The 251,842-nt window shown below is 44.6% G+C and overlaps 1 protein-coding gene and 1 long non-coding RNA gene across 5 annotated transcripts; one reads left to right on the forward strand and one right to left on the reverse strand.

Annotated features, from left to right (window-relative positions):
- Positions 1-33,902: 33,902 nt before the first annotated feature.
- OLFM2 (olfactomedin 2) lies at positions 33,903-226,053 on the reverse strand. 3 transcript variants are annotated; one of them, XM_080990134.1, is made up of 6 exons: positions 225,731-226,053; positions 97,622-97,771; positions 72,377-72,535; positions 50,652-50,871; positions 45,972-46,078; positions 33,903-34,756 (listed from the first exon to the last, which is right to left on the reverse strand). In XM_080990134.1, exons 1-6 carry the CDS (start codon positions 225,785-225,787, stop codon positions 34,079-34,081), a joined length of 1,371 nt encoding a protein of 456 aa, XP_080846260.1. In that variant the 5' UTR covers positions 225,788-226,053; the 3' UTR covers positions 33,903-34,078. The 3 variants fall into 3 exon arrangements, with proteins under 3 accessions (XP_080846260.1, XP_080846258.1, XP_080846259.1); XM_080990132.1 differs by lacking the exon at positions 225,731-226,053 and adding an exon at positions 170,934-171,298; XM_080990133.1 differs by lacking the exon at positions 225,731-226,053 and adding an exon at positions 170,934-171,296 and having other exon boundaries at positions 72,377-72,532.
- LOC308468599 lies at positions 119,274-125,735 on the forward strand. Of its 2 annotated transcripts, XR_013981730.1 has the most exons (4): positions 119,274-119,504; positions 120,098-120,240; positions 120,814-120,898; positions 125,651-125,665. It is a non-coding gene; the product is annotated as an uncharacterized lncRNA (long non-coding RNA). The 2 variants fall into 2 exon arrangements; XR_013981731.1 differs by having other exon boundaries at positions 119,278-119,504; positions 120,098-120,898; positions 125,651-125,735.
- Positions 226,054-251,842: the final 25,789 nt, after the last annotated feature.

Here is a 251,842-nt window from a genome sequence, read left to right on the forward strand (position 1 = left end):
AAGGACTGGTCTTCAAGACTTATATGGGAGAAGTGGTATGCTAGATTCTCTGCCCCCTATTCTTTTAGCAGGATTCTTTGCCTTTTATAGCAGCTGTGAAAGTAACAGAAATCCAGCTGCTGAAACCAACATGTTACAATAGGGAAATGTTCACCTAAAGGCAACGGTGCTCTTGTCGTATATATAAAATTATATAATACACACACACACAGGTTACACAGAAACTGGGAAAATGACAAATTGTTCTTTGAACATCAGCTATTAAGGAGTTTTCTCATAGCCGGTCAGACAATTTGTGCGCCTCTCCCACTATAGGCTATTCTGACTGGGAAGAGCTTTGTAGTGATTCAGACAAAGACTCTTCCCCAGTACATGCTACAACCAATGAAGACTATGTTCTACTACCACTGTCGGAGGGGGGGTGCCTCTGAATATCAGTTCCTGGGAATCACAAGTGGAGAGAGAGTTCACTGTGCTCCCTCATTCCTGCTTGTGGTCTTCCCATTTTGGGCATCTGGTTGTCCACTGCGGCAATAGGCTGTTGGACTCAAGGGGCCACTGGCTTGATCCAGCAGCCAGGCTCTTCTTGCCTTCTTATGTGCCTAATCCTTCTTTCCTTTTTTCTTTATTGCTGGAGATGCCTGGGATTGAAATTGATATGATCCCCATGCAAAGAACATGACCTGCCACTGAACTATTGACTCTCTCCTACACTAGGTACCCAGAAAAGATGCCCAAAGGCTGTCAGTGGTTGCAGTCCCTTAACACCTGGAATGAAGAACCTGCTGTTGGATGGCAACTCTCATCAGCCCCAGCTACCAAGCACAATTGTCAGGGATGGTGGGAACTGTAGTCATCGAGCAGCTACAGAGTCTCCATCTACACTTATCCTGGGAATACATGGAGTTACTTTAAATTAACTGAAGCCATTTGTTCAGTCAGATCAGTTTTCACCCAGGTGGGGGCACAAGAACCAGGAGTAGTCCAGAGACACACCGTCAGACTCCCCATGTCTCTTATTCCAGTGCCAGGATCTGGATGGTGAACTACTTCTGCACAACAAAAATGCACTGAGCAACACTTTGGAAAATGATGTTGCATTTGACAGGTGGCAATTAAGTGCTGCCACCACCACAACAAAGGACTCCCCCCACCCAAATGAAAGTTTACAATAAGGAATTGGGGAGAGGGAAGTGGCAGGGCAGACTTTTGCCCCCTATGGCAAATTTTGTAGATCCAGCACAGCCTTTCAGTAACTTAAATCCTTCCAGGGCCCTGATCTTATTTGCATGTCAAGAGACCCAAGATGTATTAATATACTGAAATAAGCAAACTACCACATCATGTTACTTTGGTTACATTTCACATGGGAGGTTGGAGGATCGTTCAAACTCAAATGCTGAAACCCAGCCAATTTCCAACTCTGCTGTTTCCAGTCTCGCACAAGTACCTATTAGATTCCATCTCCACATTTGTTCCCTCTTGGCACCAAAAGAGGTTTCTCCTGCCATTGTTGTAAAAATCCAGTGACCTGATGCAACCTGTGCTTCATCTCTCAGTCATGGGTCAACGCTTGTTCAGCAAGTCTGAATTCTCCAGTTTGCTGAACAGCACTTGGTCTGTGGCAATGAGCTGGACCCTTTCCACAGCAAAAGCTGGTGCCTCCTATTACAATGGCAGCCATACATTGCAAATGGTGGCATAAAAGTTGCTCCTTCCTGTGTTGCTGGGGCACCGTAGAAAGCCCCAGACCATATGCCAGGAATGTAATGGCAGCACCACACAAGTTCTCTTAGGATCAGTGTTGGATCAGTATTGGATCAGTTCTGGCAGCACCACACAAGTTCTCTTAGGATCAGTGTTGGATCAGTTCTGGCAGCACCACATAAGTTCTCTTAGGATCAGTGTTGGATCAGTATTGGATCAGTTCTGGCAGCACCACACAAGTTCTCTTAGGATCAGTGTTGGATCAGTTCTGGCAGCACCACACAAGTTCTCTTAGGATCAGTGTTGGATCAGTATTGGATCAGTTCTGGCAGCACCACACAAGTTCTCTTAGGATCAGTGTTGGCATGGTTTATGGCTCTAACCATAGAGAGGCCGTGGAGGGTCATTTTTGGCCATCTGGCCTGAGATTCCCCACCACCGGCATTAAGTCATGTATAGCTGAGTAATAAAAACATGCCCTGAAGCTGAATCCTGCTTAGCTTGAATTTCTTGCTCATGGTTCTTTACCACCACAGACTTCGCCAAATGGTCTGTTGCCGAAATATCAAAGCTGAAACTGGAACAAAACAGTCCAATCAAACAATAGCAATGCACAGAATTTACATTATTTATTCCAAGCGTAGATGGTTTAAAGTGGGGAGGACTGAAGCTCCAAAAAAGGAGTGCTCTGTAGCAAAAGCCTTCTGTATTCTTTCCCTAACCAGGGAGGGGGAAGTTGTGGGCCTTCAGATGTTGTTGGACTCCAACTCCCATCAGCCACAGCCAGCATGATGAGCAAGGGGCAGGGATGATGGCCATTGTTGCCACAGTTATTCCGCCCTTGCCTTAAACCTTCAGTTTAAGGTGGAAGGATGGGGACACTACAAAATGGCATCTTAGAGCACAAGTTCATGCAAATGCAAGCAGCACAAGTACAGAACATCCAGCAGAACAGGATGGAAGGTACATTTAAATAAGTGCAGAGCCAAGAGGTACCAAAGACTCTGGCACCATCTCAGACTCTGCTCTTGCTCATAAGCAGATAATGGGATTAGTGGAGATTATCCCCTTGTTCCCCCACTGGCTTCTCAAGAGTTGGGGATATAAATGTGACATGATGATGCATCCAACTCGCTTCCACTTAATACTTCATAATCCAAATGTGGCAATTTCCTCCCTTGTCCTTAAGGGCTGGGAAAAAGGAGAGAGAGAGAGAGAGAAAGATGGAGAAAAGAGCTGATTTATTGTCAAACATATGAGGCTATTAAAAATAAGACATCATTTCAATTTTGGAGTGAAATATATCTAGCTTCCACTTTTTGTGTCTGCCAGAGGCTGTGTTGCTTTAACTGCTGTGTGGCAGGCAGAAATTTGACCTCCAGCAAGGACTATGACATGTAAGGGAAAACCACACTTGCTGAATCTTTGCAGGCCATACAACTGTTTAAAGGCACCATATATAGCAAGAGTTAAACTTTAAAATCCTTCCACGCTTACTTAGCACTATCTGAGTGTCCAATCCCTCTCCCTCCTACTAGTGCCTCCCCAGATGTTGTTGCACTTCAACTCCCATCAGCCCCAGTCAGCAAGATCAATCAATCATTAGTATTTATAGGGGCTGTAGCCATGGGCATAGCTGGGGGAGGGGCGGGCAAGGGGAGGCAAGTAAATAAATGGAAATACTTAACCAACTGACCAATTGTGTCACAGATACTAGTAACTCCATTCTGCCTCCCAGCATAAAGCCTGCTACCCTAAAATAAATCCTGGCTATGCCCATGGTTGTAGCAACATCTGGAGGGCCACAATTTTTCCGCTCTCACTCTAACATCTATCTATCTATCTATCTATCTATCTATCTATCTATCATCTATCTATCTATCTCAAGCACCCAGAGAGCCGCTATGACAGTGAGCATCCCCTAGTTTAGTGGTGTCCAAACTTGATCAGGATGCCCTTGAGTCCATCATCCAAGTCGTTGATAAAGATGTTGAATAAGACCGGGCCCAAGACAGAACCCTGTGGCACCCCACTAGTCACTCTTCTCCAGGATGAAGAGGAACCATTGATGAGCACCCTTTGGGTTCGGTCAGTCAGCCAGTTGCAAATCCACTGAGTGGTAGCATAGTCAAGACCGCATTTTACCAGCTTCTTTACAAGAATATCATGGGGCACCTTGTCAAATGCCTTGCTAAAATCAAGGTAGGCTACATCCACTGCGTTCCCTTCATCTACCAGGCTTGTAATTCTGTCAAAAAACGAGATCAGGTTAGTCTGACATGACTTATTTTTCAGAAATCCATGCTGACTATTGGTGATCACAGCATTCCTTTCTAGGTGCTCACAGACTGTTTGCTTAATGCCCATTTAATCATAGCAGATTTCACCGTTTCATCCTGAGTATTCCATTTCAACAGCAAGCTATACATCTTTGACAAAATCTTGGTTTTGGGTTCTAACAGTTCTGTTTCCAATTTTGATTTTTCCACCTGGAAGCCAATTTTCTTGTCCAAATTATATTCCTCCATTATCTGATAATAATGAAGCCAATCTCGCACTTTATTTTTTAGTTTTTCAAAACTCTGCAATTTATAATAATAATAATAATAATAATTTATTATTTATACCCCGCCCATCTGGCTGGGTTTCCCCAGCCACTCTGGGCGGCTTCCAAAAGAATATTAAAATACAATGATACATCAAACATTAAAAGCTTCCCTAAACAGGGCTGCCTTCAGATGTCTTCTAAAAGTCTGGTAGTTGTTGTTCTCTTTGACATCTGATGGGAGGGCGTTCCACAGGGAGGGCGCCACTACCGAGAAGGCCCTCTGCCTGGTTCCCTGTAACTTGGCTTCTCGTAGTGAGGGAAACGCCAGAAGGCCCTCGGTGCTGGACCTCAGTGTCCGGGTAGAACGATGGAGGTGGAGACGCTCCTTCAGGTATACTGGACCGAGGCAGTTTAGGGCTTTAAAGGTCAGCACCAACACTTTGAATTGTGCTCGGAAACGTACTGGGAGCCAATGTAGGTCTTTCAAGACCGGTGTTATATGGTCTCGGCGGCCGTTCCCAGTCACCAGTCTGGCTGCTGCATTCTGGATTAGTTGTAGTTTCCAGGTCACCTTCAAAGGTAGCCCCACGTAGAGCGCATTGCAGTAGTCCAAGCGGGAGATAACCAGAGCATGCACCACTCTGGCAAGGCAGTCCGCGGGCAGATAGGGTCTCAGCCTACGTACCAGATGGAGCTGGTACACAGCTGCCCTGGACACGGATTTAACCTGTGCCTCCATGGACAGCTGTGAGTCCAAAATGACTCCCAGGCTGCGCACCTGGTCCTTCAGGGGCACGGTTACCCCATTCAGGACCAGGGAATCCCCCACACCTGCCCGCCTCCTGTCCCCCAGAAACAGTACTTCTGTCTTGTCAGGATTCAATCTCAATCTCAATTTCAATCTGTCTCCCTCTTGTTCCAAAATTTCCCAATATTTCGGCCATTTGGTCTCCATATTGAGCTTTTTCAAAGCTTTCGCTTCCATCGGTGACAACCACCTTGGGGTTTTATTTTCAAGTAGGTCCTTGTATCTTATCCAGACATTAAACAATGCTTTCCTGACAATATGATATTTAAATGCTTTATGTGCTTTGACCTTGTCATACCACAAATATGCATGCCATCCAAATACATTATTAAAACCTTCTAAATCCAAAATATCTGTGTTTTCAAAAGTAGCTACTCTTTCAGCCAGCAAAAAGCTGCTGATTCATAATAAAGTTTAAGGTCTGGCAGGGCAAATCCACCTCTTTCCTTTGCGTCCGTTAGTATTTTAAATTTTATTCTAGGCTTCTTGCCCTGCCACACAAATCTAGAAATCTCTCTCTGCCACTTCTTGAAACAATCCATTTTGTCCAAAACTTGCAATGTTTGAAACAAGAACAACATTCTAGGCAATACAGTCATTTTAATCGCAGCAATATGGCCTAGCAGTGAAAGCTTCAAATTTGACCAAATTTCTAAATCTTTTTTCACTTCAGTCCAGCATTTTTCATAGTTGTCTTTAAATAAGTTCCCATTTTTAGCTGTCATGTTAATCCCCAGGTATTTAACTTTCTTAACCACTGTTAAACCTGTCTCATTCTGAAACCTCTCTCTCTCAATCGCTGTTAAATTTTTCTCTAAAACTTTTGTTTTTAACTTATTCAGTTTAAATCCTGCAACCTGACCAAATTCTTGAATCAGTTCCAAAACTCTTTTGGTACTAGATTCTGGCTCCTGTAATGTCAATACTAAGTCATCTGCAAATGCTCTCAATTTGTACTGTTTAGCTCCGACTTGTATACCTTTAACCAAGTGGTCCCTTCTAATCATATTCAACAGGACCTTCAGGACCGGTATAAAGAGCAATGGGGGGATTGGGCATCTTAAAGTCCTCCGTCACCACGTTGTTAACAATTAATTTAGCCTTTTGTTCTGAATAAATTGCACTTATACCGTTTCCAAAGCCTTGACCTACCCCCATCCCCTGTAGATTCTTCTTCATAAAACTCCAAGAAATGTTGTCAAAAGCTTTCTCCGCATCCACAAATATCAAAACTGCCTTGGTATTAATATTCACTTGTAATTTTTCTAAAATATTGATTATGTTTCTCATGTTATCAGACAAGTGTCTACCCGGGAGAAAGCCTGCTTGGTCTTTATGAATCTCTTCCATTAACACTTTTTTTAGTCTTTTAGCCAAAATGTCTGGAAAGATTTTATAATCCACATTAAGCAGTGATATGGGGCGGTAGTTCTTAAGCTACGTCTTTTCAGTCTCTGTTTTCGGTATAAGTGTAATATACGCTTCTTTCCACGACTCTGGTGCCCTTTTCCCATCCATTATTTCATTACAGACTTCCTTTAAAGGTTGTACTAACCATTCTCTTAAAGATCTGTAGTATCTAGAAGTCAGCCCATCCGGTCCTGGAGATTTACCTAATTGCATATTCTGAATGGCACCTTCTACCTCCTGTTCAGTTATTTTATAGTTCAGCATTAATTTATTTTCTTGAGAGATTTTTTGTAATCCATTTATTTTCAAAAATCGGTCTACGTCAATTTTTTTCTGTGGCCCTTGTGTATATAGTTGTTTAAAATACCTCTGGAAACAGTTTCTAATCTCAACTGGGTTCTGTATATTCTTTCCTTCCACTTCTAAATTTATAATAGTATTCAGTTTTTGTCTTTTTTTCATTTGCCAAGCCAGCAATTTCCCACATTTATTAGCCGACTCAAATGTCTTTTGTCTCATTTGTTTAATTTTCCATTCTATCTCCTGATTCATCATTTTCATGTATTGTACTTGATATAACTTTATTTCTCTCAAGATCTCTTGCGACTTTGGTTTTGCTCTCAATTTCTTTTCACTTTCCTTTATTTTCTCCAATATTTTATCTTTCTTCTCATTTTGAATTCTCTTCTTTATTGCATTCTGTTGTATCAAGAACCCTCTCATAACAGCTTTGCTTGCATCCCAGATTACTCTTTTTTCGACATTAGTGTTCATATTTGTCTCAAAATAGTCTCTCAAGGTTTTTTGGGCCTTCTTAGTCACTTCTTCATCTCTAAATAAGGTGTCATTCATCCTCCATCTGAAGGAGCCAGTTGGTGTTAGTTTCATTTCCATCTTCACAGCATTATGCTCGGAGCAGGTTTTTGGGCAGATTTCCACTTTTCTTGTCTTTGGTGCCATTCCTCTAGTTACCCATATTTGGTCAATTCTTGTCCATGTCATTTTGGCTTCAGAGAAGAAGGTTCCCTCTCTAACCAAGGGATTCTTTGTTCTCCAGATATCAACTAAGTCCAAATTGTCTGTCATCTCGAAAAAGGTTTTCGGTAGTCTGCCATCCTTAGTGACTACCTGTCTTTGTGCCTTGTCCATACATGTAGATACCACTCCGTTCATATCTCCCATCAAAATCACATTATAGTCCAAATAGTCCATCAAGGTCTCATGCAACTTTTTAAAGAATTCAGATTTCCCCTCATTTGGTGCGTAAACTCCTACTATTAAGAATTTCTCTCCTTGTATTTGAATTTCAATTGCCACAAATCTTCCTTGGTCATCTTTAAAGATAAATTTCGGTGATAGTCTCTCCTTTGCATAAATCACTACTCCTCTTTTTTTAACTTTATCCGATGAGATAAACTCCTGGCCTAGTCTTTTATTAATCAATACTTTTCTATGTAGCCTTATCACATGTGTTTCCTGTAGACAAATCAAGTCCAATTGTTCCTTTTTTAATAAATGAAACACACTTTTCCTTTTCTGGGGGGAGTTGAGACCATTACAATTCCAGCTTAATAGTTGCAAGGCCATCATGTAGTTACTTTACTTTTCCTCCAACTGCACCAAGTGCCTGTTCCTGCTCTGTTGGTGGTATCACCTTCTCTGGGCAGTCTTTTAATCCAAAAGGTAGTTTTGCTATGTCTAATATTCCTCTTTCTAGTGCTCTTAACTCTTCTCCAGATTCTTTCTGCAGGTCTTCTCCGTGGTCTTTCAAAAATCTTTCTTTGTCGTCCACTGATCTTATTTTTATCTTTCTTCCTTTGAAGCTAAAAGATAGGCCTTGGGGAAATTCCCACCTAAAGATGATTCTGTTGCTTCTCAACAGGCCAACCAAGTCTCCATAATTGGACCTAAGGTCCAAAAGATATTTCGGAATGTCTTTAAATATCTCCACTTTTGACTGATGTATTTCCAAAGTCTTCTGAAAGTGCAGACTCAAGATTTTGTCTCTCTCCTCTTTTGTTCGGAGGGTGATCAAACAGTCGCTCACCCTGTTCTTCTTCCCTCCTCTTCCAAGCCTGAAAGCACTCACTATCTTAAAATCTTCCTTCTTCAAATCTGGGTCCCAAAAGTCTGCAAATTCCTGCATAAGAAAGTCAGTCAGATTGTCTTTCTCAAGTTCAGGTACGGCCCTGATCCTCAAATTCATTTGTTTCTCCTTCAATTCAGTCATAGACAGTATCGACCTGTGGTCTTCAAGTTGCCTGTGTATCGGTGGTATCTTTTCTTCTACAGCAACTGCTATTTCCTTTGCTTCTTCAGCTGTCTTTCGGGTCAAAGTAGATTCCTGTAGCAGTTTCTCAATAGTTTCTGTATTAGTATTTACCTTCTGTCCCAAATTGTTGATTTGATACTTGTAGTATTTTGATCAATTTTGATTGATGCTTCAGCTACTTGTTTACTTAGTTTTTCCAGAGATTCATTAATTTTACCTAATGCCTGAGCTAAAACATATTCGGATGCCATTCCTTTAGGTTTAGGTTGTACAAATGCAGCCCCTGATGTTGGACATAACATAATGATGGCTGACTGGGAACAGTTATGGACCACAGGTATGAAGTTTATGGCATGTAATGCCTTAAGAGAGAATATTATGAAAATGATATACAGGTGGTACATGACACCAGTCAAGCTTGCAAAAATCTATCATTTGCCCGACAATAAATGTTGGAAATGTAAAGAAACTGAAGGCACATTCTTTCACCTTTGGTGGACGTGCCCAAGGAATAAGGCTTTCTGGGAGATGATCTATAATGAAATGAAAAAGGTATTTAAATATACCTTCCTGAAGAAACCAGAGGCCTTTCTCCTGGGCATGGTTGGCCAATTGGTGCCAAAGAAGGATAGAACTTTTTTTATGTATGCTACAACAGCAGCAAGAATACTCATCGCGAAGTATTGGAAGACACAAGATTTGCCCACCCGGGAAGAATGGCAGATGAAGTTGATGGACTACATGAAACTGGCGGAAATGACTGGCAGAATCCGAGACCAGGGAGAAGAGTTGATGGAAGAAGATTGGAAGAAATTTAAAGACTATTTACTGAAATACTGTAAAATTAATGAATGTTAGAACGATGTCAGAATGAAGTTACGTGGTTTTAGCAGCAATATTACAAAGGAGTATGTAAAAATGGATTGTTAACAGGTGAGAATCTAAAGTTACAATATATTAAGTTAAAGGATTAGGATAAAAACAAAGAGGGAAAGGATTTGCTGAATTAGCTAACTGGATTGGAATACAAAAAAGGGAGGTGTGAGGAGGTCAGGGAAATAAGTAAATGAAAGACAAGACATGGAAAGACTGATTTGTTTTTAAATGTTTTTACTTTTCTGTATTTTGTATTTTTTTTTTTCTTTTTCCCATTTTTGTAACCTTTTTTTGTAACTTCAATAAATATCATTTAAAAAAAACAACAACAACAGACTGTTTGCTTAATGATCTGCTCCAGAATCTTCCCTGGTATTGATGTCAGACTGACTGGGCGGTAATTATTTGGGTCCTCTCTTTCCCCCTTTTTGAAAATAGGGACAACATTTGCCCTCCTCCAGTCTGCCGGGACTTCGCCTGTTCTCCAGGAATTCTCAAAGATGACTGCCAGTGGTTCTGAGATCACATCTGCCAGTTCTTTTAATACTCTTGGATGCAGTTCATCTGGCCCTGGAGACTTGAATACATCTAAACTAGCCTAGGTCTGCATGCTGTTTGCTCCATTTGGTCTATGACATTTGGATGATCATCTTCATCAATTGATAGACTCCTACCTTCAGGAGCACTGTCTCCCTCCCCCACATTATTCAGTTTAAAGCCCTCCTGATGAGGTTTCTGAGAGTTTTGGCAAAAACATTTCTCCCAACCGTTGGGAGGTGCAGCCCATCGCTTGCCAGATGTCCATCTTCAAGAAACTGCAGTCCGTGATCTAAGAATCCAAACCGTTCCTGTTTACACCATTTGCGAAGCCAGCTGTTCACTTCCACTATTTTCCCCTCCCTCCCTGGGCCACGTCGTTCAACTGGGAGGACAGATGAGATGACAATTTGTGCATTTAATTGCTTCAATTTCCTGCCCAGAGCCTCGTAGTCTCTTTTGATCTTCTGGAGGCTATTGCTTGCAGTGTCATTGGTTCCCACATGAACCAAGAGGAAGGGGTATTTGTCAGTGGGTTTTATGATTCCTTGCAGTCGTTCAGTTACATCTTGGATCTTAGCCCCGGGGAGACAGCACACTTCCTGAGACATCTTGTCAGGCCCACAGATCACTGCTTCTGTTCCCCTCAGTAGGGAATCCCCTATCACCACTACACGCCTCCTCTTAGGTTTGGTCGGGGTTCTTCCGTGAGCTGTCCGTTCCAAGGTCGCCTGCACATTCCCTGAGGACTGACTTTGCTGCTCGTCTTCATATACCTGATCGACTGTAATGAGGGAGAGATCCTCAAATGGAGTCTGCTCTTCATCTTCCATGCTAGGGGAGAGGACCTCAAAGCGATTGTGTATTTCTAAACAATCAGAGCGAACCCTGGGCCTCCTACTTCTTTGAGTCACGTTTCTCCATATATCTGGCTCCTGTGTTGGTGAACTAGCCTCCTTCTCAGGGGAGTCCCCTGTCTCCTCCTTGGTGGAGACGGTGTGCTCTGTTGCTTCCAAGAAGAGCTCCAGCTCTCTAATTCTTTGGAGCGTAGCTACATGTTCCTCCAGTTGCTGGACTTTGTCTTTTAAGAGGGCAATCAACATGCAATTGCTGCAGGTAAAGCTGCCTGCAACCTTTGGCAAGATGGCAAACATTGCACAGGAACCGCAGGCGACTGCAGCTGTTCCCTCCCCCTCCATCTTGAGAACGTGTCGTTGGGGGTGGCTACAGCGGTCCTCCATCATAAAAAGTGTGAAGACAGGACAAATAACTCCCCCCACAAAAAAACCTAGGTCTCCCCCAACAAACGTTTGAGACTAGCTCCCCTAAATCTAAAAGATGGATCAAACTGCGCGCGCTGCAAGCTCTGATAAGCTCCTCCCACAGCTAATCACCTGCCTCAACAGAAACCCTTCCCCCTCTGACCTTTGCACAGGGAGAGCAGCTAATCTCCAATTTTCTTGGAGCAAGGACCTGCCTTTTCTTGTTTTGCTTATATAGCTCTGCAAAAGAGCCTTGATAGGATGATGGTGATGATGACTGCAACAACAACCATGGCACATCCAGATGGCTCTTATTTCAGAAATGGGGTTTGCTGTTTCAACATATTTGACCTCACAATCCAGACATGAGGATGCTTCCGCCTCTTCCTGCCCTGCCTTGTTGATGCCCTGGTGATCCACCTTATTGCTATATTGATCTATGCAATAGCCTTATTTGGCCATATTTGCTTATTGATGGGTGCACGTGGGCCTTCCATGGTCCAATAAGCCCTTTTCAGGAGGAAAATTGACTGTTTCCCTAATGAAAATGTTGACTCTGTTAAGAATACTGTTGTTTGCCAAAACTGGGCGATCTTGGAAGATTCTTCATACCTGTTTTATCTTACAAGACACTCTCTTTGGGTGGACCTACTACGCAGATCCTTAGATCTGCTTTCCAGCTAATGGCTAACATTTACAGATGTTTGTAATGGATAACGGCAATCATAAAGCTGACTCCTGTGTTCCTCACAATGCAATCTCCTATAAATACTTTGGCTGAGACTCTCAGTTTGCTAATGCCACCACTAAAGTTGCAAGATTAAATTAGCATTAACAAAGCTAGGAAGGCCAAGTTAGCCGATTACAGCTTTGCACAGAAATCTGACAGCCCTTGTGTAACTTTAGCATTTGATCACCTTTTAGGCCCACTGATTACACCCCCCTGTAGAGCTAGAGGGAGGCAGTCCCTGGCCCATTATGTCACCAGCCATGGGAGCCAATGAGGAAGAACATTATGAAATGAGAGGGACCAACCTAGCTTCATCTATCGGCCAGAGATGGAGCAGCTGCTCCAATGTGTGCTTCGCTCTTCCCACCCCTCTCACACCTTTATATTATGTATGTTAGATTGTTAGCCTCCAGACACATCTGTTGCTCCAGATGTCTTGTAAAGGTAGATATTTTTTACCCAGAACTAGTCGGTATTTGTGTTTTCATATGATTTTATAATACAGTTTTAGTGGTTTTGTTTTATTTTAATTGTAGTTTTTTCTGCTTTAATGTTGTACACTAGAGATACAGTATTTTGAAAATAATAAGTGGTGTATAAATGCTTTTAAGTAAATAAACTCCCCCTTTTTGGGTGTGGGGAGTGCAACATAGGGCACAAGTCCCCAAAGCTTATTTCTGGCAATGCTTGTATTTGTCTTTCAATGGAATTGGTGTTAGCCTTTAGAGGAACTTTATTTTGCTTCTGCTTTGGGAGATATGACCATAAAACTCCATATTTAAGGTTTTTGTTTTTTTAAAACAGGAAAACCTGATTCTGTGTAAAATATGCAAACATGTCTGGTTTTTTTTTTTTTTTTTTAATGTTTTGCATAATTTATTTTGATTCTACTTGTTGGAAACCTGACAGGATCTGCTAAGTAATATTGCAAGGGTTTTTCTTGAATAGGATTTACCTGTGAGTAAATGCAGCTGAAGGATCTTTCCCATGAGGGAGGGCCCTTTTGCATAATACAGTGGTACCTCAGGTTACAGATGCTTCAGGTTACACACGCCGCTAACCCAGAAATAGTACCTCAGGTTAAGAACTTTGCTTCAGGATGAGAACAGAAATTGTATGGCGGCGGTGCGGCGGCTACGGGAAGCCCCATTAGCTAAAGTGGTGCTTCAGGTTAAGAACAGTTTCAGGTTAAGAATGGACTTCCAGAACGAATTCTTAACCCGAGGTACCACTGTATGGCACTGTGCGAATAGGTGGGTGAAAGCAGCCATTGAATCCAACTTCCATCTGATTGTGAACAAGCAAAGCCTCGGCATCACTAAAATGGCTCTAGTGTGGAAGCAATCTTAGCTCTGCATGGCATGGAAGAACTGTGAAATCTCTCAGGATAAACAGGGGTCTCCTTGGAAAAAACTGTTTCTTTCTTTTTAAAAAAAGTCAAGGACAAAGCATGATCAGATTCATCAGTTATAGTAAAAGCTTGGCTCTTGGGAACAGGCCAGGTGAACTAAGTACTGGCCGATAAAGCTTCTTTTATATCAGGACCACCCTTCTCTTAGTGGTTTTGTTCTTAAATCAGTCAAAGTTGGCTATGGAGAAAGGGGACGTTCAAAGGCATCTGCCCTCTGGAGCACCAGTTATGGCCCAGAGATGGTGTGTGCTCTGTGGTCCATGAAGCCTATTCTCTCTGGATTTAATGCAGGAAGCATCAGATACTGCTGTGGGCAGAACCCATGAGAGTGCTAAGAGCAGAGGGACTGCAGATATTTACCGTGTTTTTCGCTCTATAACACACACCCGACCATAACACGTACGTAGTTTTTAGAGGAGGAAAATCCGTAGGCATGCCACCTGTAGGCATTCCCTCCATAACACACACAGACATTTCCCCTTACTTTCTAGGAGGAAAAAAGTGAGTGTTATGGTGCAAAAAATACGGTATTTTGTAAAGTTAGAGCTACAAACCTAGGGGTTACTATTTGTAAAAATTATATATTGCTATTCATGAAGAGCACCACAGAAGTTTACAACAGTTATACATGAAACCATACAATAAAAACACATTTTAAAAGTTAAAACAGTAAATCAGCTATTATGGAAATGTGTATTCTTAATTGCCTGCCTAAGGCTGACAAAATAGTAAAGTTTTAAGCAGGCTTCAAACAGAAGTTGCCTGCTGAATTTATTTATTTGTATACCGCTCTTCATCCGAAGATCACAGGCAGTTCACAACATAAAAATACAAAACACAAAATACATAATAAAAACAAAAACAAAGCAATAACGCCCCCCCCCCATCCCACAAACACATTATAAAGGACATAGAATGTTAATCAGCCAAAGACCTGGTTAAAGAGAAACATTTTTAGCTGGTGCTTAAAGATATGTAAGGAAGGCAAGGTTTTAAAACCAAGTTTATATATGTCTATAGTTTTAATTCTGTCAGTGTTCAATTGTATTTTAATGGTTGACTTTTTCATGCTTTTGGTGTCAGGTAGGTAGCCGTGTTTTTAATGGTTCTTATTCTTCTCTGTAAGTCAACTTGAGTCCCATCAGGTTAAAAGGCAGGGTATAAATATACCAACAATAATTCCCAAAACCTCCAAAAAATTATTTAAGATTCTCTGGACAATTCCAAGCTACACTAGGCCACCAACAAGAAAGGGGGCAGGATTAGATTTCATCTTGCCAGATAGGAAGATATTTTTGCATGTCTTTTTCACCCCAAGGTAAACTTTCCATCACTGCACCTCCAGGCGGGGCTGGAAAAGGCACCTGCCCCCAACCCTGGAAAGCCACTACGGGTTGGAGTTAACAATACTAAGCTAGATGGAGAGATGCATCCTCGACTGACCTTGCTTTCCCATTAATCAGCATTCATCGTTAATGAGCAGCTAAGGCAATGAGGCAGCATTTAGCTCGCCGCCGCTCCTCCTCCTCCTGCACTTAACCCTTCCAGATTTCAAACCCTTTCCCGCAGCTCTTAAGAGGAGCGCGAGAGAAGCAGCGTGAAGCTGGGAGGGAGACTTTCAAGACTCGGCAGCCGTTTCCCCCTCTTTAGCATCCGAATAGCCTTCTCCAAATCGAGCCTGACACTGCGAATCCCAGAGTGCAGGTCTATTCTTAGCTTCGAAAACAGCCATAAAAATCAATACAGCACAAACTGCTCCCTAATGGAGAACAATCAAATCATTGAACTGAGGCCCAGCCAGGGGAAGAGACGGGATGATAGAGATGCATTTGAGAGGGAGAGAGACTGAAGGAAGCCAGAGCTGCTCTGCAGAGGGAAATCTGGCAGAGGACATCCAGGGGAGGGGGCGCCAGGCAGGCTGCAACGAGAAGAGGTTGCAGGGAAGAATTTGCAAGGGGGGGCGGGGGAGGGGAGGACGATTTCAAGAGGAGAGCGCACCCACCAATCCTTGACGTCTCCCCACTGCATTATGACTGCATTATCCGCCCAGCTCCCAACACCACTCAAAACTCCATCTAAACCAGGAGTTCACCAAGGCCTCATTGAGCACACGAGGTCGTAAATACAAATGTCCGATGGAAGTGGCATGGAGGGGGGGGGGGGCCGCCAGTCAGGGAAGGTGAAATTGGGCCTCCAAGAAATGTTGGAACCTGAGAAGAGGGTGGATGAGCTAGAGACAGCACAACTGGATCCAGAGGAGGTATCAAGCAGGCTGACAAAGAAACGTCCCCTCCCTTGATATTGGATACCTCTACCAGCTGATACCAGTTCCCCAACAATGTTTGGGACGGGTGTGTGATAGGAATTTTGAGGTCTTAGATATATGGTAATGTTCATAAGTGTACCAACCAAGCACGTACATACATCAGCACAGGAAGACCGACCTGAAACCATTCTGATTCCCAAACTGACCAAATGTTTTTCCTGCAAGCGGTGTGTGTGTGTGTGTGTGTGTGTGTGTGTGTGTCAGGGAGCCCTCCCATTGTCTCAGGAATTGAGCAATCAGCATTTTAATGGGTGACAGAATATCAGGAAAGACAATCAGGAAAGGCAATCAGATAACCTGGCAAACAGGAAAAACAACATTCAAATTTCTGTTTTAGACCGCCTTTTCTGTGATGTAGGTATGATGTATCTGGGGGGTGGTCTTAGGTTACATGCTTTCTGTGATGTATGTATGATGTTTCTGCGGGTGGTCTGGATCTACAGGGTGGCAATTTCAAAAGTCTATATAAGGCCTTGTGCGCCACTGTTCTGGGTTCCTCCTTCCTCCTGTGTGTGGTGAGTGAGGACCCTGTTAAATCCTATCACAGGTCCTAATGTATAATTTTCATTTCTAGGCAGCTGAACTACAGGGCTCAGCTGTATGATAGTTCTATGTGATTTCTCATATGCTACTGAGCCAGAGGAGCCCAAGTTCAAGCACATGGACATTTTCATAAAGTGTGAGGCTGCAGTCCTGTTCTCAACCATAGAAGGGCTTCCCTCTCTGAGTAAATAGCTTGGGGTGGAATGGCAGGAGCACTTCCGGAGGCGGCGCCATCGGCAATGGCGGATTCCCTCTAGTCTTGAGGGAATAGCTCCTCGGAAATCGGGTCTTGCCGCTACGGCGAAGCGGGGACCCCATCGAAAACCACAGGCGGGTGAAGCCTGTGACCATGGGACTCGGCGGGCACCTTCAGCGCGCCCCCAATTTGCAAGGGGATCCTGCAAGGGGCTCCGCAGCGAAACGGGGGTTTGACGTGGTGCTGAGAGTCGATCGCTACTTCCGTGGAGTGAAGCCACGCAGCTGTTGCCGGAGAGCGCTGACCTTTTTTCCTGGGACAATTCGGCTATTAAACAACAACCCGTGAGTAGGTCAAGCTTTAAGATTCGAAGTTAAAAGAAAAAGAAGGATTAATTTGGTACCGAAGCGGCAAGGTGTAAACAGGAAGTCCACCTTCCGTTTTGTATATAGATCAAAGCAAAGACCGACTAAACTAAGACTGGGAGAGATGCGCTAAAAGACTCAAGCCCAAACGTCAAATAATAAAGAACTCCCTCCCTGAATTGAGAGGGAAGGGAAGAAGGGAAAGTATTTTCTGCCTGTTAAAAAATAAGAGAGGAAGGAAAAGAAGGAAGGGATATAAGACCACCACTCAATCCCTGGGAACGGATTGCCAAGATCAATAGAACTGTTGTTCTGAGAACCGCACTATTTATGGACAATGTAATTCTTTGACAGACAACTCTGCATATGAGATACTTTGGACTAGAAACTGTTATTAACTTTGCTGCAGGGGGTCTCTTGAAGAGCTGGGAAGATACTTTATTGCATTATTTCTGACTGTTACTGTGTCCCCCTAGAGGCTCACTGAAATTGTTACAATTGGTTGGGGAATTTTCCACTTCTAACTAGCTAGGGAATTTTCCACTGCAAAACAAGCTTGACCGTGGGAGCGACCTTGACTCGTAGATAAAGTGTTATGGAGGAAAAGACGACAAGATCGGGCAAAGTTAGACTCCAACAGACCAGCGCAGCACTGCAACAGCGCAGAGCATCGGCATCTGGCCCTCCTGTTCCACAAGGGGAAGACCCGGCACAAGCGGGGGCAAAAAGTATGACATCGGAAGAAGGATTTACTTCAGTTTTAAGTAAAATTTATGAAACCTTAGATAAATTAAGCAAACAAGTTACTGAAGCAACAAATAAAATTGACCAGAACACCATAAGCATTAACAATTTGGGGCAGAAGGTAAACTCAAATACAGAATCTATTGAAAAATTGCTGCAAGAATCTGCATTAAATCAAAAGACAGCTGAGGAAGCAAAAGAAAAAGCAGTGGCTGCAGAGGAAAAGATAACACCAATATGTAAACAGCTTGGAGACCACCAGTCACAGCTGGGGGCCCACCAGGCACTTTTGTCTATGATTGAATTGAAGGAGAAACAGACCAATCTGAGGGTCAGGGCGGTACCTGAACTTGAGAAAGACAACCTATGTGATTTTCTGACACAGGAATTTGCAGACCTTTGGAAACTGGATGATAAGCAAGACTTTAAGATAGTAAATGCTTTCAGACTTGGAAGAGGAGGGAGAAAGAACAGGGTGAGAGACTGTTTGATCACCCTTCGATCAAAAGAGGAGAGAGATAAAATATTGAGCCTGCATTACCAGAATACTTTGATAATACAAGAATCAAGAGTGGAGATATTTAAGGATATTCCAAAACACCTTTTGGACCTTAGGTCTAACTACGGAGATTTGGTGACCCTGTTGAAAGGTAATAGAACCATCTTTAGGTGGGAATTCCCCCAAGGTTTATCTTTTACCTTTAAAGGTAAAAAGTTTAAAAGAAGATCAGTGGAGGAGAAAGAAAAATTTCTGAGAGATCACGAAGAAGACCTGCAAAAAGGAGTGGAAGAAGAGCCAAGAGCCTTACGACCAGGAATATCAGACAAAGTACCACCACCCCCAGGATTGGACAAGTTACAAAAAGTGATACCACCGTCAGAACAAGAGGACTTATTGGGAGCAGTTGGAGGAAAAATAATTTAAATACACCATGTCTCTGCAACTATTAAGCTGGAATATTCATGGACTTAATTCCCCGGAGAAAAGGAAGAAAGTTTTTTAGTTATTGAAAAAGGAACAATTGGACTTAATTTGCCTACAGGAAACACACGTGATAAGGCTACACAGGAAAATATTGATTAATAAGAGACTGGGTCAAGAATTTATTTCATCGGACAAGGTTAAAAAGCGAGGAGTAGTTATTTATGCAAAAGAGAGCCTATCACCGAAATTTGTCTTTAAAGATGATCAAGGAAGATTTATAGCAACTGAAATTCAAACACAAGGAGAAAAATTTTTCATAGTAGGAGTATATGCACCGAATGAGGGGAAATCTGAATTCTATAAGAAGTTGCATGAGACTTTGCTGGACTATATGGACTATAACATTATTTTGATGGGAGATATGAATGGAGTGGTATCCACAAACATGGATAAGTCGCAGAGACAGGTAGTCACTAAAGATGGTAGACTATCAAAAACTTTTTTTGAATTGACTGACAATATGGATTTGATTGATATTTGGAGAATTAGGAATCCCTTGGGTAGAGAGGGAACCTTCTTTTCTGAAGCCCAAAAGACATGGACAAGAATTGACCAAATCTGGATAACTAGAGGACTGGCACCTAAGACTCGAAAGGTAGAGATCTGCCCTAAGACGTGCTCCGACCATAATGCCGTGAAAATGGAGATGAAACTAACACCAACCGGTTCCTTCAGATGGAGGATGAATGACACCTTGTTTAGAGATCAAGAGGTTATTAAGAAGGCCCCAAAAACCTTGAGAGACTATTTTGAGATAAACTTGAACACTACCGTGGAAAAAAGAGTAATCTGGGATGCAAGTAAAGCAGTTATGAGGGGGTTTCTGATTCAACAGAATTCATTAAAGAAGAGAGCTCAAAATGAGAAAAGAGAATTTTTTTTGGAAAAAATAAAAGAGGGCGAGAAGAAACTGAGAGTGAAACCCAATTCACAAGAGATTCTGAGAGAAATAAAGTTACATCAAGTGCAATATATGAAGATGATGAATCAGGAAATTGAATGGAAAATTAAACAAATGAGACAAAGGACTTTTGAATTGGCAAATAAATGTGGGAAACTGCTAGCTTGGCAGATGAAAAAAAGACAAAAGCTAAACACTATTGCTAATTTAGAGGTGGATGGAAAGAACATCCAGAATCCAGTGGAAATTAGAAAATGTTTCCAGAGGTATTTTAAACAATTATATACACAAGGGCCCCAGAAAGAGTTTGACATAGACCAGTTTTTGAAAACAAATGGATTGCAAAAAATCTCTCAAGAAAATAAGATAATGTTGAACTACAAAATTACGGAACAGGAGGTAGAAGGTGCCATTCAGAATATGCAGTTGGGAAAATCTCCAGGGCCGGATGGCTTAACCTCAAAATACTATAGAACTTTGAAGGATTGGATAATTCAACCACTAAAGGAGGTTTGCAATGAAATCTTGGAGGGGAAAAAAGCGCCAGAGTCGTGGAAAGGAGCATATATTACACTTATACCGAAAACTGAGTCTGAAAAGACACAACTTAAGAACTACCGACCCATATCCCTGTTAAATGTGGATTACAAAATATTTGCTGACATTTTGGCTAAAAGGTTAAAAAAAGTATTAGGGGAAGAGATACACAAGGACCAAGCTGGCTTTCTCCCAGGCAGACACTTGTCTGACAACACGAGGAATATAGTTAATATTTTGGAGAAGTTGCAAGAGGACATTAACACCAAAGCAGTTTTAATCTTTGTGGATGCCGAGAAAGCCTTTGACAATATTTCTTGGAGTTTTATGAAGAAAAATCTTCAGGGGATGGGGGTCGGTCAAGGGTTTGAAAATGGTATAAGTGCAATTTACTCAGAACAAAAGGCTAAATTAATAGTTAACAATGTGGTGACAGAGGAATTCAAGATAGAGAAAGGGACACGACAAGGCTGCCCAATTTCCCCATTGCTTTTCATTTCGGTCCTGGAGGTCTTGTTAAATATGATTAGAAGGGACCATTTGATCAAGGGTATAAAGGTCGGAGCTAAACAATACAAATTGAAAGCTTTTGCAGATGACTTAGTACTGACTTTACAGGAGCCAGAATCTAGTACTAAAAGAGTATTAGAACTGATCCAAGAATTTGGTCATGTGGCAGGATTTAAGTTGAACAAGTTAAAAACCAAAGTTCTTGAGAAGAACTCAACATCAATTGAGAAAGAGAGGTTTCAGAATGAGACAGGTTTAACAGTGGTTAAGAAGGTGAAATACTTGGGGATTAATATGACAGCTAAAAATGGGAACTTATTTAAAGACAATTATGAAAAATGTTGGTCGGAAGTGAAAAAGGATTTAGAAATATGGTCAAATTTGAAGCTTTCCTTGGGTCGAATTGCTGCTATAAAGATGAATGTATTGCCAAGAATGTTGTTTTTGTTTCAATCACTACAAATTCTGGACAAAATGGATTGTTTCAAGAGGTGGCAGAGAGATATTTCTAGATTTGTCTGGCAGGGCAAGAAGCCCAGAATAAAACTTAAAATATTAACTGATGCAAAGGAACGAGGGGGATTTGCCCTGCCAGACTTTAAACTTTATTATGAATCAGCAGCATTCTGCTGGTTGAAAGACTGGCTGCTTCTTGAGAACACAGACATTTTGGATCTAGAAGGTTTCAATAATGTTTTTGGGTGGCATGCATACTTACGGTACGACAAGGTTAAAGCACATAAAGCATTTAAAAACCATATTGTCAGAAAAGCATTGTTTAATGTCTGGACAAGATATAAAGACTTACTTGAAAATAAAACCCCAAGGTGGTTGTCACCGATGGAGGCAAAGGCCCTGAAAAAGCTCAATATGGAGGCTAAGTGGCCAAAATATTGGGAAATCTTGGAGCAAGTAGGAGACAAATTGAAATTGCAGAGTTTTGAGAAACTAAAAGATAAAGTGCGAGACTGGCTTCATTATTATCAAATAAGAGAGGCTTATAATTTAGATAAAAAAATTGGCTTCCAGGTGGAAAAATCAAAGTTGGAAACAGAACTGTTAGATCCTAAAACAAAGATACTTTCAAGAATGTATAACTTGCTGTTAAAATGGAGCACTCAGGACGAAACGGTTAAATCTGCTATGATTAAATGGGCACAGGACGTTGGACATAACATTATGTTTGCTGACTGGGAACAGTTGTGGACCACAGGTATAAAATTTACGGCATGTAATGCTTTAAGAGAGAATATTATGAAAATGATATACAGGTGGTACATGACCCCAGTCAAGCTTGCAAAAATCTATCATTTGCCCGATAATAGATGTTGGAAATGTAAAGAAACTGAAGATACATTATTTCACCTTTGGTGGACGTGCCCAAGGATTAAGGCTTTCTGGGAAATGATATATAATGAACTGAAAAAGGTATTTAAATATACCTTCTTGAAGAAACCAGAGGCCTTTCTTCTGGGCATTGTTGACTAATTGGTGCCAAAGAAGGACAGAACTTTTTTTATGTATGCTACTACAGCAGCAAGAATACTCATTGCAAAGTATTGGAAGACACAAGATTTACCCACTCTGGAAGAATGGCAGATGAAGGTGATGGACTATATGGAATTGGCAGAAATGACTGGCAGAATCCGAGACCAGGGAGAAGAGTCGGTGGAAGAAGATTGGAAGAAATTTAAAGACTATTTGCAGAAATACTGCGAAATTAATGAATGTTAAAATGATGTTGGAATGGAAATAAGTGGTTTTGGTAATAAGGTTAATAAGAATATGCAAATATAGATTGTTATATGGATGAAAATATATAGTTATAATAGGTTAAGATACACAGTAAAGATAAATGAAAGAGGGTAAGGATTTGCTGAAAGGATTTTGTAAACAGGAATACAAAAAGGGGAGATGTGAGGAGGTCAAGGAAATAAGTAAATGAGCCTAAAGATATTGAAAAATGGTTAGAACCCAAAACTAAGAACTTGTCAAGAATGTATAACTTGCTGCTGAAATGGAACACTCAGGATGAAATGCTAAAATCGGCTATGATTAAATGGGCACAGGACGTTGGACATAACATTATGTTTGCTGACTGGGAACAGTTGTGGACCACAGGTATGAAATTTACGGCATGTAATGTCTTAAGAGAGAATATTATGAAAATGATATACAGGTGGTACATAACCCCAGTCAAGCTTGCAAAAATCTATCACTTGCCCGATAATAAATGTTGGAAATGTAAAGAAACTGAAGGTACATTTTTTCACCTTTGGTGGACATGCCCAAGGATTAAGGCTTTCTGGGAAATGATATATAATGAATTAAAAAAGGTATTTAAATATACCTTCCCTAAGAAACCAGAGGCCTTTCTCCTGGGCATAGTCGGCCAAATGGTGTTAAAAAAGGATAGAGCTTTCTTTATGTATGCAACAACAGCAGCAAGAATACTCATCGCAAAGTATTGGAAGACACAAGAACTTCCCACCTTGGAGGAATGGCAGATGAAACTGATGGACTATATGGAACTGGCGGAAATGACTGGCAGAATCCGTGACCAGGGAGAAGAGGCGATGGAGGAAGATTGGAAGATTTCATTAAGGAGATAAATTACAGATCCATCTCTCTGCCAAATTATATATTTTTTAGTTTATTAAATTATCCAGCACTCTTTCACTTGATATATCCCCAGCCACAGACCTCCACATGTTCATAAGCAAAAGTTACATCATGCAAATATGCCCCTCCTCAGACAGCCTTGTGAGGGCAGTAGCTGGCAAAAGTGCATCTCAATTAATAAATCCTGGGAGAAGTTATTAAAGGACGTGGAGCATTGTCCTGTCATTGCCATCCATCCATATGAATGAATAAGACATTTTGTAAGTGGAGGGGTAATTGAACCTGGAAGCCTGGAACAAGCAATGGAGAACCCAACAGCTTCATCCACGGGCTGATTATGGGCTTTGTTCTAGGAAGCAACACAGTGGGAAAGTCCAAGATAGTACAGAGACGTCTGGAGGAAAGCATGAACCAATAAATAAGATACCAGAAATAATGTATTATTTTTAAAAAATAGATATTTCATTCTGTCTGGCATCTGTCAGGCTTCAAGGCTTAAAAAGAAGCAGATATGGTGAAAATTCTAAGAATCAAAGAAAAGTGACAGAGACGATAAAATATTTAGAAAGCTGGAGTTATGAAGAAAGCTGGAGGAAAGGGAATCTCAAGAACTTAAGAGATGGGCAGTGATGATGGGCTGCTAACTGCAATCTTAGAAATGTTGATCAAAAAGTAAGTTTCATTTAGCTCTGTGGGACTCAGTGGAGAGTAGTCCATTAAGACAAGGGGGCACTGCCCCACCAAGGTTGCATTGCCTCCAGCCAGCCCCCACCATACTTATAACCAGCCTAGAGGGTGTCCCTGACCATCAGCTTCCTCCTTCTCAGCCAGGAGGATGATGAGACAAAACCAGAATTAATTGCCTCTCTCACTGACTCTTGCTCTGCCAGCCACTTGCTTTGGTGCCACCTGCTGCTGGCCAGCTCTACCAACCCCAGTGGGCACCAGCCGCTACAGAGAAGACTTATTCCCAAATAAGCGTGCATCATTGACTGATCAATTACATTTTTAAAGTAACATTAATCTATTCAGATAACAGGATGGTCTACACAGGATTTCAGCCTAGCTTTCTGTTAATCTGAGGCCATGAAATTTTGCAAATTTATACAGGTCATAGGTTTCATGGCACAAAATGTAGGTTCCTCTTGGGCAGAATGTTTATAGCACCACCCTAAGAGCCAGTTATGACACCGAGGTGACAGTTCTGTATCAATTTACCTGCATGTAAGGTGTGTGATGAGCCTGATGGGAGCTGGAGTCCAACAACATCTGGAGGGCCACAAGTTCCCCACCTCTGTTGTAGCATCTTTTCTACTCAATGTATACATTTTAAATAAACTAGTTATTTCTAGGATTTCACTGAGTTATTGGGAGGAGGAAATGTTTGAGGTTAATTGGGAAAATGGCATTTAGTGAGCTTGACACATTCTGAGAAAAACCTCCACACATTTCTGCCACCCTTCAGCACCTGTTTGCTCCTCCTTTCAGAAGCTGCATCAGCACCACTGAAGAAACAGAAAACAAAAGGGGTAAAAATCTTTTTATTTCAGCCAATCATGTTCTAGCCAATAACAGATTACATAGCCAGCATGAGGACATCACAATGCCACTGTCTGAGCTAGCCCATGGTCTGGAGTGAGCCAGGAGCCAAGAACTGGTAATCGAAGCTAAAGAGCTATCAAGGATCAAAGTGCACATAAGAATGCTGAACGGGAGAACAATCCAGGAATCAGAAATGGCTCAGGTAGACCTTCTTGCCCCACTGAGACAGGAAAGCATTGTTAATTGTTTAATTCACACTGAGGAGAGGAGAATCCCTGTGTGTGTTGATGAAAAGGTTTAACTGGAAGATTCCATTGTAGCTAAAGAAGAGCTAGAAGCTCCTATCTGGTTTGATAATTAACTGTTTTTGTTCTCTGCTCTAACACATAGTGTTTAACCTTAGATCAGGTGATTAAGGTATTGAATTGCAAATAACTATATTGGGAGTTGGTTTTTTATCTTCTTATTAATATTAGCAACTTCCAGTCTCTCACATTTCAGTGCTTGTATGAACTTTACTATTATTCTTTACATCTGAACTATGCCTTATCAACAAAAACAAAAAAACCCCACACAAATGAACCACAAAACCAGCCACCATGCCTTGCCAATCAGCTATTTGATCAGGAGAGGCAGTGTGTGTTTGTGTGCGCAAGCATGCCCATGAGGCCACTACCTTGCTGAAGCTACCCAGATCTGGGTATGGTGGCAGCGCCTGAATGAGTGGGCACCTGGGAACTCTGAGTTCCATGATGGGAGAAAGGTGAGATCTAGATGCAAATAAATAAATAAGGAGATGGATTGGAGTGTTGGAGAAAGATTCGGATTGTGGCAACTTTGTACTTTTCTGAATTTCTTTTTGTTTGGACCTCACCATTCCCCTCCTCACAAAGAAGCCCATGCATGTAACACAGACAATGCTTCGTGCATCTACTAAGTGGACTATAGTGCACTAAAGCTCGTGCCATACTAAATTTGTTAGTCTTTAATATTACAACACAAGACTCTTTGCTGTTTTTCCTGCAAGGGACCAATGCCAGCTCCAACCCCCTCTAGAAACCGTCTACTTAGAAACCAAGCAATGGCTGCAAATGGCAGGCAGGCAGGCAGCATAGTGGAGGTACACTGGCTCCTTTGCCTGAGGACGCGGCTGTGTTGATGTGGAAAGAGAATTCCCTGCCTCAAAATGGGACTGCCATTCGAAAGAAGCTTTAAAGGGCCAGAGACAGAAGGAGAGGAGGAGGGAGCAGCTCAGGGTCACTGAGCTTAATCAGGCCCAATTGATCCCAGATTCCCAGGCTATAATTCTACTAGCGGCAAGGTCTAGCCAAGGATGGGGGAGGATGCTCTGTTGTGCACCACAGAGCACAAATTGCTGTCTCAAGGACTGTAATCACGGAGGCGGGATAATAAAAAGCTCAAGGAATCAGGCTGCAAACTGAGAGTAGCTGATGGGCACACATGGTCCAAGGTCCATGAAGATGAGTCCCTGACCTAGAGGTCCTGCTGTCTAAACCCAGGCTTTTCAAAGCACATTGCAGAGTCTCCAGCTGTGAACCATTTGAGAGAGAGAGGGAGTCCTGGGTGGGCAGGAGGGGGGAAGAGAGAGAAATTATCCTGACCTGAAAACCCTGATCTCGTCTCAGTTTTATATGTGCTACAAAGTAGCTGTGCTTGTGCTGAGGAGGTCCCTCAGCATGCTCAGAGGCACTTCAATCTTTGTTATAAACTTGGCACAATCCAGAGCTGATCCTGATGTTAAAAACAATCTGGGACAATATCTGGGGGTCGGCAGTGTCAGACACCCGCTGAGGTCCACGCCTCAGCAAGAGGCCCCTGCAAGAGGCCCTCCTGGCTCTCCTGCAATTGCTGCCTGCTGTCTCCCTTTGACCTATAGGAAGAGCGCAGGAGGGTTAGAACACTGAAAAAATGAAATGTCCTAAGTCTCCTGCTATGGGAAAGGGGTTGATCTCAGATGTAAGGGTGTGTGTTTGTGTGCCTGTGTGCATAGGGACAAAAGGCGCAGTTTGAGGGGACAGAGACTAATGGCCATGTTAGACATGATGGGAGAGGGTGAGAGTCCCTTGAAATGCAAAGAGCACCTTCAGAGAAGAGTTTTTCTCATGACTGTGTCAAGAAGAGAAAGGGTTAAGCTCCCCCAGTCCAGCTTGCATGGTCTCAAGGCAGGTCAGGCTTCCCCTCAGCTGAAACTTACATGGTTGGTTGGTATCCATCTGTCTCAGGAGACACCGTAAAATCAAACTGTTGGAGAGTTACAACACTTGCTGTGGCTGTAGAGACTGATACGGGAGAGACATGTTTTGTCACAGGTTGGGGTGTATCATGGCATTTCTGTTTTCTGTGATCCTCCCAGCAGTCATTCCTCCTCTGGTCACTGCTGTGGATAAATGAGCTGACTGATTGGAGGATGAGCATTTAGACCTGGCATCTCATGAAATGTGGGCATGTTTCAGGGTGTTCAGTGTTAGGAGAGGCTGAGCCAGTGCAAACAGGAATGGCGCAGGGAGAGCAAACATACATGTTGATATTTCCAGAGACCTTTCACAAGCATCATAGAAGGTCCTGGTGTGCTTGCTGGCCCTTGTGAGCAACATGTTGGTGGCCCATGGTCTCAATTATTTAAGAAATGATTATTTAGAGAGTGGAAGAGGTTTTGTTCCTTCTTTTGATGTCAACACTTTTGATGCCAACACCCCCAACACTGCAAAACATTAGATGGTTTCCTTGCTTGCACTCACTTGAAGCAGCTTATTTATCCGTTTCCTTCTTAAGCAGATGTGGGGTAAATTAATTTCTATGGGCAGAATTGATCCAAATTTAAATACTTTTTAAGTGCCTAGGATTGCAGAAGGAGAATTGCTATAAATGGGGATTGGAAAAGTGCACATTAGCATAGCCTCCAACATTTCTCCAATGAAAATAGGGATGTCCCTTTCCAGCACAACAATTTTACTATTTATACCCCACACATCTTACTGGGTTGCCCCAGCCACTCTGGGCAGCTTCCAACATATATAAAAACATAACAAAACATTAAAAAAAACCTTTGCTATACAGGATTGCCTTCAGATGGCTCAGTGGTTGGATAACTCCATACCCTCCAACATTTATCCAATGAAAATAGGGATATCCTAAGGAAAAGTGGGACTTTTCGGGATCAAATCAAAAACTGGGATGGCTTATCTAAATCAGGGATGTCCCTGTAAATAGAGACACTTGAAGGGTCTGCATTAGGATGCATCACTGGTGTACTGTTGCAGTTTATAACGTTTGTTTTCCTAAACTGTGTTAATAGGGTCAATGTAGGCTAGGGTCATGAGCCATATTGCCCCCACCCCCGCCCCACATACCTGCTGTTTACTTATAAAACACCATTCACTAGAAAGTAATTTCCAGCACAATCCTAAACATGCCTATGCAAAAATGTGTCCCACTGAATTAAAGAGAGCTTACTCCCAGGTAAATGAGGTTAAGATCGCAACCTTGGGGTGTGTTGGGACATGGGTCTTATTGTGTACTTTTCTTAGTTGGTGCTTTTACACTGCATTGCCTGTAATGTTATGGAATTGTGGACTGATATACCACCAGCAGGTGTGGTGTGACACAACAGCAGGAGTGAGTGGATGACCCACGCTGAGAAACTGTTGCCAGAACTTGGAACATAGGAAGCATCTTAGAATCATAGAATCATAGAATCATAGAGTTGGAAGAGACCACAAGGGCCATCGAGTCCATCCCCCTGCCAAGGAGGAAACACCATCAGAGCACTCCTGACATATGGTTGTCAAGCCTCTGCTTAAAGACCTCCAAAGAAGGAGACTCCACCACACTCCTTGGCAGCAAATTCCACTGTCGAACAGCTCTTACTGTCAGGAAGTTCTTCCTAATGTTTAGGTGGAATCTTCTTTCTTGTAGTTTGGATCCATTGCTCCGTGTCCGCTTCTCTGGAGCAGCAGAAAACAACCTTTCTCCCTCCTCTATGTGACATCCTTTTATATATTTGAACACGGCTATCATATCACCCCTTAACCTCCTCTTCTCCAGGCTAAACATGCCCAGCTCCCTTAGCCGTTCCTCATAAGGCATCGTTTCCAGGCCTTTGACCATTTTGGTTGCCCTCCTCTGGACATGTTCCAGTTTGAGCCAGATCATTGGTCCATGTAGTTCAGTATTGACTACACTGTCTGCTGGCAGATCTCCAGGATTTCAGAGAACCTTACCTGGAGATGCTGGGGATCAAACCTCAGACCTTTGGTATGCATAAAAGATGCTCTACCACAGAGCTATGGCATTTCCCTCAAATTAAATGGTTGGAATGCTTTTTGCATTTAAAAATTAGAAAACTGGGGTTTATGACAAGCTAACTAACACTTCTCCCCCATTCCTTTCCTGGGATGTTTTGTCCAAGGAGGAATCTCCACATTATGCTGTGGGATCAATTCAGTTGTAACTGTAATCAAAGATGCCCTGAAAATGCCTGCTATAAAAGTCTGCTACGTCCTTAAAATAGGTCTGAAATAGTGATATTGAAATGTGTCAAACAGCACAGTGGTTTCAATCCAGTCTCCTGCCCTGAAACAGCCTCCCTGCTGCTTGACTATAACTTCCATCTTCCTTAGCTAGTAGAACAGGGATGATGGAAGTTGTAGTCCAACAGCAGCTGGGGACCCAATTTTGAGAAACACTGGACCACATGGTGCTGCTAGAGTAAAACCTATTATCTCTCATAACCCCTGGGAGATGTGAAGGCACATGAATCCTTGCACAGTATAGAGTAAATGAGTTTGTTGTATCCTCCCAGGCAGAGAATATCTCAGCCCTAAGCTACATTGCAAGATGGACGGTGCCTGCCTTTGATCACTTCTTTGAGTCAATTTGGTGTCAGCCACTGAGACGAGCGATAGGATCTCCGCTGCTTAAACAAATGTCCACTTGTCTATGCCAAGAGCCTTATCTGAGACACACGAAGGCGGATAGCAAGCGCCTAGGTGAGTCCTGCTGTAGATCTCAAAGAATTATCACTAGCCGACAAAGCACAAGATATTCACCCTGCAAAGTAAGTGCTCTCTCATGCTCCCCCCTACAGTTGGCATTCCTCCCTGCATTTCAAAGAGAAAAAGCCACTCCAAATGGCCCACCTTCTGTGCTTGCATTTTGTTGATGTCTGTAACACTGATCTGAATTTTGTTCACAAAACTCAACAGTTGAGGCCATTCTGCCTAGCACCCCACCCTGGGGTAGCCACGATTTATGTTAGGGGAGCTGGCTTTATGTTGGGGGGGGGAGAACCTCAGTTAGTTAAATATTGTTATTGATTTACTTGGTTTACGGGCGGCAGCTGCCCCCCTTGGCTACACCCATGCACCCCAAGACATTTTGGCACCTGAGGCAAACTACAAAATGGCACCCTCCCAACCAGGTAAGAAGGGGTGAGTGAAGATCTACATCAGGAATCAGGCAGGGGATAGCAAAACAACCTTACTCGATGACTGAAGTGGGAATTAAAGGCCATCTAGGGCTCCCTGCTCTGAATCATGCTGAGCTGGTGTAGAGCCCAGGAGACCTCAAAGGGCAGCTCCTGCCATTTCGTCCTGGGCGGGGGGAGGGGGGTGAAGAGACCAGCAGTGCTTCCTATTTGCCAAGAGGCCACTGTAGCAGCAGCATTGTGGGGTGGGGTGGGCTGATGAAGAGGGTGCGCTGCAGCCATCACTGCTATCATGGCAGCAGCAATGGGCAATGGATTCCTTGGAGGCCAAATCTGCTGCCTCTGTGTATCCTGCTGCACAAGGCAGTTGCATAACCTTACCTCATGAGTGGGCTGGCCCTGGCCACACCTTGAAATTCAGATTGAGGCAAGGAAAGTTTTCCAATCTGAGGGCCACATTCCTGCCTGGGCAGCCCTCCAGGGACTGCATGCCACTGATGGGAAGAGGTGGAGCCAAAAGTGGGTGGGACCAGAAGAAAAAATAGGGAAGAGCAATGGATGTGACTCTTACTTTAGCAGCAGAATGCATTGCAGAAATGTAAAAACCAGCACTTGCACCTCTTCCACCCCATCTCTCGATTCTCCATGCAGGCAAACAAGAGTCATTCAAGGACAAATTCCAGACTAGTGAAAGCACCCAAAAAGGGCGAGTGAAGCATAGAGCTGATGAGGAGTGTGGCTTTGGGGAAATCCCCAGACCCAGATTGAGAGGCCTCAAAAGCCACAATTGGCTCCCAAGTCCCAATTTTAAGGAGCTCTCTTCCGGTTGAGATCAGAGAAGGCTCCTCCCTATTGAATGTTTGGCACCTTCTGAAGTCTTTTGACTGAGGGGACAAGGAGGAATTAGGGGAACAGGGAAGGGGTGTCTTGATGTGTGCTTGGAGTCAGGTGAATGGACTCGATAAGCAGCAGGACTGATACTGTGGAACCGAGACCTACATTCCAAGATCAGCAAACAGGATTCTAGAAGCAAGAGGTTCTCACGCCTCTTGTGATTTGTGAACTCAGTTTTCTTTTCCGTCAGCATTAACAGGCCACAGTGATCACAGCCTCCTGCAACAGTAGCCTCGCTTAACTTCTAATTTTACGTACCTCACATGGGCACCTTTTCAGCTCACTTCACAACTGGAAGGACTCCAGTCGACCTTGGACATTGCACTATACCAAACATTGTCACCTGGCTAATTCAGCGCTGTTCAGAGCTGCAAGCATAATAGCTATGGAGGGATTCTTAAAGCTGGCTTGTGGGAGGCCTGAAAGTATCCTGGGAGGTGACATGGTTCTGCCTTTTTGATTGGGGGTGGTGTGGACCTGCCTTCCTCCTGAATGATCTTGTGTGTTTTCCAAAACCCCCAAGATATTTAAAACAAAATCTTTAAACTCACGTTTCTTCAACCTGTAAAATTCTGCCAGGAAGGGAGACAGCTGTTTTGCCCAGGGCATAATAGGACTGTTCTTGCAGCTAAAATATTCTTTTCAGTTTCAAGGGAAGTTCACAACATGATTCACTCTGAATAGCAATTTGCTAGGTGCTTTGTTGGGCAACTTGTCGGGAAGGGCCAGAAACCATTGGCTGATGCTCCATCCTGCTGGGCTACAGCAGCTATTTCCTTGCACAAATTATGTGCAAGGGCACTGCTAGGGTAGAGTGGGAGAATGGGGAGTATGATTGGCACAATCAAATCTCCTGGGAACCCACGGTATCTATCGTGTTGTGTCTCTGCCTGTTGTTTCTCTGGCTGTCCCTTCATGCAAGCAGCATCTGCCAAGAAGAACATATTCTGCCCATATTTGCATTGATTTGGATTACTTGATTGCTCCTAACATTAAGATTGAGGAGAATGACCTCTCCTCAGAGGAAGGTGCTTGTTGTGTCTCTGCCTCTGAGCCTGCCTCCTTCATGGGAAGTGTAGGTAGTTGCCTTACACCAGATCAGACTCTCTGTCCATCTTGCCCAATCCTGTTGATTCTTCCACAGTGCCTCTCCACACTCTCAGACAAAAAGAGGTATTTCCCATCACCTGCTAAATGACCCAGTCAGGAGATAGTGATTCATGCAGAAATTCAGGAGGGATGATTCTTCCACAGCAGATCATTTTACCAATCCAGAGGGCTTCTCCATGGCTTTTCTGACCAGTTCCTGCCCTACTTGTTGTTTCTTCCTCTGCAGCACTCAAGCCTTGCCTGTGCACTACCACTAAGCTACTGTCCCTCCCATTACACAGGAGACAATGTTGTTAATCACATGTCATTTTTTCCTGTTCTTTCCTTCCCTGTCTATGAATGGTAGACTGCAGAGCTACCACTGGCAATGACATCTCCCACTGTATTTTCAGCTTAAGAGCAGCAAAACAACTCTCCAGGCTGCAAACTGGGAGTTTTACGGGTGGATGTAGGGCTGGGCCGGTCAGACTTTTCCAGATCCATCCAACTTTTGAATCTGTTTAGACGCAAGTCCGTTCTGTCCCATTTCTGCATTAATTTGCCTGTTAAAAAATCAACTACTTGCATGGACATTCACATTTAAGGACCCATTTTTAAAAGCATTTTCAATTTTTAAATTTCTTTCTGTCAAAAAATACATATTTTTTTAAAAAATGTATTTTGGTATGCAAGGCAGTAGAGACCTAAGTTCTAGACCACACATTAGTCTGCGTGGTTTCATACACATCTTTCCTAATATGTTCATTTTTGCATGGGATTTTGACTAACAAACACATTTTTGTAAGTTGTTCCCCTAACAGAATAAATTGTTGTATGTTATTTCCCAATAGAAGCTGTGTGTGTGCATGTTTTTTGCTTGAAGAACTGCAGTGCAAAATTCAGATAAGTGTCAACTTAAAAACCTAAGAAGAGCCTTGCTGGATGAGGCCAGTGCCCATCCAAGTCCAGCATCCTGTTCTCACAGTGGCCAGCCAGATGGCTGTGGGAAGCCTGCAAGGAGGACCTGAGAGATACCTGCATTTCGGGTTGTGTATTGGTTCAGGGAATTTGAATTACATTGGTTCCCATTAAAAGTGAACCAAGCAGTCTTCCCTAGGGAGATGGAGCCAGCCTAGCTGATGGGAGGCAAACTCCCACAGAAGAAGCCCTTAGCGCAGCCTTTGCCAACCTGAAGACATCCAGAGGTTTTGGACTACAATAACTATCATCCCTAGTTAGCACATGCTGGTTGGGGCTGATGGGAGCTGTAGTCCAAATCATAGCTTTAGAGAGGGTTGGGAGGCGCAGAACTGGAGCTCACAGCCTCCCAAGGATGATTTTCCTCTTGCGTTTCCTTGGAGCTTTCAAAGGGAAAGGCTGGATCTTTGTTTTCAAAGCCAATGCCCATATCCCCAGTTGGAACCCTGAATATCTCCCAGCATCCAAGTCATTCATTGAACCAAGAAGGGCCCAAACTCCATCTAACCTCAACGAGATTGTCTTTATTTGCCACCGGTAAATAAATAAAATAAAATCAATAAAAAAATAAAAAATAGCCGCCACCCCCCAAAGAAGCCCCAAACCAGATCCATGCGTCATCAACCACAGGAAAGAGAGAAAAGAGAGAAAGAGAGAGAAAGAGAAAGAAGAAATCTGTTTGCTTTATTATGTAGAAATAATGGCATCACGGAGTGTTTTCCCAGGCCACTGAGTTTGCAGGCCGCAGTGCTCCCCCACCTCCCAAACCCACAAGGATAAGAGAGAAAATGAACAAAAATGACAACTGAGAGAGAGTTGAGGCCTCTTTGCTTATGGGATTATAACTCTCCTGAAGTCTTGATGACATGGAAAAGAGTCACGTTGTAGATGACCTGGTGGCCATTGTTCCAGGTATAGAGGACCCTCTCCCGGGGGTTGTAGTCCAACATGGATATGTGGGAATACTGATTGTGGAAGGGAATATCCGTGTACTCATAGCTAGAAGTGTTTGTGTAGTAGGCAAAATAGATCTTAGCCCCAGCCAGGTGTGAATTGGTCACATAGAGGGTCCCGCAGATGATGAAGGATTCACCTGCACTCCGCTTGGGGTAGCCAGTGTCCCAGCTACGGAGAATCTCCAGCGTGACAGGGTCCATCCTGCTTACTACAATGTTGCCAGCATTCTGGTTGGTGGTGTAGACTGCCCAGAGCCCATTCTCATCCACCATGAAGTCGATGTCTGAGAAGCCACCCCAGGAGTAGGGGAAGGTGTTGTTGTAGCCAGCGGTGTTGAGGCTGCGCTGCACGACCACACTCCGTGAACGGAAATGGTACTTCACCACTATGTTGCTCTGGTACTTGTTGTAGTAGAGGGACCCATTGAAGACCACGTGGCCGGTGCCAGCCCAGGGATGAGGCAGCAGGTGCTGGACAAAGTTTTGGCCTGTGATGAAGTCATTGAGTGTACGGTATTCCAGGACACGACGGCCTTTGTAGTAGCCATCCATGTACCAGACCTAAGGAAGAGCACAAGGGGCATTAGAATGGGCCCTGCTGAGATTACTCTGTACCAGATCACTTCAGTGTAGCTATATAGGAAGAACAGGTATTTTGAGGTCCAAAGCTGAAAATCTAAATGGAAAAAAGAGAGCATCATCTACCCCACTTAAATTTCCAGCCCAGACCCTAAGGTCTTCATCAGAAGCCCTTCTCTGTGTGTCCCACCCAAGGGAGATGCGCAAGAAGAGGCCTTTCTAGTGGTGGCCCTTGTTGGAAGAAAGCAGGCACATTTCCTTTTCTTAAGCTTCTAGTTAATGCATGTGTTGCTTTAAATGACCAGAGGGCACTGTAATCTCTCTATTTAATTTGACTCCTAATTTATTAATGAATGGGGGTCTTGAGGTGCAGCTGGCCAATTGGAGAGTCCCGCTAGCCCCGTGCACTGGAACCTTCTCCCTTTCAGCGGCTCATTAGGTGGGGTGGGGTGGGGGAGTCAGAGGAAGGGCGTCCTGCAAGGGCTTCTGCCTCCCCTTCCCTAATTCCTCAGACTCCAAAGGGGCGGCTCGCAAGAGGCGCCCTGCTCTGCCCACTTCAGCATCAAAGATGGGGTGCAGAAGATGTCTTGCGCCCTCCCGAGCAGGCTCGTTTGGATGTTCTGAACCAAAAGCAGAGCAGGTAGAATTTAGGAGGAGTTGCATTTCTGAAATCAGGATTTTGCCCCATCAACACCCTTTCTGGGTTGGCCTTTCAGGCAGAAAGATAACAAAGTCTCCTTATTCCAGCTGTTCGTGGGACTGGGGTGGTTGGAGGCGCAGGTAAGGGTGGGGGCAAGGACAAGTCTCCCCACCTTGCAGTGGTGGTTACATAAAAAATGGGCACTTTTCACATGCCGTCCACAATTAAGTAATCAACTGGCGATTAGAAGCTAAGGTTCGAAAGCGAAAGCCACCTAAAGAGGCAGGTGAAAATGCCATCCATGCCGCTGTTAAAAGACTTGAAGGAAGGTGTTGATCTCCTTCCAGGGTTCTAAGTGTTAATATGCTCTTGAAAAGCTCTTTATTAATTGGTTTCATCAGAAACACTTGTAAACACCATGTCATCCAAAAAGTCACATTTCACATAACAACATGTGGCTGTGCTTATGTGGTCATTGGTGACTGCCTACCTCGATATAGTCCACTTTTCTTCAGCTGGTGGGTGTTTTGAGAGCCAGACTTAGGGCACACTTCAAGCACACCAGCAAGAGCCATGGCAGTGCCAGAGGGAGGAAATTGCCCCAGCCCCAAGGATACAGCCCTTCTCCAATTGCCTCCTCAATTGCTAGACTCCTGTCCTTAATGCATACTATTATTTTTTCATAACATTCGGGACACAACTTAAAGGTAAATGTAAAGGGACCCCTGACCATTAGGTCCAGTCGTGACCGACTCTGGGGTTGTGGCGCTCATCTCGCATTACTGGCCGAAGGAGCCGGTGTACAGCTTCCGGGTCATGTGGCCAGCATGACTAAGCCGTTTTTGGTGAACCAGAGCAGCGCACAGAAACGCTGTTTACCTTCCCACCAGAGCGGTACCTATTTATCTACTTGCACTTTGACGTGCTTTCGAACTGCTAGGTTGGCAGGAGCTGGGACCGAGTAATAGGAGCTCACCCTGTCGTAGGGATTTGAACCGCCGACCTTCTGATTGGCAAGTCCTAGGCTCTGTGGTTTAAACCACAGCACCACAATTTGTCTACCTGTAAATAAAATTTGCCCTTCTGAGCCCCTCATTTTTCTGGTATGGCCACTGGCAGCAGCACCCATCATTTTCTAGTATTATTGTTAGTATTATCATCTTAGAGAAGAGGAAGAAAGTGAATAAAATATTGGGGGGGGGGGCAGGTAAGCCTCACCCTGCATAATCGATCACATGATGTGGCTTATGGATTAGCAAAAAGAATACATCAAATGCATTAGACTGCTAGCAAAGATGGGTACTGTTTATTACACAAAAGTTGCATGCTAAAATGTGTATATTAGAAAAGGCTCTAAAAGCACTAAAAGGCTCATGAATTTTCATGAGTACTTTTTAAATGTGGAGAACATAACTGAAGAACGCAGTAGTTGAGAGACCCAAATGGCCAGAGGTGCCTGTTCCTAAAGCAATGTATTCCCTGAATGCAGCAGGTGAGGGAAGAGGCTGGGAGCATGGCCTTTGCATGGGGAAGGTGCCCGCAGGCACAAAGGAGGAAACCCTTCATTGCACTTCTGTACAGCAGCTGTGTAGAAAAAAGAATTTCGATTCATGCAGCTTTTCACGCAAGGTTGAGAAAAACTTCTAGAACTGCCACACTTGGGCCAGTTGAAGGATCAGAAGTGCTCTGCAACAATAGCAAATGGGAAGCAAAGCTGCAGACAGCACACAAACAGTTAAAACTTCAGTTCCACCCCTTGGGGAACCAAATTAGTTAGAAGCCTGGAAGGCAGAGCATTGCTGCTCAATGCTTTGCAATCCTGTGGTTGTTGCACACTTCTAGTATCTGCAGTCATTCCCCTGGTTCCTTCTTCACACTCCACCCTCTGGTTGTATCTTTCTCTGCACTGCTTCCACAGGGGTACCTTGAGCAGTTCTTAGTGTCAAAAAGTTCTTCCTGAAGTTTTGTTGGAATCTACTTTTTTGTAACTTGAAGCCATTGGTTCAAGTCCTACCTTCCAGAGCAGGAGCAAACAAGCTTGCTCCATGTAACAGCCCTTGAGATATTGGAAGATGGCTCTCATATCTCCTCTCAGTCTCCTCTTATCCAGGCTAAACATATCCAGCTCCCTCAACTGTTCCTCATAAGCCTTAATCATTTTCTTTGCTCTCCTCTGCACACCTTCCAGCTTGTCAACATTCCTCTTAAATTGTGGTGCCCAGAATTGGACACAGTATTCCAAGTGTGGTCTGACCATGGCAGATGGCAGAAGAGAGTGGGGCTATGACCTCCTTTGATCTGGACACTAGACTTCTGTTGATGCAGCCTAGAATAGTGTTAGCTCTTTTTTTGCTGCTGCATCACACTGCTGACTCATGTTAAGCTTGTGGTCCACCAAGACCCCTAGATCCTTTTCACATATACTACTGGTATCTAAGATTTTACTGCTCTAAGATTTTGTCGCACCCCGTGCGCAGACCATTTCACTGGAAAAGGCCCCAGGCATTGTGCAGACCCAGATCAAGGCCTTCTTTCTCTCCCTCTGATCCCCAGAGGGTGCATGAGATTGCTCCAGCACAGGACACTGGTGCATCTGTGGAGCAAGCTCCTCCTTCCAGATAGGATACTCAACTGCCCTTGGTGCCACATGCAAGATGGCAACCATCTCTGAAATGTGACCTCTGGGCAGTCAGCACAAGCACTGATCACAAGCCGAGTTAACCCTCTCCTTGCTTGCCGAGTCTTTCACTGTAGCTTGCCTTCATAGCTCTCTCTGTGTTTTTCCTTCGGAGAATAAGCTTGTGGTGGGAGATGGTGAAAAAGAACCTGGTAGCAAGGGTTGCAAGGGGCAGTTAGCTAGTGGGACCCAATGGCAGTCCCCTGCAAATGCCCTTTGCCTTCTGCATCACAGCAACATGGCAAGCACTTTTGAAGCCCAAGCAGTACATCCTTCCAATCTCAGCTCATTGTCAGCTGCACAATTGGTCCAGACCATTAACATGCTCATCATCAGCTCTCACAGGCCCTGACCAGATGCCAGATTGGAGAGCTCCACTGTTTGCTTCAAACATTGGCAAAGGAGACAGGAAGCCTTGAGTGTATAAACTTTGCCGGAGGCTTCTTTGCTCTCTGCCTAACACTGGGGCTCAGCAGAGCAGCCCCAGGGATCTGTGCCTTTCTCTTCCCCTTTCATTCTTCTTTAAACAATTAAGCCCATTTGATGGAGCAGCTGACATCTCCCCTCATCGGATTAGCTGTGTTTGGTGCCTAAACTGGATTCCTCCCCCTCCCCTCCTCTCTTTCTCTCCAAAGCTCAGGGCTACCTTTTGAAATTTAAAATATAATTCACTCAAAAGGAAAGGCATAGTGGGAGGGGGAGAGATACAGCCAGACATACAACACGCATGCTTTCTAAGTCCCCTGGAGCCAACTGTCAACTAGAAATAAGACACTGAGAAAGTTTACATTATCACCAGAAGTTAATCGGATGGGACTGAAGACTGAGAGTGCAAAAACTATGGTTTGCAGCTTGATCATTTGACTTGATCATTAAAATTAGCCGCCTCAGCTCCCACCTCCCTCAGATAACTGCTAGGGATCCACCAGTGTTAATTCCTCCCCTGTGATCATAATGCTAGGTCAATGAACCACCATTTTAAATTCCCCATAATGCCCTGGAGCAACCTTTCCCAACCTGGTGCCCTCCAGGTGTTGCTGGACTCCAGCTCTTATCAGTCCTAGCCGCCCTGCTCAATGGCCATGAATGTTGGGAGTTGTAGTCCAACAACACCTGGAAGGCATGAGGTTGGAAAAGACTGCTCTGGAGCACCACTTGCTTCAGGGGCACTGTGGGAAATTTTAAATGGTGTCTCAGAGACACCTACTGCAGTTGATAGTGGCAAGGGGCCCACCAATGTTGGAGGGGGTCCAACAGGAGCACTTGCTGAGAGTTCCCTGAAACCTGGAGTTATTATTTAACTGTTACATATGTCAGGTTTTAGAATAGTTATAGAATATTTCCTGGTGGAAATATCTCAAGAGAGAGCTGGTTAAATTCAAAGAGGCTATCTAGGGTAGTAGACAGTGTGGCCAGCTCTGCCTAAAGGGAAACCCTTTTCAAATTCCAGTTCAACCAGGAATCCAGTCTCTCATGTAACTTCCCAGTTACTGATCACATTTCTATCTTGCCTTCTCCTTCCAAGGACTGGTGTATCCTCTTAGTTTAGACTATTTTGACATTCCAGTTCTGGGGCCTCATTTGTGACTCATCTGGGTGATAAGAACATACAAAGAGTCCTGCTGGATCAGGCCGATAGCCCACCTAATCCAGCATCCTGTTCTCACAGTAGCCAACCAGATACCAGTGGGAAACCCACAAGCAGAATTTGAGCACAACAGCATTCTCCTCTCCTGTGGTTTCCATGCAGCTAGTATTTACAAGGTGTCCCCTTCATCCTAGGGTATTTACACTGCCAAGACAGACATGATTTTGAGATGGCAGTGGAAGTTGGACACGAAGCCTAGATTCCATGTGATCCCTAGCCTATGTCCATGACTAAAGTGATCTGGGCTACTGGCCACAACTCAGCCATTGCACCCATGGGAGATCTGTCTTCATGAATTCCAACATGCATTGGTCCGGGACATAAGTCCCCTACCAACCAGTCTATGGGTAGACTGCCCAGTCAGCTATATGGTTAGCCTGTCCTTATGCAGAATACCTGCAATGTTCTTGATGATAATCTATATATTTAGGAAATAAAATCATGTGATACAACCCTTTTTGGAGCATGCCATTCTAGAGTACAGAGAACCAGCATCTCTTGGAGAAAGCTAGTCTGGATTCCTTCATCCTCACACCCTGGAATCCCGGGGCTGCCAACCTGTATTATTAAGCCCATGGGTACATTTTATTTTTGAGCAAGTGCCATGGCTACTACTCACTCTGGTCACTTCTAATTCCCCTCCCCAGATCATAAAAGAGAGAAAGTGTGCACAAACACATCACTTTTCCAATGGATCTGGGGGAAAGTCATATCCAGAAGAATTAATCTGAGTCTTGAAAAAGCACATGGAGCTGAAACTGGAAGTGGAAGTGGGGAAGGTTGTCACTCTTCCAGCTTTCCCCTTCAGCTCTATGTACTTTTCAAGAGAAAAATGGTAACCAAGCTGACCACCTCATAGCCATGAGGGCAATGTGCGGCTTGGGGTCTCAAGGTCCCATTGGGCCAAATGGGGTGCTGCTCCACCAGTTTACAACCAATCCTGGAGGTGGCACTGACTGTCAGCTTCTACTTCCTTCGTCTCAGCTGGGAGGAGGATGGAGACAAACTAGAATTAGTTGGCTCTGCCCATTACTGGTTTTGCCTACTGTTGATTTTCTGCCCAACCAGTTTCAATGGGCACCAGCCACCAATGCATACATACATCCCCCCAGCTCCACTGCTTGTATTGAATCAGATGATTGGGCTATCAAGCCCATTCTGTTACCTATGCTCTATTAACTGAAGATACGGAGTCTGTGAATGCTGCTTGTAAACTCTGGCCAAGTAACTCATTCATCATGGGCTTTCTGCCATCCAAATTTTGTCTCCCACTTGTTTCCCTCTGCTTTATCATGCCAAAAAGCTCAACTGCAAAGACTGAGCAAACATATCCCAACCTTTATGGATGATTTATGCTGGTTTTATTAAATGTTTTCTCTCCTTTAATTTACAGAGTTAAAACACATTTTCACTCTTTTTCTGCTGATCAAACGCTCGAGTAGTTTTAATAACTGAAGACGCATTGTGATAGCAAGAGGTGGGCAAGATTGATTTCACACTTGGAGGATGATCAGACGAAGTTCCCCTCCTTGGTCTCTTCTGCAGAGCTGGGGTGGAAGGGAAGGGAGCCTGTTTGGATTTCTTCTCAATAAATCATTTTTCTATGGAGCCACAGGACTTTGCCAAGTCCTTGAAAACTGGGAATATGTGATCCTGCAAAAGTTTATAAGGGCTTGTATTGACTGAAATTCACATTAAGCCTTGGTTAACATAGGAGCCCATGAAAGAGAAGTCTCCAAGTGATTGTAGCAGCTAGAGCAGGGGTCAGCAAACTTTTTCAGAAGTGGGCCGGTCCCTCTGTCCCTCAGACCTTGTGGGGGGGGGGCGGACTATATTTTTTGGAGGGGCGGGAGAAATGAATGAATTTATATGCCCCATAAATAACCCAGAGATACCGTACATTTTAAATAAAAGCACACATTCTATTCCTGTAAAAACACCAGGCAGGCCCCACAAATAACCCTGAGATGCATTTTAAATAAAAGGACACATTCTACTCATGTAAAAACACACTGATTCCCAGACCGTCCAAGGGCCGGATTTAGGCAGCGATTGGGCCGGATCTGGCCCCCAGCCCTTAGTTTGCCTACCCATGAGCTAGAGGTTTGAACAGCTGCTCCCTTCCAATCCTGTTTTTGCACCACCACAGCATCTAGATTCTTCTTGGGCTCAAAGCAGCAGAGGAGACTATAAGGAAGTTCCTGCCCAATTCCCAGCAAGGAGGGAAAGTGAACTAGTAGTGAGAGGTAGTGCAGGTAGCTATCACAGCTGTTGGAACCCTCAGCTGCTACACATTCACCCAGAGATTACTGACCATAGTGAACCTCATTCACATGTTCTTGTATGAACTGGAGATAAGCTTCTTTTACATGTAACTTGAAATACAAAGAAGCAAGCAGAACGATACACTGGAATTATAAAATTGGAAGGTACCATATTGTCATCTACTCAACCCCCCTTCCACCAAGTGGAATAATCCTCAAGACAGGTCTTCTGATTGACCCAAATAACTAAGACCACAGAATTGTGAGGAAAGCTTCACTCAAAAGGACCAATATGTTTTTCTAAACAGGAATATGAAGGGTTTAAGACTCATAGGGCTCCTGAATTCCTAGAGGGCACTTTATGAGGTAACATCCTCTACTTTTGCACAAGCAGGAAAAATATAATGGCTCTTAATCTTTTGAACTTCCTCCCACCTGAGGAACAGTCTTTTTCTCGTCATGCAGCTATAGGGATACTATGCAAGGTCTGTGCTCTCCCAAGCCCAAGCGACATCTTCAATCTCAACCACATATTTTAAAAGTAATTTAGAAGTAGCTTTGCTGTCTTGTATTTCTAATTGCTCTCTGCTGAGTCCTGAGCAAGACTATTATGTAAGCAAATGTTACATTTTTCATGTTTGCAATACAGTCTGTTGCCTGATTATTTTGTAGAAGATAAAGAGGGGAACTCAGCCTGCTGGGGCAGCCTTAATCAATATATGTAAGTGTCAGCTCCGTTCCTTCACTGACAGGGAATGAGAAGGCAGGCCTAGAGAGAGAACAGACAAGAGTGGGATGCAGAGGGAAGCAGCAGGGAGCAGCCGGAACTTGATCTCTGGACACAGGGGAAAGACACAGGGGTGCAGGGAGTGCCCTCTCCAAAATCTCGTAGACTCACGAGACTGCCCAAGAGACACAAACAGGAAAGGAAGAGAAGGTGGGGGTTTTCCTGTCAGGGGAAAAGGGGGCAACTATGCTTTCTGAGGATGACAGAGATTAGTGGAGCTCCGAATGGGACCTTCTGATTTGACTAATAAATCTGAAATAATTAAGTGCCGGAGTCGTCTCGCGTGTGTGGGTCTCTACCCAAGCCACTGCAATAAGTTTCCAGTTTAAATGCTGCAAGGGATGGTATATTTTTAATTCTGCAAATCCCGTGCTATAAATCTCACATGAAACTGGAGAGACAAATTAAGTTTCAGCAGATAAATTAAATTTCAAATTCAGCGGAAAATCTTTTACTCATAATTTTCATTATACTCAATTTACTATAATTCTCATGATAAATGATGACACTAAGATTGTAGTCCTGCCCTGTCTCCTAGAGGAGCACAGGGACAGCCACACAACATCACTTAATCGGCTTCACATACATGGGAGTTTAAAAACTATTCATCTCTCTCCTATGCTTAGGCTTCTTATTACCAGACTAATTTCCAACCGTTAACATTTCTGCTATCCCATTTTTCAATTTTTGCCTACAATAGGGATTCTGAACTTCCTAGGGACCACATTGGCCACTTTCAAACCCGTACATTTCTCAGAGCATCAATTAAGCTGAACTGCAAAACCAATGTAAATTAAGTTATAAAAGATGCTGACTTAGTCATCCCATACTTATGTTGGAAAACTGTGTGTGTTTGTTTTAACAGCCAGCTTCTCTGTCAGCTTTTGGTGTGACCAGGAAAAAGAGCTAGGGGTCCCTTTACCTTTACCTTTTAGACAGGAGGAAGCTCTGTTTTCCAGGCCACTCCCAAATCCTCTTTTACAAAAAGGGTGATAATTGGGGATGCATTGGGAAGGTGGAAAGATAAGAGATAATCCTCTGACTACTCAACAGATTGTATAAATCTTTCACCTTTTCAGTTGAGATAAGATCTCAATCCAGCCCAATACCTCCACTGCTGAGCCACTAGGCCATTTCCCCCTCTCAATTTATGTCCGCACCATACATTTAAAGCACATTTATACCATAGCTCCCCCACAAAAAATTCTGAACTGTAGTTTGCTCCTCACCTCACAGAGTGTTTGTTGTGAGGGAGGAAGGGAAAAGGAGATTGTTAGCCACTTTGAGACTCCTTAGGGTAGTGATAAAGCGGGATATCAAATCCAAACTCTTCTTCTTCATTGTTATAATTTGCACCACCCTTATCAGACCACAAGTTCTAGGATGGGGGGTGGGGAACCAAGGGTGTTAGTAATTTAAATCCTGGAAGCTGTAGTTTACACCTCACAGAGCTATGATTCACAGCACCCTTAAACTACAGGTCCCAAACTACAGGTCCCAGGATTTTTGGGAAGGGAAGAAGAAGAAGAGGAGGAGGAGGAGGAGGAGGAGGAGGAGGAGGAGGAGTTTGGATTTGATATCCTGCTTTATCACTACCCGAAGGAGTCTCAAAGTGGCTAACATTTCCCTTTCCCTTTCTCCCCCACAACAAACATTCTGTGAGGTGAGTGGGGCTGAGAGACTTCAGAGAAGTGTGACTGGCCCAAGGTCACCCAGCAGCTGCATGTGGAGGAGCGGAGACGCGAACCGGTTCCCCAGATTACGAGACTACCGCTCTTAACCACTACACCACAGGGGGAACCAGGCCTGTACAAGTGGCATAAAAGTGCTTTAAATATACGGTGCGGCTGTGACTCCAGCTCACCACCAGAATAATCTGAGGAACAGAAAAGGAAAGGGGTTCTGGGCCACTTGAGATTACTATGAGAAGTAGTAGAGTATAATACTCCCGTACCCCACCTCTAAGTCCAAGTCCAATGTCAAGTGGTGGTGTTATAAGAATTTTATGGTCTTAGATATATAATAAATGTTCATAAATGTACCAAGCAAACACGTACATAAATATATAAACCACATGTCTGAAGCCGCACAGGAAGACAGTCCTGAAACCATTTTGACTCCCAAGCTGACCAAATGTTTCTCTGCAAGGAGAGAGGAGGTGAAAAAACCTTCCTTGTTACAGGAATTGGGTAATCACCATTTCAAAGGAATGGCCAGACTACCAGGAAAGGCAATTAGATAAGGCATTATCAGATAACCTGGCAGAGAGGAAAAACAACAACATTCAAATTTCTGTTGTAGACCGCCTTTTCTCTGATGTAAATATGATGTATGGAGGGGTGGTCTTGAGCTCCAGGACAGGGAATTTAAAATGTCTATATAAGGGCAGGCACACCTTTGTTCTGGGTCCTCCTCCTTTCCTGCGTGTGAGGGGAGCACCCGGTTGCAACAGATCAATAAAGATCAGGCTTACTAGCTGCTTTGATTCTCAATATTCTCTGGTTGGTCTCTGTTATTTTCTCCTACCAATAGGGAGCCCACGTAAGGACTCTATATGGGCTCTTGGATACCCCATAAGGGAAAAAGGGCAGCTTTTGTTTACAACAGTGGCAAGAGTTCTCCTTCTCTCTTCTAAGATGTTAGGAGGATAGGAAGCTGCTTTATGCAGAGTCAGACCATTGGTCCATTTAGCTCAGTATAGTCTACACTGACTGGCAGCAGCATTCAGGATTTCAGACTGGGAATCTCTCTCGGCCTTTCCTGGAGTTGCTAAGGCTCAAACCTCCAATCTTGCAAAGCTGATGCTCTATCCTTGAGCCACGCCCCTTCCCCTGTTCATTAGCACCATTTTCTCCCCTCTGCCTTTTGCTAATCGTCTATCCTACTATCCGGACAGATGACTTTATGCCATGTGTTTGGTACAGTCTCAAAACTTAGAAGGTTTTGTGCTTATTTAGTCAGGTTTCACTCATTAAAATCAAATAACCTGGGGAAATTCTGTGAGTTCAGTCTAATTTATATTTGTGCTAGGTTTAAACAAAACATTAACCTTCTGGGTTGTGGGCTGTTGACGTACAAGCCAGCAACCCCACTTACGAGCAGCTCCAGAGTCTCCTGAGAGCAATTCATCCTTGATTCTAAATAAGTGAGCCTAGGGGAATTTTGTCTCTCATGCACTCACCCGGCTGTCAGAACTTGGGGCCATGGTGTCCGTCATCCAAGAGCCAAATCTGGAGCCTGATGCCCGGATGGTGATGGGGTTGCTTACCCCTGTAAGCTTTCCACACCCTGAAGTACAAAACAGAGAGGGATGAGAGGCTTAGAGGACATGTGAGAAGGGAAAAGATGGAAGCAGGTCTCATTGGCCAAGGAAAAACAATGTGGCCCACCAGGAAGATTTTTGTCTTGAGTTCAGATTCCTCTTTGGCTATGGGATCCATGGGCAGCCCTGGACAAATCACTGTTCTTTTGTGAGGGGACAAAAGTTTGTTTGGGCCCAATTGCAGTGCCACCCCCCCCCCCCGTGCAGTGGCTAAATGTGAATGATTAATAAACTCAAGCAGGCAATCGTCTGGATTAGAAAAGGCCACAACTTTATTGATTACAAATATAGATGGATTTTTGGCTCAGGCATTGGGTGTATATCCATTCCAGCCCCCACGGGGGGGGGGGATATTTAATTTTAAAAGGTTAAGGGAACTCAGTTCCCCTGAGTTCCTGCTCACCCCCCCCCCCCAGCCTTACTTCAGCACTGATATTACTGCATGATCAACACTGTTGGCTTAACTTGAACAAAACATTTTTTTTTTCCAATTTAGAAAACCACAGCCTCTCAAAGTTGAATTCCAAAAGCATTCAGAATTCTTCAATGACATATTTGAATGAGTTCAATATGTCCAGACTGTGCACTGTATGCTCTGTGATAATTCAGCTCTTGGTTAAGCAACCATACCACTGAATCAGCAGCAGAACCCACAGGCCGCAAATGAAGATGCACATTTGCCCTGCGGATTCTCTTCCACCCATTTTCCCAGCACTTTGCAGTAATGCGGTAAACGTGAGATGCATTGCAAGCTGGATGTGTGGCGACTCATCTGAATTGCCCCTCTGATAAGTGCACCCTAGTGATATTCTGACAGCTCTGCATCTTTTATTTTCTGTTCAGCACAGCAGTAAGGCCCACATGACACCCAGATTATTATTCGCAAGGTATCAGCAGTGCAGCAAAACAGTCTGAGCTCACGAGCCCAAGAGAGCTCACGGCAGCTGCTGCCTGGAAAAGAAAAACATATGGTGTAGCAGCTAATAGAGGAAAGAATTTGCTCCAGATACCCCCATGGGTTGCATTTAGATTTCAGCACACAGAACTGTCTTTGCCCTTTATAAAGGTTCTATAAACATTACCCACATTACATCCGGCTCAAACATGCAGCATCAGTATGTGGTACAGCCCTTCCTGGGCTGTTCCACTTCCAAGTGCAGCTGGAGGAGTTCCTTCACGGGAAGAACTTCCTGCCCAGGGAGAGAGAAGGTTTTAACCTAGATTTCTCTCTGGCATCTCTTCACAAGTGGGAAATTTATACCTGTGGGGGAACATTCAGATGTATGATTTCCTCATTTTCTGTCATAAGTGAGCTTCTGAGGCTGGGGTACTCTCTATCATGAGCCCCATATGAAAGTGTCATGAAGGAGGTAGTCTGATCCTGAGGAATAATGGGTGGAGATCAGAGAGGTGGAGTCCTACTGGAATGGAGGAAGTGTTGGCAAGACCCAAAGAAATCCAGGAAATGGATTGGCAGCAGTGTGTAATATGATGAGCTTGATCCAGCCAATTGGGGTAGCAGAGGATTGTTCTACTCTGGTGCAACTGGACACCCCTAGTCTGATCCCTCCTGACATAGAACTGCCCCCAGTGCCTCCCCCTGTCAGGGATGAGCCCCCTTCAGAGAAGGAGCCTATGGAGAGCAAATCAGATGCTGAGCTGCTCCACCTCATGATTGGACCTTACAAGCTCACCCCACTCAGAGAAGTACCTGCTTCCTTGCCCAGTCTTGGGGCACAGTTTGTTGCCATGCTAAGTGCCATGTCTTCCTCTACTTCAAATAGAAGGTGCAGCCAGCATATTGCTTGTTGGCAGGGGCGTAGCATGGGGGTGAGGGAGGCTGTGGTCCTGGGTGCAGAATTCTGAGGGGGCACAACCTGGCACCCCCACGACAGGCTCCCTTTGCCAAGGCGACATGACTGCCACCTTCCAGAGCTGCGGGTAGGTGAGCTGCGCTGGGCCAGGCCTTTGGGGCTGTGGTGGCATCCCCTTCTCCTAACAGGCAAAGGGATGTTCCACCCCAGGTGGAATTCCTGCTGGCTGGAGCCCTGACTTTTCCTGGCCTGCACCAGTTCTTCCCCAGGGTCTCCGTCCCAGTATGTGTTCTTCGGTGAAGTGCACACCTCACAGAGGGAGCACAGAGAGGAGAGCTGTCTGCTTGCCCAGGACCCACCAGCACCAGCCCACACACTACATGACCAGGACAGGTGGCCAGGGAAGAGCTGCACTTGGTGCCTCAGCCTGCTCTCTGTGTCCCTCCTCTTAGACTTGTGTAGCTGCTAAGCCCACCAAGGAGACCAGCTGCTACTCCTGCTGGGAGCTCACTGAGCTGAGAGGGCAAACGTGGCCACTAGCAGGCAATCTCCATGAGCAGCAGCCACTGAAGGCGCAGCCAAGTCTGCATGTTGCCTCCCGAACAATGCCTGCAAGGGGGTTAGGAGCCGCAATCCTTGCCCTACCCTGGGTGCTGCCAACACATGCTACACTACTGCCTGTTGGATCAACAACTCAGCATACACCTAGCCAAGTACCTAATCCTCTTGCGCACCTGGTATACCTTGTAACCATGCCTTGCTCATGTACCTGCACTGATTTAAGCATTAAAGTCTCTGGCAGAAACCAAGCTGGGAGTATAGTTCTATGTCTGGTAGTGAGAGCCTGGATGCCCTCCCATCCAATGACAGGCTTTTGCTCATCTGGGTGTAGCCTTCCACTTCAGGTCTTGGTTGCTAAGGTGCAAAGGGAGGACCAGTTTTCCTCCAACATTTAGCCAAAAGCAGTGCAAGGAACAGGCAACTCTGCAGACACAAAAAATGGCTCCAGAAAGGTTTGCCAAGTGGTATCCGATGCTGACAACAAGTGAGGAGGGGAGAGGAGGTGGAGGAGGCACAGAAAATAGCTCCATTGCTCTGGCTGGTAGGGAAGTGGATTGATACATGCTGTGCTTAGTTCATCTTTATTAAATGCATTTGCCGTCCTCTCGATCGCGGGGGTGCACTCCTGTTGTCTGTTATTTGGCTTGATTGCAGACTGTGAAATTCAGGCTTAGGAGAAAATGCACTTGGCTGATGCTTCCGTTTTCAGCCAGGTGTCTTTTCTCTCCCCTTTGCTCTTCATATTGTTACAGATATATGTGTTATCATTCTCCTAGTGTTAAAGTTTTCCAAGCTTACAATAGGGCATTACTTTATTCAAGCTTGTAAAGTGTCATCGCACAATGACTGCTGTAACAACATCGATCATAACAGAGCCTGAGTTTTCCTACCTCAACTCTGCTGCAAGGCAGAGAGAGGAAGCGGGTCACCCACATGCGGCTCAGAGCTGGCGAGCTCTCAGTCTGCTTAATCTGTAAACCAGATAAACAGCTCACAAACAAATCTGCGTGCAAAGTGCTGTCAAAGTGCCTTCATTTTCTCCAGATTCCAGGATCCCAGTTCAAAGCTCTGCTCTCCTCCGACTGAATTTTCCCTCCAGGGAAAATCAGGCAAATACCTTGAATGTGCCTGAACAGATCTAATTGCCAGTTCCTGTGGGGCAATCTGTATGTCTTGCCAGAACCTGAGGTTGATAAAATGTCAGTGTCTCAGGATGTGGTGCTTTACCTGTCTCAGCTCTGTTTTTTTGGATGTTCCAACTCTAAAGCCAGGGGAAGTTAATAACATTCCCTAAGGAAATCTACCTTCCACACTCAGTTCTGTGAGGGACTTTTACATGCAGACTGCAATGCCGATATGGCAGGGGAGAAATACTTTCACCCTTCAATCTTTGACTTGGACAGTGGCTCCTCATTTGGCAAGATGGTATGGGAAAGTTCTATCAACAGACAATGGAGCCTCCATTTTCAGGAATAGTATGCCTCTGAGAACTAGATGCTGAATACAAAGGAAAGCAGGGGGCTATTGTCCTCATCCCTTGTTTGAAAGTTTTACAGAAGCACCTGATTGGCTACTGTTAGAAAGAGGGTGCTGGACCAGGCAGACATTTTGCCTAAACTAGCAGGGAAAGTTCTTCAGACATATTGGCATGGAAAAGATTAAAATAGCCACTACTCTCTTGCTGAGACAATCTAAGCTGCCATTTCTTTCTTAGCCACAATAGGAAGCATGAGCAACAACTATCCTTTGTCTTACAAACAAGAGCAATTCTATGGTAGGGTTGGGGACAGCTCTCCCAGAGTGGCAAAGGCATTAGAACATTGTTCCTCAGCCTGAACTCCCTGGACATTGTTGAACTAAAACTCCCACCATCCCCATCCTCATCCTCATCCATCATCCCCATCCTTGAGGTTGAAGAACACTCCTCCAGAGCAAGGATGAGGACCCTGTTTGTCTTCAGAGGTCGTTGGCTTTCACCCACCATCACCCCAGCCAACTTAGGCAATGGTCAGTTTTAGTCCAACAATGTCTGCAGGAGCCCAAGTTCCCAAACTCTGCAATAACAGGCAAAAAGAGGATTGAATACATCTACCACCTCACTTAGAGGGTGGCTTGTGAATCAGTCCACAGAGGAAGAGAGAAGAGGACCCACAAAAGTACCCACCTAGCTTCTGCATGCAAGCATGCAAGCGAGCTTCCAGGACCAGCACACGCTGTTGGAGCTCCTCGTAATCATAGGCTCCCATCTCTTCCTGGATCTGCAGCAAGCTGCCCGAAAGGTTCCTCACTTCTTCTTTCAGCTGCTTGATGGTGCGGGTGTCTGACTTGTACTGGTCCAGCACAGGGATAAGTGGCATCAGCTCTGCCATTTTGTCCTTTAGTTCCTGCCGGTGGGGAAATGACAAATCAGAGGGGAAATAAAAGGACACTAGCAAAGGGCTTTGGAACCTGTGGCCCTCCAGGTGATGCTGGTATACAACATCCCATAATGACCATCTCTGGCAATTGGCCATGCTGGCTGGGGCTGATGGGAGTTGGAATACAGCAGCTGGAGAGCAGCAGGTTTCCCATTCCTACCCTAGCAAACCAGTCATTGGCATTCTGCTACCATGCAAGGGCTGCAGGACCTTAGGACCACCCCTCTTTCCACACCATGCCATGTGAGAGAAGCAAAGGTAAAGGTAAAGGGATCCCTGACCATTAGGTCCAATCGTGACTGACTCTGGAGTTGCGGCGCTCATCTCGCTTTATTGGCTGAGGGAGCCGGCGTACAGCTTCTGGGTCATGTGGCCAGCAGGACTAAGCCGCTTCTGGCAAACCAGAGCAGCGCACGGAAACGCCATTTACCTTCCCGCAGGAGTGGTACCTATTTATCTACTTGCACTTTGACGTGCTTTCGAACTGCTAGGTTGGCAGGAACAGGGACCGAGCAACAGGAGCTCACCCCGTCGTGGGGATTCAAACCGCCGACCTTCTGATCGGCAAGTCCTAGGCTCTGTGGTTTAACCCACAGTGCCACCCACGTCCCTGAGAGCAGCAAAGCATCTAATAAATTCCTGCAATTACCCAGAAACTAACTGGCTGAGATAAGTGAGACCTTTTGGTTTAATTCACCTACTTGCCTGTGCAGCATTAGTTCATAACATTGAGATATCATGAATGAAATCTGGTATGAATTTCCAGGAAACAATTCTGTGCTCAAGGAAAGAACATTTATTGAAAAATGCAAGCACATGAACTAATGTCATATCTAGCTTGAAGATTAAAGAATTTATTGATTTTTATTTAAATCATTTATTGCTGACTTTACAGATGGAAAGGCTTCCAGAATGGCCTACAAATCAATAAATAATAATGCAGCTCCTGCTTTCAGGCTTACAATCTAGAAGACATGGCAAAAAAGGAAATGGGGAGGGGGAGGGAAGAGGAATGATGCTGGAATGAGAGCTTGTGGGCATTTTCAGGACACCGTTCTTCATCATGTGATATTTCCCTTGAGCACTCAAAGGCACAGAGACTTGTTTTGATTGTTTATGACACAATTCTTTGAAAGTTTAACGCCAAGTTTATTTAGTATCAATTCTCCAATCAGAACAACAACAGGAAAATATCAAAAGAGCAGATTAAAACATTGACAAAATAACAACCAACAGAGAGTTAGACAGTATTAGAATTCTACAAGTATTCCCAAGGAAATGTAAGCAGCAGTGATCAGACAGCTGGCTAAAACAAGAAAATTTTCAATCAATGGCAGAATACAAAAAATGAGGGAGACAATCTGACCTCCCAGGACCTTCCACTTACTAGACACCACTGCAGAAAAGGTGATCTCCATTATGCATCCTATTTTGCAATGTGATCCATGAAATCTCTCAGACATGTTATTTTCTAGTTTAAACTAGAGAAAGATCCAAGGTAAAACATCATGTTTGATGAAACACAAAAATCCAGAAAAAGAGGTGCCAGAACTTGTTCTCTTAGAATGGCAATGACACCCACCTGAGAGGTGCCAGAACTGAGTTTTGGCTGGGAAAGAAAGCCCTGCAGAATACTAACTTTTGTTAGCACATCTCAGATTCATCCTTGTTCATATTCATTGATTGAATTATGATTCAGCAGCTAATTGCTGCCTAAAAGAAGTGTATACATAGAACACAAAACAAAACTGTAGCAAACTGCTATAATTGAGGAAATGCAGTGCCATAAAGCAGGACTGCTGAAAAAGGCAATAAGATACAAAAAGTCCTTGCCTGTATATGGAGGCCTACCTCACAATGGATAGGCAGTCTTAAGTGAAGAATGGAGGCTTGGCTTCTCTGCTCTGTGCTTAGCAGTGAAAATCACTGGGTCTTTCAACCTAACCATCTTCATGGGATTCTGTGAGTCTATAATAAGATAATCCTGAGTTCTTCAGACGAAGTGTGGACTACAAATGGGAATCCCTGGATCTAGGCAAAACTCACCTGTGGAATATTCATGCATATGATAATCACAGAATTATAGAAGTGTAGAGTTGGAAGGGACCATGAGGACCATCTAACCCAACCCCTTGCAATGCAGGAATCTTTTGCCCAATGTGGGGCTCAAACCCACAACCCTGAGATTAAGAATCTCATGCTCTGCTGACTGAGAAGGTTCTCAGCAAAGCACTGTTCAATGGGCTTCCTTACCTACAATGGTAGACCCCAACCCTGGGATTCATGGGGGAAGGAGTTATTTGTTGGTGCTTGCAGCTCCAGCCAGCACCCTGCCTCCTAGAAGGACACTGGGTGAGGTGAGTAACTGTCACCACTATAAAGTATTTATGTAGCAATAGCCATTCCTCCCCTCATTCTGTTCTGCAGGCTCTCAGAAGAAAGGGATAAGAGTCAGGGGTTGGCAAAACTTACTGGGCATGTGCCGGATCACTCCCATGGAGATGTCCATGGGCCGGACCGGCACAGCGCAACGCCAGAAATCGCGTCTGCGCCTGCCCAGATGCTGGAAATCGTGCCTGCGCACAAGCGATTTCTGGTGCCGCGGACATGCGCAGACATGATTTCCAGCAACTGGGCGTGCGCAGAATCCATTTCCAGAGCAGCGGAAGAGAGTCCCTGTGCCGCACTGGTTTAGCGCAGCATGCGGGGACTTGCCGAGTGGGTTTGGGGGCAGGTCATGGGCCGGCTAAGCGACCCTCATGGGCCGCTTCTGGCCCATGGGCCTTAGGTTACCAACCTCTGGGATAGAGTCAGGCCACATCTCTTTAAGCAAGGGTCAGGGAAGTCAGAACCATGGGCAGCTCATAGTGGCCCTATTGCCTCCTATAGCATCTACTGTATGATGTCATCTCAGCAAAGAGCAGAAGCCTTGTCTAACCTGAAAAGATCTCACCTTCTTGTAGGAGCTGGCTCTGTTTTTAAAAAGGCTCTTGCTTGATTTTGTATCCTTTGGCTTCTGCAAGGCTGAGGAAGGGCTGTTGATGACTCCTGAGACGAAAGAAAGGGACCCTTCTTCTGGCAGGGAGGCCATGGGGGAAGGTACTAACAGATCTTCCTTGGGTGAACCAGCTTGTACCTTGCTCTCCTCTGAGTTTTCCTTGCTATATTGGGTCCCAGGGGGGATGGGAGAGGAAGTTGACACAACATCTGGGCCATTGTGTGGGAGTGGGAAATGAGTGCCCCTTTTTTGTGGCAATGGCCATTTCACCTCAAAATAGCCAAGAAGATGAGTCATCTTCCAAGACACCATTGAAAACAGAAATTGTGCCTGGAAGCCTAGGAATATGTCAGCAGTGGACCTTTCTGGGGCTTCAGCAACTGCCTGGAGATGCCAGGGACTGACAACATCCCTAAATTTGTGTGCTACAAAACAGTAGTATATCATCAGCTAGTTTCTCTTTCCATTCAAGCACAGCAACACTGCATCGCTCTCTTTCACCTTCCCCTAATGAAGATCAAAGGCTTCCTATCTTGTTTACCACAGGCCTGTTAATGATGACAGAACTCCTGGAATATGGTTAGGGAGTCATAAATATGCACAAGGCATATTTTGCCTCCCAGATTCAAAATCAATAATAATGCTTATGCTAACTCTGGTTCATTCCAAGCACTTTAAAAACACTACCTAATTCCTCACTACAGCCCCAAATAACACCCCTCATTATTTGGGATAGTGAGCAAGACCTAAGCAAGGAAAACTGCACCCACAGTTTGAAGGAGGGGGGAACCCAGCCCATTACAAAGGTTTGGTATGGGAATCTTGTAGATGTTTACCAAGAGAGAGCAAGCTTCCTCCTGTGGACAGATGCTCCATGCCATCAAGAGCTACATCATACACACTCTAAACATAAGAGAATAGCCCTGCTGGACAGGTCAGAAGCTCACCAAGTCCAGTATCCCATGGGAAGCCCAGAAGCAGAATCTGAATGCAATGGTACTCTTCTCGCCATTCTCAGCAAAACTCCCTCTGACGCTGGAAGTAGGACATAGCTAACATGGGTAGTAAACAAGCTGGTTCTAGATAAGGCTCAGTTCCCCACCCCTGCCAGCATGAGAGGTGGCAAGTATTTGGAGCAGAGGGGTCAGATGACTGGAGGCATACACAGCCGAGAGGCTTCTCACAAGAATGTGGTGGCCAGTCTGAGAACCACTCTAGATGTAGCTTATGGAGGACTTTTCACACTTTCCTTCATTGCCCTCTCAGGTGCCATACCTGCCTTTCTTCCTTCTTGCTGTATATAGCCAACAGCAGCTGCTTTAGAAAGAGGAAGGAATATTTACATTAGGAAAAGGGCAAAGGGAGAAACACTGTTTCCCAGAGCATCCCCAATTTTCAAAGCAACCACAAGGGGCTACAAACTGGTAAAAAAAAGAGAGAGAAAAAGGAGGGTGCAGGAACAGAACAAAAACCCATAGAAAATCAGAAGTGCAGTGTGACATATCCACTTTGGTTCTAAGAGAGTGCAGCAGATCTGAGTTTTATAAACAGGCAGCACCATGGAATTGGTTCTCTGGAATCACATGCTTGCCAAGAGTAAGAGGACTCTGGCCTGCAATGTGAGTCTCCCAGCAGTTTCCTTCTTCAGTCAGATGTCCTTGTGGTGAAGCGAGAACTTGCAGGGCAGATCCCAAAATTCTGCCAGTGGAATGCTCCATGATTCCAAAGAGTACAGGCGGGAGCCCCTCTTGAATGTGGGTGACCTTTGGGTGATAAAAGTCCCAGTGAGAGGCTAGGAAGAGACATGTACAAGGACATTCTTACAGACCCATTTTGAGAATGTGTGGCAGGAGCCACAGGAACATAAGGAAAGGCTTATCTAACCCAGCATGCTGTTCTCACAGCAGCTAACCAGAGGCCTACGGGAAGCCCAGAAGCAGGGCATGAGCATGATAGCAATAACTGCACATCAGAGAATCCTTTGGGATTCTTTGAAATATTGTTTCAAAAGCCCTTGGACTGTCAATGTAGGTTTGCTAGGAACCCTCCCAAAAGTCAAATGACTTTCTTAGGAAGGAAGGCAAGAACATAGAGTTCATCTTGTACAGGAGGAGCTTCCTGACAGTGAGACCTGTTCAACAGTGGAATTTGCTGCTAAGGAGTGTGGTGGAGTCTCCTTCTTTGGAGGTCTTTAAGCAGAGGCTTGACAACCATATGTCAGGAGTGCTCTGATGGTGTTTCCTGCTTGGCAGGGGGTTGGACTCGATGGCCCTTGTGGTCTCTTCCAACTCTATGATTCTATGATTCTATGATTCTAAGTTCATCTTGTATTGAATTAGACAGTTTCTCCATCTAGTATAGCACTGCCTACTCTGGCAGTGGCTCTCCAGGATTTTAGAGGGTGGTCCTTCCCAGTCCCACCTGCAGATGCCAAGTACTGAACTTTGCATACAATGCAGGGGTTCTGCAGCTGAGCTATGGCTCTTACTTAATTAGTGCTAATTACATGATTTACTGACGGTTTCCAATCCTCAGCCCCACCCTGAGTATATAAACCTGAAATCCAGGATGACACCCCATATTTTTCCTCAGCCCACAAATGTTACCACTTTCCCTGCCCACTATCAACGGAACAAAAGGTACGATGGGCTGGAGAAGTGAACTTTCACCAGCTCAAGAAATCATTGCCTGGCACAGGCTGCCAGTAGTGGCAGAACATAATAGCTAGAGAAGCGTTGGCATTGGGAATTAAAAGAGGCCTGTGAAAATATGAATAGGAACATAGGAATCTTCCTTACACTGAGTCAAAGCATTGTCCATCTAGCTCAGCACTGTCTACACTGACTGGCAGCAGGCTTCTGCAGGGTTTCAGGCATTCCCAGCCCTACCTGGAGATGCCATCGGGGACTGAACCTGGGACCTTCTGTGTGCAAGGCAGATGTTCTGTTTCTGGGCCACAGCCCTTCCTCCACAGAGTGGGCAATGTAGAGAAGCAAGTCTCTCTCTAAATCTCTCTCTTTCTTATAACCATTGAATATGAGAAGGGTCACCTTGGTGGAAGGACCAGGTGGAAATGGAGCCAGGCTTCCTGCCTCACAAGCCCGCCCACCTGCAGCATGTTAAGACACTGCACCGAAAGCCTCCTGCTGGTGGATGCCTTCACAGGTCAAGCAGGTCGACATCCAAAGGTGAGACACAAGGCAGGGGCCAGTGCTGCTGGCCTTTGGCAATCCTTGCGTCATCTTCTGGGCTCTCTGAACTTTAAAGGCCAGATCTTACTTGCTGGGGAGGGCCAGCTGTGTGCAGCCGGTGGCAAGCTGAGAGACTTAAAGGTGGGAGAGAAATTGCTGCTGCATTTTTTATGACCCTGGCTGAGAGTGAAAGTGTGTTTGTGAAAGAGGGAGGGGGGAGAGGGGGGAGGGGTCATGAACAAACAGCAGCAAGGAAGGTGGAACCTTTGGAAGAGAAAGTGTAGGTGATGTGGAAAAGGCGGGGGAAATGGCTGAGCTTGCTGACATTTGCACATAAAGCAAGGAGAAGAGGGCTCCAAATGAAAAAATGGTGAGGGAGGGTTGGAATGCTGAAAAGAATGAGGGCAATAAATATGGTGGGGGTGCATGCAGTGCAGTGAAGCAGGCAGCACAGAATGTGTTGGAAGATGCAGAGGATAGCATAAGAAACAGAACATGCAAATTAGCTGGGAAATCTTGGGCTGTCGCTGACGTAAAATATGGTGTGTGTGTGTGTGTGTGTGTGTGTGTATATACAAACAACCGGATATCAACTGCTACACTTAATGAACAGTGCTGGCTCCAGGGTTTTGTTAGTTCCGTAGACTGAGACACTCTCCATGGACCGTCTTAATCTGGAGCAGGTTGGTGGAGCAAACATAATTCTCTCAAAAGGCCCCTGACCTCCTTGGGATAACAGGCCCTTTGACAGCTACTGAGCCCTGGCAAGGATCACTAAAGATGGAACCATTGCTTGAAATAAAAACAGATACAGCAAGCCTTGTGTGGGCTCTCCTTACATCACTCTTAGAGCTTTTCTCTCTCTAAAATTTCAGCTGGTTCAAGTGGTGAAGCTTTCCCTGCAGTTACTTAAATCTGCAGTTGAGGATGGAGGAAACTGTGTGCAGTATTTTGAATGCTTCTCTGTGTTATGTGTCAGGGACTACTGGGGCTAGAACTGGGGGACTTTGGTTCTGTTTGCAGCATCCCCATGTGGTGAGCTTCTGGAACTGCAGCTTGGAACAACTTTTTGGGGGTGGTTGGAGTACGACTCTCAAGCTTTGGTGGTCTGGCCCCACCCTGGCTAATGGGTGCTCCTAGGCAGGAAGGGCTATCAAATGCCTCCCATTTGGGCCTGAGCAACAAGGTCTCCCTGGCTTTACTGCATTCCTCAGCTCCCATATGATAGCTGCTTATAGGTCAGCCCTGATCCAGAACACACACACACCCCAATATGCAAGCAAGAAGGCTATGCTGGGTGCTTCATCCTGTCCTGCTGGCTTTGGTATGCAGCATATGGCAGCAGAGTCTGGTAACTCTTTGCCAAGGGACAGCAAGCCCCCCCCCCGCCAGGCTTTTGTTCGAGGAAACTTAAAATTTGTGACTCCCCCCCCCCCAGTTGCAGCCTAACATGGTGCAGTCCAGGAAAAGCTTTAACACTTGACTCTTTTGAATGTATAAATTGCCCCTTTATTAACTGATTTTAATTTTGTTCTTACTGAGAAGCTGCAAAAATCAAGGTGGGGACCCCTTAAAGAGCAGAACAGCATCCTGTTTTTGTATTAGTGACCCCCACATCAAATGCTAACATTGGCAAAGTAGGCTCTACTCTACCTGATCTCAGGGTGCTTCTGTTTATGGCAAGTGGGGTGTCCAGACTAGCATTACCCCACCCCCAAATATGTCCCATAACATACCAACATTACCTGGTTCTCCCATCCCATGTCACGTCCCCAATTAATGCCACTCTTCCATATCTGTTTTTGTTCTCAGGAAGGTAGTACCAAACCAAAAATACAATAAATGCAGATGGGTCTTGAACCAGGAACTTCATGGTCTCAGGCAGCAGCCTAGCCTAGCCTATTATCCAGAAGTGTATGCATTCAGTATCTTCCGCTGGCTGCATTCCAGATCCCCTGGAGCTGAATACTCAGTCCAGATCTGATTCAAGAGATGAGAAGCCAGGCTCTGACACTTACTATAGCTCAGCAGAGCATATGATGGTCCCATGTCCAACCCATTGGCATATCCACTTTAAGAAAAAGATCCAAAAGCAGTTAATGTGAAAAAACACTGCCTGTGCCCCCGGGCAGCTGCTGCCAGCCAGAATAGACAATACTGAACCAGGTGGATATAAGAGGATGACCTGGTATACAGCAGCTTCCTTGTGATATTTGGGAGCCTGCACTCAAAGTGAAGATCTTTGCTCCTTGTGGACAAGGACATGTAGTTAGTTGCTGGTTTGCTCTGGGAGAGGTTCAACATTCAGCAGGCAGCTGCCAGGCCTAGCCCAGGATGGGTGTACTTGTGAAGAAGCACTCAAGTCTATTTTTCCAAGAAGCAGGCTGACCCATCTACCAGGCAGTGTATCGACCTGGGCATAAGTGCTCCAGTCTGCTACTTGATATAGGACAGAGACAGATAATGGGCTAAAGGATCCAGGCTAGCATTCATAATGGCACATTTGAAGTGTTTGTTCTGCATCACTTTGACTATTAGCAGCCAGCAGGGACATCACTTGTGCGTGGAACGCAAGCTTTACTAGCAGAAGGTCCCTGGTTCAATCCCTGGCATCTCCAGGTAGGGCTGTGGAAAAGGCTGCTGTCCACCATGAAGAGCCACTGCCTGTCAGCGTACTGTAGACAATATTGAGCTAGATGGGTCAACTGGTCTGACTGTGTATAAATCTGCTTCCTAAATTCCCACATTCCTACAGTGAAACAGTCTCCCTTGGGAGGTGGTGGGTTCTCCTTCCTTGGAGGCTTTTAAGCAGAGGTTCGATGGCCATCTGTCATGGGTGCTTTGGCTGAGATTCCTGCGCTGCAGCGGGTTGGACTAGATGACCCTTGGGGTCCCTTCCAACTCTACAGTTCTATGATTCCTAGTGAAAATGGTGTGTAACCTGTGGAAGTGCTGGGCCCTAAAAATGAGCTCAGGAAGAGGACAAGAGTGAACAACAGGATAGTTTTTTTTGGGGGGGGGGGGAGAGAGAATGCAGGAAAATATAATAATAATCATTAATTGCTTTAAAAGAAAAACCTATTCTTGGGTGGGGAAAAAAGACTCTCTGGCTATACACGTGTGCTCTCAAAAGGAATGGATGGCACAATAGCTGACAACATAAAACGATGAGAAATGGAGTAAACTGAGTAGAAATTTCAGTCAACTTTCTTTCCTCTCAGATAGCACACAATGCTGGAGGTGCAAAGGGATAAGCTGACCCATTCACTCTGCCAACCCCAGACACAGTAGTCTATTTTCTAAACAATTTAGTGATTCCCCCTTGCCCAGGGCAAACAGAGAGCATAACAATGAAAAAAAAACTGGAGCATGTCTGCGCACATTTCTGGCCATGCACGAAAAAGACACTGGAGAAATGAAACTGCCTGCAATGTAAGCAAGCAATGAAAGCTGTATGGTTTAGAATTGTTTGGGAATGATTTATTTTTTATACATGTTAAAAAGAAAACTAAGTTATAATATAAAGAAAACAGAATTAAAGAAATAAGGATATTAAGTATATTAGGTTTAGTGGATTTTAGAAGAGATATGAACGCTTGAATAAATGTACAAAAAATAAGTCATAATCAGAAAAAAGCAGGACCAGCAGCCCAGTGCTGCAGCGTATTCTGCTGACTTCTCCATAGGTGGTGTTCTTTGTTCAGGGGTCCAGGCAGCCATGCCCTTGTTCACAATATTTCTTTCCCCCCACCCTCCTTTTTTTAGCCTTTTGTTTTTATCTGACAAGCACCATATTGAGATTGGGATGGCTTGCTGTTGTGGGGTTTGTTTGTTTGTTTGTTTGTTTGTTGGAGGAGGGTTGTCTAAACACTTTCAGATGGATTCCCCCAAGCATTCATAAGAACACCCAAAGAGCCCAACTGGATCAGGCCAATGGCCCACCAAGTCCAGCATCCTGTTCTCACAGTGGCTGACCATTGTCCATTGGAAGCCCACACATAGGACCCAGGGCAACCGTGCTCTCCCCACCAGTTAATTCCTAGCCACTGGTATTCAGACTGTGGAGACAGAAAACTCTAATACCTCCTTCTTGCTTCTCAGTTGCTTCATTTTGGCTACAATTCTGCTGGCACCCAGCGCCTGTGTTTGCTATTAAAGGGAGTGATACACTGCAATGTTCATTTCTTTTGGCATATGTTGATGAAAGACTATCTATTTAAAGATAAGGGATGGAATTCTAAGATGGCTACTGCTGCAGGAGTCACAGACACCAAATACTGGAGACAAATGAATATACCAACTGCCAAAGAATTGCTGTAATTTACTTTCAGTCAAAAACTATAAGCCGATCACGCTCTTAAATAATGATTATAAACTTTATGCTAGTATCTTAGCAAAGACCAAAAACTGTATTAAATGATATAATCCACCAAGATCAAATGGGCTTTCTTCCTGACCAACATATGAAGGACAACATAAGGCATATAATAGACATAATGGACTATCTGGAGGCCAGGAATGACAAGCAAGCAGCTTTGATGTTTATTGATGCGGAGAAGGCCTTTGACAATATCTCATGGACTTTTATGAAAAAGACTATGGAAAGGATGGAATTTGGAGGATCATTTCTTAAAGGAATAGGCACTATATACTCTGAGCAGAAAGCCATGCTGATTGTTAATAATGTACTGACTGAAAAATGTGATATTACTAAAGGAACTAGACAGGGTTGTCCCCTGTCACCATTATTGTTTATTTTAGTCCTAGAAGTCCTCACAAGAACTTTAAGAGCAGAAGAAGGAGTGAAAGGAATTTTGTTGGGGAACAGAGAATATAAATTGAAAGCCTTTGTGGATGATCTTGTAATAACATTTGGAGAACCTTTGACTAGTATACCAAAGGCACTAGAAAGGATTCAGGAGTTTGGACAAGTTGCTGGTTTTAAACTTAATAAGACAAAAACCAAAATGTTGGTTAAAAATATGACAGTACAATGAAAAGAATTGTTACATCAGATCACAGAAAAAGTGTGGGAGAGTCCTTGCCAGATCTGAAGTTATATTATGAAGCATCCTGCCTTTGCTGGTTTTGGGATTGGATTTTGTTAAAAGAAACAGATCTGTTGGATCTGGAAGGACAAGATAATAGGTTTGGGTGGCACGCATATTTATGGTATGAAAAAACAAGAGTGCATAACGGATTCTTGAACCACCTGGTAAGAAAAACAATCTATGAGGTATGGGATAGATACAAAAATCTATTGGAGCGGAGAACACCATGGTGTGTCAGGGATCAGGTTGGGGAATACGACTCTGATGTGTGGTGGGAACCCCCCCCTCCCCCTGCTCAGAACCAGAATCTTGGGGCTCCACAGAAGCAGGAGAGTAGTATTGACCTGGAACAATGGTTTGCTGAGGGACGCAGTTCGGAGGATGGGAGTTGGGCAGAATTGGGAGGCGAACAAAAGAGGCAGAACAGAAGGAGAGAGAGTTAACCAAATCTCTCTCACTGGAAGATATACAGCTTCTTAGTCCCAGGGCTAGGAGATTGGATAAGCTAACTTCGCAGAAGGCTAATTGGTTGAGAGTTTGGGTAAATAGGAAATGGGAAGATGGAAGTGACTAGAGGAAAGTGGGAGGAACTTAACTGGGAGCACCTACAGTGTGAGAATGGTCATTTGTTCTTTTGCTGCATTCATTAAACATTTCTGTTGCTGTTAAGAGACTGCTTTCTCTTGCATTGCTTATCTAAGGTCAAAGTAAGAAGAAAGCTGGCCCCGAAGCCTGACATGGTGGCTCTCTCCATTGGAAGCAATTTCGGTTATAAATTGAAGATGAGAGGGGAGTGGGCCACCTATAAAGATTTGTTAAGAGAAGCAGAAGACGAACTAAAATTGAAAAAAATTGAAGACATAAGAGATAACTAACAGATTGGTTACAGTACCATCAATTAAACAATGTTTTTAAAGTAGATAAGAAAAAGGTTTTGATACAGAGAGATCTGTTGGAAAATAACCTGAAAGTGCTTTCAAAAATTTACAAATTACTTTTAGAATGGTATACAAAAGACAAAGAAGTTAAGGCAGTGATGATTCACTGGGCAAGAGAATTTGGACATAATAATATCCAATTTTCATTATGGGAAAAATTACGGAAAGAGGATTAAAAATTTATTGCATGCTGTTCGTTGAAGGAAAGCTATATGAAAATGATGTACCATTGCTATCTAACACTGAGTAAAATTTGCAAAAATGTATAGAACCAGTTCAAATCTGTGTTGGAAATGTAAAAGGAAAGAGGGTACCTTCTACCATATGTGGTGGTCTTGTGGAGTGGTAATAGCTTTCTGGGAAATGATATATAATGAGTTAAAGAAAATGTTTAAGAAAACGTTTGTTAAAAAAACCAGAAGCATTTTTGTTAGGTGTAATAGGAGAAGAGAAGACAAAAGACTTTTTATGTATGCAACGACAGCAGCAAGAATGCTTCTAGCCCAGAGATGGAAGGAGGGAGGAGTGCCATCCAGGGAAGAATGGCAGAGTAAGTTGATGGAGTATGCAGAGATGGCGAGACTGGAGGGAAAGATCAGAAATCAGGAAGGTCATGTATTCCAAAAGACTGGAGTAAATTTTTAATATACCTAAAAGACTCTAAACGGTTAAAATCATTGGCAGGGATACAATGACGCTTGTAATGTGAAATGAACTTTGGTAACTATGGATATATAACAGACAGATAACGGTAAAAGAGGCAGGAAAAGAAAAAAGAATATTTTTTCATTGAATATGGAACCCATGGAGGGAGGGAAGTCCAAAGGTTTAAAACAGGGATCAGCAAACTTTTTCAGCAGGGGGCCGGTCCACTGTCCCTCAGACCTTGGGGGGGTCCGGACTATATTCTGAAAAAAAGAAAGAATTCCTATGCCCCACAAATAACCCAGAGATGCATTTTAAATATAAGGACACATTCTACTCATGTAAAAACATGCTGATTCCTGGACCATTTGCGGGCTGGATTTAGAAGGCAATTGGGCCGGATCCAGCCCCTGGGCCTTAGTTTGCCTACCCATGGTTTAAAAGAACCTTTTATTTTAATGTTTTGAAACGGTTAAAGTTGAAATGTATAAAATTATATAAAACCAATGATTTTTTTTTTTAAAAGAAAAAGAATTGCTGTAGAAAAAGGTAGGAACATACAGTGGTTCCTTGGGTTAAGTACTTAATTTGTTCTGGAGATGAGTTCTTAACCTGAAACTGTTCTTAACCTGAAGCACCACTTTAGCTAATAGGGCCTCCTGCTGCTGCTGTGCCGCCACTGCACAATTTCTGTTCTCATCCTGAAGCAAAGTTCTTAACCTGAGGTACTATTTCTGGGTTAGTGGAGTCTGTAACCTGAAGCGTATGTAACCTGAAGCGTATGTAACCCAAGGTACCACTGTACCTTGACATAATAATGACATAATAATATGATGAAATAATAATAATAATAATAATAATTATAGAGGCTTCATCTATTAAGAACTGGATGCCTTTTAAAAATTAATTTTTGTAATGCGAACCAATTACAGTGGTACCTCGTGTTACGGACAGGATCTGTTCCGGAGGCCTGTCCGTAATGTGAAATGCCCGCAACTGAAACTGCTGTGTCTGCGCAGGCGCATGGTGCGATTTGGTGATTCTGCGCATGCGTGAGTGGCGAAACCCGGAAGTAACCCATTCTGGTACTTCTGGGTTGCCGTGGGATGTAACGCGAAAAGACGGAACGTGAAGCAAATGCAACACAAGGTATGACTGTATATATAAGTGTACAAGTTAGGTTTATGTTATGATCTAACATGTATCATACCTCATTATGCTCCCTAATAAATATTTTTCCAATTCAAAAAGGCAGAACTTGGGGGGGGGATGATAAAAATTATGTGTGGATATCTTTAAAGTACTCACTATACTTTAAGGTGGACCATTTGGCATGATGCTTCCACTTCCATGTTTACGTGGAATGAATCTGCTTTTAATACTGAAAATGGAAACGTCTTCCACTGCTTTATGCTTGTGCCAATGTGGAAGAGTGACATGGGCTGGATAGAAGCATAGAATCATTCTATGGAAGAGCTGGAAGGGACCCCGATGGTCCTCTAGTCCAACCCCCTGCAATGCAGGAATCTCAACTGAAGCACCCAGGACAGACGGCTATCCAATCTCTGCTAAAAACCTCCAGTGAAGGAAAGTCTACAACCTCCCAAGCGAGTCTGTTCCACTTTCAAACAGCTCTTACTGTCGGGGTTATAAAACCTCTTTGAATAGTATCATTGTGTAGGTTGTTATCTCAACATCAGAGGCCCCCTTGACTTAAAGTGTCCTGTTAAATGCTTGTTTGTACATGAGAGCTAATTAGGCTCCTAACAGCTTGATACTGTGGAACATCTGCCCAATGGCTGTATCTCCACCTCAACCTGCCAGAAACTGCTCCACTTACAGTCAGCTTGGGTCAGAGGTCATTCCTGCGGTCTCAGTGGCAAATGGCAGCCATGACCCAGTGTGTTGGCATGTCAGAAAGGCTCCATCCATTCTAATTAGACTGGCAATGCCAGGCCAGCATTGCTATGCAGGGGGCAAGGGGCAGAGGCTGGGTCTGGGCACATCCAGTGGAAGGAAGTCAGTGCTTACTGGCAATGCCTAGGGGAGGGATAGCTGGCCTCAGTTTCCAAGAAGAACTGTGGAACAAAAAGATCAACACTAAACAAAGACAATAATGGGAGTTAAAGAGCAAATAAATTGGGGTGAACAAAAAAGGGGGAGAAATCCAGTTCTCTGAAGCAAGAAAGCTAAACTAAAAGTAAAGCAAATTCTATAAAGAGAAAGGCAAAGCATGTAGAAATTGTCAGAGGTGAAAAGGGCCATCCTCCAAATGCAAATGGTGTCAGGTACAATCCCTGGTGTATCCAAGTAGGGTTGTGAGGGACTCTTGTTTTCAAAGATGGAGAGCTGCTGGTAGTCAGTGTCAACTGTATTGAACTAGGTGCACCAATTGCCTAACTTGGTGTAAGGCAGTTCTTGTCTCCCTAAGAGATAGGGGGAAATGGAAATGTTTGAGCTAAGGACAATATTTATACCTTTAGGTGTGTGAACAGAATGGGGTATGAAAATATGGCATGCAAGTGGATGGACTGCAAGAGCAAAGGTGTGGGCAACCTCACATTTTGGTTATTGCTTCCTCTTTTGCTAAGCAGATATGAATTATCTACCTCAAGCCATGGCTATAAGTTATTTGTTGCATTAAAAGATAATAATCCAGTTGTGGGGTAGGCACTAGGTCCACTGCCCCACTCCACTTTGAGCACTGAGTAAATATGATTTTTAGGTAAATAGATCACAAAACAATTAAAAAAAACCTTCTGAGTTCAGAGAACTGAGATGTTAATGGAGCGGCGGGGGTTGGGAGAGGGATGTGTTGCATTTGCCAACAAAACTGGAGCGTTAGCTGTGCCCCAGGGCATAGTGATGAGAAGCGACCTTGGGGTGAAAAAGTCATGCAAAAATATACAGTGCTTTTCACTGTGTGTGGGGGGGGGGGGGTAGGTGGGAATAGAGTCTTATTTTGAAAGGTCAGGCTCCATATCTGGCTATCCAAGTGGAATATGTTTTCCCAGGCACCTGGGAAAGAAAGAAGGGGCAAAGATAATGAGAGTACCTAGTATCATCAAGAACGTAAGCCCTGCACTGCTGAGGAGCACAGGAAGCTGCCAGCTTAGACAGTGTCAGACTATTGTTCCATCTAGCCTAGTACTGTGTACAATGACCAGCAACAGCTCTCAAATTTCAGACAGGGATCTCTCCCAGCTCTACCTGGAGCAGCCGAATTGTACCCAGGACCTTCTGCATGCAAAGCAGATGTTGTACCACTGAGCTATAGCTTTTCCAAAGGTCTACTCATCTAGAATCCAGTTCCCAACTATGACTAACCAACAGGTTGGGAGGCTCCAAAGCAGTTATGGCCTTTCCTTCTTGTTCATCCCCTGTTTGCAGACATCTTGCCTTGGAGCATGATGGGTCCAATAGGCTATCATGAATGTTGGCCTTCAACAGACTGATCCTCTTTTTCTTTTTTTTAAGCCAAAGACCATCACACCCAGTGTCAGGAATCTGGCTACCATGTAGCCATGGGGAACAGAATGTGGTTCCACTGATGTCAACATGGATGGGTCAGTAGAATCCACCTGAACAACAGTTTCATGGGACTAGACCTTGGGCTGGGTCAGCATAGTTGGGCACCTGTTGAGACCCACAACCTTCTGCCTAGGGATCCTTTGCCCTCCTCCTCCTCCTTGCTTTTGCTACCTATCTATCTGCATGTGAGCTGTGCCAAGACGAAGGAGAGAGAGCAGCAGCCTTGCCCTCTCCTTCTACATAGGTGGAAGTGCAAATCAGACCTAGGGGGAAAGGACAAACAATGGGCAGTGGTGAGCAATGGTAAGGAGGTGGGCCCAGGGAGGTGCCTGGACCAAGGGCATCTTGACCAGTTCCCCCACCAAAACTGGAGCCAACACTTGGTGAAGTAGCACTCAGGCTCAAGGGGAAAGCCTGTAGCTCAATGGGTATAGCACCTGCTCTGCATGTAGAAGGTCTCAGGTTCAATCCCCAGCATCTTGGGAGAGAGTTGGGAGAGAACCTTACCAGAAATCCTGGAGAGCCACTACTAGCCAGTGTAGACAACACTGAGCTAAATGAATAAATGACATGGCTCAGTATAAGGTGGCTCCCTATGTTCCACAAGGATAGGAAGATAACCCAGGCAAGGGTGGATAGAAAGTGAAAGCAGCAGAGGGAGTAGGTTAATGATGTCTAGGTAGAAAGGATGACCCTGAAGTAAAAGATAATAAGTCACTGAAGCAGCATAAGCTAGAACTTCAGTGCAGGCTGAGCTGGCAAAAGGAGTTTATATAGGTTTAGAGACCAACCAAAAGGCTGAGCTGGGCATCAGTCAGGCACTGAAAAACCAGTTGAGGAACTGGAGAAAGGTCAGAAGACACTCTTGCTGACCAGGTCTCCACTCTTGAGGTGACTTTGTTCAGAGAACCAAAGCCACTATCTTTATAAACATAATGGGCTCCAAGCTCTGGGACCCAAGAAACCGGTACATTTCCCCCCACGGAGCTCGGCTTCATCAAGGTGGCCCACTGGTCAAGGGCTAGCCCTGAGCTGATCATAACCCAGCATGCACCTGGACCTATCAAATGTTGGCACATGGATCTAGAAGGGAATCATAGACCCCAGCAGGCCAGTTGTCTAATCAAGAGACCTTCCAAGGGGCCACCCCCATCCCAGCTGTCTCTGGGATGGCATGGCATTCTCTGGCTCACTGCTGCATTCTCAACCATGCACACACACCAGAGGCCCATTATTCTCAGCAAAATGTCTCTAATCACTCTGGCTGGGGTTGAAAAATTACCAAGAAAGGTAATTGAATGGCAAAGGGCCCAGAATATGGATGGCCTGGGCTCATTTATCAGCAGCACCGATTCCTCCTCACAGGTGCCTGGAGGGAGGCAAAGGGGGCTTGTTGATTCGCTAGGTTTTTTAATTGCAAATGTGATACTCCTCTGGCTGATTCATGAGTTACGTCTGCGAACAGAGAGTACCAAGAGCAACCAGCTCCAAGGCAAAGCAATCAGTTCCCTGGCTCACCTTCTGCAGCATATGCCCTGACTCTGGGGAAAGGCCAGCGTGAAATTGCTGCCGCCAAGGAAAAATGCTAGTTGCTTCTAAAAGACCCAGAAACAGTCAGTAACCACTTCTGGTGTTATTCAACCACTTCATATCTTTCAGGTGGGCATTTGAAGAAAAAGAAGAGGAGGAGGAGGAGTTTGGATTTGATATCCCGCTTTATCACTACCCAAAGGAGTCTCAAAGCGGCTAACATTCTCCTTTCCCTTCCTCCCCACAACAAACACTCTGTGAGGTGAGTGGACTGAGAGACTGCAAAGAAGTGTGACTAATCAAAGAAGTGTGACTAATTAAATGTGTAATGTGCAAACATGGCAAATGCATGTCTGCAAACAATCAAGGTACACTAATCGGAGAACAGTGACTGGCTACCATTCCCCCTCGAGCATGCAATCAATGGTGAATGTGGGTTTTTCTCTGTATAATACACAGAGTAGACCTATGGCTTGCTAAGCATCAGCCATGAGACACGATAGACACGGACTTGTTCAATAAGGCTGCCATAAGACTGCATAGGAAATTCTTTTGGGAGTGAGTCCCATTCAGCTCAATGGGATTTGCTTCTTAGTAGATGTGCAAAGAATTGCATTGTAAAGTGGTCTTTTTCTTTGCCATTGACATTGAGCATCCTTGGGGAAGAAAATGAAAATTGGTTGGCTGATTTGCTGCACTGGCATACCTTGCCTCAACTTCCATTTTATTATTTATTTATTTTTAATGTCTTTTTTTATTAAAGATTTCTTGGTTTACAAAAGTATGTGCAATGTCTCTTTTTTTCAAGTTACATTTTCTACAGATCAGTTTCATTTGCTGAGACAGCTGCCTTTATAGCTTGGCCTCACTGGACAACTTGTAGCCTTTTTACAGTCAGCTTTCCCAGAGTTCTGCTCTCCATGGTGCTGAAGTGCTCAAATAACTGTGGCCAGCATGGCTGTTACCCTTCTCAGGATGTGGCTAAAGGTGCAGCCTCATCATCAGCCCAAAGAAAGAGGTATATGTACATCTGAACATATTAACTTCCCAGCTGCCTCTATGCAAGGCACAAGTTTCTTTTAAATATTTATGTTATGTAAGGTTTATCTGATGATGTCACACTTGACAGTTCAATATGAACCTTACCAGCCACAATACAAACCTTACCAAGGAAACTGGCACAGGCAGTCTGGAGTCTTAGAGGGATAGTCTATGGCAGCTTTCCCCAACCTGTTGCCCTTCAAATGTTGTTGGACTCCAGCTCCCATCAACTCCAGTCTGCATGGCCAATGGACAGGGGTGATGGGAGCTGTGACCCAGCAGAGCACATGCTTTTGCATCAGAAGGCCCCATTTTCAATCCTTGCTGTCAGGTAGTAGATTATGGGAAAGGCTCATGCCTGAGACTAAAGAGAGCAGTTGAGAGTCATAATCTGTAATGCTAGACTAGATTAACCAAAGGTGTGGTTCTTAGGCATGAACCATGATCCTCAACCTTTACTTAAACAATAAGTTTCTAACATTTGTAAGACACAAGATGAGTCAAAATGCACAGATACTATTCTCCACATTGTAATGGTGATTTTTACCATTTCCCCAAAGTCCCAGATAGCCTTCCCTTCACAGCAACTTTCAAAACATGGTCCGTACCCATCTCTGCTGAGGATGTTCTAAAGACAGGGTGGTTTGTTTGTGGCTGGCTCATTCATTGCATCTCTTGCATTTCTTTTATTGTTGCACATCAAGGAAAACTCAAATCCTGGAATACTTTTGATAATCGGTCAAATACTTTGGCACGGCGTTTCCTGAGCTTGTGTTCCTTGACTACGTGTATGCATGTGGCAATGGGACCCCAAAAGAGCCACTGGCCATCCAGGGGAGGAGCTTCATTTTTTATTTTTATCTATCTATGCATTGAGAGGTGTTTTTCTTTTCAGTTTTGGATAAGTCACTCTACTTCTGCTTCCTCCCAAAAGAGATGGGGCCGGGCTATTTTCCATCAGTGCTTTGATAGAAATCACCACTCCATTTCTGCCCCCTTCATTCTCTTTTAATCAATCACTTTATTATGACCAATTTGTGCAGCACTTGGTCATTCCCCCAAACTGCCACCTCACTCTCCAGCAGCTGCTGAGTAGGAACCATGCCCAGTTTGCCCCTCCCTCTTTTGCCATATTTCTTCTCACTGTCCCCTGATTTCCCAGCAGGGGTGCCTGGGCTGTACTCCTGATCCATTGGCTGGGTTACCAGCAGCCCCTGGGGCTCCACTGCCTACACACTGTGACTAAAACTAACCAAGCTGTTGGCTGCTGCTCTGATATTTAATCAATGCCTTGGCTGCTGCAGCTGTCAGGCTCAAGGCTGCACAGCTCCTGCCTCTTTCCTTTGGCTACACTGTAATATAAAGCATATTTTGTGCTGTTTCTCTATTATATGCACTGGTATGCATAGATATGCATTTATGTTTAGAGAATTGCATGGCAAATATTTGGAGAAGTGCAAATTTCAATGCATGCAATGCATGCAATGGAGTAGCCTCAGGTGGCTGTGAGACTGACATTTAGAAGACATCTGAAGGCAGTTCAGGGAAGTTTTTAATGTGTGACATTTTAATGTATTTTTAATCTTTGTTGGAAGCCGCCCAGAGTGGCTGGGGAAACCCAGTCAGATGGCTGCGGTACAAATAAATTATTATTATTATTATTATTATTATTATTAAAAGGTGTATTTAATCCTTCTTCCACCTGCTTTCCTACTCAAAATCATTCTCCTCCTAAGCTACAATGGAGAGGGGAATACATAATGTGCATTTATTTTATTTTATTTTTTTGCTGCTTAGTACCAATCTAACTGGGATGTGGGTGGCGCCGTGGTCTAAACCACAGAGCCTAGGGCTTGCCGATCGGAAGGTCGGCGGTTTGAATCCCCGCAACAGGGTGAGCTCCCCTTGCTCTGTCCCTGCTCCTGAAAACCTAGCAGTTCGAAAGCACGTCAAAGTGCAAGTAGATAAATAGGTGTGTGAAGGTAAACGGCGTTTCCGTGTACTGCTCTGGTTCGCCTGAAGTGGCTTAGTCATGCTGGCCACATGACCCGGAAGCTGTACGCCGGCTCCCTCGGCCTATAGAGTGAGATGACCACCGCAACCCCAGAGTCGTCCGCGGCTGGACCTAATGGTCAGGGGTCCCTTTACCTTTACTAGTCTAACTAAAAAGGGAAGGCTGGAAGTTGAAGGCTGCAAGCTGAATTTATTACTTTTTGTTATTTTATTCTTCTCCAGTGGGAAAATTGCATCCCTCTGAATGTTCTTTGAGTCCAACCCCCATCAGCCTCAGCCAGCATGCCAATGGTAAGGGATGATGGGAGCTGTAGTCCAACAACTTCTGAAGGGCCACACCTGCTTCTATCAGGCATATGTGATAAACACCATCCAAAACCACCTCATTCTCAACTGGCTTTCAAACAGCAACATTAGCAATTAAAATAATACTCTAGGAACCCACCAGCATCAGAAAACCAGTCCACAAACAACGTCCCTCCAGAGATAGTGACTATGTAGATTGGGAAGGACTTGGCCAAGTCGAAGAGTTACCTGGAAACTTTTGGCATTCAGATTTTTCTGACTCTCTGTGGCCACTTTCAGCCTGGAGTCCAGCCCCTTTATTAGCGACTCAGTATTGCGCACATACTGCAGGTCCCGGTAGGTCCGAAGGTCCAGCACCTCCATGGACTGGGAGATGTTTTGCACCTGCTCAATGAAAAAAGGGAAAAGAAACTTAAGACACACCACCTAAAGGATGGTCAGATTGCAGAGTATTATACATGGGATTAGATAGATGGAGGAGTTTGTGGTGGTGGAGGCAACCAGAGAGCGGGTCTTCTTCTTGAAGGTATCCCTGACATAAGAATCAGAAACCCGGGGGTGGATATTTTGATTCCATTATGTTTCAAATATTAATGGTACTTAACCTTTAGAAAGATAGAATGCATCTCTGACATTTTATAACATTTTAAAACCCCTGTGCTCTCTAGGCTACAAAGAAGAAACCCCATCTAACCCTGAAAGTGGCACAAATGGTCATTAAAGATGTTCTAGTTAGTATCAGGGTGTATATCCAAACATCTCCTTGAAGCTTCCTGAGATAGCTCAGGGAAGAAGAGAAGTGAGAGACAGAAATGTCAACAACCCTGTCAAAGGTCTGGTTGCTAAGGAAACACTGATAAAGTAGGACATTTGAGACCCAAATGCCTGGGCACCTGGGGCACCCCAAGATAATTGTGGGGGAGCAGATGGCAGTATGGAGCCATACATGTTTATCATCCCATGACCTGTAACTTTGCTTGATGTATGTAGAAGAATGTTTGAGGTTTTAGGACTCTTTGTTTGCTGTGTTTGAACTACAACATAAGCTTTCTTCTGATTTGCCTCTGGGCAGTCTTTTCTAACTGGTTCTGTTGAGCAACTGGTTGGCAAGGCTGACCTATTGCAATAGTTAATAAACTGGGTCCCTAACTGGATCTGCTGTTGCTTGCTGTAATTCTCTTGGTTCTGTGTTTTATTTAAGAGGTGTTCCCTCAGCTGAGCCTCTAAAGAGGTCAGAATGGCTGACAAAAATTAGGGAGATTGATTTGAATGCAAAACTAATGAGGTTTTCGTATGTGCACACTTTTTAAAATCTAAGCAAAATGAGCAAGAAAATAAGGGTTCAGAAAATTGGTCCTTATTTATTAACTGCTGTAATGAAGATGACTACAATCATATCCAATCTTGTGTCTCTCCCTCAATTCCATACTTTAAAATATTATGGCCACAATCCTGTGGTCTTAAAAAGAAATCATCCCATATATTCTGTATTTTATGTTGCTGCTATGTTTTTAAAAGCAATTTGGGGTGCAAATGTTCAGGTGCCTCTGCTGGAACTTGCCGTTTCCAGCCATGAGGTCAACAATACAGCATATAGAAGAGGGATGAGGGGACCTGCTGCCCTCCAAATCCTATTGGACTCCAATTCCCATCAGCCCCAGCCAGAATAGCCAATGGCCAAGGATGATGGGAGCTGGAGTCCAGCAACCTTTGGAGGGCCACAGGCCCCCATCCCCCAGCATCAATCAACAGACAGAATGTGTGACTATGAAAAGCAAAGGCAAGCCAGGTCCCTCCATCCAAGTATTCCTGAGCACCTCTCTCACATTACAGACTGCAATTGATTTACAGTCTTGGTTCGGCAGACATACAGTGGAGTCTTCTCTTCTGGGACTTGAGCTGGAACCGGCAGTCTGGTGCACCAGCTGGAATTCAAGCTCCTTTCCCTGCTTTGCACCCATGAAATATGAATGATAATGTAACCAGGCTGAGGTTGAATACTTATTAGAGTTGGGGCGAGGTAGAGAGGAAAGAGAAATAAGCTATCAAAGCTGATCTTTTAAAGTGAGGTGGCTGAGTAAGGCTGCCCTCGCTGCAGGGTGTGTGTGTGGGGGGGGGGGAGTCCTCTCTGTATGCAGCCTCATCCCATCCTGTATGTAGCCTTTAGGAGAGGGGCAACACACTCACATCTGATAGAGCTGTATCATTCACCAGTCCCTCTGGAGTCTGCTGATGAGGAAGGGGAACACACTGGTCTCAAAAGCAAGCCAGCCACCACCTGAAGTGTGAGGCTACCACTAAACCAGGAGCTGTGCATTAGTTCATCTTTTGTCCTGATATCATGTTCTGGGCTCCACCCAGATCAGTGTGCCCTACATTAGTGGTGGGGAGCCTGAAGCCCTCCAGCTGTGGTTGGACCACAACTCTCAACATCTCTGGCCATTGGCCAACCTGGCTAGGGCTGATGGGAGTTGGAGGAGCCGACCAACTTCTGGAGGACCACAGATTCCCCATCCCAGAGGTAAAACGTGAACCAAGCAACCTCCTTCCTCCCTAGATGAATACACCTCTCTTTACCTGAGATGTGTAGGGCCCCACTCTTTTCACAACTGTTTCCAGCTTTTCTTGTAACCTGCTCTGGGATCTGCTGGTGAAGGGCTGGTAATAAATGTAATTAATAATGATATTGATGATGATGATGATAGATGGTGTCAGCCTAGTTGAGGGGAAGCAAGCTTGAACAAAACCCCCTTAGGAAGGCAGATGTGTGCAGCAGTGGGGTCTGCACTCTCTCAAGGAGATTTTTCTCTTGTGCTTTTTTGTAGCTTTCAACAATCTATAAAATCAGCAATCATATCACTTGTTATCCCAGCTGGATATCAGCTTCCACCATCCCTGACCACTGGCCATCCTGGGAGTTGGAATCCAGCAACATCTGGTGGGCCACACGCTCCCCTCCCCTGATCTCCATCATTGGCTGCTGATGGAAACTCAGAACATCACAGCATGGCGTGCGTGTGTTGCAGGTGGGGAGAGGCAAAGGCCCCATGGTGGGTATGATTCCCGCCTGTGGCTGAGTGCTTAGAAAATTGCCCTATGCTGCTAGTGGTGTGTCCGAGTCCTGGGAGCTCCGTCTTTTTCCTCCGAGATGACTAGTCATACAAAAGGCAAGTGGAGTCATGCTTCTCCTTTCTCTTAGTGGAGCTCAAATTCATGCCTGTTGCTTCCCAACCCCACGTCCTATGCAGGGAGCTGCTGTGGTCAGTGTGTAACTGTGGTTTGCCTTGTTGCCTGACCTGCTCCCTTGTCAAAAGATTGTTTTTCCTTGGGTTGTTTGTACTTTCTGTATGTCTCCTGCCCAAATAATCTATGAAGCAGGTCTGCATTGTGTGGCTTCTCATTTCCCTACATGCAGTGCTTTTTTCTGGGGGGGGGGGATGCAGGGGGACGCATACCCCTAAACATTTTGTGAATCTTTGTACTTTGGTCCATTTACTGTATTTATTTTTCCAGATTTGAACTACAAAATGGTAATTTTCTTGAGTCAAAATGAGAGTACCCCTAAACATTTTTTTTAAGGAAAAAAAGCACTGCCTACATGTATTTTGCTACACAATGGTGGTTGTGAGTGTCATAAAGGGACTCTTTCAGGAATGGGGCCATAGCTTTCTTTGCCACTGGGGCTGCAGTAGGGGCACTTAGGCATTGGAATGTGGGTTGTGCAATTCAGGTGTGCTGGGGGGGTGGTCCTTATGGTCATGTGCCCACTGGCTCCAATCTCATGTCTGTGTTGTCACATGCAAAAACCCCAATTGGTGGGCTTTCCCATCCCATCTCAGGCTGAGCATGAACAGGGTGCAGGAGCCATTCCACCAGTGTGGAGATGCTGCATCTTCCCCACTGGGGTAATATGAGTATAGGATTTCTAACCTCAATTCTCTTTTATAGCTTCCTCTAAAGAAGGTTGAGTGGTTACTTAGTGACAGGGGGGAAAGATCCTGTCATGATGAAAGTCATTAGGGGTGTGTGGGATGTGTGTCTGTGTGTGTGTGTGTGTGTGTGTGTGTGTGTGTGTGTGAAAAAGCCTTCATTAATCCAGCAGAGGGAGGCAATGCAAGGAAGAACACTGAAGACTGAAAGTAGGCAAAAAAATTCATTTAGAAGAAACTGGCCATCACTTTGTGATCCACTATCAGGAAGGGCAGCCACAAGTAAGCAATGTGGATTTTATGTGATCAAAGTGTGATCAGAATCAATTTTGTGTATCTGCATATAAGAATTTACACTGTTTTATGCCTCTGGATCTAGGAGAGATGCAGACCCCTAAAGCCCTGACCCTCAGTCCTGTTTGCACATATGCACCCTATGCTTTGGCATCCAGTGTTGCCCACCATCTTGGCAAGCTTATCTCTGAAGATACAGATCCCAAACTCCCAAAATTTTGTTTTGTAAAGAGCACAGTTTAGCAAGAATCTCCACAATCCTCAGCCTGAGCTCTCCTAGCAGCATGATTCCAGTAGCTTCCCTGATCTAAAGAAAGACATGTTCACATTCAGTGTAATCAGTGGGGAAATTAGTTATGTGACTGACCTAAGTCTCGTTGCTTTCGAATGGGACTGAACTGTGACTAATCTTCTCTAGATGGGGGCTAGGAAATCAAGTGACCTTGCAGATGCCAGCTTGAATAGGTTTGGCATTTTAAATTCCGACAAACAACAAAGTAATCTCCATGCTCCATTGTGACCTTCTGGTCTATGAAGTGCTAAATCAATACTACTCCATTCACTTCCCCAAACAACAATTGATGGAGTCCCTCTTGCCATTCCACAATATGTCCAGACTCCGCAGCTGCTTTCATTAGAGAATTTGCCAAAGGTGCTCACTGTTCTGTCAAAGGACAAGAGGCATCAAAATGGCAAATCAGATCAGACACCTCCATATCTGACTCCTGCCAAGTTCTGCATGCTTTTGGAGGGGTTTGGCTTCTACTACCAGAGAATAATCTCATCTGTGGGACTTGGCCCAAAACATCAAAGGAAACCAGCTCCTCTGATAGGTTGGCAGATTTTGGGGTGTGATCTGCTGCACTTCTGCAACTCCAAAACCAACTCAAATGTTTGAATGCCTTGGTTCTCTCACCTCCTGCTGGCATGGGTGAAGGAGGAAACCCAAACCCCTCTGATCCCCAAATAACCCAGGACTGTATTCCTCCCAAGCATCAGTCCTTTCTCATCTCGTCACACACGGCAGCACAATGTCCATAGCCCCAGGTTAAGAGTCGTTGCGTGGAGATATTTTGCAAATGCAATTTGCTTGCTCAATGGCTGCGTGTGGTGTCTCGGCTGGCGCGTCAGCCAACTGCACCAGTTCCAGCTGAACAAACAGCTAGCAGAGTTAGTTGCAGCAGTGTGGGCACGGATGAAATTCCTGGCAGAAGACACACCTACTGTAGGTCTGGAGCCCAGATTTATGTAGAACATTGTCAAAACAGTTGCAAGTTCAGGGAAGTATTCCAACAGCAGTCTTTTGGTACTTATGCTTGTAAAGGCTCTTTTATCTGCCTGATATTGCAACTGAGTTCCCATTTAAGTCATAGTTGTTTAGGGTTGGATTCAGCTAAATAGTTGCACAAGCAGGAACCAGCACAAGTCCCACTAATGCAATGGGGCATTTCCCCCTCTCCTCTCCTCTCATCCCTCCACCCCACCCCAAATTGGCTTAGGTGGGGTGGGAGAACCCCCAGAACACTGCTCAGGAGGAGAGGAAATCATTCTGACTGGCAAGCAGAAATGCTCACATTGTTGGAACAATCAAATTTGTGTGATGTTGAATTCCATCCATGCATAAGTCAACAACACTGAGTTAATGTAAAAAACAAAAAACACCACCCTGAAATTAAGGGTTACTTTTTGTAATGCATGGGTACAAATATACAATGATTATACCTGGGTCTCTATTAATAGCTCCTTCCACACACACCCATGTTACTTCCTATGGCATGTGCTACAACAGGCATATCCAATCTCGGCCCTCCAGATGTTTTGAGACTACAATTCCCACCATCCCTGAACACTAGTCCTGTTAGCTAGGGATAATGGGAGTTGTAATCCCAAAACATCTGGAGGGCTGAGTTTGCCTATGCCTGTTCTAAGACATCATATTCAGGTTCTTTCTCCTTTAACTCAAAATATCTTGAAATAAAAAAATTCCTTCCTGTAGCACCTTAAAGACCAACTAAGTTAGTTCTTGGTATAAGCTTTCGTGTGCATGCACACTTCTTCAGATACACTGAAACAGAAGTTGCCAGATCCTTCTATATATTGAGAAGGTGGGGAGGGGTATTACTTAGAAGGGTGGTGGGAATCGGAGATTGGCAGATAGCTGAGATGAGCCTGTTGACGACTCTTAACGACTGTAATAGGTCTTACAGGAAAAGGCAAGGGGTGAGAAGGTGAGAAATGGCTTAGTCATGTATAATGAGATAAGAATCCGATGTCTCTGTTCAGACCAGGTCTCTCCATTGTTTTAAGTTTGGTAATGAGCTGTAATTCAGCAGCTTCTCTTTCCAGTCTATTTCTGAAATTCCTTTGTAGTAAAACAGCCACCTTGAGATCTTGCATAGAATGTCCTGGGAGATTGAAGTGTTCTCCCACTGGTTTCTCTGTTTTGTGATTCTTGATGTCAGATTTATGTCCGTTTATTCTTTGGCGTCAAACATCTTCAATCTCCCAGGACATTCGTCAAACACTTTGGCGTCAAACACTTCAATCTCCCAGGACATTCTATGCAAGATCTCAAGGTGGCTGTTTTACTACAAAGGAATTTCAGAAATAGACTGGAAAGAGAAGCTGCTGAATTACAGCTCATTACCAAACTTAAAACAATGGAGAGACCTGGTCTGAACAGAGACATCGGATTCTTATCTCATTATACATGACTAAGCCATTTCTCACCTTCTCACCCCTTGCCTTTTCCTGTAAGACCTATTACAGTCGTTAAGAGTCGTCAACAGGCTCATCTCAGCTATCTGCCAATCTCCGATTCCCACCACCCTTCTAAGTAATACCCCTCCCCACCTTCTCAATATATAGAAGGATCTGGCAACTTCTGTTTCAGTGTATCTGAAGAAGTGTGCATGCACACGAAAGCTTATACCAAGAACTAACTTAGTTGGTCTTTAAGGTGCTACAGGAAGGAATTTTTTTATTTCGACTATGGCAGACCAACACGGCTACCCATCTGTAACTCAAAATATCTTGTGTGCATTAATGGCTGAATCAACATATAGTACTTATTGTATTGTTTGAATAATGATTTCCACCATGATAGGGTGATTATGTAAACATTGTCAGGAACAGGCCTCCCTCAGCACATTCAGCATTCAAAAATGACGCGTTCTCTCAACTTACTTCCAGCGATTATTTGCCTTATTCCACCACAAACACCCTAAATCACTCAAGTGTACCTTCCTTTACCCAAACCAGGCACTTTCCTCCTCTTTTCCAGCTTTTTCAATTTCATCCAGCATAAACAGTAAAGTAATTTTATTTTGGGGGCTTTAAAGAGACTAGATTGCAAGTAGTGTTCTTTCAATGGTTATTTATTTATTAACATAGCCCCTGCTGGTACTTTACGGCTATGGCTGGGGCCTCTGAAGGGAGCTATTTAAGAGGCATTTTGCAGCATGTTGTAATAAAAGTTTAATCAGCTTCCAGCCTCCCTTTTCTTTCTTTCTTTCTTTCTTTCTTTCTTTCTTTCTTTCTTTCTTTCTTTCTTGCATGCACACTTGTGTACAAAAAGCCAAGACAGAAAGACAGGAAACACAGCTTGCCCAAGGATCCCTTCTGTGATACAGACAGGAAACAAGCAGTCATTAAAACACACAAACAAATGTCTAAAGTAACAACAACTTGAAAGTGACCTTGAAATCCATATTGGTGGTTGAGGACAGGCTGACTTGCTTGTTTTGTGTCCAAGCCTTTTTGGAGATGCTAAAACAAGCTTTATTTCAGCTGGGACTCCACACTCCCCCCCCCCCCAGCACCCGAGGCTATTTGATTGCCAAGGTGCCACCCAGAAAGTAAGAAAACCACCATGTGTAGACAGAGCAGCTGTCCCCAGTAAATGCTGCACCTGCAGATAGAGTCCCTCTTTCACAGAACAATTCAAGGTGCAAGAAACTCTTGTCCTCTTGAAACCACAGGGCTGAAGTTTGCGAAAAAGGTGAAATATCTGGGTGTAAATATGACCGCAAAAAAAAAGAAAAGAATTTGTACAAAGACAACTATGAAAAGCTATGGAAAGATCTTAAAAGAGATTTGGATATCTGGACAAGGTTGAAACTATCTTTGTTGGGCCGAATTTCTGCAATAAAGATGAATGTATTGCCTAAGTTGTTACTTTTGTTCTAAGTGCTTCCTATCATTGATAAGTTGAATTGTTTTAAGGAATGGCAAAAGGTATTATCTAAATTTATCTGGCAGGGGGAAAACCCAGAATTAAGTTTAAATTATTAACAGATGTGAAAGAGAGAGGGGGTTTCTCCCTGCCAGATTTAAGGATTTATTTTGAAGCTGCAGCCTTTTGCTGGTTGAAAGAATGGTGTTTATTGGAAAATACAGATGGTTTAGATTTTGAAGGTTTTGATAATGTATTTGGTTGGCATGCATATTTATGGTATGACAAGATAAAAGCTCACAAAGGATTTAAAAATCATATAATTAGAAAATCTTTGAACAATGTTTGGATAAGATACAAGGTTTTGTTAGAAAGGAAAACACCCAGGTGGATATCACCATTGGAAGCTAAGACCCATAAAAGTTTGAATATGAAAGAAACATAGTTGAAGTATAATGATATTCTGATGGAAGTAGGGGACCAATTTAGATTAAAATCTTATGATCAGTTGAAAGATAAAATAGATGATTGGTTCCAGTACATCCAGATAAATGAAGTGTTTAAAATGCATAAGAAAATTGGTTTTCAAACAGAGAAATCCAAACTGGAAACGGAATTATTAGATACAAAAACAAAAAACCTTTCTAAGATGTATAACTTATTTCTGGAATGGCATATGAAAGATGAACAAGCGAAATCTGTAATGATTGAATGGGCCAGGGATGTGGGGCACCATATCATGATGGTGGATTGGGAGAAATTGTGGGAAAAGGGAATCAAATTTACAGCTTGTAATGTATTAAGAGAAAAATTGATGAAAATGATGTACAGATGGTATTTAACACCAGTGAAGCAAGCAAAAATGTATCATACTCATGATAATAAATTCTGGAAATGTAGAGAAAAAGAAGGAACCTTTTACCACATGTGGTGGGCGTGCTCCAAGGTAAAAGGCTTCTGGGAAAGGATTTATAATGAATTGAAAAAAGTGTTGAAAAACACATTAAAAAACCAGAAGCCTTTTTACTTGGTATAGTGGGGGATGAAATTCCCAAAAAGGATGTTACTTTTTTTATCTGTATGCCACAACAGCTGCGAGAATATTGCTAGCGAAGAATGGAAGAAACAAGATTTACCAACTGTCAAAGAATGGCAGATGAAGATGATGGACTATATAGAACTTGCCAAACTGACTGGGAGACTCCGAGACCAGAGAAAAGAGATGGTGGAAGAAGACTGGAAGAAGTTTAAGAAATATTTGCAAAAATATGTTAAAATTTAAATCTTAAAATAGCTTTGGAAGTGGATATAGGCTATAGGGTTAGAAGTAGAAGATAGGGTATTTTAAAATAGTATTATTTGTAAGTGATAAAATGTGAAGTTATTTTAAGTGTGATTAAAAAAAAAAGATGGTTAGAAACTATGATATATGTAAACTGCTAAAGATGAAACAAAATGAAAATCAGATAGGAGGGACTTGGGGAAGCCAACTTAACAATGTTTAGAAAAATAGGGATATGACAAGAATTTGTTTGTATTGTTTGTTTTTCTGTTTGTGTTCTTTATTTGTGTTATAAAATGAATAAAAAATTTTGAAAAGAAAAGAAACGAAACTCTTGTTGTCTTTTCCAGCTGGCACCCTGTCTTAAGACCATCAGCCCCAGGTGGAACTTCTAAGAGCTGGTTTTGATTCTTGTTCCTTGGGAGTCACTGTATCACTTTGGAAAAATACCATCACCCTGGGCCCTAGCAGCTTTAGGAGGTCATTGCCTCCCCTCTTGCATTCCTGCCTCCTGTGATTGGTCCCTGACCCAATCCATGTCCATGTGAGAGCTGGTGCAGTTCACCCCAGTGATGGCTAGCCCCAGTGGCCCAAACCACGCCAACCCCAGTAAGCTAACGTAGGGCCCCTTGACCATGATCAAGTCTAACCACTGCTTCTGCCCTCGATATTGTACATTGAAGGTTCCCACCCCCATCGTGCGGACCTTGCATATTTGGAAGTACCGGAGGGTGAATGGGGCCAGCCTAAGGAGGGAGAAAGGTTGTTTTCTGCTGCTCCAGAGAAGCGGACACGGAGCAATGGATCCAAACTACAAGAAAGAAGATTCCATCTAAACATTAGGAAGAACTTCCTGACAGTAAGAGCTGTTCGACAGTGGAATTTGCTGCCAAGGAGTGTGGTGGAGTCTCCTTCTTTGGAGGTCTTTAAGCAGAGGCTTGACAACCATATGTCAGGAGTGCTCTGATGGTGTTTCCTGCTTGGCAGGGGGTTGGACTCGATGGCCCTTGTGGTCTCTTCCAACTCTATGATTCTATGATTCTATGATTCTAAGCTTGGGGCCACTGCTGAGACACAATTTCCTTAATCTCTGTGCCGAGGTTATGGACAGGGTTGAGCCTGTATCAAGCTCTATGTGGCACGGGGCTCCCTCTATCTGTACCTCAATGTAATTTTTTTTTGCATTGGAATGAGGCAACTGGTATATCTGACAGTCTGTGATCTCCATTGAGTTGCCTTGGTGTGTTGGACCGTGGGGCCTGGGACTCTTGGGTCAGCCATCTGATGTGAGGCATTGGCCAGGCCGGGCACAACACACCCGGGCGATGTGTCCTGCTTTTCTGCATTGTCGGCATTTTGCGTTGCGGAAACGGCAAGTCCTCCGCTAATGGCTCTCATCGCAGCTTGCGCAGTTCCCCTCTTCCATACGAGGCTGTTGTGGTGGACGTGCAGCATTGTGTGCCGCTGCACTCAGTGTACGTCCTCCCTGTTGGATTCTGAGTCGTCGGTGAGGTCCTTGTGGTGGACCCTTGGTTGGGACGATGAGTTCGGCAAGAATCCTTCTTCGGCCTGGTGGAGGGAGGTCACCTCTCGGCAGCTTCAGTTGCCAGGACCTCCTTTGGGTGACCTGGAACATCAGGTCCTTCTTGGCGTAGAGGTGCCACTGCAGCTTCTCGTCTCTCAGGCCACTGATGAGGCGGTCACGGAGCATGTTCTCCGGCTCTGTGAAGTTGCAGAGCCGGGCGGCCTGGTGGAGGGAGATCACATACCCGGTTATTGTTTCTCCGGGGGTCTGCTGCTTTGCTTAGAAGGCGTTGCGACATGCTACCACCGAGGGCTGTGGCGAGAAGTGCCCCTTCAGCCGTTCCATTATCATGTTGTAGGGAATGGTCACAGTATTTGCGGGTGCAAGGAGAACTCGGACGATCTCGAACATTTCTTCTCCACAGATGCTGAATAATGTCGCCCACTTCTTTGCTATATCAGTGACGTCCTTTGCCTCTAGGAGGAACTGGAAATGGGTGGAGTATCCTTCCCAGTCTCCTGAGGCTGGGCTGAACAACATGAAGCTGCTGTCTGTTGCCATTCTGGGTCCTTGGGTCCCACTGGCCTGGATGCGTGGTGCAATGCAGCGGTGTTGCCAGTGGCGGTTGCGGTGCGGTGTGCGGACAGCTCAGCGGGATCCCACCTTTGTTGCCAGTGAAATATACTTGGAGTCGCATAGTGATTTCATGCTCTTTATTGCAGATTGTAAAACAGTGAATGGATTTTCCCCCAAACCTCAAGTTTTACATATATTATTTACACAATGCGTCCTGTCTGATTGGCTGATTCTGCTTCCCTCCTGGAGCCTGATTGGGCTGCTCCTGCAGGCCAATCAGGTTGTTGCATTCTAGGATCCTGCCTGCCTCTAGGATCCAAGCTTAGTACATAACAACTTCCCTTTCTTGTCCACAGACTTGGGCAGCCAAACACTGTCTCTGTGCAGCCCAGAGGCCAGCCTGATTCAGAAGAGGTCGGAGGGCTTCTGCACATCAGACCAATCATTTTAATGAGTGGGGAGATGGCAAAAATCCCCCTCAGATGATTTGCATAGATCAGCCAAGGGTGTTGTTGCTGTGTGTGTCCCATGTGTATACGTGAGATTGTGTGTGCAGGAAAGTGGGGCCGTCATACCCACTGCTAGCATGCAGCCCCCAGAAGATTGGCCAAGGGCGAATGCAGTCTTCAGACCAAAAACTAAAATTAAAATTAGCTCGTCCAGCTCTATTGCTGGCCATGAGGCTCGGCCTCAAGCAACTGATTTTGGGTGCTGCTACAGGGCAGCAAGCTATGATTAAATTTAATTTAACTCTGATCACCTGCACATGCCACTCATTCTGCTACATAAAATGTAATGATTCTGTGTTGTAAAAGTGATGTTTAAAGAGGCACAGAGTGTGATGGAAATAAATGGCTTTTTAGAAAAGGAGGGCGGTGTCTGTTTTCGTAAGGCTGAGTTGTCGAGGAAGAGACATCACTTGTGTTTCTGCCTCTTGCACCCAAATGGCCTGGGCCAGCCCTGAGGACTCCTCTGCGTAAACAAGAGGTGAGGACTGAGGGAATTGAGGACATCAACCTTGAATCATCATCGGCATTTATGGCATCCTGATGGTATAAACAAAGCCAGGGTGACCCATCTGCACTATTCCTCTGAATTGGTAGCAGCTCAAGCTGAGCTCTCTGCTGTGCAGATCTATGAAGAAGGCAGCTTCTGACCCATCCCTCTTCCCTTCCAGGTATTTCAATCCTCGCCAAGGTCAAGCAGTGACTTCACTGTCACCTGAGCCCTGCTGGTGCTCAAGGGAAGATTTATAGCTATGTTATGCTGCATCATCAGGAGGCACGTTTTTCTCACTACTCCCTGCTGTGAAGAAATGCCTCTCTGACTTTCTCCAAGGAGGGCTGTGCATGTCATCTCAAATGATTTCTCTTGGGCTAGACAAGAGCCAACTGCACACTGCTGCCTTTTGCTCAGGCTTGATCTTCTACCACAACCACTACTCACACCTGAGAGGAGGAGTTATTAGAGAGTATTTCTCTCATCAGTACCAAAATGCAGCAGATGACAAAGGAAGGGTCCGTATCTGGCGCCTTCAAGCAAATAGATAACCTGTGACTCTCCAGCTGCTGCTGAACTCCAATCTCAGCCAGCAAGGCCAATGGCCAGACATGATTGGAGCTGCAGTCCTGCAACATCTGGAGGGCTGCAGGTTCTCCACCTCTGAAATCTGGCAAGATTTGTGTCTTCAGAAGGGGTGGTCTCACTTAAAAATTTCATTCAATTCTACCCTAAATGTTACAGAAGTTCACTTTTTTAAAAATGCAAAGGTGACCAGCAAAAATGCCCCTGGGCCTATTTGCCTGTAATATGGCAAGAGCAAATATGCCTGCAAATGTCATCCACTTCTGTCAAAATAAAATAAAACATATAGCTGCTTTTTTATCTCCTAATAGTAAATAGTGAGGAGAGAACACTTACGACCCCTGGGTAAAATCAGGCAGCCTGTGAAAGTCCATAGCAGCCTCTCCCAGTCCCTACTAATCTAAATAAAGTATTCCAAAAGAATTTCCTGCTTTTGCCCTGCTCTATATGAAATGTTTTCTCTGTTACTTCTCTTTTCCTGAAGATAACTTGCTTTAAACCAAAGCATTTGCATCCACAATAATTAAAACGAATATTTTGTCATGATTTCACTGAGGGAAATAGGAGTGGCAGGGGCAGGAAAGAAAAAGGTTGTATGCTATTATATAGGTCAGGAACAAACAAATTAGAAGAAAATAAAAAGAAAAGATGTTACAGGGAGAGAACAAAGTATTGGATGTATTGACATTCAGCACAGAGAGTGTGTGGAAAGCGGAGGAACTGGCTGCAGAGAACACGGCACAGCTCTTTTTATGATGAAGCTAACACGTACAAATTGAAAGGGAGGAAGAGAAACAAGGTGTGCATTAATGGGAAAATAGAATCACTTTTGTTATTCCTGATATCTTAGCTACAGCCAGAAGGTTCCTTCAGATAGGACACTTCTGGCTATTATGTGAAATAAGGCCTGACGTGTGAGAGTGAGACATCTCACCAAATTATGATTTATTGTTGTGGGGTGGGGTGAATATGTATGTATGATTGTATGTATGTATTTGTGTACACACACACACACACACACACACACACACACACGATAATAATAAAAGGAATAATTTGGCTGGTGTGCAAGCTGCACCCTCTCCTAGGGAAGAGGGAAACTTGCTACAGTCTTCCAGACTGTCTCTGTCACTTCCAAACTAGACTCGTGCAAATGCCAGGGCTGTTTGTGAGAAGCATTTGGCGGGAGTGTAGGAATATAGCTGGTCCCTCCCAAACACAGCAGTGAGATTGTGTAGCAGGACTTGCTACTCTATGAGCACACTGCACCTAGGTACACCAGGCACAATTAAAATGGTCTGGGTCCAGGATAACTAAGGTACTGAATACTCCTGTATGCTGAGATCATTGTGAAAGGCTCTCTTCCTCTTACAAGCCAGTGTGGTGTAGTGGTTAGAGTGTTGTACTAGGAGCAGGGAGACCAGGGTTCAAATCCCCACTCAGCATGAAGATCCCTGGGTGACCTTGGGCCAGTCACAGCCTCTCAGACTAACCAATCTAGCAGGGTTGTTGTGCGCTCCACCTTGAGCTCCATGGAGGAAAGGTGAGATATGAATGTAATGAATAGAAGCTCCTCTGTTAGATGGGTAGAAAGAGGTGGCAGAAACAGGAGACATAATGTGAGTGATATTTAGGGTCAGGAATATTCTCTCCAGAAAAGCCCATCTAGTCCCTTTCCTTTTAGACACCAATGAAAGCAATTCTAATTTCGCACATCTCTGAAAAGAAGAGAAGGGGGGACAATAACTTCAGGAAGCTGTTCTGCAGTTTTGCATTTGCATGATTTGCTTATTTCTTTATTAATCTTGGCTAGCATAATTAATGGTCAGTGATTATGGCAGTTGGAGTCCAGCAACACCTGTAGGGCCACAGGTTCCTCACCCCTGCTGTACACACTTACCTCGCAAGAAGTCCTGCTGAACTCAATGGAATCATAGAACTGTAGCATTGGAAGGGACCATGAGGGTCGTCTAGTCCAACCCTCTGCAATGCAGGAATCTTTTGCCCAATATGGGGCTTGAACCCACAACCCTAAGATATATGGTTACTTGCTTCTGAGTACTTGACCTGCAGAGAATTGTGCTGTTTCATCTGCTGCAGCAACAAGAAATCCGTGTGGCACCTTAAAGACTAGACACCACTTAGTATAATTCGTCTTTTGACTAATTAAAAAGATGCTTCAATTAATCAGGTAGCAGGTTTTTAAAAAATCTGCCACCTTTAATTTAAGTATTTAGTACCTTCTTAGAATGTACCTTCTTAGAAGAGGCATTTCTCCTCCTTAGGAACAAGGGAAGAAGTTGCCTTTTACAAGGTCTGACCACTAGCTCACCTAGTCTAGTATTCTCTACACCGGGGGGGGGGGACTTTGACCCTTTAGATAGATGTACCTGGATTACAACTCCCATCAGCCCCTACAGTTATGGCCAATGACCTGGGATGATGGAAGTTGTAGTTCAGCAACATCTGCAGGACCAAAGGCTCCCCAAGCCTACTTTCCACTGACTGCCAGTAGACCTCCAAGGTTTCAGGCAGGCTCTTTTCCAGCCCTTACCTGGAGATGCTGGTGCTGAACATGGACCTTCTTCAGGCAAAGCATAGGCTGTTCCACTAAGCTACGGACAATCCTTTCTCTCTCTCAGGAGGCAGTGACTTTTCTGAGATGGTGCCTTCTGTGACATACATGCACATAATCTAAAGCACAAAGCTTGTTCCCCCCCTTTAGAACAATGGCTTTATTCATAGGCAAATGAATGCAGATGGAGGCCATTAAAACTCATGCAATGAATCAACTGAGATATCTTAGAGTTATGAACTAACTAAGTGCTAAAGGTTTAAAACAAATGGTGAAATACAAAAATGGGAAAAAGAAAAGGCAATACCAGAGGGACCTAACATTGGGGCAGTGGGGGAGGGGGGAGGAGAGGGCAGAAAAATCTTTGAGAAAAACAGGAGGTCTCTCCGGTACTGATAATCTGTGGCGGGGGCATTGCAGACTTGTGATAATAAATGTTTGTTTGTTTGTTTGTTTGTTTGTTTGTTCATACATACCCTGCCCATCCGGCTTGGTTTCCCCAGCTCTGCTGCATGGAAGATCACAATCCTTGCTCTTACAATTTCCTTCCTTAAGACCAACCACATTCAGATGTCCATGAAAGGCTTCTGCATTAATCTGCAACCACTGCATTTGCTTGCTATGACCACAGTCCCAAGAAAGCTCAATAGACACACAGGAGAGCCAAGGGCTTAGGCTGCAAGATCTACCCTACAGACCCCTCCATCCCCCACCACACACACAATTAGGGCAAGCTGAGACATTCATTCCAGGCAATGAATCAGGACAAGTGGTGACTGGTGTTCCCTACCCAACCTCACTACAGGACTAACCACTGCTGCTGTTTGGTCCTCCACTGACAATCCATGTGCTGGCTGCTCTCTGCTACCCCAGTGTCTCCCTCCAGGGAAGGATCCTTTCTTAGATCAAGGCATTGTAAGGCGAGGTGGCCCTGGAGAATCTCCATGCCACTGGCCTACTACTGTGGCATACACTGTTTAAATATCTGTCACTATAGCAAAGTGGTCAATGACACGCTCACAGAGATTTCTGAGGCCATTCACTCCAGTTGCTCCAGTGCCTCAGTCTGGCAAAGGACCCTACAAACATAGGGTCCTTCCTCAGATCAAGGTGTGAGGGAGATCCTGCAGGCTGTGCCCATGATCCTTAACTATTGGACATGCTGGCTGGACGCTGATGGGAGCAGGTGTACAGCAACACCTGGAGTTTCCTGCTTGGCAGGGGGTTGGACTCGATGGCCCTTGTGGTCTCTTCCAACTCTATGATTCTATGAACACAGGTTGCCCACCCCTGCCTTAGAGCATGAGCTGGCCAAACAAGCTCCAATTGGACACTTCATACAACTATCCCTGAGTTAGGCCCGTCCCCTGCAGTTGTCATGCACACAAGAATTCTGAGGAGCTGTCCTTTGGAGTTGCAGCTGTCCCTCCTTCTGCCTTCCAATACACTGTGATGTGAGTCTGGTTTAACACATTAGGAATCAGGCTGAGATTACAACCAGCATTAAAAACTATCAATAAAAGCCAGGATAAAGCCAATGTGCCGTATCCAGGGCTTTGTGAGCCATAAAAGGTTTTAAAAGGCAATTTAGTGTGTGGGGGGGAATAGGTATATTTAAGACAAATCCTATGTTTCTCATAAAACAGGGAGGGAGGGTGAGGGTTGGCACGAAATAGCTCAAAGAATTGGCTATTTGGAAGTCACCATGTCTCCTTGCTTTCTATGCCTCCACTCTAAACTCAATTCTTTCTGGATCAATAAAAACATATGAAAATGGAATCAAAATAACTAGAGGTGCTTGTGGGGATAAGAACTAACACCCTTCCCTGTTAAGGATGAAAATTAATTCTAACAACACCATCCTGAAAAGAAAAGAAAAACCACTCCCAGAATGTATTTTCCTAAATAGTTAGCTAACTGAATACCAAATACCCAGATTACAGTGTACAAGGATCACAAGAAATGCAATATAAAAAGCAACATTAAAACCACAAAATTCTCAAACTCACAGACCTTGATTCACTAGCAAAAACACAAAACAAAAAACAGGCCAGCAATTGCATCAATCCGTAAAGGCCAGACAGAACAAGTTTGCCCTCAGCAGAAGTTGAAAAGGCATCAGCAAGGGGGACAAGTGTACCTTTGGTTAGGACTGCCATATTTCAAACACTGAAAAATCTGGACAGAAAGGTTGTTGAGCTTTTTTTGCAAAACTGCAGAGAAGGCCCTACAACATTTAACCGGCCCACTGTGCTAAACCGGCATGGTGTGGGGGCTCTAGAAATTGCTTCTGCGCATGTCCAGATACAGAAAATTGCTTCAGTGCAGGCGCGATTTCTGGCATTTGGCCATGCACAGAAGTGATTTCCGGCACCGCAGACACGCACAGACATGATTTCCGGTGTCGTGCTGCGCCAGTCCAGCCCACGGAGGATCTCCGTGGGACTGATCCGGCCCATGCCCGGTAAGCCTTGCTGACCCCTGCCCTACAACAAGTCACTGAAGCCATGGCTGTAGCTGGGACTCTCAGCAGGGCCTCTCTAGGCACATTTGAAAGAGGTTTGTCATCTACCTGTGCAATATAAACAGTGCTGGGGAAATGGTATGCCTGCAAACAGTCATGCCCAAAAGGATGGTGGGAAGTATTTCATTTCTCCCTCAAGACATTGTAGAAAGAAACAGAGCAGGTCTGGGCAGCCTATCAGCTGCCAGGTGCAGATGGACTACAACCCCCATCATTCCTGAGAGTTGACCGTGCTGGCTAGGGCTGATGGGAGTTGGAGTCAAGTTATTCCTCTTGTCCAGTTTCTGTTCGCATCTGACTTTGCCATCCCTAGGAGCCCTTCCATCCTTGACCTTTGAAGCCTTTTCTTCACTCTGTCCAATTAAAAAGGAAAGGGAAACCTGCAGGTCAGACCAAACCTCATTAGAAGTGTCGCTTGCTGGAACTCAGGATGCTGAATGTGTTGTTTTCTGAAAACTCTGTAGGCCCTGCTCTCAACTGGCTCCAAATCTATTTGCCCACTCTGATAATTTACAGGCAAGGAAACAGCAGCAGCAAGTAAGGTGGTATGTGGGCAGGAAGTCCAATTTTTCAACCCACCAGGAGACGATAATCTCCAGGGTGCCATTACTCTTCTTTCCTGATCCCTCAGTGTCCCTCCAGCATTCATGGCTGCCCACAGCTCTTTTTCCTGCCTCAACTACAACCTCCCCACCGGAGCAGTTAATTAAATATCAAATGTTTCTAAATGGCAGGAGCAAAGACATTTGCGGCGTGAGGGGGTTGGGGAGAAAGGATCATTTATGCATTTGTTTGTGACTCACACTGGCCTTGCTGCCCAATCCAGGCAGGATGTCCTTGGCTTCCCAGGTGGAAATGGAAACAGCAATGCAGAACCCTTTGCAACAAAAGGCTGAGATAAAACAAATAAATATCAAGTGCAAGAGCTTTCCACTCAGAGCATCTAAAGGTCATTGTTTCAAAAGTGCATTTTTGCAATGCACTCTTTGCCACTTGCTTGCAATTCAGAACTTTGGGGGAGGTAAAGAGGTGGGGTGGGTGGGACGGCTGGGGAGGGGTGCCTCATTCTCCCTGCTTCCCTCCCCTTCTCAAGAATATTTTACGTATATCATATGTGTGCGTGTACATGCACACTCAAACAAAGGCTGAGTGATGTCACAAGGCAGAGTTTCCCATGATGCCACAGGGCTGCCAACATTTGGAAGTCTGAAACCTGACAAGAGGGTTGAACTTAAGAGTCTGTCTCAGTACAGCTATATATTTATTTATAAAAATAGTTATATACCATTCATTAAAAAAACCATCAGAGCAGTTTACATAAAACCATACCATTAAAACCACATAAAAATGTTAAAATCAGGGATCAGCTAGCTATTATGAAAGATGTATTCTTAATTGCCTCTGTAATACTGATAGAATAGAAAAGCTTTCAGCAGGCCAGAGATATGAAGGTCCAGGGGCATGGAATCAGGGAAGAGATGATGGTGGGCTTAAAAAAAAAATATACTTTATATATTAAAAATATATTTTGAGCGATTAGTGAGATTTTTTAAAAGCACTTTTCAGTGTTCTACTTGCTTCTCTTACTTCTGGACCAGGGCAATTCACTGCCAGCCGTGTCCTAGTTGTGCCTTCAGTTGCTGCCATGGGGAGGAAGGGTCAGCTCAGCTAGGCTAGCACAGCTGCACACTCAGGGAAAACCATCAAGTCTGTAGGTGTGCCAGACCAGCAGATAGCCCTAATGTAACTTACCATCCTGAAGTGCCAGACACAGACCCTCCAAGTGTCCCTATATTCCAGGGACGTCCCTGATTTAGAGGAGCCATCCCAGTTTCTGATTTGATCCTGGAATGTCCCACTTTTTCTTAGGATATCCCTATTTTCCTTGGAGAAACGTTGGAGTTATCCAACACCTGAGCCGTCTGAAGGCAATCCTGTATAGGAAAGTTTTTTTTATGTTTAATGTTTTATTATGTTTTCATATAGGTTGGAAGCTGCCCGGAGTGGCTGGGGCAACCCAGTAAGATGTGTGAGGTATAAATAGTAAAATTATCTTTTTAAAAAGGGACTTCCCTATTTTCATCAGAGAAATGTTGGAGGGTTTGCAGACAGGAGTCTTGGAACCAAAGCCTGCAGAAAGAAGTGAAAGTTCACAAAGCACATCATACCGTACAGAGATTAGTAACCATCTCCACACCTTGTAGCGGCTGATTCTGTGACTGCAGCAGCCTGATTTGTGGGATGCTGTCACTAAAGGCAAATCTACACCACAAGATGCTTCAACAGAGACCTGTAGTGCTGCAAGGAAGCCAGTCTAATTTGCAGCACCCTCACCAAAATACAGTCTGGGGGGAGCCAGAGACAGCAAAACAGTTATAAGTATAAAGCAGACTTAGGTTTATATGGTGCAGATCTACGAAAAATAGGCTCTTCATTTTGTTTTCCTGCATAAAATTCCCAGCCATTGGGTGACAGTATTACTGTACCATCTTGGCTGTTGCAATTTTCAGTGCAAATGATCGATAGGACTCAAGAGTAATAGTGCCCTTAGCACCCAATAGATCAGTGTGATTTGTCTCATATCCTGACCTGCAAATGCAGACCATAAAGCCAAACCTCTGCTGAGAAATGGAGCTCCTTTCCAATCTCAGCTCCATTAAGGGGGAGGGGACGCAGAGCACCCCCAAGCAACACTGCCAACTGATGGCCGCTTAAGTGTCTCTTGTGGAGCTCAGAGAGAGCAAACAAACTTGGAGACTCCACTGACCAGCTGTTGCCTGTTCTGTGCTTTCAGTCATGTTAACACATTCTGAGCTGCAAGGCAAGACCCATATGCTGGGGTTGCCTAGCCAGGCTCTTGCTATGCCGCTTTGCCATCTCGACTGGACCATAGAAGAAGCAAGTAGCAAATGCTGCCATACCCTCCAAGTGCCCCTATTGTTCAGCAACAGTCCCAGAATTGCAAAAGCTACCCCGGCTTCTGATTTGACCCTGGAATGTCCCTATTTCCCCCACCAGGGCCACCACCACCACCACCACCAAGTTTGGGGATGAGGAGGAGCCGGCACTTGTCCCGAGCAGCTGCAGCTGCAGGGGAGCACCCCATTGCCTCTCCTGGGCCCCTCCCACTGGCCTCCTCCCTTGGGCAGCTCATAGCTGCTGCTGGGGAGCAGGCGAGGAGGAGGAGAGGCTGCTGAGGCCCAGCCCTGCTTGATGCGCTGGCAGAGGGCAGGGCCACCAGGGCGAGCAGAGTGGAGCACAAGGAGTCCTGATTTTTAAAAATCAAAGATCTACTTGCCCCTTTCTATATATTGGTGTGTGTTTTTCCTTTTGTAAATCTGCCAGAGAATAGAATAGAATAGGGATTAATGGATTTTCTCAGGATGGTGGCTGCCATGTGTGCTGTGTCCCATTGGTGAAGTGGTGGTGGCGCTCTCCCTTCTTCTGAGGGAAATGCTCTGCAGTGGCTGGTGTGTGTTTGTGTGCAAAGGACAAAAATGGTGGGTCAAGGAGGGTCAGTTGCAGGGGAGTGAGAAATGTTGGAGGGTATGTGCTACTGAAAGGTGAGTAAGTAGTAGCTAGATCTGTGCAACAAGAGGCAACTCTTGCAAACAAGGGGAAATGCAGGGGGGGATGCAAGCAGGAAAAACTTTATTTCATAGCATTTATATACCACTTGATTGTAAAAGGAAACCCTCTAAGTGATTTACGAAAGGATAAAAGGTACAAAAAGGTGAAGGACCCCTGGCCAGTTAAGTCCAGTCAAAGGTGACTATGGAGTGTGGGGCTCATCTCGCTTCAGGCCGAGGGAGCCTGTTTGTCCACAGACAGCTTTTCCGTGTCATGAGGCCAGCAGGACTAAACTGCATACCTGTGATGCCGCTAAATAATTATAGACCCTGGAGTTAATGGACCTACCAGGGATTGTTTTGCAGCATGTTTATATGGCTACTTTTGTTGCAGCCACTCTGCATTCTCCCCACCCCACCCCCCACATCCCAAAATGATGCTGTATCCTGGTCATGCATCTGGAAACAGAACTATTTTGAAGTGATTGCCATTGTCTACAAAAGCAATAAACTTCAAATTAAACATAAAATGTGAAAGAGCTGATCACATTCCTAAATGGTAAGGGGGTGAATTTTGGTGCATTCCAAAAACTTCCAAATATGGCCATGTATCTTTTGGGTGGGGGCATGTAGACCACCCCTAGTTTAGACCCAGTCCAAACTTATGAGCTGTCTTACAGCGTCTTTTATACCAGGACCCTCCCTATTTTTAGTAATTGTGGAGATTTTTGGAGGGGGGAACGGCAAGTTTTAAAAACTGTTTATTAAGTTGCATTTTGAATGGTTGTAACCTGCTCTGGAACTTTAGGAAGAAGGGCAGGTAATAAATCAAAATCACCACCACAATCACGTCAGTTCCATCCAGATGTTGTTCAACTCTACTCCAGGTCTGTCATCACCAGCTAAGATGGGCAATGATCAGGGATTCTGGGAGCTGTATTTAGGGAGGGGAGGGGAACTGTTTGGTTGATGTTTTCATGAAAATCTACCAATTGTGCACTATCCAAATCAAGATACAAGTCAAAACATAGCCATCCTTTGAAATTTGCACTTCCCTGAATTTTGGCATGAAGTTCTCCAACCAAAAATAAAACAAAATAAATGCATTTAGTATGCATCCCTCATTTGATTTCTTGACAAATTTACAATGGGCCTCACAACCACAAACGCTGCTTGCACTGCATCCCATATATACTTAGCAAGGGATATGGACTTTACAGTCCTTGCAATCCTCCCTCTGTTCCTCCCCACACCTGTTCCACCAGCTTCTCTTCTAAACTTGAATCCTTAAGTTCATGCTTCATTTCTTCTACCTTCTCCTCAGTGTCAGATGTGGGCAGGTCTATTAAATCCCACCCTACTGTCTCAAAGACATCTTCCAAAAACTGTGAGGGCTAGAAACCTACGTTATAAAACACATACAATCACTCCCAGGTTTCTTATCAACAGCTAGCATGTAAATGTGCCAAGTGGGTCCCTTGTTTCCCATCCCTGTCCCCATTTTGAAGCTTTCAAAAGCCGTGTGAAAGCTGAGCTTGGCAGACTCTTTTCGCCTGCAACTCCTTTGTGGGGGGCTTCTAGTAATTGCAATTGTAAATTGATGTGATTCTTATTTGGCTAATAAATACTTTATTTGCACGTGCGAAGTCAATAAGAAGCCGTCTTCTCTTTGTAATAAGATTTTAACACAATTAATCTGGAGGAGGGGGATTTACTGCTCATCCTGCCATGTGGAGGCTCCATGTGGAGCAATAAAGGCACCATTTGCATCTCATTAAGCAGAAGAAGGTAAGACAGAGGAAGCCTCCATGCATCCTCCCTGGAATCCTAAGAAGCGGAGCTGTCTTGGAGAAGAAAGCACAGCTAACAGAAGGATCAAAGTCTCCGGCTTCCAATTAAATGTTGCAAGAGCAAAGGGCTGTGGGGGAAATGCAGTAATTAAAAGTTGTTTTGAGGGGGGTAGGAAACAGGCCTTGTACCTAAACGAGAGCCCAAACCTGAGATTTACCCCTTTCTTCCTTCTTTTAGCAATGGGACAGCAGTCTATGCGTTCTGATGCACAAAGGGCAACGCTGTGACCCCTCAAGCTCTGTTTTGGAATGAATCCTACAATAGAATGGAAATGAACCCCAACCAGGCTCAAAGGTTTGGCTGAGGACCCAAATGTATGATTGGGAGACTCCCCCTTTCTCAACTCCCTCTTGCTTAATACAATGTATCCAATGATGCTGACTGTTGGGAGACAAAACAAAGACAAAACAAAGCACTTCTTGTCGCAGCGGGTAGGTAAACTATAGAATTTGCTCCGGCAAGATATCACAATGGCCATGAATTGGGATGGCTTTAAATGAGGATTAGAGGAAGGAAGAACAAGCTATTAGTGGCTGACAGCCATGGTGGCTGTGTTAGTCTCCCTCCGCTGTTGGAGCAGTAGGTAGCTTCGTGGTGAATGTCCTGGGAAAAGAGAAGTGTTCTGTGTTCGCTCCTTTCTCAACCAAAATGGGCACAATTCCTGCAGCATCTGTTGGCACTGCTTGAGGAATTTGATACTTGTGAACCCCTATACAAACTGCTGTACCTCCTGGACTACTGTGGAGGCTGGAATTTGGAAGATAGTTATCCTTCAAAGTTAACACTTCTCCAAATTCTGTGATACAGTTCTCAGCTCAACTTGCACCTTTGAAATAAAATACATTGAGAAATAAGTGGGGGTTTTTAAAATACTCTTTCAAAACCTCTTATGTAAATGTGGATTTACTTGTTTGTTCATTATTATTTTTTTAAAGCATAGATTAATGTAGATATATAACCAAAATACTTGGTCTTATATATGATATTGGCAGCATGAATAGGAATTGCAACTCAATAGGAAGCATCCCAAAATCTTACACAGTGCGCTTGGTACCACTGTCTCTGGAATATAGCTATAATGGAGAAAATAACACATAATTTGTGATAAGGACTAGAACCTGAAGATGCTTTTTATATGATTTGGCATTCTTTTATGAAATATATAGCAGAACCATCATTTTCAAGATGGACCCATGTCACAAGCTTGGCAAATCTGGAACTAGACTTGATAATCTGGTGATGTTGATAGTCATTACTTGGACTTTGGGTTTTTTTTAACCCAAGTGCAACTGTATTAATTCTATGTGCCTATTTTGCAGTTTTGTTTTCCATCTTTTAATTTTCACCTGTTGTTATAATTTTTTGTTTTAAATTCTGTTTAAATATCTGTTTTTAATACATTATAGAATGAATTTTTAAAAAACTTTACCAAAAAATTAAGGGAATGGGACAGAAAAGACTGATGAATGAACACCTGCAAAAGTGACATGCTGCAGAAACAGCTGGATCTATTCCTCCATCCCAATCAGCATCTGCAATTGGTCTAGAGCAGTCCCCACCAGCACCCCAAATTAAAAATACATCACTTACTTTTTCCATCAGCTGCCGTAGTTGTCGGCTGCGCAGGTCCCTGGAGCATGTGCCCTGGACAGGGATGACAGCCGTGCACAGACATTTGCCGTCGGGGGCCTGAGCGGAAGTGTAGACCTGCCAGCCTTCATCGGGGCTCTGGAAGAGAGTCTGCAAAGAGAAAGAAGCATAGAGCACTCAGCAACATGGTCAGGGCTTCTGGCCTTGCTCCTAATCCCAATAGCTGCAGATGGAGGAGACACCAGTATATTTGCACTACACATTGAAACCAGTTTCAGAATTACAGGACGTCCTCACAGCAAGCACTACTGGATTCTCTTGCAGGGACGGGCAGACAGTCAAACCCAGCTGAAAGGAGTTTTAAAGAGGTGTTGTATTTGTGCTGAAGATCTTCATGGGAGAACAAAGGCTCAAAATCCTGGAAATTGCTTTGAGTTTCATTTGTGGGCGGGGAACACAAATCTAATAAATAAACAAATAGGCTTTTCAGCAGGCATAGGAGTTTAGTGCAAATGAGGCAGAGGCTTGACAACCATATGTCAGGAGTGCTCTGATGGTGTTTCCTGCTTGGCAGGGGGTTGGACTCGATGGCCCTTGTGGTCTCTTCCAACTCTATGATTCTAAGAAAGGCAAGATATCATGTGCCTAGGTAAGTTCTCTTGCCCCAAGTTGAGATCTCATCCAAACAAGGGGTATTCTGGTTTACTACATGTAGATATGACTTGGGTCATATCTATATATGCAGCAGAATAATGTGGGGCTGAGAGATTTATTTCTCTCTCACTTGCTTTCTTTGCAAAGAATGAGGAAGATTAAAAAAATGTGCCTTTTCTTGAAGTGGTACAGTTCATTCTACCATCCTATCCTGCTCCAGGAGTGTATCTCGCTCCACAGTATCAAAAGGGTCTTACATAGGAAACCCCACAGTAAGCCCTTGTCACCATCTCAGATTGGGCTGTCACATAGGGAACACAATGGAAGAAAGGGAGACTTGGAGCAGTCCTCTGCACACGTGCACGCACACACACACACACAAACACACACACTGATCATCCAAGAAGTCAATCACCATTTTCCAAACCATTTCACAGGGGTCGTTCTGAGGATGAAAACTTTATATTTCCATGAAAGCTACCTTGATCTCTTTGAAGGTAATTCAGGATATGAATGCAATTAATTAATTAGACAACAATATACAATAATTATTAATTATTCCTGAATAGTGTAGTAAATTAATAATATATAGTAGTATAATTCACTAGGTGTGACCATCAGAAATTAGGTTAATTTGCTTACAAACAACCTGGAGGGACACAGCTGAGAATAAGAAAGGTTTTATCTATTGATTAGGAAATGTAAAGAAATACACTACACATAGCCTCCATCCCAAGCTTGAAACCAGCCTCCCCCAACTTAGTGTCCTACAGATGTTGCTGCGACTCTAACTCCCTCCACCCCTGAAAATTTGGCCATGGAGGCCATGGGGCTGAAGGCATCTTAAGAGCAAAAGCTCTAGAAAAAAGCCTGAGAAACAGAGGCAGGGCTTATCCTGCTTCTTCGGAGTTCCCATGAAAAAAAAGCCACCAGAGAGACTGGAGATGCCAAGTTCTGCCAACACAACAGCCTGTGGAAAAGATTTGCTGCTTGTCTCTCCTCATCTTCCCCAGCCTGACTCCCACCCACATGGCATCTCTGTAAATATTTGCTGGGTTTTTGAAGAGTTAGCATTGGCTGTTGTCATTGTGTGCATGCACAGACACACTTCCCCACAAAACTTGCAAAACTGTGAGATGCAGGCAAGTCTGGGAGATCTTTAATACAAAATAAAAAGCAGACAGTTATCAAATTATGCTAATGTGCTGCTTACAGTTAAACAAGAATACATCATGATTCTTAGGGGTGTACAGTTCCCCCCTCTATTTTGTAAGTCCATTTGTTTCCATTATTAAAAACTTCACTCATTTCATTATTCAGCCATTAAAAGCACATTTGTTTCAGCATTTATTTGTTCATGTTCAGTTCCATTTCCCCCTTTCTTTGTTGTTATTGTTTTATGTGGCGGCAGCAGTAATGCTTACAGTGGTACCTCAGGTTAAGTACTTAATTCATTCCGGAGTTCTTAACCTGAAACTGTTCTTTTTTTTTTTAAATGATATTTATTAGAATTTCAAAAGAAAAAGATTACATTAATAAGAAAAATAACAATAAAAAAAGAAAAATACAAAGTACAAGAAAGAAAAAACAGTTAAAAACAATTCCATCTTTTCATCACTTCTCTTACGTTTATTTGTTTCCCGGACCTCCTCATACCTCCCTCTTTTGTATTCCAATTCAATTTGTTAATCCAGCAATTCCTTTCCCTCCTTTTTAATCCTGATCCTTAATCTTGATATATTATAACATTAAATTTTTACGTATTAAAAACCAATTTTTCCATATTCTTTTATACCAGTACAGCTAGAAACCACTTAACTTCAATCCAACATCATTCTAACATTCATTAATTTTGCAATATTTCTGTAAATAGTCTTTAAATTTCTTCCAATCTTCTTCCACCGACTCTTCTCCCTGGTCTCGGATTCTGCCAGTCATTTCCTCCAATTCCATGTAGTCCATCAGTTTCATCTGCCATTCCTCCAGTGTGGGTAAGTCTTGTGTCTTCCAATACTTTGCAATGAGTATTCTTGCTGCTGTTGTAGCATACATAAAGAAAGTTCTGTCCTTCTTTAACACCGATTGGTCGACTATGCCCAGGAGGAAGGCCTCTGGTTTCTTCAAGAAGGTATATTTAAATACCTTTTTTAGTTCATTATAAATCATCTCCCAGAAAGCCTTAATCCTTGGGCACGTCCACCAAAGGTGAAAGAATGTACCTTCAGTTTCTTTACATTTCCAACATTTATTATCGGGCACATGGTAGATTTTTGCAAGCTTGACTGGGGTTAACCTGAAACTGTTCTTAACCTGAGGCACCACTTTAGCTAATGGGGCCTCCTGCTGCCACTGCGCTGCCGGAGCATGATTTCGGTTCTCATCCTGAAGCAAGTACCTAACCCGAGGTACTATTTCTGGGTTAGTGGAGTCTGTAACCTGAAGCGTATGTAACCTGAAGCGTATGTAACCCGAGGTACCACTGTATTTTGGTGGCTCCCTCCCTCCCATAAGCCACTGTCTTCTTTTCCCAGAATGCCACAGATATTAAGAACATAAAAAGAGCCCTGCTGGATCAGGCCCATCGAGTCCAGCATCCTGTCCTCACAGTGGCCAGCCAGATGCTTGTGGGAAGCCCACAACGGAGGGCAAGAGCAGTCTCCCCACTTGTGATTCTTCAGCAACTGGCATTCAGAGGCAGACGGCCTCAGACCAGGGAGGTGGGATACAGCCAGCATAGCTAGTGGTCACTGATAAACTTATTGACCATGAATTTGTCCAACCTGTTTTTGAAGTTATCCAAGTTTTGGATAGGTATGATTGCATGAGTGATTTCCATCACTGACTAGGCATTGTGGGGCAAACTACTAACCTCTATCTTTCCTGGGTCTTCCAACAGTCAGCCTCATTGGATGGCTCTTAGTAGAGAGAGAAAGCACTTTTCTGTTGCTCTGGAGCATTCTGGAGAAAAGAAGTGGCACTTGCCACTAAAAAATGGCAACTCTCACTGGGGGACACCATTCTCCTCCCAGGGAATGGTCTAAAATGGCACACAGAGGAAACATGATTGCTGACTTGATATTATGTCTCACAGCCAAGGATTGTCATTTGTTTTGCTCCCAACCAGCCACTATCTGTAGCCAAGGTTTCTTCTTGGCTTACTGATCATGGTTTGTTAGAGTGAAATGAACCACAATCCTGGGTTCAGATGCAATGCTGGTTTGACCAAAACAGCCCTGACAGGTGCGCTTATGGCCGTGACAGACTTTGAGCTCTCAAATTTCAGCAGCGCCCTGTGCAATGCTAAAATTTTATGTCCCCCACCTCTCATGCTCCATTGCTATAGCATTGCTTTAACATCCCCTGCAGTGTGTGCCCAGTGCAGCCACACCAGTTGTGCTACCCTAAAACCGTCTCTGCTCATGGTAAAGTCTTCCCTGTGGCTTGCTGTGGCATGGAAGCTGGGTGAGTGAAGAGATGCCCTGCTGGGGTTGAGATACAACCCCAGGTTTCCAGCCACTGCTGAAATCAGCTGATCAGAATCAAGCATTGTTTCTTATCTACCCCCTTCTTCCCTGCTTTTCGTTTCTTGGTCACATGGGAGCGTGACAGAACATTGGGAACTCTTGTATGTAGCTAGATCCTGGAAACATAGGTTATTGTCTGCTTGTTTGACTAAGACAAGGAGGAAAAACTCTCTGGCCCAGTGCCTCTTGATCATTAAAATGCTGTCTCTGTGTCCAAATGCTTTAGGGCTCTGGGACCATAACCCTGGGGTTATAGGCCACAAGAGCAGACCTGTCACACTGACTCCATCCCAAGTCTGCACTGCCTGCCCTCCTTCCCTCTTTCCCACGATGCCACCTCCCTCTTCCCAACCCACACAAACGCAATGTGTTTCTAAAATTCACTTGATTCCTTTCTTTCCCCAACTAAATATGGAGCGGCAAATGCTATTTTTAGTCCCCGCTTGCCCTGGGACATGCCGAACGCACGTAATGAGTTGTGGCGTGACCTATTCTGTCCTTTCCTGTTATGTCACGAAGCTTCATCACCCATTTGGCTGTCTTCTCTCTTCCCCCGCCCCATCCCATTTCAGTTTCTTAAAGAGGCGCCTGCTAAGAAATTGGAGGGAAAGGCTGCAAGAGAGAAAGGAAGCCCCACAGAGCACCATTCCCAGGCAAACAAGCCACAGCCAGATAGTCTGTACTCTTTTAGAGTCCAACAGTCCCGCCTTTCCACCAACCACATCATGCAAGAAAATTGAGAAAGCCTCTTGGGAAACAGAGCAGAAGGAGCAGCCCTTAACAGAGTGGAGGGTGGACAGAGAATGCAAACTAGGTCAGACCCGTGTTAGCCAGCCTCATGCTCTCTCCTTCTGGATGTGGCACGGCAACCCACCCATAATTTACATTCAGCACATTAGAGATCATCAGTGAGTGATACCAGGCCAAGTCTTCCTATGACTTCTCAGTAGATCAGCCAAATCTGAGTGATACCAAAATGCCAGCTGAAGAGTTTGTGCCTTCCCCCCCCCCCACCTAAAGCAAGTAGCTAGTCCTCCTGGGTGTAATGGGGTCCTCAGGGCAGGACTCTGAGGCAGGAATCCAGGACCCTGCTTAGCGGAATGAGCAGGAGGGCCCCCAAATGCTGCAAGGCTTGAAGTAAGCGAAATAATTACTCAGTACTATCAAAAGCGGAAGCGGGTGAAGCATAAGACCATTAAGTCCAGATCTAAAATCACCTACTGTAACTGGGCCACTGCATGATAGCAGAAACAGCACTCCAAAATATGTGGGCAGAGATGGTAGAGCTGTACAAGAAAAGTGTAGAGAGGATGAGCAGCAGATTTATTTATTTTTTAAACCCAAAACAAAACACCTCATGCTAACCTGAAGCCTGGACCATGATTGCCTGAAAATATTAAACTTGCCCTGAATTGCTTTCTAGAATATAGGCAGGTAAATCTTCCAAGAGATTGTGTAATAGGTAGCAAAGAATTAAAACTCTATATGTCAAATGGGTGATATCTTCTCAAAGGATAAGAAAACAAGAGGGTTTGAACAAACAAAATCAATATTAGAAACTGCAGTACTACAAAATAACAAAAAAGCACTGTCTAAGGTCTATGAGTATTTATTAGAATGGCACACAAAAGATGAAGAAATCAAAAGTGTCATGATTAAGTGGGCAATAGATGTAGGCCACAACACTGAGTATGGAAAGTGGATAAAATTATGGAATACTGGCCTAAAATTTACAGCATGTACATTGTTAAAAGAAAATCTGTTAAAAATGATGTACAGATGGTACCTCACGCCAATTAAATTGTCAAAGATGTATAAAACAGGAAATAAAAATTGTTGGAAGTGTGGGGTGAAAGAAGGCAGTTTCTTCCACATGTGGTGGACTTGTGACATAATGAAAACGTATTGGGAAAATATATATAATGAATTAAAGAAGATTTTAAAGTATACATTTTTGAAAAAAACAGAGTCATTCCTGTTGGGAATGGTGGGAGAAGACATTGACAAGAATGACCAGAAACTGTTCTTATACAGAACAACAACGGTGCGAGGTTATTGCTGGCTCAGGTATGGAAACAGCAAAAATTGCCTACAATAGAAGAATGGCAGTAGAAGGTTATGGAGTACGCAGAAATAGCCAAATTAACAGCAAAAATTCAACATCAGAGGAATGAAACATATCAAAAAGAATGGGGAAAATTTATGTTATATATAGAGAAGATGATGTGAAATAGGGAAACCAGTAGAATTAAAATAATATCTCATAACGGGAAAATACAAGAAATTTACTGGATAATAATATCAAAATGAATTAAAAATGTATATTAGGATTATTATTGAACAATATTTGTAAATGAATATAGACAGACAGCAAGAATTTGTATATATAGAAAGATTTATTTGTTTACGGACATTTAATGGAAAAAATGAAGAAGAACAATCTTGTGGAAAATGGACAAAGATAATATGAAAAGTCAAAGAGGACACAAGAAAGCCAGAAGAAGGAAAGAGGGAAGTCAGCTCGGGAGAGCAAGAACAAATGTGAAATATAATGTATGTGTATGTACAGTATGGAACTAAAAATTCAATAAAGATCTGGAAAAAAAGAAAAAATTAAAACTCTATATGTACTTTGTGTACGAACTTAGTCAGTGGGTGGGTAAAGGTCTGTGATATTTTCCAGTTGCTGCACCTTAACCAGTCTCCCAAAAACCTGGTCCAAATGTGAGGTCTGGTTGTGGGATGAGGCACACTCTGTGACCCCTCTTCTTCCTGTCCCCAAGCTGGATGCCTGCAAAACGTGACGTGAAGGCTGGCAACATCAACCCTGCCATTGGGAATCCCTTGCAAGATGACAGCAGTGCCTGGACACAGTCTGCTCCTGCACCCGGAGCAGTGACCAGAAAAGATAGGACTGCTGGGAGGAGCACAGAGAGAAGAAACGTTCTGGTGCAACAGCATCAGCACAGCTGGACACCTTCATCCGCCCCAGCTGCAACAAAACATGTCTCTCCCGTATCAGTCTCTACAGACACAGCAGGTGCCTTAACCCTCCAACAGTTTGACTTCACCCCCAAAGGCACACTCTTCTACTGTCTCCGAGACAGAGGATGCCAACAAGGATCCTCTTTTCAAGCCATCTAGTCTGGTGGCAACACTGCCTCCTGGGGGAGCAAGTTCTATAGTTTAACTTGGCACGACACGAAGGACTTTCTTTTATCTGTCTTGAATCTTCCAGTATTCAGCTTCACTGGATGATCTATAAGTTACATTTTTATGTTTAGAGATGGATGGGTTTCCTTTATAGGGTTTTCTTTTTAAAGGAGGTAGAATTGTAACAAAACAAAATGAGTAGATGCTCCAATTGCCCCCCCCCCATTTGTGGGTCTCTGTTTGTAGAGCTACATTTTAAAAACTTAGAACTTTACATAACAGCCCGGAACTTATGATTACAGTGAAAGTTTTTTCTTGCTTTAATAAATATTTCATAAGTGTGAAAATAAGAAATTCCACTTTGAGCCTTAGAAAGGCATACTTCTTTATTTATTCTTTTGGTTTGGGCATAGAAAATAAATTGTTTACTGGGGGGGAAAGCAAACAAACTTGAGAGTGGCTGTTAATGTATTGTTTGCTGTAGGGGTATTGTTGTGGGTTGGGTGAATAATAGGTTTTAAGTAGTTGTGGTTCTTTTTGCAAAGGCAGGTTTTTCTTTCTCCTTTCACCTGTGCTTCTGTATTTGTGAAGATAAAAGTAAAATCAAAAGAACTGAATTGAGAATACGTTACACCCTTTAAATTGCACCCACCCACGCAACAAAGCAGCTTATAACAGGTGAGGCTCTTCTGCATCTTCCTTCCCACCAAAACCTTCCTATGGACTCAGTCATGCTGCCTGCAGGATTATCCCAAGACATGTGTGTTTTTCTTGCTTTTGCTACATGCTCTTTCATTTCCCTGTGCAAACACCCATTATTACAGGGGAGGGGGGATACATGAAGGTGGCCATTGTCCCAAAGGGTGCTTGTAGGTGTCTGGTGATCCTTCCCTGACTGCTTGAGGCAGATCCAGCCTCTATGGAATGCATTGCTGGCTGCTGCTGTAATGGCAGCAAAGGCTTGAGCGCAGTCCAAAGGAGGCTGTTTCAGGGGCAAATGACTGGCAAGGAAATGGTTAATCACCCACTGACCATCCTCCCCCCCCCCCAGTCCTCCCAGGCCCCTTGGCAGCAGGGAAGGGGGCCATTAGGGCAGCGGAGGCTGGTCCATTAGAACAAATACAACACTGTCCCACCACCAACCCTCAGGCTGCCCTCCAGCCAGCCTGTCAGCACTGTCTTCCTCAGGTAGCAGAACTCACCAAGGAAGTGGGTGCAGGAATGTACCCAGTGCTTTCCCCCTAAAAAATGTTTAGGGGTACTCTCATTTTCCTACTCATATTGAAATACTGCCCCTCAATGAGGCTAAACTTAGATTCACAAAGTGTTTAGAGGTATGCATCCCCCTGCGTCCCCCCCCCCCCCAACCAACACTGGATGTACCTAAGGATTGGGCAGGTTGGCCCCTGCTGAGGCACATAGAGACCTATAAGCTCAGCTAACTAGCCAGGCTAGAGGCCTTGTGCCGTATCTTGTGCTAGGAGCAGCTTTACTCCCAAGGTTGTAAACACATTCCTAAGCATCTGCATATGAAAGGAGACATGCCTTGCTGTTCTGAGATGTACCTTCAAATGTCCTAACCCCTCAGGTAGAAAGGAATGCAAAGAGATCACGTGCAGGGTGGGGGGAGGCTTAGAGAGAGTTCTTTGTTCGCTTGCTCAATGAATAGGTAATGAAGGAAAGACCATACATGGTATAATTAGTTTTGTGTTGTAACTTTAGATTGAAGGAAGTTTATGCATGTGTATTCCTTTAATAGATAGCAGCTATGCATACTAGGAAGGCCCCACCCTTCTGGGGCTTTGCTCAGCTTTTGGAGAGTGATCCCACTGAGCCATTATTGCTAGCAATAAGCACCCTTGGTTTTCTCACTGCCATATGAAGATTTCCTTCAGCCTCAAACGTTCATTTTTGCTACACTGCCAAGGGTGCAGGCCCAGAAGGGTGCAAATATTCGCACCTCTCCACTCTGGCTTGGAGTGGCTAGGAGCCTGTCCACCCATCTGCACACTCCCTGGGTGTGTGGCCAACATCTGCTGCTCTGGGTGGCCAAAATCTGCTTGTTGGACATGTGTGTGTGTGTTTGCTGAAACAGCTCTTTGACAAGGGCGCAAGGGAGCCTAGGTATGCCTCTGGGTGGATGGGGACAAAATTCAAATTCCTAGTGGCTCCACCTGGCTCTGGCTCCACCTACTGTTGGCCTCCATGCCACTCTGATGGTCTGCCCTGTCCTGGCTATGCTTTCTGTCACTCCTCATTTTCTCTTTACCCCAAACTTTTCTATTGTGGCCTGTCTAGCTGTACCTTTGTCCCTAAGTAGTTGTCACACAGGCAATCCATGGCAGACTTTCCCAAAGTAACGTTCTTGTTGTAGTTGCAGAGAAGGTGGGTTTGGAGGAGTCACAAACACACACACCAGATCTGAATCCTCACTTCTCAAGGCTGCCTTAAGAAGACAAAAATTACTCCCAGAGATTCAATTGCATCACATAAATCTCCTGAGCACAGATGGCATTGTCTCCCTTGGACTGGTCCAGGCATGCAGGGACAACATCCAATCCATCATTGTATGAACCATCTTCACCGTAAAACAACTTTGATACAGGAAATAGGGAACATAGAAAGCTGCCTTCTGCGGAGTCCCTGGTCCCTCCGGCTCAGGACTGCTGATGTCTGACGTGGGGGAATCTTGTTCAGCCCAAGGGCCACAGTCCCTCCTGGGCAACCTCCCAGAGGCCACATGCCACTGCTTTGTGGGGCCAGAGGCAAAAGTGGGCAGACCAGGGAATGCAAATGTACCCTTTGTCCAGTAGACTCGTCTCTACACACACTCACAGAGACCTCTCTATCCTATCCTCCTCCCTCCTCTCCTCACTGCATGTTTAATTGGGGTTTAAAGCCCTCATTAAACATGGGGCAGTTCTGTTTGGGGCCAGATATGGATCGGCCCCATAATGATCCAAGCTGGCTTGTGGTTGCCATATCAGCCCCTAGATCAGGGGGGCCTACCCCTAGGCACAAGGGGTTCACACCCACCCACCCATCACATTTTAAAGTCATTGTGGAGGGGGTTGGGCTGGCTAGCTCCATCCACCGCTGGTATTTGGCAACCAATGGTTGTCCAACCTCTACTCCACGCTGGCAAAATGCATTGCGAGAAAATATTAATTTTTGGAATTCTACGACAGCCAAAACCATTGCAGCCCTTTTCTCTATGGAAAAAAAAAAATGCTGCAAACAATATCATACTTTTTTTTCTTTTTTAAAAAAACCCCAGTCCATTTATTTTCACATATGCTAATGCCAAATGTTGATTTTGCTGCAGGAGCATGGACACTCGGCAGAAGGGACGTTTGTCAAAAGCTGGCAGTGTGTTCTCGCTGTTCTCCCAGGCACATCGGCGGAGGCAGGAAATATTGCCTTTGTTGTGAAAGCTCTCCCCTGCCCGCTCCCCCTCCCTGGCCAGACTCTCTTTTGACACCACAAGATGTGCAGATTCCATCCCTTGCTTTTCAGAGCTTGGAGCTTATCAATTATGGAGGATGCGGCAAAAATGCCTACATTCCTTGGAAAGGAAACAGCAAGGTCTGGGAATCTGGGATGGTGTCATGGTTGGAGTATTACTTTTACCAGGGAGAGCCAGGTTCAAATCTCAACTTGCCCAGGAAGCTTATTTTGTTGCCCCCGACACACCAGTCTCACCACTTCTCAGCCCAGCCAGATTTGATGTGAGGATTGGGAGCTACACCTCCATGTGCGCTACTTTGAGATCCTTGGTGAGCTAAAAGTTGTGGGGTGGACTGGATAACCTGCAGGGGACCTTCTCATCCAGTGATTCTATGAACAACGGGGCCTAGACAGCCCCAGCCAGCACAGCCAATGGTCACAGGTGATTTGTGAGTTGTAGTCCAGCAATATCTGGAGGGTGCCAGGTTGGGAAGGCTGGCTTAGGCTGCACCTTTGCCTAAGCTCAGCATGTATACCTGTAAGCAAACCCAAGTATAAAAAGGAAAAACAACTGCCAAGAAATATCCAGGGCTCTGTTTCCAAATGGAAACAAAATCTGGGTGAGCGCTGCACCCCAGGAACATCTCACTGGTCACAGAATAGAGGAGACCTGCAACAACATAACTACATGAGAGAGCACAATCTGCAATGGAAGGGGACGCCCTAGTCTCTTTCAGTGGAACTGTTTGTGGGATAGCTGAAATACAAGCAGCAGTTCATTTCTTAAAAATCCTTTCGACTGTGTTGAGAACATGACACATATTACATGAAACTTAGCATGCAGAATATCACACTGCTTGGGGAATTCATGAAATGTAAATATTTGCAAGATTGAGGGCAGGATCTGGTCTGTGCCCTATGCAGGGCAGCATAGATACAGACTCTGGGTACCAGCGCAACTCAGTGACACAGTGGCCTTGTACCATCTCTGCTGAGAGGCATTATGACTCTGAACACCAGTTGAAACAAATTACAGGGGGACAAATGTAAGGTTCTGCACTTAGGTAGGAAGAACCAGATGCACAAATATAAGGCGGGGGACACCTCGCTTACTAGCAGTACATGTGAAAAGGATCTAGGGGTCTTGGTGAACCAAAAGCTTAAAATGTGTCAACAGTGTGATACAGCAGCAAAAATGTCAATGCTATTTTTTTATATAATAATTTTTATTAATTTTAACATATAAATTATAATACATACCACAAAACTTCACCACTTATACAATCTTTTTTTGGACTTCCATCAGCACCTTTGATGATCCACCGTTTTAACCACTTCTTGTGCATTTCTTAAATTCATATTGCCTTTAATTATCATAACTAACCATCCTCCCCTTTATCCATTTTTGCAATAGTTCCAATAATTCCCCTCACAAAACTTCTTCCAAACCTACAAATGTAGTCTGATCATCACATTTACTTTTCAAATAGTCTGTAAATTTACACCAGTCTTCTGTGAATTTCTGGTCCCGCAAATTTCGAATCCTTCCTGTTAGTTTATCTAGTTCTGCATAGTCCATTAATATCATCCTCCAAAATGTCAATGCTATTCTAGGCTGCATCAAGTAGTAGTCCTGTTGTATTGTGCCTTGATCAGATCACACCTGAAGTACTGCATCCAATTCTGGGCACTACAATTTTAGACGGATCATGTTGACAAGCTGGAACATGTACAGAAGAGGGGAACCAAGATGTTCAAAGGTATGGAAAGCAAGCCTGATAAGGAAGAGTTGAAGGAGTGGGTATGTTTATCCTGGACAGGAGGAGACTGAGAGGAGTTATGATAGCCACCTTCCAATATCTCAAAGGCTGTCCCATGGAACAGTGAATAAGCTTAATTTTTTCTTGCTCTGGAGGGTAGGATTGAAACCAATGGCTTCAAGTTACAAAAAAGGAGATTCTGACTAAACATCAGGAATAACTTTCTGACAGTAAGAGCTGTTAGACAGTGACACAGTCTCCCAGGGGAGGTTGTAGACTCTCCTTTGGAGGTTTGTAAGCAGAGGTTGGATGGGAACCTGTCATGGATGCTTTAGCTGAGATTCCTACATCGCAGGGGTCGGTCTAGATGACCCCTGGGGTCCCTTCCAAGTCTAAAATTCTTTGATTCTGTGGTTCCTCTGGTTGGCCCCTGTGAGAACAGGATGCTGGACAAGATAGATCCATGCTCTTATGACAGTAACATGGGACAGGAAGGAAGGGTGCTGAGGGGGAAAGAATAATCTTTTTGGTTTTTTACTCCGGCCAGAGGAGGAAGTCAATGTTCACATGTGCTGAATGGTGAAGCCAATCTAGAAGCACCTTTACTGCATTAAATCATCGATGAGGAACCCCAACCCTCCAAGTTCCTCTCCCTGGTCCTTGGAACTATTCCCAGGCCAAACCCCACCCTGGCCATGCGTCACACCCTGCGAGTTTTTGCCCTGGCTGCAATGTCTCCTTGGGCGGCTCCTCATTGCCTGGATGGGTGAGAGAGAGATTTGTGTGAGTGTGTCCAGAAACGAGCCTCCTGTACAAAGGTCATTTACATCCATTGCTCCACCCTCTTTTGCCTCTGACCCCGCCAGCCACTGTCATGTGGCCCTTGGAAGTTTGCCCAGAAGAGAATGCAGCCTCCAAAGCTGGACAAGTTTGCCCACCTCTGGATTATGACGAACACATTCTTTTCCCCCTCCAGGATAAAAGCTGATAACCTGATTCAGTAAATTTACAGCAAAGATCAGTATAAATTGAGGTGATTAGCTGCCGCTCTCTCTCCAGAATGCTGCTGAGAAACCTCTAGCCATACACCACCCTCATTGGATGTGAATTGGCCGTCCCAGCTCTTAACAGCATGCACAATGGAGCCAGTTCACACATTCAGCTGTTGCTTACCTCCCGAGGTAATCGAATGAGAAGGCAGAAACCGGAGGCAACAGAGTGGACTGTTCAGTTTCTGTTAATTGATTCTCATGGGAAACTTGCAGATTCTGGCTTCACACAATTAACTCAAGGCAGTGTCAATTTACTCTTGGCAGAAAGCCCAGGTCTGCTTGACCTAGAAACTACTTACTCTGATTGGTTAACAACCAGCACTCAACTCTGTTATCTAGGATTGCTAGCACAGTTTGGTGTTAGGTGTGTTAGGAGAAGGAGTTAGAAGTGCTGTGTATGGTTATGAGAGAGAGAGAGAAAGAAAGGATTTATTTGCTTTGTTTTGTATGCAGAAACTCTGCTGGTTGTTTTTTTTTCCCTTTTAATAAATCCTGTAAATAGTTATTCTGAGTCTAGCTGACTAGTCATTACCGCCGCAACTAGCTTCCTCGCTGTGCAGGAAAACTCTGCTACGTTTGGGCTAAAGCCAATAGGGCTATGCCTGACACTTCAAAGTTCCATGAGGTTATGGGCATTGTGCTGCCAGCCTGAGTTGTGGTGGTGTCAGCATCAGCGGTGTTGGTTCCAGTAGTTCCAGAAGTTGTTGTTCCTGTTGGTGCAGCAGATGGACACTGGCTGGTTCCTGACTGTGGTGAGCTGGTGACGCAGTGGACACAAGGACAACAGCTGCAGCGTGTGAGTGCTGGGTGCTGTGGTTCCTGTTTTCTCTCTCGGTGGTCGTGAGTAGCTGGTTCCGGGTTCCAGGGACATCGCTCTCAAGATGGCCTCACAACCAGTTCAGATGGCTTTTGAGCGTCTGAATGACTCCAATTACTTGCTGTGGTCGGAACGCATGCAGGCAGTGCTGCAGAGGGATCGTCTCTGGCAAGTGGTGAGTAAGTTTCCTGCAAAGCCTGATGATGAAGACCTCGATAAAGACCAAAGAGCAAGGGCCACAATTGTCTTGGGGCTGGAAGATTCCCAGTTGCCGTATGTGAGGGGAATCAAGACAGCTAGAGGTGTGTGGCAAGCACTTAAAGAACTCCATGTGCGTGAGACAGCGGTTTCCAAGCTGTTCATCCGCAAGGCATTGTACAAGGCAATGTTACAGCCTGGGGTTACAATGCAGGAACACCTACACAGTTTACAGTTAAAGTTTGCTGCGCTACAGGAAAGAGACTGTGCGTTAGACCAGCAGGAGAAGGTGGCTATTATTTTGAGTTCTCTCCCGGAAAGCTGGGATAATTTAGTTTTGTCTCTAGAAGGCATACAGGAGCGTGATTTATCAGTCAGTTACGTTACTGGGCGTTTGATTGAAGAATGGCAGAAGAGGCAAGAAAGGTCGTTGGCTGCAGAGGCTTCTACAGGTGGACGTTTTGGAAGGAGTTCTCATGCCGTGCCAGAGGTGAAGCAAAAGCAGCGTACTGGTGAGGAGTCAGCGTTTGCTGTTAGGCGTTGTTTCCGATGTGGGTCTTCAGCGCATCTAAAACGACAATGTCCGGAGTTGGTCAAGTCTCAGTTGCCGGTGCAGGAGCAGAGACGAGATCAGCAGCAGCAGCGTAAAAAGAAATTCTTCAAACAAAAACAGTCGGCTCAGCTGGTGACCGCCGAGGTCAAGATTGCTGATGAGAAACAAGCTGTCTGGGTGGTCGATTCGGGAGCGTCTCGGCACATCGTAAATTCAGATGAATTGTTTGTTTCCAAGAACTCAGCACAGCGCAGCCAGGTGGCTCTAGCAGACGGAAGTACTTCCGAAGTGATTTCGGGGGGTGCAGTTTTTGTTCCTTGTCTTCGTGAATGCCTGCAAAATGTACTTTGTGTGCCTTCATTAAGGAGCAATCTGATGTCTGTAGATTGTTTGCTAAAAGCTGGGTTTAAAGTGTATTTTGAAGGAGACAGTTGCATTATTAAGAAGGCTGGTGAGATTTTAGGCACTGCTAAGTCAGAGGGAGGCTTGTTTTGGCTTAAAGCAGGATCTCAAGTTGCAGCAGTAGTCAGTAAATCTCAGCCTGCAGTGAATAACAAAGCTATACATGACAACTGTGTGCACTTATTGCATAGGAAAATGGGGCATGCTTGCTGGAAGAGTGTACTAAAAATGTCTGAATTGGCTGATGGGAGGAATTTAAAGAGTTGTAACAAGTACCTTGATTGTAATGTCTGTAAAAAGGTTAAAACCCACAGAGTCACTTACCCCAGAAGTGACAGAGTTAGTGAGTCACCGCTACAGCTGGTTCACATGGACGTAATTGGTCCATTTGCTGTAAGCAGGGGTGGAGCGCGTTTTTCACTAACAATTGTGGATGACGCCACGCGTTACTCTTGGGTTTTTCCCATGAAGAATAAGGGTGACGTGTTCACTAAGTTTAAAGGCTGGGTGGCATCTGTGGAAAGATTTCTGTCCATTAAACTCAGAAGGATTCAGACGGACAGAGGTGGCGAATTTATGTCAAATGCTTTTAGAGATTGGTTACAAAAGCGTGGCAGTGGGCATAGAAAAACGAACGTTTTTTCCCCAGAGGAGAATGGCGTTGCAGAGCGAAAAAACAGATCTTTACAAGATATGATGTTTGCCATGCTTGATGATGCTGATTTGCCCATGTCTTATTGGGGGGAGAGCATGCTCACGGCGTGTTATCTCCAAAATAGGCTCTTTCATCAAACAATAGGTACAACCCCGTACTTTAAATTGTTTCAGAAAAAACCTAAAATTGACCATTTGCATGTGTTTGGATCAAAAGCCTGGGTATTAATTCCAAAACAAATGAGAAAGAAGGGAGATCCTAAGACCAAACAGTTAGTGTTTGTGGGTTACCAGGAGCTGGGAAAAGGTTTCCGCTTTGCTGAAGGGACAAATGGCATTGTGATCTCCAGGAATGCCAGTTTTTGTGAACATAGTGGCTGGGAGAGACTACATGCCAATACTGAGGTTTGGTTTGAACCTTCCCAGGAGCTTCATGACTCTGAAGGTAAACATAGAGAATCAGAGTCTGAGGGGGAGGAAAGTTCAGATAAGCGCTCTCAAGAAAGTGGAATTAGCCAGAGACCAGTTGCTAAGCAACAAAAGAGAGGTCGTAGTTCTGAGGAGGAAAGTGGGTCAGAAGAAAAATTTTCTCCCAGAAGATCTAAAAGACAAAACAAAGGAGTGCCTCCGGTGCGTTTTTCTCCAGATACTGCAAATGTGTTTAGTGTAATTGCAGAACCCAAGAGTTTTCAGGAGGTGTTAAAGTTACCAAAAGAGGAGGCAGAGCTCTGGAAACAGGCAATGGAGGAAGAGATGTCCTCTCTAAATGAGCACAAGGTAGCAGAGCCTGAGGGGGCAAAGATTGTAGGCTGCAGGTGGGTGTACAAACTTAAACCTCTGGTGACAGGAAAGTACAAATACAAAGCTCGTTTAGTGGCTCAAGGATATTCTCAGAGGCCTGGAAAAGATTATGATGAAACTTTTTCCCCTACTGCTAAGGGGGACAGTGTAAGGCTGATTTTAACGCTTGGAGCAAAGAGAAAACTCCTGTTAAACCATTTTGATATCCAGACTGCATATTTACATGCATCAATATCAGAAGACCTGTATCTAGCCGAACCGCCTGGTTATGAGACAGGTTCCAATAGAGTGTTAAAATTAAACAAAGCTCTATATGGTCTCAAACAGGCTGCAAGATCTTGGAACAAATGTTTCCATGAGGCCTTAGTGTCATTTGGTTTCAAGCAGAGTACAGCTGACAATTGTGTTTATGTACGTGGTACAGGCAGTGATCAAGAGTTTTGTCTGATTTATGTAGATGATATATTGTATGCCTGTAAAACAGATAAACAAACTAAAAGGTTTGCCAAGCAATTGTCCAGTAAGTTCAAAGTGAAGGACTTAGGCCCGGTTAGGACATATCTAGGGTTGGAAGTGTGCTGGGCCCAAGATGGCAGCTGCCTAATTAGTCAGCAGAACAAAGTTAAACAACTACTGACTACATACAGGATGCAGGATTGCAAAGGGGCAGCGGTGCCTATGGATCCAGGTTTCATAAAAACACTTCATATAGATGAGAGTCCTGAATTTGAACATCCTGATGTATATCACTCTGTAATTGGAAGTTTATTGTATCTAGCACAGTGGTCCAGACCTGATATTAGCTACGCAGTAGGCATATTAAGTAGATTGGTCTCAAAACCCACACTAAATGCCTGGAAAGGGGTAAAACAAGTTCTGAGATACTTCAAACAGACAATTGGCTATATGTTACAATTAAATTCTTCCGAGGACGAAATGTTGAGTTGCTACTGTGATAGTGACTGGGGAAATTTGCCAGATAGAAAATCTGTCACAGGACTAGTCATAATGGTCGGTGGAGCTTTAATCAGCTGGCGGTCACGCAAGCAAGACGTTGTAAGTGTGTCATCAACGGAATCAGAGTACGCCGCATTGAGTGAATTGTGTAACGAGGTGATTTATTTCAAGCATTTGTTAACAGATTTAAATGTAAATTGTGGAGAACCAGTACAAGTTTACATTGATAATCAAGCTTGTATAACCTTAAGTAAAACAGAGGGTTTCAAATCACGTTCCAAACATATCTCTGTAAAATACCAAAATGTACGTTGCTGTGTACAAGACAATATAATCACATGTACTTATGTATCAAGTGAAGAAAATGTAGCAGATGTATTAACTAAACCATTGGCAAAGATAAAGAACAAGCAAATGTGCAAGGGTTTAGGTTTGCTGGAAAAATAATCTCCTACATAGGTGTTTTTTGATGTTAATTGTCCAGCAGAATCTGTGAGGGGGTGTTCAGTTTCTGTTAATTGATTCTCATGGGAAACTTGCAGATTCTGGCTTCACACAATTAACTCAAGGCAGTGTCAATTTACTCTTGGCAGAAAGCCCAGGTCTGCTTGACCTAGAAACTACTTACTCTGATTGGTTAACAACCAGCACTCAACTCTGTTATCTAGGATTGCTAGCACAGTTTGGTGTTAGGTGTGTTAGGAGAAGGAGTTAGAAGTGCTGTGTATGGTTATGAGAGAGAGAGAGAAAGAAAGGATTTATTTGCTTTGTTTTGTATGCAGAAACTCTGCTGGTTGTTTTTTTTTTCCTTTTAATAAATCCTGTAAATAGTTATTCTGAGTCTAGCTGACTAGTCATTACCACCGCAACTAGCTTCCTCGCTGTGCAGGAAAACTCTGCTACGTTTGGGCTAAAGCCAATAGGGCTATGCCTGACACTTCAAAGTTCCATGATGGACTATGTATTCAGTCCAACTGCAGGTAAGCAGATTGCTACTATATATATATATATATATATATATATATATATATAATCCCTGAAAGTAAATAGCAAACACAGTCCAGCTATCTCCTTGCTCTGCTGGTTTTCTACTCGCAGGGAGGTTTCTGTGTTTGCTTGCTCAATAATATGTGGCAGTTGAATGGACAGTCCATTCTACTGCTTCAGGTCTCTTGCAACTCATTCTGCTACATGTGGCGACCAGGCCCAAATATGGAGTGATCGAGTGATGTATAATCAAAGTGAGGCATCTAATCTGTACAAGGAAAGAGTTCCAAATCGCCACTTTCTTCTGTTGTAACAGTTACTGGAATTAACGTTATATATTTGATTGTGGGCACTTGCTGGCTCATCAGAATTTCCTGCTGGTGTGGAAGAATTGAAAACATTTTCTTTCCACCCCTGCAAACTGGCATATAGTCAGATTCCCAAATCAGATTTCTCTCTGTGTGTGTAGAATCCTGTACATGCAAAAGTTGCAAAGAACAAACACTGGCTTATCTATAATCATCACTTCTAACACACACACAGAGGGAGGGGGGGCTCTGATGATTCCAGCTTGGCTCTGAAGTATAAGGGCAAAAATCTCTTGGAAGGCAAATTCCTTTGCTAGTAAAACATAGTTGCTTTCAAAAGGTGCAAGCCCTCAAATTTCCCTTGTGGCATTTTTTTTTAATGCTTTTGTAGGAGAAGGTAGCAGTTTCATACACTCAAATCTTTTCTGGCACATAAACCACAAATGGCCTGAGGGCAACCGGTTATGAGCAAAGAAAAACTTTGAATCAAACTCCCAATCGCTTCTCCTCCCCCCCCCACTTTCTCTCCACTGTTTTACATTAATAATATTGATAAGCTACACAAATCACATTCTCAGAAGCGTCAACTACAAATGATTCAGGACAGAACTTCATATGAAGCAGGCATGCCCAGGTTTTCAGGGCTAACAAGGGGTTGGGGGGCAGCTGCAGGGAAGACTGGCAGCAGGGATGGGTGATTTACTCTTCCCATACTTTCCTACAAGCTACCCCTCACCCTCCAAAAAATTCTCTGTTAGGCTCACAAGACTAGAAATAGGACCCCAGAAACAAGGAATTGGGGTGGGAAACAGACAAGGAGGGCATTCAACAAGGGGGAAATCTAGGGTACAGAGTGGATTAAGAGCCCACCCCACTCCACTGCCCCACTGACTGATGTCTCCTCCACGCTACATTTATGTCAGAATGAGGAAGTACGTTTACATAATATATGCAGTTCTGCACTGAAGTTCACATGCAATTGTGGCTGTCAAGTGATAAGCTACTTTGGTTGATCAATTATCTTAAAAATTTAAAACTGCACAATATCAGCATAAGCTGCTTATTCAGGTCCTGGGAGGAGCTGCAAGATTAGTTAGCTGCTGAATTATCAAAAGTTAACCACTCATTACTAGTAAGCTAATTTAAGAAAGAAAGAAGTTTTTCTCTACAGTACTTTACTGTACAGTACAGTACTGGTTATGTACTTAATTAGTTCCGGAGGTCTGTTCTTAACCTGAAACTGTTCTTAACCTGAAGCACCACTTTAGCTAATGGGGCCTCCTGCTGCTGCCGTGCCACCTCCGCACGATTTCTGTTCTCATCCTGAAGCAAAGTTCTTAACCCAAGCTACTATTTCTGGGTTAGTGGAGTCTGTATCCTGAAGCGTATGTAACCCGAGGTACCACTGTATTGCAGTAACACACCAGAAGCAAAAGAGCCTTAACAAACATGATAAATTGTGCCCTATTCAGTAACACATCAAAACCAAAAGAGCCTTAACAACAATTGTGCCCTGTGCCCTGAACCAAACTAGTCACCACCAATATCACCACCATCAAATAAATAAAGCCGGGTAAGTAATACACCAGAACCAAAACAGTCACAGCCGCTGCCACAGCGTGCCTTTAACTTGCAGCCATGCTGTTTAAACTTTGCCATCACCAATCAATCAGTCCAAGGATACAGTCATCCATGGTTAGCTATCTTGTGGAGCTCCCATCGATTTCAGCATCAGAGACAACTCTGAGGCAAGGTAAGCTGCAGCAGCGATACACCCAGCATAGGTTGCTCCTTTCTGGACCCCCTTCCGCAACCCACAAACCAGCAATTTGTGCCATTTCCCTCAGCCTTGACATGGAAGATCCAGCCAGTAGATGGAGAAACCTTGGAGTTGGCATGGCCTGTCAAAAGCCAGCTAAGTTATAACAAGAAAAGTGCTGGCATGAGATTGGCAATTGGAGAGAAAAAGGCAGGAGATCAAGGAGCTGTGTTTATCCTAATTTCCATCACCATATGCTTCTCTGGAACAATTTCAAATGCCAAAAGGAATCTATGAGGGATGGAGTAGTGGGGAATAGGATACTTTTATAGACTACCAGCTGCTTACATTATTGTGTCAGCCATAAATCCACACTCCTCATGTCAACAGTGTCATGGAAACAGTGTGTGCATTTCAGAATCGGTGGTATGGCGAGAAGAGCATTGTGAAAGACTCGTCCAATCTTCAGCCTCTACATTCAGAGGGAATGTCGCCTATGAGGAAGGCTGGGCAGCAGCCATTCAAAGTGGAGGCTACGCCATGGCAACCCAGCTCTAGCTCCACCCACATATACTGTGATGTCATGTTAGTGTGTCATGGAGGTGGCACATGCTGAGGATGGGTGGGGCTTGCTGAGGCACAACCCTGCCCCATGAGATGTGGTGCAGTGGCTTCTCCATCCAAAGGCCCTGGGCAGGATCTAACCATGACAAGAGAATTTCCCCATCCTGATAGGTCCACTCAGTACTTCTGAATTTCTAGTATCAACACTCTTTCACCCTTGAGGAAAGCACAGCTCAGTAGTAGAGCACACATACATATATATATGCAAAAGGTTCAACCCCTGGCATCTCCAGGTAAAAAGCATCATGGAAAGGCCCCTTCCGCTCGGAGCACAGGGCAGCCACTGCCAGTCAGTACATGCAGTGCAGTGGTCAGTGTGCTGGGCGAGAACCTGGGGTACCTGAGTTCAAATCCTCACTTGGCCATGAAGCGCACTGAGTAATCTTGGGCCACTCACCACCTCTCAGCCTAACCTGCCTCACAGGATTGTTGTGAGTATAGGAATGGGCAGCGGGAGAACTATGGACACCACCTTGAGTTCATTGGTAGGATGTTAATGTAATAAAAAATAAAAATAATAGCATTGGGGTGGCAACTGTGAGAATAGTACTAGATGGGCCACTGTTATAAGGGACGTATCAGCAGGCTGGATGGGCCTTTAGCTTAGCAGGAGTACATAAAATCTTTGAGGGGAATCTAATAGGCAAACCCCAAAATGGACCAATGAGCACGGAGCATGCCCAGTGGCCATGCAATGCCGACTGGCTATTGGGAAGGGGAATTTGAAACAAGTGGGTGGGAAATGGAATGAAGTGCCTGGGATTCTGAACAGGAGCACTCAATGTTGCAACGTTTTGTTGTCGATCCCTTCTCTTTTCCAATGCAGGGCTATGTTAAAGGAGAGCAAAAGGCACCGATTGAACTTTCCCTCCCACTGTGTAGCAGAACTTCGCTTTCCCCAAAGCAAGAAGCACTGGCTCAGATCATCCAACGGATTCTTTCTTTGTACCTCATCAAAACCTAAGACGAGTGAGATCACAAGTTCAACGCAACCAGAGTCCTGTTCTCTTCATTCCCAACAACAGTCAAGGAACTCACATGAAACCCCCCTTTGGTGTCTGGGTTGTCTCATCAGAATTGCTAGACATCGTACTTCAGCCAGCACAAAGTGGACTGTAGTCCATGAGAGCTTATGATCACAGGAGAGAGGGGGAGAAATAGAGGAATGGGGGCTGGGGGGCTGTGCTATCCATTGACCACTTCTTTAGCTTACAAGCATTTTAATTCTGCTCACACATTTCCAAGATGGTTGTTGTTTTTCCTTACATTTCTGTGCAACCTCTCCGCCATCCTGGAAGGCAAAGTGTCATTCATGTGCTTCCTGTGCAGTCACCCATCTAGAAACGGATCAGACCTAAACCGCCTTAGCTTCAGTAAGGTGGTAGTCACTTATGCCTTCCGGCCAAAGCCTGGGGAATATGCATTGGCGGATGCTGATTGCTTGAAGTGAAAGCATTGATTTTCCAGATTCTGTACTTGCTCACAGCCTACCACCTCCCAGTCAGCCTGACTCTAGGCTTCTCTGTTCTTTCTCTCCCCCAGCTTCCAAAGTGCTCTTTGCAGCCACCTCTTTCCCCACAACTGGTGCCCTGACCTGATCTGGATACATCCTGTCTCTGGAGCCTGGGTAAGGTTAGCCCTTTTGAAAGTAATCCATATGTACAAAATATGGATGGGGAACAGGGAGTGGGGTCCTGCCACTGGAACCACTACTGACACCTTGTGCATCACAGACCCTGCCCACCTCAAAGCATGAATGTTGAGCAGGATGTTTGCAGGAGCGCTGGCTTGCATTCAGCTCCATGTGATTGGGATCTTGCCATGTAGCTCTCCAGACTACATGGAGCCCATGTGCATGTTCAGCTGGATGTGCATAGACTATGGGGAGGCAGCAGGCTCAGTGGCTAGGTGTGGGCCCAGTGGCACAGCTCTGCTGTTTTTCTGAAAGTGGCTATTTGAACCCATTCAAACTAACATCTCCCTTCCCATACAAGAATCAGCAGTGTTTTACAGCATCCTGTTACTGATGCCACTCCCTGGACAAATGAAGTGCTTCTGAAACATCAGAGCATCTCAATCAGCAGCAGAATATGGGGAGAGATAGCAGTCAGGCCTTTGAAAGCAGACAGACATTTTTCAGATCATCTCATAGATAAGAGAGTCTGCTGATTAAGATTCTATCAAGTGTGTCTTCTCCCAGCATGGATCTTATTGGATATGTGGAAGCTCCTTTGTTTGTTTTCAGCCCCATTTCTGAGACCATGTGAAGGTTGCATACTCTGAAAGAAGACAGGGGTGTCAGACCTTGCCATACCCTACCCAGTTATGCAGAGGTAGAAGGGAGACAGGCTAAAGCCGGATCTGTGCTGGTTGACGCATGGTAACATTAAGGTCTCTAGGGTGCCATTGCATTCCTGATGCAACCATTCAGAGCGCTATGAGACTGAGATGCTTCCCTGCACCCGCACCCCCAAGCTGGCCAGAATGCCTCCCCCCTCCTGCACTGGAGATGGCGGTGATGAAGGACCTGGCCAGGTTGGGAGGGACAGAGGCTGCAATTATGTCTTCAGGAGGAGCGCTGAGTCTTTAAATGTGTCACTGATTGGGACCCAATTAATTTGGATGACCAGCACTTGTCCTATAAACACTTATTTTGTTTTTTAATTAAGCGCTTCCAAGTTCAACAGGAGAAGAGGGGGAACTTCCACCTGTCCATCAGTAGAGCTTTTTGCCCTGGTCAAGCAAGGAACCCCTACAGCCATATCCAAGTGTCAATGAGGAACACAAGACTCTTTTAGTCTCCCACTGAACTGTGGCTGCAGCTCACCTCCTGCAGTGAAGCATGACCAGAGCTGGATCCAGGCCATGGATTTTATTTTGCTGTAGAATTAGGCAGGATCCCTGGGTCTGTCATATCCCTTCTCAGAGAACCCTCTGTTGTGAGAAAGTCTAGCTAGATGGAGCACATGTCTGATTTAGCCCGACAATGTCTACTGTGTTTCCCATGCAAAATTCATAGCCAGGAATGGGCCAATTATGTTCCCACTGAGTCCCATTGGGCTGCATTGCCTTTTGGTTGGTTTCCTTCAGCATGGAAAATTGAGAGGGATGTGTGTGAGAGAGAGCTATTCCACCTTTTTGACATTCACCCACTGATTTATTCACCCCATATGCTGGTGCTTCTCCACCAAAGTGCTTAGCATTTCCATGGGTAATTCACAATTATTAATTATGAAAATCAAGAGCAGAGTCATCCGTTGCATACAGCCAGGCAAAGATAAACGACCTGATCTCTTCTTATAAGGCCAGGGCGAGATGTTGTTTTTGCAGAGACTGGCTTTAACTTCATGTTTCGCTTTGGAGGGAAAAGGGGATTTATTGGACACACGGCTGGATAATACAGTCTGAATGCAGCTGCACAATGAATCTTAAATTAAATGGGGAGTGGAAAGCGAGGTGGGCCTGAGAACAAGGCGACACAACATGTATTATGGCAGAGCAGAGTGCCCTATAGCAAAATTGCTCTTCTGAAAATCACAATTTATTATTTAGTGGCTACACTTGTATCCAGCTCTTCTTCCAGAAGAACACACAACAGCTTACATATGGTAATAGCCTGGGCTGCCATCTATTCCCAAATGCAAACGGTTACTATTCCAAAACAAAGCAGCAGCCCCAAAAGGAAAGAATGTTGAAACAGATTCAAACCACACTCAAAACAGAATTAAATCAGGACAGGACAAAGCAAATCTCCACTCAAATAGCCAGTGTCAATCCTGAAATCAAGTGGCTAATAACTATTCATTTACAGGCCCTTGGACGTGGTTCCACAAGATTTTTAATGATTATTACTAGGGGCTGCTGCCCCTGGTCACCCCACTCACTAACTCCACCTACCCACAGAACCCTTTGTCAACTGCCCTGAAACCACAGCTGACCCCCCCACTCTCTTAGCCCCTTTCAGATCACCCCTCCCTCTCCCCCTGCAGCTCACCTCTCTCCCCACTCTTTCTTAAAGGAGGGGAGGTGCTTCACAGAGTAACACCTCCCCACCTCCCTTACACCCCTCTGTTGAGCCCTTGTCCTATCACACCCCAAAGACCCAACCCAAAGAGATCATGTCCTTTGGTATCACCCCTGTCAGCAGCACAGCCCCCATCCCCCGTATCCACGCAGCCCCCAGCACCAGGGCAAGAGGTGCTGGTTTGGGTCGTGTCCTGAACTCCTGGGGACTGGCAATTTGGCAACAAGGTGGGGGTGACAGGTACACAAGGATGGGGGGTTTAAGGAATGCGAGGGAACGGGGGTTGGCATGGGGCTGGCAAGTGGGTTTGGTGGGGTATAGGCAGTTTGGCAGGCAATGCAGCAGCCCCTAGTTGTTTTGTGGGGAGGAGGTGTCTCACATCTTAAAGGTTTTGAGTTCTGCTGGATTTTGCCCATCAATCTGAGATGTTACAAGATTCAATAGCTTATAAAGAGCCCAAATAGATTTGGCACTTGCATTTGTAGGAAATCTATAAAACTTTATATTCTGCCATTTCAATGCTACTTCAGATCTCAGCTCAGCCACCACTGCACTGGGTGTTCAGCACTTCCATCTGGGTTGTGCTCTGCAATAGTGACAGAATCAAAATGGGGGGGGGGGGGAGAAGCCAGAGGCAGAGAAAATGTGAACTGAAAAAGACAAGGCAGAGACCGAGCAACAGAAAGGAAGAAAAATGAAGTAAATTGCTCTCCTTCAGCCTTGACTTCCCATCTATAAAATGGGAATAATAGATTGCTTTCCTTATATGGCAAATATGAGTTTGAATTACATAAGAAATTTAAATGTGTTTTCAAACTGCTGCAGAGGTAGCCAATAGTCAGTTCCACTTAAATTTTGCTTTTGACATCATTGATTTAATTTAGAAGTATCTGCATAACAAACCAATGTATTAGTTGGGCAGCTGCGCTTGTTCAGGGCACACAACTCCCTAATTCAGGATGGAAATCTTATTTTAAAGAACACTGGGTTCACTTGTACTTTAAATGTATTCTCAGCCCTGCAGAAACAGACATGATTACTCTATAAGCCCAATTAAGGATGTTATTAAACCTGTTACCACTGCACATTAAAGTCATATTAAGAATGCAGAGATATTAAGGTTGGGTGCCTTGTATGAATGAAGTCATTTCATCTACACTGCTGAAAATCATTAGGTGAGGGAATTCCCTCCAGTTCATGCTAGATCACTTTACATTCTGAATGGGTACAGAGTGTGCCAAGTCATTTCAACTGCACATTAACAGAGGGCTTGGGTGCCAGTGAGCATTATAGAATTAAGTATTTTAATCCTGCAGCAGGAACAAGGAGAGTGGTGGTGGTGAGAATCTAATTAGGAATAAGATACCGTTAAAAAAAATGTGGCCAGGCCTGGGTTGTTGATTACGTGATAGAATTTTGCACATCAATATCAGATCGCTGACTGAGTGATGTATTTGCATCGTTAACACTGGAAGCTTATAAACCTATACCTGTTGGGGTAAACCCAGGAACAGATTTATCAGGAGATTCTGGGCAAGCTGAATAATTACAGAACCACATTTCAGGACCTTTTCACTCCACAGCTGTTAACAGCTGTCAACCCCTAAAAGCAGAATGGGGAAACCTATGTGCCAAGCGATTTGAACATGCCTATTTAACTCAACTTTGCAAACCACAAGACACAGTGTGATATTTAAGCACTTGCCTGGTAGCCACCATGTGCAATAAGGATTTACATGCAGGTGAGTGAGTGGGCTAGAGTACTCTATCCCTCCTCCCTGCCCAGTATAGAAACCTAGTTGGCTACTAGAGGATGGAATACCCATCCTCAGCACCAGTGTTAAAAACTGAGATATGAAAGCTAGGCGCTAAATGGCACCTCAGTTATGGATGCAACAACAGAATGTCTAGGTGCACATTTTTATAACAAGAATACAAAGCTGAAAATGAATGAACTGCAGCTAAAATATTATGTTCATTCCAGGACTTTTACCCATAAAATATTATGTTCATTCCAGAAATTGTGGGAAAAGGAATCAAATTTACAGCTTGTAATGTATTAAGACAAAAATTGATGAAAATGATGTACAGATGGTATTTAACACCAGTGAAACTAGCAAAAATGTATCATACTCATGATAATAAAAGCTGGAAATGTAGAAAAAAGAAGGAACCTTTTACCACATGTGGTGGATGTGCCCCAAAGTAAAAGACTTCTGAGAAAGGATTTATAATGAATTGAAAAAAGTGTTGAAAAACACATTTAGTAAAAAACCAGAAGCCTTTTTACTTGGCGTAGTGGGGGATGAAATTCCCAAAAAGGATGTTACTTTTTTTATCTGTATGCCACAACAGCTGTGAGAATATTGTTAGCGAAGAATTGGAAGAAACAAGATTTACCAACTATCGAAGAATGGCAGATGAAGATGATGGACTATATGGAACTTGCCGAACTATAACTTGCTGTTAAAATGGAATACACAAGATGAAATGGTTAAATCGGCTATGATAAGGTGGGCGCAGGACATTGGGCATAATATCATGTTTGAGGACTGGGAAAGGTTGTGGAGTACTGGGTTGAACTTTACTGCATGCAATGCTTTGAAAGAAAATGTAATGAAAATGATATATAGATGGTATATGACCCCAGTCAAACTTGCAAAAATATACCACCTGTCTGATAATAAGTGCTGGAAATGTAAAGAGAGTGAAGGAACATTCTTCCACCTCTGGTGGACCTGCCCTAAAGTGAAGGCGTTCTGGGAAATGATCTATAATGAACTGAAAAAGGTATTTAAGTATACCTTCACTAAGAAACCAGAGGCCTTTCTTTTGGGCATTGTCGGCCAAGGGGTGGTAAAGAAGGACCAGACATTTTTTATGTATGCAACAACAGCAGCAAGGATACTTCTCGCAAAGCACTGGAAAACTCAAGATCTACCCACACTGGAAGAATGGCAGATGCAACTGATAGACTATATGGAACTGGCCGAGATGACCGGCAGAATCTGAGACCTGGGAGAAGAGAAGATGGAGGAGGATTGGAAGAAATTTAAGAATTATTTACAAAAACATTGTAATTTGAGTGAATGTTAAGCAGGATGCTAGATCACAAATAATTGAGCACCACTAAATTAGATGATTTAAGATAATAAGTGAAATTGAGAAAATATGAACTTTTCTGAGAATTATAAGATTATAAATATACAGATGGGATATAAGAATGCAAATAAGATAATAAATTGCTGGCAAAATGTTACAACGATGAAAGTGGGAGCGGGAGATGTGAGGAAGTCCAAAGAAAATGTGAAATTATGTTAAGATGTATGTTACAATGTTTATTATATTTATTTCTATTGTAAACCCCAATAAATATTTTTTTTTTTTTTTAAAAAGGAACTTGCCGAACTGACCGGGAGACTCCGAGACCAGAGAAAAGAGATGGTGGAAGAAGACTGGAAGAGGTTTAAGAAATATTTGAAAAATTTGGAAGTGGATATAGGCTGTAGGGTTAGAAGTAGAAGATAGGGTATTTTAAAATAGTATTATTTGTAAGTGATAAAATGTGAAGTTATTTTAAGTATGATTAAAAAAAAGATGGTTAGAAACTATGATATATGTAAACTGCTAAAGATGAAGTAAAATGAAAATCAGATAGGAGCCCACTTAACAACGTTTAGAAAAATAAGGATATGACAAGAATTTGTTCGTATTGTTTGTCTTTTCTGTCTGTGTTTTTTTGTGTTATAAAATGAATAAAAAAAATTTGGGGAAAAATATGTTCATTTTCCACATGAACAAAGCTCCCATCAGCCCCAGCCAAGGGATATTGGGAGTTATCATAGAATTGTAGAATTGGAAGGGACCCAAGGGTTATCTAATCTGACCCTCTGCAAAGCAGGAATCTCAGCTAAAGCATCCATGACAGATGGCCACCCAACCTCTGCTTAAAAACCTCCAAGGAATGAGAGTCTAAAACCTACCAAGGGAGACTGTTCCACTGCCAAACAGCTCTTACTTCCTGATGTTTAGTCGGAGTCCTCTTTCTTGTAACTTGAAGCCATTGTTTTGAGTCCTACCCTCCAGAGCATGAGAAAACAAGCTTATTCCTCCTTCCATGTGACAGCCCTTGAGATACTTGAAGATGGCTATCATATCTCCTGTCCGTGTCCTCCTGTCCAGGGTAAACATACCGAGCTCTTTCAACTGTTCCTCATAAGGCTTTTCTAAGCTAAACATACCCAACTCTGTCAAGCGCTCCGCATAAGTCTTGGTTCCCAGACCCTTGGTCATCTTGGTTACCCTCCTCTGCACATGTTCCAGCTTGTCAACATCCTCATTCAATTGTGGTGCCCAGAATTGGACACAAGGGGCAACAATCCCATGGTCAAAGAAATGCTTTGCTCACATAACATCCCAGGTCCAATCGCCAGCATATCCATCCAGAAAGTTTGGGTAACAGGTGGTGGGAAAGACCTAGAATCATAGAATCATAGAATCACAGAGTTGGAAGAGACCACAAGGGCCATCGAGTCCAACCCCCTGCCAAGCAGGAAACACCATCAGAGCACTCCTGACATATGGTTGTCAAGCCTCTGCTTAAAGACCTCCAAAGAAGGAGACTCCACCACACTCCTTGGCAGCAAATTCCACTGTCAAACAGCCCTTACTGTCAGGAAGTTCTTCCTAATGTTTAGGGTTAGGGTTAGGGTTAGACACTGGGGACCTATTAGGCTAGATGGGATAAAAAGTCTGACCTGGTAGAATTTTGGACAAGATGGATTGTTTCAAGAAGTGGCAGAAAGATATTTCCAGATTTGTTTGGCAGGGCAAGAAGCCTTGAATAAAATTTAAGATATTAACTGATGCTAAAGAAAGAGGTGGATTTGCCCTGCCAGACCTTAAACTTTATTATGAATCAGTAGCTTTTTGCTGGCTGAGAGAATGGCTGCTTCTTGAAAACACTGACGTGTTGGACCTAGAAGGTTTCAATAACGTATTTGGTTGGCATGCATATTTGTGGTATGATAAGGTAAAAGCACATAAAGCGTTCAAAAATCATATTGTTAGAAAAGCACTGTTTAATGTTTGGATAAGATATAAAGATTTGTTAGAAAATAAAACCCCAAGATGGTTGTTTCCAATGGAAGCGAAGGCACAGAAAAAACTCAATATGGAGGCCAAATGGCCGAAATATTGGGAAATTCTGGCTCAAGATGGAGACAGAATAAAATTGCAGAGCTTTGAAAAGTTGAAAAATAAAGTGCGAGATTGGCTCCATTATTATCAAATAATGGAGGCATATAATTTGGACAAAAAAGTTGGTTTCCAGGTGGAAAAATCTAAATTGGAAACAGAATTGTTAGACTCTAAAATTAAGAATTTGTCAAAAATGTATAACTTGCTGTTGAAATGGAATACTCAGGATGAAACGGTGAAATCAGCAATGATTAAATGGGCACAAGATGTTGGACATAACATAATGATGGCTGACTGGGAACAGTTATGGACCACAGGTATGAAATTTACGGCATGTAATGCTCTAAGAGAAAACTTAATGAAAATGATTTATAGATGGTACATGACACCAGTCAAGCTTGCAAAAATCTACCATTTGCCCGATAATAAATGTTGGAAATGTAACGAGACTGAAGGCACATTCTTTCACCTTTGGTGGACATGCCCAAGGATTAAGACATTCTGGGAGATGATTTATAATGAAATGAAAAAGGTATTTAAATATACCTTTCTGAAGAAACCAGAGGCCTTTCTCCTGGGCATGGTCGGCCAATTGGTGCCAAAGAAGGACAGAACTTTTTTTATGTATGCTACAACAGCAGCAAGAATACTCATCGCGAAGTATTGGAAGACACAAGATTTACCCACCTGGGAAGAATGGCAGATGAAGTTGATGGACTATATGGAATTGGTGGAAATGACTGGCAGAATCCGAGACCAGGGAGAAGAGTCGGTGGAAGAAGATTGGAAAAAAATTAAAGCTTATTTACAGAAATATTGTAAAATTAATGAATGTTAGAAAAATGTTGGAATGAAGTTATATGGCTTTAGTAGAAATGTTATAAGGAATTAAGTATAAATAGATTAATAGCGTATTAAAGGAAAAAATAAGGTTAGAATGAGTTAAGATAACTATAGGATAGAAAATAGAGGTAGATGGAAAGGAATTGCTGAAATAATTAACAGAAGTGGAATACAAAAAGGGAGGTGTGAGGAGGCTGAGGAAAGAAGTGAACGAAAGATGGGATAATGAAATTTGATTTATTTTATTGTTGCATTGTTTTGTTGGTTTAATGTGTTGTATTGTATGTGTTTTTTCTTTTCTTTTAGTGTTTCATTTTTTTTGGAAAGTAATAAATATTATTTTTTTTAAAAAAAGTCTGACCTGGTAGGTCTCTATGAAAGCATGTGAAATAGATCTTATGAAACTACAGAAGGCAGATTGGGAGTCACATAGGAGTGCCAGCAGTCAGATGGTGTGGCTCTGATGTCCTTCATTGCTCCTTGCCCCTTTCCCCATGAAGAGGAAAGGAAGATCATCTGAGCCTGCAATCCCATGCTCACTTTCTTGGGAATACAGAAGGAGTCACTTTTTCAAAGTACACATCCACAGAATTTCACTGTTAATTTGCACAAGTTACGCAGGCTATATAATACTGCCTCTCTCTGTGCAGAATTTATTTTTAGTGAAGGATATACTGCTCTAGGGACATCCTCCCCCCAAAAGTAGGCACACATTGTATTATGCCTATTTCATTGCTTGTACCAATTTCAAATGGGTTAGTTTTCTTTCTGCCAATCAACACTCCAGAAGAGCTCATGGCCCACCCCCCACTCTGAGAACCAGTCACTAAGAGAAGTTTGTTGTTGTTGTTGTTGTTTAGTCGTTTAGTCGTGTCCGACTCTTCGTGACCCCATGGACCAGAGCACGCCAGGCACTTCTGTCCTCCACTGCCTCCCGCAGTTTGATCAAACTCATGCTGGTAGCTTCAAGAACACCATCCAACCAGCTCATTCTCTGTCGTCCCCTTCTCCTTGTGCCCTCCATCTTTCCCAACATCAGGGTCTTTTCCAGGGAGTCTTCTCTTCTCATGAGGTGGCCAAAGTATTGGAGCCTCAGCCATGCAATATTATTTTTTTGAAAATTATTTTTATTTCATTTCAAAAGGAGTATAAAAACACACAGGTATAAATGCAAACACTAGGGATAAATAACCCATAAACAAATTCTCACATGTAAGGCAAATTGGTAGGTGACACTTGAGACATCCATGTACACAAACTAGTATAATAAATGGGAAGGGTGCTGATACCGACAAAACACCAGGAAGTCTCCCATTATTAAAAATCAATGCTTATGGATTGATTTATGGATTGCTTATGGATTGATGAAGATGGTAAGACCAAAATGGTAGCTCAAAGTCTGGAGGAAAAAGAATATATGGCTCTAATGGTGGATATTTCCAGTTTAACAGCTGCTGAAAGGAATATAATAAGTGTCTTGTGGGGCACTTGTTGGAGGTCCACAGTAAAAACAAACAAACAAACAAACAAACAAACAGATCTGAGCTAGTTGGGGGTCCAGAGGTATAATCTGGGACACCATGGGTGGAAAGTCTCCTGGAACATTCCCCCTCCCCCAAGGCCTTTACCACCATTTTAAAGTTCTAAGAAGGTTCCTCAGTAAGACTTGGTCAGAATTCAATGCCCTTTCCAGCTGAATTGTCACACTGGATGCTCTTGATGGGCCATTCTGATCTTAATATTGCTCAAGCCAATGAATTCCCTTTGCAAGCAATTTCCTGCCAACACACAGACAAAGCAGCCTTGCCAAGTTCCTTTCTCCTTTTCTTTCCTTTCTCCTCTTGATGTAGTTATGATGACCCCTGTCAAATGAGAATTGGATGGGAACTTGTTTTTTATTGGTATCGATGTGCATCTGCTTGCCTGCCTGCCCGCGCATAGATGTATCAGAGCCAACATGCATAAATCTATGCACCAGACACCCTTAACTCTAAAGATAGCTTATCTACCTGGAAAAACAATATCTCATAATAATGATCACTTAAGAAATACAGATCTGATGCACTGAGCAGTATCATTCATTTATTGCTATGACAGATAAAATTAATATCATGCACAGTCATCAAATACATATGTCAGGAATGACAGCTTACTGTCTGTCATTCCTAGGTTTTTAAAGAACACTGCTCTGTCCTTTCTATTATCTACTGATGTATTACACCAATTCCACTTTGATTGATGAGCCAGAGGATCCCACAGTGGAGATTAAGCAGGCTTGCCAAACAATGCCATTGCAGTTCGCTGTCCAGCAGAATCGGCTCCCTTGGCTCAGTGTTGTTCTCAGTGCAACAGGTAGCAGATGACGATGAGGGGAAAGAGCATCAATGTATGCGTGCCTGTTGCATAAAGCAGTCAGCACTGAGTGTAACAGAAATCAGCACCAGTTGTTTCTATTACCTGCATATGCTATGCAACTCTCACATATTTGAATGTGCTTTCGTGTTTAGTCACTGGGAAAAGCAAGGATTTAAGCATGGGGCAGCAGTACTGCTTTCTGACCATTGGAAATCTCACCCAGCCTCCTCTCTAGCTTGAGCAATCCCATCAAAAATTGTTTACATGTATTTCCAACATTTAGAGAGCTAAAAACTTGTGTCTGGGTTTTTTTACAATATAAAAACAATGATTCGAGAGATGTTGAATTCAATTCACATTGCCAAATTATGTGCTTAACTTAGGAAGGAGAATGGGGAAAGGGTAATTAACAGCAGCCAATAACCTGCAATCAAAGCAGAAATGTTAGTCTACCAAGACTACAGCCAGGGAGGACAGCTCCTCATTCACAGATACAAGAACTCTCCTTTCCTTCCATGCTGACTGTTAAATGGTTACTAGATCCCCCTGCTTTGAAATGAACCAGTAGAATAGACTCTGTCCTAACTATTGCCACTAAGAATGCAACTAGCCTTGGATTCTGAGGGTTGATTGATCTGTGGAGATCATACCGACACAGGCAAAAAGTGTTTGCTTAAGCATCTCAGCTGGACTCATGCCAGTTTCAGGACTGCAGACATTTCTGAAGAAGCTGGATGTGTCTGCAGTGCATAACAGATTCCTCTAGCCTTCAACTCATGGCAGTAGTTCTGCCCTGTGGTATGTGCTACAGGCAGAGGCAAGTAAACGCAAAAGCCTGCAGTCTGTACCACCCAAAATAGATATTCTAGGCTTGCATGTTGGATGGCACCTGCCATTTTAAAAGGTGTACTTCCCAAGATATAAGCTTAGCATTAAATCTACACAGGGATGCTGTTAGTTCACATATATATATACACACACCGTTTTTAAAAAAAAATGAACAGGCATTTATATTGCACATTTCAAGTGTTCAAAACACTTTAAGCAAATTTATCTGGAATCCTTACAACAACCCTGAAAGTTAGGTCAAGATTGCCCCCATAATGTAGATGGAGGGGAGAGAGGGATATTTTATTTATTGCTACACAGTGAGATTATGGGGAACATGAGATTTGAACCACAGATCTCCTCACTCACTCACTCAGATCTACTTAACTACTACAGATTAAACTTCCTCCTGCCTAAGCTCATTCTCCCCCCCCCCCCTTTTGCAAAGCAGCCACCTGGAGAGATGCAGAGGGGGGCTCCAGCAGAGGCCGTAACACACTTCTTCAATGTAGAACCACATCACCCATTTGTTTTGCCGTCGCTACTGTACTCTTGCTGCTTCTGCCAAACTGTATCCATGACCCACAGTCACTTGTCAGCTGCTGTTAGACTCTTGTGGGCGGTTTGTGAACAAGGCTGTGTGCAGCCAGCTCAGAAAGCCCATTCTGTCTCCCTTACTGGCTTGTGAGTGAGAGCAGGAGACAGAGAGGCAATTGCAAAGAAGCCCTGCTTAGCTGCTAAGTGGTGAAAAAGAGCTCCTCTCGCCAGGAGAAAGGACTTGCCCATCTCTCCCTGTCCCCAGCCGCAGTAGCACTTACATGCTCCTTAGAAAACTGATATACCACTTCCAACCCCCAGTGCCATCAGCACCAGCTTCCTTGTCGCAGCTGTATCAGATGGAAGAGGCTGCAGCTCAGTGGGAAAGCACATATTCTGCAGGCAGGAGGTCCCAGGTTCAATCCCTGGCATCTCCAGGGGTGTGGGAAACTTGTGGCCCTCTAGATGTGGTTGGACTCCCCTCCCCATCGGCACAGCCAGTGGCCAGGGATGAAGGAGCTGCAGTCCAGTAATATCCAGAGAGCACCCTGTTGTACACCCTGCCCCTGATGCAGGCGGCAGACAGACCAGGGGGCAAGGAGTGGAGAAAATCCCTCTCTGCCTGGGACCCAGAGCAGACACTACTGGATGAGATGCTGCTTCCTAAGCTCTCATCCTGCAAATATATTTGTTGCAAAACTTGGATTTTCTTGGCACACAGTTTCTACAGAGAGATTCCCACCCCCCGACTGGCACATGGCCTTATCTATACTTCTTCATTCATGCCTTGTTACCTTTGCCTCTTCCATTCCCCTCTTCTTTCTGTTATATGCTCGCCTAATCCTTTGCCCCCCCCCCCCGCTGACTGTCAACATTTTATGTTTTACATTATTTTGATGTATTACATTATTTTAATATTTTTGGAAGCCACCCAGAGTGGCTGGGGAGGCCCAGCCAGATGGGCGGGGTATAAATAATAAAATTATTATTATTATTATTATTATTATTATTATTATTATTATACTGTAAGCTCATTGGGGTAGGGAGTTACCTTCTTTTTTCCTTGTAATTCTCACTAAAGCCCCATGTTTGCTGCATGAGCTATGAAGAACAAACCAACAAAGAAAATACAAAAACAAAAACCCCCACCCTAAATACTCTGGGAGAGAATTTCAGTCCACCTGAATATTGCATAAGAAGCTTCAAAGTTCTCCTCAATAAATTCACTTCTAGTGGACATATGGAACGGGAGGAAGCAGAGCAGGAGTCCATACACAGATCCAATTGCATAAATCAAGACCTAAACAGAAGCGACACGTTCCTCTCCCATTATGAAGACTGAGTGAGCCACTAGCCATTCTGCACACCCTTCCCTGCCATTTAAATTGACATCATAGGCCCACTGGGAGTCAATGCTCTGCTTTGCACCGCTTACTGTCAGCTGTTCTGGGGCAACATCCCAAGAAGGGAGGGCTCAGGGATAAAGGATATGCTTTGCATGAATAAGGCTGCTGGTTCAGATAAGGAATCAAGGCAGCAAAACAGGGAAGCCCTGGAGTCAGAACACTGGAAAGCTGCTACCAGACAGAGTTGTCATAATCAGCCTGGATTGGGGTGGGGAACTACTGAGCGTCACCTTCCCTCAACAAGCCATTTTTGGGGGGCTGCATGCCAGCAGTGGGAGGGGCCAGAGCCACAAGTGGGTGGGATTTGTAGGACTGCAGGGTCGCACAGCACCCTCTTGCATTCTCTCCGGGTTTGGGGGAGGTGCCTGCTGCATTATGTCACTGAGGCAGTTAGACTGCATTGGTGGCGGATTTATAGTGGGCTGCTCAATATGATTCTGCCTTATTAGTTGTTCTGTGATGCTTCCCCAATGTCACCACATTATTGCTTCCTGGATGGGCACTCCTGTGCTACAGTGCAACAGAAGCAGGAGAACAACCACCCTGGAATGGTCATGGTATGGAAAGTTACAGGATTTCAGCAGGAAGCTACAGGGCATGCACTGAATGGCAATGCAGCAGTAAAAAAGGTAAAGGGACCCCTGACCGTTAGGTCCAGTCGTGGACGACTCTGGGGTTGCAGCGCTCATCTCGCTTTATTGGCCAAGGGAGCCGGCGTACAGCTTCTGGGTCATGTGGCCAGCATGACTAAGCCGCTTCTGGCGAACCAGAGCAGCGCACGGAAACGCTGTTTACCTTCCCGCCGGAGCGGTACCTATTTATCTACTTGCACTTTGACGTGCTTTCGAACTGCTAGGTGGGCAGGAGAATGCAGCAGTACATGGGCCCTAAAACATGCACAGTATTGAAAGTGGGATCATGTATATCCACTTGATATTGTTATGGATGTATAATATCCCCCCTGCCTCCTGCACTCCATTTCTAAATCGAAGTTGCGGCATCTCCTGTGGTGCCTCCAAGGCTCAGTGCCCAGTGCTCCCCTAAATTGGCCCCCAGCTTGTGGCCAGACTAAGATCATACAGCATCTCCTGCCCTTGAGGCCTCTGAGGTTGTCCACCAAACACTTTCTAAGGAGCCCTTCCTGCCCCATGGCTCCGTGTCCTCCTCTTCTTGCACCTGTTCTTCCTCTTCAGTTCCTGTGCATCACTTTACTGACCTCTCAGGAGCTCTTCCCACTCACTTTGCTACCCTCAGTCTGCCACACACAATCCTTTCTAGGCCTGGGGCCACCAACCTTATCTTCCCTCTGAAGAGCTGAACAGCAGCCGTTTCATTGGACAGCTGCTTCCTCCCCTGAACCCTTGGGATGTTTTGGACATTCTGTGACATCACACCAGGCTAGCCAGTCTGAGGCAGAGACTCCATTGCCACAATGTGTGTGTGTGTAAAAATATGTGCACATCAACACACACACAGTGACATTGCAAGCCTGGCCCTTCCCTGCCCCCGCTTCCTCCTCCGATCTCATGTTTCATAGGGTAATTTAATCCACTTCCCCTGAAAATAGGCCACTTTCCCTCGGTAATGTTTCCTCTGTTTAACAAAGAAGGTGGAAATCAGTCTGGTTCTTTCGGTTGTTATGCCCCCTCCCTCCTCCCCCAGGCAGAGATGCTCCACAGCTCTGAGTGAAGTCAACTGGAAATAGAGAGAGGAAGAGACATAGAGAGAGAACGCATTACTTCCCCTCTGCCCACCCCAACCTCTCCAGCAGTAGGGAAATGGAGGAAAAAATAATACCAAAAGGTCATTTTCCTGATGTATGGATGTGCACAGTGGGCTGCAGGGCCCCCGGAAGGCAGCTGGGAAATAGTAATCTCTCTCTCTCTCTCTCTCTCTCTCTCTCTCTCTCTCTCTCTCTCTCTCCCATTTGATTTCTGGCTGCAATGCGCATGTTTGCAGAACCGAAAAGCGACTGGAACCTGGTGGACTGAAAAAGCCCTAAAGGGGGACTCGTAAAGGAAGAAGATTGGACATGATATAATTGCTATTATTCTTATTTACCAGAGGGTTGCAGGCTCAGTTGCTTCTGTAATGTGGAACTAACCATGTTATGAAATCGGATTTCAGAAAACAATAAAAACCATCACTTTGCCCCCACTGTGCTGTAATGTATATGGATCCCTGAGCAGAGGCAGGTTCAAGTCCCAGGCTCCGACATTAACCCATTGGATGGCCTCAGGAGGAAAGCACTCCTTGCTCAGCCTGGAAGAAAATGCTAGGTGTTAGCCACTCATTTATGGCCTCTGTTAGTACAATAGGGGGTGATTGCCATGGGGTGAGAAGGGCTTCAAAGGAGCGGAAAGGACAAATGCATAGGAAAAAGTCTGTCCATGGGCTGCAAACCTCAGTGGCCAGCATGCACCCTTCCAGGTTCAGAGGCAGCAAAGTCAGCCTACCTATAATTCCCTATCCTTGCTCCACATCATTGTTTGGCAACCCCACGGAGAAAACCAGCTGAAGAGAAAAGCAGGAGGTGGGAGAACACGAGAGCTGACGTGGTGTAGTGGTTAGAGTGCCAGGCTAGGACCTGGAAGACCAGGGTTCAAATCCCCACTCAGCCACAAAGCTCACTGCCTGTCAGCCCAACCTCCCTCACAGGGCTGTTGTGGGAATTAAATGCATGTCACCTTGCGCTCCTTGCAGGAAAAAGTGGGATATAAATGCAATTAAAAATAATAGCAATAAATTAATAACTCAAATGTCTGGCTGCCATTTTCAGCGTCAGTAGTTACAAATCACGTGTCACCTCTATGTCTGCCTCTAGTGAGGCCCCAAGGCTACCTGGGGTCAAATCCAACTTGGGAGAGTCCATGGGAAAATAAGGTCTCAGTTCCTCATCTGTGAGACGGGGAAAAAAAGGATCTGCCATAGGGCCCCACTCGTATACCTTTCCAGATGCTGGAAAGGTTGGGAAGAGAAACTCTCTCAGGTGTATATTCAGAGCATGTCAAAGGTGAGGAGTGAATTTGATAAGCACATATAAAAGGCAGTTGCTGTAGGTTCAGTTTGTGCCTTTGTTTGTCTGGAAGAGTCTATCAAGCACTCCTTCAGAATTTCCTTCAGGCTTGTGATGGGTGCCTGGCAAGACATCATCAGTGCCGCTCTCCCTTTACCCACAAATGGAAGCCTATTCAAGCAGCAAGCACAATCAGATGGCTCAAACAAGCAAGTCAAGTCACATGAACAAAACGTTTTTGAAAAAACACCACCTTTCCAGCTGGTGGCATAGCTAAAGTCTGTTCTGCATAAACTTAAAAAGACTTCTCATAAATTAATATTCAGGTGGTATTTGACATGGACTGATACGATGCAAAGGAGTGGTGGGAGGTACCAGTTGGGGAACCCCCAAGGAAACCCCATGTGGAAGAAGGCTCAGAGCCAGGGGACTGGTGATGGTACGATGATACCTGGTCAGAGGGAGAAGATGGGGCAGACTGGGAGGAGGAGGTGTCAGAAGCTGAAGAGGCAACAGGGTTTAGTGAGAAGGAAGAGGCTGTGGCAGAGAGCAGTCCAGAGGCAGAAACAGAGGTTGGAGATGAGGGGCTACTAGAGGCAGAGATGAGACAGGCTGTTGAGGAAGCCAGGGATCTCCTCCTCCTGCTGTGACCAGTTATCCCCCCCCCCCATGTCTCCTAGAACACAGAGAGGAATGAAGAGTGCAGAGCATAGAGAAACAAGATGAAGGAGCCTCAGGCTGCTAGGGAAGGATCCAGGGGAGGAGAAGGCTTAAGGAACTCTGGGAAGACAGGGACCTTTATTCCTTTCAACTGCCTCAGCTTGTTCTGGTGCACATGGTGGTACCACTGCAGCAGATCCTTACACATACTCATGGGATTGGGATGCCAGCCAAAAAATGGAATAGGGCAAAGGGGATGGAACAAAACCACATGGTTCTGACTCACATTTGGAATGCCTCTCACATATCCTGCAATTCCCTTTGCTTCTGTGGGCAGGGCAGACCCACCAGCCTTTTCAACCTTTCTGCATTTGATCTAAAGCATCTTTCCTCACTGGTTTGGACCCTTTCCAACCATCCCCTCTTTAACAGAGCACGGCCGCCCAGACTATGACCCTAGACCGCCAGTGAGGCCTGATCAATACAAAGCAGAAAGGCTCTAATAATACACCCAGTGTCATTTTTACTTAACTCTGCTGTTGGCAAAAGGGGGAAATGGGGGGGGGGGTAAAAAAGCAAAATCCAAACAGACCGTGACCCACATGACAAATGACATGTTCCAGGGTGATCTGTCCCATGAGGCTCTTTTCTGCCATCTCTCTTTACAGCAAGGGATGTGACTGGAGGCTGTAACATGATTTGACAGCGACAAGGAAACACAAGGGGTTTTCGAGGAAAGCCAGATACTCTTGAGACAGATGAGGGCTGCAATAGTACATATATTTCCAAGAGCTATGATTCGCACTTGGGAATCATTCAGCCAACTTAGGTTCCTGTATATTACCACCATACATTAATATAACACTCTTGCTTTAAGGGGTGCACCATACCCCCCTCCGGCTACTCCCCTTCTTGTTCACCTCAGAGTGTGATAGAAACACAGCTTAGCAATATGAGCAAACTTGAGGTGAAGCAGCCCCCCCCCCAATCCTCTGAAATGTGTCAAGAGGGTGAGGTCAGAAGCATCCACTTCCAGGTTTCAACCTAACAGTGCTTTGCCATTACATCTAACAAGGACAAACTGTCATTTAAGCCACAGTTTATTGAATCAAATCCCAAGGAGACAATGCTTTCTGATCCTGACATGTTCTTATAAACCATAATTTAAAGTAACCACAGCTCTTAAATTCAGAGGTAATGAACTGCAGCTAGTTTAAACAAAGATTTGGATACTCCCAATCTCCTCCTCTGATGGGAACCCAGATTGGAATAGATATCAATAGTCCTTGCCATCTAAGATTGCTTGCAGCTGCCCCACCAAAACTCTCTCCATCAGCTTCCTCCAAAAGTGGGCATATAGTTATTCCAACCCAGGGCTGATTTCTTTAGAAGTGGTCACACCAACACCCATTTCAGTGTAGCAGGAACCATCCCCTTGCACACTGAAGTGCTGGTCACACTCTGGACCCAACCCTCTGCTAGATTTAATTAGCCAGGCAGGACAGAGGGATTGCCACCAGCACCTTGTCCACATCAGCAAACTGCATAAACAGAAACCATTCCCACAGCACATCACTGACTCTGGCATTGCGTACTTCATCTGGAACTGCAACAACTGCAGTGCCACGGTCCCTCTGTCCCTCTTATAGCTCCCTGTCTATAGTGTTACCACCTGAACACCTCTGCAACTGCAGCAGGTAACAAATCAACCCTCAATCTTCTTCACATGCCACCCCCTCTCCCATCATCCACTTGCCTCTCTCACATTCCAAGCACACCCTCAGGTTGAGGAAGAGGGGCAGGTGCTGGGAATGTAAGGGGAAGGATGGATAGACTGAAATTGCAGAGTTTTGAGAAACTAAAAAACAAAGTGCGAGACTGGCTTCATTATTACCAGATAATGGAGGCATTTAAATTGGACAGGAAAATTGGCTTCCAGGTGAAAAGATCAAAATTAGAAACAGAACTGTTAGAACCCAAAACTAAGAATTTGTCAAGAATGTATAACTTGCTGCTGAAATGGAATACTCAGGATGAAACGGTAAAATCGGCTATGATTAAATGGGCACAGGACATTGGACATAACATTATGTTTGCTGACTGGGAACAGTTGTGGACCACAGGTATGAAATTTACGGCATGTAATGCCTTAAGAGAGAATATTATGAAAATGATATACAGGTGGTACATAACCCCAGTCAAGCTTGCAAAAATTTATCACTTGCCCGATAACAAATGTTGGAAATGTAAAGAAACTGAAGGTACATTTTTTCACCTTTGGTGGACGTGCCCAAAGATTAAGGCTTTCTGGGAAATGATATATAATGAATTAAAAAAGGTATTTAAGTATACCTTCCCTAAGAAACCAGAGGCCTTTCTCCTGGGCATAGTCGGCCAAATGGTGCTAAAAAAGGATAGAACTTTCTTTATGTATGCAACAACAGCAGCAAGAATACTCATCGCAAAATATTGGAAGACACAAGAACTTCCCACGCTGGAGGAATGGCAGATGAAACTTATGGACTATATGGAACTGGTGGAAATGACTGGTAGAATTCGTGACCAGGGAGAAGAGTCGGTGGAGGAAGATTGGAAGAAATTCAAAGACTATCTTCAGAAACATTGCAAAATTAAAGAATGTTAGAGTGATGTTGGACTGAAAATAAGCGGTTTCCAGCTGTACAGGTTAAAGTTAATGATAGACTATGATTAAAGATTAGGATTAAAGATGTTTAAAGAAATGGAAATTTGACATTAAGAGGGAAAATTTTAATGCTATATGATACTAAGACTAAAGATCAGGTTTAAAGAAGTTGAAGTTATATATTTCAATATTTTATTAAAGCTAAAGATTGGGATTAAAAAAGTGGAAAAGAAATTGCTGGACAAACAATTTGGATTGGAATACAAAAGAGGGAGGTATGAGGAAGTCCAGAAAATAAGTAACTAAAAAACGGAAATGGAAAAGAGATATTGTTTTTAATTGTTATGTTTTTTGTTCTTTTATTGTTGAATCTTGTTTTTTTGTGTTTTTGTTATATGTATTGTGTATGTTTTTCTTTTCTTTCTTTGTTGTTTAAAACTTTAATAAAAATTATTTTTTTAAAAAAAAAAAAATAAGGATGGAATAACATATTTAACCCAGTACAGCCTTTGATCTCCAGGAGCTCTCTTGTCTTTGCCACTTGTGTGACATGAGACTCCATTCAAGATTCTTAACAGGAGATTCTGGAGACTGGGCATGGGACATCTGGCATGCAGAGCATGGGGTGTACCACCCAGCTATGACCTGTTCCCAAAAGAAGCATGGCTGCTTTATCTCCCATTACTTTGGGAGATTTAAAAAGTTTACATCTCAGCAGGAAACCTGTTGCTACCAAATGATGGCCACCAACTTGGATGGATGGCTTTAAAAGTAACTGCTAGCCAAGATCACTATGTTTTTCTCTCTCTGTTGGAGACAGTATGCCTCTGCATACCAATTGCTGGGAATCACAAGTGCTGTTGACCTCAGATCATGCTTGCAGGTTTCCCCATGGGACATCTGGTTGACCAATGTGAGAATGGGAAGCTGGACTAGGTGGACCATGGGCCTGATCCAGCAGGCTCTTCTTAGGCTCTTATGTAACCACGCAGTGTGGAGAAGATCTCGTAAGTTCACTGAAGATATATATGTCAAAGCCTGAAAGCTTAAGGGGTAGGGAGGGAATTATTTTGCAGTGGGTCGCAGCAAAAATGCATAGCCTAGCAGCTTTCCTCCTCCTCCTCTAACTCTGCTTGGCTGTGAGCTCCATTATTACATGAAGCACACACCACACAGGGTCTTGTGTTATCTGTCACCTGGTTATTAGATGGAGCTGCCAGCTCCAGTCTCAGGAGCAACAGAAAGAAAGAAAGAAAATCGCTGACGCCAGTCCAGGTGATGGATTGAGGCATCAAGTGCTGCCCCCACGCCCTCCCAAGCTCCTGCTGAGACCTCTCCTTCTCTGTTACTGTTTGTCTGCTTTCCTCAGCAGCTTTCCCTTGGAAAAAATAACAACAACCACTATCTGAATGCCCCATTTTACTTAATACAAAGTGAATTTCAAAGCTGGGTAGTAAATTCACAGGCCAAACTGCTCTCCCTATAAGCAGGGTCAATTAAGCTTAAACGACCCCTGAAAGGTATTTATCCTTTTTTAAAATTATGACAACCACTTCTCCTCTTTGGTAATTTGCCTTCTCCTCCACCCTCTTCACAGTGTTAGCAAATTCTCTTTGGGTGGAAACCAGAAGACATTCTAAAGCAGAATAAGCCAATGTGGTGTCTTCTAGGTGTTGTTCCTTCTCCCCTCATCTCTGACCACTAGGCATGCTGGCTATATCTGATGGAAGTTCAAGTCCAACAACAGCTGGAGGACCACAGGCTACCCATCCCCATTCTAAATGATGATGGAAGTGGTTTGAATGACAATTTGCTGCATTATCAGGCAATTGTTTTGAGAGCAGAAGATGCTGTTTTCCGACCACTTTTGCCACATTCTAGCATGTTTTATTTTCTCTCCAGCTCTACAAATTGGGCTCATTGTGCCTCACCATTTAAAAGCTGGAGGGTTTTAACCTTGTCTCAATAAACCATCTATCCAGCCTCTTTTTTTTTACTGAACAATAATTCTACCCTGATCGGTGAGGGTTGGGAGAGAACCCTGTCTGAAACCTTGGAGAGCTGCTCTCTGTTAGTGTGGAATATCCTGAGAGCTAGACAGTCTGACTCAGTCTCAGGCATCTTCACATATTCCTGTCCCTGGACATTAGCCAGGCTGGGTGGGGATGATCAGAGTTGGAGTCCGCAAACAACTGGAACACCACAGGTTTTCCCTCCCCAGACTTAGCAGCTTGCTTGGGGAAGATGCACCTTTCTAAATCCCAAAAACTCAAGTAGAAGGGAAATGGTCCTTTCCATAGGCGTGCATTTGACACAGGGCTGAGTTAGAGCCACTTCATCCATCACATCTGTTGGTGCACACACAAAAGAAGCAAAAGCATTAAGCACATACCTAAAATTATAAATATGACAAAGGCTTCACAGGTCCCACTCATCAGGCAAACCTCAACTGGCTGTGGCGCATGAACAGTGCAGCAATCATGGATCTCCCTCTGGGTAGCGCAGGGATGGGAAATCAGTAGCTCTCCTCAGATTGCTGGATTACAACACCCATCATCCCCAACTGTTGGCTATAAAGGCTAGAGCTGTTGAAAGTTGGAGGCTTAACAGCATCTCGAGGGTCACGCCAAGCCTTGGCATAGTATTTGAAATAACTCTTTAGGGTGGTAGTGAACAGCTGGCTTTGTGGGACTTCAGTCACTTAGGGGAATGAACACATGTGAGTGTGAGAACTGAGTGTTCTCTTTTTTTTAAAAAAAATTGTAACTGTTGAGTAAAGAATCAAGTGGAGGATACATGGGGGTGGGAGAAGAGCAAAAGCCTCACGTGGGTATTAGGACTTGGGGCTGCCTCATGCGGCTTAATTTCACCAGATGCAAGGCAACTAACACACTGAAAGATGAGTAATGCACTTCCCTGCACCCGCTGTGAGCTGGCAGCCATTTCTCTGAGCACAGCTGCTGGGGTGGGAGTGAGCCTGGAGATAGCTTCTGGCTCTCTGCACACACAGTCTGGTACACATTAACCTCTCTCTTCACCGACATGTACCAGGGCACATAACGGCAGGAAGAAATTCAGCAGTGCAAACTGACCCTACCATATTTCCCATGGAGAGAAAGCTGCTACTACCACCACCACCAGAAACAGAGCGGGGCAGAGAAAGACAGGAGACTAAGAGGCCTGCAGTCTGTGTCATCTCTGAGTGGCCAAAAGGACCAGGAGAAAGTAGAAGGGACCACACACTGCAGACGACATGGGACAGCTGCCAGCAAACTGTACTTCTGTGGCTAGTGCACCCCCCCCCCCAATGTGCATGAGCACTTTTGCAGTGTAGCAGGACGAGTTTCCCCATCTTCACCACCCAGTGGAACAGAATGGGGCAAAACATACACTCATATGAAGTCGAGAAAGGATACTCATTACAGGGGAGCCCCACTGAGAACTGAACAGAGGGATGCCATTTTTGGCAAAATGCCTGTAACTCCATAAGGAATGGGGGAGAAATATGATTCAGTTCACATTCCAAGCTAAATCTATCAACTCTGCACTTTCTGAAACAATACAAGAAACACAGCCATCTCTTATGTAAATGCTGGGATGCAGTTCTGCAACCAGTGTTCACAAAAATGCATTAATTTTACAGGGAAATGGGCAAACAAATGAATATACCACTGAAAATAACATTAAAATGCATTGTATCAGGAGAGGTTGTTTATTTATTTATTATTTATTATTGAATTTCTATACCGCCCTATACCTGGAGGTCTTGGGACAGTTGTTTGCAAGTATGTGTACATTTGTCAAAAATGTGTACAAAAATGTGTTGACAAAATACCGAATAATTTTCATGATTATTATTATTTAATCACAAATTGCTACAGAGCTGTGGAGAGGTGAATTTGGGGAAGGGCCATAGCTCAGTGGCACAGCACCTGCCTTGCCAACAGAATGTCCCAGGCTCAATCCCCAGCATCTCTGGGAAGGGTTGGGAGAGCTTCCTGCCTGAAACCCTAGAGAGCTGCTACCATCCAATTTAGACAGTGCTGACCTAGATGGAGCAATAGTCTGGCTCAGTATAAGCCTGCTTCCTGTGTTCCCAAAAGACTGGAACAATAAGAAACTTGGAGAACGGACACTGGCACATCCTTCCATACTGAGTCTCCATAGTGCCTCCATTCTGCCCAAAGTTTTTCAGGATGCTAAATTTTTTGAGACCACCAAGGATTTACTGCTTATAGCCAGCCTTGCAGATTTCACACTTAAAAAGCAAGCTGGAAACTCAGATGTCAGTGAACATGGGGTCCCTTTTCAAGCCTCACTCCATATGCAGTTAGACTCAAACCCCAATCCTGGCATAGCTCAGTTGGTAGAACATGAGAGGTTGTGGATTTGAGCCCCGTGTTGGGCAAAAAATTGCTGCATTGCAGGGGTTTGACTTACTGGCGGAGGAAGAGGGGGGCAGGGGGAGCGCACCACCCCCAGCACCACAATCCCAGTGGGGTGCCATTGCGGCTGCACCTGCCCTGCACTGGGTGCCACGCCCCACAGGCGGCACATCACACCCCCAGGATGTGCACCATGCCCCCAGGATGCCTGCCATGCCCCCGGGATGCGCACCAGCCACACCCCCGCCTACTCTCCACCCCTGGTGCCAGAGCATGGAGCTCCGCCACTAGTTGGACTAGTTGACTCTTGTGGTTCCTTCCAGTTCTATGATTCCAACTCCCATCAGTCCTAGTCAGCATGACCAAGCATCAATCACGATGGGAGCTTGCAGTCTCTCAACATTTGGAAAGCCACCACTACCCCATCTCAGGTTAGAGCATCAGAACTCTACCAGTGAGCAACCCAATCTTTCATCACTAATACCAGCAGCTGTTTTGAAGGCAGCTATTAATCTTCACAGGAAGGGCATGTAGGGACAATACATTCCCAGCCACTGGCTTACCATGTGGAGATTATATATTCAACATCCCCCCCCTTTCCCAGAGATCCTTTTGCTTTGCTGATGCTGTTTAGCCAGATGTCCCCAGGCATAGATTCTCCTTCCCCTGCCAGCCACCAGAAATAGTGGCTCCGTCTTTTGCCACTACCAGTTCTAAGGAAATAAAGCACTCATTTCCATAAAGGATACTAGCTCTGAACAGTGGGGGGAAATCAATGGAGCATTGAGGAAGAATTGTTAATTCCCCCTTTCATTAGCAAAGAGCTCCCTTGTAAGCTCCCATTTAAATCCCATTTAAATAGAGGTGTAGGAGGGAGACGTGCGGCTCACAGATTGGATTACGCTCTACTTAGTGCAACACAGTGGCTCATTCCTCCTGAGACCTCTGTCTGGGAGTTTGCACAATCCCATTGCAGATTGTGTCTGCCTGGTCCATTGGTGGACGCCTGGTTGACAGAACATCATCTCAGTTACTCAATGAGTGTAAATGGTGTCAGTCAAGTCCACTTTCTAAACTTAATGTTCAGTATACCTGAGAGGGCCACTTTCCCATTGTTACAGCCTAGGCATCTTTCTTCTTCTTTTACATATAATTTTTATTAATTTCTTTTTTAACACAATATTTCCAACATTACAATAGCAAATAAAAATACCCTTTGCTCTGCTGAGCTTGTGACTTCCCTCCATCCCTTCAACTGGTTTTTTGTTTTCAAGTCTTTACATTGCACTTTAAAACCTCCACTTCTGACCTTCATGTCCTTCATGACTCTGTCTCTTTGGTCTAGAAAGTTATAAAATGTTTTAAATTTCGTTGCAGGATTTATTTCAATCCCGCTAGTGTCTTCACATTTTTACAATAATTGTTCATATACCCATATACTTCATATACTTTGAAACTTTTGGTCGTCTTGGTTCCGGATTCTACTGGTCAGCTTGGCTAATTCTGCATAGTCCATCATCTTCGTCTGCTGCTCCTCAATCGTTGGGAATTCCTGCACTTTCCACTTTTGAGCTAATAAAGTTCTTGCTGCCATCGTGACGTACATAAATAGTCTTTTGATCTACATTAGCAATTTCCTATCCCATCAAACTCAGCAAAAATGCTTCTGGCTTTTTGGGGAAGGTATATCTAAACATCTTTTTTAACTCATTATAGATCAATTCCCAGAATGCTTTTACTTTATCACAAGCCCACCACATATGGTAAAAATCTCCATCTTTTTCTTTACATTTCCAGCATAATTTGTTCCTCATCCTATGCATTTTGGCCAACTTCACTGGTGTTAAATACCACCTATACATAATTTTCATTACATTCTCTTTTAAGGCCGTGCAAGCTTAAAGTTTAAAATTTCATTCCACAATTTCACAATTTTGACCAAGATTCAAACTCAATATTATACCCAAAATTAATAGCCCATTTTATCATAACTTATTTAGTCTCTTCATCTTTTGTATACCATTCCAACAACAGATTATACATCTTTGATAGCAATTTAACTTTGCCCTCCAACAATTCAGTTTAAAATAACATGTGTCTTCTATGAAAAAACATGTTTGAAATAACATGGGTCTTCTTTGTGTCCTCTACAGCCTAGGCATCTTTCATGAGGTTAGTTGGGTATACAGCATGGGTGCTAAAAAGATAGCTGATGGGCTGGATCTGGCCCCTGAAGCAGCTTCATACCTTCTTGGTTTGGAGTAAGCGCAATCCAATCAATCAATCAATCATTTTATTTGTATGCTGCCTTTCCAAAGTTAAAAACATGCTCAACATATAAAAAATTACATAACTACAAACATAACAAGTCACAAACAATAAACAAAACTTCAAAAAGTACACAACCAAACCAAACAATTTCCACATAAATCTTAAGATCCAAAATAAAGATACAAGAAATTAACAACAACAGCCCAACCGCAACAAAACCCCTAAACAACACCCCAGCCGAAGAACTGTCAGAGCTCTCAGAAATGAGTAAAACACTCATCATTCAGGGACTCAGGAAGGTGTACTAAATACTCTCCGCTAAACCTTTCAAAACCTCAGTGGAGCTATGGGTGGTCTCAGTTACTGTTAGAGAGATGTGGAGCTGCCACCATTCATTGTATCTTTCTCTCCCCTCCCTGGTAAAACATCTAGGATTCTCAGGACAAGTATTATATGATATGAAATGAGGTTACTATGTGTCTCCCACTCCCACACCCAACCCACCTCACACCACTGACAGCATACCCTCCAACATTTCTCTGATGAAAATAGGGACGTACAATTCCATCAATGATAATTTTGCTATTTATACCCCACACATCTTACTGGGTTGCCCCAGGTACTCTGGGCAGCTTCAAACATATATAAAAACATTTTTAAAAAAATCAAACATTAAAAAAACCCTTCCCTATACAGGAATGCCTTCAGACAGCTCGGGGTTTGGATAACTCCATACTCTTCCAACATTTCTCCAAGGAAAATAGGGACATCCCAAGGAAAAGTGGAGCATTCTGGGATCAAATCAGAAACTGGGATTGCTTCTTTAAATCAGGGACACCCCTGGAAAATAGAGACACTTGAAGAGTCTGTGGTAGTTTCAGTAATGTCACCCACTCCCGCCCAAAAAGAGGGGAGAAGATTTGTGACAGCCAGGGGTGCCAACTTGAATAAAATAGGGAGCAGGTAAGCCCCACCCCACATAATCAATCACAAGACACCTTGCACACAGACACCATTTGAATGGCAATGCCCATCAACTTTGGAGGGCCCAGCCCCCTCAAATATTTCATTGGGCAGGGGGTCTGAAGGGACTTTGGCCTCTAAGAGTTGGCTTCTATGGTGGCAGCTATAGGTATCTTGCAATGTTTAGTTCTATCCAAGTTTTCAGAATTGATCCCTTCACTGGACTATTCTTTTGTGGCCACAGCTTATTCACTGAACATCTTGAACATAGATCATGAAAATATCAAACCACAAACATCTAAATATATATATGGGCAAGACACAGCAATAGTCCCTTCCTTACACATATTTCAGCAGCTGGAGAATCTCAAATAAACAACCTAGCCCAGGTTGGTGGCTAATTTAAATGAAGCTTTGGGAAAGAGACACGGGCTGACATTTGCCTGAGTTGTTTACTCAGCTCATCACATGTATGCTCATATGCATAAATATGCACACAGTGATTGCTGTTCACAGGGCATCAGGCTGCTGGTTAGCATCTCTTCTTTCTTCTTGGATCAGCCACCAACCCCCTGAAGCTTCACATCCTGGTATCCCAACTGCTAGTGCCAACATCCAGTCTGCAATCTTGTGAATTACCTGGATAGAAGCTCCACTAATGGCAGGGACCAGACCTTACAAGGTGGCCTCCTAATGCTTTTGAGGGAAGGTAGAAGCATCAGCAGGGAGAAAATGGTAGGTAAGGAGGAGATTCATCACTCTTCACCTCAAGGCTGGACCAAAATTCCCACCCCACTCCCTGTGTGAAAACAAGGGTGAATTTCCTTATGCCTTCTTGGCGTGGGAGAAATTTCTTCAGCATTTCTTTTTAGGTGGTTGTGCTTACCTTAGTGGTTCAAAGCTGTAGAGAAGAAGTTGTTAAGCTATAGCCCTCTAGATGTTGCTGGACTCCAACTCCCATTATCCCTTGCTGGCTGGGACTGATGGGAGCTGGAGTCCAACAACATTTGGAGGGGCACAGGTGTAGGGGAAATGTGAAAGACCATTGTAATTTCGAGGAGTTAGATGACATGTCTCTTTCCCTTAACATCCGCGGTTTTAAGTTTGCTGATTCATGCTGGTATAACTTGTTTTCCACACACCTGGGTCTCCTGTGTTCTAAGTGCTAATTGGCTAGTGGGGAGGATACCCAGTTGCAGTGAATTGGGTTGGAGACTCTCAGCTGCTCCGCATTCCTGTTGAATCACACTCCATGTCCCGGGCTGATCATGAGTGATGCTTGCTAACCAAGTGCAGTCAATCAAGTCAATCAAAGTTGACTATAAGAGCTGTAGGCTGAAGGGGCTCAGAGAGCTTCTCCACAGGTCGAGGTACCAGATGCTGTGAGACTGTTGGCTGGGGTCTCTCTCGCTGCTCTAACTGGAGCTCTGGGCAGCTGAAGGGGAGATTGTGTGTGACTTTTGTCAGGTATGCTGTAATTTGTGTTTTGTATGCCTGCTGCTATCTGTTAACCTTATGCAAATAAAGCATTGCTTATTCTTCATCCACTGGTGTGCTTATTGGCTCCAGATCTGGAAAGAACCCTGCCCTTGGCAGAACAACAGGTTAGGCACCTTTGTACAGCAGAGAGAGCCTTGTGTAGATTTTTGCCAGCCACACTTGCTGAAATGCCTTGGGAGCTACATGTTGAAACATGGCGCAGTACTGCTACCAATGCAGTCAAAGAAATGTAGCCAGTAGAAAGATGCGGTGAGAGCCTTGCATGGCTGTGCATGGATTGTGGCTCTTTCAGTATGTGCATTAAAAAGTAAGAAAAACTAGAACACACCTGCCCACTTCGTAAGACTAAGTGAGTTAAGCAGCAACAGTCACCCAAAAATTACAGAGAAATTTATTTCCCTCCCTCAGTATTTCAGAAGAAGAAGAAGAAGAGGAGGAGGAGGAGTTTGGATTTGACATCCCGCTTTATCACTATCTGAAGGCGTCTCAAAGCAGCTAACATTCTCCTTTCCCTTCCTCCCCCACAACAAACACTCTGAGGTGAGTGGGGCTGAAAGACTTCAAAGAAGTGTGACTGGCCCAAGCTCACCCAGCAGCTGCATGTGGAGGAGTGGAGATGAGAACCCGGTCCCCCAGATTACAAGTCTACCGCTCTTAACCACTACACCACACTGGAGGATTGTGTTTCATCCTTATCCACTGAACAAATGCTTGAACAAGAACTTCTTTGCCATTTTGAGCATCCTTTCACCAGCCAGCTAATTTCCCCCCTCAGCCAGCTATTCCTACAAAAACTGTATGTAACCTGTTCCCATCTAATGTAAGAAGATGGTCCTCAGTTTGCTGAGTGCAAGATCTCCACTGAGGGAAAGAAAACTAGCTAGGGAGTATGTGTTGTTTCTGTGTTCTGCCACCAATTCATGACATCTGTTCCTGGGATGGATCCTGCTGCCAATGTCATGTTTGCCAAAAGGTGGGGGTACCACCAATAGGGAGAGCTTTTTTTTTTTAAGTCCCTTATTGGGTCCTTGGGCTGCAAAGCTAATTAGCACGGCCCAGGGGAAAGCGAGCGTCACTTTACAATAATTGGCTAATCATTAGTCACTGTAAAATCATTAATCACAACAGGGGAGCATGTTGCTAATGCAGCTCTAAGAGGCATCATCAGCAGCACTCTCATTTAATGGATGGCTCGGTTAATGGGGAACGGCGGGAGCCAGGAAACCCTACCTGGAGATGAGGATTCACATTCAGCTGAAGAGCAGTCAGTTTCACCTAAGCCAAAAATGTTAGTCACACTGCTGCCTGGATTGTGTGTTTGTGGGACACATTTCAACTGCGGAAAGCCTAAAGCACCTGCAGTTCTTCATTAAAAGAGGGAAAAGATTGGCAGGGTGGGCATGGCAGAGGATTATAAAATTATGTATCAACACCATCCATGCTACCCTCCATGGTAAACCATGCCCAATGCAACTCAAAGAACAAATATATTACATTAAATATAAGAGCAACATCCCAAAACAATGCATTAACCACTCATTCAGAACACATCAACAACATATAAATGGAGAATCAGCATTCCAATCGTCCCACCAAAATGCCTCACATTAATAAATTCAGCATTATGCTAATACCAGACAATTCACTGCATTGTGTTGTGAGATCATTTTTCACATCTTCTCCACATGCATAATATGTGAAGTCAGTGTCACCCAATGATATTGACTCTGAAATTCACTGCCATTAGGTGCAGTGAGAGCCACTAGCTCTGGTGGCTCAAAAATACATTAGACTACCTCTCCTTAGCCCCAGCCATTGTGGCCATTGGTCAGGAAGGTTGGGAGGTGTGGTTCGGCCACATCTGGTGGACACCTTGTTGGTTCCCCCTTTTTTAGATCCATTTTCCATGAATTTGTCTTAGCAGATATTAACCAAGATAGATGCTCAAGGACAATATACCTCTGAATAACCAATGCTCTTGCTGTTGTGCCCTGTTTGTGATTTTTGCGGAAGCATATGATTTGCCACAGCTGGAAATAGGATACTGGACTAGACAACCCATTCATATCACCCAATAGAGGCCTTATGTTTCAGTCCATCATCCCATAGCCTTGCTGTGAAAAAGCAGTGTGGGGAATAAGAAGTGGATTGCTGGGACAGGAGACTATTGGCAACTCTCCTTTCTTAGTTTGCATCTACTACTCCTTCCAGCTGCTCTGCCTCGCTTATGCCACAGGTTCCCACTTACATACTCTTGCTGCCTTTGATGGGCAGCAATGAAACTATATTCAAATAATGTCATTCAGCATCCATTTGACACAAATAATATTAAATGGTTATCATGAGTCAGGTTTCCCCAACATTGTACCCTCGAGATGTTGTTGGATTCCAGCTTCCAACAGCTCCAGCCAGCATTGCCAGTGGTTGTGGGTGATGGGATTTGTAGTTCCAACAGGTTCGGAAAGGCTGGTGTAGAATGTGGAATTTCTCAAATAAAGTCCACTTAATGCTTTTAATGCTTGATGTTTTATCATGTTTTTAATATTTTGTTGGGAGCCGCCCTGAGTGGCCAGGGCAACCCAGACAGATGGGTGGCATACAAATCATACAATTATTAATTACTACTACTACTATTAGTATGTCAGGATGCAAGAGGTAATTAACAGAAGATTTATTGCATACAAGCAATTAGCCTCCAATCGCTCTCTCCGAGCGACCATCTATCACAATCATTTTGACTCTTCTGAAGAATACTTCCGGCTATTGCAGAATATCCTGAACCTCCTACCCTTACGTTTCTGGGGTCGTCGTCTGTCTCGGACTTTTCCCATTCGTCTAGTTCTGGGACTGACGGGGTCAGCTACCTCCCATCGAGGAAATTCTCTCCCTCTCTTGTGCCGTGAGTGACTGTAATTCCTCAGAGAGCTGGCTCCTATCCAGCCCACTTTTCCTGTGTTGATAAACCACATTCCTGCCAGCTACAGAGGGAGGAGGCATCAGCCCACTGGTTCCGGCTGTCTGAGAAATCCTCAAGTCTCCCTGTTCTCCTTCTGCCTGCCTGCCTTCTAACTCAGGCTGCCCTTCTCGGTTTTGGGCTGTCGTGTTCATGACATGCTACTACTACAACTACTGCTGCTGCTACTGCTGCTGCTTTGGTGGCTGCCTTTTCCAATTGATATCTTGTCCTCTGATTCCACATCCCTATCACACATTCACTGCTCATCAACACTGCCCTCACATTGGCTCCCTCTTCCCGAGAGGCAGCTGCTGTGTTCCCTAGATTTGTGGCCCTACTTGGCTTACATTCTTGTCTCCAGTCCTGATCAGCAGATGCTCTGAACAGCTCTCAGAGCCAGAGTTGCTTGGTATGATTAATGGAGCAGTCCTCTCAATAACTAAGGTCCATCATACGCCAGAATTCCTCTTTCTACACATAACACCTTCCTTGGAGATCCATGTCCACTTCAGATGCTAAACTCACAGCGAATTGTAAGTGAGCATCACCAACTGTGACCAAGTACAACAAACAGAATTAAATACATCAGTGCTAAGTACTTTAAGAGCACATTAATTTGTCTTGGGTAATCACGGGCAGCGGAGGAGAGGATAACAGACCCTATTAACAGCTACTAATTAAGGATGCTTTGCTGAAAGTTTCCATACATTGAAGGATGGAGAGCTTTTCTGGAAGATGCGTAGCTGTTAACATCCATCACACACACTGTGGATCCAATGACAAATCAGCTACTTTAGCACTCAAGTTGTTTGAACTTTTTCTATTGTTAGGATGGGAGGGAATGGCCCTCTTCTCCACAACAAGTAACCATGGAAACACTTATTTCTCTCCCGCATGCAAAATTCAAAAGGAAAAATAGTTGCGGTTTGGTTGGCTGCTTTCACTTTCCAGCTTTCCAGCCTCACCGAAGATTCTATTGGGAGGGTGAGCCTGAGATTAAGTAGGACCAGTGGGAGAGGATCCCAGGGCAGCCCACTGCCTCCAGCTCAGAACTGTATGTATACAAGGCCAAAATGTGGTCAGACCAATTCTAGGGGATTAATCCCTGTGTGGTCTTTGTTGACAGCAAAGAATGCCTGATCCAATTGGAGTGATTACCCACTCCCATTCACCGGCCCACAATTGGCACTCGGATGTGCATTAGCTGCTTGATTAGTTACTCTTTTATGCTGGCTGAAGCATTTGCAGAGATTGCAGGCGACAGTTCCAGGAAATTATGTGGCTAGAGGGAGAGGGAGAGAGAAAATATTAAGATCTTCTATTTGTGTTAACCTGTGTAGGTGCTTCCTGCCCCTCTCCCCAGGGGTTTAGAGGTGGTACATCTGGTTAACTCTTTCCCTTTGCTTATAGCACTGAATAATATGAAACATGTCACTAAATATTTTAGCTGCACAGTCTAGTCCAGCTGCTAAAAAACTAAGAGCAGTCCCAAGCAGAGAACCCTGCAGTCATCTCACCCTAGCGGTGGACTAGATGGGCCCTTGATCTAATTCAGCGGGGCTCCTCTTAGGCTCTTATGCAGTAGTTACCAGGCCTTCATCAGAAACCCAAAAGCTATAATTTAAGCATATTTTTGGAAACTGGACTATGGGCAATCCTCCCTTCCACATTTGCATTCCTGGGATTTCCTGGGCATTCAATACTCTCTTCTTTAAATGGGCATGAAGCTTCTCACCCTAGGTGAGTAGGTGCGTAGTAGACTGCAGGGCTGTGTTTCATTTACAATAACCCCAAACCACACCTAATTGCCCCCATCATCATGGCCAACTAAAACTGCAAAAATCAGCTGCAATGCCATTTGATGTGAGTACATCCATTATAATGGCTCAGGTGGGGGATCAGTACTGCTTGATCAAACCTCATGCAATGTGACCTATAAAATGTTTTGAATAGTTTGCACTGGATAAAGAGTTCCAAAAATGCTTTCCTTAATAAAAGGTAATCAAGAACAAGTTTGAGAAACTCAGAACTAATTCAATTCAATTATTTCTACTTTTTATGCACAAGTCAAGATAGAGTGCCGTATTCATCATCTCAGTAACTTATAGGGACCTTTTCAAATTTTCAAATGTATTTTAAAGAAACATAACTATACTGTTTCTGAACTGCAGATGATCTCACTTATACTCTGTGTAGCTGCAGTCTGCATTACCAGCCCTACATTTTCCTAAGCTTGCTGTTCCTTTCAGCATCCATATTGTAATAAATTGAATGAAGAATAGCCAGTTTATGCACACTGACGGGCTATCCTATTTTCCACACAATAGTTGAGAGACTTGAAGATTCCCAATGGGTAGACAGGCTTTATGAGGTCAGCATTACCTAGCTGTAAGGGCCACCCAAGTTTGAAATTCACATGCTTGGAACCTCACCATGAAGTTGTTACAGTAAGTCCCACACTTTTAACATGGTGGGTGCTGGTACTGAGTACCCCAGAAACAAAAACATTAAGAGCCTAATAAATGAAATACAGTCTCATCCATTCTTTTTCTCTTTGCCTCTGTTTGCCACCATACCCTAATTAAAGTGTACAAGATGGCAAACCAACAGCCCAATAGCAGAATTCAGCCACCCAAGCAACAGTGCACCTGTCCCAGCCTTCTCTATCTTGCTGCCCTCCAAACAACAACAACAATTTATTTATACCCTGTCCATCTGGCTGGGTTGCCCCAGCCACTCTGGGTAGCTTCCAACACATATAAAAACATAATAAAACATCAAACATTAATAGCAACAATAACATTAATAGTCACAATAACTTTACAATAAACAACTTATATCAAATAAAGCAATATTCAACAATCCATTAGAATCTAATGGTAAGCAGTCTACCATTCTCCCCAAGCATTAGCCATGCTGGCTCAGGTTGATGAAGAGTTGTAGTCCAAAACACTGGGAAGACACAAGATTGGAGAAGGGTACTGTTAAGTCCACTGTTGCTTTGGCAGCAAGATTCTGCCCTTGGACTGCCAGTTAGCAATCACTACACCTAGAGATTCTGTGGTGGCAGCAGTAGCAGCCAAGAATTACCTTGCTGCAACTGGCTTGGCTGTCTGGTACTCATTGAGGAGCAGGGCAATCAAAAGGATCTCTGGCTGGCAGCCCAGTATCTCATAGAGTTAGGAGTAAAATAAGACACTGTAACCCACACCTTGAGTTCTTGAATATGATAGTTATTCAAAAGGAACATGGAATGCATTTCTGGCCAGCCATTTCATTTTGCTTTTCTTAAACTCAAAAATGTTGCAGAGAGAGGTTTGGCCCTCTCCAAACCAATGCAATTTCCCATCTGGGTTGATGCAACTCATACACCAAATGCAGGTCATCTGTGCCCTAAAAACTACTACTGCAGTCAAGGGAAGTATGTTAGTCGAGATAAGATTGTTGAGCCAGGAAAAACTAGAAAGTAAAGTGCTGCTCTATCACTCGCCCTCAGTTCCCCCCACTATTCACCCCACTAAAAGTCACTTTGAACCACAACGTTGCTACAGAAGTGTCATGTTGTCTCACAATCTTACTGCCCCTTGAATGCTATAGAAAAGATTGGGTGCAAGACTGCATTGCATACCACAACCCTGCAGTCCCTAAGTTCAAATTTAATGTTTTATTATGTTTATATGTGTTGGAGGCCACCCAGAGTTGCTGGAGCAACCCAGTCAGATGAGCAGGGTACAAATAAATTATATTTATTTATTTTTATTATTATTATTATTATTATTATTATTATTATTATTATTATTATACCCTCCAGAGAAATGAGATCTCTACACAGAAAACCAACATTTACCTGAAGCTGATTAACTGCCATGCTATCGCATAGACCTTCAGATCAAACTTAAGCCCACTGCCGCTGTCCAAGGTGCTGCTCCAACTGTGATCCATTAGCAGCCCTTTCTGGCTTTATCAAAACATTTCATCTCACGCTCCAGTGGCTGGTGTGGTGGCTTTATTTTAAATTTGGGTGCAACACGCAGCATGTAACTCAATGTTTAGGAGGGTAGATCCATTAGGGAAGACGACGGCACAGAGGCTTTTTATAGCTTTAATGTGCAGCTGTTCTCACAGAGCTGGCATGGGTTGGCAGTGTAAATTCTTAAAGCGGAAGGGAAATTTTGCTGCTGGGGGCATTTATGGGCTGGCTGAAACCAGATGCACTAATAAAACTTTTGGCAGGAAAAGCGAACAAGCTGTCTTGGGGAGGGGCAGTGGGGAACTGATGGATGGAAGTGAAGGTGGAGAAATCCAAATGAAAAAGAAAACAATGCTTTGTAGCAGCCAGACTCATGTGCCAGTTGTGGACTGCCCAAAGAGGAAGGGCTATCTTACTTGCAAGAGAGCTACAGCAAGGGGCCAGGTGCTCCTTGGAAAGAGAAAACAACAGAAGATGCTTCTTGCATGGGACAAGTGGAAAGAGCTCAACTGTTTCTAAAAGGAGATATCTAAACCCTTGCCTTCCTAGAAATGACATTTCCACATTAGGGACCCTTTTCCCTAAGATGCATTTGGGTCAGTTGTTATTACACATCAGTCAGGGGGTAAAGTTCCCCAACCATAATTAGAGCCAATCTCTCCCTTGTGAATTAGTTTATTTGTGTTATATTTTTAAACTTAATTATCAATAATAAATCACAGTGAGTGGCACTGTGGTCCAAACCACTGAGCCTAGGGCTTGCCAATCGGTAGGTCGGCGGTTCGAATCCTTGCAATGGGGTGAGCTCCCGTTGCTCGGTCCCAGCTCCTGCCAACCTAGCAGTTTGAAAGCATGTCAAAGTGCAAGTAGATAAATTGGTATCGCTCCAGCGGGAAGTTAAATGGTGTTTCCTTGCACTGCTCTGGTTCGCCAGAAGTGGCTTAGTCATGCTGGCCACATGACCCGGAAGCTGTACGCCGGCTCCCTCGACCAATAAAGCAAGATGAGTGCCACAACCCCAGAGTCAGTCACGACTGGATCTAATGGTCAGGGGTCACTTTACCTTTATGATTTATATTTGCCATGGACCTACAATATTCCCTCAGGCACAGATACATAACAAATAGGAGGTGGCAGGGGGCCTCACAATATGTTAGCTTAACCAAGTCTCTCACTGCTTCTGACTTTTGAGCAATGCCTGATGCAAACTGAGATAAGACCACCATGCTGTCAAATCTTCTGGCACAGGCAGAACTATGAAAGAAAGGGCTTGGTCTCTCATATTTAACATGAAGAGGGACCTCTCCCACTCATAGTCTCCCACTTAGCATGGTGGGTTGATAGTTGCCAGATTAAAGGCGAGGTTGCTTCAGATTGTGGGTGGTTGTCAAATAAGAGGATGAGAATATACTTTAAATGACATGGAGACTTACTTGAGCCATTTTGAGCCATACTTGAGCTGTGTATCAGTACTTCCATGAGTATATAACATCTATTATTTATTGTGTCTAACGGTTGCTGATTTTGTTTCCAGGCTATATTCAAGGTGCTGGTGTTTATCTTTAAAAGTTCCTTTGGTCTGGGCTCTGGGTATCTGGGAGAATGTCTCCTTCCACATATTCTTTACTGAACTTTAATAACTTGGCAATTACACAATCTATTCAGCTGGTGGTCACTGTCCAATATGCCTCTTTGGTGGCTCCTAAACTTCAATACTGGCTTCCCAACAGTGTGATGGTTTGGGGAGCATGTCCACTAAGCAGACTGTTTTAAAATCATCCTTTTCAGTCAATCTTTTCTTAAAAATGGTTTTTAAAATGCCTTTTCTGCCCTATGCTTCTTGGGTCACTTATTGATAAAAAAGGTAAAGGTAAAGGACCCCTGACAGTTAAGTCCAGTTGCAAACAACTCTGGGGTTGTGGCACTCATCTCACTTTACTGGCCGAGGGAGCTGATGTTTGTCCACAGACAGTTTTTCCATCTCATAAATCATAGTTGACTACTAAAGACTTGTGCTGGTCCAACTGCTGTCCTGTCTACATCACCCATGTAATTCCACTTTGCATGAAGAACATGTTTGTCTTCCTCACCCAACAAGGACAGGGTCTGGTCAACTTTACAAAGCCCTTCTCAACAAGGAGTCAAAGCCTTCCCCCCCCCCCCCCGATCTGAGAGAACCACCACACAATAAAAGTGGTGGTGGGGTTAGTGTTTGACTGACTAAACTGATAAAATGCCTGGTGGCCTGGGAAAAATGAAAGTTGGGTTTCTCCAACAGTGATGTAGCAGTCAGGAGAAAGAATGGCTGCTTGATCTTCAGCCTGCTTCAGCATCAGACTAGTAGAGGAAGGTGAGGAGGAAAGAGGCCTGTAATTCTGCACATGTCAAGTACTTTCCCACAGGGTATGGAGCTCAGCCAGTCTCTCTGCAGCTGTGAAAGGTGCTATTAAAATGGAAAGCATGTGGTCTCAATAAAATGACTTAAGAAATCACCAGCACATGCTTGCTTAACAAAAGATCTAATTGTTTTAGAGGCAGAATCCTCAGTAGTGGGAAGGTTTGCAAAGTTCCAGAAAATGTAGCAGCTTCTCAGTATCCAGAATGAGGTAAGCTGCTCTAAAAAAATGATAAACATAAGGTCAGCATGATGCAGTTGTGTTGGAAAAGAATCAGGGATACCCAGTTTTAACTTCCTTTGTGCCTATAAAGCTCTTTTAGTGACCTTGGACCATTATCTCTCAGCCTAATCAACCTTACAGGGTTCTGAACAGTAGTAGCTGGGGAGACGTTATAGGTAGGACACTGTTGCTCTCCAGGCTGTCTCTCCACACAGTGGGCTGCTGGTGATTACTGAGAGCCAGCAGGAAAGAATGAGATGCAAGGAGCTTGGCTCAGTGTGGTGCATGGCAGAGTGTCCAATCTGACACTTCTGCTGCCGTGCACCACCCAGCCACACTTCACGTGCCTTGCCCTTTCCCCCTCCTTCTCAGTAAGCACCAGGGCTGCACCTCACCAGCCACTACTGATTGTTGCGAGGATAAAATGGGGATGGGGCATGTATGCTGCCCTGAGGTCCTTGGGGGGAAAGGGTGAGACCGAAATGTAAAAAACAAAACAAAAAACTATACTAACCCCTCTTTTTGAAATACTGTTGATTTTAAGAAACAGAAAATTGTACAAACAGAAGAAGTCAAGAGCTGGAAGCATCTGCTTCAGCTGTACACATGAAGTGGGTAGGAACAGTAACTAGAACAAAAGGTACCTTAGGTTTCAAAGGTTATGTTTATCTGTGATCCCTGCCTCTGTTGCACTCTCCCCCCACCCCACATTTTTATTGAATGAGTTGTTTTATGATATTAAAGGATTGTAGTGCATAGGCACCAGGAGGACAGGAAAGAAATTTGTATATACTGTATGCTTCAGTCACAGGCAAATCGAAAAAAGAAGCCACACCAAACTGTTGAATGGGTTGACTCATTTTGTGCAACATGACATCATGGGGAAAAGGGGAGGAAAGGCTACCAGAGGAACTGCTAGCCCATTTTCTCCTCTACGTGAATTCTCCCACTTGCCTTCTTTAATGGGTCATAATAGTTCTGCTGACCAAGGCTGTGTGCTGTCACCTGATGGACAGAAGGAGAGTTTCATTCCTGCTGGGATCTGCTTTGCCAGTGCGTTCCCTGCAGGGAACTGGTGAGGCAGACTCCAGCAGCAAGCAAGATCAAACCCTCTGCTCAACACCTGGTGAGTAGTAGGTTCAATCCAGCTCAGTTTGGCTGCATACACCTGTTCACCTACTGGAAACAGGCATGCAAAGCCAAAGTGCAGTGTGGGGTTCTTTGCAAAAGGGCTTTCAAAGAGCCCCTCACTGCCCTTTGAAGTCCCAACAGTTGAGGTGTCAAAGTGCAACATTACCTAGCATTACCTGTCAAATTTGGCCCTTGAGGGATAAGAAAGTGAAGATCTGGCCAGAAGAGGTAATCCATCCCTGCTATGGAACAAAAGCAGCCAAATATAGTCCCAGTGAGTTCAAGGGAGGGTACTGTATTAGATTAAATGAAGTTGTAATTTTTGCATGGGACACATGTGGGTGAAGAACACAGCTCACCCATATCTTGGTATGCCTTTCAACCACCTCACTTATATAACCCTAAGGTACCATCATCTCCTGGGATGTTCAGTTTAGCATTAATTGGGATGCAAGTTTAATTCAGTTCAAATTACTTTTCTAAAAGCTTTGAAGCAAGCTCATTCAACAGTGAATTCAGCTTCAGCGTGAATACATTGAAGACATTCTGCACTTAATTTCTTGCTTGTAAAATTCACAGCTGTGTATTCAAGAAACAGATCATTATGTGGGAACAACTAATATTAATTGAGAATGCTTTCAAAGGATGTTCAAAATAAGCTAAAAAGTGTGTTCAGTGCGAAACAAGACTGCATTCAGAGGAACAGCACTGGAAATCTTCTGGTTTACTCAGAGAGTGTGTTTTGTTTTTGCTCCAGCAACATTATGCTCAGTGGCTTCTAGCCTCTGCATCCTACATGACAAAACATTTCATACTTACTCCTTTAATGAAAGTCTACCATTGATGCCCACAAAGAGAACTGAGGGGTGGGGTTCTATGGCCACAGGAATCTAGACTGAAACCACAGCTTGTATTTTCAGGGCCAGTCCAAAGCCTGCTGATTTCTGGGTTAGCTTTGGAAATGAACTGAAGTTGAGCATAGCACAATCTTGAATATCTCTAGGCTCTGCACTGCCCACATATACAGCATATTTTAATCCCCCCTTCCAGACAATCATTGTCTCTGAAAGCAGCTCACATCATCAGTTTATGTTTATTTTTATTTCTTAAGGGAAAGACAGGACCCCCTGCCATCAATGTTTTTACAAAGTGGGGGCAAGACATACATGGGAAAAGAGTGAAGGAAATAGGTAGGGGAGGGAGATAGATCTTTACAGCCAGAATGAAGCATTAAGACAGAAATGGGCATTTCATAGAATCATAGAGTTGGAAGAGACCACAAGGGCCATCAAGTCCAACCCCCTGCCAAGCAGGAAACACCATCAGAGCACTCCTGACATATGGTTGTCAAGCCTCTGCTTAAAGACCTCCAAAGAAGGAGACTCCACCACACTCCTTGGCAGCAAATTCCACTGTCAAACAGCTCTTACTGTCAGGAAGTTCTTCCAAATGTTTAGGTGGAATCTTCTTTCTTGTAGTTTGGATCCATTGCTCCGTGTCTGCTTCTCTGGAGCAGCAGAATTTATGTCCTGTAACGGCCAGGCTGAACTTTTCTTATTGGTGTTCTTTCTTCAATAGCAATTGGTGGCTCTTGTTCCATTGGCCAATGGATGTGGGGCAGAGAGTCCATTCCCCCTTACTCCTGCACTCCTAGAGCAATTGGAGAAAAGCATTCTTTCTAGCAAGGCAAGGGGGAAAATCAAGCTTCCTACAGCTTCTCCTTTTCTGGTCAATGGAAGGGGCCAGAATGGCCTCCCAGGTGCCATGATGTTCTTCCTGGGAGACAGGCAGAGTAGCCTCCCAGTGGTCTTTGGTCCTCTGTGCTGATGGAAGAGACCAACACATGCTGCCCTTCCACTCTGCAGCCCCCATTTCCCATGCCCATTTGCAGGGTATCACTGCCTCATCAGTATGCAAGAGGCTTGAAGCAGACAGGCTGAGGTGTAGCAAGGTGACTCTAGGACTCTTGCCCAAGAAGCAGGTAGCAATATTCAGCCCTCAGCCCAAAAAAGGTTCCCGACCCTTGTTCTAAACCAAAACTTTCAAGCTGACTTCAATACGATGCGTTGACCATTCCCTTCCAGTCAGCTAGCTCACTCTGCACTTCATAATTATTAATTTAAAATGAATGTAAATGTGTTTCTTAATAAATAAAAAAATCAATGGAAGCTGAATTGCCTAAAGTGAATTCACTGTGGAATTAATGCAGTTTATTGGCATTCATGTTAACTCATCTGAATTCAAATTCATTCAGATTCAGAGTAGTTCCAGCTCTGTTTGAATTTGATGCTGCCCAGAGGAAGTGCATTTGAATCTGAATGTTCATCAGAATGAGCCAGTACTAAAATCTGAAACACAGATTTTTGCTTCAGCTCCTGCAGCAGATATGCTGTGTAACAATCAGGGGTACCAGCTTGAACAAAATATTGGGGGGGGGGGGAGCCCTGCCCCACATAATTGGTCACATGACACAGCACACACACCATTTGAATGGCAATGCCCATAAACCTTGCGGGGGCAGCCCCCTGAAATATTTTATTGGGGGACTGAAGAGCTCTCAGCCCCTAGGAGTTGGCTCCTGTAGTAACAGTTGTTTCCTATGGTCCTTGACACTCAGCTGCTCTTCAGTAATATGGAATGTTTGGCTGCTGATAATGACAGTCTCTAAAGCAGTCTTCACCAACCTGATGCCCTCCAGATGTTTTGGACTAAAACTCTCATCAGACCCAGACAGCCTAGGGTGGGAGTTGTTATCTAAAACATCTGGTGAAGGCTGCCCTAACGTGTCAGATACAATACGATTAGGTACCTGCACCCCCAAAGCCTGGGCTAAGACATAAGAAGACCCCAGCTGCATCAGACCTGGCACCCTGTTCTCACAGTGGCCGACCCAATGCCTATAGGGGGAACCCGCAGGCAGGACCAGAGTGCAAGACCCTCTCCCCACTCACAGTTCCTCATAACTGGTATTCAGAGGCAAAGTGCCTCAACAGTAGAGGTAGAACATACTGTAGACAGGGATTGCCCAACCTGATGGTTAAGAATGGAAAACTATCCAAAAAAACAAAAGCTACCATGGGTCCAGGAACCAAAGTGGAAGAAACATCATTTAGACCATAATTCAGAGCTCAGCTCGCTGTGTGGTCTTGAACATGTTAATATTTCAGGTAATAGAAGCCAGTATAGTATAGCAGGCCAAAAGTCGAGAAATGTAAATATCTCTTTTCCTGATAATTCTCTACGTTTCCAGACCTTTGCACACTTATCTGGGTATAATATAGGTATAATGAGCAGCCTTGATTATTTAAACTATCCATACTATGCTTTTCAGACTAATTCTATCCAAGTGGGATGTATATACAAATGTAACATTTTAAAAAAATTAAAACCCCTTTGAAAATCCTTAAGATACACAAGATCAAAAATGAAACAAAACAGCTAAGTCAATCATAAAACACTTTCTGTTGTAGTGGTAGTAGTAGTAGTAGTAGTAGTAGTAATAATAATAATAATAATAATAATGTCTTAAACACCATCTTAAAAATGAAAAAGAGAAAGCATGTCAGTGCCCCTCCAAAGAGAATTCCACAGCTGCGGTGTCACCACTGAGAAGACCCTTAGAATGTTGTTGTACCAAGATTTGTAAGTGAAGCACATTTAGCACTCTAAAATATTTACTGTTGTTTATTAGGAAAAGGTAAGGCCAGCCTAGCTCTTACATGGTTTACAATCAAAAACACCTATATATATCACAATCCTAGTCCAGTGGGATTTATTCCCACATAAATGTGTATAGAATTGCATCCTGTTTATGTATTAATTAATTTATAGAATTCATATCCTTTACTTCCTCCCAAAGGAACCTTGGGTAGCAAACAAATTCACAATTGAAAAACAAATGAAAAATGTAAAAGCAGAAACATTTTAAGAAACCAGTTCAAACATTCTAAAGTAATTAATTAAAAACATCTAAAAGCAGTTACTGACTATTGGCCCACCCTGCTGCATAAAACAGTACTAAGCTGCAGGGCAGAAGCTCAGAGGTAGAGCATCAACTTCACATGCAGAAGGTGCTGGGTTCAATCTCAGGCATCACCAGGTTGGACTGGGAGAGACCCTGGAGAGCTGCTGCCAGTTAGTGTGGACAATACTCAGCTAGATGGAAGCCCTGGCCTGGCTTGGTCTAAGATGTCTTCCTACATTAAACATCTAATCACTAGGACACACTTCTTGGAGGCACATTTCATTCTTACATAAAGCAAGGTTGGCTTTTAAGACTATTAAAGCCTAAGAGCTACAGCACCACCCCTCCAAAGAGAAACCTATGCTGCCTGGCGCATTCCTCCTCCAAGGGAAATAAATTTATCTGAGTCTCTGCATCAGGAGTGACTGGATTCCATAGTCTTATGGGGGGCGGGGGCTCCTTAGACCACATATGTGGTGTTCCAGCAATCATGACTTCACTTCAAAATGTGGTAAGTCACTCACGCTGCATTTAGAGAGCCTCCTGCACATGCTGCTGAGTGAAGCCCTGGCTTCTGACCCTTGACAGCACCACTGGCAAATGGATCAAGCATTCTCACCTGATACAGATATCAGGCAAAGGCCAGAGCAATGGCTCACAAAGAGCTGTAGCAAGAAGCTTCTTTGCTGGGCTGGATCAGAGGAGAAATTTTATTTTTCCATGCAGCACACTCACCTGCCCTAGCATACAATAAGTGAGCTGCTGCCAGAGTATCTCAAGGAACATTTATAAACATTTTAAAATAACTGAAAAAAATATTGATGCATCAAATGTGGGTTACAGAACCTCTCCACTTCCTGCCGCTATGACTAGCTCCTCATTGCAGGAGGCAGGTTCCCACCCTTATTACAGCACAGCTTAGAATGTCATACATAGTTCCTGGCAGATACTGTCATGAATCACTGCAATAGGGTAGGCACTCAAAACCCACTTCGTAATTCATTAGAGAACATTCTGAAGCAGGCTATTCCAAACTCATCCCCCCCCCCTTCAAATAACAGTGAATGGCTACCAGAAAGTAATGCTTTAATACTCATCAAAAATGACATGAAACTGTCATTAAAACAAAAAACAAAAACATTTCTAAGGCTGTGATCTCAAGCACATTTACTGGGGATTTTTTCCCATCAAAATTAAAAGGGATCCATAGGAATAAAAGCTGCTTGGAACTGATAGATGTGACAAGGTCTGTATTGTCTTCAAAACTATTCATGCCCCTTGCTTAAATTTTATTTTAAAAGCTAACTGTTGATGTTGAAAACTAATATTTTGGCAGTTTAGCTTTAACATTCTGGTATTGAATGTATGATTGCTTTGTTGGGACACAAGCATTTTAATTTGTTATCATAAGACCTGTTGCCTAGACCATTAATTTTATTTAGCTCATCTATCCTTTTATCATCTTTCTTTAAAGAGAGAGAGAGAGAGAGAGAGAGAGAGAGAGAGAATGGACAATGCCACAGTCCACCATCTCGTAGCTCTGAGATGGTGCCTCTGAAAAAAATCAAGCCTAGACGTGGAAGGAGCTACAATTGTACAGGACAAGAGGATTAATTTCAAGCAACAAAGTATAATCAACAGTAGACTTCAGAACACAATCTTATCAACACAAAAAACTTGATTAAGCTTAAAAATCAGTTGGTTACTTGATTAAGAGACAGATGATTACATTTATGTATTGACAAAGATTCAGTAGCTGCCTCTGACCATATTGAAACAAACAAGATAGTTTTCATCCTGGCTACTTGCAAGAAAACAAATCCCAACACTTCCATTCTCAGAAACAAAGGAAGCTTCACTCATACAGAGCTGTATTGTCTAACAGAACTGTCCACATTATGGTAGTGCTGAATCCCTAAGCATGCAATGGTGCAGCAGCAAGGGAAGAGCACCAAACCTTTAGAACCATATTTTCATCAATAGCAGGGGATAGATGTCATCAGTTAGATTGAAAGGAAAGCTGGAAATTAACCTTATTGCACTCACAACTACAACTCCCTAACATTACAGGCTGAGACATATGCACCAGTTCATCACTAGGACAATAATATTATGATGGCTTTAATGCATGAACAGGCTATAAGAGATCTAGCAAAACACAGAACTCTTGTATCACTACAAGCATAGCTAAATAAGTGCAGACAGTCAGCTGTCAGCCACCAAATGATATTAAATCATAAATAGTGGAGATGAAAGATACCATTCAATCCTAAATCGATACAGAATAACTGCTGTTCTCTTGCCTTCATATTACATCATTAACAGAAATCAGAATTTTTGTCCTCTTCCCCACCCCCACCCCTGCCACACGCCCTAGGATTACACTTTTACCACTTCCCCTATCCCTGGCTCCAACTAACCAACCATTATGGTCATGAGGGAAGGCATATGGAAGCTGCCTACAGAAGATCTATAGAAGCAATTCATGTAAATAAAAAATCATGGGGTTCAGTACTTCACTCCTAAGACTGCGAGAGAACTCATGTTTGAATGCTCTCACCATCCTCAAAATGTATGAGGAAGAAGTCTAAGCTAGAACCATTTTTCCTCCCATGGAAAAGGAGTTCTGAATGCAAAGGAGCATTGAAGCACACCCAAAAACCCACCCATATATATTATGGTGGCCCAGCCCTATTGTGCAGAGGGTGGAACAGTTCTATACCCTTTACAAGGTTTCAAGATCAGCTCCTTGGGGAAGCTCCACAGCAAGAGAAGAAAGATCCATAGCAAAGGAGCACCACTGAGCCTTCTTTCTTCAATGCACGCTAGCATAGTTCCAATTTTGCCCATAGTCAGTAAGCAAGAAGCTAAGAAGCTGCTCTAGAATGAAAACAGAGCACTTCCACATGCAACACAGAAAACACCTTTGAATCACTCACTATTTATGTGAGTGTGTGAATGGTAGATCCATCAAATGCAGAAGAACACACCAGTGGTTTGTTTATTTGTTTGTTTGATCCGTCACATTCTAGAAGACCATGGAAGTTTTACAACCACATTAAACACATGTGAAAGACAAAGGACAATTTTGATCAGAGTGAGGTTAGAGATGCAGTGCCAAAGCAATAAGAACCAGCACTACTTGAACTGACAAATGTGTACAGTGGTACCTTGGGTTACATACGCTTCAGGTTACATACGCTTCAGGTTACAGACTCCGCTAACCCAGAAATATTACCTCGGGTTAAGAACTTTGCTTCAGGATGAGAACAGAAATCGTGCTCCGGTGGCGTGGCATGAGCAGGAAGCCCCATTAGCTAAAGTGGTGCTTCAGGTTAAGAACAGTTTCAGGTTAAGAACAGACCTCCGGAACGAATTAAGTACTTAACCCGAGGTACCACTGTATTTTACAATGGAAGTGGGGGACATGAATGTCACATGTCAGTCCTGACTTAGTTGAAGTCAGATCCATGTAGGCAGGAAGGAAACATCAGGAGATGGACATTTTAAGTGGGTAGATTAGCTGCAGCCTACAGAGATAGAATGCAGTTGTGGTGGCATCTCCTTGGCAGAAATTCCTACATTCACTTGCTCCCAAACATTCATTTGCCACTTGCCAGATTCCACACACACTCAATAAAGAGTCTTTTCTGTTTCACAACATCTACAGCCTTGCATACATGTCTTAATACCTGACATGTTCAATTTCGGGGAGGAGGGCTTCCTTCTCCCAGCCCCTACATTTTGGGACGAGTGGAAAACTCATGAGCAACTGGCCCTACTAAATCCTACCCATCCCTTTCACAGAAGTGAGCAGGAATTGTGATCCCACTTCTTATTAAGATTACATTTTCCTTAATTAAGTGGACATTTTACAACTTACTTTTCACAGGTAATTATTTTGTCATGCTGGGCAACTGCATTCACACACTTATCACCTCTGCTAAAAACCGATAAATCTGTAACAAAAAATAATGGAGCTCTGGAAAGAGTAAGTCCACATGTACACACATAATCCCATGATCAATGTTTCCAGACTGGTCTTGCCTGCTGTGCCATTAAGCAATAATCACTAGAGGGACTTCAGCACAGGATCCAGCTCCACTAATAATTCTATATCAATGAATTAGTAGCTGAGCTGTGAGGGAGTCATTCTAATCGGTGCCAGTCCTTCAACTCCCTAATCTCTCCAGAGAAACCTGCCCAGTCCCAGACAACAAACCTGTTACTCCAATCAACAGCTCCTTTTTGAATATGAAAGAAGCCCTTTGTATGGCTGCACTAACAGATGTGTTTTAAAGATCATTCCAGCACTGCACTGATTTATCCAGGGAAAGGCAGCTTCAGGTTCGGGACATAGAATTTTTCTGCCAGGTTGCAAATGGGACACAAAGCTAGGGAAAATTTACACACGCGCGCGCACACAGACACAGAGAGGGAGAGACAGACAGACAGAGACAGATGCAGACAGTCTTGTGGAAGCGTAGACTAGCACATTTATTGTAACACAAATTTCCCTGGAGAACTGTCCATCAAATGCGTCAGAAAATTCCAGGCAACGGAAGGCTTGATCGCATCAAAGAATAAGACATTTACTCCCCACCCCCCACCCCGCGGTACTAACATCTGCTCTATACAGGAATTTGTATCTACACATTTGCTAGACACTATTTAAGCTGACACCTATACCCCCCCCCACGGATTTCTAAAAATGACTGTGTAGTTTAGAAAAGGAAAAGATTGTCCCAGCCCAGCTGCAAGAACATTCCCCTTCGCCGCAGGAATTTGAAAGGGGGACCAATATTTTCTTCCCGCACATACCCAAGAAACCCTGCAGAGTCGACGACCCACGGGCTCTTCTGAACCAACTCTTCCCCCTTCTCATACACAAAGCAAGCACTTCTCCTTTAAGAAAGGAGGAAAGTTTTCTAGTAGTAGAGAAATCTACTCAGACAAGCGTGAAAGGAATGGGGGCGGGAAGAAAGGGGGGGGGGAGAGAAGAGTCCTTCTTTCTCCAGATTTAGCGTAAATACGGTAATCAAGCCAAATTAACCCCAAGGTGGACGTAAGGAAGCTACAGCGCCTTTGGAGTAAGTGGGGATGCTGGCGGCATCCTGGGACGATCTCGAGCTGAAGATCGTCGGTGCGCCCGAAAGCGGCCAGGCTACAAGCCTGGGAGGGACAGAGGGAGAAATTCGTCGCAGCTACCGCGATGCCGAAGCCCCAGTTTGGCTAAGGGGGAAGGGGGCTCTCCCTTTCCACTCAAGAAAGGAGCAGGGAACACCAAGGAGCCACAGAAGGTGTCATCTAGCCAGGATCTGGAGGGGGGGCTGTTGAAAGGGGGGCGAAAAATTGCCTTGCCATCCTCCACTCCCCACGGTCAGTGGGAAGCGTCGTGGATGGGATGGGGTGGGGTGGATCTGGAGGAATAATCAAACACTTGAAGGAGCTGCGGGGCGGAGGAAAGAGCAAGCCAACCGTGGTCTGAGAGGAGCGGAAAGCGGGAGAAGATCGGTCTCGAGTGGATAAAAGACTCTAGCGGCCCAAGCTGCAGCAAAGGCACGCAAGGCAGAAATCACGCAACCCTAGGCAGGATCATGCAAAGCGCGTTCGTTCAAGGAAATCTGGGTGTCTGCCCGAGCCCTTCAGTCCGCCCACGCGAGCCGAATCTCCCGCGCGGAAACGTCCGGTGTCTTGAGCCCATCGGTGACTGGCATCCAGATAGGGATCCTGGAGGCCAGGGCGGGGAGGAGGTCCAGGTCACCCGGAGAAAGACCCGTTGGGAAGGCTGGAGTGTGGGTGTGACTGAACAGCGTCCGTCCAGGCACTCACCACCCCCTCAAAAATCTGCTGGTAAATAAGTTCTCTCTCCAGGGTTACACACACACACACACACACACACACACACACACACACACGCCCCGCGTCAGCACACTCGGAAGCAGGGATGGCTGGCCTAGAAAAACTAGTAGACGCCCAACGCGGGATGGCAAGGGCCGGGGAGAAACGGGGACCCCGGCGCCTGGAAAGCTCTTCCGCGGCGCGCGCCTTCCTCGCGGTGGATAGAAGCTCCTCGCCGAGCAAACAGACGGGCAAGCGCGGAGCTGGCAGCTTTGTAGCTTATCGCAGCTCGTCGGGAGGGAGGAGAGGGACCCTCGCGAAAGCTTCGTCGGACGGGGTGGGGGTGACAGAGTCCCGGAATGGCAGTGTGCCCGTGCCCCGCCTCCCCGCCCGCTTTGCGCAACTAGATGAACTGGGACACTCAACCCTCCAAGCCGGCCTCCCTATGGAGCTGCAAAGGCGCTAAGGGAGGCCCGCCGGGCTCCCGGGAAACGTGCGTTGGCAGCCTCGAAGGGGCGGCCGTGGGGCAGGCGAAGAAGAGGCGGACTCACGCTTCTCTCGGAAGTGCCGGCCTGGGAGATGGTGCCGTTGAGCCCCACGAGCGACGGCAGCGTCTGGGACATCCAATTGGTGACCATGGCCATGGTGCTGAGCACGGCGCCGATCTTGAGCAGCGGCACGGTCATGTCGCCCCCTGCCTCATGCCCCTCGCCCTCCGGCGAAGCCCGCGGCGCAGCCCGCCTCCCGGCTCATCTGCCCCGTCGGGCACGCGCCGGCCTCCACCCCGCTCTCCCTTCCTGGCCGGGCGCGCGTCTCCGTCTGCCGAGGCGAAGGCGAGGAAGCAGCCGAGAAGCGGGGCGCTTCGCGCGCCCCTCCTTATAACAGCCCCGGCCTCTCGCAGCCGCTCTGACGTCACGCCGCCACTGGCCACAGGCCGGCTCAGCGGGGGGGGGGGGGCGCCCAGCGCAAGTTAAAGGGAGGGTGCGCGTGGCTGGGGGCGGCGTGCGTGTAATTAGGCTTGAGGCTTGCACTTCGGGTTGCAGCCAGCTCCTGAGCCAAGAGGAGCTGCCCTCCTGCGCGCGCTTACTTCGGAGGAAACCTCCACCGAATGCACGCAGGTTTGTGTCCGCGCAAGGCACGCAATAGGAGCGGGGTGCCTGAAGAAACGCACAGCTCACAGAATAATAAGAGGGCAGGGCGGATACTCCGATTTCAGGATAATCCGCTCTCACCCCAACTCCTGCGCCAAACTAGCGCACTTCATTGCTCACTGGACAGGGTTTCCCCCTCTTCTCAGTTTGCAGACTCCACCACCTGCCTCCCTGCAAGGAATTATGGAGCTTCTCTCAGGCTGCGGCGGTGCGGCTGGGGGGCTGGGGCTGGATTAAATTAAACCTGCCTTCCTCTCCCGCGGTCGCTGCATATTACTCAAATAAGCGTTCCAAGTTCCAACTAAACTTTCCAGAAAAGTAGCCGTCTCTGGTAGCCAAGACAGCAAAAACTCTTGTGGCCCAAGAGACCATCTAAGGAAGAGCGCAGAGGACGCGAACTCTAGCCGCCTGCCCATCTGCTCAACCAGCGCTCTTGCTGGCGTCAGCCACCCCTTCAGGGGTTCATCCGCCTGCTCATCATCTTCAAAGGTGATATGCTAGGCCGCCGTCTGCCAGCAGTCCCCTTCTGCAGCCTACCTGGAACAGACGCAGGTTAGTATCTGCAAAAAATGGACAGGTCTGATAGCAGAAAGGGAATTCATTTCAACCTACCAGAGCACTCCGCAGCTGACCTTAAGGAGGCCAGGCTTGAGCAAAGGCACTTAACAGTACTTCGAAAGGAAACTCCAGTGGGAAACTGCTGAATTACAATTGATCCAGCAATTCAATCGTGTCACCTGTGGCCTGAATCAAGATTACAGCTGTTGTTGCTGTTGTTGTTGCTTTTATTAGGCTACATGTGTTAATTATCTTACCAATGCCAGGAAGCTTCTGTCACCACCATTGCTACTTTGCTAAGTGGGGTCATGGCAACTAATTTCTTTTCAAGGAATCATCTCTGTCTGCTCATTTCACTTTCTCCACCCCTTTCGAAACCTATTCCTCTACATTCTTACAGCATGTAACTGAACAGTTGACAAGCTGGAACATGTGCAGAGGAGGGCAACCAAGATGATCGATGGTCTGACAACCAAGTCTTATAAGTCTTACAAGAAAGGAGATTCCGACTAAACATCAGGAAGAACTTTCTGATAGTAAGAGCCATTTGACAATGGAGCTGTTTGACAGCAGGGGGTTGTTGTCTTTCCTTCCTTGGAGATTCTTAAGCAAAGGTTGGATGGTCATTTGTCATGGATGCTTTCATGGGTGTAGTGGGGGGGGAGCAGGGGGGAGCTGCCCCCTCAAGTAAAACAATAGAAATACTTAACTGACCAATCATCTTGGTTCTGCCCTAACAAAAGTCCTGCCCCCCACTAACAAAAATCCTAGCTATGTCCATGGATGTTTTAGCTGAGATTCCTGCATTTCAAGGGGTTGGACTAGATGACCCTTGGGTCCTTTCCAACTCTACAATTCTATCATTTTCATGAGATAGACAACAACAATTCCCATTATCACCACTATATGTATAATACATATGCTTGCCAGCTCAAGATTATGCTTTCTGTATACAGTGAAGTGGGCTCTTGTCCACCAAAGCATATGCCATAATAAATGTGTTCCTTGTTGTCTTCCCAATAGTGTCAATTTCAAACATCAGAGATGCCCCAGCTCCACTTTTGCCAATGCTACTTCTATCACAAAAACTGATTCTCCCCGCTACTGTATCTTGAGATCTCCCTAACAGTGCTATGCATGTTTACAGAGCAAGCCCCATTGGACCCAGTACATAGGGTGCAGACTGCAATACTATGCCCAGTTACAAGCCCGTGTAGCCAAGTGGTTAAATGGGTCTGTGCCCATTGAGCACAGTGGGGCTTGCTTGTGAGTATCTGCAGCTGCATAATTCCAAATTACTCTCATGTAGGGGCTATTACTCAGTGGTACAGCATGAGATTTGCATGGCCAAGATCTGAGGTTCAGACAGGTTCCTATCTGAAATCCTGGAGTCCTACTTCAAGCCAGTGTTGACAACACTGAGCAAGACAGACTAATGGTCTGATTCAGTACAAGGCATTGTCCTCAATTCAGAAAGATGTAATTCAGAATAACTGCACAAAAGGTTGCACATCTTATACACACACAAACACCTGTATGCTTGGGTTAGGCATCCAGTAGTAGGCTAGGGCAGGGATAGCCAATGATGCCCTCCAGATGTTGTCAAGAACGATGAGAGTTGGAGTCCAGCTAGAAGTCAACAACATCTGAAGGACACCACACTTAGGGCAGGCATCCTCAAACTTGGCCCCCAGCTGTTTTGGGACTACAATTCCCATCATCCCTGACCACTGGTCCTGTTAGCTAGGGATGATGGGAGTTGTAGTCCCAAAACAGCTGGAGGGCCAAGTTTGGGGATGCCTGCCTTAGGGTGTGGGAGTTGTTTGCTGCCTGGTTTGGTTTTTACTGTTGCATCAATCAATATAGCACAGGTGCTCTGCTTTTGCTGCTTTTATCTGCACCACGATTTGATATTGATGGAGGCAAAGATTTTAGTCTTGGAGGATTCTTTCTTTTACTAGCCAAGCCAAAGTCAGATCCTTACAAGACTGCAATCTTATACCTACTCAGTGGGGCTTGCTTCTGAGTAGAAATGCATAAGATTGCACTGAAAGTCACTGGTTTCAATGGGAAAAGTAAACGTGCTCAGTGTTGCAATCCTGTGCAACCTCCTAAAAAATAACATTGTAGGGCTTACTTCAAAGTAAACATGTACAGAATCAGGCCGTACATCTTCCCCATTGAAATTAACTGGACAAGCAGTTGTTATAATCTGTGTTATAATTTGGGGGTGCAATATTTGCTATTATATATCTGTGTAAATCACACATACAGTCATTTCATGAAAAAAATGTGTATCTTTGTAATTATTCAGGGGCAACTGGAAGCATCCTTTGTCAGTGATGTGGTGTTTTAGCACTAAACCAGGTGTAAAAAGCAATATCTACAAGCAAGGAGCATTGAAAAAGATCCATCTGCATTGATTGTGCTTCCTATGCTATGATTTTTTCCAATTTGCCAGATAGACTAGCTAGTATTTCTGTAGAGATTAGATGTATTATGTTGGTGCACTGAGCTATAACACAATCTTTTTGCAGATTTAAAGCAGAAACGGCCAACTTCCGTATGCTTATGAAATACTATATTCTACAAACCAATCTTCCCAAACCTCCCTATATTTTGGACTATAACTCCCTAGTTAACATGGCCAGCGGCCAGGGGACATGGGAGCTGTAGTTCAACAACACCCACAGGGCAGCAGGAAGCTTGCTCCTGATAGTGGGTCATAGACTACCCACAATGATGTCCTCATTGATAATGAAGATGGGGCCATCTAGCAGAACGAGTTATGGACCACATGTGCCCAAGCATAGCCATAGCATTATGCACAGCTATGCCCAAGGAGAGATACAGTGCTAATACCTAAACTGAAAACATTTCCCTTACCTTTTCCAACAAGTGGAGCTAGGCATCCCCCACCTTTTTAAAAAGCAAAAAACAAAACATAAATTGATTCAAATGTGGTTGAGTCCACCAGCTTTGGCCACCTCTGTCTTAAGAGTCTGGGCTATTGCAGATGTATTCTGCTTCTGCTTCTGCTTCTTTGGCGATCACTCGTAGCTGAGTAAGATTGTCTTCCATAAACATGGTTTTAAAAGTGAGTCCGTAAGTGACTGTGGAGGCCAATTCTGGATCCACAGTTCCGTCCCACAGTGGGAACTTTGGTTTCTGGGCAGGAGTTAATCACGGTGTGGATTTGCCAAGCATGCCTTCCTCTTAGCATGTTTCTCCCTTGCGTCCTGAGTTTGAGTGTCTTCAAAGCCCATGACACCTTTGGTAAAGGCTGGTCTCCAACTGGAGCGCTCACAGGCCAGTGTTTCCCAGTTGTCAGTGTTTATATTACTTTTTTTTTTATATTTGCCTTGAGACAGTCTTTAAACCTCTTTTGTTGAGCATTACGCTTTCCATTTTTACGTTCGGAATAGAGTAGTTGCTTTGGAAGAGAATAATCAGGCATCTGCACAAGACCAGTCCAACAAAGTTGATGTTGAAGAATCATTGCTTAAACACTGGTGATCTTTGCTTCTTCCAGTACACTGGCATTAGTTTGCCTATCTTCCAAAGTGATGTGTAAAAATTTTCAGAGACACCATTGATGAAATCTTTCCAGGAGTTGGAGATGTCGTTTATAAGTGGTCCATGTTTCACAAGCATACAGTAAGGTTGATAGTACAATAGCTTTGTAAACAAGCATTTCGGTTTCCCTGTGAATGTCCTGGTCCTCAAACACTCTGCACTTCAATTGGGAGAAAGCCACACTCGCAGAGCTCAGGCGATGCTGGATTTCGGATCAATGTTGGCCCTTGTGGAAAGATAACTGTCTGCAGCATGTTCTTAACCCAATAATAGTATATTAGTGGTGGATTGATTCTGTTCTACTAGTGCTGTGATGCTACACTGTTATGGGAGGTGCTATAGTGCAACAAAGGTTGGAACAAAAAAAACAACAACCTCAGAACATTTGCGGTATGGAAAGTTATGGGATTTCAGCAGGAAGTTACACTGTCTGGAAATGGAGCAGATTGATTTTCAAATGATAGATGAAGGAGTGTGGAGGAGAGGCAGGATCATGGCAACAGAGTGTGAAGGAGGGGTGGGTGAGGTCATGGTGGCAGGCCCCACCCTACCAAAATGAGTGTTCAACTGAATATTAGAATTAGGCGGGCCAACTCCTAGGGGCAGAGATGTCTTGGGCCCCCTCAATATCTGCTGGCAGGGGGCTGGGCCGCCATGATGTTGAGGGCGTGGAGGAAGCTGAGCATGCAAGTAGAGCTGTCTCCACATAAGAAGGAAACATGGATCATACAGACAAAGGTTATATTTGCAGTTCAAATGAGCATGCAGGCTGATTCAACAATCCTGCTTACTCACACTCACTCATTATGACTCCAGCCGATGCACATGTGAGCAAGGCTAGACCTGAAATGAGAATGATGTGAAATAAACTTTGGAAGATGTTGAAGGGTTTGGAATGCGGGGTGGGAGGAAAGACACACATCTGGCCAATCAAAACTTTTCTCCAAGTGCCACCAACGTAGGTGTGAAAGTAAGGGACAGGGAGTCAGAACACAGCAGTGTGGAAGGGAGCCTTGATTAGTCTTAATGGAACATTCCCCAATCTATTAGACAAAGCTCATAATCTTGGTGTAGGAGAACAATCCTCTGCAGAAATGCTGGTGAGAGGGTGCATGCACAACAATTGGGAAGTGACGGTGTTAGATGCCACCAACTCAAGGCAGACCACTGACATACAGCTGGAGCATTAGAAGTTGCCTTTTACTGATTCAGAGCATTGGTCTACTAGGCTTATCAGGGATGGGGAATCTGTGGCATTCCAGATGTTGTTGAACTATAGGTACCATCGGACTACAGCTAACATCAACCCATAACCATTAGCCCTGCTGGCCAGGGCTGCGGAGGAGTTGAAGTCTAACAACCTCCGGAAGGTGCCATAGTGACTGCCCCTGATCTACACTGACTGACAGTGGCTCTCCATCATTTTGGACATGAGTTTTTCCCAGCGCAAAGTGGAGATGTGAGGGATTGAATTTGGGTCCTTCTAAATGCAAAGTGTTTGCTCTGCCATGAAGCAGTGTCCCTTCCCCAGCTGGCTACAGCTCTTCAGGTTCTCAGGCACAGTTCTTTCCCAGTCCAGCTGTAATTTTTTACCTGGAGATGCAAGATAATGAACACTGGACTTTATCATGAAATGCATGTGCACTGCCGTTGAGCTTTGACCCATCAGAGAATGGGAAAGTATATGCCATTCTCATAGATTTATGAACACAAGAAGGTGAGATGATTCCACAGCATGAAGTTGTGGGTTCTCAATGAAAATCACTGAGAAAAAGGCACATTTTCCAGTACTATTTAAATGTTTGCGTAAATCAGTGAGCCCTAGTTGAAGGATACAGTAAAACAGGCTTAGATTTAAAAACTAGCAGAAAGCCTAGTGGTATTTGAGCAATGGACCACATTGTCTAAGGTAGCTGCATATTCCTTTTCCTTGAAAGTTTTCAAAGAGAGAGAGAGAGAAGAAAGACCAGAATGGCATCTGCTAGAGTGGATTAAGAATACACACACACACACACACACACACACACACACACACACACAGAATGGCCCTTTCCTGGTCAGATATGAATTTCCCAGCAGTCCTGTTAGTTAAACATGTGGATTTTTCTACAGGACTGGGAGATGTACTGGCTTAGGGCAGTCAGTCAACAGCAGCAGAGGATGTCATAGTGTGGCAGAGGTGCTTACCTGACCTCCCAGCATTTAAGTTGCTGTTGTTTACTGAGCAAGGTGAGTTGGTGGTGAGGTTGGTGTAGTGCAAGCATACCATCAGCACTCCTGTCAGTGTGTTTGCACCACATCACTCTACCTACCACCTCACTCCTCACCCTTCCCCTCCTGATAAGCTGCAGAAACTCACCTGCGAGAAGGTCAGGTAAATGCCTCTGGCCAGCTGTGCCAGCTTCTGCTGGTCAGTGGGGCCCTTCAAAGAACCCCTTGATTCTGTAACATTTTACAGGCGATTCAGTACAGCAGTGAGCAACAAAACTGCAAATGAAAAACAGCAAGTTAATATGTTATAATGGTGAATGAGGAAATTATGGCTCTGCAGCCATTCAAAACAGCTGGGACTCCTGCCTTAAGGGATGCAGATGGAAGGGCAGCAGAGTCCTCTAGTGGTGGCTGTCAAGATCCTAATTCATCTCTCCATTCAGAAAACGGAAATAGCTTTCTTCTTTGGACAAAAAGCTAGTGACTTCTCATTTTCTCCTGATGCAGGACACACCTTTTGCTCCAGCCTACAATATATTACAAACAGAGCAGGGCAGGACATCCATTGAAAACCAAACCAACCACAAAACAGGTGAAGCACCACTGCTGGGGAAAAGAAGGGGGGGGATACAGTTCAGAGGTAGGGAACCTGTGACTTTCCAGATGACACTGAACTAGATCTTCCAGCACCCCTGGCCATTGGCTATGCTGCCCGCAGCTGATGGAAGTTGTAGTCCAAAACATCAAGAGGGCACCAGTTTCCCCACTCATGCCACCCCCACCCATTTTCAAGGGGGTGGGGAGGATCCCTCCTCAAGCGCACACATCTAACCGGAAATACTGTAGTGGCTGCTGTCATGAGAGCATGAGTAGAGCCACGCTGGATCAGGCCAAGGGCTCGTCTAGTCTAGCATCCCATTCCAAAGTGGCCAACCAGATGCCTATGGGAAGTGTGCAAGCATGACCAGAGTGCAACAGCCCTCCCCCCTCTATAATTCCCAGCAACTGAAATGGAGGTAGAACAGAGGCTATCAATGGCTACAATGGCTATCAGTTGGCTTTCTATCATCTATCAGTGTGATCAATCCATTTTCATTCCTGCCTCTTTCCACCTGCAGGCCTGTCAACCACAACGAGCCAAGTGGGAGAATGCCACCGGTTGCCCTGCTTGCCCGTATCTAACACTGGTTGGCTGTTTATTTGAAATGTTATATACTCATTACTGCTTTTACTAGACATCAGGAACAAACTATACCTATAAATAAAACCACCAATTAACATCTGTCTTTTGACCCTGTTGTTATATTGCTCTGTCAATAGAGGGATATCATGAAACTCCTAGAGAGAGAATTGATTGGAAATGTATTGATTGCAAATAGAATAATTTTAGAAAAATGGTAGTGAAGGGGGAGGGGATCCATATTGTGTCAAATACAATGGATAAAAGGAAATTTACACCCTTTAAGTGTCTGGAAGAGAAAAGAGCACTGGAAGTGTGTATTCAGTCATTCTTCAGCAATATGATCCAATTTTCAAAAATTTCCATGATGTCTCTCTTTTTTAGCATATTTTATTCTGCTTTTGCTAATAATGAGAAATGCAAGGAAATCAGCCCTGAGTGCTCACTGGAAGGACAGATCCTGAAGCTGAGGCTCCAATACTTTGGCCACCATGAGAAGAGAAGACTCCCTGGAAAAGACCCTGATGTTGGGAAAGATGGAGGGCACAAGGAGAAGGGGACGACAGAGGACGAGATGGTTGGACAGTGTTCTCAAAGCTACCAATATGAGTTTGACCAAACTGCAGGAGGCAGTGGAAGACAGGAGTGCCTGGCGTGCTCTGGTCCATGGGGTCACGAAGAGTCAGACACGACTAAACGACTAAGCAACAACAACAACAACAACTGAGGCACTAAAGCTTGAGAACATGGTAAGACAAGGTCAGGAGACACGAGCAGCCAGATCTGTGCATGTCTTGTGCAACCTGATCACACTATGCCAGCAAGCAGAGAATCTGGGTTCTGGAACTGGATGCAGGCAAACACTTGAGGCAATGCCAGCAACACCTAGAAGAGTCTCAGAAGCCAAGGATATTCCTGCGCTAAGTCCCCTCAAGTTCAATGGAACCTTTTCTCAGGTGTGTGTATGCAACAAGAGTGGGACACCTTCCAGTGATAACCATGGCCAATTAATAGAGAGATATAGAGATGCTTAATTTGCATCATTTATACAAAGTGCAGAATCTAAATGGGATTTCAAGCAGTTTTAGCTATTTCTCATTTTTCTCCTAGTTTTGGTTGGGATGTGGAAGGGAGGGTAGCGATCATAAAACTTCATGGAGGATAAGGCTGCTTACTATGACGGCTCTGTCCTCCCTCTGAGAACCAGTTGCTGGGAAGCACAAGTGGGGAGTGAGAGGGGCTGCGGTGCTCAGGTCCTGTTTCCAGGCTTCCACATTGACATCTGGCTTGTTACTGTGAGGACAGGATGGGCCTTTGGCTTCTTCTAACGGGGCTCTTCTAATGTTCTTAAGAAGTGCTTTTCAAGGGCAAAAACAAAACCAACAACTCTGTAATAGATCTCAACTGAGTGGACTACATAAGAAAAATAAGCATGTGGTGTCCATTGATTCCAGAATAAAATGTTGTGCATACACAGCCTCTGTCTCTCGCTTCTGAGATTTCCTTAGGCAATTCCTCCATAAATCTTTCTGGAACAATGGGGGCTAGAAACTTGGGTGTTGCTTGTTTTTTAAAGGGAGCCTAACGTTGTTAGGTAAACACTCAGTACCATCTTTTTAATTTTCCCCTCCTCAGCTTATGTGGAATCACAGCATAAATATAACCTCTAGACATGCAATGAAAGGAGAGACCTGGGATCACAGAGAAAATGCCTCAACCTTGTCGAACATCCAGCCTCCTGAGTTAATTCAGACACAGCATGCAGAGTGGCAGTCAAGAGAGATTTAAACAGATCTGGGAAGTCCTGTCAGGCAGGCACATATAAGGTACAAATGACATTAGATATGAGCAACTGAGATAAAAATGGTCTCCAATGAAAGCTAAAGTGCAATGGGGGGTTGGAGACCCTGAACCCAGAATCCCTAATTCATCATCACCATTTCCTCCAAGCAATGCAGCACACTGAACAAATCAGAGGATTGGAATGCAGGTCTTGTATTGCCTTTCTTAAAGAAAGGTGATCGGTCGATAGGTTTCAATTATCAAGGAGCCAGACTCCTGTCAATAGCTGGAACAATTTTCATTGCAGCAAAACTTCTGCTGGGCAGGCAGAGAGTATAATCCAGGAGGTGGGACCTACAGATGGCTAGGGGGCCAGATGCTAATGTCTCCCTCCCTATGCAAACCAAGTGTGGCATGTAGACAGGACTGCCCATCTGCCCATTCCCTGATGTCGCAGCTGATCAGCTGATCTTAGGGGACTGGGAAGAACCATGCAGGAAGTTATACAAACCACTCGTGGCTCTTTGCAAGCCCTGACAATCAACTTTGCAAGTGATGATCCACGGATTGGCACCACTTGCAAATCCCTTTGACCCAGCTGCATCTTTACATGGCATCAGGCGTAGGACAGGTGGGCGTGGCTTGGCCATATTGTCTGCTGGGCAAAATAGGAAGGCCCGGTGGAATTGGGCCCTCTGGCCAAAGGCTTCCCACCACTGGTGTAATCATATGCATCAGGATATTCAACATGGCAACCTCAGATATTGTTGGACTGCAACTCCAATCATGCGCCTAGGCAGCATGGCCAATTGTTAGAGAGGATAGATTTTGTAGGTCCAGGAGCTTTTCATTCACGTCCTTAGGTATTCACTTTGCACCACATGCTTAGAGCAAGCAGGGTATAGGACTGCAACCAATGGCCATTCAATGGGGCTTACCTGAGAGTGATTCAGTGTGTTGTGGTCAGGATGAGCTACACTAGACAATGCCAGAAAACAAGCTGGCTTTAGCATCTCCATCTGACAGTAGTTAATTACAAAAAAGGCTGAGTTCAACAAAGCTTGTTTTATGGCCTTTAATGATTTCCAACAAACCTTTGATTCTGTCTACAGGTCCTGTCTTTGGGAACCAAAGCATCCTTGCGAGTATCTAACATGGTGGAAAACTCTTCTCTTTGGATGCTTTTATTAAAAGTTCTATGCCTCCCTTGAATATAAACATCTGCAGGAAGAGGAATTCAACTTAGCACTATGGCAATAATGCCACCAGCACAAGCCTTTCAGCTTGCTGGGTAGAACAATCCCTCTCTCCTCCCTCCATGTGATGTTCTGGGGGTTCTCCTGACCCCCGACCCAATTTTGAGGAGTACAGGGGAATACGGAGAGGGGAGGGGAAAGCCCCATTGAACTAGCACAAGTCTTTGTGCAGGCTTCTGCTAGCAGGACTAATTAACTGAATCCCAGCCTTGATAATGCACAAAGAATAAAGAATAAAACTATATCATAACAAAAATGATAATAAAATCAAAGGGGCTGCAGATGGACAAAACAGCATAGTTTAAGGCCTGGGAAAATAAAGAGGTTTTTGCCCAGTGCCAAAAGTTTAATAGAGCATCAAGGTCATATCCAACTAAGTTTTATTCACAGTGGACCCATTGACATGAATGGACCTGAAAGATATCTCACCCCATATAGACTCAGTCAATCTCTGCATTCTGCAAGTGAGGGCCTCCTACATCTTATCAGGAAGCACATTCCACACAAAGTAGAAATCAAGTCTTTAGTGTTGTGGCATCTGCCCTTTGGAATGCCATCCCCTTGAATATTAGAATATTGTCTTTTTGGCACCACAGAAGACCTGCCTCTTCTAACCAGCCCTTTAAGCTGAGATCATTCCCAGTCTGCATGTATCCTGGAATTGCTTTTAAGATGCTTTTAGCACTTGTTGTCTACCACTCCTTGGGGAGCTCTTTGGGGAGGAAGGAAACTTTAAAATAAAATAGTCACACTTACCAATTTCAATGGGTCTGTGCTGAGTAAGACTGGCAGCAGATGCAACTCTCCACTTTGTGTTTTCCCATGTGCCACTTCTCAAGGTGGTGTGCATGGTTATCCCTCCCCCCATATTATCATCACAACACCCCTATGAGGTAGGATAGGCCCAAGGTCACACCACGAGCTTCATGGCTGAGTGGAGATTTGAGCCCTGGTCTCCCAAGGGCTGGCCTGACAGTCTACCCACCACTCTGCTTGTCAGTGCCTGGGTGTATGGCTCTTCCCAGCCTCTTCCCCTGAGAGTCTGCAGGCAAGGAGCAAGATGCTTCCCAACTGAGCTAAATGGTTGAGAGTGCAGGGCAGGGATGAAACTAGACATTCTTTCACTTGGTCAAAGACCCACTTGGGCACTCCCCCCCCCATGCACATTTGTGTACACACACACATAGGCTGGGAGCCCTACTGGTGCCCCCTCCGGTGGCTTTACCTGGGGCAAAAACCCCAACTAGTCCCCCTGTAGCTATGGTACTAGTGCAGGGCTCCCTGGAAAAGGACCATGGCCCAGTGGAAGAGCACATGCTTTCCATGCAGAGGATCCTTGCTCCATTCACTTTGTTGTTTGTTGTTGTTTAGTTGTGTCCGACTCTTCGTGACCCCATGGACCAGAGCACGCCAGGCACTTCTGTCTTCCACTGCCTCCTGCAGTTTGGTCAAACTCATGCTGGTAGCTTCGAGAACACTGTCCAACCATCTCGTCCTCTGTCGTCCCCTTCTCCTAGTGCCCTCAATCTTTCCCAGCATCAGGGTCTTTTTCAGGGAGTCTTCTCTTTTCATGAGGTGGCCAAAGTACTGGAGCCTCAGCTTCAGGATCTGTCCTTCCAGTGAGCACTCAGGGCTGATTTCCTTAAGAATGGAGAGGTTTGATCTTCTTGCAGTCCATGGGACTCTCAAGAGTCTCCTCCAGCACCATAATTCAAAAGCATCCATTCTTCAGCGACTGGGAAAACCATAGCTTTAACGATATGGACCTTTGTTGGCAAGGTGATGTCTCTGCTTTTTAAGATGCTGTCTAGGTTTGTCATTGCTTTTCTCCCAAGAAGCAGGTGTCAGGAGTGCGTGCAGGAGCCGGGCCCTGTGACCAGTAGGACTTCGCAGGACTGGGGCCTTCCTAAGTTTGTTCTGGAGAGGCACAGGTGAGGCCAATTGGTAACTCACTGTGCCTGGTGGCTAGAGCTGGGAAGGGATATAATGTTAGCATTTCCCTTCGGCTCTTTGCCACAGCAACACATTTCCTGCCTTGCTGCGTTTGGCTTCTTGCTTCTTGACCCTCAGACCCTTGACTTCATGACTCCCTGCTTCCTGACCCTCGGACCCCTGGCTTTTGGACTCTCGTTCCTGCTCCCACCCCGCCATCCTGCCCCCGGTCCTGACATCCTCAGCCTGGACTTCGATCACCTGTAGGCTGGACTGTGACAGCAGGCGTCTTTTAATTTCGTGACTACTGTCACCATCTGCACTGATCATGGAGCCCAAGAAAGTAAAATCTCTCACTGCCTCCATTTCTTCCCCTTCTATTTGCCAGGAGGTGATGTGAACAGTGGCCATGATCTTATTAATTTTTTTATGTTTTTCACTAGAACCTTCAATGAAAAGGGTCAGGCAATAGGTGGTGGGGCAAGACCTAGGCCGGAGACATGCCAGTTGCTGGATTTATTCTGTTGTTACTCTGGGGAGGTTACTAAAATATCTTGTGCCTGACTCTTTTGTGTCCACACTGATGAGCAGGTGAACTGAATTGGTACAGTAAGACTGAAGTGAGAGACAGAGGTGGCAGCAGGTGGGTGAGCAAAAGGAATGGAACAATGATTTAATGACCAAAGTGGCTGAAATCTAGGATCTGCTGATCCCGTCATACTCCTAACTGAACAGTCACCACAAATCTTGGCTTCTCAAACTGCTGCTGAGGCAGCAAAATGTGGATTCCTTTTCAAATCCAGAAAAACAAATAGTGCCATTCATCATTTTTTCTTTTTTAAAAAGCACACCACACCCCTCAATTTATCATGAAATAGCTATCAACACAGCCAGCACACTTTACTGGAAACAACTGATTTGTCTAGCTCAGGTTTTTATCAGCAAATGCAGGTATTTCACATGAAATAACCACCTGATGAATTAGCTCGGCTGCTGCAGAGCCTAAGAAAAGCCATAAAACAGAGCCATGGACCTGATCCAGCCAAAGTTAAGTACATCTAACTTCCAATCCCATGTACGTTTACCAAGAAGTAAGTCTTGCCCCCCCCCCCCTTCTCGAAAGAAAAACACCATGGTGGATTTCACCAGTAGAGGTCTTAACAATAAAAAAAACCAACATGGAAGGGAAGACAGCCACCTACGAAGACTTGGTAAGAAAATCAGAACAAGGGCTTAAACTTAAACCGTATGAGGAAATAAAGGATCAATTCACCGGTTGGCTACAATATCATCAGGTGAATGATATGTTAAAACAAGATAAAAGAAAAATGGGCTTTGAGGACAAGAAATCAAAATTCAATATAGAAATAATAGAAGGCAAAAACAAAACATTGTCTAAATTATATGACATATTACTGGAATGGCATACAAAAGACGAGGAAGTCAAAGAGGCAATGATTAAATGGGCAATTGACTTCGGTTATAACATCGAGTTTGAAAAGTGGTTGAAATTGTGGAATAGAGACATTAAATTTACGGCCTGTACGAGTTTGAGAGAAAATGTTTGGAAAATGCTCTATAGATGGTATCTTACGCCGGCAAAATTGGCTAAAATCTATAGATCAGAAAATAAGACATGCTGGAAATGTGGTGAAGTGGAGGGAGACCTCTACCATATGTGGTGGCAATGCAACAAGGTGAAGGTTTTTTGGGAAGCAATTTATAATGAACTTAAAAAAGTTTTTAAATATACTTTTCCCAAGAGACCTGAGGCCTTTTTGCTGGGAATAATGGGTAAGGAAATAAAAAATGAAGATAAAAAAATATTTCTCTATGCCACCACAGCCGCAAGAATTATGCTGGCACAAAACTGGAAAATAGAAACTATTCCTAACATAAGTGACTGGCAGGTCAAAATGATCAACTATGCCGAGCTAGATAGATTAACAGGCAGAATACGAGACCAAGACGACCAGAAATTTCAAAAAAATTGGAGTAAATTTTGGAAATATATTGGAACGGATATATAGGAGGAACTGGCGGTATTAGAAAAACTTTATCAGCTAATAACTATAAACTTTAATAAACTAATTACGCAACCCGGGATTTATTTGATACTTACCAAAAGGGTGAAGGGAAGTCAAAGGCTAAGGAGAGCCTAACGGTTATATTATTATTTTTTGTATGATTGTATGCTTTCTTTTTGTATAGTATGAAAATAGGATGAATAATTTATGTTAAAATGTTTATTTTTGTATTTGTTAGTTCTTTTTTCTTTTTTTTTGTACAAATTCTGAATAAAAATTTACTTGCAAAAAAAAAAAAAAAAAAAAAGAAGTAAGTCTTGCCAAGTTCAGTGGGGCTCAGTCCCAACTAAGCAAGCAGAGCACTCTGCCACAGAAATAAATACGACTTAAAAGTGCAACCTTTGGGTTGGATCATGAACCAGGACAAAATGGAATCATATAATGGGGTAGTTTTAACTGTGTTAGCACATGGAGTTAAAACATGGGCTTACTAAGCAAGCCAATGGAAAGTATCTTGGCCTCCTTGATTCTTAAGTGTTTTGCTTCAGATGTGCCAAAAGGATTTCTCTGGCTGCTCTATCGTGTCTGCAACCCTTTTGCTGCTTGAATGAATTGAACTTGCATCCCCATACTTGATAGCTGTATTGTGTTCATGCAGCCCAATGCTGCACAAGTTTCTTGGGTGGTAAACCTTGCTGTGCTCCTTGGAATTTACTCCCAAGTATGTGATGGCTGCCTTAGCATGAGACACAGCTTAAATTGACCAGGGCATGTCTAGTTGAGTGTTGGAGACCAACACAGGTTAACCAAAGGGATTAAATGAATGGCTGCAATTACTTCACATTTTAAAACTTCTCAATTAAATCTGAGAAGCAGCTCAGAAGCTAAGAGCACTTGTCTTGCACACAGAAGACCCCATATTCAGTTGTGGCTCTATCAGCCTATTTGACACATACACACCCTTCTGCAGAATTTGAAATGCCATAGAACATATATTCTGGACAAATGCCCATCTTAACTAATAAGTGGGCTGGGCTTGAACCTGATGTTTGATCCTTGGGCAAGATGGACAATAGCAATAGATGGAAGCACCAATCAGGGAACTCAGCCTGTTGACTTACATAGCTGCATTGCTCAGCCACTTCTGTCCTCCTGCAAATAGGTTCTCATGAAGGTGCTCTTACCCAGCCCTCAAAGGAAAGCTTCCCAAGTCTAGTGGACACAAGCCAGATGAAGCTACCTTACAGCTATGTACCTGATCTCCCTCCTTTGGCCCACTCTCTTCTGGCTGCTTGTGATGTCATAATGGACCACAGAGGAAAATCAGCCAGGATCCAGACCCAGGTGCTTGTGGGGCTAGACCAGTTGGAGCTCTGGCTGGCATGAATCCAGATAATGAATCTAGCTAGCATGGACTTGACCATGCCTGAATACAGCTGCTCCAGTCGGTGAAATGACTTCCTGAAAGGAGAAGTCTATCACCACCAACCCATTGCTATGGAAACTCATTGTGACCCAGTCTGGTGCAGAATGAGATACACGGTGGTACCTTGGTTCTCAAACTTAAATCTGTTCTGGAAGACTGTTCCAAAACCAAGGTGCACTTTCCCATAGAAAGTAATGCATAATGGATCCATTCCAGACTTTTAAAAACAACCCCTAAAACAGCAATTTAACATGAATTTTACTATCTAACAAGACCATTGATCCATAAAATGAAAGCAATAATCGAAGTACTGTACTATAAAATAAATAAGACAGTATTGTAAATAAATATATATATATATATTTTACCTGCACTGATGATAGTCATTGTTTGGATAGGAGGCTTTTATCCATTTCCGCAGTCACACAATCAATCAGTAAATCAGTAGCTGAACTGGGTTCCTCACAGTCACAAAAACAAATTAACCGAAAAAGCCTCAAAATCAAAAATGCAAAATAAATAGCCAAAACAAAAGCGCCAAAATTAATCCAATCCACAAGTCTGTTTGATTTCTGAAATGTTCGAAAACCAAGGCGCAGCTGCTGATTGGTGCAGGCGCCCCAGAAACAATAGCCGACTGCCACATCAGACGTTCAGCTTATGCAAAACGTTCAAAAACTGGAACACTTACTGCTGGGTTTTGGGCGTTTGGGAACCAAGGCGTTTGAGAACCAAGGTACCACAGTACTCTGAAACTCCATTTACCCTTCCTCCAGCCAGGTATGAATAATTGCCCCAAGCGCAATGTATTCTGCTCAATCAATTATTTTGCCAGCCATGTCTAGGCTGCCAACAAAAAGAAAGGCACAGGTAATATCACACTTTGTGCTCCTACAGGACCGGTGGTGAGCCTTTGGCCCTCCAGGTGCTGTTGGACTCCAACATCCCTGGTCACTGGCCATGCTGGTTCTGAGACTGATGGGAGTTGGCATCCAAAGTTGCCATTTATATGTTGCCCAGAGTATCAAGTTTTCCACAGTCCTTCAGTTATATGCAGTAACACCTGCAATGTTTACCCATACTAACCTGTTTTTACTTTTTACTTGGTTGTACCACCGTGAACAGTGGTTTTTATTTACCGTACTTTTCTCTCTATAACACGCAGATTTTTTGTCCTAAAAAGTAAGGGGAAATGTTTGTGCGTGTTATTGAGTGAATGTGTGGTCCCTGGAGCCGACTGGCCCGAGCGCAGGGGCAAAAATCAGGCAAAAATCTGATCCTGCGAGAGAGGAAGCTGTTGCTTTCCTGCATTCTGCCTCAGGGTCTTACTGCCCACCCTCTTCTGTTTCGGTTGCTGTATGCTCAAACGGAACAAAGAGCAGGCAAATCCCCTCCCCTCCAGGCAAGCAGAGGGGAAAGGAAAGGATCGCGTCCTTCCTTCTAATTCCTCTCCGTGCTCCGGTGCTGCTGCATCCAGGGAAGCATTTTAGGGACTCGCAGGCAGCCGGAAAACATGCAGGTGGGAGAGAGAGAGAGAGAGAGAGAGAGAGGGCTGGCTTGGGTGGGTGTGGGGGAAAAAACTTTTGCCTTCCTTTCCTCCCACCCATTAAACCCCTCTCCTGCATTCTTAGCCAGCTGCTTCTCTGCACACCCCTCTCGTGCTCCTTGTCCCTTCTGTGTTTTTCCTTCCCTCCCCACTTAAAACGTGGTTACAAAGCACGGATCCACATGGATCCTCAGGATCTTTGCATTGGGTCACCCCAAATTCACCATCAGATCACATAGCATGTCCATGGCTACAGCCTGCACCAAAAAAATCACGCACCCACTGTTGCCTGGGGCCGCAATGGTGCAAAAACGTGGTTACAAAGCACAGATCCACAGGGATTCTCAGGATTTTTGCATTGGGTCACCCCAAATTCACCATCAGATCACATGTCTGTGGCCACAGCATGAGGCACAAAAATGATACATCCACTGTTTCATTCAGAATTCCCCCCCCCTTGTTTTCCTCCTCTAAAAACGATGTGTGTGTTATGGTCAGGTGCGTGTTATAGAGTGAAAAATATGGTATGCATTTTTATTTTGTTCCGTTTTATTTTGGTTTGGGGTTGGATACTGAGTGGGGTGGGGATTGGTTTTGTTTTGGTATAATTGTTTTTGGTTTGTTTTGTTTTTCTATTTTGTAAATGGAGGCTAGTATGAGGCTTGGGATTGCTACCGTGGAGGGGCGAGGAAGGTATGGCGGTGGGGGCAGATGTTATGGGCGAAGGGGATACGGATATGCTCGTACCCCTTCCAATCTGCGCCCCATCCCGAGGGACGAGGGTAGGGTGAGCAAGGATTACTCACCTCCGTCACTGGTACTGTGCAATGCCAGGTCTATAGGCAACAAAACCGCCACCCTGAGAGATTTCTTTATCTCGCAGGGGGTCGACCTGGCTTGTGTGACGGAGACCTGGGTGCGCGAAGGGGAAACTGTTACCTTACAAGAGATGGCGCCCCCGGGTTTCTCCATCCTCCACCAGTCACGGACTGTGGGCCGGGGGGGAGGGGTGGCATTATTAATCTGGGAAGATTGTTCTTTCAGGGCTCTACCATCGCCATCGATCCCCGGCATTGAATGGGTTGGCCTAGTGTGGGGCTCTGAGGTGTGCTTGGCTGTCTGGCTGGTGTACCGGCCACCTAGCACACCAGCAGCCACCCTGTCAGGCCTGCTGGAGGCAGTGGCCGGCTGGGCCTTGGACTTCCCTAACCTATTGGTATTGGGGGACTTCAACATCCATGCTGATGCCACTCCCTCCTCACAGGCTCTGGACCTGGTGTCTTCCATGGCGACACTAGGGCTCTCCCAGTTTGTTTCGGGCCCCACACATCAAGCAGGCCACACGCTGGATTTGATCTTTGGCATCGGTATAGATGTGATCATGTCTCCTTCGATGAAGGTGCCATGGTCTGATCACTACGCTCTGCAAGCCAGGATTGACTTTCCACCCCCACCCTGCTTAGGTGGCGAGCTGATTTGGGCTCGCCCGCAGAGGCTGATGGACCCTGATAGATTCCGTCAGGCCTTGCGGGACCTTGCTCCCCCTGGTGACTCATTGACTGAGCTTGTTGAGGGCTGGAATATCCAGCTCCTAGCAGCCATTGGTGAGATCGCACCTAGGCACCCTCTGCGACCCCGCAGAAACCGGGCTCCCTGGTTTACCGAGGAGCTTTGGAAAATGAAGCGGGACCTCAGACGGCTAAAGCGAGTATGGCGGGGTGCCCATGACGGAGCCTCAAGTACATCTTATAGGGTTTTTATGAAAACCTATGAGATGGCAGTGGAGGCCGCTAAGAAGTCTTACTTCTCGGCCTCCATTGCATCCGCTAGCTCTCGTCTGGCACAATTATTTAGTATAATTCGGTCTTTAACGTCCCTTGAAGGACAGCCAAATTTAAATAACAATTTGACACACCGCTGTGAGGCATTTGCGAGCTTTTCTGCGGAGAAGGTCCTGTTGCTCCACCATGACCTCCCTGCCAATTTGGATACAATAAAGGAACTGGAGGCCCCTCGACTGTCCTCGGGTCCAGTATTGGACCACTTTGACCGGATATCCCCAGCCGATGTGGACAGACTCCTCTGAGCTGGAAAGCCCACCACCTGTCCTCTCGACCAGTGCCCATCTTGGCTGATTAGAGCGTGTCCAGACGAGGTGCGGGCCCCCCTGGGGGATATCATCAATTTGTCCCTTGGCACCGGGATATTCCCAGGGGAACTGAAGGAGGCACTGGTGCGCCCGCTCTTAAAGAAAACATCATTAGATCCCTTAGATCTATCCAATTACCGCCCGGTTTCGAATCTTCCATTCCTGGGTAAGGTGATTGAGAGAGCGGTTGCTGAACAGCTTGGTAGGTTTCTGGATGAAACATTGGCTCTGGATCCATTCCAATCCGGCTTCCGCGCTGGTCATGGGACCGAGACGGCTCTGGTCGCCCTAACAGATGTTCTCCGCAGGCAGCTGGATCGAGGCGGGTCGGGGCTGCTGATTCTTCTAGACCTGTCAGCAGCCTTCGACATGGTCGATCACGAACTCCTGGACCACCGCCTTGCCGACGTGGGGATCCAAGGCACAGTCCTTCAATGGCTGCGCTCGTTTCTCTCTGGTCGGGGACAGAGGGTGGCGCTTGGGGGGGGAATTGTCATCGCGCCACTCCTTGGTGTGTGGAGTGCCTCAGGGTGCGATTCTCTCCCCGATGCTTTTTAACATCTTTATGCGCCCCCTCGCCCAGCTTGTCCGGAGTTTTGCGTTGGGTTGCCATCAGTATGCCGATGACACCCAACTCTATCTGTTGATGGGTGGCCATCCTGACTCGGCCCCAGACACACTGACCAGATGTCTGGAAGCTGTGGCTGGATGGTTACGTGGGAGCCGGTTGAAGTTAAATCCTTTGAAGACAGAGGTCCTCTGGCTGGGACGGGACGATATGGGATTGAGGGGGCAACTCCCATCTCTTGCGGGGATGCAATTAGTGCCAGCACCGTCCGTTAAGAGTTTGGGTGTAATCTTCGATACCTCGCTCTCTATGGAGACGCAGATTACAGCTATAACAAAGGCGGCATTTTTTCATCTCCGCCAAGCTAAGCAGTTGGCTCCTTATCTCTCTCTCCCTGACCTAGCCATTGTGATCCACGCGACGGTCACCTCCAGACTGGATTATTGTAACTCGCTCTACGTGGGGCTGCCCTTGAGACTGACCCAGAAACTCCAGCGGGTGCAGAATGCTGCAGCGAGACTCCTTACGGGGTCCTCGCTGCGAGATCACATTCACCCGGTGCTATACCAGCTGCACTGGCTCCCGGTGGAGTACAGGATCAGGTTTAAGGTGCTGGTTTTAATCTTTAAAGCCCTATATGGCCTAGGACCCTCATACCTATGGGACCGCCTCTCCTGGTATGCCCCACAGAGGAACTTACGGTCTGCAAATAAAAACATCTTGAAGGTCCCAGGCCTCAGAGAGGTTAGGATGGCCTCTACTAGAGCCAGGGCTTTCTCAGCTGCGGCTCCAATCTGGTGGAACGCTCTGTCACAAGAGACTAGGGCCCTGCGGGACCTGACATCTTTCCGCAGGGCCTGCAAGACAGAGCTGTTCCACCAGGCCTTTGGTCAGGGCGCAGCTTGACTCCCTCCTCTGGCAATCTGCACAGAATTTTGCTTAACAGTTGCCATAAATTTGATTTTAATTAATTTTTAGAATGAAATGTTTTTAGAGTGTTGGATTATTTGATTGTTGTTAGCCGCCCTGAGCCCGGCTTCGGCTGGGGAGGGCGGGATATAAATAAATTTTATTATTATTATTATTATTATTATTATTATTATTAGTGTTTGCAATGTGAAGGTTGTCATCATCTAAGTTTTACTCAGAGTAGACCCACTGAAATTAAGGCCCCAAATTAACATTAATTTCAGTCAGACTATTCTGAGTAGAACTTACACTCAATACCTCCCACAGTGTTACATCCCACATGGAACATAATGCAACCTGCCAGTTACATGGGTAGAAGTGGGAGATTTTGCCAGGAGCAGTACAGAAGCCACCCTGGGAGGCAGGTTTCAGCCCTGGCACCTCTCTGTTATGCACTGTCTGGATGGTAAGGAGAAAAGGCACTAGCTCACTTGGTTCCGCCCTCTGCCCCTCCTTCCAGCGACCTACTGGTGGGGGGGGGGGGCAACCCTCAATATTTTATTCAGATAGGTACCATTGGTAAGGAGCAATGAAGGACCCTCTCCTCTCATTGACACAGTCCAAGGTAGCTCTAGAAAATCTATCTGCCTCTTAAGCTTCACAAACATTCTGCAAATTACTAAATGCAAAATCACTTGCATTTATAGGAATGCTCTTCCATTACAAAATGCAATCATTTTATATTATGTACTTGTACATTTCATTGTCGTGACTTGTAACCCACCCTGGGACCTTATGATAAAAGAGTAGAAACTGTATAAATAAACAAATCATTGCAATGTGTGATGATACTCCCACCCCACATTTAATTCACAATCTGCTGTAGATTCAGCTGTCAGTTTTTACAGTTGTGTGATGGTACTTCTTTGTTATCCTATGGAATATGACAAAAAGCAAAACAAAAGCAAAACCCTTAAACATTTGGAGTTCTGCAGGACAGTACCATTAGTTACTGTGCAGTGTTCCTGATCTGGTGTCCGGGGAGCTGTCAGGTGAACTGTATTACGGTCACAGACCAGGATAAAAAACAAACATATAAATAAAATAGCAGTTAGGATTTTTTTAACTGATAAATGTTGGAGCAAATAAGGACAAAGAAACAAGCATAGGATAAAACATCTGAATAAAATACAAGATGGATGGATAAAAACTGATAATTAAAACAGATAAAAACTAAAAACAAATAAAAACATGCAGTTAAAACAACTGTAAGAGTGTAAGAACTAAAAGACTCACAGTTAAAACAACTAAAAGAGGCTGCAGAGTAGAAGCCTCTGAAATAGAGGACACTCACAGCATTAGAAACTGATGTGCAAATATGGTTAAAACAGACAATTAAAACAATGTACAACAATAAATTTAGACACAATGTGCAACAATAAACTATCCCAGGGAGTTGACTCAGAGTCACCCATGGAACCGAGTTTGGGGATTTTCATGCCGGACTATTTTGAGTTGAGCGATGGTCTGCGTCTACAGATTTGCACACAGAATCTGGCGACCATCCAGGTCGTACTCAGAAATAAATGGGGCTATTTTATCCAACCCAAAGCTTTATGGGCTTTTCAAGGGAGGTGGTTCAAAGTTGATTTAAGTAGCTTTAAAAGGGAGGGGAGGTTTAAAAGTCCACCCGACAGCTCCCGGAGTCCTTTACTGATAAAAGTTGGCAGATATTTTCAAAGGTTGAGCCTTTTTATCAGGGTAATTTGATCATTAGAGCTCCTACTCACTCAGCAGAGACTCAGCTGAGACTTGACCCGGCGCCATCTTCCCCAGAAGTCGGGGGCAGCTATCAGGTGTAATAGTAGGTTTCAGATTGTGTTTATAACCCAACATTTCATTTATTGAAACAGTGAGTTTCCGATCCAAAATCTGTTGAAAAATGTTGCATCAACCCTGGAAGAAGAGGTGTGGGGAAATAATTGCAAAAGTCAGGTGCCCGCCCAAAACAGCCGCCTGGTCATATGATGGAACTGGATATTTGCCTGTTGAATGGTAGAAGGGGAAACAAGAGTATCTTGAGTGAAAGTAGGATCCATTAATGGTTCTATGCTGCCATCTTGTGGATACAACTGGAACCTCACCTGTTTTGATATATCATTACTTGGCACTTGGGGTGGATTCGACCTCAGCCCGCCAGGTGTTTTGAGACTACAATTCCCATCATCCCTCACCACTGGTCCTGCTAGCTAGGGATCATGGGAGTTGTAGGCCAAAAACATCTGGAGGGCCGAGGTTGAGGAAGCCTGCTTTAGGACAATGAATACAATAAAGGCTTCATAGTTACAGAGCACATGTAGAGGTTGGGCACAGGCTTATTCCTTAGAGCAGGAACCCTGTGACTCTGGTCCTTATTAGTGCTGACTTCATTGTAGTGCCTGATGGCTCACATAGCAAATCTGGGCAGGAAAATAATGGGTCGGAGACTGCAATATGCTACAGTAAAATAATAAATAATAGAATGGAAATCAATGTATTTGATTGACAGATCACATTCCTTTTTCACAACTGATCAACTGCATTGCATCATTATTTTATTTAATATATTGCACAGCCCACGCTTCCTCCAAAGGACTCTCAGTGTCATCTATGTTTTGCCTGCTATCCATTTTAGCCTCACAACTATGGTAGATTAGGCTGAGATAAGCACTACAACCAGACGGGCGGGCTCCACATATTCTCCCCCCTTGAGCCGTCTGATATTGTTTCCCACTGGCATGTCCTAGAGGCACAAAACATATACCCTGCACCCTGCACCAGCCCCTCTGTGAATCCTTCTGATGTGGTTCTGTATTTAGACGTTCTTGCTCTGATCTGATTTCCCCGTGGGTTGTGCTGTCCCGTTGCTTCCCCTTTCTTTCCTGTCAATCATCATTTGTTTTGGTTTGTTCCTCTTCCTGTCTTTCAGCATATCCTGACATCCCTTGAGGCTGTTTATTTCTGTAATGTCTCACTGAGGCTGTGCATGAAGAATGATGGCAGCTCCATCCGCTACTGAGATCCTACATTGTCACTTCTTTGCAGGGATTGTCAGTAAAACTCTTTGTTTTAATAATTATATTATATAACACAGTACTTTTTACTCAGTAAAGATTTTCTTTCCGTCTTTCTATATTGATTTATTGGTTTGTTTGTTTCTTGCCTGTATAGGATATTCTGTTTTTTAATGTTTGATGCTTTGTTGTGTTTTTATATATGCTGTGAGCCACCCAGAGTGGCTGGGGAAACCCAGCCAGATGTGTGGGATATAATAATAATAATAATAATAATAATAATAATAATAATAATTTGTCCTCTTTTCTCAGGAACATTTGGCCCTTTCTCATGTTCTCATAAGAACAACGTGTTATCAAGGATGAAGGTGCAGCTCTTGCAAACTACAGTCCAAGAGTAGCACTTGAATGTGCAACCCTTCACTCAAGTGCAGAGATCTGCAAGAAGAGCATGAAACTGACAAGCTGTTCTTCTCATCCAGAGATAAAACCAGTGCTTTTTTCTGGGAGGACACAGGGGTACACATACCTCTAAACATTTTGTGAATCTAAGTTTGGCCTCATTGAGGGGCAGTATTTCAATATAAGTAGGAAAATGAGAGTACCCCTAAACATTTTTTTAGGAAAAAAAAGCACTGGATAAAATTAACCACTAAGTGTCAATATTGCATCTATGGCAAAAGAGCTCCTCTAGATTCCCTGAAGGTAAATGGAAAGTCAGTTTTATACTCCTGGAAACAGGGAGTAGACAATGCACAGCATCTTGCTGAACCTGCAAGAATTGTGTGAAAAGAAGGCAAAGGCAAGAGAGGTAAAACTGACAAGTCTTTCCCTTTACCTCACCAGGGAGTTGAATCCACTGTGGAATTTACAGTCAATCGTACCTCTGAAAGAGATGAGGGGCCTCTGAGCACAGTTGGAGCTTATGCACATTATCCCAAAGATGACATAGAACAAGATGGTGAAATTGGAAAAGAGATTCCACTCACCTCTGTGGCCCACTGGAAGCCACTTCAGTACAGAGGCAAAATTGAGAACCTCTTCTCATTTTAACCACTCCTTGGTGGAGTGGCTTCATTGTGGCTGTAGATGTGAGAGGTAGGTCTTTTCAATTTAATCGTCTGCTCTTCAGAGCCTTTTCACATAATTCTCAAGAGTTTAAGCAAAATGTAGCACATTATCTAGTCTGCAGTCACAATGAAGAAAAACCAGCAGGAACCCAACCGACTCTTGCAGGGAGAATCTGCAAGTTTAGCTCATAGAAAAAGAGGAGAGATCCTCCTGTAGACCAGGAACTGATTAAGTAACAGGAATAATAATGTTTTGCTGCTTCCAGCAAAATATTTTTTTAAAAAATGTCAAACATCAAAAACTTCCCTATACAGGGCTGCCTTCAGATGTCTTCTAAAAGTTGTGTAGTTCTTTATCTCCTTGACATCTGATGGGAGGGCGTTCCACAGGGAGGGTGCCAAAACTGAGAAGGCCCTCTGCCTGGTTCTCTGTAACTTCACTTGTCACAGTGAGGAACCACCAGAAGACCCTCGGAGCTGGACCTCAGTGTCCGGATTGAACAGTGGGGGTGGAGACACTTCTTCAGGTATGCTGAAGCAGAGAGTAGGAATAAATGGACTGTTCTCCAAATGAAGAGAGTGCAGCCCCCCCCCCCCCCGCCCAAGATCAGAATCAGGACTTGTGCTTTTTAACATGCTCTAGAGCATGGGTAGGCAAACTAAGGCCCGAGGGTCAAATCCGGCCCAATTGCCTTCTCACTCCGGCCTGCAGACGGTCCAGGAATCAGGGTGTTTTTACATTAGTAGAATGTGTGCTTTTATTTAAAATGCACCTCTGAATTATTTGTGGGGCATAGGAATTCATTCATATTCCCCCCCCCCAAAAAATATAGTCCAGTCCCCCACAAGGTCTGAGGGACAGTGGACCGGCCCCCTGCTGAAAAAGTTTGCTGGCCCCTGCTCTAGAGTTAGGACTGAGCAGTGAGGTGGTCAAGTTTGCTGATTATACTAAATTGCTCAAGGTTGTTAAAACAAAAAAAGATTGTGAAGAGCTCCCAAAGGACCTTTCCAAATGGAGTAAACATGTGCTAAATGGGCAAATGCAATCTGATGTAAACAAGTGTAAAGCTATCTGCTCCTGGGGTCTGAACTGGTGGTGATTGACCAGGAACAAGATCTTGGTGTCACAGTGGATACCTCAGTGAAGATGTTGTGTCAGTGGGTGGCAGCTGTGAAAAAGTCCAACTCCAGGCTAGAAATCAATAGGAAATGAATTGAAAATAAAACTGCCAATATCACAAATGTCATTATATAAATCTGTGTTGCCAATGCATTTGGAAAACTATGTCCAATTATGTCTGCTGGACCTCAAAGGGATATGCTAGGGTTGGAAGAGGTCCAGAAAAGGGCAACTGGAATGATCAATGGGGCGGAGCAATTCCCCTATGAGAAAAAAGTTGCAACATCAAGGATTCTTTCGTTTAGAGAAAAATTGAGTAAGAGGTGACATTATAGAAACTTACAGAATTATGCATGGCCTGGAGAAAGTGGAGAGAGGAAAGTTTTTCTCATTGTCTTATAGCTCTAGAAATTGTGGGCCTTCAAGGAAACAGAAGTTGGAAGTTTCAGGACAGACCCAAGAAAGTCCTTCATCAAGCAGCGCATAGTTAAACTATGGAACTCCCTCCCACAGGAAGCAGTGATGACCACCAACTTCAGGCTCCTGCAACTGAGTTTCTGGCTGTGTGCACGCCGTATGTTTAAAGCACATCAAAAACACATGACCTCCCCCAAAGAATTCTGGGAACTGTAGTCTGTAAGGGTGCTGAGAATTGTGGCTCTGTGGGGAGCAAATTAGAGCTTCCAGGATTCTTTGGTGGAAAGTTGTGGTGTGCACACAGCCATCCCTTCAAATACTGGGATGTTTCCCCCCCTCTTCCTTTCCTAGGCATCCAGCAGTAAGGTTCCAGAACATGCTAACCACAGACAGGTGGCAGCATGATGCTGCATTTTGCAGAAATATTATCCCAAGTTATGCCCTGCTTCCCTCCTGCATGTTACAGACATAACTCCTCAGAAAGGTAGAAGTCTTCATGCACCTTCAGACCTTGCCCTGGAACCTCCAGCAGTGAAGCCTCCATGTTCAGAAGCCGTTTATCTGATTACCAAATGTTCAGGACAAACAACTGGGCAGGGCTGTTGTGGACTTTGCACCTTTCATGCTAGCTTTCCAGAGGCATCAGACTGGCCGCCGTGGGGGAAGAGGAAGCTGGGCTTTCTTACTTTTTTGGACTGATGCAGGACTCAAGGCCTGTTAGTATGCTTTCATCCACATCTTAAAGGTCATCTACACAAAACTAGAGCTGAATCATTTCGTGAGGAGGGAAGAGGAATGGCAAGCAAACGAGTGTCCCTTTAAACTGCTTGCAAGAATGTGAATGTTACATTCTTCTAATTGGAGGCTGATTTCTGCCCCTGCAGTGTTCTTGAGTGCGGGGGGGCTTTGGGATTAGATCGTAGGAGGAAGGGAGAAGGAAAAGACTGATCAGCCAGTTAAATTCCACAAGTGTTGTGTTGTTGTTTTTTTACACATCCTTCAAATTCAGGCTTGACAAGTGACATTGAAATGTTTCAAATGTTGAAAACTCACCATCTGACAATTTCCCCCAGTTTTAAAATTCTGCAGCATTTCATTTTGGCTGTAGTCTAAATTCCTGTTGCAAGGCAGAACCATTTATTTGCAACTGAAAGCCCAGCAATCCTACAGGCAGAGGGCTGGAGTGCCACTCCTCTCTGGCAGATGTCTTATACAGGGGTTCTTGGGATCAGAGCAAAAAGCTTACTGTAGACATCAGCTCACAAGGACTTGGGAAGCTGCCTCATAGCAAGCCAGACCATTACCCATTGAGTTCAGTACTGTCTACACTGACAGGCAGTGACTCTCCAGTGTAACCTTTTGCATGAAGGCAGATACTCCACCAGAGAGCTGTGGCCTTTCTCAACTCAGGCAACGTGAACTGTGCAAAAAGCAAATTTGGAGCAGAATTCTTTAATCTGTAATAGATCATGCCCCATGCAACATGCACTGATGCTACTCTATTAAAATAATTTTATAAGGTGTGTGACTTTGTTTCTCAATTTGATCCTTTTACATGGTTTTGTATGTATTGTTTTGATCAAACTGCGGGAGGCAGTAGAAGACAGGAGTGCCTGGCGTGATCTGGTCCATGGGGTCACAAAGAGTCGGACACGACTAAACAACAACAAAGTATGTATTGTTGTATTTTATGCATTGTGACATTGTTATTTTTATTGATTATGGTTTAGTAATTTATTGCAATTAAGAGTGAATTTCTGTTTAATTGTTATTTGCTGCTATTTAATTTTATTGTGTACCATTATGTTTTAATGGATTATTCAACATTATTTGATAAAAGTTGTCTATGTTAAAGGTATGTTTTTATTATGACTTTTTATATTGGATCAGGTTGTTATAAGGTGTGTGAACTTTATTGTATATTTTGTTGTTTTTTTCAGCTTGTAAACTCTGCATAGTCATATAGAAAGGGTGATATGCAAATTAGAAATGAAATAGAAATGAAACAGAGAACTTATTTTATGTCTTTTGGAAACCTGGGGAAAACAGAGCCATGCGCTCAAACTAACAGACAGTAAGCTCAGGAGAGACAAAGGAGCATATTGAACATAAAAAACACTTTAAGGATATTAACACACTCAATCAACATCTCATTTTACATTTGAAATAAATATGGCTGTAACAGATCTCAAACTGAGCCTAAAGGGGGAGTGTGTTTTGGGAATGTATCCAGGAGAAAGCATTGACCCATTGAAAGCATCAAATGTTTGGGCACACTCAATGACTAGTCCAGAATGCAAATGCTGTCCTCAGTGATGTTGTCAAACAGCCATCGCTATGGGGAGGAGGGGGGACAACCAGCTGGGGTTTTTTTGCCCTGGGTGAGGGGTGCCACTGTGTGCGTATGTATGCAAATATGTCCGTGAGGGTGCCAAGCTGGGTCTTTGACTAGGGTGAAATAAAGCCTAGTTTATAATGAATCCCAGATTAGTTTGTATCTCTTGGACAAGGAGAAGGCTTGGGCAAGATATAGAGATTGTCCATGACAGCATAAGACAGGTGATGTAAAAGGTACAATTAAGGGTTTTGGGTTTTTTTGTTGTTGTTTAGTCGTTTAGTCGTGTCCGACTCTTCATGACCCCATGGACCAGAGCACGCCAGACACTCCTGTCTTCCACTGCCTCCCTCATGCTGGTAGCTTCGAGAACACTGTCCCACCATCTCGTCCTCTGTCGTCCCCTTCTCCTTGTGCCCTCCATCTTTCCCAACATCAGGGTCTTTTCCAGGGAGTCTTCTCTGCTCATGAGGTGGCCAAAGTCTTGGAGCCTCAGCTTCAGGATCTGTCCTTCCAGTGAGCACTCAGGGCTGATTTCCTTCAGAATGGAGAGGTTTGATCTATTTTCACTCCAGGAAGAAGAAACACTCTATGCAGGTCTGATAGACCCTATAGCCCATTATTTCACCAATGTTTTGAACTCAGGGTCCCCTTCCAAAGCTGCCCTACCTATTGAGCCCAACAGTTAAGCAAGTAGCAGAGAATCATTGCCTTGATTGAAATTAGAGTCAGAGAAGAATCTGCGAGTCTCTGAGGTGAGTATCCCAAGCTCCCGAGACTCATCTCTCAGAGCTCAGATATGTGAGCCTTCAAGAACATCAGTACATTACATGTGCAAAACGTGTAAGAGAGCTCAGTTCACGGTTCTATATTTTTCTTTCACGAAAGCAGCCATGGCACAAAGAATGTTGCAGAAATGCAGTGGAGATTAGGGGTGCTTAACCCTTCAGCAGCTTGCCTTGTCCAAATCATCCTCCCAAAGCAGCCCCTGGAGATTCATGTTGAAGAAAGTCGTTGAGGATCATTTTGGATTAAAAAAATTGAGGGTGAAAAAGGGTCAAGCACTTCCTCCCCCTGCTGCTTCTCCGCTCCAAATTCTCTGCTTCTGAAGCTGTTTTTGTTTGTTTTGTGTTTTGTTTTGTTTTTTAAGCATCAGGGCTCCTACATGAGTTGACCCTTTTTCCATCTTGAAAAGTTCATAGAGCTAAAGGAGGAAGTTGGAAAAGTGGTGCTCTTTCCCCTTCCTGTTTCAGCTCTATGCGCATTTCAAACCTCAGATTAGCACCCAAACAGCTGAATAGAAAGCAGAATGACCAAGAGGGTAGATGGGAAGAGGATCAGGGGAGAAAGTGAAGTGATTCTTGTTCAGGAGCACTGAAATGTGGTGTGTATACAGGAGTGGTTGCATCAGCAATGAAGCAGCTCAGACAAGGAGCTCATATAAGACCTGGAAGCCACACACCTTCCTGGCTTCTTCCTGGCACTTCCACATGCTTCCCCCTCCTCCCAAGTAGCCTTATGTGCAGCTACTAGAGCACCTCAGCAGCAGCCCTGAAGCTTCTGCCTGGCTTGCCATTTCTTCTGCTTCATGGTGATGGGTCACTGTTGTTTTTGTTATCCTATGTAAAAACCATGAGGATCCATATCTTGAATCAATGTTTCTGAGGTGCTGGTAAGCACCATATCTGGTGTGTGGGTGTGGGTGTGAACTATGGAAGGAATGTAAACCTTAATTTGTTGTTGGCTTTTTGGAGTCTCCATGCAAAATCATGCAAATTCAAGAGGATCAATTTTCATTGTACTGAATCAGACTTTTACTCAACCCCCTGGCAGTGGCCAGGGTGGTAGTGCCCCTGACAGTCTCTCAAAATTCCAAAGGTGCCCAAGGGCCCCTAATGTTTGCCAATCTCTGAATGTTGCTTAAGATTTGATGTCATCTTACCATGTTCATTTATCACTAAGGATGCTAAGAATGTCATAGCTGAAATGGCTCCATTTAATGGACAGGCTTTAGCAAAATAGGCTAAATTGGTTTTTTAAAAGTACCTTACAGAAATGTAATCCTGTGCATTTCTCAGAGAGGAAACATTTTCATTAACACTGTCATGCAAAAGAAATCCAGTCATCCAGTCTGTAGCCAGGGTCCCTTGAATGACTGGCTTCCTGTACCAAACACTGTTTGCCAGGAGAGCGTTCATGTCCCTAAGGATGCTCATCTGTCTTGTGGGTCTACATGAGCAGAAAATAATGCCCGTGAGTGCACCTGTTGCAATGCCAGTTGAATGGTGGATGTCTGCAACAATAACTGTCTGTTTCCATGAAAGCTAAGGGGAAAATGTTTTGCAAATTAATACTGAGAGGCCTGGACATTTTGCAGGTAAGGTAAAGGTACCCCTGCCCGTACGGGCCAGTCTTGCCAGACTCTAGGGTTGTGCGCTCATCTCACTCTATAGGCCGGGAGCCAGCGCTGTCCGCAGACACTTCCGGGTCACGTGGCCAGCGTGACAAGCTGCATCTGGCGAGCCAGCGCAGCACACGGAACGCACCTGCTTTGAAGAGAGCTGGGGGTGAGAGCGTGTGCAGCATTCCTTGAATTCTCATGTTGAGTGTCAGCGGACTGGTTCCTGTTCCCCACATTGCCTAACTAGACTTAGCGTTACATAGTTTATTCTGCATTTTCAACTGCTTTGTATAATTTATTTTCCTAGGCATAGAGAAGGGTGAGAAGCTCTGTTCCTTGACCTCTTGGCTCAAACTTCTTCTTGGTGAGATTTAATGAGGCTTTGCAAACAACGCATCTTCCAAATCCCAGGGGCTAGGAGCTAGTTTTTTGTTTTTGTTATTTTTAAAAAACATAGCTGCATTTGGAATCCGTATCCAATGCCATATTCTCTTCATGCTCTGCTTGATATATCTTTCTCCTCTCTCTTGCTGGCAAGCGCCTGCCTCATTCCTTTTTAATGGAATGGGCCCTCCACCCGTCCACCTCATACCCAGCTGGAGGCAGGGAAACTGTATACTAGCCCTCCCAGGAGACCTGGCTGTGTGAGTCCCTGTTAGACTGCTGCTCCAGCCACCCTTTGGAGAACCCTTCTTCTTTCTCCCGCTATTGCAGAGAGTTGTTTCCAAATAGGCTTCTCTGATTCTAAATGCTGCCAAAACGTGCCTGAATTAATGAGCAATTTACATGCAGATTCCCTGTAATTATGTTAAAGGGCTGGCCAATAAAAAAAAAGAGGAGACCAGAGGCTCAGGCTGAGATTAGCAACTCAGCCAGTGTCTCTCCAGGGGTTGTGTGGAATGAGAATGGAGAGTTTGGGTTTCTAGTGGATGTCTTGTAACGTCATAGCATGCTTCTAGAGAGGAGTGATTTTGATCTCTCTCTGCATGCATGAAAATATGATTTGGGTGTGAAACATTAGCCCTGTTCAGGTATTCACCTCCATGCATCCCCAAAAGGCATGGAGGGAGAAGCTGGCCCTCATGTCCATGCCCCCCTCCCTGCTGACTGCAGTCTTGACCCTTTGCACATTGAGCAGAATTTCTGAGGGCTGAATGTGCTTAGAATCCCGTGTGTGATCAAGACCCTGTAGGATCAGCGTTTGGCCACATGAAGATTCCCACTGCAGATCTCCCCTGCCCCCTCAACACAGGAAAGTCTAGAGTGAAGCTACTTTCCCCTCATCTTCTGAGAACACATGGAGGTGAACACCTCAACAGGACTAGTATCTTGTTATGCATCCTAGATCCTGGTTCAACATTTCATTCTACCTGCCTGCTGCTATTCAGTTCAGTGACAGAACCTACTCTAATTGTTATGAAGAGAGAACTGGAAATTTGGGGGATGTACCTGCAAAATGTCCAGGCCTCTCAGTATTAATTTGCAAAACATTTTCAGCGGGTGGCGCTGTGGGTAAAACCTCAGCGCCTAGGACTTGCCGATCGCATGGTCGGCGGTTCGAATCCCCGCAGCGGGGTGCGATCCCATCGTTCAGTCCCAGCGCCTGCCAACCTAGCAGTTTGAAAGCACCCCCGGGTGCAAGTAGATAAATAGGGACCGCAGGTTGAGTTCCAGAAAACAATCAAATCCTCATGGAAAATTCTAGCCCACCCATATAACTTTTCCTCCCCAGGAAAGGGAACATACAGCTACTAATTGCATAGTGAAATGTGGAGAGGGTGGAGCGAATGTGACACAGTGTACTTTAATTTTCAGTGGTGAATCTTAAAACAATAGGCTGTTAAAAATGGAAGCTATAAAAAGGGGCATTACAATAATTGAATACCTCAGCTCTAAAGCAGTGAAGCTTTTTTCCTTTCCTTTTCCTGAAATGCTAAGCTGCAAAATGAGGGTAAAGATTCCTTTCCATCAAACATCTGTCTGTGTAAAATGTAAACATCTGTCTATATGAGCTCTGGCCAAAAGACCTGCATCAGCCTTCACCAACCAGATGCTCTTCAGAATTTTTGGACTACAACACCCATCAGTACCTGCCAGTCCCAGCTGGCTGAGGCTGATGGGCAATGTAGTCCAGAATTCCTATAAGACAACAGAATGCCCCTATTTTCATGCAGAATGTTGGAGGGTGTGGGCACCAGGTTGGAAATGGCTGCCCTACATGAAACTGTGAGGCTCCAGAGCTAACTTTCTTCCACATGTACTTGCTAAGCCCTGTGGGCAAATTGTTCAAGCTAATATAAAACCCAACAGCACAAGTTCATCCCGTGTATCCACTGCTATTAGGACTGGTGTTACCCCTTCCCCAAATCACCCCCAAGGCTGTTCATCTGACAGAACGTGCCCTAGATTTTTGTACTCCTCTGCCCTCAACTCAACTGTTTTCTGTGCTACCATTAAAATGCTAACCAGCTGGAAAGAAAGTCAGGCAAGCACACAAGCCAGGGGTCTGCTCTCCCTGCAAAGCATTGTGGGTCTACTAGAAGACTTGTCTCAGGCATGCTCACTTTCCCCCAGAGAAATTCCAGTGCTGTGGATTGGTGTTCTGCAACTGCAGCTTCTGTCTCTCAGGAAGATTTCTTTGCTCATAGATTAACAAAAGGGAGATCATTCTTGCCCAAAGCCCCACTGCTCAGAAGGGCAAAGTGGATCAGATGCCTCAGTGACAGCAGCTGAGGTTACAATTGCATACACACTTGCTTACCTGGGAGTATGTGCTCCTGAACTGAGCAGGCCTGATATCTGAGCCAGGCATATGAAGGCTGACACTTATTGATTTTTCAAAGCATATCTCAGTCATGCTTCAAAACACACCATGTGGGAATCACCGGGTTATACATGGGCACCACAGAAACTTTCTCCTTTTCAGTGGTCTTCGGTTCCAGCCACTCAGGCCACTGGATTATAAACCTTCTGGGTGGGTTATAATAATTTTTAAATCTTCTAGGTGCTGTAACTTTAAATCTTCTGTAACTTGAAGCGTATGTAACCCGAGGTACCACTGTACTTCAATTTCTCATCATTTGTTCACTGCCATAACATAACATGTTTTATTAGAGTTCAACCATCTTTAATCTATATTAAGTTACGTATACTTCATACTTGAAACTGCTACTGAAATTATTCGAAAGCTGCGACAGACTTTAAGCTACAATTGTTATTTTTCAAATAAATTTTAAAGACTTCCCATTTTGAGATAAATACCTGTTTTGGTTTATTTTTTAATAAGACAATTATCTAGTTCCGCATATTCAGCCAATTTTTGAATCCATTCTAATCTTGAGGGAACTTTATCACTCTTCCAATTTGCCGCAATGAGAACTCTTGCTGTGACCATAGCATATAGAAAGATCTCTCTTACCATTTTGGGAATGTCCAGATCTGTAATTCCCAAAAGAAAAGCTTCTGGTTTTTTTATCAAAGGATATTTTTAGCATTTTTTCCCAATTCTATATAGATATCTTCCCAGAACACCTTGATTTCTTTACACTGCCACCACATGTGGAATAGAGTGCCTGGCTTTTCTTTACACCTCCAGCAATTACTTGGGACACCTCTATACATCTTAGAGAGTTTTCAAGGAGTTAAATACCACAGTTGTTGCATTTTAAGGAAGTTCTCATTTTAAGGAAGAGACACTGCTGTCTGTCACAGGACAAGACTGGGAAGGGAGGAGAGGCGGTCAGAAACAAAATTACTCGTAGTGCTGAAGAAATTGTTTCCTTATGGAACAGAAAGTAAAAGTTTTGCAGGACTAGACTAGGTTAACTATGCCTAATGTACGTACTCGTCCAGTTTTCCAATGTTTTCAAGAAGACTGTCAGCTTGACCCACAAAAATCAGCTCCTTCCCAACAGGTGTGTGTGTGTGCATGCAGACTTGAAGGCCCATACATAGCTCAGTGGGAGAGCACCAGCACTGCAAGCAGAAGGTCCCAGGTTCAATCCCTGGCATCTCCAGTATCTGAAACCCTGGATAGCCTCTGCCAGTCAATGCAGACCAGAGGTAGAGAACTGGCTCTGGCCAATATGTGCTGCCAGGGAATCCCACTTGCAAATTTAAAAAATGGGAGCTGCCTCTAAACTCCCAATCGTTCCTTTCAAGCTGCATCTGCCTCTGCCCCACACCTGACATCATGTGTGGGGCAGGTGGCATGATTTGTGGGAGATGGCCTTGTGATGAGCCTGATTAGGGCTGCATGCCAACGGTCCCCCACCCTTGACGTGGATGATGCTGAGCCAGAAAAACCAATGGGTCTGATTCAGACTAAGGCAGATTCCTATGTTCCTAACAAAGGCCTTCCTCAATAAATGTGTGCTTGGTTCTTCAAATATACGGTGCTATTGTACCTGCTCCTGGTCTCTGGGCAACAGCCCACCTTCATACCTGTAGGGAAGGGAAGGGCTCCATCCTAATCTCCAGAAAATGGACTGGCCATTTGTATGGTGTGCAGTGGTCACAAGAAGCACCAACACAGCACATTTATATCCTTTCAAATCATCATCCACCCAAAAAGACTGTGAATCAAACTTACCGGCAAAGTTTGCTAGTAATGAGATGACAATCTGACAACCATTCCAGTAATACCCTGCCTGCAGTCACTTGCAGATTGTAGAAGATGGGTATGCACAAATGAAATCCTTTTTCATAGCAAGTCTGTTTTTGCTAGTTTACAGGAAAATGATCAAGGTCTTTTTATGAGAAAGACGGTGGTGGGGCAGCAACTTGAGTTGGCTTGTCTTGGGCTGCCATGATGTATGCATGTATGAAAGAGCTGTGGAAGTGCTCCTATGCCTTTGACATGCCCAGTCCCAAAGCACATACACACCCTTCAAGAGCCACTGGCGCCCGGTTGACATTGCAAGCCTACAGCAGCTGAGAGAGAATGTTCATTGTGGATCCCTCTAGTTTCAGTGGAAGAAACCTGGAAGCAGGTTTTCCAGGGATGACTAGGCCACTAAGGAAATGGAAACCAGGGGGTAGTGTTGGGGAGATGAAAAGAAGCATAGGACATTGATCAGGAACTAACAGAAGAAGCAACATAGGAAGGTCAAAAGTTAGTTATATGCATACCACAAAGGAAGGAAGAATTATTGGGAGGATGTAGGCCTCTAGGAATACCTACCGGCAATTAGTGGGCAAACAGGGGGACACCAGCTAATTCCCACAAATGAAAGGATCTCCTTTCACTTCTCCCTCCCCATGTAACACGCGTGTCATGTGTGAACTCGCTTCTGAAAGCAAGGGGGGGTGTTCTGATGCAAAATTTCTATCCAGGGAGCACCTGACCTGGCACCACGCTTCATGGGTGTCCAGTAGGGTCCCTTTTCTCAAGTTTGTAATGATAGGTAGGAGGTTGCCAGGAGGGATAGCCTAGCAGGAGCTAGGGGGACACGGCAGAGTGGAAAGGAAGCACCCATGGAATATGGAATAAGGGTGAGGGCCAAAGGTCTGGGAAGGAAACTAGATAGCTCAGGACTCGGGGCCAACCCTGTGAAAGGTCAGTCCATGAAAAAGTGTCAGATGAGTGGTTGGGACTTGTGGACAGTTTTCAGAATCCTTGTAATTTGCTTTTCCTCTAAGTTTTCATTATCCTGGGCAGCTGCCCAAAGCAGGCGTTGAAAAGCAAGGGAGGAGCATGTGTCCCCTCAGCTGCACTCAGGGTAGATTCTTTGAAGGCAGGGAGCCAGGGGTCCTTTCCCTTTAGTTCTCTTAAAAAAAAAAGAAATTAAAAAACAACAACGCATATATAAAAGTGTACCCAGGCAACTAAGCGTTGTGAGCCCTGCCAGTTTGATTAACTGGTGGTGTTTGAAGAGGCAAGGATGCTCCTAAAACCACTTCATGTAGGACCTCCTACTAACTTCATTTAATGAAACAAACAAGAAGCGAGCCAACTCCTTATGATAACCAACTAAGGATGGAAATATCTATGTTTACATGTTACATGGTGTCTGTTATGTGTGTTGTCTGTTATGTGTATGTGAGTCTGTTCTTTCCGTACCTTGTATCTTTGTCATTTTGTTTTCCTTGTGTAACTTCAGTAAGCTTAAAAAGGCCAGAAAGAAAACCAAATAAATAATTATAATAATCCAGCTTGACCAGCAACTGGGATTCAGAGGCAGGCTGCCTCCTGGAAACAGAGGCAGAACACAGCCATTGTGACTGGCAGCCATTGACAGCCTTCTTTTCCTCCAGTACAATAATTTGTCTAATCATCTTCTAAAGCCACTACTTCTAGTGGGAGCCAATTTCAGAGTTTCACCATGTGCTATGTGCACTTGTGGTGATGAAGTTGGTGTGAACCTAGTGCATGACCTACCTGTGGAATATGGAGGCCAACCCAGAGAATAATGCATCCTTTAGCAAGATGGTGCTCTCCACATGTTCTCCCCTTAGTCTCAGCTACATTCAGCTGGGCTAGCTATTGCTCATGGGATCTGTAGTCCAAAACATCTGGAAGTCACTAGGCTAGTGAAGGCTGGAATAAGAGAACAAAAACCTCTCTTGCCCCAAGCATTTCTCCTTTCCTAAATTTCATCATTCAAACTGCTGAGCAAATGGAAGCCCACGGCAGAAGCAGAAACCTGAGCTTGCAGGGCAGCAGTTGAAGAAGGAGCAAAAAGGGTTTTCTTGCGTGTGTGTGTTTCTTTGTGGCTGATTAGCTGCTCTCCCTGTGCAAAGGTCAGAGGGGGCAGGCTTTCTGTTGAGGCAGGTGATTAGCTATGGGAGGAGCTTATCAGAGCTTGCAGAGCAGTGGCAGTTTGATCCATCTTTTAGATTTAGGGGAGCTAGTCTCAAACGTTTGTTTGGGGAGACCTAGGTTTTTTTTGTGGGGGGAGTTATTTGTCCTGTCTTCACGCTTTTTATGATGGAGGACCGCTGTAGCCACCCCAACGACACGTTCTCAAGATGGAGGGGGAGGGAACAGCTGCAGTCGCCTGCGGTTCCTGCGCAATGTTTGCCATCTTGCCAAAGGTTGCAGGCAGCTTTACCTGCAGCAATTGCATGTTGATTGCCCTCTTAAAAGACAAAGTCCAGCAACTGGAGGAACGTGTAGCTACGCTCCAAAGAATTAGAGAGCTGGAGCTCTTCTTGGAAGCAACAGAGCACACTGTCTCCACCAAGGAGGAGACAGGGGACTCCCCTGAGAAGGAGGCTAGTTCACCAACACAGGAGCCAGATATATGGAGAAACGTGACTCAAAGAAGTAGGAGGCCCAGGGTTCGCTCTGATTGTTTAGAAATACACAATCGCTTTGAGGTCCTCTCCCCTAGCATGGAAGACAAAGAGCAGACTCCATTTGAGGATCTCTCCCTCATTACAGTCGATCAGGTATATGAAGACGAGCAGCAAAGTCAGTCCTCAGGGAATGTGCAGGCGACCTTGGAACGGACAGCTCACGGAAGAACCCCGACCAAACCTAAGAGGAGGCGTGTAGTGGTGATAGGGGATTCCCTACGGAGGGGAACAGAAGCAGTGATCTGTGGGCCTGACAAGATGTCTCGGGAAGTGTGCTGTCTCCCCGGGGCTAAGATCCAAGATGTAACTGAACGACTGCAAGGAATCATAAAACCCACTGACAAATACCCCTTCCTCTTGGTTCATGTGGGAACCAATGACACTGCAAGCAATAGCCTCCAGAAGATCAAAAGAGACTACAAGGCTCTGGGCAGGAAATTGAAGCAATTAAATGCACAAATTGTCATCTCATCTGTCCTCCCAGTTGAACGACGTGGCCCAGGGAGGGAGGGGAAAATAGTGGAAGTGAACAGCTGGCTTCGCAAATGGTGTAAACAGGAACGGTTTGGATTCTTAGATCACGGACTGCAGTTTCTTGAAGATGGACTTCTGGCAAGCGATGGGCTGCACCTCACAATGGTTGGGAGAAATGTTTTTGCCAAAAATCTCAGAAACCTCATCAGGAGGGCTTTAAACTGACTAATGTGGGAGAGGGAGACAGTGCTCCTGAAGGTAGGAGTCTATCAATTGATGAAGATGATCATCCAAATGTCATAGACCAAATGGAGCAAACAGCACACAGACCTAGTGGTGGGAGGAAAAAATCCTTAAATAAGAGACACGGGGGAATGATTAATGGACTTCAATATCTGTACACTAATGCGCAAAGCATGGGAAATAAACAAGATGAGCTTGAGCTCTTGGTACAGCAAACTAAATATGACATAGTAGGCATCACTGAAACCTGGTGGGATAAGTCCCACGATTGGAATGTAATAATGGAGGGATACAATCTATTTCAGAGAAACAGACCAGGCAAGAAAGGAGGAGGAGTGGCGTTATATGTCAGGGATGTGTATACCTGTGAAGAGATCCAAGATTTAGAACCTCAAAGCCAAAGTGAGAGCATTTGGGTCAAAATTAAGGGAGAGAAGAATAACAGTGACCTCATTGTGGGAGTTTACTATAGATCCCCAAGCCAAACGGAGGACATAGATGATGCCTTCCTGGAACAGATGGCCAAGCATGCAAAAGGAAGGGAGATAGTAGTAATGGGGGACTTCAATTACCCGGATATTTGTTGGATGTCAAAGTCAGCCAAGAGCATAAGGTCAAACAGATTCCTCACTGGCCTTGCAGACAACTTCATTGTCCAGAAAGTGGGAGAAGCAACAAGAGGAACAGCCATTTTAGATCTGGTCCTAACCAATGTTGATGACCTGGTTAGTGGGGTAGAAGTGGAAGGATCATTAGGCGCGAGTGATCATGCTCTTCTGAAGTTTACTATACAGCGGAAAGGAGCAGCCAAGCATACTAGGACTCAATTTCTTGACTTTAAGAAAGCCGACTTCATAAAACTTAGGGAAGTGCTGGGTGAGATCCCATGGACAGTAATACTAAAAGGAAAGGGAGTTCATGATGGCTGGGAGTTTGTTAAGAGGGAGATACTAAAAGCACAACGTCAGGCAATACCAATGAGACGGAAACATGGAAGGTGCCTAAAGAAGCCAGGGTGGCTATCTAAAGAACTTTTAACTGAGTTAAGATTAAAAAAGGATGTGTACAAAAAATGGAAAGGGGGGGGAAACCACCAAAGAGGAATTCAAACAAATAGCCAGCACGTGTAGACACAAAGTCAGAAAAGCTAAAGCACAGAATGAACTCAGGCTTGCTAGAGAGGTTAAAAGCAACAAAAAAGGCTTTTATGGGTATGTTCGTAGCAAAAGGAAGAACAAAGAAACAGTGGGGTCACTCAGAGGAGAAAATGGTGAAATGCAAACAGGGGACACAGAAAGGGCTGAACTCCTCAATGCCTTCTTTGCCTCAGTCTTCTCCAATAAAGAAAACAATGCCCGACCAGAAGAATTTGGAGCAAATGATTCAGCAGAGGAAACACAGCCCAGAATAACTAAGGAGATAGTACAAGAATACTTGGCTAGTCTAGATGTATTCAAGTCTCCAGGGCCAGATGAACTGCATCCAAGAGTATTAAAAGAACTGGCAGATGTGATCTCAGAACCACTGGCAGTCATCTCTGAGAATTCCTGGAGAACAGGTGAAGTCCCGGCAGACTGGAGGAGGGCAAATGTTGTCCCTATTTTCAAAAAGAGGAAAAGAGAGGACCCAAATAATTACCGCCCAGTCAGTCTGACATCAATACCAGGGAAGATTCTGGAGCAGATCATTAAGCAAACAGTCTGTGAGCACCTAGAAAGGAATGCTGTGATCACCAATAGTCAGCATGGATTTCTGAAAAATAAGTCATGTCAGACTAACCTGATCTCGTTTTTTGACAGAATTACAAGCCTGGTAGATGAAGGGAACGCAGTGGATGTAGCCTACCTTGATTTCAGCAAGGCATTTGACAAGGTCCCCATGATATTCTTGTCAAGAAGCTGGTAAAATGCGGTCTTGACTATGCTACCACTCAGTGGATTTGTAACTGGCTGACTGACCGAACCCAAAGGGTGCTCATCAATGGTTCCTCTTCATCCTGGAGAAGAGTGACTAGTGGGGTGCCACAGGGTTCTGTCTTGGGCCCAGTCTTATTCAACATCTTTATCAACGACTTGGATGATGGACTCAAGGGCATCCTGATCAAATTTGCAGATGACACCAAACAGGGAGGGGTGGCTAACACCCCAGAGGACAGGATCACACTTCAAAACGACCTTGACAGATTAGAGAACTGGGCCAAAACAAACAAGATGAATTTTAACAGGGAGAAATGTAAAGTATTACACTTGGGCAAAAAAAATGAAAGGCACAAATACAAGATGGGTGACACCTGGCTTGAGAGCAGTACATGTGAAAAGGATCTAGGAGTCTTGGTTGACCACAAACTTGACATGAGCCAACAGTGTGACGTGGCAGCTAAAAAAGCCAATGCAATTCTGGGCTGCATCAATAGGAGTATAGTATCTAGATCAAGGGAAGTAATAGTGCCACTGTATTCTGCTCTGGTCAGACCTCACCTGGAGTACTGTGTCCAGTTTTGGGCACCACAGTTCAAGAAGGACACTGACAAACTGGAACGTGTCCAGAGGAGGGCAACCAAAATGGTCAAAGGCCTGGAAACGATGCCTTATGAGGAACGGCTAAGGGAGCTGGGCATGTTTAGCCTGGAGAAGAGGAGGTTAAGGGTGATATGATAGCCATGTTCAAATATATAAAAGGATGTCACATAGAGGAGGGAGAAAGGTTGTTTTCTGCTGCTCCAGAGAAGCGGACACGGAGCAATGGATCCAAACTACAAGAAAGAAGATTCCACCTAAACATTAGGAAGAACTTCCTGACAGTAAGAGCTGTTCAACAGTGGAATTTGCTGCCAAGGAGTGTGGTGGAGTCTCCTTCTTTGGAGGTCTTTAAGCAGAGGCTTGACAACCATATGTCAGGAGTGCTCTGATGGTGTTTCCTGCTTGGCAGGGGGTTGGACTCGATGGCCCTTGTGGTCTCTTCCAACTCTATGATTCTATGATTCTATGATTCTCCTTCAGTAGCCTCTCTTATCCAAGGGCAGGAGGAAGAACCCTTTGCCAAAATCTCATGGACTGCTTCCAAACAGCCACAGCAAGAGCAGCAAAGCTCTTGGCAGCCTCCTGAATATTCAGTAGGCATTCAGTAGGCAAAGCCAATGTGAAGAAAGGACTTGCAGCCCCCAGTGAATATTCAAGAAGCCAAGCTGTCTAATAAAAAACCGCTGGGCAAACTGAATAAAAGAAACTAAGTGTACCACCCACCTTCAATTGGCTTCCAAGAACAGAAGCACAGTTAAAACCAAGTTATGCAAGGGGGTGGGGGGACTTCAAAGTCTTTTCCTTGCTGGACAGCCAGGTTAAGTAAGGGATGCATCACAGAAGATAATAAACCAACATGGATACACCCACAGTCTGTAGCACATGCAGCAAACCTGCATATTTTTATGGGCTTAACGATTATTAACTGATCCCAATCCATCAACTAAAGCTTTGCTCAATTGATCATTGGCGTCTGCTCTTACTCAGAGATGGCCAATTTTAAGTGGCAAGGTTCCATTACACAACAACAAAACAGAAGGCTCACTGCTGGAAGAATGCTCAACAGGAATCCACATTTACGTCTGGGCAAATTTATGTTTGCACAGTTAAAACTCCCATAGAATGTAGTGTTGGCCTCCAACTGTGAAAGCTTTAAAAGTGGATTAGACAAATTCATGGAGAATAAGGGTATCCATGGCTGCTAGCCACAATGGCTGTCTACTACCTTCACTGTCAGAGATGCTATGCCTTGGAATCCCAGTTGCTGGGAATCACAGGTGGGGAGAGTGCTGCTGTCCTCAAGTCCTGCTTGAGAGCGTCACATGAACATCTGGTTGGCCACTGTCACTGTGAGAACAGGATGCTGAAAGGAATTGAGACCCTTCAGAAGTTGTTGGAATCCGGATCCCATCAGCCTCAGATCAGGGGTGATCAGAGCTTTAGTTCAGCAACAACTGGAGGGCCACAGTTTTCCTCTTGCTTGCATGGGAGAAAGCGAGGTGTTCTGGGGGTGGGGAGCTCATCACCTACAAGGTTAACTTAGTAAGAGATCACTTGACTGTATTACTTATAGAGGAGAAGGTAAGAGGCTGCAGCAGCAAGAAGGAACCCAAAACTAAGGGATGGATAGGATGAGATTTCCACCCTCCCCATGTGTTTTGCTACTGTAGCCTCTTAAATCTGTCCCCATTCAATGGAGACTGAGAGCTGAAGTGTTTTTTTTCCAGTCTTCTGAACAGCAGGGGGTGGGAATTATCTTTTTGATTTAATCGGTGGTGCTTTTGAGAGAGCTCTCCAGCTCTACTACAAATGCTTGTGGCTATTTCACACATTAGATGAGCCTGGTTTTTACTACCAGATGCATGCTCAATACTGAGCTGTGGCCAATCACACACATTTGGTGATTGTACCTATGTAATGCATGCATCAGCATGCACACATCTGATAATACAGTCTCTTCCTTTTTATTTACAAACTGAAGGATATACATTGAAAGCAGCATAGGTGGTACACCTGGAAGATCCTGACGCTTCGCCTGTGCCCAAACAGCTTCTTTACGTGAATTCAAGGGAACGATTTAAGAATAGCCAAACAACTTCACCCCACCCTGCAACATACAAAAAGATGAAATCTTCTCCCAAAGCCCCACTCCAAACCTCATCTCCTGGCCATTATTTTAATCAGAGGAAACCTGTACAATGCCTTTCCAAAAAACAAAAACCAGGCTTGGGAAATACAATTCAGAACTCTAATGATTTCTCTCAAAAAGAAGAAGAAAACACAATGGATTGAATGGATTGAATAGAGACTCTGGCATTGTGAGTCACTCTATCAGTCTCTATAGCGTTTTTTGCTATTTAACCCACTATTGTCTCAAAAGTATTTGATGTGCTAATTAGAGCTAAAACACAGGAACCAAAGCAATGCTGCTTTCAGTGAACTATATACAGTGTGAATTGAGCCATGTTATCCCAAAACCATTCACTTACAATACCTATTTATTATTTTGGCTGGATTTTGGCTGTCAGAATAAAACAAAATGCAAAAGCAGGATTTTAATGTTCATTTTGAAAATGCTAATTCTCTCTCTGTGTTTTCTCATCCTCAGTCTTTGTAACATGATAGGTTAGAAATCTGAATGCACAAGTTGTGTTTCCTTGAGGCAGACTTTGGGTTCAGTTAGTTGACTTTGTATCAGCATTCTCAGTGATCAGAAGAGTGACCTTTGCTTCCTAATCCCTTGTGCAGAAAGGGAGAACTCAACCACAGCACAGCACAAAGCAGCCACTTTAAAAAACAACCTTTTGTTAAATAAGAATTACGAAAGGTACAGACCCTACAATGAATCACTTTTCTAAGGTCATTAGAGACAGATCACATGAATGTATTTAGTCACATTAGGATTGTGCTTTAATATTACCAACAAGTACATCAGACATCAGATTTTCTGTTAAGCATTAAAAGCTTCTTTAGGGAAGACTACTGTATTTTAATACTTTGTTAATACTTTGTTGGAAGCTGCCCAGAGTGGCTGGGGAAACCCAGCCAGATTGGGGGGGTATAAATATTCTTGATATTCTTGCAAAGAAGCTGGTAAAATGCGGTCTTGACTATGCTACCACTCAGTGGATTTGTAACTGGCTGACTGACCGAACCCAAAGGGTGCTCATCAATGGTTCCTCTTCATCCTGGAGAAGAGTGACTAGTGGGGTGCCACAGGGTTCTGTCTTGGGCCCAGTCTTATTCAACATCTTTATCAACGACTTGGATGATGGACTCAAGGGCATCCTGATCAAATTTGCAGATGACACCAAACTGGGAGGGGTGGCTAACACCCCAGAGGACAGGATCACACTTCAAAACGACCTTGACAGATTAGAGAACTGGGCCAAAACAAACAAGATGAATTTTAACAGGGAGAAATGTAAAGTATTGCACTTGGGCAAAAAAAATGAGAGGCACAAATACAAGATGGGGGACACCTGGCTTGAGAGCAGTACATGTGAAAAGGATCTAGGAGTCTTGGTTGACCACAAACTTGACATGAGCCAACAGTGTGACACGGCAGCTAAAAAAGCCAATGCAATTCTGGGCTGCATCAATAGGAGTATAGCATCTAGATCAAGGGAAGTAATAGTGCCACTGTATTCTGCTCTGGTCAGACCTCACCTGGAGTACTGTGTCCAGTTTTGGGCACCACAGTTCAAGAAGGACACTGACAAACTGAAGCGTGTCCAGAGGAGGGCAACCAAAATGGTCAAAGGCCTGGAAACGATGCCTTATGAGGAACGGCTAAGAGAGCTGGGCATGTTTAGCCTGGAGAAGAGGAGGTTAAGGGGTGATATATAAAAGGATGTCACATAGAGGAGGGAGAAAGGTTGTTTTCTGCTGCTCCAGAGAAGCGGACACGGAGCAATGGATCCAAACTACAAGAAAGAAGATTCCATCTAAACATTAGGAAGAACTTCCTGACAGTAAGAGCTGTTCGACAGTGGAATTTGCTGCCAAGGAGTGTGGTGGAGTCTCCTTCTTTGGAGGTCTTTAAGCAGAGGCTTGACAACCATATGTCAGGAGTGCTCTGATGGTGTTTCCTGCTTGGCAGGGGGTTGGACTCGATGGCCCTTGTGGTCTCTTCCAACTCTATGATTCTATGATTCTACCAGGCTTTCAGGGGAAAAGGCAAAATCAGCAGGGGAGGTGAGGGTGTTTCTATCTTTCTCTAAAACCTGGAGAAATTGAGGCGCATACCCCACCCATTTTCTGTGATCTGTAAAGGAGATCCCAGTACTTCCTGCAGCAGTCTGTTTCACTGCTTAACATCCCCTTGCTGTTGAGGATGTTTCTCCTAAAGTTCCACCCCCTGGAAGGAGCAACAGAGAACAAGCCTGGCTGGGAGTTGCAGGGAAGCAATCTCAGTTGAAAGTCTGGTTCAGATTTGTGGATAATAATTATTTATACCCCACCCATCTGCCTGGGTTTCCCAACTACTCTGGAAATATCCAGCAGAATATTAAAATACAACGATTCATCAAATGGATCCCTGATTAAAAAGCAGGGCTTCTTCTATAGCATGACTTCCAATAAGGCAGGAGATTGCACCTTCTTAGGTTATAAATGCCATCACAACTGCTGTGTGATCATTTCTTAGAAAAGGATTGCCCTCTTGCATGTGATGTTTACCGGATGTACATTGTCAGTGCTCTAATAAGGGACTGAGTGACTTCAGTTTTTCTACTATCTGCTGGCTGTACTGCACTCCTTGCCCTGAGGGTAGGAGAGAAGAAAGAAGCTGGAGGAACTCGTGCCTTCCAGCTCCCATTGTGGGCCCTCCCTCCCCACAAGTGTTACTACAGGGCCATCTGAAGGACCATCTTGCCCTGAGGGGAGTAGCAGCAACTTTTTCTAAACAAAGAAGTTATCTTTTCCATTGTAGTGTAACTTTTTTTGTACATTGTAAACACAAGCATATGAGAACAAGGACAGCAGAGAAGGTGCATCTGACTTCAGAAGTGGGTTCACACATGTATGCTTCTCACTTGAGAACTGAGACTTGCATATGTGAGTGGGCCATCACGGATAAAATGTCACTGACAAAACCATCTTTCATGCCACACAAGCACAACCCTCCTTAGTTCATGTCAGCAGCCAACAGTCAAGTGTAAGTAAATCAAGAGATGTTCATGCAGGTGTGAACCAAGCTCAAGAATTACCGGTAAATTTCACTGAGCTCAAACCAGAAGCCTTGGAAACAAGGCGAGGTTCTCTTCAGCCAAGACTCTGATGACTATGAACAAAACACACTCCATCTTCTGTTTCTGCCTTCAGATCCCCACCACTAAGGTAAGCTCTCCAGTTGTCCTCCTATACCTGGTCACGTATCCTCATTTTGTCATGTATTGCTTTACTTCACTTCTTCTTTCCTTCCACACTGTGGTTTAACACTGGACCTCTTAGTAACCCATCCACAGAGCTGGGAGACCTGTGGATGTTGTTGGACTCCAAGTCTCATCAGCCTCAGCCAACATGGCCAATAGCCAGAGGTGATGGTGCTTGTCATCTGACAACATCTAAAAGGGCCACTGGTTGCTTACTCACTCCTGCCTGACAATATTTTGCAGTGCAGCAGCCTGCCTCTTTTGCCATGACAGCTGGACCTTGATTCTTCAGAGGCCTCAACACCATGCAACTTGACAATGAAATAAGATAATATGCATTTTACCCCAGCTGTGGGCACTACAGAACCTCATTTGGCAAGCTATAAATCTAAATCTAAATAACACACCAACAATCCTACCACCAATCCCAATCCCAGTGCTAAGTCTACAGAAGACCCCTACATTTTCTCCACCATCCAAAATCCAGCCAAGAAGACAGAAAAGAGATGGGACTTAACTCCCTCCACTTCACACCATCAACACAACTGGCCTCCATTATTAAAAACAAAACCCCTTTAAGTAAAAGTTAGGAACACATGCTTATGTCTGACCTTTCTAAACACTGCAGGCTCTTTTACCTTGGGCAAAATCTATCCGACACCTGCTGTTTGCAGCTGCACTGAATAGAGTAGGGTTCATTCTTCTGAGAAACCAAAGCACGCTGGGCTGGTTGGAGGGTGTGAGGCTTAGCAGGCTAGGATTCAAAACCAAAAGGCATAAGGGTGCCTCTAAGCACATGAAGTGTTTCATAAAAATACTAGCCACCGACTAACTGCATCCCACTTATACCTATGTAGGATTAAAAGACAAGGCTCCCCCCAATGGTTTTCAGTCAAATCTTAAGAGCCCAGGGCCTGGATACGAATGGGCTCCCTCAGGGGTCCACAGATTGTAACTGGCATATGCAGCCAGTCACTGCTTTCTTTTGCACCTTCCTACCTTTTCCTGGAAGCATTCCCAGCCGCGGCCAGTTGATTCCCACCCTTCCGCTGCACCAGAACTACTCACATTGGCAACTGCCGGGGCCCCAGCATAGTGCTCAGCCCCGGCACCTGGGCCTGTGAGCCCATTTTAAATTACCCACAATACACCCAGCAGAGTATTGCTCATTGGAGACCAGCATTTTAATTTCCTGTGATGTCCGGGAGCAATTATTCCTCAGGGACATTACAGTGAACTAAAATGATGGTTGGCCTGAAGCTACCTCAGAGATCCCAGTGCTGCTGCTTGTCAGCACCTCAGCCGGCAGTTTTGCCCTCCATGGAGACCCACACTGTGGATCCCTTCCAGCTCTACCATTCTATGATTCTATTATTTAAGTGGTATTGCATCAGGGTCACCAATACAGCACCCATAGGTGCAATGGTGCCCTTTAGAGTTTCCCCGGTGCCTCTGAGTTCACCCCTCCCCATTCAAGCTTCCTGCCCCCTTGATCTTGAGGTGGTGCAAGTGGTTAAGTTATTCTCCCTTGAAAAGTGTGTATAGCCAAAGGAGGCAGTTGAAAGAGTGGTGCTCCTTCCCGCTTCCTCTTTCAACCAGATGACTTTTATCCAGATGCCTTGGAAAATGAATGTGTGCATGCACACCTTTCCCCTCTCTTTCTCTTGGTGGTGGGTGGCGGGCAGAGAGGTGACCTGAGGGTCCCATGGCACTTGTTCAAAAATCCAAATGTGACCACAAGACTAAAAAGGTTGGCAACCCCTAATATACATGCTGCACAAACTATCAAGCTTTTAATTGTATTCGCTCTTGATATTTGCTGTTCTGTTAAATCCCTTACCATGCCTGTAGTTTACATCAGAAATTCATTAGAGTGAAGAGGTGCCAGGTGATAGTCTATGACCACATTTTAATCATGGCTTAATTCAGCTACTGCTGGTTTTTTTAGGGGGGCACTGGTATGGGGGTTTAAACACTGTAGTTTTTGCCTAATTTTGTAATGTTGGGAGAAAAGCAAGAGATGACAAATTTGTTAATACACTGGAGTACATTGCAACTAGGAATCTGTTTATCAGTGGGCAGGGAACAGGGATGTTGCCCACAAATTTGACTTTGCTACTTTGTACATGTAGCACACATGGGTAGAATTTTAGTTTCAATTCTATTTTCAATTTCAAAACAAGATACACACACACACAAATCCACCCACCTATTCAAATCCTGTCAATTTTAAAATAAATTTAGACTGCCATCCTTTCAATACTGTCCAGGGGCATAGGGAGGGGGGTGCGGTCCGCCCTGGGTGTAATCCCTGAAGAAGTGACAAAATGGCACACTATGGGGGGCAGCAAATACCACGGGGCCTGACCTGTAGCGCTCCTGAGCCACGTGTCTCTCCTGGGAGTGACACGGTGGCTCGGGGCCCCATGCTGCCCGAAACGGCAAAGTGAGGCTTGCGCCCACCTGGTGGACTCTGTGGGTGGCTTGCCCCGCTCCTGTCACTCCGGGTGCTGGAACAGCTAGCTACGCCCCAATACTGTTCATGGCATAATTGAGCCCCTAAAACTTTTCTGCATGGAATTTGGCTCACAAAGTCACACTACACCACAGATTCTAAAATTGTGATGCATAAGAATGAAACCAAAGGGTTAAAAATAACTCAATGGTGTGTTTGCTTTAGGAAATGAAAACATTGAAATTTTGCAAGGTTTCATTGCTCATAAACATTACCACTTAAGTTTGTAGATTTTGCAATGGCCACCAGAATTTTGAGATCAGAATTCAAAAGTGAGAAAAACCCAATATTCAACCTGCATTCCTGTTGGTGTTTTAAATGGCAGTGTTCTCTTGATCCTCATGTCTGCTATAATATGGTTCATTTCTCTCTCACTCACTCATCCACCCATACAACACATTCCTGCTATAAGAACAAGTTTATTTTAAGAGCAAGTTTCTAGAACTCATTACTCTCTCTCTCTCTCTCTCTCTCTCTCTCTCTCTGTGTGTGTGTGTGTGTGTGTTTTAAAAAAGTCTGCCAACACAGCCCTCCTCCCTGAAGAAGGTGGATAGGACAATTACGCTCTTTCTCTTATCAAGGATGCCACTTTCTCTTATCAAGGGTGAGGAAGCTGTGGTCCTCCACAGGCTGCTGGACAACTGCCACCATTCCTGAACATTGGCCATGTTGGCTGGGACTGATAGGAGCCATAGCCCACTGGCATCTAAGGGGCCAAAGGTTCCATGGCTTAAGTTGGCACAAAGACAATGGACTCCTTCACCTGCTCTCACCCAGGGTTAACAGCAGAAAGGGCTCTGCCAAAGTCATTTCCTTTTGGACCACAGCTGCTCACTCCCATGCACAAGAAACAGAGAAATTGATATAGGTTGCTAGGATGCTTAGAGGTAGAGTTTCAATGGTGGGTGAGAAGGGGTTAAAGCGCCATTTGACATCTCATTTCATATGGAAGTGAGTCAGTGGGTAGAGCCAATGTGCTCAGCTCTTTGGCATCTGCTCAGTGGAACATATGGCTTCTGTTTACATTTCTTTTATGAGTATTTTGATAGCAGTCTTCTATTTGTATCACTATGTACATATGGTCTTACTAAGTAATATATGGTCTCTGCTTATAAAGTCAGTGCTAACCAGGTCCCTATTTAACACCAAGAGACTGCAATGAAATAATGCAGGGATGAAGAACCTGTGGTCCTCTGGATGTTCCTGGATCCCAACTCCCATCATCCCCAGCCAACATAGCAAGTGGTCAAGGATGATGTGATTTGTAGTCCAACAACATTTGGAGGGCCCCAGGTTCTCTATCTCTGAAGTAAAGGACACAGAAAGGCAAACCAGGACTCATAAAAGTAGTTGACCAGCTATTTGATCCCACCTTTCAGAGCTAGAGATGGACTGGTTTTAATGAATGAAGCAAGAGAAAATAGATTCCCTGATGAACCCTTTTCCAAGTCTTTGTCTAGTCACGCTTAAAGCATCTTGTAGATCTCATGCTGATCATGTATTCATAGCCATACTCAACAACGCTCTAGGTTTGTTTAATCTTTTTCCCCATTTGAGCCAGGGTTAGTCAGGGCTGCCTCAAAATCAATTTCTAATATCTCTGCTCCACTTTGGACTATGAAGAAGTCTTGGAATGCTTCTGAGCATGTGTAGAGCTAATGGAAGACCCACAAACAGCCTTCTTATATCTAGGGCTGCATGGTGAGCTTTTTGGGGGGAGGATTTTTCTTTTGCTTTTTTTGGGGGGGGGTGATCAGTCAGGACACAGTGATCAACCAGGAGCACCCCGTGATCGACCTGTAGATCACAAGTGACTGGTTCGACATGCCTGCCAACATCTACTTTAGATCAGTCACCCTTAAAATTAGTGTGAATGCCAGCCTTCTAGCACTTTGTGTGGGACCCTGTTGTGGGAGCATGAGCAATATCATAACATTTTTTCTGGAGCAGTGCTTGTTTTGCTCAATCTTTCTACCTTCCTGGAACACTTTCTGGATCACCATATTTGCCAAGGAAACTCGAGCACACCTGACTAAAAACCCTTGAGAACACTGACACATTGCAAAAGGGGGCAGTATGTTTTGAAGTACATCCAGTTCATTGGTGTCACTGGACAGGCTTTTTGGGCCCTCCCTGTTGGCCGCATGAACTGAAAGCATGGCCTTGAAGAAGGGTGGGCAGACTTTAGGCATGCAGGATTGACTTTCTTTCTTTTTTATTATTTTTTACTAGAACCCCATCAACAGGACTACTGATCAGGAGGGATCAGATCTACATATAGGGTGGAATTCAACTATCCAATGACATACATAGAACAAGGTTCACTCTTGCAACAGGACTTTCCACCTCCCCCAGGTGCCTCTTACTTCTTACATCTGCTCTGGAGGGTTGCAGGAAGCTGTAGCACAGGTTTAGTGGACATGCAGGGGAGAGGAGCCCCATTGCATGAACAGACCTTGTTCTGTGCACACATACTACATTTAGCCCTACACTGAATTCCACCCATAGACTTTAGGATCACATCACAACCTCTGAACACATGCTCAGAGCAGGAATGGATTTTCAGTGTCATAACAGGGCTCATAGTCTTTTCCAGTGGCGTGCAATGAAATTTCCCATAGGGGAACAGTTAGGGCCAGAATCGCCAGCTTGCGAGGGTGGGGGGTCTGACATCACATGCGAGACATCACATTGGCCTGATGTCACATTGCAGCGTCCTGACATCACATGTGCGAGAATCGTGCCTCCCTCCCTAAGCTGGACAGAAGCTTCCCAGGCTTTGGGAAGGAGGCACTAAAGCTGGGCAGACTTTGGGAAGATGGTGGGCATGCTCTTTGGCCCCATCAGAGTATTGAGCCTCCCTAAGCCAGGCAGAAGCGTTTAATTTACTGGGAACATTTATGGGACTAGCCTAGTCCACTGACTGCACACCACTGGCCCTTTCCCATAAAAAATCAATTTCTGTTTTCTCCCTCTGCTTCATTCCCTTCAGCAGCCTAATGTTGCAGGCAATTCCTGATTCTCAAATTGAGGAACCCATCACAATTCATTTCTAAAGAATGCCAGGATGCCCTGGTTCACTGATGTAGCTGCATCCTTCATGGTGGCTGGTGCCCATTGAGACTGGTGGGGCAGAAGGCAGAGAAACCAAAAGTGGGCTCAGCCAGAGCCAACTGATTTTTCTTTTGTCCCCATCTTCCTCCTTCTCTAAGGAGGAAGAAGGTTATAATTAGAGCCATGCCTTGCCTGGTTGTAAGTAGATAGGCAGTGCTTCATCCACCCTAATGGACTGGCATCCCCTGGGAGCACGCATATGTTCATCACAGCAGGACTGTCCCATTCAAAGAACCAACTTACACAAATGTTGACAGAAACAAATCAACTTTCTCAGCCATTGTGAATCAGTGTGTGGAACCACAGCTGCGAAATCTTTAACATGTGTCCTTGCAAATAACTCACTGTCAGCATCCTGATTCCAACCACTTTCAGGAGTATCTCCCCCTTTTGGGGCAAGACTTGGGAAGAAACTTGTCCATGTTGTTGGCGTTAATGTGTTGGAGACCAGTAAAGACTTCAAGGCCACCTAAATCAACATCAAATTATTATCCTAAGTACAAATTGATGTTGGGAATGGGGAGAAGAGGAGGAAATCCGATAGACTGGTTTGCATATAATGGTGTGTTTCAAGAAATAAGAGGGTCGCTTTTAGAATAAAACCACACTGACCCCAGAGCAGAACTTTGAGAGCCAGATCGAAAGAAAATAAATATACATAGACAAACTCACAGCATGGATGGCAAGAGGACAGAAGCAGGAAAGTGTCTCATAGCACGGAGAGATGGAAAGGTGGGTGTGGACTCAGGAACGGAGGCGGCGGGGAAAACTAAAATGGACAGCGTTGCGCACTAGTCTTGGGGCTTAAAATGCGAATAAATTAACTGGGTGTGGGATTTTTTTCTGCGAAGATCCGGTCAAATCACACACACACACACACACACACACACACGAGCAAGACTCCGCCCCTTGACCCGTGTTTGGCACTCTTTCCGACTAAGGAGCAGGGGGTGACTTCAGCATCACCACCCTGACCCTTGCTGGGAGAGAAGGCGCCAACTCTGCTGCCTCAACTCGCGTCCCTCCCTCCACCAACCCCTTCTGGCCAGAGCAGCGGGCTCCGTTTGCGCCCTGCACCGAGGCGCGAGAGCAGAGCGCGCGCACCCACACGCGCACCCTTGGGCGCCACGACGGACATTTACCTGAGCCGTCCTGGAGACAGCGATCGACAGCAAGAGCAGGTCTGCGAGGAAGTGCATCGTGCAGGCGCCCAGCCCAGCTTCGCCTCGGGCGGGTGCCAGCCAGCCGACTCACCCCGCCCGGCTCGCTCACTCAGCGGCTCCTCCGCATCCCCGCGCCAAAAAGGTAGCGGGGCCGCTGTCGCCAGACTCCAGCGCGCCCCAGGCGGGCGGATAGACGGGTGGACCGACGGCGCCCGCTGGCGCCCCCTTCTTCTCCCCCGGGCAGGGCGAAGGCGAGGAAAAGGCGGTGGCCGCCCGCCGCGGCGGCTGCTGTTGCTGCAGGGGACGGGGGGGCGAGATCCGGCCAAAGGCAGCCAGGCAGGCTCCGCCTAGCGCTGGGCCAGCCAGGCAGCGCGCCCCGTGCGCTCCCACAGCCCCAGCGCCACCTCTCCGAACCGGCGAGGGGAAGGAGGCGAGGACGGCGGGGTCCCACCTTGAAGAGGGGGAGGAAGGGGGGGTGTCTCCGAGCCGATATCTCATTGGTCCTCTCAAGCCGACCGCCTGCCAATACCGAGCGTTTAGGGGGGCGCGGGGGAGCCCCTTCCCCAGGCTAATAGGGTAGGGAGACACTATGCTCGATATCACGACGGGATTCTCTGCTTAAGGGTGTTGGCGGGGGATATTCAACTCCAGGGCGGATCCCTTACCCCAGTGGCCCCCTCTTTTCCATCTTTTAAAACATCTCTGACTCGAGAACGAATCTAACATAATGGCCACTTGTTTTTTGTTTTGTTTTTAACTAGATCAGTAGAGTGGGTCAGAACTGCAAATGGTCTGTTTTATTTTAATACATGTCTCGCTTAACCAGCCTTATTGGACCCTGGACTTACATCACGAAGCCAGGTGAACACAGAGGAAAACAGCGAGCAGACTCTGTCCTGCTGCCATGCTTCAGCCACGCCGCGCAGGAAACACGCTCTTCCGGGCAACTGATCCGTATTAGGCTGAAATATACATTCCGGGTGCTTCCTGGAAGAGAGTCACCAGGGCGATTATTTTCCTCCCACTTGACCAGTTTCTCCAAAAATGTATGGGAGAAGTGGAAATTCTAACTGGTGCTGGCAATTTGGGGCACATTTGAAGGATCTCATGCCTAGCTCTGGATTAGTTTTTCTGAATTCTATTATGTATGATATCAAAGGTAGTGATTACATGATAGAATTCCTGAGGAGTATAGGAATTAGTAAAATTACAGCACAAGCCGATACCTGTCAACTCAAAAGTAAACCAAACTGAATCCAGCAGAAAGTACTCCCAAGGAAGTAGGTATAGGATTTCATTCTTAATTATCTCCTGAGTAAACCAGTGTAATCTCTTCTGGTTGTCCTGGATTGTAGCCCTGGTTTAGGATTGGGGAGGGGGCGGGTGTACCTAGGGTCTCAGCTTTAATAGTATGAAGGAATCCAAATCCCTGAATTTTCAAAGCTGAGTGGCTTGTTATTTATTGGTTATGGGTTAATTTTATTTATAGCTCACTTTTTTGTCAACAGTCAGCACTGACCTAACAAAAGAAATATGAAAGGCCCAGGCATTCCCTGGTCCATAAGCTCAGAGCCTGTTTTGACTGGATTGCTTTCCCTGAAATCCTGTTTCTGGTTTTTTTTTTAATGCTACTGCTTTATTGCTTTTATAGCTGTGTTTTTGTTTTAATGACATTGATTTTTATGTTGCACTGCTTAAAAGTTTGTTTAGATAATAAGCGGTTAACAAATGCTTTTAAAAAAGAATTAAAAAATAAAATGCAAATCACAGCAAACCAAAGAAAGAGGATTTGATCTCACTCTCTCTCTCCATCTACAGCAGAGTTGGCTGGTGGTTGGTGATGGGGTGGGGGGGGGGTTAGGGGCAAGTCAATCTAGGCAGGAGAGTGGGAAAAGCCTCACAATCTCACCCTTCCCTGCTGCTAAACCTCAGAATGGCAGGTTGCTAATGAGAATCCAAAAGGAGAGGAACCAAGTGGTGGCTGGACCAGGCAGGTGGGTGGGAATGGGCTTGTTCTACTCTCTAAGCTGCAGAATGGTTAGCCACATAAAAAGGGAAGCCACAGGGATACTGGGAGAGGGTTGTCAGGTTGGGGAGATAATTCAGAGTGCATTCAAGTGGGAAGAAAAATGCAGGAGAGTCCTGCACTCCTATTTTCAGTGGCCATACATTAAGCAACATAGAAATTAAATAATCAAAAATAATCAAATCAAAGGAGAGAGGGCTTCCTCTGTTTGCATTACCTGTCACACTCCTGATGACTCCACCCTGAAATGAAGTCACAGTTTGAAAGCTATTGTTAGCTTCTGGAAATGTGTCTGTGCTGGTGGAAGCAAACAAACCAATATGGCTCCAGCTTCCCAATTAGTTAAAAGTCCAGCTCTTAACTGGCTCCCTATTGCATAAATTAGTACATCTGTAAATATGCAAAATGTATTCTGAAAGCACAGATATGTTCCTGCTTGCCACAATACGCCCCTCCCCCATGCACGTTTGGATCAGTGGCCAGAAAAGAGAGCGAGGGAACCAACTGTTTTATAATTAGCAAAAGCTTCTCTACTTAGCAGACGAGGTCAGTTTTAAAACATGTGTGCACATGCATGTGTGATGTCCCATTTTCATACTTCAGTTCCTGGTTCCTACATCACATTTGCTAGTCTAAACATCCTTTGGAACCCTGACAACCCAACATTCTTCCCCACATGTTTTTACTTATTGTCTTTTGGTAGCGCTTGTACTACACATTTCGTATCACAAGAGAAAATGCATAATAGGAGGGTGTAAGAGATGAAGTGCCCTAAAGACCTGTATTGGAAGGGGATCCAAGCAATTTAACTTGTTCATAAGTGAATTGAAGTTGTGAATAGTGAGGTGACCATATTTGTTGATCATAACAAACAGGGTCATAAAAAGGGAGAAGATAAGAAAGAAAGAAAGAAAGAAAGAAAGAAAGAAAGAAAGAAAGACACTAAAAGAATTTCTCCAGACTGGGGAAATGGGCAATAAAGTTCCAAATTTTATTATTATTATTTTATTTATTAAATTTGTATACTGCCATATACCCACAGGTCTCAAGGCAGTTCACAGGATAAGATCACAATATAAAAACACAAAACCATAGCAAATGTGATTCAGTGTAAGTTAGCATAAAGTATCCCCCAAGGGTATCTGTGTTAGCCTCATGCAGCAAAAATAATCAGACAAGTACATTTGTTAGAGCATGAGACCCAAGCCCACTTTGTCAGATGCGTGAAATGAAATCTTACTTGGTATAAATTGCAATATCCTTAAACCATTTCAAGAACATGTCAGCCTTCCAAGACACTCTGCAACTAACTTTAAGGTGGCAATTCTGAAACTTCAGAGGAAGAACAGTGTGAAACAGATGAATTACAAGTCATCAAGTTCAGTGTCATCACTTGTTGGTTAAATTGAGACAAATGATTTTTTCCCACACCACATGTGCTGATTTAGCTCATCAGCGCCAGGATGGAAAGAACTGTGTGGTAAAGCATCTCCTTTGCATGCAGAAGATCCCAGGTTTAATCCTTGGTCTCTCCAGGTAGATAAGGCTGGGACTGTTCCTTGCCTGAGACCCAGCAGAGCCAATGCCCATCAGTTCAGACAACACTGAGCTAGATGAACCAAATGTCTGACCAGCTTCCTGTGGGTGTTTCTGATATCTATGCTGTCTATGACTGTTCCTTGTGAATGACTCCCTGCCTCACAACAGGGGTTGATGCCAACATCTCAGCAAGTAATCTGCTACTGCAAAAAAGCTAAAGGTGTGCCAATTTAGCATATATTTAAGATCCAATTATCACCAATGGTAATTTTTGTATCTCATTGCCATTCAACTCCCACCTTACAATTTTCTCCTTTTTATATCTGCCAACTTAAGGTTTCACATAATGCATCTATTAAATTGAGCTTTAGTCCATGAAAGCTTATGCCTTGATAATTTGGTTGGTCTTTAAGGTGCCACAAGACTCTGCAGTTGTGTTTACTGTAAAGTACTGCACGTTTGGACCAAAATTCTGAAATTCACATATACACTGATGAGGCCTGAGCTAGCAATCAATGACCAGGAAAGAGATCTTTGAGACATCATGGATAGCTGCTGTGAAAAGAATGAATTCCTTGCTAGGAATCACCAGGAAAAGGTTCAAAAATAAAACTACCAATTTTGTAAGGTAAAAAGGTAAAGGACCACTGGATGGTTAAGTCCAGTCAAAGGCGACTATGGGGTTGTGGTCCTCTTCTCACTTTTCAGGCTGAGAGAGCCGTCATTTGTCCACAGACAGCTTTCCTGGTCATGTGGCCGGCATGACTAAACCGCTTCTGGCACAACGGAACACAGTGACAGAAACCAGATCTCACGGAAACGCCGTTTACCTTCCTGCTGCAGCAGTGCCTATTTATCTATTTGCACTGGCATGCTTTCGAACTGCTAGGTTGGCAGGAGCTGGGACAGAGCAATGGGAGCTCATTCCGTCACACGGATTCGAACCGCTGACCTTCTAGTTGGCAAGCCCAAGCAGCTCAGTGGTTTAGACCACAGCTCCACCACCTTTACTTACCAATTTTGTAATGCCATGTGGTGAAGGTAAGGGGGCATTTCCTTGCTTATTTTATTAACAAAACTCAACATCCTAAACCAATTCCTTCCACACTTTGGTATTGCTTTTACTCTTTGCACCCTACTCACCAATAACCCTGGTAATAGTGGGATAGTGACTGGTGGTACAAACCAGCCAAATATAGTTACTGTATTTAACAAATATATTGATGCTTATGTATTGCTAGTCACATAGCACACAAGCTTATGTGGTTATAGTACTGTCCCTTTTAATGAGTATACATTATGAGAACATTTTACTTAAATATAGCTTATTTTACTAAACTAAGACAGTTGTGAAGAACTTTATTAAAACTCTGTTGCCAGAGTGTTAAGCCTAACCAACACCATAATGGAGGGCTTTTGCTGGAGCTTCTGTTTCAACTACTACTGATGTATTGAAGTGCAGGTCTGTTTTTGCTGCCCTGCCCTAGAATCTTCCTCTGATTCTCCCGCCAAACACCAGAGCCCAAGATTCCAAACTGCCTCTCACTTCTTCTCCATCACATCCTCCAGACACGTCCTCCCATTGTCTCTTCAGCCTGAGGCAAGTGATCTGGACAACCAACAAATTTCAGATGCCAAGCTACTCTACCTTCCTCTCAGTCCTTCCTTCATCTGCTGTATTCTTCTTCTTGCAGCTGTTCACCATGAACACCAAGTACCAACAAACACAGATTCTTCTCCAACCTGGGCTGTCCCTGACTGACTAGCACCTGGCCATATATTCACTCCTTCTGATCCCTCTAGCTCAGTCCCAGCCAACCGCACTCTCTAATGGAAAATTTGGAACCTGCAGCCACCAACCAGGACATCCTTCTTTTGAATACTGAGAGCTCTGTCTCCACTCCCCAGCTGTCAGTTGAGGTCACCCAGTGACGGTTAAATCAACTTCCACCTGGCCAGACAAAAGACTTCCCCCAACAAGCACATTGCAATGTACATTATAATACAAATGACAGAATACATTACAATACCGATTGGAACACAGTTTCAAATAAACAGGCTTTCTTCACTCTTTCTTGAAAATTCATGGAGTGTGATCACACTAGTAATACTGTGCTTACTTCTGACCACTGCACCTCAAGAAGGATGCTGTAGAATTTAGGAAAGTACAGATAAGATAAGGGAAACCACAACAATCAAGGGGCACAAGAAGTCACCTGTGAGGGAAGCTTCCAGTATTGGAGGCTTTTTTGTTTAGAGGGGAAGGCAAATGGGGGGGGGGGGGATATGATAGAGGTTTGTAAAATTATACAGGGGTGTTGTCAGGTTAAAAAAACACCTCTCTTTGTCTTAATATTAGTATCCAGAGTCATCCAATGAAGCTGAATGGTGGCTCATTGAGGACACAGACAGTACCTAGGACAGCAGCTGGAGGAGGAGAGAGCATAAGGTGAACATAAGGGGGAGTCCTTTTCCCATCCCCTGGGCCCCTGGAGAAACTCAGCAAACCTGCTGTACCCAGAACTGGGTGTGGAGAAAGGGCTGAGGAAGTACTACCCGCCTTGGGCTTATCCATAAAAAGCAAGTCTAGAGTGGGAGACTAGGGTGATGTCTACTGTTTCCAGGAACTCTTCTTCTTGTGAGATTTTTGGCGGTGAGCTGAGAATTTATTTGGATCCTGGGTGAGAACCCAGAGGCTGAAAGGTAGGGTGTGTTGGAGGGAAAATGAATTGATTCTGATTGCATTAATGTAATATTGCATTAATGTAACATTTATATAGGTAACTGTATTTTTGTAATGTTTTGTTTAAGTTGATGCTGCTTCAGTTTTCTGTACACTACTTTATATATTAAGCAGTATAGAAGTTAAATAATCAGTCAGTCAACCAAGGATTTCTTAATGCTGCACATCGTTCTAGTCAGACTAAATAGAATTTGCTGTTACAGGTTGGGATGGTGGTCACAAATTTAGATTTGTGGAGGATTAGGCTATCAGTGGCTAATAGTTGGGATTACTATATTGCCTCTAGTCTCATGGTTAGCATGCCTCTTAATAATAGTTGCTGGGGATTATGAGCAACACCGTGCTAGTACACTCAAATCCTGTTTGTGAGTTTCTGTTGTCCAGTTTGGTGTGGGAAACAGGATCTGGACTAGGTAGGCCTTTGGTTTGATCCAGCAGGACTCTTGCTATATTCTTACCAAGCAAGCAAATTGATGGTCTTGCCCTATTACTCTCAGTGACTGTAAGTCATGGGTAGCACACTTTTCATTAATCTCTAGACATTTGCATGCTTTTCAATGCAGTGCTATTGTGTCAAATAATTTAAAACATCTGTTTAGTTCACATTATAACTTGAATGAGAGATCAAGCCTGCAGCAGGTCTTGAACTGGTGGCTAGAGGACTGATAATGAGTTTTCAGACTCTGGTGAAAGAGTGGAATTGGAATTGCAAGGAGGTCAGCCATGCTAACAAGAAAGCCTTTATGCATCAGTGGAGCTGGTACTGAGAAGCATTGCCATGTCTTCTGGACAGGTTCAGAGATCACAGGGGACTTGCTGTTAGCTCAGCTCCCTTGGACAACTTGTCTCTGTCTTTAAAGAGCTGTTGCTCTGTTTTGCGACCTTTTGCAAAAGGGTGAGAGGGATGTCCCAGGAGAGAGTCCCCTGGAATCTGGTAAAGCAGAATCCTCTGGTCTGGAAGGACTCTTTTAGGAGACACTTCCTTCCTACCCATGACCTTAAGCCTTGCAGTGTTTCTCAACCTTGGGTTCCCAGATGTTGTTGGACTACAACTCCTATCATCCCTGAGCTCTGGCCTTGCTAGCTAGGGATGATGGGAGTTGTAGGCCAAAAACATCTGGGGACCCAAGGTAGAGAAAGGCTGCTTAAGGAAAGGGTAGGAGGGTGTTAGATGAAGTAAGGGACTGGCAAGGAGAATGTTTTAGGGATTAGGGGCAACTGATAGGAAGTGGAGGAGTAGCTGGAAATTCTCCAGCTTGGATTTGAATTGTGAGGTTTCTTTTTAAGAGACTTTGAAGTTTGTTTCTGAGCCTGACTTGGAAGAACTTTGCTGGCTCCCTTAGATGATCCTGAATTGAAGCATACTCCCATCTCCCACTCCAAGAACATAAGAAGCTGCCATTGACCCATCTAGCTCAATACTGACCACACTGACTGGAAGCAGCTGTTTCAGGCAGGGGTCTCTCCCAGCTGTACCTGGAGGTGGTGAGGCTTGAAACTGGATGCTTCTGTGTGAAGAGCAAATGCTTTGCCACTGAGACACAGCCCTTCCCTGCCCTTCGACTGGGCCAGCCCTGACAGCATGTTATGGAGGATTTTATCTCTGCAACAACAGAAGGCCACTGTCTTTTCAACTTTTGAGAATCTAGTCTCTGCTGGAAAGGATGTTTGAGCATGTGCTTTTGTCAAACCCAGGACCTTTCATATTCCAGATAAAAGGAGGAGTGGAAAAGGGGGGGGGATGTGTTCTTTGTTCTGCTGAGGGAAGGGAAGTCACATGATTTTGTCTTTCCCCCGAACAATAGTTTGCTGGAGACAGCCCAGCAATTATCTTGTTAAAATGTACTGTGTGAGCCACCTCCGCTATGCTGAAGGTGTGCTCCTCAGAGAAGTGGGTGTGTGGGCAGCTGTTCCTCAGTGAAGCACAAGGCCCCAGAAGATTATCTTCCCACTGTCTTCAAGGCAGAGCATTGGTGATAATCAGCTTCCTCTTCACTTAAGTCCTCATTAGTCAATAGGTTTGGTGAGGGATGAGGAACTTATGGCCCTCCAGATATTGATGGACTCCAGTGTCCATCAGCCCCAGCCAGCACAGCCCATGGTGAGGGATGATGAGAACTATAACCCAACACATCCCAAGGGCCACACGTCCTCAATTCCTATTAAATAAGAACTCACCCTAGTTCAGTTAGGGCGGCTTACCCCTTCGTGTATTCTTAGTGTGGGGGGTGTTAGGGAAGGGATAGTAACTTGGGTGGGGAACATGTTGTGCTGCTTCTGGGATGGCATGTCCACCTTTGTCCACCCTGAACTCAGCTCTCACCTGTGGCTCCTAGAAGCCTCTCACACATCAGCACTGGAAATTTTATTTTAAAGGGGTCTCTGGGTTGTATTCAACTATGTTTTACTCAGAGTAGATTAATTTAAATTAATGAACTCAGCTCTCACCATGATGCGACAGCAGCCACACCCCAGGAATGGCTTTGACTTGCTGGCTAAATCAGGTTTGGGTAGCCGATGGGTCTCAAACTCTCAGTGAGTTAGGGACTTTCCCTGCATGTGAACACAGGCTCCGGTGGATTGAGTGGACAAGACCAAGAGTGAGTCCAACAGTCAAGAAGACGGCTGTAGGGGGGACATGAGGAGCAGATGGGGTTTGCCAACCTAGGAAGGTAGTCCTTGTAGGAGAAGGAAAACTCTGATCCTAAACCTTGTGGAATATCTTCAGGAGAAGAAAAGGCTGAGGAGTGAAGTCTACACAAATTTGGAATGAAGTCCTGCAGCCAAGGTGGTGCGCAAACAGATGGTTCTGCTTTCCTTTAGACCGCATCAGTGAGGCCAGGGGGTGGGGATCTTGACACCTGGACAGCCCAGGCCCCCCATACACACTGCCCAGGTCTGTGTCCCAGGGAGGTCCCTTCAGTGCTGCTAACGCAGTGGTTTGACTTCACCTCCCAGAAGCACACTCCATTGTCTCTCAAGACAACAACAACCCCTTAGTAAATGTGCTTAGGATTCTAAATTTAATGCTTTTCCACTTTCATATGAATCCTTCATCTTTTACTGCCTGCATGCAAGAGGAATCCAAGAGGAATTCAATATTGCACTATGTAGAACATTCTATCAGTGCAAATTTTTCAGCTTGCCAGATGGAGCAATCCCTCCTCCCCTCATGTGCTCTTCTGGGGGTTCTCTTGACTCCCACCAGCCAATTTTGGGGAGGCTTGCAGGGAAAAGGGGGAAGCCCCATTGCACAAGCAGAAGACCTTGTGCAAGGCTTCCCCTGATGGTACCAGTTAGGACAATCCTGCCCTATGCAGTATAGTTGCCTACTGAGAATAACACTTCATTGATATGTTGAATTGGTCTCTATACCCACAAAAGCTTATACCCGGGAGAGACAATACTTGACCCTCCATGTGCTGTTGGAGTACAACTCCCATCAGCTGCAGCCAAAACAATAATGGTCAGAGATGATGGGAGCTGGAGTCCACCAACATTGGGAAGGTCACAGGTTCCCCATCCCTGAACTTGTTTAAAGGGCTCACACATAGAGGATGAGAAACTTCGCTGGCTTAAAAATCCAGCAAGTTGCACTGCATGTGGCAACGCAGGTCCTGAAACCCAGTACCCAAGGACTAGGAACTAGTTCATCCATTTATGTCCATCACTGGATGACTGCAGGAGCAAGCAATGCCTCTCGTGTCTAAGTAAGTGGGCCACCACAGGTGGAAATTGTGTATTGTCAAAGGAGCTATGATTTTTAATGGCATCAGTTCACACATTCTTTCCCTGTGTTGAATTTTAAATTGTCCCTCAAGGCAGAGATCTGTCCTATTGAACTCTGTTAAGGGCTGTGCATTGATAATAAACTAAATAATAAATTAAATATTAATAGTATTTAGCCCACAGCCATCAAGTCACTGGGCTGAGAAATGTACAAGTGATATACATGCATGTGTGAACCAGCTTTAATCACCCCCACCTTCAAAAACACATTGGAGCAAGGCTTGCATTAGTGAAGGAGGGAGATGGGTTAAATTCTACTCCCTGTTGTCAATATTTTGGAAAGACATAATCTCTGCCACCAAATAAACCCATGCTCATATCTTTTACTTTGTCCTCCGAGTCCCCTTGCAGCTGTTAGCCATTATTCTTATGAGCGTAGTAAGCATTTATGATGCCATCCGGCCAGGCAGATAATTTTAAATGATTAGCATAACTCCAGCTGGAAAATTGGTCTCTGCCGCTACCACAAAATGAGCCACCCAGATGCAGCTACAGGTCCTTCCTGCACTGCACTGTCAGTTGGACACCAGGCACCGTTTGTGTACATTGCAAGATGTTGTTTTTTCTTGAAATACACGAGGAATTTCATTTTTCCATGGAAAATCTTGCCTTACTGTTCTAACTTCATTCAGATATTCCCAATATTTCCTTTAGTCTGTCCTGAACCTTACAACATTCATTGGATGCCCCCCAAATCTATTTTATGAGAGAGGGAGAAAAGTATCTTCCTACCCACTTTATGCAAATCACGCACCATCTGACACATCTCTCTCAGGCAGCATCTATTGCAGATCAAGAAAGGACGGCGTCCTTTAAACACCTCACACTGGCCCAGGTATTGCAAAGTTGTTGAAAAGGGGAGGGAAAAGGGGAGGGAGAGAGGTAAAGTTAGAGCTGCTGAAATTCACATATTGATTTCAAATTGATAGAGCTGGCTTGGTCAAGTTATATTTGTCTAACCTAGGCTGGCCATAGAAAATGAGCTACCTCTGTGTGCCAGTATTATGGCTCTTACACTGGATCTTGTGTGACGTTACATCTCCATTAAAGTTAACATTAAACCATTTTTTGACTTTGTTGTTGTTGCTTTTAGTTTCTGTTCTGTGTTCTTTCCATTGTTCTTATGTAGACCATAACAACAGTGAGCAAGAGGCCTTAGCAAAGCAATTTGTGGTATCCAGCTATTACATTCCTTATAATCAGGAATTAATATTCCCTTCTTACGTTGGGTTTCTCTTCAGAGTCCTCATTGTTGATCCTGCACATGGATACTTCCTAGTCTCTCAAAGGCACCCCCAGATGTTTTTGGGACATTGGCCCCAGCCAGTAATCAGGGATGATGGGAGTTGTAGCCTAATAACGCCCAAAGACGCCAGGCTTACTACCCTTGCTCTTGTTAATTGCGTGTTCAGACCCAGAAAACTCCCCCCTAAATAAATTCACACTTCACTCAAATGTTAGTTTTGGTTTTTGGCAATATTTAGGCCACAACTTTATTGATTACAGAAAGTGAGTGGTTGCATAGGCTCTGGTTTGACTAGCTCTCTGCCATGCAGGTAGCGTTGACCCAGGGTTCCAGCATAGGTCAGCCAAGGGTGAACACCTGGATAAGCGAAAAGTCGGGAACGGACTATGTCTGCCACCCAGATGTCCCCCTGAACTCTGGCATGGGCACAACCCCCACTCAGGGGTTGACCAAAGGATTTGAGTCCCTGGGTTCCTTTAACGGAATACCTTTCACATAGGGATGGCGAGAGCGTTCTCCTATCCCTATCACCTGAACCAGAGCCTATCCGCAACCTTACAAGTTGTGACAATTTGCTACGCAGCAGGCAAAACCCAAATGGCAATAGCCAATCAGCCAAGTGGGGGAAATTCCTGCCATACCCCTGTCCCAATGACAGATGACATGACGGCATAGCAAGGTCATGCACAAAAGCCCTAAAAGTAGGGAGAGGTGGGTGGGTGTTCCAAATACACACACCGAAAGAGGAAGCTCTGGGTCACGTGCATGGGCATATAGAGGTCCCTTGAACCATTTGGACTGTGCCCTATTGGCCAGATTAAGCCCAGTATCGAGGGACCTACCAGTCAGGTGTTGTGGCTGACCAATCTTACCCACCCTCAACACAGGGGATCGGTTTCCAGGTCTCACCTCAACACGATCTCCATAAAAAGGGAGTTGTTGTGGTGGTTTATGAATCTTTTCCTATGAAGCATCTGAAACCGAGTTCACAAGACAATAAAACATGCATAAAACAATTGCATATATAAAAAAACAATTTCAGTTCTAATATGGATACCATCTGGGATTAAAAAAATATACACTAAAATGGTGATTTGAAAAAAAAAGAATTTCTTCAACAGACATAAAAAAGATAATAGGGATGGTGAATCTGCTACGTAGCAGGAAGGTGTGGGAAAATGGTTCAGGATGCTGAGCTAGAAACTATTTGTCAAATAGTTATAATAATGATAATTTATTATTTGCACCCCACCCATCTGACTGGGTTGCCCCAGCCACTCTGGGCAGCTTCCAGCATATATAAAAACATAGTAAAACATTGAAACTTAAAAGGCTTCCCTATACAGGGCTGCCTTCAGATGTTTCCTAAATGTTATATAATTACTCATCTCCTTGACATCTGATAGGAGGGTGTTCCACCAAGAAGGCCTCTGCCTGGTTCCCTGTAACTTGGCTTCTCGCGGTGAGGGAACTGCCAGAAGACCCTCAGAGCTGGACCTCAGTGTCTGGGCTGAACAATGGGGGTGGAGACACTCCTTGAGATATACTGGGCCGAGGCTATTTAGGGCTTTCAAGGTCAGCACCAACACTTTGAATTGTGCTTGGAAACGTACTGGGAACCAATGTCGGTATTTCAGGACCGGTGTTATATGGTCTCGGCAGCTGCTCCCAGTCAACAGTCTAGCGCCACCGGTGTGTTAGTTAGCCTGGGTGTGCAATATATTTCTTTAGTAAATGGTTCTGTGCGTGTGTGTGTGCGTGCGCGTGTGCGTGCGTAAGAGAGAGAATGTGTGTGTAATGGATTAGGACTATGGTGTGAGGGAGGGCAGGGGTGAAACAGGGTTTTGCAGCATGAGGAGGCACCTCTCTTTGGGGTGGGGGCATGGGGGTGGCTCAGAGACCACAGTCGGTGGCGGTGGCTGACTGGAGGACTCCCAAGGAGAGGGGAGAGGAGAGGTGGCTGAGGGAACACTCCACAAGGGAGGTTGTTTGAAAAGGGGTGAGAGGCTCATACTCTCCAACATTTCTCTAATGAAAATAGGGATGTCCCATTCCATAATGATAATTTTAATATTTATACCTCACATATCTTACTGGACTGCCCCAGTCACTCTGGGCAGCTTCCAACATTATATATGTAATAAAACCATTAAACATTAAAAAACTTCCCTATACAGGATTGCCTTCAGATGGCTAGGGGGTTGGATAACTCCATACCCTCCAACATTTATCCAATGAAAATAGGGACATCCTAAGAAAAGCAGGACATTTTGGGATCAAATGAGAAGCCAGGATGGCTTCTCTAAAACAGGGGCATCCCTGGAAAATAGGGACACTTGGAGACTCGAGGCTGCCAGCTCTGCAAGTAAGGGGTGACATAACTGGGCTCCTGAGCGCCACAGGGCAGTGGCGTAGTGTGGGTTGTCAGCACCCAGGGCAAGGCAAGTAATTTGTGCCCCCTAACCCAGATAGTCCCTCGCTCTCTCTCCGCACCGCATGCTTGGCACCCCCCCCCCCCACAGTGGGTGGCGACCCGGCGGCTCGGATCGGATTCGCACAGCCAGCACTGCAGTGAGAGAGAGTGAGTGAGCCAGGTAGGAGCGGAGAGCTGCGAGTGCGAGCGCCCCCCCAGATGTTGCGCCCGGTGCGGCCGGCCCCCCCTGCACCCCCACGCTATGCCACTGCCACAGGGTGCTACAGAAAGCATGTAGTTGGTCAAGGGAGCCGTGGGCTCAAAAAGGTTGAAAACTTCTGCCTTGCACCTTTATTAGTAGGAGATCATGCAGAAATGCAATGTGGCTGGCCAGGCCTTTTAGGTCACATCCACATCTGGGCTTGCACATTGTTTTTTGCACCCTCAGTGGGAGAGATGCTCCTTTGGAGAGTTTGCTTCCTTTAGAAGACAAAACTCCAAAAGTCTGTGGCATTTTATTTATTTATTTAAAGAAATCTATTTATTGTTTACAAGTGTGTAGGTTGAAGAAACATTAGAGAGTGCAACAACAAAAACAAAAACCCAACCCAGCAGGATGTGTTTATCAAAAGTCACTCTGAAATCCAAACACTGCTTCCAAAGTTTAGCACTTAGGTAACTGAACACATCAAAAGCACATCAAAGTGCAAGTAGATAAATAGGTCCCGTAAACGCCGTTTCTGTGCATTGCTCTGGTTCGCCAGAAGTGGCTTAGTCCTGCTGGCCACATGACCCAGAAGCTGTACGCCGGCTCCCTCGGCCAATAAAGCAAGAAGAGCGCCACAACCCCAGAGTCGGCCATGACTAGACAGTGGAATTTGCTGCCAAGGAGTGTGGTGGAGTCTCCTTCTTTGGAGGTCTTTAAGCAGAGGCTTGACAACCATATGTCAGGAGTGCTCTGATGGTGTTTCCTGCTTGGCAGGGGGTTGGACTCGATGGCCCTTGTGGTCTCTTCCAACTCTATGATTCTATGATTCTATGATAATGGTCAGGGGTCCCTTTACCTTTTAAGTGAGCACTTGGGGAGGTGGAGGAGGGGAGAGAGACCATTCCTTTTAATCTATTTCACTATTTCACTTTTCTGTTGTGGCAATATGTTTTTAAAATGAACTTGGCTTTTGTTTTTGCTTCTTGTTGTTCCCCTCTTGTACAGCTGTGTTAATGATTTATTTGATATATTGCATCTGAGGTTTTTATCTCATTCTTTTAATGGTTTGAATCCAGAAGTCCCTGTGGGGACCCTTCAGGGGACCTAGAGGCAGGGGAGAATTTTTCTAAAAAATAAAAATAAACACACATTTCTTTCAAATCCTGTTTTTGTTTTCAGATTCTTTAGCTCTACCTCTCATAAGAACATGAAAACCTAAGAAGAGTTTGCTGGATCTGCCACTGATCCACCTAGTCCAGGATTCTGTTCCCATTGGCCAACTAGATGCCCATGAGAAGGAAGTCTTAGAAACAGGACCTGTGGGCGACACCATTCTCCCATCCCGGACTTTCCAGCCATTTGTATTCAAAAGCATTAATGCCTCCGGCATTGGAGCATCCACACCAGGGTTATCAGCCACTGATAGCTGCTCTCCAGACTCAGGCTGGGTGATGAGTTTCAATCTCTTTCTGCTCTGCTAGAGATCATGACTCCATGTGGCATTCCAATGTGGCTTCATTTAAAAAACAGCCAAATTGTCTAAAAGTGCCCATTACCCTTCACACACTAATACCAGGCCATGTAAAAAACCAACAGGAGGAATAACTCTACACTGGACCTAATAGGGTACCTAATAGCTCCTAACAGAACTCTTTGTTCATGGTTCCCAGACCATCTGAAGAGATGTCTACCCATTTGTCCAAGTTCTGTATTTCACACAAACCCCAGGCTTACAGATCTGGCACAGTATGAATTAGAAGGGAGGGTGCAAACGTAGGAAGAACTATCCAGGACTGGACTGAAAGGCGGAGTAGTCCAGCATTGTTTTCATTTTATGTCATTGCGTTTATATCCCACGCTTCTTCCAAGGAGCACAAGGTGGTATACATGGTCCTCCCCCCTCCCCATTCTACCCTCACTACAACCCTGTGAGGTAGGTTAGGCTGAGAGACAATGACTGACCTAAGGTCATCCAGTGATCTTCATGGAAGAGCGGAGCTTTGAACCCTAGTCTCCCAGGCCCTAGTCCTTGTTTTTCCTTCATTTGCTTTGTGATAGCTTTGTGGCATACAAGGTGGTTGACCAAAGACAGAGCCTCTGCATATGTACTGTTATGGGTTGGTGGGGGAACAGGGATCCGCTTGATCCCTGGGTGCCAGATTTCCCCCTCTAGATTCTTGCATGCTGGGGTTTCATTGGAGATGGCAGGCTGAGGTTGTTTTTCTGCCAGGCAGATGGGCAGAGGACCCTGCCGTTGTTCTTGTTGTTGGCATCCATCTGTCTCGAGAGACAATGGAGTGCGCCTCTGGGGGAGAAGTGACCTCCCCGGGGCACAAGCCTGGGCAGTGCATATGAAGGTCCTAGTCTGCCCAGACGGCAAGACCCCTCCCTCTCGGCCTCACTGATATGGTCTAAAGGAAAGCAGAGCAATACGTTTGGCACCAGCTTGGCTGCAGGAGTTGCCAGAAGGAGTGCAAGGCACCATCCAACCACCTTAGGGACTCCACTTCAGATTTGTGTAGGATTTATTCCTTAGCCTTTTCGTCTCCCAAAGATATCGTACAAGGCAGTGGGCTACCCTCACCTGGTTTAGGTGGCCAGTTGAAGCTTTCCCAGGTTGTGGATGCTATTTCACAGAGGCCTTTTTTGGCAAGGTGTTCTGGGAACAAGAAGGAGGAAGTGGGGAAGAACTCCATGTGGGGCTGGATGGAGGACGCAGCACTGAGAGACTGGGGGTCATGACTGGCTGTTGCTTTGGATCCAGGCTTGCTGCAGCTGTGAGAGTGCAATGTTCTGTAACCCCTCCCATTGAAGGCTTCCAGGGGTAAATATGCGTGAATACACCATACAGACACTGCAAACTCCAATGGAATCCTGGGTGAGCACCTGGAAAGCCCTGGAATCTTGCTACCACTTGGCAGAGATTGGGGGTGGCATGAAGCAATACAGAGTTCATTCTCAGCACTCTGAAATCATTCAAAACAGCCCCCAACACACCTGCAGTTCCAACAAGTCTTCCAGGAGAAGAAGCTGTTGCTTGCCAACAAGCACAGACTGAAACAATTCCCTCTTTGTAAACTAAGCACCACATGCCAGTCTGCCATTTTTATGGTGGCAGTTTTTTTAAAAAAAGAAAAGAAAAAAAAGATCCCAGCAGAGTGTGTAGCTTTGAAAGCTCAATTAGCTCGGAAAGAAATAGCTCCAAATTAAAAGCTTGACTTGGGGATGAGATGGAAGTGAGATTGATGAGGGAGGTTATCGTTTCTTGCTGTTTGCCTGCATGAGCAGTAAAGGTGAAACTATAAAGGAGTACAATCCGTTGTGAAGCATCAGCGGACGAAATACAGGTGGCAGAAGTGTGAGTGTAACAAGGACTGGCAGAACTCAGCACTTCGCATTTACCCTAAATTGAATTTTATTTTATTGTTTTACAAGAGGTCCCAAGTTCTCCCTTAAGTACATTATTAAAATCATGGTGCATTTAACATGAATCCTGTACAGCAACTGTATTAGGCCTTAAGGTTGCCAGGTTGCAACCTGGAGATTGCGCCTTTTACTTTAAACAATGACAAGTTTATTGTTGCAAAATTTACATCCCATCAAGGTGGGTTTTAAAAGGTCCCAGGGCTACATGCCTACAAAACATCAGTTCACTCAGACACACATCAGTAACATGCAAGGTACTTAAACAGCAACAGCAGCATAATAAAAATCTATTGCAGAAATATTTCAGAGTCTTAAAAACAAAGCACCACAAGTGGTCTAGGCAGCAATGGGTAGCTGAAGTGGAATGGCTTTTGCTTACCACCTAAATCAGGAGTGGTCAACATTTTTTGTATCAGGGGCTGCATTTCTTGGTGGGGGTGTACTCTGTGAGGGCCACAGCTGGCAGTGGGTGAAGCCAGAGCCCAAAGTGGGCAGGGTCACCTTTTTTCTACCACCCTCCATCTCTCCGACCGCCCCACCCCCCGTATATAATATCTTCCTCCCCACTAGGAAGCTGCCAGGAGAGACATCATCACTCATTCTTACCAGAGATCAGATCATGCACAGAGGACTTTGAAATTAGGCCAAAGAATCCCAAAGAGCACAACCGAATGGCCTTGTTAAGCTGCTCTGCAAAAGCAAATTCCGTAAGAAACAAGACAGTACCATTGAGAAGGTGGGAGATTGTCCCAAGCCTTCCTGAATCACCATCACTCATCTTCATCTCCAGAGAAGGCAGGGACTGAGTGAACCAGGAAGATTCTTCCTGTGGTAAAGCCGTTTCAACACGTCACAACCTGGCAGCTTCCTGGGGCTTTCAAATTATCCAAGGCCAATGTGTACTGAAGCAAGAAGAAATGAATCTCTTGCCTTGAAGATGGAGACAGATTGGCTAACTCAATGCAAATCAGGCCAAGTTCTGTATCTTATAAAGCCTCTGTGGTATGTGTGCAGCCATAGTTTCACCAGGGACTTGGGGCTGGTCTCACTCAGCTCTGGAGGGAACACTCTCTCCCTTGTGAGGAGTTGCTATTTTACATGGCAAGCCTTAAAGGCAAGCCTTAAAGGCATAGCCTGACATTGGCCATCCAAAGTGTTCCTGCCCATTCTACCACCTAAGGATTTGTTCATCTTATTCTGCTGCTTGTGTAGGCCAGATCTCAGCCACAAGACCAGGACCAATGTGTAAGGAAGTGGGATTTACTGGATCGAGAAGCATAGCCTGACTTTTGGGGCACTGACTAAGGCATTTGCTTGGCCCAAGCTGCTACTGCTGCTTCTTTTTGCCAAAAAAATCAAATTGCTCCTAATTAATTCTCCATCATATTAATTGTGAAATGAATGTGCCTTTCTTTGGACAGGATTAGAAATGGCTCCAGGCAGTAGCGCATGACAGCGCTGGGCCTGGAAACCAAACCCCACTAAGGATAACAGATTAAAGCCTCGTTATGCCAGATGGCAAGAGAACCACAAGGCATCACCCGTCACAGCCAAGGAATGGAAGCCTGGCTTCTCCTGCCCTTCTCTGCTGCCTTTAGCCACTTAGATCTTACTCCCCATCCAGAAATGGAGATGGACTCAGTGGTGTATCTACTAGATATTGCACCCATCCAAGAAACTTTGGGGACTTCCTTTGTTCCAGCCGCTGGGCTTTATTCCCCTCCTCAAACCCAGCAGCCCTGGCTCCCTTTTTTTCCCTTCTTCATAAATATTTATTAAAGTTTTCACAATATTACATAATAAAAAAGAAAAAAAAACAGTTAAAAACAATTCCATCTTTTCATCACTTATCTTTCATTTACTTGCTTCCCGGACCTCCTCATGCCTCCCTTTTTTGTATTCCAGTTCAGTTTATTAGTTCAGCAATTCCTTTCCCTCCTTATTTTACCCTGATCTTTAATCTTAATATATTATAGCATTAAATTTTTACCTATTAAAAATCCAATTTTTCCATATTCTTTTATACCATTACAGCTAGAAACCACTTAACTTCAATCCAACATCATTCTAACATTCATTAATTTTGCAATATTTCTGTAAATAGTCTTTAAATTTCTTCCAGTCTTCTTCCACTGATTCTTCTCCCTGGTCTCGGATTCTGCCAGTCATTTCCGCCAATTCCATGTAGTCCATCATTTTCATCTGCCATTCTTCCAGAGTGGGTAGGTCTTGTGTCTTCCAATACTTTGCAATAAGTATTCTTGCTGCTGTTGTAGCATACATAAAGAAAGTTCTGTCCTTCTTTAACACCGATTGGCCGACTATGCCCAGGAGAAAGGCCTCTGGTTTCTTCAAGAAGGTATATTTAAATACCTTTTTTAATTCATTATAAATCATCTCCCAGAAAACCTTAATCCTTGGGCACGTCCACCAAAGGTGAAAGAATGTACCTTCAGTTTCTTTACATTTCCAACATTTGTTATCGGGCAAATGGTAGATTTTTGCAAGCTTGACTGGCGTTATGTACCACCTGTATATCATTTTCATAATATTCTCTCTTAAGGCATTGCATGCTGTAAACTTCATACCTGTGGTCCATAACTGTTCTCAGTCAGCCATCATTATGTTATGTCCAACGTCTTGTGCCCATTTAATCATAGCAGATTTCACTGTTTCATCCTGAGTATTCCACTTCAACAGCAAGTTATACATCTTTGACGAAATCTTGGTTTTGGGTTCTAACAATTCTGTTTCTAATTTTGATTTTTCCACCTGGAAGCCGATTTTCTTATCCAAATTGTATGCCTCCATTATCTGATAATAATGAAGACAGTCTCGCACTTTGTTTTTTAGTTTTTCAAAACTCTGCAATTTCAATCTATCTCCATCTTGTTCCAAAATTTCCCAATATTTTGGCCATTTGACCTCCATATTGAGCCCTGGCTCCCTATAGTTCTTTCCTTTCCCTTCTCAGAGGAGATATGTTAGCCCTTTCCAACGTCCAGTTTTGCTGATGGGGAGGAGGAGGAAAAACAAACAGCAGTGAAAAAGAAATATGGGCCACAGCTTGGCTAGGTTGGGCAGCTGTTGCCAAGATCCCCTGATCCATAGGGGGTCCACAATCTGAAATAACAGCTCTATTTGCTGGAGGGGGGTGTGTAACTTTCTAGTGCCCTTCCCTTACTGGCTACACCTTCCCTTCCTTTCCTCCCACTCCCCGCAGTTAAGACCAAGTTGCCTGATTCTGCTGCAATAGAAATCCAGAGGTGTTTGCTGGCTTCCTCCAAGGACAAACACAGCTTCTTGTGAAAGAAACCTCAGCTGCTGGTTAGTGCTGTTTACATATACTGTACTTTCCCACTGATGAATCCTTAAAAAAACATAAATTGGTCCTACAAACAGATAAACTCAAGTGCATCCCTTCCGTTTAAAAACAAGCAAACACCAAAAGCCTTTATTTTTGCAGATTGTGGGTGCAAATATATAAGCAGTACAGGGATGAAAATCTCTCGCTTGGAATCTCAGCCAACAAAATTGTACATAAACTTTGCCTCCTTCATGTGCATTTTTGAGATCATAGGGTTTGGATTGTTTGTCGCTTTCCTCACTCCCCAGAAAAGCTGGGTGCTTTGCTTTGAAGGAGGAAGTTTCTAGTCCTCATGGTTATAAGCGGAAGTTATTTTTCTAATATAGTCATCTAACTGGGGCTTCCCAGTTCTAGAACTTCAGTAAATATTGCTTTTGCTAGTTGAGGTTTAAGAAGTTAAGCAGAATCCTTTGCCCAAAGAAAATACTGTTTTAGTCTTCATTGGCTTTAACAAACTTAAATTTTAAGCATGTATTTGTAGCACTGTTTGGGTTTCCTTTTTTCTCAGACTATTCAGTTCTGCACCTGACACCAGGCTTCCTCCTTGTACAGTGCAAATCACAGACCTGCAAACAAATATGATACAGTTGCCAGGCTTTTCATTTTCCCTCTTTGAGCACATCTGGCCCCATTAGCCAGATGTGCTATTCAGAACTGTAAAGGAGGAGCTCCTCTGGCTTTCACTTTTCATCCAAACGCCACTGCAGCCAGTGACCAGTTTATCAATCAGTAAGGGGAAAGTGACAGCCTGGAGATTAATCTCCATCCTACTAACTTCGCTGCTGCAGAAGTAATGGCCTTGGGAGTCTCTCCAGCACTGAAGATGGAGCTGTCTCTGCCGGTGGAGGCAGCAGCTGCTGGGAACTGACAAGTTGATTTGTATGGATCATAATTTGAGCTGGAGAAAACAGCTCCCCTGCTCCCCCCCCCCATTCCTCCCCAGCTGCTCCCATGCCTTTGAAAGGGAAATTGAGTCGGGAGGGTGGGGAATACGTATGGATTTCCCAGAGGAGAGGTGGCTGGGTCGAGTACCATGGATAGCTCCTCAGTCCCAGAGTGGTGCTGTGCCCTGGATGGAAGCAGTAAAGATGTCCTGGTGGGGAAAAGGTCTTTCATTTCTCGTTTTTCATTCATTTCCCAATGACTGAGATTTACAGGCAGAGCAGTGTATGTGCACCCTGTGCCAAATAAAACACAAGTTCCACACCAAAGTGACCCATATTCTGTGACTGGAATACATAATGCAGAGCAAGGTGGTCTGTGTATGTGCTTATTTTGCAAAAGTTAGTCTGTTCCCTGAAAGTAGAACTTCAAGGCATTGAGAACAATGGGGATCTGGTCCCATTAGTTGGGATTAGAGGGCGCCCCTCTCAGCTGTCCATATGATGCTTCCTACAGGCTACAGAGACCTGCCCTTTCTGCCCAATTGCCTCTCCTTCCAGCCCCTCTTCACCAACCACCTAGCAGTTTCCAGGCAAGTATGCATGCAGTTGTTGTTGTTGTTTAGTCGTTTAGTCATGTCCGACTCTTCATGACCCCATGGACCAGAGCACGCCAGGCACTCCTGTCTTCCACTGCCTCCCGCAGTTTGGTCAAACTCATGCTGGTAGCTTCGAGAACACTGTCCAACCATCTCGTCCTCTGTCGTCCCCTTCTCCTTGTGCCCTCCATCTTTACCAACATCAGGGTCTTTTCCAGGGAGTCTTCTCTTCTCATGAGGTGGCCAAAGTATTGGAGCCTCAGCTTCAGGATCTGTCCTTCCAGTGAGAACTCAGGGCTGATTTCCTTAAGAATGGATCAGTTTGATCTTCTTGCAGTCCATAGGACTCTCAAGAGTCTCCTCCAGCACCATAATTCAAAAGCATCCCTTCTTCGGTGATCAGCCTTCTTTATGGTCCAGCTCTCACTTCCATACATCACTACTGGGAAAACCATGGCTTTAACTATACGGGCCTTTGTTGGCAAGGTGATGTCTCTGCTTTTTAAGATGCTGTCTAGGTTTGTCATTGCTTTTCTCCCAAGAAGCAGGCGCCTTTTAATTTCGTGACTGCTGTCACCATCTGCAGTGATCATGGAGCCCAAGAAAGTAATATCTCTCACTGCCTCCATTTCTTCCCCTTCTAATTGCCAGGAGGTGATGGGACCAGTGGCCATGATCTTTTTTCTTCATTGCAATTGTTCCTAACCCGTGTTTTTCGTCCTTCATTTCCAGTCCTTCTAGCAAAGGCAGCCACACCATACAAGACTAGAACCAGCTAGCATGGTGTAGGGCAGGAGTGGGGGAGATTTCTCCAGGTGTTGTCCACAGTCCCACAGGGGTCATCAATCGGTTCAGGAGTGCATGCAGAAAATGAAGCACATTTGAAACACACTCCCCCCGCCTAATAAGTCTGGCTGTGGTAGTTTGTTAAGGGTTGTTGGGAATCATAACTGTGAGGAGTAAACTACAGTGTTCAGAAAGAATGTGTTTCAAATGTGCTTTAAAAGTACAGTGTGTATCCAGCTCAGGGGTACCAGTGTGGTGTAGTGGTTAGAGTGTTGGACTAGGCCTTGGGAGACCTAGGTTCAAATCCCCATTCAGCCATGAAGCTCACTGGAGCATACATCCCTCCCCTGCCAACCGTTTGCACCCCCCCCCCCGCCCATGTCTGCATGGAGGAACCCAGTTTCTTTTCATTTCTTAAGGAAGGACAAAGCATAAAAGGTTTTTAAAATTCTCTGCACGTTAGGAACTCAGGTGGTGTCATTTTGGGAAGCTCCTGAGTGAATTTATAACATTGCTGATGCCTGAAGGCAGGGGGAAGGGAAGCCCTGCAGAGATGGGAGGAAGAGATGCATGTCATCTGTTCCCCCCAATGTTTTGTGCAAAGGGAAACCCTGGAGGTTAGGGGTTGGGGAATGAATAGTCCACATACATTTGCATAAGTAACAAAACATTTGGACTCTGGGCTGCTACCAGTACAATCATTTTATTTCATGGAGGAATACTATGTGTGGAATGGCAAAAATGAAAAATCTGTATGATTTTCTTGGGGGGGGGGGCAGTCTGCAAGCAAAACACTGAAGATGCTTTTTACTAGAGCACTTTATTTATTTACAGGGACCATCTGCCATTTTTATAAGGTGATACAAATACATCAAGGACATTTTAACCACATCAGCATCACAGTCAAACTTTTGTTTGATTTATTTAAGCAATGGGATATGAACACTTGACACAGGATAGGGCCACCATGGGATTCTGTCTCGCCTGTGCACGGAGAAGAAACTGCCATGGGTGGTGTGCTTAGCACACTTGCAGAACTGTCCTCAATCCACTTCCAGGTACATCAGCAGCAGCCACACTGGTGATATGCCAGCTTCCTGCTCAGAGGCAGAATGCCACAGACTAATACCAGTTGCTGGGAAGCAGCAAAGGCAAAGTGCTGTTCACTCAGGTCCTGCTTGTGAGCTTCTTGTGGGCACCTGGGCTCCCATCTGCACTTTACATTTAAAGCAGCATCATGCCACTTTAAACAGTCATGGTTCCCCCCCAAACTACCTTGGGGCTGTAGTTTGTTAAGGGTGCTGTTAGGAAGCCTCCTATTCCCGTCAGAGATACAGTTTTCAGAAGGACTTAACAACCATTCCTTATTCCCAAGGGACTCTGGGAAAGATAGCTGCCCCAGGTTCCTTCTTTCTCACCCCACCTCCATCCTGGGGCTTCAGACAGAGAAAGAACCCACAGTGATCACTCCATAAATAAAATAGAATTCCATCATCTCTCTTTGGGTCATACAATACCTGACACTAGGGCTTATAGGAGCCAGCTCCTAGGGGCTGTGGGGGCTTCGGCTCCCACAATAAAATATTTCAGGGGGCTGGGCCCCCACAAAGTTTATGGGCATTCCCATTCAAATCATGTGTGTGCACTGCATCATGGCTTACCTGGGCCCCCACAATATATTATTCAAGTTGGCACCCCTACTAGGGGTAGATTTCGATGTTGTGACAAGATAATTGTTCCAGTGACAGAGACATTTCTGCTTGCTCCCCTCCCCTCCTGTGCTATTTGGGGGGTCCTCCCAACCCCCAAGAGATGATTCCACAGGCTGGTGCACATGGGGGGAGGAGAGGGCAGAAAACCTCATTGCGCTATTGGGACCCTTTGCTCTGGCATTTACTAGCACAACTATGTATTTGAATCCCCACCCCACCCCCCATTTGCTGCTACGCCTTTGTAATGCCTCCAGGTTCTCTGATCAGGAGGAGGAGGGGCAGGCTGACAAGCATGCAGGAGTCAAGTGGATTATTGAACTCATTAACTTTAGAATTATTAACATAACTAGTTAATGAACAATTATCACAAATCAAACACAACCCATCCCAAACCTCTCTTGAATACTTGGCAACAGTGAGTTTGTTGAATGGATGAATAAATATTGACAGTCAGCTGTTGTTAGTTAGTAGCAGTTTCTGTCACAGGTTCTTCCATCAGTTCATTTTTCCTCATTTCCTCTCTTTTCTCCGCTTTCCTCTCTTATTTACTTTCTTCCTCAGATCTCCATCTTCAGTTTCTTCTGAAGCACATGGAAGGTAGACACAGGTAATAAACATGCAAAGCAACGATGGCAACCTTCCATCCTCCCAGTGTTGTTGGACTCCAATTCCCAAATTCCCAACAGCCCCCTACAGCACAGCTAAAGGTCAGGGGTGGTGGGAGCTGAAGTCCAGCAACATCTGGAGGGTCAAAGGTTCCCTGTCCCTGTTTTAAAGAAGCACAGCAGTGGTGGAAAGCGCCTGATGGGAAAACTAAGAAGGAATTATTCAGGTAAACTCAGAATTGAAACTGCAGGTGCCCAAGAAGTTCCTGCCAAATATTATTTCTCCCAAGTATTATTTATTTACAAATCTATAATCAGCACCTGCATAAAAAATATAGCAAGGTGGGGTACAACATATAAGGATAAAATCAACAAAAGATCCATAGGAGTATAAACAAGAACATTAATAAATATCAGTTTATCAGCTGTCAGGCCCTCCTTCCATTTTTTTTGAGTAGGAAGTGAAGGTGGTTCCTTTCACTGTTGCTTTTCCACTTTCTCCCACTTTGTACCCTAACCATTTATTTAAGAGTCACGGTGACAGTTCACCTTCTGAAGAAGCCAATTATTTAAAAAGCCCTTTCAGCTTTTACAAATGTAACTGCTCTCCTTGACCCATTTTCCTCACAGCTGCAGATGCTGTCCCCCTCCCTCCTAGATCAAATGGGATGTTTGTCTCTTTCTTTCTTTCTTTCTTTCTTTCTTTCTTTCTTTCTTTCTTTCTTTCCTTCCATATCCCCTTCCCATCCCC

Source organism: Podarcis pityusensis, assembly GCF_964106645.2.
Source record: "Podarcis pityusensis genome assembly, chromosome: 2".
In the NCBI taxonomy this organism is placed as follows: Eukaryota; Metazoa; Chordata; class Lepidosauria; order Squamata; family Lacertidae; genus Podarcis; species Podarcis pityusensis.

Bases quoted from the DNA above. Each gene is read 5' to 3' on its own strand.
- OLFM2 (XM_080990132.1), bottom strand. From the start codon at position 171,068: ATGACCGTGCCGCTGCTCAAGATCGGCGCCGTGCTCAGCACCATGGCC. The intron at 50,872-72,376 runs GTAACTCTTCGA...CCCCACCGGCAG, and splicing joins TGAATGCCAAAAGTTTCCAG to GAACTAAAGGACAAAATGGC. The intron at 46,079-50,651 runs GTGGGTACTTTT...TTTGTACTTCAG, and splicing joins TGCTTGCATGCAGAAGCTAG to GGTGTGGAAAGCTTACAGGG.